Source organism: Scyliorhinus torazame, chromosome 8, assembly GCF_047496885.1.
Source record: "Scyliorhinus torazame isolate Kashiwa2021f chromosome 8, sScyTor2.1, whole genome shotgun sequence".
Classification (NCBI taxonomy): domain Eukaryota; kingdom Metazoa; phylum Chordata; class Chondrichthyes; order Carcharhiniformes; family Scyliorhinidae; genus Scyliorhinus; species Scyliorhinus torazame.
The window spans coordinates 56,729,152-57,017,509 of NC_092714.1; the positions used below are offsets into that span (position 1 = coordinate 56,729,152).

Consider the following 288,358-nt stretch of genomic DNA (forward strand, 5'->3'; position numbering starts at 1 on the left):
GATTGGATTGAGCTGGATCAAAACAACAAACAGCAAAAGCACATTTCAAAGAATATTATTTTTCTTTTAACTCAAAGTAAATACAATGAACTGTATAACATTTAATGTTTCTGACAAGCAGTAAAGACCCACGTCTAGATATTGTCCCTGAAAGGTAGAATAAACTGTGCAAGTTGGCTGCTATTGTATCTAGATTTTTGTCGCTCGGATCTAGACCAAAAAAAGGTGAATCGCTCAGTTTCTGGATCTCATTATTTCCAAGTTTTCATCAAACAACATTGGTTCATTTTACAGTAATACCACTTGAAATAAGATAACCCCTAACATAACACAGATGTGTTGTAAACAACCATATTAAAGTATATAAACTGGATTTAAATTTTCTGCCAATTTTGTGTGTTATATCTTTCTTTTGTTACATAAGTAAAGTCATTCATATAATTTTCACAGTCTTATAATTTTGGAAATTTTGTTGTCATAAATAGAAAATTAAAGAGTTTGGTTTACATTATTATCACTTTGATAAACTTGTAATCCTTCAGAATGTAAACATATATCAAGTTTCATTAAAAAGTCCAAGGTTGTAATTATATAAAATCATCAGTAATTGGCAAAACAGACACATACTGCTGGATCCAAGTGGCAAACTTTGATACTCTTGTGTAGACTCCAGGAAAATTTTGTCTTCCACATCCATAACCCCAGCTAACAATGCCAGTCAAAAACCATCTTCCACCAATTCTTTCTTGACAAGATAATGGTCCTCCAGAGTCACCCTGCAACATCAATCAGAGTCCTGAAAATACTGGCTATACAAATAAATATTACAAATTAAAAGCTTTATTGGCCAGATTTTGCCAGAAAAAGAATGGTGCCCAAACGACATGGCTCCATGTCAAAATTGGCCAGTAAATGGTGAATTGCCACATTGCTAATTTGTGCTGCTCCACTGTTAGCTTTGTGAAAATGGCATTGATATGTTGGGTAGCTGGGTCGAGGTGAACTGCACTTGATGCAGTGTAACGAGAGACAAACCCCCAACACTTGATAAAATGCAACACGATTTTATTCAACATCCAAACTATCATACATGTTCAACTGTGGGTTGACACTATGCTGACTTGACTGGAGACCTGACACTAGCCTGACCAGACTAACCGAGCTACCACATGGTGTAGGCACTGGCTAGCTCACGAGCTCTGACTGTCTCAGTGGCTGGGTCCCGAGAGAGCGGGAAAGCTGGTGCCCTCTGGCTTTATAGTGGTCATGTCCTGTCTGGTGATTGAAAAGTGCGCGTAATGGCCACTCTCGTCGATACTTAGGCCCTGCATTTGTGTGATGGCCTGCACCCGTTCCGCCTCGTGGGAGGTTAGCTTTGCCATTTCTGCCGCCCCGATGTGGGAGTACCGATTGTTAGCATGTTCGTGGAGAACGCACGTTTCGATGGAGATGGTGAGGGTGAGCTGCTTGACGCTCAGGAGCTGCTGGCGAAGGGAATCGGAGTGGGCCCCGAAAATGATCTGATCCCGGATCATGGAATCAGTGGTCGAGTCATAGTTACATGACTGCGCGAGGATGCGGTGATGGGTCAGAAAGGATTGAAAAAGTTCATCCTTACCCTGAAGCCTCTGCTGGAAAACGTACCGTTCAAAACTCTCATTCACTTCAATGTCGCAGCGGCTGTCGAACTTCAGTAGGACTGTTTTAAATTTCGTCTTGTCTTCGCCTTCAGCGAATATAAGGGAGTTATAGATGTGGATGGTGTGGTCCCCAGCTGTGGAGAGGAATAGTGCGATTTTCCTGGAGTCCGATGCGGCCTCACGATCGGAGGCTTCGCGATAGAGTTGGAACTTTTGTTTGAAGATCCTCCAATTTGCACCGAGGTTGCCGGCGATGCAGAGCTGCGGAGGAGGACGGACGTTTTCCATGTCACCGGATGGCTGTTTGCTGGTCAGCGCTGATTCACTCACGGTAGGTCCGTCAAATTTTCAGCATCACTCAGCTGTTACCATGATGTGTTGGGTAGGCTGGGTCGAGGTGAACTGCACTTGATGCAGTGTAGCGAGAGACAGACCTCCAACACTTGATAAAATGCAACACGATTTTATTCAACATACAAACTATTATACATGTTCAACTGTGGGTTGACACTATGCTGACTTGACTGGAGACCTGACACTAGCCTGACCAGACTAACCTAGCTACCACATGGTGGAGGCACTGGCTAGCTCACGAGCTCTGACTGTCTCAGAGGCTGGGTCCCGAGAGAGCGGGAAAACTGGTGCCCTCTGGCTTTATCATGGTCGTGTCCTGTCTGGTGATTGGCTGTTCTGTTCTGTGTGCTTACTGGTCATCCTGTGTGTCAATCACTGCCTGTCTGCACTCCATTGTATACATAGATGTATATTATGACAGGCACCTCACACATAACGGCCCTGTAATTATCATGAGATTTCTGCATTTGCAAATGATTAGTTACAAGGCTAAGTCTAGTAATTATCAGCATACCTTTTGTAATTGTTAATGATAGCCAATCAACCCTTCTTGCTTAGCAAATATGGAGTTTCATTCCTTCGGGTTAACTGTTTAGATGATATTAAACAGTCAAGTTTTTATTTTTACCTTTTCTTCTTTGTCCTACGAGGTAGTGAGGAGGGTGAGTCAGGTGACTTACCTAATAGATACTCAAGACTGTAGAAAGAAGGAATGACTATGCCACTGTAGCCATCTAAAATGGACACCTGCAAAGGACCATGGGAATTTTGGCCAAACCAGGACTCAGACAGATACAGAGCCTATATGTATCTGAAACACAGGTAACCAGGCCTGCTCGTTTGCATTTTAATGGCCCATTTTCCCAGGACAATAGAACTCCAATCAAGCAACCGGTACAGCCACAGACTGATCGGCGCCACTCCCTTTACTCAGAAACCCAACCACCAAGGTCAATGACCGCTAAAGACCCGCCCAGCTACCAAGGCACCCGCCCCTTTATTGGCCGAAATTGAAGACAGTGATCAGAGCTCTGTCGAACTATTGGGTCCAAGGTTAAGGACCGCCCCAAAGAGCGCGAAATCCCAGAGGGATAAAAGAGAGCACTGCCATGTGTTCTGTCTCTTTTGGATCCGACCTGTGCCAGCCCAATTGCAGCAGGAACAGCCAGCTAAGTTCAAGACCAATGATCGCTACCTGACGGATGAGCCCAGCAGAGACAGAGCCACTTTCTTCGAACCAGCCAAGTGAAATCCAGATAAAGGCCTTATCCATTTGCACAGTGCTGGTTGCTCTGAAGTTAAGTATAGGTTATTGTAGCTGATAGGTGTATTTTAACTCGTAATAGATATTGTGTTTGCATGGCGAGATAACTCTTGTGTATGTAAATAAACCATCTTTTGAACTAACTAACTGGTCGTGTGGTCATTTGATCGATATAAGGGAAGGCTTGTGGTTCACCAACATTATTAATAGAGCAACACCACATAAATATGTTGAAGAAATATCATTGTAGGGAAGAAGATAGGAAGGAACCAGTGTATCAGGTGGTAGAAGTAGTGGAAGAGAACAGAGATAGTAAGTGTGAGGTAGGAGAAGAGGTTGACAATTCACAGAGCGACCCTCCTGTGGTATGACTAGCAAATGCGGTAATATTAGGACAGTTAGATACTGAGTTTGCATACTTAGAAAAAGAACAATGAAAAGATCTCATAAGGCTATTGCAAAAGCATGAGAAGATTTGTAGGGAAACACGGGGTGCACTACATTAACTGAATACAATGTAGACATATTTGACTCCAACCCAGTAAAACAACATCCATATCGACTGAACCCACAGAAACTAGCTCAGATAGAAGTGGAAATCCAATGCATGTTGGAGAATCATTTAATTGAACCGAGTAAGAGTAGCTGGAATTCACCGTCGTGTTAGTACCTCCGTCAGATACAACTTGGTTCTGTATAGACTACCAGAAGGTCAGTGCCATCACCAAAACAAATTTGTATCCAATTTTCCAGGTTGGAGGACTATATCGATAGGATGGGCAGTGCCTCGTGCCTCTTGAAAATCGATTTGTTAAAGGGGTTTTGGTAGGTACCTTTAATACCCGGGGCTAAAGACAGATCTGCCTTTATGACTCCAAGGAGATTGTATCAGTGTAAAATGATGCCGTTTGGATTCAAAAAGTAGTGACTAGGGTGCCTAACTTTGCGTCTATTTGGACGACATGGTAGTTTACAGTGACATATGCAGGGAGCATGTAGGACAATTGGAGAAGTTATTTAAACAACTGTAGTTGGCCGATTTATCCGTCAATTTGGTCAAAGCTGAATTTGCCAAAGCAAAAATGACCTACAAAAATGAGCACATTGTGGGAGCGAGACAAGTTGTACCCAGAACAGCCAAGATAAGGGGGTTACTAGATTTCCCTGTTCTCAAAACAAAATGGGGGATTATGAGATTCCTAGACATGTGAGGGTGTTATGGAAAATTTGTACCTAACATTTAGTACCTTTACCATAAGACCTTAAGATATAGGAACAGAATTAGGCCATTTTGTCCATTGGGTTTACTCCACCATTTGATCATGATTGATATGTTCCTCATCCCCATTCTCCTGCCTTCTCTCCATAACCCCTGATCCCCTTATTAATCAAGAAATCCCCTTTGACTGATGTATTGCAGAAACAAGCAAAAATGGTATGGGCCGCAGAATGCCAAAAGCTTTGAGAGATTGAGGGCCATATTGGTAAACGAACCAGTGTTGGCTGCCACTGATTTTTCTAAACCCTTTCAAATGGCCACAGATGCCAGAAACCTGGAGATGGCAGCACTATTACTGCAGGATGATGAACCCAGAATAGAGAGGTTGGTGAGATACTTTTGGAGAAACTATGTCCATGCCAATGAACTTATTCCACCATTGAGAAGGAAGCCTTGGCATTGCTACTAGCCCTTCAGCATTTTGAAGATTATGTTCGGCATGATAATAAGTAAAGCTTAGTCTAAACTGACCATAATCCACTTGCGTTTATGGAAACATTTAAAACTCTGAATGCAAGATTGATCCACTGGAGTTTATTGTTACAACCTTTCAGTGTAAAAATTGTGCCTATTCCTAGAAAGGACAATGCACTGTCATGGGTTTACGTGTCGATAAGTGGCAGATAAGGATTGGGGGAACTTATGCAGTGGGAAAGGAAGGATAAATGGATGTGTGTTTTGTGGTTCATGTCGCATATCTTGTGATGAAGCATCCTTTGCAATAATGTTTCATCCTTCTAAGAGGGGTGGTCTGTTCGAGTCCTTTCTGTTTATTTCCTTTGTACCCATTTTTAAAATGTTATTTTAAGATTTTGGTCTGTGGACCCATAATCGGAATAGGCCTCTAAAAACAGAAGACTCAAAGTTGAACCAGTCTGCTTGTCAGGACACTGTTCCCATGTTTTGTTTTTTGAGAGGGAAAGCCAGACTCTTCAGCACCGAGTGGATCTTAGGAACCAGGGTTGGGGTGAAGTTGGCTTTGTTGGTTAAGTGGCAACTGGTGGGATGGCCAGGGACAGTGTTCTGCCTGACAACGTCCATGATTGGTTCCTGCGTGATTTTTTTGAGAGAACTCTGGGCAGAAGTATTTATACTTTGGAAGTGAAAGCAATGTTCTTTCTCTCTCTCTCCTGCTTGAAGTGAAAGAACTGTTCTATTGTTCTGAAAGGAGTGCCTGACACATACTTTGCTGATTGATGCTTGAGTCTGCAGAGAAGGTAGACGACATTGCCAGAGAAAGCCCAGAAGGAAGAGATATCTGAACTTCAGGAAAACGTTCACTAGAAGTCATCCCAGTACATCAAAGATACTTATTCTTTTATTTTTATTGATATCTTCTTTATCATTCCACCACCATTTCCCCCATTGTTTGTCTGTGTGTGTGTGTGTAGATAGTGGGGGTGGTTAGAAAGGGGGAGCGTGTTGGAAAAGAGGTAGTAGATAGTCAGTTGCATTTTCTGTCCATTTAATTATAATGCTGTCCATAACTAAAGGTTACTTGTTGAAGTTTCAAACCTGGTGACTGTGGTTTATTGGGCTCAACTAGGGGCCTTGAGTATTTTAAATATAATCTAATTCCATCTGTGTTGTGACTCCAGGTCAAATGGGGCTGGAATTGACCGCGCACTAGCCCAGGATGACAACAAACACAATGTATTACAATTTGCTCAAACATTTGCATGCACGCATATGAAGCATGTCACTCTGTAAATATGCTTCCACACCACATGGCTGTTCTAATTTTTCTCACACAGGAATACACATTTTGTGCGATCAATCTTCTCTTCTCTTCGGCAGTTCCTCTTGATCAAGGATGACTTGCATCCACTCCGGCTTGATGGGTTCTGAGATGGCTGGTAAGTCCAATGCATGATCTGCAGCCTGTCACGTGTCGAGCAGGTGGTGCCTGAAGGATCGGGTAGATGAGGTGCTTGGAGGTTTGTGTGACCTCCCACATACCTCGATTCTGCCTCCACGTGCTCCTGACAAAGTCTTTCGATGTGGTTTGTGCTTTCTCAAATAAACCTTCCCCATTTTGGTTGGCCGCAAGCCAGAGATCAGTTTGCAGGGATGCTTGAGGACATCCCAAAAGCATTTCTGCTATCCTCCTGAGAGTCTACAGCTAAAAATTAGTTCAAAGTAGGGCAGTTGCTTTGAGGATCTGGTGTCAGGCAAGCAAACAACATTTCCCACCCAATGGAGTGGTTTTGAGTGATTAGCATGTTAGCGTGTTGTCATGGGAGAGGGTGCTGCTGTTGCATGGCCGTTCTTGCAAAGACACCGCTGACTAATATAACCTATCTGGTGTGACTGCTGTACCATTTTTCAAGAATTTCTGGAGCGTTAGTTACAAAGAACATCAGCTGTAATGTATTAAACGACTGCATCTGTAGTCGTTCTAAGAAATGCAATGTTTTTTGAACAATAGTTGTGCAAAATACAATATTGCTAACTACTCCTTTGCTAACTGATTGTGCATTTTCATGCTTCATAGAAACAGAAAATCTGAATAATTATCAATTTTTGTGTAGAGTAAAAAGTTTATCAAGTTCGATGTTAACTTTTGGTAAAGGTATTTGCTTTTATACTTACACGACAAGCATCTCTTTTCCCTGACAGTAATCCTGCACAAAGCATGCGAGGGGTGATGAGTCCATATGTGGAACGGCAGAGCGATTGATTTATGATTTCAACCTCAGCTTGTTGAAGAACTGTGGGATCACTATTGTCTTCGGTCAGGCAGAAAAAAATAAAGTTTCAAAAGTATTACTTAACAGTAGAATTTTAAGTCTTAATTTGGTACCAGAGTAAATGCTTGAAAAGATTTGGAGGTTGTTACATAGATCCCAAGCCAATTGGTAAAGTATAAGATTAGATACCAACACTTGATAATAGGTTTATTCACAGAATGCAGCATTATAAATGTCTGTCAGCACCTACTAACCCAGAATCCCAATAGTGTCTCTTTACACTCTGAATAAACCAATAGAGCTAAAATAACTAATTAACAAGTTTGCTAATTAAATTGACAGCTCCATAAAGGGGCACTGTAACAAAAGACAAACTTAAAAGGAAACTTAATTTGACAACTTAAATATAATTTTGGAGGCTGATGATGCACTCCAGTTCCTGAGGTTCCCATCAGTCGCGGTTGCCTCAAGCTTACCGCCGGACACCATGTGCTCACCCTCCAGGGACACCCAGCCATGAATGTTGGGACAGATGAGGGACAGACCGTTGGGCCGAACAACCTCCTCAACCACCTGCTTTCTGGACTTATTAATGGTCACCTTGGCCAGGCGCAGGAACAGACTAACAAGAAGGTCCTACAACCCACCTGCACCCCTCTCCAGCAAGTAGCCAAAGATCAGGGGCTGGATTCTCCGGTTCAGGGACTATGACCCCACACCATCATGAAAACTGTGGTCTTTTACACCAGAAAAACTGGCTCTGCGGGAGGTTAGCTGGTAGTTGTCATAGAGCTCGCAGCTCCAGGAGCCGATACTGCCCCCGCACATCCAGGTCAGAGGCCGCGCATGTGCATGGCGCCGATCACCAGCGGCTGCGCAGTGCTCCATGGCGGACTCAGACCGTGGATCTCGACTGTGGAAATAGTGCCACCGACCAGCTGCGCGCCCAACCCGGATCGCCAGCACAATAAAGGCCCAGTCCCGTATGAGGCAACCCCACCCTCCGCAGCCGCCGCCCGAGTATCCCGAACGGCAGGGCCTCACTAGAAATATGCTGTTGGGACGTCGGCCGGTCGGAGGCGGAGAATAGCAGGGCGCGCCTCAAGTAATGGGCGCAGGTGGTGGATACGCGGCTTTTTGGGAGGCGGAGAATCGCGAAACCGGCGCCAGTCCCGATTTCATGCGTGAAACTGGATTCTCCGCCCCAGCGTCAAACGCAATTTCAGCGCCGGGGTGCGGAGAATCCAGCCCCAGGAGTGTGGGGTTGAAGGACAGCCAAAATTTAGCTCTCTCAGATATTCAAAATGGGACTGCAATCTCACACAAACTATGTACACATGAAATAAGGACTCCAGAAGGCCACAGAAAATGTAGGCAGCCTGGGAGTCCATGAACTATCTCAATCCACGGCTGTATGGGACTACTCCACGCAACGCCCTTCATGCCAAATCCCCACTGGTACCAGCTTCTGATATCGGGCTTATTTCAGACTGGTATGGCTGTAGACCAGTCTCTCTTTACAAGTGTTCCAAACACTTCATTAAATAATGCCCTTCATCTGTGCATGTTAACAGAATTAACATAGTATTAACAGAGGAGACCAGTGACGATTCATTGTATTAATTCTGTAAGAAACTGTTGGCAAACAAATTCAAAAAGAACTGGATGCATTGCAATCCTGTATAATTGTCAGTAAGATTAAACACGAACATTTATGCATCGAGAAAAAACTTTAGACAAGAATGACCCTGGGACAGCTGAGGCTCATTGGTAGTACACTTTTCTTGAATCAAATTGTGGGTTCAAGCCCCATTGCAAAGATTTTACTTTGTATAGTCTAGACTGAGGAAATGCTGCATTGTTGGAGGCATATTTTTGAATGAGACATTAAAGCAAGATACCATCTTTTCTCTCAGGAAAATGTAAAATGATTCCATGGCATCCTATTATTTTACGTGGCTTAAATCAGCCCTTAAAGCAGTTGAAGGAAAGCGTAATGAATGTTAAACATTTTTGTTAGTGCTGCAGTAATTTGTAAGCTTTTATCATTTTGTCACCACTTTATGCCCGCAACTAAGTATATTGTAAGGAAAACTTTCATTTCCGACTTTTGATCATTAATCATTGTTCAACGACAACTTATCGTGCATTTAACATAGTAAAACATCCCAAGACACTTAAGAAGTGTGATATCAATCAAAACATTTTTGAAATTTTGGACACTGAACCACTAAAGGAGAAATCAGGACATATGACCAAAGCCCTTTTAAATTAATTTGCGGGATGTCGTGTCGCTGGCAAAGCAAAGGCAAGCTTTTAATGTCCATCCCTAATTGCCTTTGAGGATTGGAGGACAGCCTGTCTCACCCTGGGCCTCCCATCCTCATAGTCATAGAATCATAGAATCCCTACAGTGCAGAAGGAGGCCGTTCGGCCCATCAGGTCTGCATCGAGCCTCCTAAAGAACACTCAACCTAGGCCCAATCTCCCGACCTATCCCTGCAACCCCACCTGACCTTTGGACACTAAGGGGCAATATTTGCATGGCCAATCCACCTAACCTGCACATCTTTGGACTCTGGGAGGAAACACACGTAGACACAGGGAGAACATGCAAACTCCCCACAGTCACCCAGAACTGAACCTGGGCCCTTGGTGCTGTGAGGCAGCAATGCTAACCACTCTGCCACCCCAAGCTTTTTGTGGCACAGAATTTGAAGCAGATCACATGGTCCTGTTCAGACTTCTTTTTGCCTTAAAAGAGACAGTTTGAAACATAACAATTTTATAAACTTCACATTTACAACAGTAGTCCTAATAACCATATGGCTAATTGGATGGAAACTCATCTCGGGATCAGAACAACTCCAAGGCTGTGAATGGTCCTACTCAGCTTAAAATAGTTGCCCGAAATCGAAACAGTGGACATGTTCAAGTAGGGAATAGTGCAGAGCATTACTGCAATTAACTGTGAATCTTTTCACAAGTAATAAGGTGCATGATTTATGGTAATACAGTCCTTTATTTCAGGTACAACATTGCACCTTCATGATATTCTTACCTGTTTCCTGTTTTTGCCCCCAACCTGTCACCCAGCACCTCTCTCCATTGGGCACCACTTGAGTCAGTGAAGGGACACAAATTGGTTGGATCGCTGATGCAAGTGTATCTGGCCACGTTTTCTTCAGTTGTAGCAATGAAATATCATAGTCAAAGGTTCGACCATTATAGTATTCATGGACAAGGATTCTTTTGAGTTCACTTGTAAACTTTGCATTTCCTTGAGAACGCATTCCTAAATGAGCTACCCATTGTCTGGGATCGGACAACCTTAAAAAATAAAAAGTTAACCATTTGTTTCAGGAACAGACTTTTACAACAGGGTTCCTTATGCTATACAATACAATGAACTGAGTACTATTTGTAATATTCAACAGGAAAACTATTCTGATTTTTACAAATAAGTCTGAGCCTAAGAATTATATCATGTAATTACCACATAAATGGCTTTGTTATTTTAATAGAGGTGTTAAGTGGGAATGTTGTCGATGAATTTCTAGACCACTGAATCTAGACCACTGAATACAGAAGTAAAGAAGAAATGCACATGTATTCATATAGTCACTCTCTCATTCTCAGCCAATAAAATACTTTTAGAGTGTAGGCATGGTTGCTATTACAATTATATAAAGAGTGACATGTTGCTATAGTGTCTTCTTTGTTGAATAATTTTGGGGAAAAGTTATTATGTTAAGCAATTTTTGCTTAATTCCAATTTTAAAAGTTCATGTTCTTTGATATCCCTCTTATTCCTATTATGCTTAAAGTTTGTTAAGAAGATAGAATTCAAAAGTGCTGGATGTATGGATATGGAACCAGCTCAGTGATAGGAAGCAGGAGAGTGGGACTGGACAGATACTTTTCGGACTGGGAGGAGCTTTACAGTGGTAATCCTCAAGAGCCAGTTTCAGATCTGTAATTCTTGTCAATTTTTATAAATAAGCTAGTCGCAGATGTACACAGCAATAGTATAAAGTTTCCAGATAATACAAAACTGGCAAAGTAATAGATAATGACAAAGATAGTTATAGATTTCAGGATGATATAGAATGGTTAAATGGGCAGAATCCTGAAAGATGAAGTTCAATGCAGGGAAGTGTAAAGCAATACACTTTAGAAGGATTGATAGGGAAAGATAGGATACAATGTGCGACACAAACTTGAAAAATGTAAATAAAACAGAGAGACGTTAATATCTATAAACACAAATCCTTAAAGGCATCAAGCAGGTTGATATTGTAGCCATCTGGGATGGCCACTTCCAGAATACAAAATGGACATTTGCAAAGATTGCAGGGAAAAATGGACAATGTTAAGAAAGCAAGCAGGCACAGAGCCTGTCTTCATATTGGAGCCGCAGCACCCAGACAAGACTGAAACTGTAGGCCCATTAGCATATGGATGGCCCATCTCTGGGAACAAAGGAAGATACTAAAGTAATCGATCTGGCCCCAGACCTCACGGCGCCAGTTCCCCAAACCGAAAGCAGAAAACAAAGCAGGCCAACGGCCACCTAGGAGATGCCCAGCCATCAGGGCACCCACCCCTTTATTGGTCAGGATCAATGCGGATAATCAAGATGTGGTCCAATTAATTGGGGCCAAGTTCAAGGCCCGCCCAAAAGCACACGAAGCCCCTTTGGGTATAAGAAGAAGGCCCCAAGAGACAATCGCTCTCTTGGACTTGGTTCTCACAGCGGAGAGACCTGTCCACCAGCTGCACCAGAAGCAAATAAGTCCAAGGTCAACGCACGCTACCAGACGGACAACCTTAGCTGTTCCCCTTTACCACTTCGACCCCAGCAGCCTCAGATCCGAACAACGGCCATTGTTCCTCCGACTGAGTGGGCGCCCGAAGCTAAGTATAGGCTTTAGCAGTAGTGATAGTTTAGTCTGTAGTATTTCGTGCATGAGTAGACATTACTGTGTGCGTAAATAAATAGTATTGACTTTGAACTAACTAGCCGGTGTATTGGCTCTTTGATCACTATTCGGGTTTGAACCTTGTGGTGGTATCGAAAGATACCTGGTGACTCTAGAGCAAACATAATTAGGACTAAGGAAGGCGACCATATTGACCGCCATATTCAGAGCCAACCAAAGAGAGCAACATTTACTGGCGACCTCTGACGGGACTCGACCTAGAAGTGGCCTAGTCACTCCGAGAGAACCCAAATTTGAATTGGAATCCAATTGGAACAGAAAACCACAAGTGTAAGAACGATACTGATCAAACCTTCAAGATTCGGAAGTGTGTTAATGCATGCGTACTAACAGGGATATAAGGTAAACCTGAGAAATTTTGTTGCGTAAAACTGTCGGGAGTTTTGTAGGCCGGAAATTAGCGTAAGCCGTACCCGTGTTTACATCACCACTTTATCACCCCCTGTTCCAAATTCAGTAGAGAACCCAGAGATAGAGAAAAATGACAATGAAGGCAATGGAATGCCTTATGAACCCCCAGGAATTCGAGGTCACAGCGACCAGTAGAGTAGGACAGTGTCCCGTATGGGAAGAAGAGATCAGAAAATATCTCAAAGGGAAAGGATGGCCCCTTTGGAGTGAATTCTGCGGCAATGATGAAACAGGTCCCGGAAGTATAGGGCATGCTTGGTGGGAGAACCTGACAGAGATCCATAAAGAAAGCTCGCAAGCCGGTGGCAATCGTGTCCTGCTTGGCACAATTGCGAGGCACAGAGGAGGTCGTTAGGACCCTCCATAGAGAGATTGAGGAGAGAGACAGGAATAGTAAAGGAGATGTGAGCGAATTCGAGAAGGAGAACAGGGAATTGAGAGAGCAGTTAGCGGCGAGGGACAAGGAGGTGGCTGATGCCAAGCTGGCACACCAGTCTTGTCTCGCCCATTTGAGTAGTTTTCAGACCCAATATGATAAGGCCTACCAAGACACGCAACGTGCGGTCTTGGTAAGACAGGAAACCGAACAACAGGTTGAGCAGTTGCAGAAACAGTGCAACAACTTAAAAGCAGCCCTACGAGCACTCCACACTTCCACGACAGAACAAAGGCAGAGCTCGGTAGATCACGCAAAGTGCTGGAAGCAAATTGCAGAATTGCAATCTCTGCTTTCTGTTCAGAATGGGTTTCAGAGCACGATTGGACCCCAGTTAGACCAGGAAAATGGCCCCGATTGGCAGGAGTTAAATGAGACTGCCCATAGAAACATGTACACAGGACAAACGACAAAAACGAAAAGCACCCCCACCCCCGACTGCACAGGTAGAACACAATCCTATGAACCCTGTCACCACACAGCGCAGGGCCACAACAGAAGGAGACCCAGATTTTCTATACACCACCCCATTAACCGTCACTCAATTACGGGACGCGTGCGATAAGATTACACCGTTCCTACCCACATCAGACCCCCACCATTACTTTGCAAGAGTAAAACAGCAGGCGACCATGTACGGCCTGGATGAAAAGGAGCAAGTGAAGTTCACAGTTTTAAGCCTCGACCCTCCAGTCGTGGCAGCCCTTCCCGACCCACAGAATGTAGGAGGAGGCTCACTCCAAGAAATGCACACAGCGATCCTAGATGTGATCGGCTGTAACAAAGGAGACCCCGTAAAAGCCCTAAACAAGTGTAGGCAAAAGAAGACAGAGTACCCCACAGCGTTTGCTGACGCTTGTGGATTCGTTTTATAGCGGTATTTGGAGAATTAGCCCACGCCCATTTGTCCTCCGATAATATGGCCAAATGGACTTGCATCCTAGTCTCTCATGCGACAGAGACAGGACAGAGAGCTTGCGCAAATTACGACCCCTCAGACGAGGCCCACAACAAGAAATGGGTTTTGAAGAGATTGTCCCGCACTTGGGAACGTCCATCCAAGGCAAAACCGCATTTGTTAAAATAGAGGAAGAACAGGCAGACATGCATCCAGTTAGGACGCACCATAACCCTGCATGGGTAAATGAGAGCAGGAACAGCCCACAGCAACCCAAATCCCAGGAGTGTTACAATTATGGACAATTAGGATACTACGCACGAGAGTGCAATGCGCCCCAGAAGCAGCAGAAAACCAACAGACAGGCACTCTAAATAAGAATAGGGCAAAGCCAATCCACAGCGTTAGCGCCCGTTCTGAGACACAGATATGAACGGCACCGACTGACGGTGTTCGGGCTCCCCAACTTGGGTCTGCGACTCCCTTTAGGACAAGTCTGGTAGACCGATAGTGGCAGGCACAGTCATGGGAAAACCCGTAGAAATCCTTTGGGACACAGGAGGGTCCCGCACCACGCTCAATTCCTCCACGATGTTTCAGCGAGACACGTGGCCCACCATTACACTCAGCGGTTTTACAGGCCATTTACAGCAGGGACACATCACAGACCCTGTAGCAATCGAGATAGGGAACATTAAAACAAAACACCCCGTAGTTCTGGTCGATCTACCCCAGACAGCCGAACACATCTTAGGAATTGACTTAATGAGCTCCCACAATCTATCATTTGATCCGGTAAATAGATGTGTATGGAGAATGGCAAAGGCAGCATGAGTCCCCGCCACGCTCACAGTTGGAGAGTATGAAAATAGAATCAGCGCAGTAGGAGACTTCTGGTTCGACCCTCGAGCCATTAGTCAGGACAAACAAGTTAAGGAAGTCCTGCAGCAACACAAAGAAGCATTTACACAGCACAAGCATGACTGTGGCAAGATCGCTGGCTTAGTGAATATTACAGGTCCCGACCCCAGACCCCAAAAGCAGTACGGTTTTCCCCAAGAAGCAGAGGGAGAAATCTCAAAGGTGATACAGAGTCTGCTTGATCAAGGCGTACTCCGATCAGTAGCCTCCACGAATAACTCACCAATTTGGCCCGTCAGGAAACCCGATGGGTCATGCCGACTGACCATTGATTACCGGGAACTGAACAAAGTAACCCCAGTAGCAGCCCCCACCGTAGCCACGAGTCCCGAGACCATGCTCAAACAGGGACTACAGTCACAATTTCTTTCGGTTTTGGACATTAGCAATGGCTTTTGGTCCATTCCATTGGATAAAGCGTGCCAATATAAATTCACATTTACATTCCAGGGACAACAATATAAGTGGACATGCCTTCGACAAGGCTTCCACAACTCCCCCTCCATTTTCCACCGACAGCTGGCAAATGGATTAGCAAAATTTTCCCGACCCGATTGTTTGGTCCAATATGTAGATGATTTGCTACTACAGACGGACACAAAAGGAGAGCACATTTCGCTTCTCGCCAAATGTTTAGGACTCCTACAACAGATTGGATGTAAAGTGAACACCAAGAAGGCCCAGATTTACTTGGGTACAGTAATCACGCATGGTAAACGCAAGATCGAGCAAAAGAGAATTGACTCGTTCGTCAAATTGCCCCTTCCCCATAATGCAACAGCCCTCCGGTCATTTCTAGGACTGGTTGGCTACTGCCGAAACCATATCGACGGTTTTGCCACAAAAGCAGCGCCCCTATCTGAACTTCTCAAGAAGCAGGCACCTTGGGAATGGTTTCCAGAGCACATGGATGCCGTGGATGCTTTAAAAAGAGCCCTCAGCACAGCCCCCGCACTACAGGTCCCAGATCCACTTTCCCCGTACACAATTGAAGTTGCAAGCACCGACCGAACCCTTTCGGCCATGCTCCTCCAAGAATGACATGATCGCTTAGGCACCTTGCATACGCCTCACGCGTGTTAGATCCTGTCGGGCAAGGATTTTCTGCCTGCGAAAGGCACCTGCTCGCAGTTTTTGGGGCAGTACAATACTTCGCCTACATTACAGGACTCAACCCCATCACCATTCTCAACGAACACACCCCAACACAGCTACTACTAGATGGTCGCCTGAAGGATGGCACAGTCAGCCAAATCCGCGCAGCCCGTTGGACCCTTCTTTTACAGGGACAGAACATAACAGTTAAGAGAACCAAGACCCACACTTTCCTAGCCGATAATTTACAATATGCAGGGTATCCCACATGAGTGTGAGATCATCTCCACTAAACATAATACAGGACCCTTTATACCTAAGTCAGCTCCCAGGAAAGCAGGTACTACACACCAAAGACCCCAGCCCACAGACACGTGCGCACTCCTTAGAATCTATGTGGATGGCTCCTCCACAGTTTTAAATGGGAAAAGAATTAGCAGTTGCGGTATTTTGTAGAGGATTCGCAGGGACGCGCCCTAGAAGAGATTTCGTTAAAATTACCAGGACACTTAGGCTCGCAGGCAGCAGAACTGGCAGCCATAGCGTACATTGTAGATCACCCCGACTCGTTTCCGACCCCAGCCGACATATATTCGGACAGTTTATATGTCTGCAACAGTTTAACCAAATTCCTACTCCTGCAGACGGAAAGCCCCTACCCTCGGCCCCATTACTCCGGCGTATCCTACAGACAGCTAAAGATAGGAAACATGGTATTATTAATGTTCGTAGTCATCATTGTTCTTCCCCCCTGGTAACGTTAAAGCAGACGCCCGAGCGAAAGCAGGTTCCAGACATGGTCACTTTTGGAACCCCCCCGAAAGCGCCCCAGTACACGCGGTTCAGGTCTCACAGACCAACATTCAAGATTTGGCAAATGCTCATAAAGAAGATGAGAAGCTCAGGGAAGTTTTAAAAGGCAACTTCCCAGCCCCTTATGATAAGTTTAAAAACGCGATAACCACACATAACGGTGTGATTTTAAAAGACGGCATTTATGTAGTCCCCAGCCAGGACAGGAACCAAATTATTTGTCAGTTCCATGACAATCATGGACACCAGGGCATTGAACCCACCCTAACCCACCTCAGACCTCTCTGCCGGTGGCCTGACTTAAAAGCCAATGTTACTCATTACATTGAGAATTGCTTCATCTGTGCCCAGAACAATCCGGACAGATATGCAAGAAAGGCTCAGCTTAGTCACACCCGCCCCGTTAATGGCCCCTGGACGAATTTGCAAATAGATTATATAGGACCCCTGCACCCCTGCAGAAATGGTTTTAAGTATGTGTTGGTGGTCATCGACACCTTCACAAAATGGGTGGAAGCTTTTCCATCCAGAACAAACACGGCCAAAACGACAGCTAAAATCCTAACACAGCACATCTTTACAAGATGGGAACTCCCACACAGTATAGAGTCCGATCAAGGCTTCCATTTTACAGGACAAGTGATGAAAATCGTCCTCACAATTTTGGGAATAAAGCACAAGTTTCATATAGCATACCACCCCCAATCAAGCGGCATTGTAGAAAGAATGAACAGAACTCTAAAAGCCACCCTCAGAAAAATGGTGCAACAGCACCACAGCACTTGGGACACCGTTCTCCCATTTGCTTTAATGTTCATATGAAACACGGTATCCACGTCCACAGGATGCACCCCCCACACCCTCATGACCGGACGCCCCATGAAAGGGACAGAGTATTTATTAGGACTGGATTTGGCCAGCCCCACAGTCACCGCCCTCACACATGAAAAAACAGTACAGCAGATTATTGAGAATGTAAAGGCAGCCCAGCTCGCAGCAGCTGTCAGACTTGGGACACGGAAGAAGCAAAGCAAGGCTTGCTTTGATAAAACGGTACACGCCACCGAGTTTGCAGTAGGGCAGCAAGTGATGCTATCCCTATACAACCCCAGTTCATTCCTTTCCCCCAAATTTTCCAGACCGTACTCCATCTCTGACAAAGACAGCCCCTCTGTATACAAGATCACATATCCCAACGGCAAGTCTGCGTGGTTTCACATTGTGGTAAACTACTGTTGTACTTATAGTAGAGGATGTACGGTAGAACCTGCACTACAGGTTCGCCTGTGGCCCCTGCCTGCTGGCTCTGTCCAGGAGGCGGAGTATAAACATGTGTGTCCTCCAGTTCGCAGCCATTTCGTCAGCTGCTGTGGGAGGCCACACATCTGATACCAATAAAGCCTCAGTTTTGATTCAACTTTTGTCTTTAAGTCAAATTGATCGTGCCTCAATTTATTGGTATCAGTTTCGAAGGATGGACCTCCGTATTAAACCAGATCGCCTGCAGCTGGTTCCGCACTCAAGCAACGCCAGAAAGGACTTCCAGCACTGGCTAGCTTGCTTTGAAGTGTATATCAACGCGGCGCCGACCCCTGTTCCGGAGGCTCAGAAGATCCAGATCTTATACTCCAGGCTGAGCTCCAAAGTCTTCCCGTTGATCCAGGATGCGCCAAACTACACCGAAGCCATGACTCGACTCAAGAACAATTACGAGCCGAAGACAAACACGCTCTTCGCCAGGCACGCGCTCGCCACCCGTTCTCAACTATCGGGTGAGTCCATAGAAGACTTCTGGAGGGCCCTAATCCCACTAGTCCAGGACTGTGACTGCCAGGACGTTACAGCTAAGGAACACTCAGACCTCCTTATGAGGGACGCATTTGTGACTGGAATTGGGTCAGATATCATATGTCAGCGGCTCCTAGAAGGGGCCACGCGCGACCTCGCTGAGACTAAAACGCTAGCACTCTCTAGGACGGTCGCCCTGCGCAACGTCCAATCCTACGCCCCCAGCCGCGCGGCCCACCCCTCCTACGCTTCATGGACTTCACAGGCAGCCACCCCAGCGGGGGCACTGCCCACCCAATAGGCCTGTGCTACTCGCCAGCCAGCAAACCCCAGGGGGCCCTGATGCTACGTTTGCGGCCAGCAAAAACACGCCCGCCAACGCTGCCCGGCCCGCGCTGCCCTTTGTAAAGCTTGCGGGAAGAAGGGCCACTTTGCCGCGGTGTGCCAGGCCCACTCAGTGGTCGCGATCGCCCCCCCCCCCCGTCACGGACAATGGGCGCCGCCATCTTCTCCTCCCCCCCAGACCATGTGCGATCAGCGGGCGCCGCCATCTTCCCCTCCACGCAACACGTGCGTTTCATGGGCACAGCCATTTTGCTCCACCCCCGCAACGTGCGTTCCATGGGCGCCGCCATTTTGTAACCCCCAAGATCTCTGGGCGCCGCCATCTTGTCTACCCCTCAGCACATGGACACTACCAGCGTTCCAAGATCTGAACTCAACAGCCGCCCCATTACCCGACGACCAACCAAGGCTCGCCTCCATGTCACTCGACCAGTCTCGCCCGCATAACCTGATCAACGCATCCACCGGCGTGAAAGTCGACGGCCATGTGACCTCTTGCCTGCTGGACTCCGGGAGCACCGAGAGCTTTATACACCCGGATATGGGAAGGCGCTGCTCCCTCACGATACACCCCGCCAATCAACCCTGGCCTCCGGATCCCATTGCGTAGCCATCCGGGGGTACTGTACGGTCACGCTCACGGTCCAGGGCGTAGAATTCCACGACTTCCGCCTCTACGTTCTCCCTAATCTCTGCGCTGCACTTATCCTCGGCCTGGATTTCCAGTGCAACCACCTGAGCCTAACGCTTAAATCCGGTGGACCCTTACCACCCCTTACTGTGTGCGGTCTCGCGACCCTAAAGGTTGACCCACCTTCCCTCTTTGCTAATCTAACTCCAGATTGCAAACCCGTGTCCACCAGGAGCAGACGTTATAGCACCCAGGATAAGATCTTCATCAGGTCCGAAGTCCAGTGGCTGCTTCGGGACGGCATCATCGAGGGCAGCAACAGCCCCTGGAGAGCTCAAGTGGTAGTAGTTAAATCTGGGGAGAAACACCGAATGGTATGGACTACTGCCAGACCATCAACAGGTACACACAACGCGACACGTACCCCCTCCCACGCATATCTGACATGGTTAACCAGATTGCACAGTACCGGGTCTTCTCAACGATGGACCTGAAATCCGCCTACCACCAGCTCCCCATTCGTAAATCAGACCGTCCATACACCGCCTTCGAGGCAGACGGCCATCTATATCACTTCCTTAGGGTCCCCTTCAGCGTCACTAACGGGGTCTCGGTCTTCCAAAGGGAGATGGACCGAATGGTCGACCGGTACGGTTTGCGGGCTATGTTTCCATACCTAGACAATGTCACCATCTGCGGCCATGATCAGCAGGACCACGACGCCAACCTTGCTAAATTTCTCCGCACCGCCACTCTCCTAAACCTCACTTACAACAAGGAGAAGTGTGTGTTCAGCACGAACCGCTTAGCCATCCTCGGCTATGTGGTCCAGAACAGAGCTCTGGGGCCCGATCCCGACCGCCCACTGCCCCAAGGCCCTCAAACGCTGCCTGGAGTTCTTTTCATATTAGGCGCAGTGGGTCCCAAACTATGCGGACAAGGCCCGCCCACTCATACAGTCCACCCAGTTTCCCCTGACGGCCGAGGCCCAACAGGCCTTCGCCCGGATCAGAGCTGGTATTGCCAAGGCCCCAATGAACGCTGTAGATGAAACACTGCCCTTCCAAGTAGAAAGCGACGCATCAGACGTCGCCCTTGCCACCACCCTCAATCAGGCAGGCAGGCCCGTGGCATTCTTATTCCACACCTTCATGCCTCTGAAATTCGGCACTCACCCGTCGAAAAAGAGGCCCAAGCTATCGTTGAAGCTGTCCGGCATTGGAGGCATTACCTGGCCGGCAGGAGATTCACTTTCCTCACTTACCAACGGTCAGTAGCCTTTATGTTCAACAACACACAAAGCAGGGCAAGATCAAAAATGATAAAATCTTGCGGTGGAGAATCGAGCTCTCCACCTATAATTACGAGATTAGGTATCGCCCTGGCAAACTCAACGAGCCCCCACACGCCCTATCCCGTGGTACATGTGCCAGCGCACAGGTAGACTGACTCCGGACCCTGCACGACAGCCTTTGTCACCCAGGGGTCACACGGTTGTACCACTTCATTAAGGCACAAAATTTGCCCTACTCCGTCGAGGAAGTAAGGACAATCACCAGGGACTGCCAGGTCTGTGCAGAGTGCAAGCCGCACTTCTACCGGCTGGACCGCGTGCGCCTGGTGAAGGGCTCCCGCCCCTTTCAACACCTCAGCATGGACTTCAAAGGCCCCCTCCCCTCCACCGATCGTCACACATATTTCCTCAGTGTGATCGATGAATACTCCCGGTTCCCCTTCGCCATCCCTTGCCCAGACATGACATCTGCCACCATCATTAAAGCCCTCAATTTGATCTTCACTCTGTTCGGTTCCCCGCCTACATCCACAGTGACAGGGGATCCTCATTCATGAGTAATGAGCTACGTTAGTTTCTGCTCAGCAGGGGTATCACCTCCAGCAGAACGACAAGCTACAACCCCCGGGGAAACGGACAGATAGACAGGGAGAATGGGACGGTATGGAGGGCCATCCAGCTGGCCCTACAGTTCAGATATCTCCCAGCCGCCCGCTGGCAAGGGGTCCTCCCTGATGCATTACATTCCATTCGCTCGTTACTCTGCACTGCCACTAACAATACACCGCATGAACATCTTTTTGCCTTCCGCAGGAAGTCCACATCCGGGGTGTCGCTCCCGACTTGGCTCACAGCTCCGGGAACCGTGCTTCTCCGTAAACATGTGCGACTTCACAAGGCGGACCCGTTGATGGAGAGGGTACACTCGCTCCATGCACACCTCCAGTACGCCTACAGTACGACGGCCGCCAGGATACCGTCTCCCTCAGGGACCTGGCACCAGCAGGTTCCACCCCCACACCACCCCCATCGCCCCCGGCGCCACCCTCCCCTTCCCCGTCACCACCCTCCCCTCCCCCGTCGCTCGCAACCCCACCCCCCCCAGGACCGTCCGTCCTCCTCCTGCCCACGCCCGTCAATGAAGAGGATTTCGGCATGCTCCCGGAGTCACCTTCGACCAGGCCAGCACCAACATTGCCGTCACCACTTCGTCGCTCTCAAAGAACCATCAAGGTCCCGGACCGGCTGAACCTCTGACCGGTCCACCGGTCGCCAAGAGACATTTGTGTTGCTCTGTAAATATTAAAATCATGATTGTATATAGTTATCCACCACCCCCGCCAGACTCAATTTTAACAGGGGGTGAATGTGGTAAACCACTGTTGTACTTATATTAGAGGATGTACGGTAGAACCTGCACTAAAGGTTCGCCTGTGGCCCCTGCTTGCTGGCTCCGCCCAGGAGTTGGGGTATAAATATGCGTGTCCTCCAGCTTGCAGCCATTTCGCCAGCTGCTGTGGGAGGCCACTCATCTGATACCAATAAAGCCTCAGTTTTGATTCAACTTTTGTCTTTAAGTCAAATTGATCGTGCCTCAATTTATTGGTATCAGTTTCGAAGGATGGACCTCCGTATTAAACCAGATTGCCTGCAGCTGGTTCCGCACTCAAGCAACGCCAGAAAGGACTTCCAGCACTGGCTAGCTTGCTTTGAAGCGTATATCAACGCGGCGCCGACCCCTGTTCCGGAGGCTCAGAAGATCCAGATCTTATACTCCAGGCTGAGCTCCAAAGTTTTCCCGTTGATCCAGGCTGCGCCAAACTACACCGAAGTTATGACTCGACTCAAGAACAATTACGAGCAGAAGACAAACACGCTCTTCGCCAGGCACGTGCTCGCAACCTGTTCTCAACTACCGGCTGAGTCGATAGAAGACTTCTGGAGGGCCCTAATCCATAGTCCGGGACTATGACTGCCAGGACGTTACAGCTAAGGAATACTCAGACCTCCTTATGAGGGATGCCTTTGTGACTGGATATCATACGTCAGCGGCTCCTAGAAGGGGCCACGCGCGACCTAGTTGATATGAAAACGCTAGCACTCTCCAGGACGGTCGCCCTGCGCAATGTCCAATCCTACGCCCCCAACTGCAGGCCCACCCCTCCTGCGCTTCATGGACCTCACAGGCAGCCGACCCAGCGGGGGCACTGCCCACTCAATACACCTGCGCTACACGCCAGCCAGCAAACCCCGGGGGCCCCGATGCTAATTTTGCGGCCAGCAAAAGCACCCCCGCCAACGCTGTCCGGCCCGCGCTGCCCTTTGTAAAGCCTGCGGGAAGAAGGGCCACTTCTGTGCCGGGCCCGCTCAGTGGCCGCGATCGCTCCCCCCCCAGTCACGGACAATGGGCGCCGCCATCATCTCCTCCCCCCAGACCATGTGCGAACTAAAGGTTCGCCTGTGACCCCTGCCTGCTGGCTCCGCCCAGGAGGCCGGGTATAAATATGCGTGTCCTCCAGCTCGCAGACATTTCGCCAGCTGCTGTGTGAGGCCACACATCTGATACCAATAAAGCCTCAGTTTGGATTCAACTTTTAAGTCAAATTGATCGTGCCTCCTCACACATAAACCAGCTTAAGGCTTATGGCTCGCAGAACAACCATGCACACCACATCTCGCTTGCAGCAGCAGATGAGCACGCCCCGCCCACGAATGTGGTATTCCTACCCTCCCCCAACCCGTCCAGCCCGTCCTCAGACACGACGTCGACCCCACCCCCAGAGGCACGACTCCGCCTCTCCCTTCCTTCAACCAGCAGCGACAGCGATAGCGACAACCCCAGCACACCACGCTACGATTACACCCCTGCACCAGGCCACACTCCCAGCGATTCTGAACATTATTCCAGCGACCCTTTCGAGATAACATATATTAAAGCCCCTGACCCAGACCCACCGCCCGACGATGACGGATTAAACCCTTGCAGCTCCAACCTCGACACAAGATTCTGGCACCGAGACAATTCATTCAGTCTCATCCGGAATGATGAGATGGACCCCAATTCGCCCCAAGCAGCTTTAGCAAACCTACTCCAGTCAAGAGTATGGCAGCCGGGAGAAGAGGATGACATAGAGTCTGACTCCCACCAAACGAATCACTTTGCAACTCTATTCGCCATTGAGCAATGAGGTGTCCAGATGATGGTAAAAAGGAACCGATGGAGAGTTACGGCGTCCTTGCTGATGGAACCTGTACCATGTTTGGAATGTATGTTTGTTCGTTATTGTGAATGTTAAATGTTGTTTGTCAATTTAATGTTTTCATGGCCCCACGCCACCACTCTTTTAACGCCCACTGGCAGTTAATGGAACAAGTTTGTCGACAGACAACCTTTCAGAGGAACTAGTTTGTCGGCAGACAACGAATCATAGCTACTCTCCTGATTTGAAGGTAATCATGAGAGGCAGCCCCCACGATGACCACATATTCGTTCCGTTCTTGCCAGTCGCTCAGGCAGTGGAGAAACGGCACTGGTCACCGCCCTGCCTGAAGACCCCCCTCTGGTCAGCTACACTCGGGTAGAGCACACACGGCACTGATCACCGTCCTACCCGGGGATTCCACCCATTTCTTACCCGCCGCGGCCCATACAAACCTCATTTTGGCTCTTTAAGTTCAAAACTCTTTTGTTTGTTTTTGGCAACCCTTAGGTTGCTTCCAAATGCTATTTACATTCTCGAACATTGGGATGGTAGATCGCACAGGCTGCGAGAAGGCTCGCACTGTGTCAGTTTTTTCTCGGATGTCTTGTCCAAAATATTTGAATTTTTAAAAAATGTTTTAAATGAGGGAGTCACAGATGGTGACCAATTATAATGGGTAATTGGCAATAAGAGGACAGACAGACAGACATACAAGATCTTATCAAGATAATAACAGATACTATGCTTGTGCCCATACAACTTCGGAACCTCAGGAACCTCAGAAGAAGAAAAGAAGGAAAGATGAAGACAACCAGCATGCTCTACAGTTGGATCTTAGCGGGATCCCTCCAGTTGCACGCGGATGCTACCCCCCTGACCCCTACCACGCAGGCCGTGAATGTTTCCCACCCCTGCCATACACTAAACCCCGAGATAGTTACTGATACACCGACTTGGTGTGACCGGTTCATCACCTGGTATTCCTACGTTGTGGAATCACTGTTAGCACTTGCGATACTCTGCAGTGTCGTTCAGACTCTAAGACTGAGGAAATGGTGAAGGAAAGCCTCCCGCACTTGCACTCCGATATACACCCTCAGATCCCCTATTTTCGGACTTCAACAAACCCCCCAACCCCTTTAAGTGAATTAAAGTGCATCCGTTTTTGTGTGTGTGTGTTTTGTTCGTTCCAATAAAAATAAATATAAAACTCTGTGCTTGACTGCCAAGCCAGAGAGACCTGTGTTGCTGCTATTTGTACAATTTAAAATGTTGTAAATTCTTTTGATTGTTTGAGTAAGGATAGTTTAGTTAAGGATAGTTAGAGGTTCCAATTTTTTAAATTTTGTAATGCATGCTTGAATGTCATAGCGCCCCGTATAATTTTATAATGATGTATGTACATAAATAATTTAGGTAAAAGTTGCAATTCATAGGACAGAACAGTGTAGAGCCTATGGCGTGCTTATGGGTGCCCAACTTGGGAGGAGAACGAAGACAACATGGTTATTTGATCCTTCACGCTTCGCATTGAGGATCACAAGGAGGGAGTGTAGCCATCTGGGATGGCCACTTCCAGAATACAAAATGGACATTTGCAAAGATTGCAGGGAAAAATGGACAATGTTAAGAAAGCAAGCAGGCATAGAGCCTGTCTGCATATTGGAGCCGCAGCTCCCAGACAAGACTGAAACTGTAGGCCTATTAGCATATGGATGGGAACAAAGGAAGATACTTAAGTAACCGATCTGGCCCAGACCTCGCGGCGCCAGTTCCCCAAACTGAAAGCAGAAAACAAAGCATGCCAACGGCCACCTAGGACACACCCAGCCATCAGGGCACCCACCCCTTTATTGGTCAGGATCAATGCGGATGATCAAGATGCGGTCCAATTAATTGGGGCCAAGTTCAAGGCCCGCCCAAAAGCGCGCGAAGCCCCTTTGGGTATAAGAAGAAGACCCCAAGGGAGAATCGCTCTCTTGGACTTGGTTCTCACAGCGGAGAGACCCGTCCACCAGCTGCACCAGAAGCAAGTAAGTCCAAGATCAACGCTCGCTACCAGCCGGACAACCTTAACTGTTTCCCCTCTACCACTTCGATCCCAGTAGCAGCAGATCCGAACAACGGCCATTGTTCCTCCGACTGAGTGGGTGCCCAAAGCTAAGTATAGGCTTTAGCAGAAGTGATAGTTTAGTCTGTAGTATGTCGTGCATGAGTAGATATTACTGTGTGCGTAAATAAATAGTATTGACTTTGAACTAACTAACCAGTGTATTGGCTGTTTGATCAGTATTCGGGTTTGAACCTTGTGGCGGTATCGAAAGATACCTGGCGACTCTAGAGCAAATATAATTAGAATTAAGGAAGGTGACCATATTGACCGCCATATTCAGAGCCAACCAAAGAGAGCAACAATATGGTGGTTTAAAGGTGAGTTAGATTTTTTAGAGGTATAAAAGAAAAAGGGTAATGTTCGAACTTTGTAATCACTTGTTAGGCCTCAACTGGAATATTGTGCATCTTCTGGGCACCACACTTCAGAAAAAATATAAAGACTTTGGAAAAGATAAAAGGAGATTTACCAGAATGTTACCGGGGGGAGGGGCTTCAATTATGAGATAATTGTCAAAAGATCCAAGAGAAGAACTTTTTCACTCAGTAGTTGGGATCTGAAATATGAAAAGGTGGTGGACGCAGTTGCCATAGTTCATTTTGAACAAGAGTTAATGAATTAGTGAGGATGAGAAACCTATTGGGTCATGGGCAAAAAGGTGGGGGGTGTAGACGTGAAGATAAGCATGGCAGCCCTTCAAAGAAGCAGCACTGGTCCAATGAACCCAATGGCCTTCTGTGCTGTAAGTTTTTCTAATTCTACGATTCAATTAAATTGGAATGGATGGAATTCTAATGTATCGTACCTATGAGCTAAATTCCAATCCTCTGCCCCCAAAATATATCACTTTTGTACCAAAACCATTCAGCATTTCAGGTAATAATACTGTCATTGCTTACTTTTCCCCTTGAAAGCAATGTGCTGCAGATAAGAGCCATTCCTTTGTTATTACTGAAGCCCCACAATATGGCGACCCAGAAAAGTGAAGGCTGACTTGCCAAGGCCAATCTCCATCACGAGTATTAGATCCTCCCACTATTCGACTGCCCTTCTGCCTCTTATTACCACAATCTGCACGGTAGAAATCAGAACAAATAATTATAGAAAACTAGAAATGAGTCAATGGTTGAATGTTGCTCGACCTGCAGTCCCACATTCCCATTGATGAAGTGTTTTCTTCCTGCTTATTCAGGCAATCAATCCACATGGTTTAAACTAATATTTAACTGGGAATATTAGCTTACCACTAGGGGATGGTTGATATTGTATATCAGAATGTACAATATTTCCAACTAGAAGGTAATTGAAATGCCTCAATGGCTCCGATTGCCTTAAGATGAGCTTCTATTTAAGACAATAATTCCACATAATGAAAACAAATACTGTAAACTGCACTGATAAGTTATCCACAGTTACATAAATATGATGAATTACTCTTAAATACCGAATTCCCCCCAATGAAACTCACCGCAATTCATTTCATCACTTCCATCCAAGCAGTCTACTCTTGTATCACATTGAGCATTCCTCTTCCGCATACATAGGTTGTTCTTACATTTATAGGTGATGTCTGTGCAGGGCACAGCTGAAAATGATGATTTGACACTTTAGACTTTTGAAAGTATGAATCAATACATACATTTAATTTGTGCTGTTTAAATACTCACAGTCTGTGCAGTTGAGTTCATCAATGCCATTCTTGCAGTCTTTGACTCCATTACAGAGAAAGTAGTCCTGTGGAGAACTTGCATTGCACTCTTTTGATGGTGAAGCTGAATTAAAACCAGCCAGAAATAAAATCAATATGTAATATATACAGTATTTTTATTTGGGAGACTTTTATTTGGGAATAGGGATGAATGTTATTCTTCACTCCTTTTGAACAAAAGCATTGGTACTGATATTTGATCAACCTTTTTCTGTAACTTATAAATAATTTTAAAACCACAAGTTTAAATAAATATTCTGACAAATATGCCGATGCACATACTGATGTATATCCTTGTTTTCGCCTTCCTCTTTTAGCAGCTTGTCCTACTCTATCTGTCCTTTGCCCATCCGCACTATCATACCCTATTCTGAGAGGAAGTCACCCATGTCAGACAACATGGTTTGTGCAAAAGCCTCAAATTTGGCAAAATGGATGTCATCACTTACCATTCCCCATCGATGTTTGAAATTTGAAACAACTATGGAAACCACCAGAAAGATATAGAATTATTTAATAATCTTTATTGTCACAAATAAGCTAACATTAACACTGCAATGAAGTTACTGTGAAAAGCCCCTAGTCGCCACATTCCGGCGCCTGTTCGGGTACACAGAAGGAGAATTCAGAATGTCCAAATTACCTAACAGCACGTCTTTCGGGACTTGTGGGAGGAAACCAGAGCACCGGAGAAAACCCACGCAGACACAGGGAGAATGTGCAGACTGCACACAGACAGTGACCCAAGCCGGGAATTGAACCTGGGATCCTGGAGCTGTGAAGCAACAGTACTACCATGCTGCCCATACAGCAGCAGCCAGAATCATCAACCAGCAACTCACCTATAAGTCATTGATGGCCCTTCAAGCAGCACTGGTAGAGGTTTTGCCTGCTACTCAGCATATGTTCAGCTGTCTGAGATTAACAGAACGCATCAGCAGAAGTGCTGAGCAGCAAAATGGCAGCTCCAGTGTCATGTTAGCATTATGCTGATTGATATCATGAACTACCTGCTCTGCAGACGTCACACATTAAGGGAACTTGCTAATGTCTTTATCAAAATGGTGTCCAGCACAAGTTTGCACCCTAAATATCTTAATAACACAATTCTAAAAAGGGAAAAAAAGTAGCTAAATGTGCACACTCATTTAATTTGCAATAAAAAAAAAATCTTCACAAAAATGGGCTTATTATCATTTTGATTACAATATCCTCACTCTGCTTCTCGTCATACGCGGTGATGTACCTAAAGTCCTTGCTGATATTTTCCCGCTCTAGCCCTGCCATTTTCTCCCTTGCTCTCTTTGAAGTTGTTTGATTCCACAGGTAGACTGTATCACCTATCTATGTGGTCACCCTTTATGAGTGAGTTTGGGCAACGATAGCTGGAAGGCTAATTAACTACACTCTATCTCCTACCTGCACAAAATGGTTGTCTGCACTCTGCTCAGTTGGAAAGCAGTTAATGTCTTGATTACAAGGATATAATTCTGCTACAATATTTTTCAGGAAAACAAGATTGTGGGCCATGTAGATTTAGTATTGAGTACCTGGGGCAGCCTTGGTTCATAATCTAACTGAAATTTGAAAAGATGAAATGTAAGACAAATACTAATATAAAGTGTCATTTTAACAGGATGAGTTACATTGTAATCGCAAACAACTTGTAGGGAATCGCTGAGTTGTGTGGTGATATACATCACTGTAAGTACACAAAGGGTTAATGTACATACACTATACCTAGCTAGACACTAGAGGGAGCACCAGAGACATGACACACACAGAGTCAACCAATAGGTCAGTAAGATAGGACACGACCAATGGGCATTCAAGATACACACAGAGGTGACACTGCCAGGGGAGGACATTGCACCAACCCATATATAAGGACACAGCACACATGATCTTCCTCTTTCCAGTGGAGACACTCAGTGTGTACACAGGGTTGATTTGAAACACATCACACCCACCATGTGGATTGTAGCAGACTGGTTCGTCAGTCTGAGTAGCTATAGAAGGATTAACAGTAGAGTCGAATCCAAGTAGGAGAATTGTTAATAGTTTAATAAACGTGTTAAAGCTATCTCCATGTCTGAAACTTCCTTTGTCAGCTTATGCTACGTCAAGACCATAACAAAATAAGTTGAACACCTAAATGTATCAAGGCTAAAGCTTTGAACATAGTAGGTCCCTGCCGTCCCATGTCCACCACCACCCAACTCCCACTGCCTCATCGTCCACTCCAGATTCAGAAACTTTGCATCTAGACCTGCACTAAAAGAGCAAACGTGCCGGCAAAATACGAGAAATGCGCATGCACTGTGTTGGCAGAAAACATAGCAGTTAACCACTGTGTCTATTATGTGTCTATTATGAATCCATTATTGCCCTACCTGACAAACACATGCAAAACCCTTCAATGTTAGTTCATATACAGAACTCAAAGACCTGGATTTTCTGACGCCCTCCATGGCAGCTTTTCCCGTGGTGACTCTGATGAGCCATTCGCTGATATGGGCTTTGGCATGGCTCACCTGCCCTGCTGCCAAGGAACCCGACACAAGGGGTCAACTTCGGTGGGACTGGAAAATTCTACTGGCAGGAGGAGCCAGAACATCCCATCCAGAGGTTGGGAGCCCTGGCTCAATTTTATCTTGCATCCCTTTGCCAAAGTTAGCTAAACTCAGCCAAAATTAAGGATATAATCTAGGACCTTCTATTCTGCATAACGCAGTACATCATACAGTGAATCTAATCACTGAACTTCAGTTTATATTCAGATGAGGTGCTGTTGGGAAACAACCTGTAGTGTCAATCCTGTCACACTTTGCACATTTTACTGTGATCAGTGTCTGCCATTGAGCCTTTATATACTTTCACTGTATCAGTAAATGTTACAGCAGGGGTCATTTTAAACATGCATTGGAGCAGAGGTTTCCAGGTCAACGCTCAAAAAGATCTCTGTAATATCATAACCAATGTTTACTCCTGTGTTACTGCTGAGCATGACATTTAAACAAAGGAAAGCTGTATTGAGCTTACTTGTCAGAACTCATATGGTTATTTGAAAATTGCCATACAAAAAAATAACAAAATGGGAAAACTGCTCGCATCCTGAAAGAAAGGCTTTTTTCTTGTTGGTCTCATTATCTTCAAATTTTTTTGCTAGTTTCAACACAGGAGGGAGCATTATGTTTTCAGAGGTCATTTCTGAAGCTTGACATTCAAGAACATCTTCTTTGAAGACAGATTTTTACAGAACAAAGGGGGAAGTGTTTCCTCTTGAGACAATGTTACTATTGCTGCTATGGCTCAATATTCCTTTTCATAGCAGTTTTATAGATACTGCCTGATTTTCTGTGTTATTGCTCCCAGGTTGGCTGTGGTGCATAGTTCTGCTCTTTAATTTGGTCCTCCGAGGGTACAGCAAAGAGGCCCGAGGGTGGGAGAGAACATTAATAGCAGCAGCTGCAGCAGTTCAAAATGGTTCTAGGTATTGGGGAGAGCTTGGCATTTCAACAGCACCAGATGAATTTCTATCACATTATCTTTATTTATCTGTTTTAGTTATTCTCGGCCTTTTGGATCAGATCGAGCTTAGGATCAAGCATGACATCAAGTGCAATGCCTGATCTTGCCTGCTTGGATCTAGTTTGTCTCTTTTGTAGGGACCATGAATTGGATTCATTCTGAATTTGAAATAGTTTTTGGAGCAAGCAAGGAAATGGATAAAGACCTTTCCCTAACCACTCCCGCGCATTGGCTTTGTAACTCTGAGAAAGGATTTTTAAAAAATTATAGTTATTCTTCTGATTTAAATTGTATCTATTCTGTATTCAAAAGTAATCGAACACATCAATGTCATAGTACAGGAATGGATAAAAAGGATTTGTTTGAGCACACATAAATTTTCCATGGCACAGGTTCAGATGAATGTGTCATTTAAAGAATCTGCTGCACCCATTTACTTTGTTCCAATAGCCCAAAATGAGAGCCTAACATTAGTTCAGGTTATTCTGTAGAAGGACATCTAATTGCATCTGCTATTAGTTAGTCTCGCCGTGAACATTTTGGTTTAAATTATTTTTTGTATGCAAAGTTTCTGGAAGTGGAAGTTTGCAACATTGCGATGAAGGAAATGGGGCATCTGGGATCTGAGAGAAGAGAGCAAGAAACTGTGGGTGGGATTTTAAGCACCACCCCCCCCAACAACATTTTCCGGCAGAGGAGGCAGCTCACCACATTGGTCAACGGTGGGATCTTCCTGTCACCCCGGTGTCTACGCCGTTTTGCGCGGCTCATTGTCTCGCCAACGGGAAATATACCACAGGGGTTTGTTAGGATCCTGGATGAGAACCCAACCATTTGCAATTTGTAAACCTGTGAGGAAAAGTGACTGCCGCACAGGAGGGATAATGCTGACAAAAGGTATCTTTTACAGTTTCACAGACTTTAATTTAAACACAGAATTAACCACATTCACAAAAAAGAAATAGCTTTACAGTTAACAGTTCTTAAATCAAAGAAGGAACTTACTTTCTAAATCTGCCCCTAAGTATTCCAATTAAGCAAACCAATATAGTTCAAATGCCACTTATAAATAAAGTTACTTTTCTCTGTGTAAGAGACCCTGGAGAAGAACCCTACAGGAGCAAACTGAAAGACATTTCCTGTCAGACGAAAAACCTATGGCAAAGTGCCACTACAGACAGACCTGGCTCCTCCCCTTAATTGCATTATCTTTACACAAAGCATAAGGCATCTACACCCCAGGGACCTCCGAACCAAAACAATATTCCACTAGCCAGGTGTTATAACCTGCCTACTTACCATTGGCTGGGGACTAATGACTATCCCACAATCCTGTGGGAGTATGAGCTTCCCCAATGAGGGGGGCGGAGAAACCACTAGTAAACTCCTAGTATAAATAAGCTGGCCAGTTCAGGAACCAGGAGGAAGGAGTATGAAGCAAGGGAAGTTACTGCTACTGTTATGTATATATGTTATAGTAAATAAATGTTATTACTTTGTATCCTTAAAACTCGTGCTGGATTCTTCGTGGCCCTTACAAAACTGGCGACGAAGGTTAAAGTGAATAGCCGTCTACACTGCTGAAGCCACCTCCCTGGATTTTTGTTGGATACAGGTTGGAAGTTGTTTTCTATTATACCATGCCTCTGTACGGACGTTTGGATGTTTTTGATGCTGCGCTGGAAAGCTGGAACCAGTACACACAACGGATGTGTTATTATTTCCGGGCAGACAATATCACCGAAAACGAGCGCCAGGTGTTAATATTGCTCTCCGCCTGCGGCCCGCATACGTTTGGGGTGATTAGGAGCCTTACGTACCCAGCTGCGCCGGACACCAAAACGTTTGATGAACTTGTGAATATAGTGGGGCAACATTTTAACCCAACCCCGTCCACGATAGTCCAGCGTTACCGGATTAATACCGCTGAGAGGACCCCTGGAGAATCCCTTGCCGATTTTCTATCTAGGCTACGCAGGATTGCGGAGTACTGTGACTATGGTGAGACCTTGTCAGAAATGTTACGCGACCGTTTAGTTTGCGGTATTAACAATGCGGCCACCCAGAGAAAGTTGTTAGCGGAGCCAACATTGACTTTTCAACAGGCCATTCAAATAGTATTGTCCCGAGAGAGCGCAGAGCGAGGAGTACAGGAACTACAGGGAATGGAAGTGCATGCCTTGGGGAGCAACCCCTTCCGTCCAAAAACGTCCCCCCGCACTCCTGCGGTACCTTGGGTGAGGCAACGTCCGGACCGACGCCAGTGGCCGCCGGATATTCTTCCCCGAAGGGAGCCTTCTCCAGAGCCAATGGATGAGGAGCCATGTCCGTGTCAGACTTGTAGGCGCCGACCCCGTCGCGGACGGCGGTCCTGGGGGCGCCAGAGGCGCCGTCGTTCCGACCGAAACTGGGACCAGCCCAGGGGCCGTAACTGGGACCAGCCCAGAGGCCGTACCTTCCATGTGGATGAACCTGCGGTGACTGCTCCTGAGGACGTGGAGACGGAGGACGACTGCCTGCAGCTGCATTGTGTGGCAGCTCCCCGTGTGGCCCCCATTAAGGTGAGAGTACGGGTCAATGGCCACCCGCTTGAGATGGAGTTGGATACTGGCGCAGCGGTCTCCGTGATCGCCCAGAGGACATTCGACCGCATCAAGCAGGGTATACAGACCCTTACATTAACCGACTCACAGGCCAGGTTGGCCACCTACACGGGGGAACCACTGGACATTGCAGGAACTACAATGACCCCTGTTGTCTATGGACGCCAGGACGTTTCCCACTTATCGTGGTGCGCGGCCATGGGCCCAGCCTGTTGGGTCGGGACTGGTTGCGCCATTTGCGGTTGCAATGGCAGCACATCCTCCAAACAGTTTCTGAAGGGTTGACTGAGGTGCTAGGACGATACCCAGATGTATTCCAGCCTGGTTTGGGGAAAATAAAAGGGGCCGTAGCCCGTATCCAAGTTGAACCAGGAGCCACGCCGCGCTATTTCCGGGCGCGCCCAGTGCCTTACGCCTTGCTCGAGAAGGTAGAAGGGGAGCTCACTCGTTTGGAGAGTTTGGGTATTATCAGGCCCGTCCGTTTTGCTGACTGGGCAGCACCAATTGTACCTGTAATGAAGCCAGATGCCACAGTTCACTTGTGTGGCGACTATAAACCTACAGTGAATACGGTTTCCCGACTCGACCGATATCCAATGCCTCGCATAGAAGATCTCTACGCGAAACTTGCAGGTGGACTCTCGTTCACAAAATTAGATATGAGTCACGCCTACCTGCAGTTGGAGCTGGACCCTGCCTCCCGACCATATGTAACGATTAATACACACCGGGGCCTCTATGAATATACACGGTTGCCCTTTGGAGTATCCTCTGCCTGCGCAATTTTTCAACGTGTTATGGAGGGCATTTTGAGAGGTTTACCATGTGTGGCTGTCTACCTAGGTTATCGGGTGGACCGCGAAGGTCTGCACCCCGTCGCAGAGAAGGTGCGTGCAATTCAACATGCCCCCGCCCCGACTGACACTTTGCATCTTCGTTCTTTTCTCGGTCTCGTAAACTATTACGGGAAGTTCCTCCCCAATCTGGCAACTACGCTGGCCCCTTTGCACCTTCTGCGAAAGAAAAATCACACCTGGGTTTGGGGTCAGCCGCAAGAAACCGCTTTCCGGCGAGTAAAGCAACAATTGTCGTCGTCTGGGTTACTAACCCACTATGATCCTGGAAAGCCTTTGCTCGTCACATGTGATGCATCCCCATATGGTATTGGGGCCGTCCTGTCCCACAAGATGGAGAACGGGGCCGAACGACCGATAGCTTTCGCCTCCCGCACATTGACTGCAGCGGAGAAAAAGTACGCGCAGATCGAGAAGGAGGGCCTGGCAGTGGTTTTTGCGGTGAAACGCTTCCACCAGTATGTGTACGGCCGCCATTTCACTATTGTGACTGATCATAAGCCCCTGCTGGGACTTTTCAGAGAGGATAAGCCAATACCGCCCATTGCTTCTGCACGGATCCAGCATTGGGCTTTGTTGCTTGCTGCATACGAGTATTCTTTGGAGCACAAACCAGGTACGCAGATAGCAAATGCCGACGCACTGAGCCGATTGCCTTTATCGACCGGCCCCATGTCGACCCCCACGACCAGTGAGGTGGTTGCAACCCTAAATTTTATGGACACCTTGCCTGTCACGGCATCACAGATCCGTGAGTGGACCCAGACGGAGCCAGTCCTGTCAAAGGTTCGGCACATAGTCCTGTATGGTGGGCAGCATAGACAGCTCCCAGGCGAGTTGCGGGCATTTTCCTCCAAGCTGTCATAATTCAGCGTGGAAGACGGCATCCTCTTGTGGGGGAACGCGTGTGATTGTCCCGGAAAAAGGCCAGGAGCTGATACTATCAGACTTGCACAATGGGCCTCCAGGCGTGACCAAAATGAAAATGTTGGCCCGGATTATGTCTGGTGGCCAGGCCTCGACACCGACATTGAGAAGGTGGCCCAAAACTGCTCCATTTGCCAGGAGCATCAGAAGCTTCCGCCGGCAGCGCCCCTACATCACTGGGAATGGCTAGGGCGGCCTTGGGCACACTTGCATGCAGATTTCGCAGGCCCTTTTCAAGGATCCATGTTCCTTCTACTAATTGACGCCCAGTCCAAATGGCGAGAGGAGCATAAGATGCAGGGGACAACGTCCTGCGCAACAATTGAAAAGATGCGTTTATCGTTTAGTACACATGGCCTCCCCGAGGTGCTGGTCACGGATAACGGAACTCCATTCACGAGTGAGGAGTTTGCTAGGTTCACAAAGATGAACGGCATCCGCCATATCCGCACTGCCCCTCAACACCCGGCTTCAAATGGGTTGGCAGAGCATGCAGTGCAGACATTCAAAAGAGGCCTAAAGAAGCAGTCTTCCGGATCAATGGACACGAGACTGGCTCGCTTTTTGTTTACGTACAGGACCACCCCCCATGCAGTGACTGGGGTAGCTCCCGCAGAACTCCTAATGGGCCGGAGACTTCGCACCCGCCTTAGTATGGTTTTCCCGGATATTGGCGCAAAAGTACGCCGCACACAAGAACGGCAGGGACAGGGATTTTCTCGGCATCGTCCGATTCGGCAGTTTGCGCCCGGTGACCCAGTGTTCGTTCGGAATTTTGCTGGTGGTGCCCAATGGGTTCCTGGTGTAAGCTTTCGCCAAACGGGCCCTATATCTTACCAAGTGCAAGCCCAGGGTCGTCTCCAGCGAAAACATGTAGACCACGTTCGGTCCAGAAGATCATCCCCTCAAAAGATTCCCCGCCCCCGGAGCTCAGTTCAACAGCCGCAGAGACCAGAGACAAGGGAAGGTAGTCCTCACAATCTTCCACTGGTGCCTCACCCGAAGCCTGCGCAGGTCGTTACGGGACCGAATGAAGATAGAGACTCTGACATGACGGAGGCAGCAGACTCCGACTCCGAGATGGAGACACAGGATGCATCAGAGGGGGAATCCTCGGGTCCACGGGCCGTGGATGTACAACCGCGCCATTCATCACGGAAGCGCCGGTCTCCGTCTCGTTACACGCCGCCTGATCCAACGCCGCGTGCAAATGGTGTCCGGCCTGCGGCCAAACGAGTCCGACACCCTCCTTCGCCAGGGTCTTCGGTGGATTCCTTGGACTTTGGGGGGGGGGGAGGGGTGTTATAACCTGCCTACTTACCATTGGCTGGGGACTAATGACTATCCCACAATCCTGTGGGAGAATGAGGGGGGTGGAGAAACCACTAGTAAACTCCTAGTATAAATAAGCTGGCCAGTTCAGGAACCAGCAGGAAGGAGTATGTAGCAAGGGAAGTTACTGCTACTGTTATGTATATATGTTATAGTAAATAAATGTTATTACTTTGTATCCTTAAAACTCGTGCTGGATTCTTCGTGGCCCTTACAAAACCAGGTATCTGTAAATGCTTCTTAAATCTATCAGCAGAACACTTCCCCTGCAAAAACACCTTAAGCACAGCTTTAACAGACAATTGTATTTTACATCCCCACGTGCTTTAATAATTACTGCAACAAATAATATAACAATTTAATTCATCACTGGGTCGCTTTCAGTGGGACAGATAGATCCCTCTGGCAGGGAGGGCCAGAAAACCCCACGCTGTATATACATTAAGCAATCACATTGAAAGATTGTGAAATGTTCATCATAAGAGTGGAGAAGGAAGTGTAAATTAGAGTGGATGAATTCAACATCAAGTCGAGTAGAGAAAGAGAAATAAAGGGAGTGAAAGATTGGATAAGGGGGAGAAAAAAAAGTGGTAGAAGGAAATATAATTTGCAAAAAGACATTTTAAAATCTCCAACAATTAAAACCTAAGGGAATGATGCTCCACACTTATTTTCAGTACCAGAGGGGTTGATTGGCAGAAATTAACACTTATCACATTGTTAAATGGGCAGTTCTGATTGAAATGCTGAGATCTTTTATTGGGTGTGTTCAGTTCGTATCTACCACACAATTACAGCAACTTCATGAGCATTTCAATGGTCAGGGATACAGTGATCACAAAACTAATGGTGGAAGGACACAACAAAGGCAGCAGCCTTCAGGCATTGGCATTTAAACACCCATTTGTACCTCACCTGAAGTTGCTGCATCATTTCTGCATACATAACAGCCAGCGCCATTAGCCTCACCATTATTTTGACAGCAAAACCTGTCCCAACATGCATATTTTATTTCTTCATGCAAAAATGGCTAGCTGGAAGAAGTTTTACAATTTAGGGCTTGCAGTGCAACTTTCTCTGATAGCAGTTGTTTGGCAGAAACTCATGCACAGTATTCAACATGTGTAATTTGCAGCCTGCACAATTTTATGTCCATTAGGCACCCCCACCCCACTTTGAAGCTCTCTCGCTACCTTTTCGTGGAGCCAGTGCACCTTTAAGACAAAATATTCTTCGGAGGTACCTACAACAAAATACTTCATCACTTTCATCAAAGCAGTCATCTGATCCATCGCAACGTTGGGACTGTCGGATGCACAGACCAGTAGAGCAGACATAATATCCATTAGGACAAGCTTTAAAAAAAAAGAGAATTGAGCTCATTTAATCTGCACAATGTTAACATTGTCCTGGAGGAAGTAAATGGAAGAAACAAAGTCATTAAAAGAACAACACCACCATACATCTAAAGTAATTTAACATCGAAGTCAAGTTTTGTATGTGTCCAATTGAGCAAACTTGTTCATGTCAGAAACTGCATGTAATTTTGTGTGGTATTTGGACCAGGAGCAAGGGTCATACCTTTCATCTTATGAACCGTGCCCACGGCATTTCCCAGGTTTTTTTTGCTGTAGTAAACAGAAAGTTCTGTTACATTTATTTCAATTTACCAGTTCATTTATTCTGCATTCACATAAGGATGAAAAAGTAATATAGGTATAAAAAAAACACTTTTTCCTTCAACAGTGACGCAAGTGCAATTCTTAAGCATTTCGCTGGACAAGAAAGATATAATCGTGTCATTCAGTCTCTAAAACACAAATAAGCTATCAATTACAGGCACGCCAGCCTATTACTTTCAATACAGGGATTTTAAAGGGGAGGGATTCCAACAACTTCCCCTCCCCTTCCCACTCACCCCCCCCACCACCCCCTCTTCCCACTCATCTCCCCCCCCCCCCCCCCCCAACCCCAAGCGATGGAGGAGGTGCATGATTAAAATATCCTTGAAATAAATACCACCTGTTCCCACTCGATTTCCAATCTCCCAACCACCACTATATTCGCCACATGCACTTTTTATTTTAGCAGCCTAGGCTCCAGCTAGAAGCAAATGAATATATACAAGGCTATGGGCCAAGTGCTGGCAAATGGGATTAGTTCGGCAGGTCAGGTGTTTTCCATGCATTGGTGCAGACTCGATGGGCTGAAGGGCCTCTTCTGCGTTGTATTATTCTGTGAAATCAGGAACATTTGATGTACTCAGGGCCCCATCTTGGAACGCATCCCAGGACCTCTGCTCGCCTGGCCGTTCGCAGGCCACCTATACCTCTGCCACCGCCGATCAGCCCTCCCACCAACTTCCGCAGCCCGCCTCTATCACCCTCGATCAGTCTCGGTCCCGCAACCTTGCGACCGCTACAACGACTGTATGGATCAACGGACACGAGATGACCTGCCTCTTTGACTCCGGGAGCGCAGAGAGTTTCATTCGCCCTGCTACGGTAAGGCGCTGTTCCCTCCCGATCCTCCCCATCACCCAGAAAATCTCCCTGGCCTCCGGATCCCATTCCGTACAGATCCGGGGGTTCTGTGTCGCGACCCTCACCGTACAGGGCGTAGAGTACAGTAAATTCAGACTCTATGTCCTCCCCCATCTCTGCACTGCCCTGTTACTAGGTCTCGATTTTCAGTGCCACCTTCAGAGTCTTACCCTGAAGTTCGGCGGGCCCCGGCCCTCCCCTTATCGTCAGTGGCCTCACGACCCTTTAGGTCGACCCGCCCTCACTCTTTGCGAACCTCACTCTGGACTGTAAGCCCGTCGCCACAAGGAGCAGACGGTACAGTGCACAGGACAGGACCTTTATTAGGTCGGAAGTCCAACGGCTTCTGCGGGAGGGGGTCATTGAGGCTAGTAACAGGCCCTGGAGAGCTCAAGTGGTGGTAGTTAAGACTGGGGAGAAACACCGGATGGTCATCGACTACAGTCAGACGATCAACCGGTACACGCAGCTCGATGCGTACCCCCTCCCACGCATATCTGACATGGTCAACCAGATTGCGCAGTATTGAGTCTTCTCCACAGTTGACTTGAAGTCTGCATACCACCAGCTCCCCATCCGCCCGGAGGACCGCCAATACACATTCGAAGCAGACGGCCGCCTCTATCATTTCCTTAGGGTTCACTTCGGCGTCACCAATGGGCTCTCGGTCTTCCAGCAAGAGATGGACCGAATGGTTGACCAGTACGGGCTGCGGGCCACCTTCCCGTATCTGGATAACGTCACCATCTGCGGCCACGACCAGCAGGACCACGACGCGAATCTTCAGAAATTCCTCCACACCGCCAAACTCCTTAACCTTACCTATAATAAGGAGAAATGTGTTTTTCGCACAACCCTAGGCTACGTTCTTGGATATGTTGTGAAAAATGGAGTCCTAGGGTTCGACCCCGACCGCATGCGCCCCCTCCTGGAACTCCCTCTCCCCCACTGCCCCAAGGCCTTCAAACGATGCCCGGGGTTCTTCTCATATTACGCTCAGTGGGTCCCTAATTATGCAGACAAGGCCCGTCCACTCATCAAGTCTACAGTTTTCCCCCTGACGGCTGAGGCCCGCCGGGCCTTCAGCCACATCAAGGCCGACATCGCCATGGCCACGATACACGCGGTCGACAAGTCCCTCCCCTTTCAGGCGGAGAGCACGCATCAGACGTAGCTCTGGCCGCCACCCTCAACCAGGCGGGCAGACCCGTGGCTTTCTTCTCCCGCACTCTCCATGCCTCCGAAATTAGGCACTCCTCTGTCGAAAAGGAGGCCCAAGTCATTGTGGAAGATGTGCGACATTGGCGGCATTACCTGGCCGGCAGGAGATTCGCTCTCCTCACAGCTGGTTCTATGTCGGTTGCCTTCATATTTAGTAATACACAGCTGGTCAAGATTAAGAACGACAAGATCTTGAGGTGGAGGATCGAACTCTCCACCTATAACTACGAGATCATGTATTGCCCAGGGAAGCTCAATGAGCCCCTAGATGCCCCATCCCATGGTATTTGTGCCAGCGCACAAGTAGACCGACTTTGGGCTCTCCACAATGACCACTGTCACCCGGGGGTCACCCATTTTTTTTCATTTTGTCAAGGCCCGCAACTTGCCTTACTCCATCGAGGAGGTCAGGACGGTGACCAGGGACTGCCAAGTCTACGCAGAGTGCAAACCGCACTTCTACCGGCCAGACAGAGAGCATCTGGTGAAGGCCTCCCGCCCCTTTGAGTGCCTCAGCATGGACTTCAAAGGGCCCCTCCCTTCCACTGACCACAATGTGTACTTTCTCAATATCATTGCTGAGTACTCCCGTTTCCCTTTCGCCATCCCATGCCCTGACATGACTTCTGCCACGGTCATCAAGGCCCTGCACAGTATCTTCATCTTGTTTGGTTTGCCCACATCCACAGCGATTGGGAATCCTCCTTCATGGGTGATGAGCTGCGTCAGTTCCTGCTCAGCAAGGGCATCGCCTCGAGCAAGACGACCAGCTACAACCCCCGGGGAAACGGGCAGGTGGAGAGGGAGAATGCGACGGTCTGGAAGGCTGTCCTGCTGGCCCTTCGGTCCAGGAGTCTCCCAGTCTCTCGCTGGCAGGTGGTCCTCCCCGATGCACTCCACTCCATCTGGTCGCTCCTATGCACTGCTACCAATGAGACCCCTCACGAACGTGTGCTTGCCTTCCCTAGGAAGTCCACCTGTGGGGTCTCGCTCCCAACCTGGCTGACAGTTCCTGGGCCTGTCCTCCTCTGGAAGCATGCGAGGAGCCACAAATCGGATCCCCTCGTCGAAAAAGTCCTCCTTCTCCATGCGAACCCACAGTACGCCTACGTGGCACACCATGACGGCGGCTAGACACAGTCACCCTCCGGGACCAGGCACCCGCTGGTTCCCCATCCACAATCACCACCAACCCCGACCTGGTACCGTCCCCTTCCCCTCCGGTTGCCACCCCTGCCCCTGCGCCGTTCGCCCCCCCCACCAGCGACCCTCACCGAAACCCCCACTCAAGCAGCACCCGTCCCCCCGCCGGATCCACGACTGGGTGAAGAAGGAGAGGACAACACGCTCCCGGAGTCGCAAGTGCCCACATCGGCGTCCACACCACAACTAGGACTGAGGTGATCGCGGCGGAGGGTCAAAGCCCCCGACAGACTCAACCTGTAACGTTGTTTCACCCCCGCTGGACTCTTTTTTTAAACAGGGGGTGAATGTGGTAAACACCACTGGTTATACACTACGTGTATTACGATACTACCACTGTACTAGTAAATCCCGGCCTGCTGGCTCCACCCAGCAGGCTCTGTATAAAAGTGTGCACTCTCCTGCGCTGCCTCTATTCTGGTTCCAGCTGCAGGAGGCTTAACATCTAGCGCAATAAAGCCTCAATAGTTCACCATTTCTTCTCGTGGTCATTGATGGTACATCAGGCTGCTTAGTTCTGACTTTTCTTTTGCTTTACTTACCGTGAGTAAGCGCTGAGATAATGATGGGTGCCATTTTTGCTGCTGTGACTTAGATAGAGGAAAACGACTAGAACCAGCAGCAGCAGCACACGGAACATCCAGGAGGAGCATCAGCTAGGCCTTTGGGGAGACTACCCATGACTTGTCCCTCTCCAAAGGCGAAGCACCTTTTAGGAGCAGCACCAAAGAAGGCTGTGTTCCACTAGGTATGCTACTGATCTCTCCACCCTCCAGATGGTTACTGCTTACCCGTGGTTGTGTGAGTCACTATCACTCTTAAATTTACCTCAGTCTGAAATGAGGCAATAGTATCCTGCGTGTCTATCAGGACCTGAGTGTGGAGGTGGCCAGAAGGAGGGCAGGCTTCAGGCAGGTGAAGGAGATCCTGTTTAAGAGGAAAGTGAAATTTGGGCTCCTCTACCCGGCGCGCCTCTGGGTCACCCATGAGGACCAGCCCCACTACTTTGAATCGCGATGGACTTTGCCAAGAAGAATGGTCTGGTGCAGAACTGAGGACTTTTTCGGACTTAAGCGGCAGCGACTTTCTCTTTTTTCTTTTTTGAACGATGTATATATGGTTTGATTGTTGTCCTTTCTTTTTTGTTTGTCTTTGAAGTTTGGGTGAAGACGGGGGAGTAAAAGATATTCGGTCGTTGTTGGGGTTTGTTTTGGTGTTTTGATGGGGGTGGTTGGTGGGGGCTTTCTATGTTTACTTCGTATTATTTCAATTTGCACTATTGAGGGGTGTGCTGTGGGGGTCTCTGTTTGTCTTGGGCTGCCTCCTATGGTAATTAGGAGATTGTTTGGTCTTGGTTTGATGAGGGAAGTGGTTTCGATGGGCTGGGGGGATGGGAGTAGGGAACAATAGGTGGGAGACTTTGTGGCACCGGAGGCAAGGGCCACCAGGCTAGCTAAGGGAGCTAGTTCATGGAAGCACGGTGGGGGTGTATACTGGTTCAATACAGGGAAAGGGTTGGGCTATAGAGTGATGTTGCTCGAGGGGGGGGGGGGGAGCTATTCTGCTGACGAGGGAGGGACTTGGGTCTGGGGATGGAGAGGAGATCGGGGGTGGGGGCTGCCTGGAGGCGGGCAGTTGGCGGCGCGGCAAATGGGCGGGGGGCGGGCCCAGAAAGGGGAATGGCTGATCGGTCGGCGGGGGGGGGGGGGGGGGGGTGCGCGGTGCCTCCCAACCAGGCTGATCACCTGGAATGTTAGAGGGCTGAATGGGCCTGTCAAGAGGACCCGTGTGTTCGCGCACCTGAGGGCTCTGAAGGCGGACGTGGTGATGCTGCAAGAGACGCACCTGAAAGTGGCGGGAAACCACTTCCCTCATCAAGTTAGGCTGAGGAAGGGTTGGGTCAGTCAGGTCTCCCATTCAGGGCTGGACACTAAGAGGCGAGGGGTGGCGATTTTAATTAATAAGCGGGTGCAATTCCAGGTGGGTAGTGTTGTTTCAGAGGGGGGGGGGGCGTTATGTCATGGTGAGCGGTAAGCTGGAGGGGAGGAAGGTGGTATTGGTCAACGTCTACGGGCCAAACTGGGACAATGTTGATTTCATTAGGAGGGTACTGGGGAAGATACCGGATTTGGACTTGCACAAGCTGGTGATGGGAGGGGATTTTAATACGGTTATTGACCCCGGCCTGGACCGGTCGTGCTCGAGAACAGGGAAGGTGCCAGCGATGGCAAAGGAGCTGATAGGGTTCATGGAGCAGATGGGGAGGATCGACCCATGGAGGTTTAGACAGCCGACGGCTAAGGAGTTTTCTTTCTACTCGCATATACACAGAGTGTATTCCCGGATCGACTTTTTCATTTTGAGCAGGGATTTGCTGGCAGGGGGGTGGACACGGGGTACTCGGCCATCACTATCTCGGACCATGCCCCACATTGGGTGGAATTGCAGGTTAGCGAGGAGAGCATCCAGTGCCCGCAGTGGCGATTGAATGTGGGCCTGTTGGCGGATGAGGCGGTGTGTGAGAGAGTAAGAAAGTGTGTGCTGGACTACCTGCAGGTCAATGACACGGGGGAAGTCTCAGCAGCGGTGGTCCGGGAGGCGCTGAAGGCAGTGGTGAGAGGGGAGTTGATTTCAATCTGAGCACGTAGGGACAGGGCGGATAGGGCAGAGACGGACCGACTGATCAAGGAGATCCTACAGGTAGATAGGAGGTATGCGGTGACCCCAGGGGTGGAACTGTGAAGGGAGCGTCGGAGGCTGCAGGCGGAGTTTGGGGTACTGACCACGGGCAAGGCAGTGGAGCAGCTTAGAAAGGTGAGTGGGATGCTGTATGAATATGGGGAGAAGGCCAGCAGAATGCTGGCTCAGCAGTTGAGGAAGAGGGAGGCGGCCAGAGGAATCGATAATGTAATCGACGGGGATGGGAACCTGGTCGGGGATTCGGCTGGACTAAATAGGGCGTTCAGGGATTTTTATAGTGGACTTTACCGCTCAGAGCCCCCCTCGGGGCCCGAGGAGATGAAACGCTTTTTAGACGGGCCGATTTCCCCAAGGGTGGGCAGGGAGCAGGTGGGTGAGTTGGGGGCTCCGATTAAGGCCGAAGAAATTTCTGAGGGCTTGAAGGCAATGCAGTCGGGCAAAGCTCCGCGACCGGAGCGGTTCCCGGTAGAATTTTACAAGAAATTTTCAGGGATATTAGGGCCTTTGCTGGTTAAGGTTTTGTTTTTTTAAAATATGTTTATTCAAAATCTTTCCGATAAATTTTTTACAAAACACTCCAGAAAGGAAAGAAAATATACAAAAGAGAAATAAAAAGGGCATTTCGCCAACACACAAAGCAACTCAATCCTCTAACCATTAAACTATCTAACAAACTAAGAACAAAAATGGGGCAAACGCCCCTTACCTAAACCAAAACAAGAAAAACAAGAAACCCCCCCCTGGGTTGCTGCTGCAGTTGATCTCCACCGAACGTTCCGCGAGAAAGTCTAGTAACGGTTGCCACCGCCTGGAGAACCCCTGCACAGACCCTCTCAAGGCAAACGTTATCTTCTCCAACCTGAGAAACCCCGCCATGTCATTGATCCAAGCCTCCACACTTGGGGGCTTTGCGTCCCTCCACATTAGTAAGATCCTTCTCCGGGCTACCAAAGAGGCAAAAGCCAGAACTCCGGCCTCTTTCGGCTCCTGCACTCCCGGCTCCTCTGACACCCCAAATATTGCTATCCCCCAGCTCGGTTTTACCCGAGTATCCAGGACTGTGGACATTGCCCTTGCGAAGCCCCTCCAAAATCCCTCAAGCGCCGGACACGCCCAGAACATATGGGCGTGATTTGCTGGGCTCCCCGAACACCTCACACACCTGTCCTCTACCCCAAAAGACTTACACATCCTCGCCCCTGTCATATGCGCCCTGTGCACCACTTTAAACTGGATCAGGCTGAGACTGGTGATGTGTTGGGTGTTCTGGATCACAAACAGGTCACCAACACTGGAAGTGGTGCAACTCTATTAGAAGGTTAACTATATTAACATACTTGAACTGTGGGTAAATGCAATACCAGCTTTAACTGTTGACCCTTGCCTAGTCCTAACCAGGTGACGCACATCAGCACATGGTGAATGTCTGTGTTGCAGGCTGTGAGCTCTGTGCTCCGAGCTGGCTGCTACTAGAATGAGCGGGAACTCTCCTGTCCCCTGTCTTTATAGTGCGTGTGCTCTCACTGGTGATTGGCTGCGGTGTTGTGTATGCTGATTGGTCCCACTGCATGTCCATCAGTGTGTGTGTGTGTGTCTGCACCATGATATACTGGTGTATATTATGACACCTGGCACAAGACGAGGAGGAATTAACCCTGCCCAGGGCGTCAGCCCACAGGCCCTCATCCAGCTCCTCACCCAGCTCCTCCTCCCACTTGCCCTTCAGCTCCTCCACCGAGGTTTCCTCCGCCTCTTGCAGCTCCTGGTAAATCACAGAGACCTTACGCTCTCCGGCCCACACACCCGAAATCACCCTGTCCCGTATCCTCCGGGCAGGCAGCAGCGGGAATTCTCCTACCTGCCTCCTCACAAACGCCCTAACCTGCATATACCTGAAGGCATTTCCCAGGGGTAACCCAAATTTCTCCTCCAGCGCCCTTAGACTGGCAAAAGTCCCGTCGATGAATAGGTCCCCCATCCTTTTAATTCCCGCCCGATGCCAACTTAGAAATCCGCCATCCATCCTGCCCGGTGCAAACCTATGGTTGTTCCGTATCGGGGACCAAACCGAGGCTCCCACCTCCCCCCTGTGCCGTCTCCACTTCCCCCAGATCCTCAGTGTTGACGCCACCACCGGGCTCGTGGTGTACCGTGTCGGCGGTAGCGGCAACGGTGCTGTCAACAGTGCCCCCAGGCTAGTACCCACACATGACGCCGCCTCCAGTCTTTTCCACGCCCCCCCCTCTCCCTCTATTACCCATTACCGAATCATTGCCACATTAGCTGCCCAGTAGTAGCTACACAGATTCGGCAAGCGCCAGCCCCCCTCCCCTGCGCCCCCCCCCCGGACTGCGCTCCAAGAACAGTCTCTTAACCCTCGGGGTCTTACTCGCCCATACGAACCCCATAATGCTCTTGCTCACTCGCTTGAAAAAGGCCTTAGGGATGAGAATAGGCAGGCACTGGAACACGAACAGGAACCTAGGGAGGACCGTCATCTTAACGGACTGCACCCTACCCGCCAGGGAGAGTGGCAACACGTCCCATCTCCTAAAGTCCTCCTCCATCTGGTATACCAACCGCGCCAAGTTGAGCTCGTGCAGGACCCCCCAACTCCTGACCACCTGGATACCCAAATATCGGAAACTCCTCTCCACCCTCCTGAGCGGCAGCTCCTCCAGCCTCCTCTCCTGACCCCCCGCGTACACCACAAAGAGCTCACTCTTCCCAATATTGAGCTTGTATCCTGAGAAGTCTCCCAACTCCCTAAGGGTCTGCATGACCTCTGCCATCCCCTCCACTGGATCTGCAATATACAAAAGCAGGTCATCTGCATATAACGAGACCCGATGCTCCTCCCCTCCCCGGACCTACCCCCTTCAGTTTCTAGACTCCCTTAGTGCCATAGCCAGCGGCTCAAATGCCAGGGCAAACAGCAGGGGGGGACAGGGGGCACCCCTGTCTCGTCCCAGGGTACAACCTGAAGTACTCTGACCTCAGCCGATTTGTCCATACGCTCGCCACCGGGGCCCGGTATAACAATTTTACCCATCCTATGAACCCCTCCCCGAACCCAAACCTGCCCAGCACTTCCCATAGGTACTCCCACTCCACCCGATCAAAGGCCTTCTCCGTGTCCATTGCCGCCACCACATCTGCCTGCCCCCCCCTCCAAGGGCATCATGATCAGATTCAGGAGCCTCCGCACGTTCGCGTTCAACTGCCTGCCCTTCACAAACCCCGTCTGATCCTCATGTATCACTCCCGGGACACAATCCTCAATCCTAGTGGCCAGGACCTTCGCCAACAACTTGGCATCCACATTAAGGAGCAAAATCGGCCTATACGAGCCACACTGCAACGGGTCCCTGTCCCGCTTGAGGATAAGCGAGATCAGCGCCCGAGACATCGTCGGGGGAAGAATCCCTTCCTCCTTCGCCTCGCTGAAAGTTCTCACCAACAATGGACCCAACAGTTCCACAAACTTCCTATAGAATTCGACCGGGAACCCATCCGGCCCCAGGGCCTTGCCCGCCTGCAAACTCCCCAATCCCTTAACCAGCTTCTCCATCCTGATCGGGGCCCCCAAACCTTCAACCTGTCCCTCCTCCACCCTCAGGAACCTCAATTGGTCCAGGAACCACAGCATGCCCCCCCCCCCCCCACCACTCCGGGGGTTCTGACTTGTACAGGTTCTCGTAGAAATCCCTGAAGACCTCATTTATTTTGGCCGGACTCCGCACCGTGTTCCCCCCTCTATCCCTGATTGCTCCAATTTCTCTCGCCGCCTCCCTCCTACGTAGCTGATGCGCCAGCATCCAGCTCGCCTTCTCGTACGCTGTCCCCTGAATCTCGGCTTTCCCCGTAGTCAGCAAATCAAATTTGTTTGGAGGCTCCGGCGCTCCTTCAGCAGCCCCTCTTCAGGGGAATCCGCGTATCTCCTATCCACCCTCAGTATCTCCCCCACCAATCTCTCCCTCTCCATACTCTCCTTCTTCTCCCTGTGAGCCCTGATTTAGATTAGCTCCCCTCTGACCACCGCCTTCAGCACCTCCCAGACCACACTCACCGGTACCTCACCATTATCATTGGCCTCTATGTACCTTTGAATGCATCCCCGGACACGCCCACAGACCTCCTCATCCACCAGCAATCCCACATCCGTGTGCCACAGCGGGCGCTGGCCCCTCTCCTCCCCCAACTCCAGCTCCATCCAGTGCGGGGCGTGGTCCAAAATCACTATGGCCGAGTACTCCGTCCCCTCCACCCTTGGGATCAACGCCCTACTCACCACAAAGAAGTCTATCTGTGAATAGGCCATGTGTACATGGGAAAAGAAGGAGAACTCTCTAGCCACTGGCCTGGCAAGCCTCCACGGATCCACTCCCCCCATCTGATCCATAAACCCCCTCAGAACCTTGGCCGCAGCTGGCCTCTGGCCAGACCTCGACCTAGATCGATCCAGTGCCGGGTCCAGTACCGTATTGAAGCCCCCCCCCATTATCAGATTCCCCGCCTCTAGATCCGGGATCCGACTCAGCATGCGCTTCATGAACCCTGCATCGTCCCAATTCGGGGCTTATACATTCACCAGCACCACCCGCGTCCCCTGCAGTCTACCACTCACCATCACATATCGGCCCCCATTATCAGCCACAATACTCATCGCCTCGAACGTCACCCGCTTGCTCACCAGGATTGCAACCCCCCTATTCTTTGCATCCAGCCCCACCCATCCCATCCTCAGCCTGATCTGATCTGCCACCTTCAGGTGCGTCTCCTGTAACATAGTGACGACTGCCTTCAGTCCCTTTAAGTGCGCAAACACCCGGGCCCTCTTGACTGGCCCATTCAGGCCTCTCACGTTCCACGTGATCAACCGGATCGGGGGACCACCCCCCCCCCCCCGCCGACTAGCCATCTCCTTTCTTAGACCAGCCACGTGCCCATGCCTCCCACACTCTCCAACCCCCCAGGCGGGTGCTCCCCGCCTCGACTCTCCCTCTTACCTCCAGCTCCCCCTCAGTCAGTACACAGTACAGCAGCAACCCAGTCGTCCCCCCACCCCACCTCCCCGGCCAGGCAGTTGCCTAGCCCCCTTGCTCCCCCCATTGCACTCCCGTAAGTCAGCTGACTCCTGCTGACCCTGGCCGCTCCCGCCTCTGCCGACAATCCCCCAATTGAATTCCCCCTCGAAGTCCATCCCCCCCCCTCCTTCTCCCCCTACGAGCCAGTGCAGGCTCTCATCCGGTACCGACCCCTCGGCGGCTCATTCGCCTTCGGCCTCCTTGCCAGGACTCTGTGTGCCCCATCCAGCTCCAGGGGCCCCAGGAAGGCTCCCGCGCCCATTAACGAGCCCAGCATCGTGGCTACATACGCCCCGACATCCAACCCCTCCACGCCTTCAGGGAGACCCAGAATCCGCAGATTCTTCCTCCTCGACCTGCTCTCCAGGTCCCCGAACTTCCCCTGCCACTTTCTGTGCAGCGCCTCGTGCGCCTCCACCTTCACCGCCAGGCCCAGGATCTCATCCTTGTTGTCAGAGGCTTTCTGCTGCATCTCTTTAATCGCCGTCCCCTGCGCCCTCTGGGTCTCCACCAGCCTCTCGATCGATGCCTTCATAGGGGCCAACATCTCCGCCTTCAACTCCGCAAAGCAGCTTTTCAAAAATTCCTGCTGCTCCCGAGACCACTGAGCCCACGCTGCCTGGTCTCCACCCGCCGCCATCTTGCTTTTACGCCTTCGCTCTCCTCTCTTTTCCAGTGCCGCTTTTTTGACCACTCCGCTCCTGATCCACTGCATACAGTGCTGGGGGAACCTCACTGCTGCCTTCCCACACCGGGAATCGTCGTCCAAGAGCCGCTGGGGCTCCTTAAAAGGGCCCAAAAGTCCGTTCACGGCGGGAGCTGCCGAACGTGCAACTTACCCAGGCATAGCCGCAACCGGAAGTCTGGTTAAGGTTTTTAACGAGGTGAGGGATAGAGGGGTGCTGCCCCCGACGATGTCACAGGCCACCATCTCGTTAATATTGAAGCGGGACAAAAATCCGGAGCTGTGTGGGTCCTACAGGCCGATCTCGTTGCTCAATGTGGACGCTAAGCTGCTGGCTAAAGTGTTGGCCTCCAGGATTGAAGATTGTGGCCGGAGGTGATTACGGAGGTGAAACCGGATTTGTCAAGGGTAGGCAGCTGGTGGCCAATATTAGAAGGTTGCTTAACGTGATTATGATGCCCCTGGAGGGTAGGGAGGTAGAGGTAGTTGTGGCCATGGATGCAGAGAAGGCATCGACCGGGTAAAGTGGGACTATTTATGGGAGGTGTTGGGACGTTTTGGGTTTGGTAGGGGCTTTATCGACTGGGTCAGGTTGCTGTACCAGGCTCCGGAATAGTCCAGGCAAGAGGCCAGGAGGGTCGGCTGGGGGAGCTACCGTTTAGGTTAGTGAGGGACAACTTTAGGTATTTGAGGATACAAGTGGCGTGCGACTGGGGCCGGTTACACAAGTTGAACTTGTCCCGGCTGGTTGAGCAGATGAGGGGCGAGTTTCGGAGATGGAATGCGCTCCCGCTATCACTGGCAGGGAGGGTGTAGATGGTTAAGATGACGATATTGCCGAGATTTTTATTTGTGTTCCAATGCCTCCCGATTTTCATACCGCCGTCTTTTTTTAAGAGGATCAACAAAATCATTTTGGGCTTTGTTTGGGGGGGTGTAAGTCGCCACGGGTGAAAAAGGTGATGCCCGAGAGGGAGGGGGAGCTTGCCCTATCAAATTTTAGTAAGTATTACTGGGCGGCCAATACTGCAATGATAAGGAAGTGGGTGGTGGGGACGGGGGCGGGTTGGGAGGGGACGGAAGCGGCCTCATGCAGGGGCACCAGCTTAGGGGCGCTGATAACGGCACCATTGCCGTTCCCGCCGTTGAGATATTCCACCAGCCCCGTGGTGGTGGCAGCCCTGAGGATCTGGGGTCAGTGGAGGAGATCTGTTGGTGCAGTGAGGGCGTCGGTTTGGTCCCCAATATGTAACAATCATTGGTTCACTCCGGAGAGCTTAGACGGGGGGTTTTGGGTATGGCAAAGGGCGGGAATTGAGAAGATGGTGGACCTGTTTCTGGAAGAAAGCTTTCCTAGCTTAAGGGCACTGGAGGAGAGGTTTGAACTGACAGCAGAGAATGATTTCAGATATCTACAGGTGCGGGACTTTCTGCGCAGGCAGGTACCACCCTTCCCACTCCTGTCACAAAGAGGGATTCAAGGTAGGATAGTGTCGAGGGGATGGGTGGGGGAGGAGAGCATCTCAGACATCTACAAAGAATTAATGGGGGCGGAGGAAACGCATACAGAGGAGCTGAAGCGTAAGTGGGAGGAGGAACTCGGGTGTGAGATGGAGGACGGCCTATGGGCGGAGGTGCTGAGCAGGGTCAACCCGACCGCTACATGCACAAGGCTCAGCTTGATCCAGTTTAAGGTGGTGCACCGTGTCATAATATCCTCTCATGTATATAATGAGATGCAGACAGGCAGTGATTGACACATAGGATGACCAGTAAGCATACAACACAGCACAGCCAATCACCAGACAGGACACTACCACTATAAAGCCAGAGGGCACTAGGTGTCCCGCTCTCTCGGGACCCAGCTACTGAGACACAAGCACAAACACCATGCGATAGCTAGTAAGTCTGGTCAGGCTACTACAAGGTCATTAGTCAGATCAGTATAGTGTTGACCCCCAGCTGAATATGTACAGCAGTTCATCTAGTTGAATAAAACAGTGTTGGGTCTTCTCCAGTGTTAGACGTCTGTTTCTAACTTCCCTACATCGAGTGCAGCCCACATCGAACCAACCTGCCTAACACATCATGGTACCAGAGTGATATTGATCTTGACGGACCTACCTCGAGTGAATCAGCATCGACCATCAAGCAGCCATCCAGCGAAATGGAAAACATCCAGCCTCCTCCGCAACTCCACATCTCCGGCAACCTCGGCGCCAACTGGAAAATCTTCAAGCAAAAGTTCCTCTTGTACATCGAGGCCTCCAACCTCGAGGCAGCATCGGAAGATTGCGCTATTTCTCTCCACTGCGGGGGACCACGCCATCCATATCTACAATTCGCTTACGTTCGCCGATGGCGAAGACAAAACAAAATTCAAAACAGTCCTGCTGAAGTTCGACAGCCACTGCGACATTGAGGTGAATGAGAGCTTTGAACGGTACATCTTCCAGCAGAGGCTTGAGGGTAAGGATGAACCTTTTGAGTCCTTCGTGACCCATCTCCGCATCCTAGCGCAGCCACGTAACTATGACTCGACGGCTGATTCCATGATCAGATCGTTTTCGGGGTCCAATCCGACTCCCTGCGGCAGCAGCTCCTTAAAATCAAACAGTTGACCCTCTCTGTCGCTATCGAGACATGCGTTGTCCATGAGCATGCCGAGAATCGTTACTCCCACATCAGGGCGGCAGAAACTGCAAAGCTGGTGTCCCACGAGGCAGAAAGGGTGCAGGCCATTGCACAAATGCAGGGCCTGAGCATCGAGGAGAGTGGCCGTTTTGCGCGCTTTTCTTGGATCCCTGCTCATGCGCGCCACGACGGAGTGGACGACTGCGCATGTGCGCAGGTCGGCCAACCTCACTGCGCATGCGCGATGGCGCACGGATCGCGCTAACATCAGCGTCATGACGTGTCCAAATTGTGGCTCCGCCCATTTAAAGCGGCAATGTCCGGCAAGAGGACGCCGATGTCTCCAGTGTGCCAAGCTTGGCCACTACGCAGCCCTCTGCAGATCCGCTCCACCGCTCAGCAGCCAGCGATCCCAGCTGCGGCGCAGAAGCATCCACTCAATACAACAAGGCATGCCAGATTCTGATCCCGACAGCCCAACGGACCCTGATGCTGACTGCCTCAAGTCCCCATATCGGGTGGCCATCATAACCACACATGAGCTGGCCTCCACCACACCTGCGCAACGCCTCCCGATCCTCAGTGTGGATCCTGACGATGAGTGGTGTGCTGTCCTCACAGTTAACAAGGCTCGCATCCGATTTAAACTGGACACTGGCGCATTAGCAAACCTCATCTCACAATCCGACCTCGATACCATCCGGGCCCGACCAAGCATTCTTCCACCGGCCTGCCAGCTCCTCGACTACAATGGCAATGCCATAGCTGCCAGTGGCTCGTGTCAACTAGGGCTATCCAACAAGGCGATCAAGGCAACGTTACGATTTGAAATCGTCGGGCCTGACAGGGCGTCCCTGCTCGGTGCTCATGCCTGCAAGCTCCTGAACCTGGTTCAGCGAGTCCACACCATGTCATCGTCACCGACGACGGCCTTGCCCGATGGAAATTTGCAAGCCGACATAGACGACATTATCACGCAGTACCACAGTGTATTCAATGGGATGGGCACACTCTCGTACCGGTACAAAATACTGCTCAGCCGAACCCCACCCCTGTAATCCATGCGCCAAGTCAGGTGCCGGCGCCCCTCAAGGATCGTCTGAAAAAGCAACTACAGGACCTCCAAGACCAGGGCATCATCTCGAAGGTCACGGAACCAACAGACTGGGTCAGCTCCATGGTCTGTGTAAAGAAGCCATCAAGGGAGCTCCGCATTTGCATTGATCCCAAGGATCTAAACCGCAACATCACGCGGGAGCACTACCCGATCCCGAAGCGTGAAGAGTTAACCAGTGAAATGGCTCATGCCAAATTCTTCACTAAGCTGGACGCCTCCCAGGGTTTTTGGCAAATACAGCTGGACGTGTCCAGTAACAAGCTGTGCACGTTCAACACCCCGTCCGGCCGCTTCTGTTACAACCGCATGTCTTTCGATATCATATCTGCCTCCGAAGTGTTTCATTGCATCATGGAAGGCATCGAGGGGGTATGAGTATACGTGGACGACGTGATCATCTGGTCCACAACGCCCCAGGAACACATCGCTCGCCTCAAGCATGACACCTCAGTTACAGCAAATTCTTCTTCGACTCCGCCGCTATGACTTCGAACTTGTCTACACACCAGGCAAAGAGCTGACCATTGAAGATGCCCTATCCCGGTCTATCACCACACCGTGTGAAGAAGGTGACTTCATCTGCCACATAGAAGCCCAAGTGCAATTGTGTGCCACCAATCTCCCAGCCTCTGACGAACGGGTGGTCCAAATTCGGGAGGAAACGGCCAAGGATCCTTTACTGCAGCGTGTGATGCAGCACCTTACCCATGTCTTGCTGAAGGGACAATGTCCTCAATTCTTTAATGTTAAAGACGAGCTGACGGTTGTGGAGGGGATCCTTCTGAAACTCGACAGGATCGTTATTCCTCAAAGCATGCAGGCTATGGTGCTGGGCCAACTCCATGAGGGTCACCTTGGAGTCGAGAAATGCCGATGCAGAGCTCTGGAGGCGGTTTACTGGCCGGGTATTAACCAGGATATTGCCAACACGGTCCTCAACTGCCCCACCTGTCAGAAGTTTCAACCGGCTCAACCCAAGGAAACACTGCAACAGCATGAGACCGTGACCTCTCCGTGGTCCAAAGTAGGTGTAGACCTTTTTCACGCCAAGGGGCATGACTACGTACTCCTGGTCGACTACTTCTCCAGTTACCCAGAAGTGGTGAAACTGTCCGACCTCACGTCGAAGGCGGTAATCAAAGCCTGCAAAGAAACGTTCGCCAGGCACGGGATACCGCTCACGGTAATGAGCGACAACGGTCCATGCTTTTACAGCCAAGAATGGTCTGATTTTGCACAGTCCTACAACTTCCGTCACATTACCTCCAGTCCCCACTACCCGCAGTCAAACGGGAAGGCTGAGAAAGGGGTCCATATTGTAAAGCGGTTGCTGTGCAAAGCTGCAGATTCAGGCTCCAACTTCAACCTGGCAATGCTGGCATACAGGGCAACCCCACTGTCCACTGGGTTGTCTCCAGCGCAGATGCTCATGAATCGCACTCTGAGGACCACAGTTCCAGCCATCCATGTTCCAGACCTTGACCACCTCACAGTACTACAGAAAGTGCAGCAGTCCCGGGCCCAACAGAAGGCCACATATGATGCTCATGCCACGGATTTACCTGAGCTGGCTCCAGCCGATCATGTTCGCGTCCAGTTTCCTGAGGGCAGTTGGTCAGCCACAGCTGTTGTTGTCAAACAAGTTGCCCCGAGGTCTTTCATTGTTCGCATGGCTGATGGCTCAATGCTACGGCGCAACAGATGGGCATTGCGAAGAGATCCATGCCCACCACCTGACTGCAGTGCTCCGCCGGCTATCATGCTTCCTCCGGACGTACCCTGCCACGAGGCCACCAATCTGCCAGCGATCCTGCCGGCCCACGCGACCACCGCAATGGCAGCAATCACACCTCTCCACGTGCAGGCGGCTCCTGATCCACCTCCTGATCGACAAGAATTTGTCGCCCGCCACAAAGACTGAATCTGTAGACTTAATTTTTGTAAATTTTTGTGACTGAATCCATCGACTTAACTCTTGTAAATATTGCTTAGTTTGCCATGCATCTGCACTATCGACACCTTCCCATGTATATACGTTTGTTCAATCACCGTTTGTATATAGTCAGGCATATATATATATATATATATATATACACACCTCAGTATTTATTTAACGCAAAAAAAAAGGGGAGATGTCATAATATCCACTCATGTATATAATGAGATGCAGACAGGCAGTGATTGACACATAGGATGACCAGTAAGCATACAACACAGCACAGCCAATCAACAGACAGGACACTACCACTATAAAGCCAGAGGGCACTAGGTTTCCCGCTCTCCCGGGACCCAGCTACTGAGACAGTCAGAGTCCACGAGCTAGCAAGCACAAACACCATGCGGTGGCTAGTAAGTCTGGTCAGGCTACTACAAGGTCACTAGTCAGATCAGTATAGTGTCGACCCACAGCTAAATATGTACAGCAGTTCATCTAGTTGAATAAAACAGTGTTGGATCTTCTCCTGTGTTAGATATCTGTTTCGACCTTCCCTGCATCGAGTGCAGTCCACATCGAACCAACCTGCCTAACACATCACACTGGGCACACATGACAGCGACCGGGATGAGTAGATTATTTAGGATGGTAGACAAGTGTGTCAGATGTGCGGGTGGACCAGCAAACCATGTCCATATTTTCTGGGCATGCCCAAAACATAGGAGATATTGGCAGGGGTTTGCGATGTCATGTCCAGGGTATTGAAGACAAGGGTGGAAATGGGTCCAGTGGTAGCGATCTTCAGAGTGTTGGAGGACCCAGGTGTTCAGGAGGAGGGAGAGGTAGATGTTCTGCTCTTTTCCTCCTTGGCAGCCTGGCGATGGATACTACTGGCTTGGAGGGAGTCTAGGCCTCCGAAGTCAGAGGCCTGGTTAACCGACATGGCGAGCTTTCTATGCCTGAAAAAGATCAAGTTCGCCTTGAGAGGGTCGGTGTCTGGGTTCGCCCGGAGGTGGCAACCATTCATTGACTTCTTTGCGGGGAATTAATCGTCAGCAGTGGGGGGGGGGGGGGGGGGTTTAGAGAGAGAGAGAGGAGAGGGGGCTAGGGTAGTATCGAGTCGGGGGTTAAATAGGCGGGCCTTGGAGGGACGGATGTCGGCGGCTGTTTTTTTTTTGATTCCTGTTCTTTGTACTGTGGTTGTTTGTTATGACAAAAATACATCATTAAAAATTGTTTGTTAAAAATTTTTTTTTTACCTCAGTCTTGTTGCACAGTGAAAGAGGATATTTCTGACATCTCCCACTCTGCAACATAACAGTAGTCCTGCTGGCACCACATCAATTTATAATAAATATTTACTTCATCATTACAATTAGAAAACCTGTATAGACTGCTCGTATCTGCTCTGCTCAGGACAGCACCATTTCCCTAAGGGATCATGAAATAGGCTTCAGGTCTATCTGTAGCATTAGGGGCCGAATATCTATTTCAGGAAACTGCTGCCGGCCACAATTGGCCTCCCTCCTGCTGTCCTTAACTCACCTATAATTTACCTGGGACTGGCAATCAGCCCCAAATTCACTTTGTCAGGTTGGTGAGCTGTCTGTGGAGGCCAGTACCCAAGCCCCGAGAACGGGCTTCGCACAATCCTCAGGTCCACGTATTCAGGCATCATGAAATTATTCTCCGTTGGCATCTGAAAATCTGCCTAAATAAAATTCTCGGTGAGCTGAGGCGTCGGGCCCAGTGCGCGCGGAGGTCGGAGCAGCGGGGGCAGAGCCAAACGGAGGTCGAGGCGGCAGGCCCGAAGCCTGGGCGTGATGCAGGTGAGATGTCCCACATCGGCTGGCTTCCGCCTAGAATGTTGTAAGAAGACTGAAGTCCGGTCCCAGGGGAAGCCTTGAGGAATACAAAAAAGAAGTTTTAAAGAAGCATTGTGAAAGTTTTGTTTTGAAGGAAGAATTTTTTGTTTTTCCTTTCAAAAAAAAGATTGAAGAAGGGAAGAAGGGGGAAAAATAGGAAAAATAATAAGTCGTTAAAGGATGCGAAAAGCAGCGTCGAAGAAGGGAGGAGATGCGGGCTCGCCGCTGAATGAGAGGACCAGCAAAAGCGCTGACAAGATGGCGAATGCCGGACTGCATGGTGGGGCCGCACTGCTTACGGTGGAGAAGATGACCGAGGTGATGGCTGTGGAGCTGGAAAAGCAGTTTACGAGGCACATGGAGGCTTTGAGGAAGGAGATGGCGGTCGCATTGAAGTCATTGGTGGAGGAGGCAATCGCCCCGGTGAGGGTAGCTGTGGCAAAGACATCGGCCGAGGTGAGAGAGCAGGGCGAGAAGATGAAGGAAGTGGAGGAGGCCGTGTCGCAGCACAGCGACCAGTTCACCTCGATGGGGGACGAGCTGCGGAGGGTGGTGGAGGTCAACAGAGGATTCCGAGCAAAGCTCGAGGACTTGGAGAACCGCTCGAGGCGGCACAATCTGAGAATTGTGGGCTTGCCCAAAGAGACAGAGGGCCCAAGGCTAACAGTGTACTTCGCTATGAATGTGGCGGAGTTGATGGGGGTGGGTGACAACCCCTCCCATACGAGCTGGACCGAGCTCATCGATCATTAAGGCCCAAGCCCAAAATGAATGAGCTGCCAAGAGCAGTAATTATCTGCTTCCATAAGTACTGCATGAAGGAGAAAGTATTAAGCTGGGCGAAGCAGAAGCGTGAGGTGCAGTGGGATGATGCTGGAGTTCGGATCTACCAGGACTTGACAGTGGAGTTGGCAAAAAGACGAGCGGCGTTCGGGCAAGTGAAGGCGGCACTGTACAAAAAGGGGATACGATTTGGTATGGTATACCCGGCGAAGCTGAGGTGACGTATGATGCCAAAGACTTTTATTTTGAGACAGCAGAGGCGGCTGAGGCGTTCGTGAGGGTCGAAGGCTTGGGACAGACGTGAGGAGCGGAGCTATAACTTTCTTTTCATTGACGTGTATTGTAATTTACTTAACTTCACATTGTTACAGAGTTCAAGTTATTGGTTGGGTTGATTGGCGTTCTGTGTTGCGACGGTTATACCTTATTTTAGTGAATGGTATGGGTTGGATTGTTGTTTTTGGGTTTTTTCTCTGGGACTGGGTGGGAGGGGCGGTATGCCTTGGCGGGGGGGAGCCACCCGTGCTAGCTAACTAAAGTCAGCTAGTGAACGGAGGTGAGGTGAGAGGAGGGCTGCGGACATTGGAGCCTGGTTAGCAGGTTTCGATGGGCCTACGAGGCGAGCAAGGGGGGGGGGGAATGATGCTGGGAGATGTTTTCTCGAGAGGAAATGTAGGGGGGGGTTTTGGGAGGGGGGGAAGGGGTTCGATGTTAATAATGGATGGGGGGGGCCTGAACGGGCTGGCCAAGAGGGTCCGTGTGTTCGCGCACCTGAAGGGACTGAAGGCAGATGTGGTTATGCTCCAGGAGACGCATTTGAAGGTGGCAGATCAGGTTAGGCTGAGGAAAGGGTGGGTGGGGCAGGTTTTCCACTCGGGGTTGGACGCAAAGAATCGAGGGGTGGCGATCTTGGTGGGGAAGCGGGTGTCGTTTGAGGCGCTGAATATCGTGGCAGATAATGGAGGTCGGTATGCGATGGTGAGTGTGTAGCACCGTCAATATGACGCGAGGCAGGTTGAGGTAATGTCAATTGAAGGCTTTATTCAGCAGAACTTTATCCCCAGCAGCGTGGTTACAGAATGCAGCTGCTGAGGGAAATGGAGGGAAAAGCTGGGTTCTTATACCGGCATTTCTGGGTGGAGTCCAGTAGGTGGCAGATCCTATCAGGACCTGGCATCCCTCCACCAATAGCCTGTCAACACCAGGCTCCAATGTCCGCAGCCCTCCTCTCACCTCACGTATTACCCCTAATACATACCACCACATTCACCCCTTGTTGAAAAAGAACCCGGCGGGATGGTGGTTCCCATGGTGGTAGGGGTTTACAGAGTCAGTACTGTGCTGTAACTTTGAACAAAACACAAAATTATCGCTTCAACTGGGCCAACTGGCCAAACAGGGTCGGCATGATACCATAACTATAACAAGACACAATAACTGAAAACTGGGCCAACGGGCCAAACAGGGTCGGCATGATGCCATAACTATAACAAGACACAATAACTGAAAACGTTGAGAGTTAAAGTGATTTGATGAGCCGGATGGGCGCCCTGGTCGTCCTTTCCGATCGTCTCGGGCGTGGTGGTGATGGCGCTGGCTCGAGTCCTGTCGACTCTGGGAGCGTAGCACTGTCCCCTGTGTCCTTACTCCTGGGCGGTTCTGGGAGGAGAACCGAACCCCCCGGGAAGGGGGTGGCTGCGGGATGAACCGGCGGGAGTGAGGAGGTGATGATTGGCGTTGGGGGGGTGTGGGTAGCTCCGGCGGGCGCCAGATCTCGCAGGGAGACCGTGTCCTGTCGGCCATCGGGGTACTCCACATAGGTGTATTGCGGGTTGGCGTGAAGGAGATGCACCCGTTCCACCAACGGATCTGACTTGTGCGCCCGCACATGTTTCCGGAGCAGAATGGGTCCCGGAGCTGCTAGCCAGGTCGGAAGTGGCGTTCCAGAGGAGGACTTCCTAGGAAAGAGGAGGAGGAGCTCGTGAAGCGTTTGATTCGTGGTGGTGCACAGCAGGGACCGGATAGAGTGAAGGGCATCCGGGAGGACTTCCTGCCAGCGGGAAATTGGGAGACTCCTAGACCGGAGGGCCAGCAGGACAGCCTTCCAGACCGTTCTATTCTCCCTTTCTACCTGCCCGTTCCCCCGGGGGTTGTAACTGGTCGTCCTGCTCGAGGCTATGCCCCTGCTGAGCAGGAATTGACACAGTTTGTCACTCATAAAGGAGGACCCCCTGTCGCTATGGATATAGTTAGGGAAACCGAACAGTGTAAAAATGGTACCGAGGGCTTTAATGACCGTGGACGCTGTCATGTCGGGGCAGGGGATGGCGAAAGGGAAATGGGAGTATTCGTCAACGACGTTCAGGAAGTACGCGTTGCGATCGGTGGAGGGGAGGGGGCCTTTGAAATCCAAACTGAGGCGTTCAAAGGGTAGAGAGGCCTTAACCAGGTGCGCTCTATCTGGCCTGAAAAAGTGCGGTTTGCACTCAGCGCAGATCTGGCAGTTTTTGGTGACTGTTCGGACGTCCTCGACAGAGTAAGGGAGGTTGCGGGCCTTAAGGAAGTGGTAGAAACGAGTGACCCCCGGGTGGCAGAGGTCCCCGTGGAGGGCTTGTAGACGGTCCACTTGTACATTGGCACATGTGCTGCGAGATAGGGCATCGGATGGCTCGTTCAGCTTTCTGGGACGGTACAAGATCTCATAATTGAAGGTGGAGAGTTCGATCCTCCACCGCAAACTCTTGTTGTTCTTGATCTTGCCCCGCTGTGCATTATCGAACATGAAGGCAACCGACCGTTGGTCAGTGAGGAGAATGAATCTCCTACCGGCCAGGTAATGCCTCCGATGTCGTACAGCTTCTACTATGGCCTGGGCCTCCTTTTCGACTGAGGAGTGGCAGATTTCAGAAGCATGGAGGGTACGGGAGAAGGCCACGGGTCTGCCTGCTTGGTTAAGGGTGGCCGCCAGAGCTACATCCGATGCGTCGCTCTTGACCTGGAAGGGGAGGGACTCGTCGATGGCGCGCATCGTGGCCTTTGCGATATCCGCTTTGATGCGGCTAAAGGCCTGGCATGCCTCTGTCGACAGGGGAAAAGTAGTGGACTGAATTAGCGCACGGGCCTTGTCAGCGTATTGTGGAACCCACTGGGCGTAATAAGAAAAGAAGCCCAGGCAACGTTTCAGGGCTTTGGCACAGTGGGGGAGAGGGAACTCCATGAGGGGGCGCATGCGTTCAGGGTCGGGGCCTATCACTCCATTACGCACTACGTAGCCCAGGATGGCTAGACGATCGGTGCGGAACACGCATTTTTCTTTGTTGTAAGTGAGGTTCAGGGCGTGAGCGGTCTGGAGGAATTTTTGGAGATTGGCGTCGTGGTCCTGCTGGTCGTGGCCGCAGATGGTGACGTTGTCGAGATACGGGAACGTGGCCCGTAAACCGTGCTGGTCAACCATTCGGTCCATCTCTCGTTGGAAGACCGAGACTCCGTTCGTGACGCCGAATGGAACCCTTAAAAAGTGGTATAACCGCCCGTCTGCTTCGAAGGCAGCATAGTTGCAGTCACCGGGGCGGATGGGGAGCTGGTGGTAGGCGGACTTGAGGTCCACGGTGGAAAAGACCTTTTACTGTGCAATCCGATTGACCATGTCGGATATGCGGGGGAGAGGGTACGCATCTAGCTGAGTGTACCTGTTGATGGTCTGACTATAGTCGATGACCATCCTCTGTTTCTCCCAGGTCTTAACGACTACCACCTGGGCTCTCCAGGGACTGTTGCTAGCCTGGATGATGCCTTCCTTCAGCAGCCTCTGGACTTCGGACCGGATAAATGCTCGGTCCTGGGCGCTGTACCATCTGCTCCTTGTGGCGACGGGTTTGCAATCCGGGGTGAAGTTCGCAAACAAGGAAGGCGGTTCAACCTTGAGGGTTGCGAGGCCGCAGACAGTCAGTGGGGGTATAGGGCCGCCAATTTTAAATGTTAAACTCTGGAGGTTGCATTGGAAGTCCAACCCTAGGAGTGTGGGCGCACTGAGATGAGGGAGGACATACAGCCGGTAATTTCGGAACTCCCTCCCCTGCACCATTAGGTTAGCGATGCAGAACCCTGTGATCTGAACGGAGTGGGATCCCGCCGCCAGGAACATTTTCTGGGTGCTTGGCCGAAATACGAGGGAACAGCGCCTTACCGTGTCCGGATGAATGAAGCTCTCCGTGCTCCCAGAGTCGATAAGACACGGCGTCTTGTAGCCATTCACTAGGACTGTAGTGGTTGCAGTCTGGAGCGTCCGGGGTCGCGACTGGTCGAGGGTCGTCAAAGCTAGTCGTGGTTGTTGAAGTTGAGCATCGGAATCAGGCAGTATGTGGCCGTCTGTGTCGGTGTCCTTCAGCCAAGATGGCGGCGTCCACGGATCGAGCGCAGTCGGGGGTGGACAAAATGGCGGCGCCCATCTCTCCCTCGTGGCGTCCGGGGTCCAAAATGGCGGCATCCGTTGGTCGCACGTGGATCGCTGGGAGGGGCTGGGTCTGTGGTCCCGTTTCTTCCCCGGAGATAGCGGCGACCCCGCGGGACTTGCACACCATCGCGTAGTGGCCTTTCTTCCCGCAGCTTTTGCAGGTAGCCGCGCGGGCCGGGCATCGCTGCCGAGGGCGTTTCGGCTGGCCGCAAAAATAGCAGCGGGGCCCCCCCGGTTGGTCTGGTGTTTTGGCCGCGCAGGTTTGCGGGGGTGGGGGGTGGCTGTCGGAGAGTCGACCGCAGCGGGGGTCCACGGAGCCCAAGGGGCTGTAGTGCGGTCGGGGGTGTAGGCGCGGGCGTTACGCGAGGCCACATTGAGGGATGCCGCCCGGGCCCAAGCTTCTGTAAGTCCCAGAGATTCTTTCTCCAGAAGCCTCTGGCGGATCTAGGAAGAGGCCAAACCTGCCACATACGCATCGCGGACCAGGAGCTCTGTGTGTTCACTCGCTGTTACCGCCGGGCAGTTGCAGTTTCGACCCAGGATCTGCAGGGCGTTATAAAACTCGTCCAGCGATTCCCCCGGAAATTGCCGTCGTGTGGCGAGCTGGTAGCGAGCAAAAACCTGGTTGGCGGGCCGGATGTAGATATCCTTCAGCGCAGCGATGGCACCAGTGAAACCGTCCTCGTCCTCGATAAGGGAGTAGACGTCAGGACTCACCCTGGAATAGAGGACCTGCATCTTTTGTTCGTCTGTCGGTGTGCCGGGGGCCGTTCGGAGGTAGCCCTCGAAACATGCCAGCCAGTGCTTGAAAATAGATGTCGCGTTAGCTGCTTGGGGTGCGATGCGTAGGCACTCCGGGGTGATTCGGAGCTCCATGTTCCCACGTCGTTTTCTTCAATTTAAATTCTGCTTAATAAATTGTAGCACCGTCAATATGACGTGAGGCAGGTTGAGGTAATGTCAATTGAAGGCTTTATTAAGCAGAACTTTATCCCCAGCAGTGTGGTTACAGAATGCAGCTGCTGAGGGAAATGGAGGGAAAAGCTGGGTTCTTATACCGGCATTTCTGGGTGGAGTCCAGTAGGTGGCAGATCCTATCAGGACCTGGCATCCCTCCACCAATAGCCTGTCGACATGTGGTGTAATGTATTACCACAGAGTGGTAAACTGCAGGGGGTGCGAGTGGTACTGGTGAATGTATACGCCCCGAATTAGGACGATGCCGGATTCATGAGGCGCATGTTGGGTCGGATTCCGGATCTGGAGACTGTGAGCTTGATAATGGACGGGAGAGGGGGGGGGTTCAACACGGTGTTGGACCCAGCATTGGATCGCTCCAGGTCCATGACGGGTAAAAGGCCGGCGGCAGCCAAGGTGCTTAGGGGGTTTATGGACCAGATGGGGGGGAGTGGACCCATGGAGGTTTGCCAGGCCGGGGGCCAGGGAATCTTCCTTTTTTTCCCTCGTCCATATAGCCTACTACCGGATAGATTTCTTCATTATGAGTATGGCACTAATCCCGAGAGTGGAGGGCACGGAATGTTCGGCCATAGCTATCTCAGGTCATGCCCCGCATTGGGTGGAGCTGGAGTTGGGGGAGGAGAGGGACCAGCGCACGCTGTGGTGCCTCGATGTGGGACTGTTGGCGGATAAGGAGGTGAGCGGGCAGATCCGGGGGTGTACTGAAAGATATTTAGAGGCTAACGACAATGGGGAGGTGCAGGTGGGGGTGGTCTGGGAGGCGCTGAACGCGGTGGTCAGGGGAGAGCTAATCTCCGCTAGGGCCCATAAGGAGAGGAAGGAGAGGAGAGAGATGGTGAGATTGGTGGGGGAGATATTAAGGGTGGATAGGAGGTATGCAGAGGTCCCCGAGGAGGAATTAATCAAGGAGCGACAAAGCCTCCAGGCCGAATTCGACCTGTTGACTACCAGGAAGGCAGAGGTGCAGTGGAGGAAAGCACAAGGGGCGGTGTACGAATATGGGGAGAAGGCGAGCCGGATGTTGGCATATCAGCTTTGAAAGCGGGAGGCAGCGAGGGAGATTGGGGAGTTAGGGATAGAAGGGGGAACACGGTGCGGAGTGCGATGGGAATAAATGGGGTATTCAGGGACTTTTATGAGGAGCTGTATAGGTCTGAGCCCCCGACAGGGGAGGGGAGGATGCGCCTATTTTTCGATCGACTGAGGTTTCCGAGGGTGGAGGAGGAGCAGGTGGTTGGGCTAGGGGCACCGATTGGGCTGGAGGAGCTTGTTAAGGGGTTGGGGCACATACAGGCAGGGAATGCCCCGGGGCCCGATGGGTTCTCGGTGGAATTCTACCGGAAGTACATGGACCTGTTGGGCCCTCTATTAGTGAGGACTTTCAATGAGGTGAGGGAGGGGGGGGCCCTGCCCCCGACAATGTCCAGGGCGCTGATCTCGCTGATCCTGAAGCGGGACACCTATTACGACACCCATTACAGTGTGGGTCGTACAGGCCGATCTCGCTCCTCAACGTCGACGCAAAGTTGTTGGCGAAGATGCTGGCTACCAGAATTGAGGACTGTGTCCCGGGGGTGATTCACGAGGCCCAGACGGGATTTGTGTGGGATAGGCAGTTGAACACCAATGTGCGGAGGCTCCTCAACGTAATTATGATGCCTGCAATGGAGGGGGAAGCGGAGGTAGTGGCGGCTATGGATGCGGAGAAGGCCTTCGATAGGGTGGAGTGGGAGTATCTTTGGGAAGTGCTGAGGAGGTTTGGGTTCGGGGAGGGGTTCATCAGTTGGGTCAGGCTACTGTAAGAAGCCCCGGTGGCGAGTGTGGCCATGAACCGGCGGTGGTCAGAATACTTTTGGCTGTACCGGGGAACGAGGCAGGGGTGTCCCCTATCCCCCTTGTTGTTCGCATTGGCAATTGAGCCTTTGGCCATGGCACTGAGGGAGTCCAGGAACTGGAGGGGACTGGTTCGGGGGGGGAGAGGAGCACCGGATATCGCTGTATGTCGATGACCTGTTATTGTATGTGGCGGACCCAGTGGAGGGGATGCCGGAGGTTATGCGGGTCCTCCGGGAGTTCAGGGACTTTTCCGGATATAAGCTTAACGTAGGGAAGAGTGAGCTCTTTGTGATACACCCAGGGGACCCAATGGATGGGGGTTTCTGAGCTGGCAAGTGTGGCAGGAATTAAAAGAATGGGGGACTTGTTTATAGATGGGACGTTTGTGAGCCTTGGGGCTCTGGAGGAGAAATTTGGGCTGCCCCCCAGAAACGCCTTCAGGTACATGCAGGTGAGGGCATTCGTGAGACGGCAGGTGAGGGAATTCCCGCTGCTGCCAGCATGTAGGATTCAAGATAGGGTGCTCTCGGGGTATGGGTTGGAGAAGGCAAGGTCTCGGCGGTCTATCAGAAGATGCAGGAAGAAGAGGAGACCTCGATGGAGGAGCTAAAGGATGAATGGGAGAAGGAGCTTGGGGAGGAGATAGATGAGGGTCTGTGGGCTGATGCCCTGGGTAGGGTTTTTTGGGGTAGAGGACAGGTGTGTGAGGTGCTCGGGGAGCCCAGCAAACCATGCCCATATGTTCTAGGCGTGTCCGGCGTTGGATGGGTTTTGGAGGGGCTTTGCGAGGACGATGTCTAAGGTGGTGAACACCCAGGTCAAGCCGAGCAGGGGGGTAGCATTATTTGGGGTACCGGACGAGCCGGGAGTGCAGGAGGCGAAAGAGGCCGGTATTCTGGCCTTTGCGTCCCTGATAGCCCAGCGGAGGATTCTGCTACCATGGAAGGATGCGAAGACCCCAAGCGTAGAAGCCTGGATCAGCGACATGGCAGGGTTAATTAAATTGGAGAGGGTAAAGTTTGCCTTGCGAGGGTCTGTGCAAGGGTTCTTCAGGCGGTGGCAACCGTTCCTAGACTTTCTAGCGGAACGTTAGGAGGTGGTCAGCAGCAGCAGCAACCCGGGGGGGGGGGGGGGGTTTCGGGTATGTGTTTAATATTGTTTCATGGGAGGGTTTGTACATTGGGGGAATTCGCGATATAAGTGTACAATGTTGATCTGTGTGTTTTATGCTTTTCGTTTTTCTGTAAGGGGGGTGTTTTGTCGAAAATTTGCTAAAATTGAATAAAAATATATTGTTTTTAAAATAATGGATAGGGCGGGTCAGGCTCATGGGGCAGGGCCCGGTGGTATGATGATGGTGGATTAGAAGGGTGGGGGGGGTGCGAGACCCCCAGTTAGGATAGTCACGTTGTACGTGAGGGGGTTAGGAGGTCCGGTCAAGAGGTCAAGGGTGCTTGCGCATCTTAAAAGTTTGAAAGCCGATGTAGCAATGCTGCAGGAGACTCACTTGAGGATGAAGGACCAGGTGAGACTTAAAAAGGGCTGGGTTAGTCAGGTGTTTCACTCTGGATTTGACGGAAGGGCTCGAAGGGTAACGGTAATGGTCAGCAAAAGAGTACGCTTCCAGATGGAGAAGGTGGTGGCAGATCAGGCGGGTAGATATGTGATTGTGACAGGGGCGCTGGGGGGAGGTTTAGTGGCGCTGTTAAGTGTATACAGTCCCAATTGGGACAATGTGGGATTCACAAAGAAGGTGTTTGGGACCATCCCCGACTTGGACACACACGAACTGATAGTGGGGGGGGAACTGGAACTTGGTGAAGGAGCCAACGTTGGACAGGTCACGGCCGCGCTCGCTGGTCCCATCAGGGGGGGGCGAAGGCGCTGGCTGGGCTAATGGTGGAAATGGGAGGGGTGGACCCTTGGAGGTTCCTGCACCCAAGGGAACGGGAGTACTCGTTTTTCTCAGCAGTCCATAAGGTATACTCGCAGATCGACTTTTTCGTGGTGGGGAAGGCTTTGCTGGCTGGGGTTAAGGGGTCAGAATACTCGGCAATTGCAGTGTCAGATCATGCTCCGCATTGGGTGGATATGGTACTGGAGAAGGGGGTAGCCATCGGCCGGGGTGGAAATTAGATGTGGGACTTTTGGGGGACTGAGGGTTCCGTGACAAAATTGAAAAGGTATTTGAGGAATATGTAGGTTTCAACTGTACGGATGAGGTGTCGAAGGCAGTTGTCTGGGAGGCTCTAAAGGCGGTGGTGAGAGGTGAGGTGATCTCATTTAAGGCTAGGGTGGACAAAGAGGAGAGGTTGGAGCGGCAGAGGATAATAGATGGAGGTAGTTAGGAGTTCTGCAGAAGATGGGGACCCAGCGAAGTTGGAAAAGTGGAAGTAACTACAGGCGAGCTTTGACCGACTATCTACCAGGAAGGCGGTGCGCCAACTGAGACGGGTAAGGGGTGCAGTTTACAAACATGGAGATAAGGCGGGGCATATGTTAGCAGGTCAGCTCCGGAGGGAGGCAGCAGTAAGGGAAATTGTTCAGGTGAGGGACAGGGCAGGAAAGTTGGTGGTGGATCCGGATCTGATTAACAAAGACTTTGAGGAATTTTATGAGAGGTTGGAGTACCCAAGGTTAGGGGAGGGGTACATTAGAAGGAGCGATAGTGGAGCAGGAGATAAAGGATTCGATTGGGAGGATGCAGTCGGGGAAGATGGCAGGGCCGGTTGGGTTTCCATGGAATATCATAAGAAATTCAAGGATAAGCTGGCACCCCTGATGGTGGGGATGTTTGAAGATGCGATAGGGAAGAGGGTGTTGCCACAAACTTTGAGCAGGCATCGATTTCCCTGTTGCTAAAAAAAGATAAGGACTCGAGGGAGTGTGGGTCGTATAGGCCCATATCACTTCTGAATGTGGACGCAAAAGTATGGGCGAAGGTACTGACGGGTAGGCTGGAGGAGTGCCTCCCGAAGATGATAGGTGAAGATCAGATGGGGTTCGTGAGAGGGAGGCAGCTCTTTTCGAACATTAGGAGGGTATTGAACGTGGTTATAGCACCGGCGGAGGGGAAGGCAACAGAGTTGGTTGTGGCATTGGACGCTGAGAAGGCGTTTGACCAGGTAGAATGGGGGTACTTGATGGCAGTTCTGGAGCGGTTGGGATTGGACCAAGATTAGTGAACTGGGTAAAGCTACTATATAAGGAGCCGAGGGCGAGTGTCCGCACAGACAACATCAGCTCGAGATACTTTTCTCTCCACCGTGGGACTAGGCAGGGATGTCCTATATCCCCCCTGCTGTTTGCAGTCGCGATTGAGCCGTTGGCCATCGCATGAAGAAGTTCGGGGGTTTGGTATGCCAATGACTTGCTGTTATACGTATCGGAACCGAGTGTGTCGATAGGGGGAATATTGGAGCTGCTTCGAGTGTTTGGATCTTTCTCGGGGTACAAACTAAATCTAGACAAGAGTAAGTATTTTGTGGTGTCTCAGCCGGGGGTGGGGGCAGAGGTGGGGGGCTGCCATTCCGTAGGGCAGGGACTCACTTTAGGTACCTGGGGGTGCAGGTTGCCCGGGAGTGGGGAGGGCTCCACAGGTACAACATTTCTAGTTTGGTGGGGAGATTGAAAGCTGATCTGGCAAGGTGGGATGGTCTCCGTCTGTCACTAGCGGGCCGGGTACAGGCGGTTAAAATGAACGTGTTGCCGCGATTTCTGTTTGTTTTGCAATGCTTGACGATTTTCCTGCCAAAGGATTTCTCAGAGAGATTGAGGGAAGGATTACTTTGTTCTTATGGGGAGGGAAGGTGGCCAGAGTGAGAAAGGTGCTGCTACAGAGGGGAAGGCAGGCAGGGGGTTTGGGTCTTCCGAACCTGATGTATTACGACTGGGCGGCGAATGTGGAGAAGGTGCGTAGCTGGGTCAGAGGGGTTGATTCCCATTGGGTCAGAATGGAGGAGAGTTTGTGCAAGGGGTCGGGATTGAAAGCACTAGCAACAGCGCCGCTCCCGATGGCCCCGGGGAAATACTCAGGGAGTCTGGTAATAATAGCTTCATTGAGGATTTGGAGGCAGTTTCGCCAACACTTCGGGTTGGGGGCAGGATCAAGGGAAATGCCGATTTGGGGGAACCACAGATTTGAGCCAGGGACGTGGGATGGAAATTTTCGGAAATGGGAGGAGAAGGGGATTAAGACACTAAAAGATTTGTTTCTTAGGGGTCGGTTTGCAGGATTGAAGGAGCTGGAAGCGAAGTATGGGCTGGAGCAGGGGGAAATGTTTAGATACATGCAGGTTCGAGATTTTGCCAGAAAAGAGATACAGAGTTTCCCGGTGGAGCCGGCCTCCCCGTTCTGGAGGAGGTGCTGACGACAGGGGGACTGGAGAAGGGGGCAGTGTCGGCGATTTATGGAGCTATTTTGGAAGAGGAGAAGGCACCACTGGAAAGGATCAAAGCAAAGTGGAAGGAAGAGTTGGGAGAGGATATGGAGGAGGGGTTCTCGTGTGGGGTGCGAGAGTGAACGCCTCCATCTCGTGCGTGAAATTGGGGCTGATGCAGCTGAAGGTGGTTTACAGACCACACCTCACGAGGGCGAGGATGAGCCGATTCTTTGAAGAAGTAGAGAATGTGTGTGAACGTTGCGGGGGGGGGGGGCGGGGGGTGCTAATCACATTCATATGTTTTGGTCCTGTCCAAAGCTAGAGGATTACTGGAAGGAGGTTTTTAGGGTAATTTCTAAAGTAGTGCACGTGAAACTGGACCTGGGCTCCCGGGAGGCCATATTCGGGGTGTCGGACCAGCCAGGGTTGGAAACGGGTGCGGAGGCAGATGTTGTAGCCTTCGCCTCGTTGATCGCCCAAAGGCGGATCCTGTCACCCAAGTCACGTCGTAGCTGCGCTTTTCTTAAAAGGTGGTTTACTCGGTTACTCCAAAAGGAGCTGTCCTAGTGCTTTCAAAAAAGTTGGTGGAAGGCTGATCTTGTCAATATTTGGATCTTTGCGATGTTTATGGCCATCGATCTCTGCAAGCCTGAACCTGTGAAGGGCCAGCTGTACACTATAGCTTTTCAACTGCTGCCAGAGCAGCCAGGCCCAGCTGGCACCACGATGGGTAATCATTGAGAGGTGGAAAGGGAGTAGATGTGCTAGACGTCCTGAGAGAGCCGACACATATGTCACCCTCACCGCACCACTGCCACTCCCATTGTACCATGACTCATCAATCACGCTGGTCTGCAGGAGAACAGAATATAGGGCATGAATTTTATTTTTTCATAGGATGTGGGCATCAATGACAAGGCCAGCATTTGTTGTCCATCCCTAATTGCCCTTGTATTGCATGGTCTGCTCAGCTAGACACATTACCATGGGCCTGGACCCACATGTAGGCCAGACAAGATAAGGATGGCAGATTTCCTTCCCTGAAGGATAGTAGCGAACCAGATGTGTTTTTAAAACAATCAATGATAGATGTCATGGCCGCCATGACTGAGACCAGCTGCCATAGTGGGATTTAACCCATGCCCCCAGTGCATGAACATTATCCTCTGGAATGCAAGCCTAGTGATGTAACCACCCACCCCTGCCTATCTTGAATGTTCCTATTCATGTGGATGCCACTCTTTCCAAGTCAAAATCCAGAATCTGGGTGGCAGCTATTTGAGCTGCTAGCAAAGTTGTAGAGGCACGTAAAAGAAGTTACATGCTCCAAGTTCACTGATTCCATATAGGATGGAAGCAGATTTGTCCATAATTTCAGCAATTCCTTTATTGCCTTGCAATACCTCATATTGTGGGAACTCCATTTGTGTTGCAAGGATTTCTCTTTTTGAGGCCGAGCCCCTGAAGATTGCAGTTCTGTTTTACCAGAGCAGAGCCGGGAGATGGGATTGCCTTCCAATGAGCCAACTGCTGGGCCTTCTCTGCCACTACTACCTGCTGCTGCTCACTTGTGCTGGTTGCTTCACCAAATGCAGACCCCCCCAACTCATTGCCCAAGGCATGTGTGGTGTCAATGTCTCTGCTGGTGGATTAAAGGGTATACCTATGACTGCATCCTTGTGAGGATTGTGTTTGTCTGTGGTGTCTTCTTCAAGATCCTGCTGCTGAGAAGAAGCTAGAGGAAAGGGAAAGAGGACACGAGTAAGTAGGGAACTAACAGGTTTCTCAATAGCAGATGACAGGCTTCAAAATGCAGCTTCCAGTTATCAATCTGACTGAATGCCCAACTTTATGAAATACAGGAAGAGGTAAAAATAATGGGCAGATGTGGTGCTCAAAAAAACCACTCGCCTTGCTATCTCCAATTTTCACTGCGCCGGAACGATTACTGATTGCCAGTGTTCCACTCTGATGGCTGATATGATGATGTATGTTCCTTCCCGATCTCATTTTTGATCTTTATATTTTGTACCTTTTCTCATTCAGAAGTTTAGGGTGAATGTGATTGGCTACTGAAAAGAAAAATGCCAGTGTAGAGTGTCTGTATATAGTGAATATGCAAGTTGTAAGCAGAATGTAAGCTTTTCAATGAATCGCAAGGACTGGGGGAAGGTAAGAAAAGTGTCCCAAGTACAGTTCCAGACGCTGAAATTGCTCCTGCATAAGGGCAGGATGCTGTTATAAAAGCTGGTCTGAAGGCATCAAGCAGGAGGAGGTAGGCGTGCTTTTGGACTGAGAATGAGGAATAATCCAGTGTAAGCCTTCACCACTGACTGCCCCAAAAATTCCAATCCTTTTTTATTCTTCCATGGGGGCATCGACGGCTAGATCATCATTTATTGCCCATCCATAATTGCTCTTGGGAAGATGGTGACATGCTGCTTTCTTGAACCGCTGCGTGTATCTGGTGTGTAGGTACAGCCACAGTGCTGTTAGGGAGGGAGTTGCAGGATTTTAACCCAGCGACAATGAAGGAACGGCGATATATTTCCAAGTCAGGAGGGTGTGTGGGTTGATGGGAAACTTGCAGCTTGATGTCCTGTTCCCATGTACCTACTGCCTGTATCCTTCTAGGTGGGTGGTAGGGGGTACACAAGTTTAGAAGATGATGTCAAGGTGAGTTGCTGCAGTGCAGCTTGTAGTTAGCACCACTGTGCATCACTGGTGGAAGAAGTGATTGTTTCAGTTGGTGGTTGGGGTGCCAATCAAGTCGACTGCTTTGGTTTGGATGCTGTTAAGCTTATTGACTGCTGTTAGAGCTGCATTCGCCCAGCAAGTGTTCAGCATTCCACCACATTCCCGACTTGTGTATTGTAGATGGTGGACAGGCTTTGGGGAGTCAAGAGATGAATTATTCTCCTCAGAATTCCCAGCCTTTGACCGGCCCTTGTCATCACAGTATTTATGTGGCTGATCCAATTCAGTTTCTGATTAATAGTAATTCCCAGAATGTCAAAGGTGGAGAGTTCAGCGATGCTTTGAATGTCAAGGGGAGAATGATTAGATTCTCTGTTGCTGGAGATGGTGGTGGGCTGCCATTTGTATGACTCGAATGTTACTTACCACTCATCAACCCAAGCCCGAACCTTGTCCAGGTCTTGCTGCACATTGGCATGGACTGCATCAGTATCTAAGGAGTTGCAAATGGCACTGAAAGTTGTGTAACCATCAGCGAGCATCCCCACTTCTAAACCTATGATGGAAGAACGGGCAGGTACGTGTCTGTGGCTGTGCAAAAACATCCTCTTTTTATGCAGCAGAGTCTCATGTTGAGACAAGCAGAGAGTGAATATTGCCAGCAAAATCACAACCGCTTTTCACATCGCGGGCTAAAGACACACTCCATGAGGTCAGTCATTAGCTCAATGACTTTTGGCTTTTTTCAATCATTTTTAATTGTCAAACAAATATTTCACTTTTAAAAACAGTTCTAAAGATGTTAAAAGTTTTACTGACATTTGCCCCTCAATATTAATGGCACCTGGCAACCCCATCATGCCAGCACCTCTCCCCTTGTTCCCCACTCCAACCCCCGAGTCCCCAGGACCCCTGGCAGCCCCGCTACTCTCCATGCCACTGCCGCTCCCTGGCTTCTTCCACTCTTCACCTTGCCTCACCCCAGCTCCTCTCCCATCACCCATTATTGCACTTGTGGCTCCTCCCCTTCCCAAGACGTCCCTGTCTCCCCCATCTCCTCAGTTTCATCCCAGAAGATGGGAGATGGGCCTGAGCATCCCATCATCTTTGCCTCAGAAACCCTTTCAGAAGCCGGATAGAACTATGCCCAAATCGAGGAGGAGGGCTTAGCAGTTATATATGGTGTGAAGAAATTCCACCAATATGTGTATGGGTGGTGATTTGACAAAGTCATCAACCATAAGCCATAACTGGAACTTTTAAGGGAAGACAGGCCGATACTGCAAATAGCCACGGTTAAAGTCTATCATTGGGCCTTGCTACTCAATTATGTGGCCTACAATTATGCCTTTCAGTACCAGCCCGGCACACAGATTGCCAATGCAGATGCATTAAGCCAACTCCCCCCCACCACCCCCCCCCACCCCCCCGCTGTCCCACTGCCACCAGTATCCCAGGAGATCATATTGACTTTGATCCCATCCTATTGAAGGTGAAGAGAATGATACAGACTGGATGGCACTATGAGAAACTATGATTCAGGATGAGTTAACCTGTGAGGAATGTGTGAGTGTGTGGGGATCACAAGTAGTTGTTCTGCCTCCAGCCTGGGACCCCTCCTACAGGAGCTGTATATCACACATCCAAGGCAGACAAGGATGAAGATGCTGGCACGCAGCTACGTCTGCTGGCCAGGTATAGATAAAACCATTGAAGAATTGGTGCAACAATGCTATTCTGTCAAGCGCAGTAGTTCCTGCTGCAGTCTGCCAAGGGGCTGTTTAGCACAGGGCTAAATCGCTGGCTTTGCTAGCAGACCAAGGCAGGCCAGCAGCACGGTTCAATTCCCGTAACAGCCTCCCTGAACAGGTGGCGGAATGTGGCGACTAGGGGCTTTTCACAGTAACTTCATTTGAAGCCTACTTGTGACAATAAGCAATTTTCATTCATTTCATTTTCATTTCAATTCATTATAAGCTGTCACCTCGAGTGGAATCCATTGATAACCTTAAGCACATAATTGTATTGGGATATATTTCTTCATATTTTCTATACTTTCAATGTTGAATTCTCTGCAATTAAAATCTCCATTTCAATTATATCTCTTGCTCCCTTCTTTTCTTTCACAGTAGCCACAATGGTGCAAAAGATAATGAACAAACCATTATGATGTCATTCTGTGGTGGGTCAGTAGGTTACGAGGCTAACACCATCCCATTTCTGATTTCCCTCCACACTGATATCAAGAAACACTACTTTTGGAAATCTAAATGGAAACTGGGGGAAAAAAAACTTTCAAATAGCATAGAAAAACTGAAGTGATACAGTGGCCCAATGTAACACATGGCCATTGGGTTAAATAGAAACCAAATTCTTATTCTACCATGCTGCCATGTGTGCAGTTCCTGACATTCTTAGCTTTGCTCAGTCAGATATTGTGAGCAACCACTCAGTTATTCTACAGTTGCAGAAGTACATAAACACATTTAAAATAATGAATGCAAAGATCCTTACGCTGGCTGATGTTGTAACTGCTGTATTCGGCTAGAAATGCCTTGTCAGATTGTTTCCCACTGCACTGGAACATTATATTGACCAGGAAATTAGCAATGTGGAACACCGTCTGATGATCTATTTGATAGCCACAGTACCTAAATGAAAAGAATACCACATAATGACAATGTTGAATATTGGAGCTGATTTCAGACTGAGAAAAATATGTTTTGATTAGTAAAGTATTAATCTTTTCCTCAAAATACTGAGTATTTATTCGAAGAGGAGGGTCTGCTTTCATCTTAACTGAAAGAACCTAAATAGTTGGAACTAGTTTTGACATCCTGAGGAAACCCACGCAGACACGGGGAGAACGTGCAGACTCCGCACAGACAGTGACCCAGCGGGGAATCGAACCTGGGACCCTGGTGCTGTGAAGCCACAGTGCTATCCACTTGTGCTACCGTGCTGCCCACTGTGCACACCATCGGGAAATCCGCAGGAGTGAGTGCGCTGCCGGCGAAACGGAGAATCCTGCCGACGGAGAATCCAGCCCACAATCGTTGATTTTGAAACAGGGGAAGTTTTTTTTTTAATTCAAAAAGTAAAATACCCACAAACATAGGCCTTGTTTGCCTCCTCTACCACCACAAGGTGGATGCATCTGAGACGATTTTGTCTCATTCCGATACTACCAAGAGTAGATTTGCCAACGATTGCGGATCTACCCCAATTTCTTCTCCTGAAATCTATTTGACCATCAATAGGTGTGCAAATGTCCTTCTACCAAGTGGCTTCATAATGTATTTCTTATAAGAATTGAATGCTTTTTGCTGATGAGCTATGCATAATAAATGGCGATGGAAAAGGCCAAAACAAAATACATTAAATGATAACTCTTTTACAAAGATGCAAAATAAGCAATTTTTAAAAATTCCAATCCTTACATTTTTTCATTTATTTTCCACCAGCCGTGATCACATCTTTCAAGTCTCTTTTCCTTCACGGTGTAGTTATGAAATTTCAATGCTAATCCAAAAGAAGGCTTGGGCATCTGATAAACACACAACACAATTGTTCATCAACCTAATTTTTGGGATAGTAGAACCTCTTTTTAAATTTATATTTGCTTTACCTTTTCTTTTCATTTTAATCCTCCAACTAGAAGTTCAGGATAGGTGGCTCACAGATTATTTATATCTATAGGCATAGTTTGTTATCAGGCTTATGCTGAAATATTTTTCTTCTAGCAAGCCCCCAAAATCCCATCACTTTCACCTACAGAGAGTCCTATCTCGGTGAAGTGAATAGTCCATCTAGTGATCCAGCCAAAACATGACTATACTTCTTCCAGGTAACTGCAATGACAGCCATATCTGTCTGGAGACCCAACTGCATCTCGTAGGACTCATCTAACCTGGGAGGGCTTCAGAAACACAAGGAAATGGAAAGAAAAACGGCTTAAAAGCAGCAGATTCCAAAAATGTCCTCACTGAGAAAAATTCCCAGGTTATTTTTGTAACAGAGTCATCAATTGCGATAAATTGACCCTTACCGTTTTTTCTAGCCTCCTCATGCCCTCATCAAAATCTTGATTTTTCAGTTTACTCTTCATATCAGATAACAGGCCAAATAAAGCCTTGAATTGTAGGAAAGAAAATCCTGTGGCAACCCTTTCAAAAGTCAACAAATATATCGTGAAGCTGTGGAAGAGCCACCGTCTACCTTTACAACAGGGAAGGTGCAGTATGGTCATATTCAGTAAACAAATTTGCCAATTTTCAGAGTTCTAGACAACATTTGCCTTTGGAGTTGGGTTTCAGTTAAGAAAAGTCCAGTCTTCTTGGGCGAAATTCTCCGTTATCGGCGGAAACTCCGCCGATCGGCGCAAAAAACGGCGCAAATCCCACTTGCGTCACGTCATAAAAATGGGCCGATAGTCTGCGGCCCGAAATGGGCTAGCAGCGACGTAACGGGATCCGCGCTTGCGCAGTGGTTCACGCCGTGCAGCGTCATACGCGCTGCACGGCGTGACGGCTCATAAGGCCGCGCAGCTCCCCCCACCCGACCGGAACAGCCGACCGCAACACCCGACTTGATGGCTGGCCGTCGCTCAGCCCCGAGGTTCGAGTCACGCGATGTGGAGGCGCTCCTGGATGCGGTGGAGCAGAGGAGGGACGCCCTGTATCCCGGGCACGGCCGCAGAGTTGCCCCACGCCACAGCCGGCGTCTGTGGAGGGAGGTGGCAGAGGCCGTCACCGCTGTGGCCCTAACACCACGGACAGGCACCCAGTGCCACAAGAAGGTGAACGACCTCGTCAGAGCAGGCAGGGTGAGCCTCCCCCATATCCCCCATATCCCCTCTCCCCCAAATCCCCCCCTCCCCCATATCCCCCCTCCCCCATATCCCCCATATCCCCCATATCCCCCATATCCCCCCTCCCCCATATCCCCCATATCCCCCCTCCCCCATATCCCCCATATCCCCCATATCCCCCCTCCCCCATATCCCCCATACTCCCCCCTCCCCCATATCCCCCCACCCCATATCCCCCCTCCCCCATATCCCCCATATTCCCCCCTCCCCCATATCCCCCTCCCCCATATCCCCCCTCCCCCATATCCCCCCTCCCCCATATCCCCCCTCCCCCATATCCCCCATATCCCCCCTCCCCCATATCCCCCTCCCCCATATCCCCCATATCCCCCCTCCCCCATATCCCCCATATCCCCCCTCCCCCATATCCCCCATATTCCCCCTCCCCCATATCCCCCCTCCCCATATCCCCATATCCCCCCTCCCCCATATCCCCCATATTCCCCCCTCCCCCATATCCCCCCTCCCCCATATCCCCCCTCCCCCATATCCCCCATATCCCCCCTCCCCCATATTCCCCATATCCCCCCTCCCCCATATCCCCCCCTCCCCCATATCCCCCATATCCCCCCTCCCCCATATCCCCCCTCCACCATATCCCCCATATTCCCCCTCCCCCATATCCCCCATATCCCCCTCCCCCATATCCCCCATACCCCCCCTCCCCCATATCCCCCCTCCCCCATATCCCCCATATCCCCCCCTCCCCCATATCCCCCATATCTCCAAGTGAATCCAGCCCTAACCTTAACCTCTGCAATGCACGCGCAACCGATGGCGTGCATTCATATACCTGCCTAACACTGTTGCCTTTTACCCCTGCCACCACCCCCCCCCCCCACAGGAGAAGCGCGCACACAACACCAGGGAGCATGTGAGGACTGGAGGAGGGCCCGCTGATGAGAGGCCACTGACCGTACACGAGGAAAGGGCCCTGGAACTGGCTGGCGGACCTGAGGACTGGGAGGTTGCTGATGCAGAGGTCGGGGCCCCACGAGCAAGTGAGCCACCAACAGCCCGTCCCCATATCCCCCTCCCCTATATCCCCCTCTCCCGTATCACCTGATCACTGCCTGATGTCTAACCATGCATGCTTCATTGTGTATCGCAGGACCAAACGTCCAGGCACCCATCCCCGCAGATGCAGACCGCCCGCAGGATGCCCCTCGGAGACCACGGGAGACGGAGAGACCCGGACCCTCCAGCATGCGACGCCCGCAGGATGCCTCTCGCACACCACGGGAGACGGAGAGACCTGGAGCAACAGGGAGACGACACCCCCGTCACGTGCGGGAGCGACCACCCAGCGATGAGGGGGGCAGCCACAGGCCCCCGTCACATCCGAGCCAGGACACCACTACCCAGGACACCACTATCCAGGACACCCCTACCCGGGACACCACTACCCAGGACACCCCTACCCGGGACACCACTACCCGGGACAGCACTACCCGGGACAGCACTACCCGGGACAGCACTACCCAGGACACCCCTACCCGGGAAGACGAAATACCGGACAGTGACTCAGAGTGGATGGGTGGAGACGAACCCCCACCCCAAAGTGCCATGGACTCAGAGTGGGACGAAGAGCACGACACAACGCCACTGCTGTCACCAACACCCTCCACCATCGCAGAAACACTCACCACGGTTGGGCACTTTAGTGATGAGGCGTCTGGTACACTCACTGGTGCGCACAACACAGCCGTCCCGGTACAGCAGGTGGAGGTAGGAGCAGCAGAGGGACCGGGCGGTCGGAGGGCAGCCCAGGCCAAGCGAACATCTGCCGCCCAGATGGATCCCGGGTTCCTGCAGTTACCACACCCACACATAGATCCGATGCAACCACCGACACGGAGACGAGCGAATAGGGTGACGGGTGGCTTGCGGCGGCTGCGGTCGCAGGTGGAGGAGTCCACCCGCGTCCAGGAGCTGGGAGTGGTCCCGGTCATGCGTGCCACCCAGGCTGACACCGCACGGGTGGCGTCCGCGGTGGAGGCAATGGGTGCGACGGTGTCAGACATGGTGAACGGTTTGCGAGGCCTGGGGCCTTCCGTGCAGGCGGCGTCTGTGGCCCAGGAAATGGCTGCCCTCTCACAGGAGGCCATGAGCCAGTGCCAGCGCCAGATGGCAGAGGCGCTCAACGCCATAGCCCAGTCTCAGCAGGCCATGGCCCAGTCTCAGCAGGCCATGGCCCAGTCTCAGCAGGCCATAGCCCAGTCTCTGCAGGCCATGGCCCAGTCTCTGCAGGCCATGGCCCAGTCTCAGCAGGCCATCGCTGAGGGCATCGGCGCCAGTGGCCATGTGCGAGCTGGCGTCGCACTGTCGCAGACAGGGTTCGACAACCCCCTGGGCTCCATGGCTGCAAACCTGCAGACCCCTGTCGATACCAGCACGGGCCTCCAGGACTGGCAGCGCCAGATGTCGGGGGCGCGTCGGATGGCCAGTCCGGTCGCATCCCCCACTCATGTAGAGGCCTGGGGGCCATCGGGCACACCGAGGGAGGAGGAGGTGGTGTGGTCCATCCCGGTTCCCTCTGTAGGGGAGGTCCCGGTACACCGCGACACCTCGGACTCCCCCCCTTCCGTCCCAGGTGCATCGGGTGGGCAACGGGCAGGACAGGCTGGCAGCTCGCCATCCCAGTCGCCCGGGCCGCAGCCTGGCCCATCTAGGCCAGGACGCCCCAGGAAACGGCCGCCAAAGGGATCCAGTGTCAGAGGGCAGGAATCACAGGAGTCCACCTCCAGTTCTGCTGTACCGTCTGGGGAACCACGTAGACGTAGTCAAAGGGCCCGTAAGGCCAAACAATTAGACACTGAGTAAGTTGGCACGGGTGCAGGGCACAGATGAGTTTTAGGCGCTAGGGCACGTGCATGAACTCCTTTGGTTATTAAAGTCAATGTTACACCTACCGAAGCTGCCTTTGTGCTCTGTCCAAAGTGTGCGGGGGTGTCATGTACGTTGAGCGCAAGTGTGTGTGTGAGGGGTGGTCTTACCTCAGCCCCAGGTGAGTCTGCCCCCTTCCCCCTGGGCCGCCATCAACATCCCCCGGGCAGAGGACGGGACCGTGCGCTGCAGTGTCACAGCCGCATGCAGGGATGGTCCGGGTGGATGGTGGTACTGTGGCCATGGGTCAGACATAGTCCAACGATGTAGAGCCAGGAGCTCATCGGAGGCGGGTTGTCATCATTCTCCATGGCCTGCGATAGACACGCGTCCACCCGCAACTGGGTGAGCCCGGCCCGTTGTGCCGCCGGTGGATCGGCAATTGGGGGTGGGGGGGTGGTGTGCATGCGGGTGGGGTGTGTGGGGTTGGGGAGGGGGGTGAGGGTGCTGGGTGGGTGGATGGGTGGGGGGTGTGGGTGGTCGGCTGTTGTCATGGTGTGCGGTCTGTGGCCATACTACCCGATTCCCACGCCCATCTAGTCAGTGAAGCGGGCGTCTATCAGTCTGTCCCGTGCCCGCTGGGCCAGCCGGTAACGGTGGATAGCCACCCGTCTGTGTCTGCCCTGACCATTGCCCCCATCCCCCTCATCTGGGGAGGACTGGGCCTCTTCCTGCTGCTCCTCCACTCCGCCCTCCTCTGCCTGCGGCACATCGCCCCTCTGCTGGGCTATGTTGTGCAGGACGCAGCACACCACAATGATGCGGCCGACCCTATCTGACCGATACTGGAGGGCGCCCCCAGAGAGGTCCAGGCACCTGAAACGCATCTTCAGCACGCCAAAGCACCTTTCGATCACTCCCCTTGTCGCTACATGGGCATCATTGTAGCGGTTCTCCGCCTCATTGCGTGGCCTCCGTATAGGCGTCATCAGCCACGATCGCAATGGGTAGCCCCTGTCGCCCAGCAACCAGCCCCTCAGCCGGGGATGGCGTCCCTCGTACATGCCGGGGATGGATGACCGCGACAACACGAATGAGTCGTGTACACTGCCTGGGTGACGGGCGCAGACGTGCAGGATCATCATGCGGTGGTCGCAGACCACCTGTACGTTCATCGATTAGGTCCCCTTCCTATTAGTGAACACGGCCCTGTTATCTGCAGGTGGCCGCACGGCGACGTGCATCCCATCGATCGCGCCCTGGACCATGGGGAACCCGGCAATGGCAGAGAAGCCCACGGCCCGGGCATCTTGGCTGGCCCGGTCCACGGGGAAGCGGATGTAGCGGTGCGCCATGGCATATAGGGCATCTGTCACTGCCCGGATGCACCGATGCACCGATGTCTGCGATATGCCGGACAGGTCCCCACTCGGTGCCTGGAATGACCCCGTTGCATAAAAGTTCAGGGCCACCGTAACCTTGACGGACACGGGGAGAGGGTGTCCCCCGCCAGTGCCACGCGGTGACAGGTGTGCCAGCAGGTGGCAGATGTGTGCCACGGTTTCCCGGCTCATCCGGAGTCTCCTCCTGCATTCCCGGTCCGTGAGGTCCTGGTATGACTGCCGGGGCCGGTACACACGGGGCGCCCTCGGGTGCCTCCGTTGCCGTGGGGCCGCGACGTCCTCCTCCCCCTCCTCATCCTGTCGGTCAGGTGTCCCTCCAGCCTGGGCGGCTGCCGCCTGCCCCTCTGCGGCAGCCTGCGCCGCCTCTCTGGCACGCTCCTCCTCCTCCTCCTCCTCCTCATCCAGGGCAACATAGACATGAGCGGCTGCCACCACGGCGGCCAACATCGCTGGATGGTCTGAAAACATGACGGCCTGGTGGGGGGGAGGGGAACGACGACATGTCATCATTGCCCATATCCCCTCCTCCCCCCAGCCAGGTGGCATGGACCGCATGGGTCCAACTGTTGGAGGCTGGCACCTGGCCAGGTGGACCAACTCATTTGCCCTCCCATCACCCACCCCGGCACGGCCCCCTCCCCAACCTCCACCCCAGCACGGACCCCCCCCCCCCCCAACCTCCACCCCGACACGGACCCCCTCCCCAACCTCCACCCCGGCACGGACCCCCTCCCCAACCTCCACCCCGGCACGGACCCCCTCCCCAACCCCCAACCTCCACCCCAGCACGGACCCCCCCAACCTCCACCCCGGCACGGCCCCCTCCCCAACCCCCAACCTCCACCCCAGCACGGACCCCCCCAACCTCCACCCCGGCACGGACCCCCTCCCCAACCCCCAACCTCCACCCCAGCACGGACCCCCCCCCAACCTCCACCCCGGCACGGACCCCCTCCACAACCCCCAACCTCCACCCCAGCACGGACCCCCCCAACCTCCACCCCAGCACGGACCCCCCCCCAACCTCCACCCCGGCACGGACCCCCTCCACAACCCCCAACCCCCACCCCGGCACGGACCCCCTCCCGGCACTCCCCCGGAGCCCAGCCTACTCTAACCACACCCCCCCCCCCCGCCGCACACACACACAAGCCGAGACACACCTCTCCTCAGGCAATCAGTCTGCGGCCACGCCATTTCCTGCCCAGAGCCAACCCCCCAGGCCGTCACTCACCTCCTCGCTGGTCGGCGTGAGCCTGGAGCACCGGGTCACGCCGATGAAAAGGAGGTTTGATTCACGTCGACGTGAACGGTCATCACGTCGACGGGACTTCGGCCCATCCGGAAGGGAGAATATCGGCAGGCCGAAAATCGGCTGCCTTGCGCAGACCTGTGACATTCTCCGCGGCAGCGGCGCCATTAACGCCCCGCCGACTTTTCTCCCTTCGGAGACTTCGGCGGGGGCGGGATTCACGGCGGCCAACGGCCATTCTCCGACCCGGCGGGGGGTCGGAGAATGACGCCCCTTATCTGGATTCCACTGCAGAAAAAAAAACTTTTTGGTCCTTCATGTTAGTGACATTTGTCTGAAAGAGCTAAATGGGATTAAGGTAGGAGCTAAAACATCAGAAACAAATGTTGAAAAAAAAATGTTTTCAATTTTAGAAATCATGGAATTTAAAATTTTATTCTGAGGGAGAGAGATGCCACATTTATGAACTTTACTATTTGGGGCCAAAGAGATTGTTCAGCAGTAAATATGTGTGGGTGGCGGACACAGTGGGATACCCCCAAAGTACAATGCACCAGAGTGCAAAAGGTGTGGGTCAATTATTGTGTTTTTTGAGGTGATAATTGTGCATAAAAAGTTCACGGCAAGTATCTGACTCTGTGTTGATCGCATCTGTGCAGACTGCAACAATGCACTGTGTGGAGGAGCGATCAGGGGGGCACTGACAGCAACTTCCAGATTTCCACATTTAGCAGCCCAAGCGTGGATGCCAGAAGTTTGTGTGAGTTTGACATCGTAATGTTTGACGTGAGTTTGACATGGACAATTCTGTTGTCACTACAACCACAAATTCCAGGCATATTATGTGTTCTGATTCTCAATTTCCATGTCCAAAAGTCCCTCTTATGTAAAAAAAAATCTTCTAATATCTATCTTTATTCTTTTCATTATCAGCTTAACATTTTACACTCTAATTCCCAATTCAATGACCAATGGAAATGTTTTTCCTGGATCTACCCACAACTGTAACTACCCTACAAAGTAGTTAATTGGTCGAAAAGCACTTTGGGATGTCTTGAGGTCAAGAAATGCACTCCATAAATTCAAGTCTTTCTTCAATTTTGTAAGGCACTTTGATATTTTGTGTACTTCTGACATGTTGTGAAGCATTTTTTTGTTTCTTTTTAACATGTATTATCTTTATACTTGTGTTAAAACATAACCAGTTGTAGACTAACATCCTGAGCTCAGAACCAGGAGATAGGAACCTGGAATACAGAAAACATTCAGTGAAGATTTCTGACCAAAGACATCAATGCTGAGGCTTATATGCAACTTTAAAAAAAATAAAGACTGGACAAGTATATGCATAAACAAAGACGCCACTGGGGCAGTGGATAACCACCAGATTCCTGATTACAAAAACCGACCTTGACAATGCCCTCTCACGTACGTGTGAATGGCTTTCTTCCTGCCTTACCAAGTTTCAGTAGACTCAAGTTAAAGTCCGGTTTTGGGCATGTTTGGTGGGGAGTTTCACAACGGTCACATTAGCGAGATCACAGCTCGTATTGAACGGCACCTGATGCCAAAAATGAGCCATTATTGGCTCCCTCGCCATCTGATTCGCCCAACTCGAGCATCAGCAGATCACCCGCTAACAAGAGAGAACTGCTTTTAAACGCTCACTCACCAATCACTCCCAGTCAACACACAAGCATGGCAGCAAGCAGACCTGCTCCTCACTTTGGGCATGCGGACCTGGCCAGGCTTCTCGACGCTGTGGATGAGAGGCGGGGTACCCTGTTCCCTCGATTCCCCCGAGTGGGTCAGAGGACCAGCAGTAGGGTCAGCAATGCCACTTGAGAAACAGTGGCGGCAGCTGTCAGTGCGGGCAGCATGACAAGGAGGACTGACGTCCAATGTAGGAAGAATACCAACGATCTCCAACGAGGTGCAAGGATAAGTTATTACCGCTATCCTGGCATCAGTTCCACCTCCCAGCCCTCAAATTCCAAACCCCCCTCCTTCTTCTCTCCCCCTCCCTGATCGACTGGCTGAGACCTCGCACTATCCCCACATCAGGTCTTCGTGCTTGTTCCTCACATCCTCCTGCCAGCATGACCCCTTCATGTCCAGGTGTGGTGCCCATAGACCCTGCTATAGACCCCCCTGACCCATCAAGTGTGTGGCTCACAATGCTCTCTCTTTGCCCCACAGTAGAAGATATTCCATAATAAACGGGAGAGGGCCTAGACGGGTAGAGGAATCCCAGAGATTTGAGTTCTCACCCCCTATGAGGCATGGGCCCTGGAAATTGAGGGGTTGACCGAGGAGAGAGCAGTCACTGACACAGAGGTTGGCCTGTGCAAGAGAGTTGAGGATCCATTGCCCCTCCCTCACAAGATGACTTGTCTCAAGTGATTTGTTCATGTCAGACAGAATTATCCTTCCCTCCCACTGACCACATGTCCATTGTCTAGCAGGATCACCATCTGATGAGGCTGGACCATCCGCCATCCAAGAGAACAACCACCATCAAGGCGTCACAGCTGTCACCCGCGCCTTCCACCAGCGCAGAGACACACACCGCGGTGGGGGACATTCGTGGACAGGGCTCTGGAGCACAATCTGGTGATCCCCACACAGTTGCTGATGCACATCAGGTAGAGGCAGGAACATCCAAGGGAATCAGCAGTCTGCTGGATCCCAGAACACAGCTGGGTCCCAGCAAGGTGCCAAACTCTGGACAAGGTTCTCCCAGAGCTGATGCAGATGATAGGACACAGCCATGAGATTCAGGAAGGGGTGTCAGCAACATTCAAGTGACTGCAAGACCGATTGAAAGAGTTCCAAAATCATAGCAAAGTCATAGAATTTACAGTGTAGAAGGAGGCCACTCAGCTCATTGAGTCTGCACCGGCCCTTGGAAAGAGCACCCTACTTAAGCCCACACCACTGCCCTATCCCCGTAACCCAGTAACGCCACCTAATATTTTGGGCACTAAGGGGCAATTTAGCATGGCCAATCCACCGAACCTGCACATCTTTGGATTCAGGCGCAGGAGATGGTGCCGACAATGCTTGGCACCGAGGCCAACACTGCCAGGATGGCGACCACAGTGGAAAACCTGGAGCACAAAGTGCACGGCTTGAGTGGTGGTGTCCAATGCATGGCTCAGTCTGTGATGACCGTGGCTGAGGGACGTGTTCCAGATGCAGTTGGACTGAGGCACTGCAGAGCATGGCCCAGTCACTGAGGAGCATTGCTGAGGGCATCAACATCATGGTGCAGACAGTGTGGAGACTGCAAGACTGGCAGTGCCGGATGACTCAGAGGCCTCAGGAGCTCACTCCAGTTGCCTCTCCAACCCATTGAGTCCCCAGGGCCCTATGGGCACCATCAGCGAGGAGGAAACGCTGGAGGCAACCTGGGGCCTGCCACCAAGAAGACTACAGCAGTCTCCATGTATTCCAAATCCCCCCTCCTGACACCAGCACATCTCAAGGGCAGCAGGGAATCACTGTAGCTAGGGGGAATGGAAACCTGTCACAGTGAAATGTTCACTATTAAAACATGTCACACCTCATACATGTGTCACATTAATCTTCACAAAGGGCCTGCCTGCAACCCTGCACCCTATTGCCCTCTATTCCCCAACCCCCCCCCCCCCCCCCCCCCCCCCCCGAGCACAGTGGTCCAAGATGAAAAGCCCCGATGTAGACTCCGTTCAGAGGATGGGTGTGACCACACTTTCAGCAGAAAGTCAGGAGTCAGACTTTTTGCAGAAACTGAGGAGCACCAGAGCTTTCCTCACACCAAGTTATCACTCTCCTGCATTGTATGGTGAACCGCTGATAGTGCCAACACAGGACCGTCACCCTGGAGTGATGTTACACGGACCCTTGGAGAGGGGGGTGGAGCAGGGGTGTTGAGCAAATGGACTTAGCTTCATTCTAGGAGAATCTGGAGATGATGAGGGCCTCCCTGGTCCTCCTGGCAAGTTGGACCCTTTCCGCCACCTGTCCTCCATCCTCCAGTTCCTCCTCGGGCTCATCCTCCAGCCTCTTCCGGACCACCTCATCCTCAGGTGAGGCAGGATGTCCCTTCGCCTCTTCCTGCTCCTCCTCCTCCAGCATGCCAGATTGTGGAGGACACAGCAGACAACCACAAAGGCACTGGCAGTGTGGTCAAGGCATTGGAACTGCATCTTGAGCAGCCCGATGCACCACTCAACACCGGCATCATCAGTCATGACCTCAGTGAGTATGCCTTTCAGTGGGTACCCCTTGTCCCCCAGGAGCCAACCCACCAACCTGGGATGGTCCTAGAAGACACCGGAGATCTCAGAGTGCCCCAGGATGTAACTGTCATGCACGCTCCCAAGGTAGCGGGCACACACATGCATGATTCGGAGGTAGTGGTCATACACAATCTGAATATTCAGGGAGTGGAACTCCTTCCTGTTTATAGAAGGCACTTCCTGATGCCCTCGTGTTTGCAGGGCGACATGCATGCCATCGACTGTCCCTGGAGCATCCCAGCGATGGCAGTAAATCCCGCAGACCGGGCATCTTGGTGGGCGTGGTCCAGCTGGAAGGTGATATAGTCTAATGCCGAGCATACAGAGCATCCGTCACTTCCCAGGTAAATCTGTGGGCTGAAGATTGGGCTATGCCTCACAGGTTCCTGCTCGAGTCCTGGAATGACCCAGTGGCAGAGGTTCAGGGCTGCAATGATTTTCCCAGCAACCGGGAGCGGGTGTCCTCCTCCACGGAGTGCCAAGTCCACGATGCTGTGGCACAGGTGCCGCACTGTCTCCCTGCTGAGACGCAGTCTTCTGCGGCACATGGTGTCCGTCAGCTCATTGAATGACCAATGGTGTCTGTACACCTTGAGCTGGCCTCCCCTTCCGGGTCCCTCCTCAGCCTGATGGGTGGCTGGGTCTTCAGGGAGTATGGCCACCTCCTGCAAATGAGGTGTCGCCTCCAGCCTGCGCTATTGCCCTGCCTTCTATGGTGTCTGCCCACATCGACTGCCCCAAGCAACGCGAGGGCAGCCTCCATGGGATCAACCCCAGCAAACATTGTTATACCTGGCAGGAATTGGAGAACGAGAGAGGCCGACAATCATTCCCGGGACCCTCAACTCCCCCAAGCCTCCCATGTCTGTCCCGTCCCGCTTTCTCTCAGAGTGCTATCCAGAGCGAGCCAATTGTGCTGGCAAACCTTGCTCCGCACACCTGATGGGAACATTAGGGAGGCCGTGCTCAACTGCCCTCCACTCATCCACACACTTACCCTTTGGTTGCGAGAGGATCCTCAGTGCTGAATCCCTCCTCTTTAGTGTTTGATTGTTGGAAGCTGCCTCTATGCTGCTGACGTTCCTCGAGTACAGGCACATTGCTCCGGAATCAAAGTTTTCTGGATATGGTTTCCTCTGTTATGGGTCTCCACAATATTTAAATATGGTTTGAAGGCCTCACAAAAGCAAAGACTCTCAACTCTACCTCTCCCGCCTCCCATCTGAGGGTACTCCCCCAAGAAGGAAAGGTGGGAGGTCTTTTTTCTGAGGGTTGAGAGCAGGCGGCCCTCTCGTCTGACTACGGTGGTCTGGAAGGAAATCGCCGGGGTGGTCGGCATCCCTGGGGTCAAAAGGAAGACCACCCTACAATGCAGAAAACAGATTAATATCACCTGCTCCGTACGGGTAAGTCAAACTTCTACAAACTGCAAATTTACACTCTCGTAAATCTAAGAGTTAGAGTCCACAGGACTATCACACAGCTTTTGAATTTCGGCGGGAGCGGTGCGCAGGGGCCTTCTGGGACGTAAGTTTTTGCTTTAAAAACACTTACCTGGTCCCGTTTTTGTTCTTCTTTTCTGTTTTATTTTTTATTTATTTTTTATATAAGGCGGGAACCGGAAGTTCGACCGGCGGACTTCTGGGAAGGTTCCCCCCCCCCCCCCCCCCCCGCCCAACCAATACATTCTGGTGGAGAGGAAACCCGAGACACTACACGTGTAGTGTCTCCCACCCGCCCTCCTCCTCTAACCTAATAATAAGACCCATTGGTGTGAGGAAAGTGCCATATTATATTATTATTATATATATATTTTTTAAAATGTATTTATTAACCAGATCTTGGTTGGAGGTTAGAGGGATGGCAGGGATGGGAGTGCAATGTTCCTCCTGCAGGATGTTTGAGGCGAGGGATGCCGTTAGTGTCCCTGCTGATTTTACCTGCAGGAAGTGCAGCCATCTCCAGCTCCTCCAAGACCGAGTTAGGGAACTGGAGCTGGAGTTGGATGAACTTCGGATCATTCGGGAGGCAGAGGGGGTCATAGATAGCAGCTTCAGGGAATTAGTTACACCAAAGATTGGAGATAGATGGGTAACTGTAAGAGGGACTGGGAAGAAGCAGTCAGTGCAGGGATCCCCTGCGGTCGTTCCCCTGAGTAACAAGTATACCGCTTTGGATACTTGTGGGGGGGATGATTTACCAGGGGTAAGCAATGGGGTTCGGGCCTCTGGCATGGAGTCTGTCCCTGTTGCTCAGAAGGGAAGGACGGAGAGGAGCAGAGCATTAGTAATTGGAGACTCGATAGTCAGGGGCACAGTTAGGAGATTTTGTGGGAGCGAGAGAGACTCACGTTTGGTATGTTGCCTCCCAGGTGCAAGGGTACGTGATGTCTCGGATCGTGTTTTCCGGGTCCTTAAGGGGGAGGGGGAGCAGCCCCAAGTCCTGGTCCACATTGGCACTAACAACATAGGTAGGAAAGGGGACAAGGATGTCAGGCAGGCTGTCAGGGAGCTAGGATGGAAGCTCAGAACGAGAACAAACAGAGTTGTTATCTCTGGGTTGTTGCCCGTGCCATGTGATAATGAGATGAGGAATAGGGAGAGAGAGCAATTAAACACGTGGCTACAGGGATGGTGCAGGCGGGAGGGATTCAGATTTCTGGATAACTGGGGCTCTTTCTGGGGAAGGTGGGACCTCTACAGACAGGATGGTCTACATCTGAACCTGAGGGGCACAAATATCCTGGGGGGGAGATTTGCTAGTGCTCTTTGGGGGGGGTTTAAACTAATGCAGCAGGGGCATGGGAACCTGGATTGTAGTTTTAGGGTACGAGAGATTGAGAGTATAGAGGTCAGGAGCACAGATTTGACTTCGCAGGAGGGGGCCAGTGTTCAGGTAGGTGGTTTGAAGTGTGTCTACTTCAATGCCAGGAGTATACGAAATAAGGTAGGGGAACTGGCAGCATGGGTTGGTACCTGGGATTTCGATGTTGTGGCCATTTCGGAGACATGGATAGAGCAGGGACAGGAATGGTTGTTGCAGGTTCCGGGGTTTAGGTGTTTTAGTAAGCTCAGAGAAGGAGGCAAAAGAGGGGGAGGTGTGGCGCTGCTAGTCAAAAACAGTATTACGGTGGCGGAGAGGATGCTAGATGGGGACTCTTTTTCCGGGGTAGTATGGGCTGAGGTTAGAAACAGGAAAGGAGAGGTCACCCTGTTGGGAGTTTTCTATAGGCCTCCAAATAGTTCTAGGGATGTAGAGGAAAGGATGGCGAAGATGATTCTGGATAAGAGTGAAAGTAACAGGGTAGTTATTATGGGAGACTTTAACTTTCCAAATATTGACTGGAAAAGATATAGTTCGAGTACATTAGATGGGTCGTTTTTTGTACAATGTGTGCAGGAGGGTTTCCTGACACAATATGTTGACAGGCAAACAAGAGGAGAGGCCACATTGGATTTGGTTTTGGGTAATGAACCAGGCCAGGTGTTAGATTTGGAGGTAGGTGAGCACTTTGGGGACAGTGACCACAATTCGGTGACGTTTACGTTAGTGATGGAAAGGGATGAGTGTCCCCCGCAAGGCAAGAGTTATAGCTGGGTGAAGGGCAATTATGATGCCATTAGACATGACTTGGGGGGGATAAGGTGGAGAAGTAGGCTGCAAGTGTTGGGCACACTGGATATGTGGAGCTTGTTCAAGGAACAGCTACTGCGTGTTCTTGATAAGTACGTGCCGGTCAGGCAGGGAGGAAGGCGTAGAGCGAGGGAACCGTGGTTTACCAAAGAAGTGGAATCTCTTGTTAAGAGGAAGAAGGCCTATGTGAAGATGAGGTGTGAAGTTTCAGTTGGGGCGCTTGATAGTTACAAGGTAGCGAGGAAGGATCTAAAGAGAGATCTAAGACGAGCAAGGAGGGGACATGAGAAGTATTTGGCAGGTAGGATCAAGGAAAACCCAAAAGCTTTCTATAGGTATGTCAGGAATAAAAGAATGACTAGGGTAAGAGTAGGGCCAGTCAAGGACAGGGATGGGAAGTTGTGTGTGGAGTCTAAAGAGATAGGCGCGATACTAAATGAATATTTTTCGTCAGTATTCACTCAGGAAAAAGATAATGTTGTGGAGGAGAATGCTGAGACCCAGGCTATTAGAATAGATGGCATTGAGGTACGTAGGGAAGAGGTGTTGGCAATTCTGGACAGGCTGAAAATAGATAAGTCCCCGGGGCCTGTTGGGATTTATCCTCGGATTCTCTGGGAAGCCAGGGAAGAGATTGCTGAGCCTTTGGCTTTTATTTTTATGTCATCATTGGCTACAGGAATAGTGCCAGAGAACTGGAGGATAGGAAATGTGGTTCCTTTGTTCAAAAAGGGGAGTAGAGACAACCCCAGCAACTACAGACCGGTGAGCCTCACGTCTGTTGTGGGTAAAGTCTTGGAGGGGATTATAAGAGACAAGATTTATAATCATCTAGATAGTAATAATATGATCAGGGATAGTCAGCATGGCTTTGTGAAGGGTAGGTCATGCCTCACAAACCTTATCGAGTTCTTTGAGAAGGTGACTGAGCAGGTAGACGAGGGTAGAGCAGTTGATGTGGTGTATATGGATTTCAGTAAAGCGTTTGATAAGGTTCCCCACGGTAGGCTATTGCAGAAAATACAGAGGCTGGGGATTGAGGGTGATTTAGAGCTGTGGATCAGAAATTGGCTAGCTGAAAGAAGACAGAGGGTGGTGGTTGATGGGAAATGTTCAGAATGGAGTTCAGTTACAAGTGGCGTACCACAAGGATCTGTTCTGGGGCCGTTGCTGTTTGTCATTTTTATAAATGACCTAGAGGAGGGCGCAGAAGGGTGGGTGAGTAAATTTGCAGACGACACTAAAGTCGGTGGTGTTGTCGACAGTGCGGAAGGATGTTGCAGGTTACAGAGGGACGTAGATAAGCTGCAGAGCTGGGCTGAGAGGTGGCAAATGGAGTTTAATGTAGAGAAGTTCCACTTTGGAAGGAATAACAGGAATGCAGAATATTTGGCTAATGGTAAAGTTCTTGGGAGTGTGGATGAGCAGAGGGATCTCGGTGTCCATGTACATAGATCCCTGAAAGTTGCCAACCAGGTTGATAGGGTTGTGAAGAAGGCCTATGGAGTGTTGGCCTTTATTGGTAGAGGGATTGAGTTCCGGAGTCATGAGGTCATGTTGCAGCTGTACAAAACTCTGGTACGGCCGCATTTGGAGTATTGCGTACAGTTCTGGTCACCTCATTATAGGAAGGACGTGGAAGCTTTTGAGCGGGTGCAGAGGAGATTTACCAGGATGTTGCCTGGTATGGAGGGAGAATCCTATGAGGAAAGGCTGATGGACTTGAGATTGTTTTCGTTAGAGAGAAGAAGGTTAAGAGGAGACTTAATAGAGGCATACAAAATGATCAGGGGGTTAGATAGGGTGGACAGTGAGAGCCTTCTCCCGTGGATGGAAATGGCTAGCACGAGGGGACATAGCCTTAAACTGAGGGGTAATAGATATAGGACAGAGGTCAGAGGTAGGTTCTTTACGCAAAGAGTGGTGAGGCCGTGGAATGCCCTACCTGCAACAGTAGTGAACTCGCCAACATTGAGGGCATTTAAAAGTTTATTGGATAAGCATATGGATGATAATGGCATAGTGTAGGTTAGATGGCTTTTGTTTTTTTGACTTCCCATGTCGGTGCAACATCGTGGGCCGAAGGGCCTGTACTGCGCTGTATCGTTCTATGTTCTATGTTCTATGTCAGCAGAAGGGACATTAGCACAGATTGTTTTGTATTCTTTCATGGGCATGGGATGCCACTGGCTTGGCCAGCAATTACTCTCCATCCCTAATTTCCCTTGAGAAGGTGACAGTGAGCTGCCTTCTTGAAAGGCTGCAATCCATGTAGTGTGTGCTGTTAGAAAGAAACTTCCAAGAACAGTGAAGGGACAGCAGTGCAGTTCCAAGTCAGGATGGTGTGTGGCTTGGAGAGAAACCTGCAGGTGATGGTATGTGCTGTTCCTGTCCTTCCAGGTGGTAGAAATCACAGGTTTGGAAGGAGCATTCAAGGGAGTCTTGGTGAGTTGTCGGAGTGCATATCTTGCACACTGCTGCCGCAGTGCATTGGTGTGGAGTGAGGTGAATGTTGAAGGTGGTGGATGGTGGAGCAGTCAAGCGAGTTGCTTTGTCCTGGGTGGTGTCGAGCTTCTTGTGTGTTGTTGGAGCTGCACTCATCCAAGCAAGAGGATAGTATTCAATCACATGCCTGATTCATGCCTTGTAAATGGTGTACGGTTCTGGGGAATCAGGAGGCGAGTTACTCGCCACAGAATTACCAGCCTCTGCTCTTTCATACAGTGTTCACACTCAATCTATCTGTCTTTCTGCAGGAGAAGATAGCCCACAGCAGGAGGGAGGAGGAAAAGATGAGAGGTGAAACCCCAGAGCTGAGGAATCTTACCCAATTTGAGCAGCAGGCTGCAGAGTCGGCAGGAAGGACGCAGACCACACCTGCACTGAAGGCAAGGTCTGCCTCCCCCAACAGCACGGTAGCATTGTGGATGGCACAATTGCTTCACAGCTCCAGGGTCCCAGGTTCGATTCCGGCTTGGGTCACTGTCTGTGCGGAGTCTGCACATCCTCCCCGTGTGTGCGTGGGTTTCCTCCGGGTGCTCCGGTTTCCTCCCACAGTCCAAAGATGTGCAGGTTAGGTGGATTGACCATGATAAATTGCCCTTAGTGTCCAAAATTGCCCTTAGTGTTGGGTTGGGTGGGGTTATTGGGTTATGGGGATAGGGTGGAGGTGTTGACCTTGGGTAGGGTGCTCTTTCCAGGAGCCGGTGCAGACTCGATGGGCCGAATGGCCTCCTTCTGCACTGTAAATTCTATGATAACTCTATGATAACAACCAAGAGAGGAAACATCCATTATAGAGAGACAACATCCAGACAATGACTGTAAGAGATGTGTGGAATGTTTGAGCCAGCCTAGGCAGTTACTCATTCTTTCTGTTTTCCATTCCAGGTACCACCAGGATTGGGGGAAGGCCATCCTCTTCGACAGAACAAAACCCCAGTCCCCATGCCATGTAGAGGAGGAAGAAGATGCTTCTCATGTGTGGAGCCATCACAATGCTCACCTGCATCTTCCACTATCACAGAGACACACACATCAGTGAGTCGTAGTTCTAGAGTCAGCTCGGGGTCACTCTCTGGTGGCCATTTCATGGACACATGTCCACAGCAAAAGAGATGGTGAGAGCCAAGGTCTTGACACATCGGAGGACTGCAGGAGACCAGGCCCCTGCAAATAGGTGCAGGCCAGATGACAAGCCTGTGACATATGTTGAAGATACAAAGAGAGATTCAGGAGACATCAGGCAGAGCTGTCAAAGGCTGTCAACTGACTGAGGTAGGAGATGAAGGAGTCTGCCTGCATTATGTCTGACATTGTAGCTTCAACATGTGAGCACATCAAAATCTCCATGTTAAGGGTGGTGTCTGCCTCGGAGACCAGTTCCAGAGATAGTGCATGTCTCCTACCAATAATGGTCATTACCCTCCCCCTGTCACCCACCAACTTCCCCATCACCATTGACCCACCCAATGGGACCTCTACTCTCCCCTCTATCATCTTTAAACCTATCACCATCCATTGCATCATGCCTTTCCTCCTCTCAGAGACGATACCCATTGCCATGTCCATGTCCATGCTGACACTGCCCACTCCTGCTAACCATTCCACCTTTCTCGTACCTCTCCAGGACCCTCTTAATGATACCTACATCCACAAAAAACACTTCCTGACCCTCCCCGCTCTTCCATATCCCACTTCCCCCTTTGACTGCTCTTACCACCAGTATCCTGAGTTCTCCCCAGGACCCCAGGATTCCACTGTCGCGCCACAGGCCCCACCTTCCAAAGCACTCCAACCCACCCTTCCATCCAACCCCCACCACCAGCCTTCCACCCCCACTGTGTGCCTTCCACTCCCTCTCATGACTTAGTTCCCAATGTCGATCAGCGGGTCACTCAATTCGCCTTTAACCCACTACGAAAGGCAGGATAACACGCTTCCAAACTAATTTCCCAATGTCAGGAAACTGATTTTTTGACTCATGCCAAATCTGGCACCCCTGCCTGCCATGAATCCCACCACTGTTGGGAGAGGAAGATTCCACCCGTTAACATCTTAGCAAACCTCTTCTTGGTTAGTAGGATCTGGGAAACCATGAATGAAAAATAAAGAAAACATTTGGAATTTCTGTTTTAAAAAGGGAAAATTGATGCAGAATAAAGAACACTGCGTTAGAATTACTCAAAAATGAACTTAAGTTAAGAGAAAATTGAGGATAGTGAATGAAAAAGATTAAATAATAAGTAGTATAGATAAAAGACAAACTGAACATCTAAAATATAAAATCATTATTTTTGCATATGATTATTTTAGTTGCCTAGGATATCTCCTAATGCCTGGGTAGCTCTATTACTCTTATGTTAGGGTCCATTTTGCACCCATAGTATCAGAGAATGTCATTTGAAGTAATGTTTTACACATGTATAATCTTTATAAGGTATATTGCTGCAAATTATGACTTTCTCCATGGCTACCATTGATATCCCTGTATGATTTCTATTTCAACAATGTTCGAAGGTGGAATGCTGCACTTCATCTGAAGCATTCCCTATAGTTGCAAGACAATCTCAAAATTGTTGTTACAGTTAAAAGACGAACAAAAGTTCAAATTCCCGATATTTTAATGTAGTAACTTTTACAGCATGACTACCTATATTAATAAAAGCTTGAAGAGAATATTAATTATGTGACGCATAGATGGTACTTTACATCAAATTAAGCAGAATACTTATATGTATTGACAAACCAGCAAGTTAATTTGTGCCAACATTGCAAATTTTCCAGATATGGATTCAACCATGTAATACCTTAAATGTCCAGGTCCGACTACATTTTAGAGGGTAATAGCTTGGGTAATATGGACTGCTGATATTTCCTTCCAATCTCGCCCCATCCGTTGAAATTATGGTGTTTTCACGTTCTAAGCAAACATAAATAAAACAAACAATCAATTCACCTGAGGAAGGAGCAGCGCTCCAAAAGCTAGTGACATCGAAACAAACCTGTTGGACTTTAACCTGGTGTTGTAAGACTTCTTACTGTGCTCACCCCAGTCCAACGCCGGCATCTCCACATCATAATCAATTTAAGCTTTTTTATTTCATATTATCTGCCTCCCACATTTTAGTTGAGTTCCCATGAAAAGTCTCATCTTGGTGGCCAGGCAATTTGATTTCAGACCAAGATTGCTCAAGCAGCTTTACAGGATTATTCATAGCTGTTAGTTAATTTTTTTTTGTTTTTAAAGTGTTGTTGACAGACAGAAGAATGTTGGCTAGGGCCTTTTTCACTTCGCACTGTGGCCCATTTATGTCCACCTGAACAGGCAGACAAAGTCTCAGTTTACTGGAAAAATGAGGGGTGAAATTAGTCTACATTATAGAGTCACAAATGTTTACAGCATGGAAACAGGCCCTTCGGCCCCACTTGTTCATGCCGCCCAGTTTCTATCACTAAGCTAGTCCCACTTGCCTGGATTTGGCCCATATCTCTCTATACCCACCCAGCCCGATGCTCGCTAGTTCTAGACTCCTCTACCTTTGGGAAAACATGTTGACTATCTACCTTATCTATGTGCCTCATTATTTTATCGACATCTATAAGATCACCCCTAAGCTCCTAAGCTCCAGGGAAAGAAGTCCCAGCCTATCCAGCCTCTCCTTATAACTCAGACCATCAAGTCCTGGTAGCATTCTACATTAGCAGTGCAATATGGCCTGGTCGTGAATCAGCTGTGAACTTTTCGTAGCAGCCGAGTTCCTTTCCTCTGAAGTTCACAGAATTATATTTGAATCTCTTTTTAAAGATTTGTTTCCCAACCTCATTGTTCCTTTTATTTGATTTGCATTCAAAATCATGGCAATATCTTCCAGGTCAATGCAAAATAAAATCTGGCACAGCAGAAAATCAGCTGCTAATTAACTAGTTCACCTCTGATATCCCCAATGATGCATCACTTCCCCTACCCACTTCACCTCTCCCAGTAGTATACTGAGGTGTAACTAGGATCTGGTCAAATCTTGGGGTGGACTTTAATGCCAGCCTGAGACAAATTTGATGGCAGGGGCATTTAATCAAGCAGGAAGGTGGCAGGTAGGGACCCTGTCACTTTCCCACTTCAGCCCTAGTTCAGTTTGTGATGGGAAATCCTGTGGATGGTCTTCCCGCCTCATCACTATTCATGCCCACTATGGGCATCGTCCCACCACTACTGATATTAACCCATGTGGGGAACATAGCAAGTAAACCTGTGCAGGGGCTCTCTCGTTCAATGGCACTTGCTGCCTAATCAAGGGGCACTGTATAAGGAAAGGGGGATCAGCTGGGGTGGCATGTGGTGCAGTGGTTAGCACTGGGACTGCGGCGCTGAGGACTTGGGTTCGAATCCCGACCCTGGGTCACTGTCCGTCTGGAGTTTTGCACATTCTCCCCATGTCTGCGTGGGTTTCACCCCCACAACCCAAAGATGTGCAGGTTAGGTGGACTGGCCACGCTAAATTGCCCCTTAATTGGAAAAAAATAATAATTGGGTACTCTAAATTTATTTTTTAAATAAATATATAAATAAATAAGGAATGAGGGAGCAGCACTGTGCTGCTAAACCTCTCCCACTGGCAACCCACCTTCGATTGGCAACCAAGCATCACTCACCTGTGGTCTGGGATCCAATTTTGATCCTCGACCTCGGGTAGGTGACTGGCAAAAGTCATCGCCTCACCAGTGGCACTGCTATCCAATAGCGATTCTGGCATTTGATTGATTGGCTACTCTCAGTGGGAAGGACTCTGCAATGGGGTACTTGATCCCAGGGAAGGCCTGTCATTGTCCTGTTAGGGGCCCTAAAAGAGGCACCACAGCGCTCTCACTGGTCTGCATCACCCATTTATTTGGAAGAAGCACTGGGTGGATGATGCGACCATCAATTCACTCGAAGATACGTGGAGAAGTAAACCGTGGTTTTAATCAGCTTAGTACTGAGCCTGCCTGTGACCGGTACAACAGGCAGGCTCAGTACTAAGGCAGCCCCGCAGATCAGCAGCTCTTATACTTCCTGTAAAGGGGGTGGAGCCATGGGCGGAGCCCGTACATGCCCCAACATATCCCCTGTGGGTGAAGCCACACAATGGCTTATAGGTAGAGCCCACAGGGTTAATAACATAACACAGTGCACTGGTGAATTATCAGTAATTATACATTCACCACAGTGGAATTTAAAGAAGCAGACAAGATGGAGGGTGAGCTGGCTGGATTGGACAGGAAAGCGTCCTGCATTTAGTGAGTGGCCTGAAGAGCCCTGTTGTAGGAAACATGCTGGCAGCAAGAAGGTAATACGACTCATTATGTAAAACCAATTATTCTTGAGCTCACCAAGATGGCTCAAGCATTTAGCTGGATTAGCACAGGTGTTTATAAGAGATAGGATGTATAATCATCTGGAAAGGAATAATTTGATTAGAGATAGTCAACACGGTTTTGTGAAGGGTAGGTCGTACCTCACAAACCTTATTGAGTTCTTTGAGAAGGTGACCAAACAGGTGGATGAGGGTAAAGCAGTTGATGTGGTGTATATGGGTTTCAGTAAAGCGTTTGATAAGGCTCCCATGGTAGGCTGCTGCAGAAAATACGGAGGCATGGGATTCAGGGTGATTTAGCAGTTTGGATCAGAAATTGGCTAGCTGGAAGAAGACAAAGGGTGGTGGTTGATGGGAAATGTTCAGACTGGAGTCCAGTTACTAGTGGTGTACCACAAGAATCTGTTTTGGGGCCACTGCTGTTTGTCATTTTTGTAAATGGCCTGGAGGAGGGCGTAGAAGGATGGGTGAGTAAATTTGCAGATGACACTAAAGTCGGTGGAGTTGTGGACAGTGCGGAAGGATGTTACAAGTTACAGAGGGACATAGATAAGCTGCAGTGCTGGGCTGAGAGGTGGCAAATGGAGTTTAATGCAAAAAAGTGTGAGGTGATTCATTTTGGAAGGAATAACAGGAAGACAGAGTACTGGGCTAATGGTAAGATTCTTGGCAGTGTGGATGAGCAGAGAGATCTCGGTGTCCACGTACATAGATCCCTGAAAGTTGCCACCCAGCTTGAGAGGGTTGTTCAGAAGGCATACGGTGTGTTAGCTTTTATTGGTAGAGGGATTGAGTTTCGGAGCCATGAGGTCATGTTGCAGCTGTACAAAACTCTGGTGCGGCCGCATTTGGAGTATTGCGTGCAATTCTGGTCGCCGCATTATAGGAAGGATGTGGAAGCATTGGAAAGGGTGCAGAGGAGATTTACCAGAATGTTGATATGGAGGGAAGATCTTATGAGGAAAGGCTGAGGGACTTGAGGCTGTTTTCGTTAGAGAGAAGAAGGTTAAGAGGTGACTTAATTGAGGCATACAAGATGATCAGAGGATTGGATAGGGTGGACAGTGAGAGCCTTTTTCTTCGGATGGTGATGTCTAGCATGAGGGGACATAGCTTTAAATTGAGGGGAGATAGATATCAGACAGATGTCAGAGGTAGGTTCTTTACTCAGAGAGTAGTAAGGGCGTGGAATGCCCTGCCTGCAACAGTAGTGGACTCGCCAACACAAAGGGCATTCAAATGGTCATTGGATAGACATATGGACGATAAGGGAATAGTGTAGATGGGCTTTAGAGTGGTTTCACAGGTCGGCGCAACATCGAGGGCCGAAGGGCCTGTACTGCGCTGTAATGTTCTATGTCTCCTGTTTCCACCACACCCACCCCTCCCCTGCCGCAACACACCTAGGCTCCCAGAAAAACCCATTGCTTTTGCCAGTAGTCTACTAGGAAGGCCCTTTGCTCACAGGCACCTGGCAGCCAATAAAAGTACCCACATTGGGAAGGCGGGATCAGTGAAAGGCACGCACCCCCTTCTATCTAACCCCCTTACCTCCCTCATCACCTGTGATCTCATCCCTGCCCAACTCACCTATCTCCAGAGAGCCAGTGATTCCCCTGCTGAAGGCCTCTGTATTACAGGCAGCAGTCACCACTCCCAGAGGCGCTGTTAATGCTGGAGAGCAGAGCTGGGTTCTGACTTGTTGGCAATTCTCAGGGGCAAGCTTTCCACTCTACTGGGGATTTGATGAAGTGTAAGGCCTGAAGTTGTGCAGGTAAATACCAGTTTGGACTAAAACACTGGACCTGTGGCAGGACAAAATGGTTCCCCAACCAGTGTACTCAACAAAATTCTGTTCATTCTGTCTGGAAATCACTCGTACCACAGAGCGGAAAGAATAAAAAATAAGAAAATCAACTGGTATATGTATTCTGATATGTCTCATAAACACTTCTGTAGACCCTGTAAATAAGCTTAGTCCATATAGCGAATAGCATTGAAGCGTATAAGCAGGATTTTGTTCTCATAGACCTGGTTTTCCTCTGTCACCCTCTTCCAAATTAGTCCTGGGATAAGTGATGAAATAGCAGGAAAATCCATGAGTTAAAACAGAATTACATGTGTCCTGAGTTCATCAGCAGCATTAGTTATCTCAGGACAAACCTGACAGTGGGAACTGTTTTAGTGATCAGAAACCAAGCAAATCTGATGTCAACCTCAAAATATTTGAATTTGCATAAAGAGCTTTTCTCTTGACTAAATAACATAACTTATTGAGAATGTTAGAGGATCTACCCTGAATTCCCCAGTTTCACATTTCAATTTCCTATTGCGCCCACTGGCAAATAATGGAAATTGTAGGGCGCAATTGAACGGAAATGAAACAGAGTCCCGTTTTGGGCGCATTTAGCCGGGTTATTCCCGCCACTTGCAGTGCCAAGAACTACCCCACTATTAAACGGGACTCTGCCTCATTTTTGGGCCTCCGAGAGAATGCCCCACTGAGGCCACACTTAGGCTCATTTCCTGCATTACCGAGTTCAGTTCGACAGTGCAGGAAGAGATCAGGGTGCCATTTTTAGACCACCCACCTCACCCGCCCAATACTCCAACTCACTAATTAGGCGGTCATTGAGTCCCCTGCACTCTAACTCATAAGGGCAGGGCACCCCCAGGACCAATCCCCATCATGGCCAAGATGCCACCTTGTCACCTTGGCATTGTGAGCCTGGCACCCTGGAAGTTCCCCTGCCAGCCTGGCAGTGTTACTTGAGCACCTGGCATGGTCAGGGTGGCACCCAGGTGGCACTGCCAGGGTGCCCAGGTGGCATGCCACAATGCTGAGCTGACGGTGCCATGGTATCTGGATGCATCGGGGTGTCAGGGTACCTGCCTGCCCAGAGCCCGACTACCCAGGGGCTCCTGATCACCTGGGAGACCCCTCCAAAGTGCCGGTACACCTGGTCCACGTTTGTGGAAACCTCTGCTAAACAGCGCCCTGTTGGGGTCTCCGAGGCGAGACTGTTAGATCCCGCGCCTTGGGTAACTCTGGTGTAAACTTATTTAAGTGAGCTTAACTGCACACTTAAATATGAAAATTAGATCTCGTGAGGTGTAGTAAGCTTCGTAAATCTCGAAGGGGCCTCTCATGAGATTTACTGGCCTCGTCACAGCCGTTAGATCGTGCCCATAATCTTTTTTTTTAAAATAAATTTAGTGTACCCAATTCATTTTTTTCCAATTAAGGGGCAATTTAGCATGGCCAATCCACCTACCCTGTACATCTTTGGGTTGTGGGGGCGAAACCCACGCAAACATGGGGAAAATGTGCAAACTCCACACGAACAGTGACCCAGAGCCGGGATCGAACCTGGGACCTCGGTGCTGTGAGGCAGCAGGGCTAACCCACTGCGCCACCGTGCTGCCCTTCGTGCCCATAATCTTTACTTTTGCTCCAATCGGCTGCCCAGGCTTTCAGAGCTGAATTTGCACAGATTTAAACAGGGCACACTTTTCAGGAATAGATAAAAGCCCATTATTAATAAACATGAATTCTTGTGTCTCAACCTCTTGTTCTTGGTTCTTTCCCATCTCTCTCACTCCTACTGGGTAGCTACGTTAAAATTAATTTAAATCCAGTTTGAAAGGTTTTGCACATGGATCAGCAAACAGCATTTCGCAAACTTGCACAAATGGCAGACAATGGCTAATATAAGCTGTTCAGGTCAAATTACGTGAAACTGGATTAGTACATTCATAATCAGTTTACCTTGTAGAATTTTCACAACCTTGTTTCATAAATAACTAACTGTATTGATAAGAAACATGAACTTGGAAGCAAGGTGTATTATAGAACTGTAAATGATTAAATGGAAATCACTAGAGATGTACCATGAATTAAGTTATATGTGTTAAACGAGGGTTAATTTTCTGTTGTTGATTAATGTCACTATGAACTAGATAAAGTGGTCAGAGCTCAAAATAAAATAAATCAGAACTACAGTGCAGACATGTGGCAAAGCTTACTTTCTTTTGGAATTGCTTCAAAGTAACCATTTATTTCTTTGATTCCACGCACTCGGAGGGATTTGAACGACAGAAACATGCCATTGCCAGTAGATACAAAGGAAACTGGGAAAGAAACAAAGTGTTCGCAGACTCTGAAATTAACAGACATAAATGACAAAAATAAATGTCAACTTATTTATTACTTGTTAAAGATACCATAACATTGGTCATAGTTCTTATTTTAGAAATTCCAAACATATAGGAGGACTTTCATTATCTATGATTGTAATATAAAACAATATACAAGAAATAAATTAGTTTCACTCACACTGTTGTAATTCAATTACAAGCTAAAGACGGCATGCAAAATGTGTTTCCTGCAAAAGGATTTTTTTTAAAATTCCAATTAAGGGCAATTTAGCGTGGCCAATTCACCTACGCTGCACATCTTTGGGTTGTGGGGGTGAGGCCCACACAGACACGGGGAGAATGTGCAAACTCCACATGGACAGTGAGCTGGGGCTGGGATCGAACCGGGTCCTCAGTGCCGTGAGACAGCAGTGCTAACCACTGCACCACCGCACCTCCCCTGCAAAAGGATTTTGTACATTATCACAGAACTAAAACAACTGAAAAGGAATTTTGGTATCTACATTGCATCTTTCACTGTAGAGCTGGTCAAAGATCTGTGCAACAATGAAGAAACCAAAAACCAGAATTAGAAGTATGATTTTCTAATGTTGCAATTGTACAAATAGTATTCATGACCAATACTATTTACTTAAATTTTGACAACATCACCGACTCCTCCCTCTGCCTATCCAATTCCGGCCACACACTTCCATTGCATCATTTTTAAAACAGAATTCGCAATGGCCTTCCGACCTCCTCTGTCCTGAAACTCAGCTATCATAACCTGACATACTGGGCGAGATTCTCTGGCATGTTTCTCAGCTAGGGGAGGCAGCTTGCCGTTGGCCAGAACACCGCGTCGTTGCCAATGGGATTTCCCATTGAATCTACCCAATGCCGCTGGGAAACCCATGGCAGGGATATGCCATCGGCAGGACTGGGAGGATTCGCCAGCATGAACAACTGGAAGATCTCACCCACTATGCCTCACTCACTCATCTCTGATACTTCTTCGACTACATTGCCCTCCCCCCTTCCCATGCTCACAATTATGAATTTATAATCCTAATACCACCAACAAATGTCTTAAGAGCTTGTCCCACCCATCGTGGCAACCTCCTTCCCGCTTACTCCCCATCAATGTCTTCCAGTATTCTGACTTTGACCATCTTCACGTTCCATCTCCACTCCATTACTGGCGTTTGCTTGACCCAGCCCTACTTTCTGAAACCCCCCTTCCTTGAATATCTACACCTCTTGTTTTAAAAGTCTCCCATAATCCCATCCCTTTGACAAAGCCATACCTGACCCCATCAGATCTTCTGGAAGATCATGCTGGCGTAAACAGCTGGAAGATCTCGTCAACTGTATTCTTTATTAACCGCACTCTCAACCTGTCCTGCCACCTTCAATGGTTTATGCACATATATACCACCCAAGTCCCTGTGCTCCTGCACCTTCTTTTCAAATTGTACCCTTATTTTATATTGTTCTTTCTACCAAAATGAATTACTTCACAATTCTCTGCATTGAATACAGGTGTTGGGACGTCTTGTTGAAGTTGTAATTGAATACAGAAGTTGGGGCGTCTTGTTGAAGTTGTACAAGTCATTAGTAAGACCACACATGGAATACTGTGTTCAGTTCTGGTCACCCTTTTTTGGGCGGATATTGTTAAACTAGAAAGAGTGCAGAAGAGATTTACGAGGATGCTATCAGGACTTGATGGTCTGAGCTATAAGGAGAGGCTGGATAGGCTGGGACTTTTTTCCCTAGAGCGAAGGAGGCTTAGGGGTGATTATATAGAGGTCTATAAAATAATGAGGGGCATAGATAAGGTAGATAGTCAACATCTTTTCCAAAGGTAGAGGAGTCTAGAACTAGAGGGCAAAGGTTCAAGGTGAGAGGAGAGAGATACAAAAGAGACCGGAGGGAAAATTTCTTCACACAGAGGGTGGTGAACATCTGGAACGAGCTACCAGAGGCAGTTGTAGAGGCGGGTACAATTTGTTCCTTTAAAAAACAGTTAGACAGTTACGTGAGCAGGATGGGTATCAAGGGATATGGGCCAAACACGGGCAAGTGGGACTAGCTTAGTGATAGAAACTGGGTGGCATGGACAAGCTGGGCCAAAGGGCCTGTTTCCATGCTGTAAACATCTATGACTCCATGACTCTATTGAGCTTCCTGTCCCCTATTCTACCAACGTACCTATATCCTTTTGAGGTTCTACATTATCCTCCTCACAGTTCATAATGCGTCTGAATTTTGTGTAATCTCCAAACTTTGAAATAGTGCCCTGAACACCAAGGTTTAGGTCGTCAATATATTTCAGGAACAGCAAGGCATGGTGCAGCCACTTTAAGGGGGCGGATTTTGTGGTCCACATGACCGGCTTAGTACAAATTTTGTGGGAGCGAGAAAATCCCAACCAACAAAGATAAAGCGTGGGGACCTCGGAGCAGGGGCCCGGGCAATGCTGAAGACCTATTCAGCATTGCTCTGTATCTGTGTTATGGGCCAGGGTTTAGAAACTTCAAATTGTATTATGATGTTCACCTGACCGATAACTATGAACTTGGCTAGGATGAACACAAAAGCCTTTGCTGCAGGTGTGATTCATTCGACTTCCTAGACAATTTAATCAAAACAAGGTTTATTCTAAGAATGTACTTAACACATATATATCTATAAACACAGCAAAAAAATGTATCAATTACAAACATTAAGCACCACACAGCTACAGTAATCTATGTATATAATACTTAATGAATCCCCCCTTAACAGTTCCAATTTAATAACACAATCCAATCAACCAAAACCCCTTATCAAGGGCGTGGCCCCACACACTGCATTCTCACTTGAATGGAACTGGTCCATTCCCTGAGATTCTGATCCAGCAGATTCAAACTCCTTCCGGAAAGCAAACTATATCTTTAAAGTTCCCAAGGCAGTTAGCCAGAACCAAATGTTTTTACTGGAACAGCTTTTAAAATGAAAACGTAGAAAGACAGGGAAAAAACACTTCTTTCTCCTTCTGCTGACCAAAACAGTCCAACCGAAACCCCCCTCTCACCTCACAGCCACAGCCCAATGTGCTACACGTTACAAGATAAGAGGCTAAACCTTTCTTAAAGGGACACTCGCATGACAGTCTGTATATAGTTACCTTTGCCTGCTGTTAATAAACCCCTTTCTATTGTTACTGGAAGTCTCCAGTGTATTGTCTCAAGCTACCACATTGGCAACAAGGTAAACGGTTCAGTTGTTAGTCTTTAACAGAGGGTGAAGAAAGAAACCTCCAAAGACAAACAAGAATCAGAGACTGTGATAGTAGCACCCAAAAAGTGATCGGACAGTTAGATCCATTCGACCAGGGGGTCAAAATCTTACGTCCACAGAGGCTCCCGACTCAAAAGCTTTTGACCAGTTAGTTACATTAGTCAAGGAATATTTTAAATTCAGGCCCTCGATCATCCTACAACGGTGTAAATTCAATCCTGTTGTTAGGGACCCAGAAGAGTCCATCTGCGCCTTCGAAGCCAGGCTCCACCAGATGGCTGAGCATTGTGAGTTTGTTGCAGCGTTCAAGTATATGGTGCATGACCACCTAGCTTGTGGAATAAACATCCCCAAAAACCTCCTGGCTGAAACAAAAATCACGTGAGACAATGCGATCGAGATAGCTCAGCGATGGAGTGTGCTGAAAAAGGCATATCTGGGCTCTAAAGTGTGTCAGAAGGGGACGTGACTCAGCTGTGGGACAGCATGGGCGCAAGTCATGTGGCGAGATCAACAGGCGTAGTAGAGAACCAGACATGGTCCTCTGGACTGGATCAAAGTGACAGAACCGGGAAAAGAATGGGTCGTTAGCCGAAGACAGAGGTGGATTGTTTTTGATGTGGAGGAAGATTACTCCCAGGAAGCTTGCCATTGCTACGTGTTTGTGCGTCTTAGCTATACCAAACAGGCCATATTCAGGATTTTTGCTGTGCGAGGCAGAGCGCACCAAAGCAAATTTAAACTGCAGCCGTAGCAATTTATGACACCACTGACCCAAGTGAAGAAGAGCTCCGAGGAGGAGCATGAAATGTACCATCTAAATTTCATCAAAGTAAATATGACAACCCCAATCAAAATTATTCTACAAATGAATGGAAGACTCTTGAAGTTGGAAGTCAATACCGGGGTTACAATTGTGGGGGAACAGACGTTTGATTACATTCGAGAACGGGCTCAAACCCTGCATTTGGGTAGCACGGCCGCCAAACTGTCTACCTGTCTGTGCGGAGTCTGCATGTTCTCCCCGTGTCTTCATGAGTTTCCTCTGGGTGCTCCGGTTTCCTCCCACAGTCCAAAGATGTGCAGGTTAGGTGGATTGGCCATGCTAAATTGCCCTTAGTGTCCAAAAAGGTTAGGTGGGGTTACTGGGTCATATGGATAGGGTGGAGTTGTGGGCTTAAGTAGGATGCTCTTTCCAGGAGCCGACTCAATAGTTCAAATGACCTCCTTCTGCGCTGTAAATTCGATGATTATATGATTCTATACGGAGGAAACCCTAAATATTCTTGGGAACACCAGTACGCCAGCAATTTACACAGAAACAGGAGCCCTGCTGCCTTTGGTTGCAATAGAGGGGCACAGACCAAGCCTGATAGAAAGAGACTGGTTGCAGCAAATTAAACTAAATTGGCAGGAAATCTTTAAAGTCTTACATAATAGTTTTCAAGGCATACGAAGGTACGAGGATGTGTTCCTGAATGAGTTAGGTTGGATCAAGGGTACAAAGGCTAAAATCTAAGTTGGTCCAGACTCGACACCAAAGTTTCTTTAGGGCCAGACCAGTCTCTGACACCCTGCATCATAAGGTCAAAGCTGAGCTAAAGCGATTCGAGGAACTGGGAATAATTAAACCAGTGCAATTTTCTGGGTAGGCAGCCCCCACAGTCCCGGGATGAAGCCAGACCGATCAATAAGAATATGCGGGAACTATAAACTCACAATGAGTCAGGCTGCCCAGGTGGATATATATCTGATCCTCTAAATTGCAGGCCTCTACACCATGCTGGCAGGAGGCCTCACCTGCTCCAAGCTAGATCTTAGCCACACGTGCCTGCAGTTAGAACTAGATGAGGGCTCCCAAATGTTTGCCATGATCAATAAGATAAGGGCCTATTTCAGTACATAAGGCTACATTTTGGCATTTCCTCGGACTGCGCTAATTTCCAGTGTATAATGGAAAACCTTCTTCAGGGTATCCAAAAGTCTACCTAGTCAATGTTTTATTCACTGGAGTCACAAATGAAGAGCACGTCATGTTTGAGGAGGTACTGGACTTCTGGTGGCGTTTGCGAGCGGGTCGGCTGCATCGAGAGGAGCTCCCGCCGGTGGCCACTATTTGCGGCGCTTTCGGGGGTTTCCCCGATTCTTCGTTCTCCCCCCCCGATTATTGTCGGCCTTTGGGGCTGTCCCAGGCGTCAAGCGGGGCCGGTTTGAAAACCGGCGAGGAACCCTGCGCAGGTGTCGGGCGGCTGGTGCGAAGGCGTCGGGCCCAGCGCGCGCGGTGGTCGAACCAGAGGGGGCGGAGCCAAATGGAGGTCGAGGCGGCAGGCCCGAAGCCAGGCGCGATGTAGGTGAGATGTCCCACATCGGGTGGCTCCCGCCTAGAATGTTGTAAGAAGACTGAAGTCCGATCCCAGGGGAATTCTGGAGGAATACAAAAAAGAAGAGAAAGAAGTTTTAAAGAAACTTTGTGAAAGTTTTTTTTTCTCTTTTTTTGAGGGAAGAATTTTTTGTTTTTCTATAAAAAAAAGATTGAAGAAGGAAAGAAGGGTGAAAAAAAAAGAAAAATAATAAGTCGTTAAAGGTTGCGAAAAGCAGCTTAGAAGAAGGGAGGAAATGGGGGCTCGCCGTTGAATGAGAGAACCAGCAAAAGCGCTGACAAGATGGCGGATGCCGGACCGCATGGCGGGGCCGCACTACTTACAGTGGAGAAGATGACCGAGCTGATGGCGGTGGAGCTAGAAAAGCAGTTTGCGAGGCACATGGAGGCTTTGAGGAAGGAGATGGCGGTCGCATTGAAGTCATTGGTGGAGGAGGCAATTGCCCCGGTGAGGGTAGCTGTGGCAAAGACATCGGCCGAGGTGAGAGAGCAGGGCGAGAAGATAAAGGAAGTGGAGGAGGCCGTGTCGCAGCACAGCGACCAGTTCACCTCGATGGGGGACGAGCTGCGGAGGGTGGTGGAGGTCAACAGAGGACTCCGAGCAAAGCTCGAGAACTTGGAGAACCACTCGAGGTGGCACAATCTGAGAATTGTGGGCTTGCCCAAAGGGACAGAGGGCCCAAGGCCAACAGAGTACTTTGCTACGAATGTGGCGGAGTTAATGGGGGTGGGTGGGAACCCCCCCCCCCCCCGTACGAGCTGGACCGAGCTCATCAGTCATTAAGGCCGAAGCCCAAAGTGAATGAGCCGCCAAGAGCAGTAATTATCTGCTTCCATAAGTACTGCATGAAGGAGAAGGTGTTAAGCTGGGCGAAGGAGAAGGTGTTAAGCTGGGCGAAGCAGAAGCGCGAGGTGCAGTGGGATGATGCTGGAGTTCGGATCTACCAGGACTTGACGGTGGAGTTGGCAAAAAGACAAGCGGCGTTCGGGCGAGTGAAGGCGACACTGTACAACAAGGAGGTGCGATTTGGTTTGGTATACACGGCGAAGCTGATGCCAAAGACTTTTATTTTGAGACAGTGGAGGCGGCTGAGGCATTCGTGAGGGCAGAAGGCTTGGGACAGATGTGAGGAGCGGAGCTGGAAGAGTGACTGTGATTGGGGAGCTGGAAAATGTATAAATGCTATAATTTTCTTTTAACTGACAAGTATTGTAATTTACTTCACTTCACATTGTTGCAGAGTTCAGGTTATTGGTTGAGTTAATTGGCATTCTGTGTTGCGACGGTTATATCTTATTTTAGTGAATGGTATGGGTTGGATTGTTTTTGTTTTTCTTTCTCTGGGACTGGGTGGGAGGGGACGGTATACCTTGGTGGGGGGGAGCCACCCGCGCTAGCTAATTAAAGTTGGCTAGTGAACAGAGGTGAGGTGAAGGGAGGGCTGTGGACATTGGAGCCTGGTTAGCAAGTTTCGATGGGCCTACGAGGCGAGTGAGGGGGGCGGGAAGGGATTGATGCTGCAAGATGTTTTTTCGAGAAGAAATTTAGGGGGAGGTTTTGGGAGGGGGGGGAAGGGGTTCAATGTTAATAATGGATAGGGGAGGGTCAGGCTCATGGAGCAGGGCCTGGTGGTATGATGATGGTGGATAAGAAGGGTGGGGGGGTGAGAGACCCCAGTTAGGATAGTCACGTGGAACGTGAGGGGGTTAGGAGGTCCGGTCAAGAGGTCAAGGGTGCTTGCGCATCTTAAAAGTTTGAAAGCCGATGTAGCAATGCTGCAGGAGACTCACCTGAGGGTGAAGGACCAGGTGAGACTTAAAAAGGGCTGGGTTAGTCAGGTGTTTCACTCTGGATTTGACGGAAGGGTTCGAGGGGTAGCAGTAATGGTCAGCAAAAGAGTACCCTTCCAGATGGAGAAGGTGGTGGCAAATCAGGGGGTTAGATATGTGATTGTGACAGGGGCGCTGGAGGGGAGATTAGTGGTGCTGTTAAGTGTATACGGTCCCAATTGGACGATGTGGGATTTGGGGAAAGTGTTTGGGGCCATCCCCGCGGGACTTGGACACATACGAACTGATAATGGGGGGGACTGGAACTTGAAGGAGCCAAGGTTGGACAGGTCATGGCCACGCTCGCTGGTCCCATCGGGGGGTGCGAAGGCGTTGCCTGGGCTAATGGTGGAAATAGGAGGGGTGGATCCTTAGAGGTTTCTGCACCCGAGGGAACAGGAGTACTCGTTTTTCTCAGCAGTCCATAAGGTATACTCGTGGATCGACTTTTTCATGGTGGAGAAGGTTTTGCTGGCTGGGGTTAAGGGGTCGGAATACTCGGCAATTGCAGTATCAGATCATGCTCCGCATTGGGTGGAAATGATATTGGAGAAGGGTGTAGCGCAGAGGCCGGTGTGGAAATTAGGGGCGAGATTCTCCGACCCCCCGCCGGGTCGGAGAATCGCCGGGGGCTGGTGTGAACCCGCCCCCGCTGGTTGCCGAAGTCTCCGGCACCAGAGATTCGGCGGGGGCGGGAATCGCGCCGCGCCGGTTGGCGGGCCCCCCCGCGTGATTCTCCGGCCCGGATGGGCCGAAGTCCCGCCGCTAAAATGCCTGTCCCACCGGCGTAAATTAAACCACCTACCTTACCGGCGGGACAAGGCGGAGCGGGCGGGCTCCGGGGTCCTGGGGGGGGCGCGGGGCGATCTGGTCCCGGGGGGTGCCCCCACGGTGGCCTGGCCCGCGATCGGGGCCCACCGATCCGTGGGCGGGCCTGTGCCGTGGGGGCACTCTTTCCCTTCCACCTCCGCCACGGTCTCCACCTTGGCGGAGGCAGAAGAGACTCCCTCCACTGCGCATGCGTGGGAAGCTGTCAGCGGCCGCTGACGCTCCCGAGCATGCGCCGCCCGGAGATGTCATTTCCGCGCCAGCTTGCGGGGCACCAAAGGCCTTTTCCGCCAGCTGGCGGGGCGGAAATTCGTCCAGCGCCGACCTAGCCCCTCAATGTTGGGGCTCGGCCCCCAAAGATGCGGAGCATTCCGCACCTTTGGGGCGGCGCGATGCCCGTCTGATTTGCGCCGTTTTGGGCGCCAGTCGGCGGACATCGCGCCGTTTCCGGAGAATTTCGCCCCAGATGTGGGACTTTTGGGGGACCAAAGGTTCTGTGACAAAAGTGAAAAGGTAATTGAGGAATATGTTGGTTTCAACTGTACGGGTGAGGTGTTGAAGGCAGTTTTCTGGGAGGCTCCAAAGCGGTGGTGAGAGGTGAGGTAATTTTGTTTAAGGCCAAGGTGGACAAAGAGGAGAGGTTGGAGCGGCAGAGGGTAATAGATGAGATGTTGGAGGTAGATCTGAGTTATGCAGAAGATGGGGACCCAGCGAAGTTGGAAAAGAGGAAGGAACTACAGGCGAGCTTTGACCGACTATCTACCAGGAAGGCAGTGCGCCAACTGAGATGGGCAAGGGGTACAGTTTATGAACATGGAGATAAGGCAGGTCAGCTCTGGAGGGAGGCGGCGGTAAGGGAAATTGTTCAGCTGAGGGATACGGCATGGAAGTTGGTGCTGGCTCCGGATATGATTAACAAGGTCTTTGAGGAATTTTCTGAGAGGCTGTACAGGTCAGGGGGAGACCTGGGAGATGCAGGAATTTCTAGATGGGTTGGAGTACCCGAGGTTAGGGGAGGGGGACAGGGCTACATTAGAAGGAGTAATAGTGGAGCAGGAGATAAAAGATGCGATTGGGAGGATGCAGTCTGGGAAGGTGGCAGGGCCGGATGGGTTTCCTGTGGAATATTATAAAAAATTCAAGGATAAGCTGGCACTCCTGATGGTGGGGATGTTTGAAGAGGCGATAGGGAAGGGGGTGTTGCCACAAACTTTGGGGCAGGCATTGATTTCCCTGTTACTAAAAAAAGATAAGGATCCGATGGAGTGTGGGTTGTATAGGCCCATATCACTTCTGAATGTGGACGCAAAAGTATTGGCGAAGGTACTGGCGGGTCGGCTGGAGGAGTGCCTCCCGAAGGTGATAGGTGAAGATCAGGCGGGGTTCGTGAGAGGGAGGCAGCTCTTTTCGAACATCAGGAGGGTATTGAACATCGTTATGGCACCGGCGGAGGGGAAGGAAACAGAGGTGGTTGTGGCACTGGACGCTGAGAAGGCGTTCGACCGGGTAGAATGAAATGAAAATGAAATGAAAATCGCTTATTGTCACAGGTAGGCTTCAAATGAAGTTACTGTGAAAAGCCCCTAGTCGCCACATTCCAGCGCCTGTTCGGGGAGGCTGGTACGGGAATTGAACCGTGCTGCTGGCCTGCCTTGGTCTGCTTTCAAAGCCAGCGATTCGGCCCTGTGCTAAACAGGGGTACTTGATGGCAGTTCTGGAGCGGTTTGGGATTGGACCAAGATTTGTGAAATGGGTAAAGCTACTATATAAGGAGCAGAGGGCGAGTGTCCGCACAAACAACATCAGCTCGAGATACTATTCTCTCCACCGTGGGACTAGGCAGGGATGTCCTATGTCCTCCCTGCTGTTTGCACTCGCGATTGAGCCGTTATCCATTGCATTAAGAAGTTCAGGGGTATGGAAAGGAATAGTGCGGGGGGGGAGAGAGCATAGGCTGTCCTTATATGCCAATAGCTTGCTGTTATATGTGTCGGAACCGAGTGTGTCGATAGGGGGAATATTGGAGCTGCTTCGAGTGTTTGGTCTTTCTTGGGGTACAAACTAAATCGAGACAAGAGTGAGTATTTTGTGGTGGCTCGGCCGGGGGTGGGGGCAGGAGTGGGGGGGCTTCCATTCCGTAGGGCAGGGACTCACTTTAGGTACCTGGGGGTGCAGGTTTCCCAGGAGTGGGGTGGGGGGGGGAGGGGGGGCTCCGCAGGTACAAAATTTCTAGTTTGGTGGGGAGAGTGAAAGCTGATCTGGCAAGGTGGGATGGTCTCCCTCTGTCACTGGCGGGTCGGGTACAGGCGGTTAAAATGAACGTTTTGCCGCGATTTCTGTTTATTTTTCAATGCCTGCCGATTTTCCTGCCAAAGGCTTTTTTCAGAGCGATTGAGGGAAGGATCACTCCGTTCAATGGGAAGGGAAGGTGGCCAGAGTTAGAAAGAGGGGAAGGCAGGCAGGTCTTCCGAACCAGATACATTCCTACTGGGCGGCGAATGTGGAGAAGGTACGGAGCGGGGTCAGAGGGGTTGATTCCCATTGGGTCAGAACGGAGGCGAGTTTGTGCAGGGGGTCGGGATTGAAAGCACTAGCAACAGCGCCGCTCCCGATGGCCCCGGGGAAATACTCAGGGAGTCCGGTAATAATAGCTTCATTGAGAATTTGGAGGCAGTTTTGCCAACACTTCGGGTTGGGGGCAGGGTCAAGGGAAATGCCGATTCGGGGGAACCACAGATTTGAGCCAGGGAAGAGGGATGGAAATTTTCAAAATGGGAGGAGAAGGGGATTAAGACACTAAAAGATTTGTTTCTTAGGGGTCGGTTTGCAGGATTGAAGGAGCTGGATTGAAGGAGCTGGAAGCGAAGTATGGGCTGGAGCAGGGGGAAATGTTTAGATCCATGCAGGTTCGCGATTTTGCCAGAAAGGAGATACAGAGCTTCCCGGTGAAGCTGGCCTCCACATTGCTGGAGGAGGTGCTGACGACAGGGGGACAGGAGAAGGGGGTAAAATGGGAGGAAGAGTTGGGAGAGGATATGGAGGCGGGGTTCTGGTGTGAGGTGCTCCGGAGAGTGAATTCCTCCACCTCGTGTGCGAGGTTGGGGCTGATACAGCTGAAGGTGGTATACAGAGCACACCTCACGAAGGCGAGGATGAGCCGATTCTTTGAAGGAGTAGAAGATGTGTGTGAACTTTGCGGGGGGGGGGGGGGGGGGGGGGGGGGGTCCCGTTAATCACGTTCATATGTTTTGGTCCTGTCCAGAGCTGGAGGATTACTGGAAGGAGGTTTTTCGGGTAATTTCTAAAGTGGTGTACGTGAAACTGGACCTGGGCTCCCAGGAGGCCATTTTCGGAGCGTCGGACCAGCCAGGGTTGGAAACGGGTGCGGAGGCAGATGTTGTAGCCTTCAACTCGTTGATCGCCCGAAGGCGGATCCTGGTAGGTTGGAGAGCAACCTCTCCACCCTGTGCCCTGGCGTGGCGGGGGGACCTGTTGGAATTCTTGACTCTTGAGAAGGTTAAGTTTGAACTGAGGGGAAGGATGGAGGGGTTCTACAATTCATGGGCATTATTCATTATGCACTTTCAAGAACTGGATAACATCGAACATTAGTTGGGGCGGGTGGGTGGGAGGGTTGGGGGGAGGGGGGCTGTGTGTGTTAATGGTGACTATGGGTGATCTCTAATTCCTTTTTGTCATTTGTTTGTGTGAACATGCGGACTAATGTTTGAGGTTTGGTGGGAGGATGGGATTGTTGTTTTTGGTATGGGGATTGACATATTTGTCACTGATTAATGTTTATTGTTGGTGGGTGTAAATTTGGGAGAAAATGTGAAAAAGGAGGAGAATAAAAAATATATTTTTTAAAATGTTTGGAGGAGGTACTAAAGAGGTTCAGAGATGCGGGAGTCCCTCTGAAAATGTGAGAAATGTGCCTTCCAGGCTACAGAAGTCACTTACTTGGGGTTCCAAGAGAAAGAGAAAGCCATACAAGATGTCCCAGCACCCAGGAATGTAGCCGAGCTGAAATCTTTCCTGAGAGTGGTGAACTATTATGGCAGGTTCATTCCAAACCTGGCCATGACGTTGGCTACACCTTACCAGTTACTAAGGAAAGAGCAACATTGGCAATGAAAGGGGCAGCAATAGGTCACTTTCCGTCTTGTAAAACAAGCTCTGCAATCTTCAAACCTCTTAGTTCATTTCAACCTAGGGAAGCCAATTGTACTCACATGCAATGCATGGCTGTGATGAATGATAACTGTACCCTTAATGTAATGATCCCTTTAAGACCGGGCTTGGAACCCTGGGGGACTCCGCCTCTGGCTCCGCCCCCCCAGGGAGCCGTATATAAGGTAATGTTCAGTGGGCAGCGTGCAGTGAGCACACTTCTCAGCAGCTGTCTGGTTCTCTGCTAATTAAAGCCTTTGTATTACCAATCATCTCTCTCGAGTTGTAATTGAGGGTATTTCAACCAGTTACTAAGGAAAGAGCAACATTGGCAATGGAAGGGGCAGCAAAAGGACGCTTTCCGTCTTGTAAAACAAGCTCCGCAATCTTCAAACCTCTTAATTCATTTCAACCTAGGGAAGCCAATTGCACTCATATGCAATGCATGGCCATACAGGATAAGGGCCGCTCTATCCTGTAAGATGGAGGATGAATTGGAACAGCCACATGCCTTTGTCTCGAGAACCCTATCAGAATCGGAGCGCAGTTACATCCAACTTGAAACGGGGGGGACTGGCCGTCATCTGGGGTGTTACAAAGTTCCACCAACGTGTCTATGCTCAGCGATTCTTCATAATACCAACCATAAGCCACTACTGGGTCTTCTGAGAGAGGACTACCAGTACCCACAATTGCCTCCGCCAGTGTGCAGCGATGAGCCTTAATGCTAGCAGCCTACAACTACACCTTCCTGCACAGGTCTGGCACCCAAATCTCTAATGCAGATGCATTGAGTTGATTCCCTTTACTAAAGCAGATTCCTCAAGGGATCATCTTGGCACTGAATTTCTTAGTCACCTTGTCAGTGACATCCAGACATGTACAAAATTGGACTCAGTGCTGGGAGCTTTGATAACGGCTCCTTTGCCATTCTCGCCAACCCGTTACTCCACAAGTCTGGTGGTGGTGGCGACACTGCGGATCTGGGGACAGTGGAGGAGGTACAAGAAGGTGGAGGGAGCGTCGGTCTGGACCCCGATGTGTAACAACCACAGGTTTGTCCCGGGTAGGATCGAGGTGGGTTCCAGAGCTGGCAGAGGGCAGGCATCAGAAGGATGGGAGATCTGTTCATAGACTGAAGCTTTCCCAGTTTGAAGGCGCGAGAGGACAAATTAAACTGCCGCCAGGAAACGCCTTTAAATATCTGCAAGTACGAGCCTTCCTGAAAAAACAGGTAGTGGCCTTTCTGAAGATGCCGCCACTGAGGATACAGGACAGGGTGGTCTCCGGCACATGGGTGGGGGAGGGGAAGGTGTCAGATATCTACTAGGAACTACAGGAGGCAGAGGAAACCCCGGTGGAGGAGCTCAAGGGCAAGTGGGAGGAGGAGCTAGGTGAGGAGTTGGAAGCGGGTCTGTGGGCAGAGGTCCTGGGCAGGGTTAATTCCTCCTCATCATGTGCCAGGCTCAGTCTAATTCAATTTAAGGTGGTCCACCGGGCACACATGACAGCAGCGAGAATGATCAAGTTTTTGGGGTAGAAGACAGTTGTATAAGGTGCAAGGGCAGCCCTGCAAACCATGTCCACATGTTTTGGGCATGCCCGGAACTTAGAGAGTTCTGGCAAGGGTTCGCGAGGGCAATATCCAAGGTGCTTAACACAGGGGTGGTGCCGAGTCCAGAGATAGCGATCTTTGGAGTGTCAGAAGAGCCGGGAGTTCAGGGGGAGAAAGAGGCCGACGTCATGGCCTTTGCCTCCCTAGTAGCCCGGAGACGGATTTTATTAATGTGGAGGGACTCGAAGCCCCCGAGTGTAGAGACTTGGGTTAACGACATGGCTGGGTTTCTCAGCCTCGAGAAAATAAAGTTTCCTAAAGAGGGTCAATGTTAGGGTTCTCTCGGAGGTGGCAGCCATTCGTCGACTTTCTCGGGGAAAATTAAAATGTCAGCAGCAGCAGCAATCCAGAGGGGGGGAGGGGGGGAGAGGGGGGAGGTGAGTGCTTCATTGGGATGGTGTGGGAAGACTGAGTCGCGTGGGGTACAGTCTATTTAATTGTTATTGCATATTCTCTTTTTGCACTATGTTAATGTTCACTCTAGTTTGTTTTGTTATTAGTGTTACTACTGTTTTATTATGAAAAATTCTGCAAAACCTTAATAAAAATACTTTTTAAAAAATTGGACTCAGTGAGATCCAGTATTGTCCAAGGTGAGACAAATGATGCAAACAAGTTGCACCAAGAGGAGTCCGAACAACTGAGGCCCTACTTAACCCGCAGGGTGAACTAATCTGCATAAATGGAGTAATACCATTACTCCATTACCATTACTCTTGAGTTTTGGTTGTACCCCCAGTGAGGGAACCCATCTTACAGGAATTATACAGCGCCCACCTGGGCCAAACAAAGATAAAGCCGCTGACTCACAGATATATCTGGTGGCCGGGAATTGCTAAAACTATTGAGGAAGTAATACAGCATTCCCTGCCAAACTCAACAATCACTACCGCCTTCGGCCAATCTCCATCCCTGGGAATGGCCAGGCCGCCCATTGACCAGAGAACACATCGACTACGCAGGCCCTTTCTTCGGTAGAATGCTGCTTGTCTTCGTAGACAGTCATTCCAAATGGTTATCCATACAAGAGATGGAAGCTACAACTTCAGCAGCTGCCGTAGATGCCTTACGCCAGATATTCGCCTTATACCGCCTGCCAGAAGCCATTGTATCCGATAATGGTACCACTTTTACTGGGAATAATTTCCAACGCTTTGTTCAGACAAATGGAATCCAGCGTACTAGAATGGCCCCGTATCCCCCTGAACGAGGAAGCAATCAGATCAGCCATTGTGCCATCAGTTGACCAACTTCCTGTTGTCCTACAACACAACCCCCTACACTTATGTGGGGGTACTCGAGCTTGTTTCTGGGCTGTTGCCTTAAAATCTATTTGGACTTGATATTTCCAAATTTGGCGGGGAGGATGGAGGCTTGTCAGGCCAGATAAATCAACATACTTCACAAAAGGGTGATAGATCATTCCAGGTGGGAGGCCTGTTCCTGGTTCAGAATTATGCCTTGGGCCTATTATGGTTAGCTGGTCGGATCATGTCCAAATTGGGACCTGTATCACAGGTGGTCAATGTCAATGGCAGGACTACGTGGAAGCATGTCGACCAGGTGGGGAGCCTGGGCAATCCCCATTGCAGATCAGATCGGCGAGTTACCCTAGATGTACTTTCTTAAAAAGGTACATGCATGGTGAATTTGTAGGCATCCCCAGATCAGGGCTGGCGGCACTGTCCTACAAAGGGTATCCAATAAAAGCGTCAAGATTCTCACAACCTGGCATTGCTGCACATTATTTCCAAGATCTTCCAACCCCGGCTGTCAAAGAAATGTGTGCAACGCAGTGACCCTGGGGAACACAGTCGAAGGGGAGTGGAGTTAGAGGAAGAGAGGACATAGCCCTTTGTTATGGCACTAGCTGCCATATTCTGGTAGGTATTTAAAGGCCCAGTCATTTAATGCATGCTAGTGAATGGATGAGTGAATGGGGGAGGTCACAAAGTGGGCGAGTGGGTGAGATGATGAAGTGGATGAATGGGTGAAGTGGACAGGTCTGTTTGCTGAGAGTAGTCAAATCAAGATAAATGGATCGAGTCATGGGTGGTCAGGTGATTGGAGGGGTGGGTAGTTGGGTCTGGTCAAAGGCATTGTCGCATGGTTGAGGGGGTGAATGCATCGGCCCAGTTCTACTTGGGTGTTGTCAGATCTGGTCAATGGGGTACTCAGGTCTGGTCAATAGGGTACTCAGGTCTGGTCAATGGGGTACTCAGGCCTGGTCAATGGGGTAGTCAGGTCCGGCTAGGGCAGTTGTTGGATCCAGTTGAAGGCGGGAGGAGGCTAGTTATGTCGAGTCTGGACAGAAAGGTAATCAAGTCCAGTTGGAGATTAGTTGGGTAGTCAGGTCGATCTTGATGGAAGTCAAGTAGGGTCGAGGTGTAGTCAGGTGATCATGTTGGTAAATTGGGGACTTACTTGTGTTAGACCAGGCTTTAATCTGTCTAATATTTCCTGGATACCTATGCAACTCAGTACCGCAGATCTGTCCGAAGACCCTGACACTAGCTCAAATTCAGAGGCATTTGCAGAGGGTCCCGGGGAGCAGGGATATTGCCCATTGGAAGTTTAAACTTCCCTGGAAGTTTAGGGTTTCCACAGGGTCCTGACATGCAACTTCAGTTGTAAGTCCAGTCTCAGACAATCCCGAGACCGGATTTGGACCAATGAATGAAAATAAGGAAAAATCTACTAATACATAGAGCCTTCTATTATGGAGACTGGAAATAGCCAGGCTATATAGTCGGAACTCCAATATAAACAGTAATAGATCACATGAGAGGTAAATTAAGTAACATCCCTATTGTAAGAGCTCACTTACACAAAAGACTGCAAGAGTGGCAGCATAAATTGAGCTGGATTCAAATAAAATAGAACCTCAATAAAATTTCCCATTTCTCTCCAACTCCTTCTCTGTTAAAGGCTAGTTCTTCTCCCAGGTCTGCGATCTGTACTATTGGCTTTTGTCATTATTTTACTTCAAAATCTCCACAAACAATGGTCTGATCCATTTTTTATTTATCTTTTGTTTCCCACTTCTTTCTAAGTTTTTGTGAACTGCTAAGTGTATTAAAACTTCCTAAAACTTTAGTGATGGTGATATGAATGCTTGATATATTCAAAAGATGTCACTTTTTCTGCTGCTTTAAGCAGATACGTATTCTTTATTCATTCATGGGCTGTGGGTGTCACTGGTAAGGCCTGCATTTATTGTCAAGCCCTAATTGTCCTTAACTGCAGAACCTGCTAGGCCATGTCTGAACATATTTACGAGTCAACCAACATGTGTCAACCAATTTAAAACAATTAGATTAACAGGGGACAAAGAAATGTCATCCAAATATATTAAGTATTCATCCAACTAATTTGCAACAGTAATTATATTTATATTTGACATAGGAATTTGCAGCTTCCAATTGTGTGCCAAATGCTTTTTTCTTTAAATAACTTGGATGTTTTCCTCAGATGCAATATTATAAGATTATTCAAATGTTTATCCTCATGAAATGCAAGATGAAAAATAATCCTTACTCATTATGCACGACTATTTTGTGTACATTATAATGTAAAATCAACAGAATTGTGGAATGGGCCAGTGAAGAGACTCAATTAACCACAAATACTGGACGCACTACAATTGGAATCCATACCTGTACAAATTCCTACTCCTAATAGGCATAAGAGAGTCATAAATGGCGAGTGAATCTGTGACACAACTGTCAGGTTCAATCTTCAAGGAACTGAAAGAGAGGCGAATGACATGTTCTGGTGGTGAAGTGAGTTTGAAATGGCAGCTTACTCGTCCAGAGGCAGCAAAGAAGTTTAGAGGAACGGCAATACCAGCCTGCTCCGCAGATTTATCCATAACATATTCAGAACCTGTAAAAAGCAAAATGTTATTACAGATGCTTTGACATTGTATGTTCATTTCACAATCATCCCTCACTTGTACTTTTTTATATTATGCATTGGGTGGAATTCTCCCATCTGTGACCAAGCCCAATGGTGAGGATGGGGATGAGGAGTGTTTCCTGCTGCAGAGGTCAATGGGAAACCACGCCATATCTTCCAAACCTGACCTCATTCGATCTCCATCCGGGGTATAGCACCGTATTCTGTGGCGGGCAGGCTTGACTGGACGTGTCCTGCCTGATGTGTTGGGTAAGCTGGGTCTGCGAGGACTGCGTTTACTGTAGCAGAGAGAGAGACAGGCTTCCAACACTTGAGGAAATGCAACTCTATTTTATTAAACTCTTAACTTAATACTAAACATGCTTGATCTGTGAGTTGACACTCTGCTGAGTTGACTGGAGACCTGAGGCTAATCTGACCAGACTATTTCACCACCACATGGTGGATGTTCTAGTTGTTGCTCACAGGCTCTGACTGTCTCAGAGGCTGCATCTCAAGAGAGCGGGAAAACTACTGCCCCCTCTCTGGTGATTGGCTGCTGTGTTCTGTATGTTCATTGGTCATCCTTTGTGTCACTCACTGTCCGTCTGTGCACCATCATATACTTGTGTGTATATTATGACACTGCCATCATATTTGGGTGCCATATTGAAAAGGCGCCCAACATCCTTGACCCACCATTGAAGAAAGAAGATGGATCTCCAAGAACATTTTGAGGCTGGAGGATGGACTCCCTTGATGGCACGGAAGATCCACCTGATAGATGCTTCCCCCCAACCCACCGCTGTGGTGTTTCCCTGATCCAGCGTTCCAGCTGAGGCCCTACCTCACAGATCTAGGTGACCAAGATGCCACCCCACCTACTTAACACCTCAATTGTTGAAAGGTCGGAAGAGGGTTCAGAGATCCATGATATATTCAATGTTACTAAAGACACCTGCCATTTCTGTTCTGGTACATCTCATGCCTTACTAACACTTTGATAATGACTGGATGCCCATTTGGCGCATTAACCATGCTAACTGGAGAAAGCACCTTAGAGACTTTATTTAATCATCCTGCAGAAATCCAGCATCTGTGATCCTTTCTTGGGTGGCGGCATCTTCCATTACTCTCTGTTAATTCTCAAATTGAGCTACTTCATTGCAAATCCAGTCTCACGTTAAAGGACAGCAGCACGGTAGCACAGTGGTTAGCACAGTTCCAGGGTCCCAGGTTCGATTCCCTGCTGGGTCACTGTCTGTGCGGAGTCTGCACGCTCTCCCCGTGTCTGTGTGGGTTTCCTCCAGGTGCTCCAGTTTCCTCCAACAGTCCAAAGATGTGCAGATTAGGTGGAATGGCCCTTCCAAATTGCCCTTAGTGTTCAAATGGTTAGGTGGGGTTACTGGGTTACGGGGATGGGATGGAGGTGTGGGGTTCGGTAGGGTGCTCTTCCAAGGGCCACTGCAGACGCAATGGGCCAAATGGCCTCCTTCTGCACTGTAAATTCTATGATTCTATGATTCACTCCAAATGTCAGTAATTCCACTTTCAAAACATTATTCCAAATACCTATCAGCTCAGAGACCATTTCAATGTTTTTTGCTCGAAGGTGTCTTCTGAGAGGGTCACTGAGTCCAACCTTGGACTCCTCCCACACTGCTTCAAATCCCTCCCGTGCAGGCTCTGTTCCCGTTTGGATAACTTTAAGGTCTCACATGATGGTGCTGCATTTCTACTTTGAGAGATCAGCTTCATCCCTACCACTGTCAGTGTCCCTTTAATCTTCCTGGAGCCTCACAATTGCTGGTAGAACTCCGGTGGTTCTCCAGCCTTCCCCGGTAACCCTGAATCCTATTGTCATTGTGATCAACATACCAGCCCTCTCCTCTTAACCAATCACTGTTGATATCCCGATGCCGTATGTGGACCTCACCTCTACCCATCTTGAGGCTGTGTGCAAACCCCCCCCCCCCCCCCCCCCCCCCCCCCCCCCCCCCCCACAGGCCAGAGCTTAGAATACACCACTTTATGATGTTTCCCCATTCATAGGCTGCAGATGCTTCCCCTGACTATAACCATCCTGTCTGCAGCCCAATACCGAGCTAGACACCCCATCTATTTGGAGTGTGAGATTATGACCATGCCCTGCACACCACGTTGTGCCTGATTCCCATTGAGCACCGGGCTTGCCGCTCCTTAGGGGAAGAAGACAACATGCATGCCATTCACAGCTCTGAAGCATGGCCTATGAAGTCCCACATCTGCCTTAATCTCTCATCCTGACTAAATGGTCCACAGAGCCCCGGGACTGCCTTTAGTCTCTCACCCAGACCTCTTTCCCCTATGCAAGGAACTATAACTGTCTTTCATTCATCTCTCTGGGTCCTTCAAAACTGGTCACAAGAGCATTTCCCCTCCATGAGTTCATGTGCAAACCATCCCTTTTGTGCACGACTTTCCCTCCAAAACCACCCATGAGTCCATGTACAACCCTTCTCCCTGAGCCACACTAACCTCAACTTTTCCTATTTCAGAGTCAGCATGCATCCCCTCACATTCATGCAATCCAAATCCCAACCACCCCTTATCTGTTTCTGCATTCCAGTGTTTCATGTCGAGCTCCAGCTTCCCCACCCCCACTCTTTCGTTTGTGTTACATTGTGCCTTCCCTCAAACACCAGCATACCTCCTTCACCCTCATGTTTTAGTCTTCTCTTTACCCGCCTCCAATCCCAGGGTACCCGCTTCACCCTCATGTCTCTATCATCCATTCCCCTCCAGCCCAAATGCCATGCTGGTCTCTGTTTTAGAGTGCAGACCTGTCCTGTAGTAGCCTGGTAGCCACCAAGTGCAGCCCACTCAAGACTTGAGGCACTCACCAATAGCGGCCCAAGCATAAACTGCCCACCAATGTGGACTAACACTGGCATCGCTGAGGACCCGCAGCAGCGCTGGTGAAGGTAGGCTCTGAACATTGCACTCACCTCAAAGTCGCAAGCAAAGTGAGGGTGGACCTCTGCATACCACCTATATCTGATTCTGAATGCGACCAGTCTAATTTCCCGCGGGTGTGGCACGTGATTAAGAGGTCATTTTGGTGGATTATGTTTTTAGGGGCTGGTTTAGCACAGGGCTAAATAGCTGGCTTTTAAAGCAGACCAAGGCAGGCCAGCAGCGCGGATCAATTCCCGTACCAGCCTCCCCGAACAGGTGCCGGAATGTGGCGACTAGGGGCTTTTCACAGTAACTTCATTTGAAGCCTACTTGTGACAATAAGCGATTTTCATTTTCATTTTTCATGAGTATTCGTGATACGCTAATACATACCTAGACCATAGAACATAGAACGATACAGCGCAGTACAGGCCCTTCGGCCCATGATGTTGCACCGAAACAAAAGCCATCTAACCTACACTATGCCATTATCATCCATATGTTTATCCAATAAACTTTTAAATGCCCTCAATGTTGGCGAGTTCACTACTGTAGCAGGTAGGGCATTCCACGGTCACACTACTCCTTGCGTAAAGAACCTACCTCTGACCTCTGTCCTATATCTATTACCCCTCAGTTTAAAGCTATGTCCCCTCGTGCCAGCCATTTCCATCCGCGGGAGAAGGCTCTCACTGTCCACCCTATCCAACCCCCTGATCATTTTGTATGCCTCTATTAAGTCTCCTCTCAACCTTCTTCTCTCCAACAAAAACAACCTCAAGTCCATCAGCCTTTCCTCATAAGATTTTCCCTCCATACCAGGCAACATCCTGGTAAATCTCCTCTGCACCCGCTCCAAAGCCTCCACGTCCTTCCTATAATGCGGTGACCAGAACTGTACGCAATACTCCAAATGCGGCCGTACCAGCGTTCTGTACAGCTGCAACATGACCTCCTGACTCCGGAACTCAATCCCTCTACCAATAAAGGCCAACACTCCATAGGCCTTCTTCACAACCCTATCAACCTGGGTGGCAACTTTCAGGGATCTATGTACATGGACACCTAGATCCTTCTGCTCATCCACACTTCCAAGAACTTTACCATTAGCCAAATATTCCGCATTCCTGTTATTCCTTCCAAAGTGAATCACCTCACACTTCTCTACATTAAACTCCATTTGCCACCTCTCAGCCCAGCTCTGCAGCTTATCTATATCCCTCTGTAACCTGCTACATCCTTCCACACTATCGACAACACCACCGACTTTAGTATCGTCTGCAAATTTACTCACCCACCCTTCTGCGCCTTCCTCTAGGTCATTGATAAAAATGACAAACAGCAACGGCCCCATAACAGATCCTTGTGGTACTCCACTTGTAACTGAACTCCATTCTGAATATTTCCCATCAACCACCACCCTCTGTCTTCTTTCAGCTAGCCAATTTCTGATCCACATCTCTAAATCACCCTCAATCCCCAGCCTCCGTATTTTCTGCAATAGTCTACCGTGGGGAACCTTATCAAACGCTTTGCTGAAATCCATATACACCACATCAACTGCTCTACCCTCGTCTACCTGTTCAGTCACCTTCTCAAAAAACTCGATAAGGTTTGTGAGGCATGACCTACCCTTCACAAAGCCATGCTGACTATCCCTGATCATATTATTCCTATCTAGATGATTATAAATCTTGTCTCTTATAATCCCCTCCAAGACTTTACCCACTACAGACGTGAGGCTCACCGGTCTATAGTTGCCGGGGTTGTCTCTGCTCCCCTTTTTGAACAAAGGGACCACATTTGCTATCCTCCAGTCCTCTGGCACTATTCCTGTAGCCAATGATGACATAAAAATCAAAGCCAAAGGTCCAGCAATCTCTTCCCTGGCCTCCCAGAGAATCCTACGATAAATCCCATCAGGACCCGGGGACTTATCTATTTTCAGCCTGTTCAGAATTGCCAACACCTCTTCCCTACGTACCTCAATGCCATCTATTCTATTAGCCTGGGTCTCAGCATTCTCCTCCACAACATTATCTTTTTCCTGAGTGAATACTGACGAAAAATATTCATTTAGTATCTCGCCTATCTCTTCAGGCTCCACACACAACTTCCCATCCCTGTCCTTGACTGGTCCTACTCTTTCCCTAGTCATTCGCTTATTCCCGACATACCTATAGAAAGCTTTTGGGTTTTCCTTGATCCTACCTGCCAAATACTTCTCATGTCCCCTCCTTGCTCGTCTTAGCTCTCTCTTTAGATCCTTCCTCGATACCTTGTAACTATCCATCGCCCCAACTGAAACTTCACACCTCATCTTCACATAGGCCTCCTTCTTCCTCTTAACAAGAGATTCCAATTCTTTGGTAAACCACGGTTCCCTCGCTCGACGCCTTCCTCCCTGCCTGACCGGTACATACTTATCAAGAACACGCAGTAGCTGATCCTTGAACAAGCTCCACTTATCCAGTGTGCCCAACACTTGCAGCCTACTTCTCCACCTTATCCCCCCCAAGTCACGTCTAATGGCATCATAATTGCCCTTCCCCCAGTTATAACTCTTGCCCTGCGGTGTATACTTATCCCTTTCCATCATTAACGTAAACGTCACCGAATTGTGGTCACTGTCCCCAAAGTGCTCTCCTACCTCCAAATCCAACACCTGGCCTGGTTCATTACCCAAAACCAAATCCAACGTGGCCTCGCCTCTTGTTGGCCTGTCAACATATTGTATCAGGAAACCCTCCTGCACACACTGTACAAAAAACGACCCATCTAATGTACTCGAACTATATCTTTTCCAGTCAATATTTGGAAAGTTAAAGTCTCCCATAATAACTACCCTGTTACTTTCGCTCTTATCCAGGATCATCCTCGCCATCCTTTCCTCTACATCCCTAGAACTATTTGGAGGCCTATAGAAGACTCCCAACAGTGTGACCTCTCCTTTCATGCTGAGGTTTCATGTTGAGCACACAACAGTGTGACCTCTCCATACAGATGAGGTTCTTGACATGGGTCATCGTGAAATCCAACACGCACACAGCCCACCATGAAAGTCATGAGGGAAAAATTCTGACTTTTGACCTCTCTCCGAACTTTCCACTCTCGTCCACCACAAAACCCACTGCTGATGGTACCGGAAAATTCTGCCCATTGTGTTTCCTAAAAGGGGGCGTCATTCTCCGGGTCGGAGAATGGCCGTTGGCCGCCGTGAATCCCATCCCCGCCCCCGCCGAAGTCTCCGGTACCGGAGATTGGGCGGGGGCGGGAATCGGGCCGCGCCGGTTGGCGGGACCCCCCGCTCAATTCTCCGGCCCGGATGGGCCGAAGTCCCGCCCAGAAATTGCCTGTCCCGCCGGCGTAAATCAAAGCTGGTATTTACCGGTGAGACCAGGCGGCGTGGGCGGGCTCTGGGGTCCTGGGGGGGGCGCGGGGCGATCTGACCCCAGGGGGTGCCCCCACGGTGGCCTGGCCCACGATCGGGGCCCACCGATCCGCGGGCGGGCCTGTGCCATGGGGGCACTCTTTCCCTTCCGCCTCCGCCACGGCCTCCACCATGGCGGAGGCGGAAGAGACTCTCCCCACTGCGCATGCGCGGGAAACTGTCGGCGGCCACTGACGCTCCCGTGCATGCGCCGCATTTCCGCGCCAGCTGGCGGGCAACAAACGCCATTTCCGCCAGCTGGCGGGGCAACAAACGCCATTTCCGCCAGCTGGCGGGGCAGAAATCCCTCCGGCGCCGGCCTAGCCCCTCAATGTTGGGGCTCGGCACCCAAAGATGCGGAGCATTCCACACCTTTGGGTGGCGCGATGCCCGTCTGATTGGCGCCGATTTGGGCGCCAGTCGGCGGACATCGCGCCGTTGGGGGAGAATTTCGCCCAGGGTTCTTGAATCGGAGGAGAGGCAAAAATGCAGAGAGTTACCAATCATGCAAGTTTGCACGGAAGCTATCCTATGCGTATGCCCCAGGAACCAAGCACCCACATCAGAGTTCTATTGTCTCGGGTAGGCATTGCCCATTGCAATATTCGAAGGAGACTAAATACTCGAAGGAGACTAGGGGAATTTTCCCAGTGTTCATAGAATCATAAAATCCCTACAGTGCAGAAGGAGGCCATTCGGCCCATCAAATCTGCACTCACCCTATGAAAGAACACTCTACCTAGACCAATCCCCTGTTCTATCCCCATAACCCCACCAAACCTACACATCCCTGGACTCTAAGGGGCAATTTAGCATGGTCAATCCACCTACCCTGCCCATCTTTGAACTGTGGGCGGAAATCGGAGCATCCAGAGGAAACCCCCGCAGACACGTGGAGAACATACAAATTCCACAGTCAGCCAAGGCTAGAATTAAACTTGCGTCGCAGGTGCTGTGAGGCAGCAGTGCTAACCAATATGCCACCCCAATCTGGCAAAATCCATCCCTCAAGGCCTTGAGGATATGAAAAGTTTTTGACAAATGTTCTTCCTTTCTTCAAATTACCTTTATATGTATTTAGATTAGAACACTTGCATAAAATCATATCAAATTAAAACTCTCACCTGTTCCTGCTGTTGCAATGTAATCAGAACGGAGGCCAGCTATCAATTACAAAAGAAAAATATAAAAATCAGTTTATATTTCAGGGTATGTAGTTTAGTTTAATGTATTAAGATAGTAGATTAAGTTATACCGTTATGAGTTTAAACCTTTCAACTATAAATGCATACATCCTGCACAGGTGCAGATACACACACACACAAATACCTTTCAAGATCTATCATTGGTAAACAATTAGCAAATTGTATTTTTTAGTGGGTCCAATAAGAACATTGATCCTGAAATTATGCCATTAGACTGTAGCATTATGAATACATAATGTGTTAATGTGAAGTTCTTTTTAGAGGGAATGTGTTTTATTTAAACAGCTTAACAGCTTCGCTAAAACGATAAAGAGAATTTCAGAAAATAACACGTCAAATATTTGTACACTAGTAACCTATGGCATCATTGCAAGATTTAAGAATTAAGCATTCTTCATATATACCTCATGCACTTATTTTTTTTATGATACAAGGAATATATATTTCTAAAAAGAATGTTATTCACTATTTTCAGGAATTGGCTCAATTTCAATCATTAACTAATAAACCTTGACAATTGATTCACAAGCAAAGTCACTTCTGGACAGCATTCGATATTTGTGTTACGTTGTGCCTTCCCTCAAACACCAGCATACCTGGTCATATTTTAAACTTTGGGGATATGCGAGTTAAACAATTATGGCAGGGACAGAGTGGCTGTGTGAATGAAACAAATGCATTTGAGATGTTAATGAGCCTAACAACACTGCAAATAAATGGTCACCTAAGGCAATGTTGCAGCAGTGGACACAGAAAGGCTGTTACGGATTCAAAGGAAGAGATGCAAGGTGTGAAGGAAAAGTGTCATGATGAATTGAAAACACTGGACAATGTCAGCAGGTCTGACAGCATCTGTGAGAGAAAAGGGAGCCAATGCTTCGAGTCTGGGTGACTCTTTGTCAAAGTGTTGACAGATGCTGTCAGACCTGTTGAGATTGTCCAATACTTTCTGTTTTTGTGTCAGACTCCAGCATCCACAGCAATTTGCTTCTATCTTGAGTGAATTGACTTTGCTTTTAAACTCTAAAAACTAAAATAGAGAGATGAAGGTCTTGGGGAGGGTAGTTCTAAAGAAATTAGGCCTGATAAGGGAGTGATCAAATAGAAAATTGTATTTAAGTGGATATTTAAATCTATGCAAGAGTGGTGCTTTTTTAATCTCAGCCAATAGCAGGAATAGTTGTTGACCTTCCAGCATGCAGTGTGTGTGGAGAAAGCCTGATATGTAAATGAAATGAAATGAATGAAATGAAAATCGCTTATTGTCACAAGTAGGCTTCAATGAAGTTACTGTGAAAAGCCCCTAGTCGCCACATTCCGGCGCCTGTTCGGGGAGGCTGTGATGGGAATTGAACCGTGCTGCTGGCCTGCCTTGGTCTACTTTCAAAGCCAGCGATTTAGCCCTGTGCTAAATTAAGCTGAGTGCGGCTTTGGGCAGAGTGTGGAAGTTTGGTGAGAAGAGGGAAATTTTAAATATCTTTCTAAATACCTAATATTATTTGTGTTTATGGTGACACCGTAGTTAGCACTGCAGCCTCACAGCGCCAGGGACCCAAGTTCGGGTCTGGCCTTGGGTCAGTGTGGGGTTTGTACGTTCTCCCCATGTCTGCATGGGTTTCCTCCAGGTGCTCTGGTTTCCTCCCACATTACAAAAGTGTGCAGGTTAGGTGGATTGGCCATGCCAAATTGCTCCTTAGTGTCCAGGGATGTACAGGTTAGGTGACAGGGATAGGACGGGGAGTGGACCTGGGTAGAGTGCTCTTTTTGAGAGTTGGTACAGACTCGATGGGCCGAATGGCCTCCTTTTGTACTGCATGGATTCTATGAACATTTAACTGCAAGTATTGTTTAACTTGTATGTTTCATCCAGGGGCCTACATAGGGGGATAGACGCTATTTAATGGCAGCAGCTGTAAGAGTTAATTAATTATGGAAACTAGCTTGAACTAATCTCTGCTCCATCTGGGCTCAGCTAGTCCCTTTATTCGGAACATATAAATGCAAACATTCACTGTGAGACCAGCACTCTGTGCAGACGTTTGGTGAGAGGAGGGTTTGGCGAGAGGAGGGAGTTTGGCAAGAGACGGAGTTTGGCGTGAGTAGGCCATTAGAGTCCCCTGGTCGTGGACAGGGTAGGGTAGTACCCTGGCACCTGGGCACCTTGGCACTGCCAGTCTGGCACTCTGGAACTGCTAGGCTGGCATTCTGACAGTGCCACCTGGAGTGAGGGGGGAGCTCGAGGGGTCAAGAAAAGGTTGGGGGCAGGGATTGTAGAAATCAGGGCTGCCATTCAAAATGGCCCCAATCTGCAAGGAGCCTATCTTGCTGGTCAGCTCAAAGAGCTGGGACTTTATTCTCCGCCGTTGGGATGTTCCGTTTCGCAGGAAGCCCGGATGTTTTCCGACGGTGTGGGGCTGCCCTACAATGGGAAACCCCATTGACCAGCCGGCGAAACGGAGAATCCCGCCAGGATGCTGAATCAGAAATCTGGCACGGCGGGACGGAGAATCCAGCCCCCTAAATGCGGCCTCGACTGGGAGAATCTCCCCGAGACCCCAAAAAAGTCAAAGTGCCGGTGAATAGCGGGATGAATCTTGGTGCTGCAAGTGCCAAGAAACCTTTCGCCAAATGGGCCCGAAAGCGGACTTAGATTTATTTCCGCTGATTCGCATCCTTTGTCTATCTTTGTTCTTTGTACCAAAATGGATCACTTTGCCCTTCTCTGTGCTAAATCCGCCTTTGATCTTTACAGCCAATCTCAGGCACAGTCGGATTCTAATTCGCAATAAAATAATACATTGCACCAAATACAATTTTCAATAACTGCAAGAAATAAAACATCAAAACAAATAACCATTAACAACAATGGAGTCCATGTCCACAGGAAGTCCAAGAAGGTACCCAACCGATGTGCGGTTTACCAAACTTGTTTGAATGGAGTCCTTTAGTACAGCGCTGACACAGTCTTCACACACAAATACAGTCTTGAAACTTGGAACCATAAAGACAATCCAGAAGTGAACAAGAATGCCACCATTGTTGTTACTGTACAAGAAACACAAGAAATAACTTTTTCAGACATCATCACAAAAATATTTGTTTCTGTACATTGTGTTATGATTTGAATTGCATAGAATTGATTCGTAATCTAGTCATCCCTCTAGTTTCCAATTTCAGCCATTTTACAATCATTTAATGGTTTTCATGATAAGTTATTGACCTCATGGTTTTGGTTCTGTTTAAATCTGATTTTGAAAGCGAAAGGGCAGAAACCTGAAGGAGGTTGGGTCTCTTTGTTGATAGAGTGTATGTATGTTCATGGACCGACAAGTTAAAAGGCAATTTATCACACTGAAATGTATCTAAGCAAATTACTTTTGAAATACCATGCCTGTTATTATGTGGGCACAAAATAGTAACAATATAACATTAACCCTAGATAATAAGCCGAGAGAAAGCCGTAAATGTGGCAAAGAGTAGTGGGAAGTCAGAAGATTGGGAAGGCTACAAGAACAAACAGAGGATAACAAAGAGAGAAATAAGGAAAGAGAGGATCAAATATGAAGGTAGGCTAGCCAGTAACATTAGGAATGATAGTAAAAGTTTCTTTAAATACATTAAAAACAAACGGGAGGCAAAAGTAGACATTGGGCCGCTCCAAAATGACGCTGGTAATCTAGTGATGGGAGTCAAGGAAATAGCTGAGGAACTAAATAAGTACTTTGAGTCAGTCTTCACAGTAGAAGACATGAGTAATATCCCAACAATTCAGGAGAGTCAGGGGGCAGAGTTGAATATGGTAGCCATCACAAAGGAGAAAGTGCTAGAGAAACTAAGAGGTCTAAAAATTGATAAATCTCCGGGCCCAGATGGGCTACATCCTAGAGTTCTAAAGGAGATGGCTGAAGAAATAGTGGAGGCGTTAGTTATGATTTTTCAAAAGTCACTGGTGTCAGGGAAAGTCCCAGAGGATTGGAAAATCGCTGTTGTAAGCCCCTTACAAGGAAAAGATGGAAAATGTTAGGCCAATTAGCCTAACCTCGGTTGTTGGCAAGATTCTAGAATCCATTGTTAAGGATGAGATTTCTAAATTCTTGGAAGTGCAGGGTCAGATTAGGACAAGTCAGCATGGATTTAGTAAGGGGAGGTTGTGCCTGACAAACCTGTTAAGAGTTCTTTGAAGAGATAACAAATAGGTTAGACCAAGGAGAGCCAATGGATGTTATCTATCTTGACTTCCAAAAGGCCTTTGATAAGGTGCCTCACGGGAGACTGCTGAGTAAAATAAGGGCCCATGGTATTCAAGGCAAGGTACTAACATGAATTGATGATTGGCTGTCAGGCAGAAGGCAGAGAGTTGGGATAAAAGGTTCTTTTTCGGAATGGCAACCGGTGACGAGTGGTGTCCCGCAGGGTTCAGTGTTGGGGCCACAGCTGTTCTCTTTATATATTAACGATCTAGATGACGGGACTGGGGACATTCTGGCTAAGTTTGCCGATGATACAAAGATAGGTGGAGGGGCAGGTAGTATGGAGGAGGTGGGGAGGCTGCAGGAAGATTTAGACAGTTTAGGAGAGTGGTCCAAGAAATGGCTGATGAAATTCAACGCGGGCAAGTGCGAGGTCTTGCACTTTGGAAAAAAGAATAGAGGAATGGACTATTTTCTAAATGGTGACAAAATTCATAATGCTGAAGTGCAAAGGGACTTGGGAGTCCCAGTCCAGGATTCTCTAAAGGTAAACTTGCAGGTTGAGTCCATAATTAAGAAAGCAAATGCAATATTGTCATTTATCTCAAGGGGCTTGGAATATAAAAGCAGGGATGTACTTCTGAAGCTTTATAAAGCATTAGCTAGGCCCCATTTAGAATACTGTGAGCAATTTTGGGCCCCACACCTCAGGAAGGACATACTGGCACTGGAGCGGGTCCAGCGGAGATTCACACGGATGATCCCAAGAATGGTAGGCCTAACATACGATGAACGTCTGAGGATCCTGGGATTATATTCATTGGAGTTTAGGAGGTTGAGGGGAGATCTAATAAAAACTTACAAGATAATGAATGGCTTAGATAGGGTGGACGTAGGGAAGTTGTGTCCATTAGCAGGGGAGACTAGGACCCGGGGGCACAGCCTTAGAATAAAAGGGAGTCACTTTAGAACAGAGATGAGGAGAAATTTCTTCAGCCAGAGAGTGGTGGGTCTGTGGAATTCATTGCCACAGAGGGCAGTGGAGGCCGGAACGTTGAGTGTCTTTAAGACAGAAGTTGATAAATTCTTGATTTCTTGAGGAATTAAGGGCTATGGAGAGAGAGCGGGTAAATGGAGTTGAAATCAGCCATGATTGAATGGTGGAGTGGACTGATGGGCCGAATGGCCTTACGTCCGCTCCTATGTCTTATGGTCTTAATATCAGCTCATTGCCCACATTCTTTACCTAAATTGGTATAAACCAAGACTCCTAACATTATTCTTAGCAATCACTAACAATCAAAAAGGTCCGAAAAGCTTGTTCCAGTGTGGCAAGCCTGGTGCCTTCCCAAGGCTCAGTAGAAACTCTTGTCATTGTCCAACAGGTGACTATAAGCAGTCCTTGATCTTTTCAATAACAGGAGCATGTTTTCAGTAAATTACAGCACAGACAGAAATTTACTGTCAATGCTAAGACTAATCAGACTCAAAAGGATGAAAAATACTGTAGATTGAGTTGGTCATGTGAGAACGTGATAATGCGGCTACATGAGATCAAGTGGCGGGCAGGCAGAGCACAACTGTTGTATATAGCTGTCGAGCTTAGGAATAAACTACCTTTGCTGGAAGTCTTTCATGTCAGTGATTTAAGGAACCCACAACATTCTACAAGTACAATAATTGATTTTTATTAAGTTATTCTACTTTGTCTTCACCTTTCCAGTCTTCACCTCCCCAATTTCAAGAAAGTGTTTGCCATTGACCAAGGTGTTGTTCATTGTTATTAGAAGAAACTGGCCTGACTTTTCCAGACGGTAAGCGCTTGGCGCTCCATCATCCTGAGAGTCGACAGGGAACACAACCCCACCACACTTACTCACCCTCTGCCATTTCACACTGAATTGAGCGCTGATTGGCAGCAGGCAGGACTTCAGTCATCACTTGGACAGAAGTCCCAACTTGGAGAACTGTCAGCCAATCAGATTGGCCGACATCTTTACAGCACCTCCAGGTACTGTGCTGCAGACGCCAGAAGAGGTACTACAGCACTACACTTGAGCCTACTCCCTGGACTGCACTCCAGATAAGTAGCTGGGGGATGCCCTGGGACGGCAGTAAGGGGGTATACCTGGGAGTTGGGATCGCCAGAGTTCCCAGGTCCCTGAGGGGTGGGCCCCCCAGTCTGAAGGGGTCTTTCTGTTGATATGCCCATCTCCCACCCCTTCCTGCCCAAGACTGCTCTTAACTTATTCTGTTTCCCATCCTCTGCCATTGGATACCCACCAGCCTAAAAAATTAGGCTGGAAGGAAAAGACCCACAAGCAGCCATTAAGTTGCCACTCAAGAGCCTTAATAGGGGCATGGTTGGGCTTCCTACTCAAGGCCCTGCCCACCCCACCATAAAATTGTGTCTTTGTAGGGCCAGACAGGATGTCGGAGAGAATCCTGAACATACTATTCAACACTGCCCCCCACCACCTCAGAACCCACCTGGGGCAGGGGACGTAAAATCCTGGTCACTATTTAAGTAACTCCGCACAAATGCTGCATTCCAAGAAGTCAGCTTTCAATCTTTATGGTGAATGCACTCGTAAAACACAATACCTCAAGTCAGAAATAGTTGATTGCTTATATAACTTGGAGAAAAGTGATTTCTGATAAACGTTGTTCATCTGAAGGAAGAGAAAAGCACAAAACTCAGAGTGCAACAAATAAAAAATAAATAATCAGTTAATAGAACAAAGCTTTATGTGACGTATTTGACATAAGATGTGTGGTAGCAAAGGTAAAGACTTCATACGACACCAGGTGGGCAGGATAACAACCAGGTTTATTTACCCTACTCACAATATTACAATTACACTGCTCCTCACCCTGCAGGGTCACCCTCCCTGACCTGTCCTCAGGCCCAGGTTTATAGCCTGTGAGGTTCCTCCCAATTAAGGGCTCCACCCACCCACCCACCCCCCCCTACCCCCAATCACCTGGGGAGTTTGTACTCTAAGGTGTAGGAGGGGAACCTTTAACAATATAGGGTTTGGCCCCTGAGGGGGTGGTAACAAAATGTCTGTAAGCATCAAAGCTGTGACGACGCATATCATTTTCTGACAAAATAGCTCCAACCCAAATACCAAGTCTACAATTTGAGTTAAAGCATTTTTAGGCCAATGGAAACTCTCAGATCAGTAATATTTTTCCTGTAGATTACAAAATTTGTTTCCTGCCTTTTTTGCTGTGTACCTATGAGTGAAAGTGTACATCACAATCCTATGGTTTCTACTGAAGCATAAAGTGGTTTCATAGTTGAACTTGTGTCCCATCCACTGAAAGCTCATTGTTTGCTTACATATTAATTCTATCATTTTTCCCTCGCATAGTAACTTGAGCCCCCCACCCATGTGCAGTCATAACATCACAACATAAGAACAAGGTACAAGAGAAAAGGTATTCAGCCCATCCAGTTTGGTTAGCCATCCAAGCTTTTTTCAGCCATATTTTTACATCTAATTTCACTAATTTCCCTCCACCTACACATTCAACAATTTAATTCTGTGGAAATTTAAAAAGTATTTCAAAAATTGTTGCACAAGGTTGTAACTTCCTCAAAAACAAAGGGCATTGCATAATTTCCACAGTGAATGGTTGAACTGTCAGCACAATTATTTTGGAACAGGGTTTATAACGTTCAATAGTTTAGTCAACTATTGAATGATAGCTCCTGAATCCATCAAAATGAAAGCCACAATGAATCAGCAGTATTTGATCCAACATTGTCATCCTGGATAAAATGGTGCAGATCAGAGAAGTATCACACAACAAATAACCATAAAAACTATTGACAAATGTCAAAAGTGCTCCAGTTTCACAATATTTATGTCATATGTGGAAATATTCCAAGTTAACACAACTGTGACATAAGATTATGTAGTTGAGTTATCATGCAGTACTTTCCACATTTTATTATATATTGTACGTCTTGTAATGGTATTGAGGTTTCTTACCACTTGCTGAATTTTAGCTGCCATGGAGAGAAATTCAGGGGAGTCCTTTCTTCGATACTCAGGAACAAATTCAACATTAGCTATACGGAACAATCCAGCGAAATACAGAGCAGTACTGCTTTGTGTCCGCACTGCATAATGAAAAGGAAAAGCTTTTAATAAACGTTTTGCTGAGAAAAATGAAAGGATATGTGCAGTCCTTTGACAGAAGCAACCAGCACAATTTGTAACTTATTTCTACCTTTCGGAATGGATTAATAAAACTTTGAAGAAAGAAACATAGAGGGAGACTTTGAGGACACCAGGCTGACAAAAACTGGACAGAATTTACAAACCAATTCCCGGATCACTGTTGGGGTTCGTTGAGGTCCTCGGAATAAGTGGGCCTGGTGGCTGCCTGAAAAAGCACACAGCTGGTTTAGGCATTTAAATCAGGATCCTATTTCGTCAATAAATCCTATTGCAATTTTAAGGTTCAGTATCACCTGGTTGTCCAGCTGAAGAGAAGCCCAATGGTAAGTATTTATTTATTTTTGTGGGCAAGAAGTAGAGAAGCTCCTCTGGAATCTACAAAAATAATCAGAGCAGCTGACACAGTAGGTCCCCTTCCACAAGAACAAGACCCCTCATAGAGACCATTTTCCCAGGCTGCAAGGCATAGCTGCATAGGAACAGGGGTGGGCCATTCTGCTCATTGAACCTGTTTGTCCATTCGTTAAGATCCATTTACCCACTTTTGTTCCATATCCCTCACCTAACAATAATGATTTATTTCAGTTTTTACATTTTCAATTGATCCGAGACAGAATTCTCCAGCCTGGCTGCAGTGAATTTTCCCATGACGGCGATGGCTGACCATCGCATGTCGGTGTAATCTTTCATTCCCGCCGAAGTCAATGATGATTTAGATTCCCCTGCCCTGATAGCGGGGGTGTCTTCAACAGGACTAGAAGATCCCACCAGAGGGAACCTCTGATATAGTTTTGGCGAATCTGCACTGCAACCTTCCAAAGACAATATGGGCAGGATTCTCCGAACCCCCGCCGGGTCGGAGAATCCCGGGGGGCACCGCGAATCCCGCCCAGCCGCCCTGACGCCGGCCGGCGGCCATACTCTCCGGCGCCGATTTTCGGGCGGGAGCGGGAGTCGCGCCACGCTGGTCGGGGGCCGTTGGCAGCGGCCCCCCCCTGGCAATTCTCCGGGCCCCGATGGGCCAAGCGGCCGTCCGCTTTTGGCCAGTCCCGCCGACGTGGGTTACTTATAGTCCCACACGGCAGGACCTGGCAGGTAAGTCGGCGGGGGCGGTCCTCGGGGGGGGAGGATCCGACCCCGGGGGGGGGGCCCCACGGTGGCCTGGCCTGCGATCGGGGCCCACCGAACTGCGGGCGGGCCTGTTCCGTGGGGGCACTTCTTCCTTCCGTGCCGGCCCCTGTAGGGCTCCGCCATGGCCGGCGCGGAGAAGAAAACCCCCCACGCATGCGCCAAAATACGCGGCTGGTCTGCGTATGCGGGGAACCCCCTCTTGGGGCGGGAAAAAAAAAGACCCTCCATACAAGAAACATCATGTCTTGTGACATTTCGACAATTTTCTCAGCGGCACAGTGGTTAGAACTACTGCCTCACAGTGCCAGGGACCCGGTTTCAATTCTGGCCTTGGGTGACTGCCTGTGTGGAGTTAGCACTTTCTCCCAGTGTCTGGTAAGTTTCCTCCGGGTGCTCCAGTTTTCTCCCACAGTCCAAAGATGTGCGAGTTAGGTGGATTGGCCATGATAAAATTGCCCCTTAGTGCACGTTGTGTGGGTGGGAGAGTGGACCTAGGTAAAGTGTTCTTTTGGAGGATTGGTGAAAACTCAATGGGCCGAGTACTCCTCCTGCACTTTAGAGATTCTATGATTCTAATACATTTGGAAAGGGATTCTATTTCCAAATGCTAGGTTTTAAATCAAAGTAATTTTACTTGGATACACAGGATTAGAAAATGTAATAGGAAATTGGGTATTAAAGACAGATGTGGTCCAATAACTGCTCATTTCAATTTCTGCTCATTTTGACATGAGTGCCCATGATGATCAGGAAATACGGGCTGGATTCTCCGATTTTGAGGCTATGTCCAGAGGAAGTGTCTAGTTTTACGATGAAAAAATCAGTGAGGCCCCAGCACCGATCCCCCGACCGGTGAGGGGCCAGCAGCCACACCACGTAAAAGGCACGGCCTTCCCGATATAAACGGCTGGAGAATTGCCGGGTCCGTGGCCTCGCATGCGCACCTGCAGCGGTCGCGCTGGACGACATGGAGCCGGCCGCGCGTGGACCCGACCTGCCAGATAGTGACCCCCCTGGACACCCCCTCACCAGTCCCGGGCCACCCCCAACAGTCCCCTTAGTTCTCGCCAAAGCTCCACCGGCCGGCAGCGCGGCTCCCCTCCCCCAATTGTGGCGGTGCTGGGCACAGTCTGCAGTCGCCACGCCGGTTCACGAAAGCTGAGAGCACACATGTCCCGCACCATCGGGAACTCGGCCCATCGGGGCAGAGCAGCGGTGGAGGGCCTCCAGGTAATGTCCTGAGGCCCTTCCAATGGCGATTGCCGAACTCTTCGGTGACGCCATTTTGGATGGGGCGGAGCATCCGAAAACAGGCGCTGCCCCCGATTCAGTCATATGCAAGAATTCTCGGCCCGATCGACGATTACGATATCGGCGTCGGGCAACGGAAAATACCGCCCAGGGACTTTATCTTATCTCACAGTCTCTCATCAAATATTCACATCATTGAGCATTAAAATATCCAATTCGGTTAAGTGACAGTAAGATTGTCTTAAAGGGAGGGGACCCGGTGGTACATTTGAACGGTGCTCACAACCACCAGGACAGCCGGTAGGAGATGAGAATAAAGCCTCAAATTCCTGTGGAGTCTGGAAATTGTGTAACAAAGGCATGCATAACTTCAGCCAAGTTTTAAAAGAGAAATCCAAGATGGTTTTTGCAGCAATGTTCTGAGAACACACACAAACAGATTCAAAAACAGCTTCTTCCCCGCTGTTGCCAGACTCCTAAACGACCCTCTTATGGACTGAGCTGATTAATACTACACTCCTGTAATGCGTCACCTGATGCTGGTATCTATGGCCAGGATTCTCCGACCCCGCGCCGGGTCGGAAAATCCCCGGGGCGGAGGGGGGGTCTAATCGTGCTACGCTGCCCCGACGCCAGCTCGCCGATTCTCCGGCACCAATTCTCAGGCGCCCGCGGGATCGCCGACGTGCCGGTCGGGGGCCGTTGAAAGCGCCCTCCCCTGGCGATTTTCCGGGCCTCGACAGGCTGAGTGCCCGCCGAGTTTGGCCGAGTCCCGTCGGTGTGGGTTACTCTGGCCCCACTCAGTGGGACCTGGAAGTTCTGTTTGCTGGAGCTGTCCTGGAGGGGGGCAGGGGGATCCGACCCCGGGGGGGGGCCTTCACGGTGGCCTAGCCCGCAATTGGGGCCTACCGATCAGCGGGCGGGCTGGTTCTGTGGGGGTCTATGTTCCTCCACGCCAGGCCCCTGTAGGGTTCCGCCATTGTGCCTGGGGGCCGGCGCGGAGATGGGAACCCACACACATGCACGGACTCGCGCCGGCCGTATCGCTCATAAGTCGGACTCGCGCGGGCTGTAGTGCGCCTGCTGGAGCAGCGGAGACCACTCTGGCGCCGACCTGGCCCCCTAAGAAGGGGTGAATACCTGATAATCGGGGATCATTGGCACCGGAGTGGTTTGTGCCGCTTTTCACGCGGCGTCAGATCTTGGCCGCGGGATTGGAGAATCCTGGCCTATGTATTTATATTGTGTACCTTGTGTTGCCCTATTATGTATTTGCTTTTTATTTTATTTTCATGTACTAAATGATCTGTTTGAGCAGCTAGCAGAAAAATATTTTTCACTGTACCTCGGTACATGTGACAATAAACAAATCCAATCCAAAATAATGGAGGACAGTTAGAAGTCACCTTGTTGCAATCAAGTTAGGCAATTCACTGATGTAGGGTAGGATATTTTATTGTTTTGTATTGTTACGTGAAGTTATGTTGACTGAAAGAGTGAAGTAATTGGTCGGGTTAACAGCTGTTTGAATGTTCACCTTATTGTGGAATAAAGTAGTAGTTTATTGGTATCAAGCTTTATCTCACTGAATATTTTCTTGGTCTGCTGCCAGAAAGGTTGGAGAGACCCATGAGGCAACAAATGGAAGACACATTAGTCTGATTCACAAGAGGGTACCACTGTTACACTCTCCACCTCTCCAATTCCCCAAATACCATGAAAGAGGACAAAGTGAGTTGTTACGATCCTTGGCTAGACCCAGAGTTATGGGTGAGATCCAGTTAGGGATCAATAATATTTTGTTTTAGGTAGAACAAGTTTGAGATTTACAACACTTAATAAGTGAATAAAGCCACAAGATTCCACAGCTTGTGGGTGAGATCCAGTTAGGGATCAATAATATTTTGTTTAAGGTAGAACAAGTTTGAGATTTATGACACTTAATAAGTGAATAAAGCCACAAGATTCCACAGCTTTGAAAGAAACAAAAACAAACGTTACAAGTTCAGAAAGAGAAAACAATTTACAATATCTATCTTATACTCGAACATTCAGAGTAGGTATGAAGTATGTGTGAATCAATGGGCAAACTGTGGTCAAACACATTATATGACATAATAAATTTCAGATGCGACCAAAACAGATTCCATGGATTTCTCAACAATTCATCCAGATGTCTGTTACATTGTGACTGAAATTTTGTCTTTCTCGCAAGGGTTTTCAATCACCACTTTCAAAGATCTCACGTTGGAATTCTCTCCAAAATTCACTCCTATCAGGGCACTTTAATGGTGGTTCACCTCACAGGGTTTCGATCTTACCTTCCAAGATTCCATCCCCTTGGATTTCCAAGTACATTCAAGCACCAACTTGCAAGCACAATTTCAGATATTCAGCCGTGCCAAGCAGGACACCACTGCGCCAAAGGAGTATCTTTGTCCCTACGGCCCGCAGAGTCACCAATACAGAGTCACCAACCTTTGACTGCCTTCTTGGATCTTCAGGGCTGCTCATGAGCCTTCTTCAACTACCAGAGTTTCTCCCAAGCCCACGTCACTTAAAGACTGCTCTCTGCAGGTTTTTGTTTAGTTGGAGACTGTTTCTCATTTTCTTATCTCAACGAGGACCTGTTTCTGTCCCTACCTCTGATACATTTCTTGGGACCTCTTCCTGCCCCTTCCCTTGTTTAGGACCTCTGCCTGTCCCTCACCCTTGTCCCTTTCCCTGGGAAACTTACTTGACTTTGGCACTCCACACACGGTCACCTGACGAGATTTTTGCACTGTTCTTTTTTTCCAACATGCAGACATGAAGGGCCAATCCTCAACCTGAAGATTATGAAATATCTAAACATCACATATGCAGCCAGCTCCCAGTTCATCAGGAATTGGAGTTCCCAACTTCGCAGCTAAATTGGAGTCTCTTCATGAGTCAATGTCCATAACAGAGAGACACTCGAGTAACTAATGTAACTGAACCCAAAAACATACCTACGCATATGCTAAATTTGCAACACAAACTGCCAACAATATGGGCTAATTGCAGTGTTGGATCTGGGAACAATTTTAAAAATATATTATTTTTTCTCCTTTTTCACATTTTCATCCAAATTTACACCCACCAACAAACAATCAATGGTAACAAATAAAATGTCAATCCCCTGGCCAACAATTCCTCCCTCCCACCATCCCCCAATCAATCCTCAACATTTTTAATACAAAAATCAAAGAAAAGGAATCAGGAATCCACCATCCACCCATACATAGTCATCAACAACATACTCGGTCCAACACCCCCCCCCCCCCATGTTCAATGTCATCCAATTCTTGACAGTACATAATAAACAAATCCCATGAATTGTAGAACCCTTCCATCCTTCCCTTCAACTCAAACTTCACCTTCTCGAGTGTTAAAAACTCCAACAGATCCCTCCCCCCCCCCCCACCCCCCCCTCCACCCCAACATGATCTGGAAATAATTTTAATGCTTTGAATTTGGCTTTATAATTTGGCATTCGTTTGTGTTAAATTAAGCCAGGGTCAAACAGTTCATCTTTGCTTTCCAGCACATTTTAAAATCAAAATAGAACTGGTGCCAAAATAGACTACTAATGTACCATAAATTGAAAGTTTTAAAGTTATTTGCTCTATGAAAGTAGTTAAGTGAAATACTCACAAACAAAGACCCACAGTAAAGTCCATGTTATTATCACAATAACAAGAACCATCAGAGTAAAGAGGATAATTTTTTTGTTTATATAGAAACATTCAGTTGTTTCCACAATCTGACATTTCCGTGATAATTTAGATTTCATCTTTCCTTTTCGTGGCTGTTTCCTTTTCACAGGCAAATTGCCATCCACATTGGTCACATAGACTGATATTTCAGAAACCTGAAAATGAAAAGAAGAAAGCAAAAACGTTTTAGAATTCAACAAAGCAGTGGTTTGGTGAGCAACTTGATGCAGAAAAATGTTTCAAAGTGCTTCAAAGAGGTGTTGTTGAACAGGAATGGGTGCCAGGTTAAAGGAGGATTTCTTAGGAGGATTTATGGCTTGGTCAGAAAGGTTTTTTTTTTAAAAGGAAGATTTTATAGAAGAACAAAAGTGAGAGGCAGAGACACTTTGGTAAAGAATTCCCAGCATAGGAACAAGATGGTGAAGGGAGTACAAGAGACCAAAGTCTGAGGAACTGAGGGTTTATATGGCTAGAGAATTGGGAGCCAATGCAAGTTCGCAAGGGATGTGATGAGTGAATTAGACTTGATGCAGTGTAGGGTAGTTTTAAGTGAGTTTTGTTCCCCCCAAATATTGTAGAGCTAAGTAACAATCTTTTACCCACTGTACATCCAGAGATGAAAAACGTGTAAACACACGGACAGAATCAACCCAAGACAGAGCAAACTTGCATTTATATAGCACCTTTTATGACCTCAAAATGTTCCAACATGCTTTGTGGCCAATTAAGTATTTTTGAAGTGTTGTCTCGGTTATAATACAGGAGATGTGCAGCCAATTTGCACAAAGAAAGCACCATCAAACAGCAATGAGATACTGTCAAGGTTGTCATGATATGCAGACACACACATAATGATATACAGACAAGCAGCTAATGGACACAGAGAACAGGACATGACCAATAAGCAGGCAGGACACTCAGGGGTGGTATCAGACTATAAAAGACACAAGGCACTCACACTCCGCCTCTTTCCACTGATGAACATCTAGAGAGTCATTCAAGGGTGTTGTTACAATCTCACACCTCCACCACATGGCTAAGAGCTAGTCTGGTTCAGTCAGCCTTGTGCAGGTCTGCACCACCAGTCAGAGGCCAGCGCTCCCAATTCCGACGATGGCGCGCCCAGAATATGCAACGACGATTACAGGATTCTGATCCTGGCAGTACAACGGATCCAGAGGACGAGTGCCTGGAGTCTGCCTACCTAGTGGGCATCATTACCACACGTGAACATGCCACACCTAACTCATCTCGCATTCAGTCTATCCTAGCTGTGGATTCGGAGGACGAATGGCGTGCGGTGATGCAGGTCAACCGCTGCTCCATCCAGTTCAAGCTGGACACAGGTGCTGCTGCGAACCTCCTCTCACAGGCAGACTTCAAACGCATCAAGAAGCCCCACAAGGTCCTTCCAGCAGCCTGCCAGCTCCTGGACTATAACGGTAATGCCATCACGACACTGAATTCCTGCCATCTCCAACCGCGGTACCCATGCATGGCTAAGGTTTGAAATTGTCAAGCCGGACAGGGCATCCCTACTGGGCGCGCTTGCCTGCAAAAAGCTAAACCTGGTGCAGCGGGTATATTCAACGACATCCTCCAACGTGGATCTTCAAGCTGGCATTGTGACATCCTCACTCAGTATCCAGATGTGTTTGACGCGATGGGCACTTTGCCATATCGGTAGAAGATCCTACTGCGACATGATGCCAAGCCAGTGGTCCATGCACCACGCCGAGTCCAGGCTCCGCTGAAGGAGCGCCTGAAGGAACAGCTCAAGGAGCTGCAGCAGCAGGGGATCATTTCCAGGGTAACCGAACTGACTGACTGGGTCAACTCGATGGTGGTGGTTAGAAAACTCTCTGGAGACCTGCGCAACTGCATTGATCCCAAGGATCTCAACCAGAATATAGGGTGAAATTCTCCGTAATCGGCGCGATGTCCGCCGACCGGTGCCAAAAACGGCGCAAATCAGTCCAGCATCGCGCCGCCCCAAAGGTGCGGAAGTCTCCGCATCTTGAGCGGCCCAGCCCTAACCTTGAGGGGCTAGGCCCGTGCCGGAGTGATTTCCGCCCTGCCAGCTGGCGGGAAAGGCGTTTGGTGCCCTGCCAGCTGGCGCGGAAACGACATTGCCGGGCGGCGCATGCGCGGGAGCGTCAGCGACCGCTCAGGGCATCCTCGCGCATGCGCAGTGGAGGGGGTCTCTTCCTCCTCCGCCATGGTGGAGACCGTGGCGAAGGCGGAAGGAAAAGAGTGCCCCCCACGGCACAGGCCCGCCCGCGGATCGTTGGGCCCCGATCGCGGGCCAGGCCACCGTGGGGGCACCCCCCGGGGCCAGATCGCCCCGCCGCCTTGTCCCGCCGGTAAAAGAGGTGGTTTAATCCACGCTGGCGGGACAGGCATTCTAGCAGCGGCCCATCCGGGCCGGAGAATCGCCGGGGGGGCCCGCCAACTGGCGCAGCGCGATTCCCGCCCCCACCGAATCTCCGGTGCCGGGGAATTCGGCAACTGGCAGGGGCGGGATTCACGCCAGCCCCCGGCGAAACTCCGACCCGGCAGGGGTCGGAGAATCTCGCCCATAATGCGTGAACACTACCCCATCCCGAAGCGGGAGGAACTCACCAGTGAGATGGCACATGCACGGTTTTTCATGAAATTAGATGCGTCACATGGATTCTGGCAAATCCAGCTGGATGAGTCCAGCAGAAGGCTCTGCACTTTCAACACACCGTTTGGCAGGTACTGCGATAACCGTATGCCGTTCAGCATTGGAGATATTTCATCGCATCATGGAGCAGATGATGGAGGGCATCGAAGGGGTTCATGTGTACGTGGACGATGTCATCATATGGTCCACGACCCCTAAGGAGCACGTTTCCCATCTCCAGCAGGTATTCCGCCGTGTGCACGCCAGTGGTTTGAAGCTGAACAGGACCAAATGTTGCTTTGGCATGACGACACTCAAGTTCCTAGGAGACCAGATCTCTCAGCGGGGCGTGTGCCCCAACACAGCCAAGGTCAAGGCCATCGCAGCCATGAAGGTCCCGTAAGACATGAAGGCGGTATTGCACTTCCTAGGCATGGTCAATTTTCTGGGCAAGTTCATCCCAAACATGGCCTCACACACCACGGCCCTATGAAACCTAGTGAAGAAGTCCACTGCCTTCGAGTGGCCCATCAGGCAGAGTGGTTGGAGCTGAAAGCCAAGCTCACCTCTGCACCCGTATTGGCATTTTTCGACGCAGACAGGGAAAATAAAATCTCAACAGATGCGAGCCAGGATGGCATTGGTGCGGTCCTGCTGCAACGCAATGACACCTCATCCTGGGCATGAGGCTGCATGAGCAGCTGGCAGGAATGATTGCCTACGCATCAAGGGCAATGACGCCCAGCGAGCAAAGGCATGCACTAAACGAGAAGGAATGCCTGGGCCTTCTCAGCGGCATTCTCAAGTTTCACGACTATGTCTACGGCCTGCCAACATTCACAGTCGAGACGGATCACAGGCCCCTGGTCCACATTATCCACAAGGACCTTAATGACATGACGCCTCGATTGCAGCGCATCCTCCTCAAACTCAGAAGGTACGACTTTGACCTGGTCTGCACGCCTGGCAAGGAGCTCATCATTGCCGATACACTGTCCCACTCCATCACCATGCCTAGTGAACCACTGAACGTCATCCGGCAAATTGAGTCACAGGTGCAGCTATGTGATAGCGCCCTCCCCGCATCTGATGAGAAGGTGATTCGTATCCGTGAGGAGACAGCCAATGACCCACTCTTGCAGCGTGTTATGGAACACCAAGCCAATGGCTGGCAAAAAGGGCAGTGCCCTCAGTTTTTCAATGTAAAGGACGACCTGACACTGGTTGATGGTATCCTCCTCAAACTGGACCGGATTGTAATTCCACACAGTCTCCAGAGCTTGGTGCTCCGTCAAATCCATGAGAGCCACCTTGGTGTGGAAAAGTGCAGACACAGAACCAGGCAGGCTGTCTACTGGCCCGGGATCAGCCAGGACATCGCGAATATGGTCCTTAACTGTGTGACCTGTCAACGCTTCCAGCCAGCGCAGAGTAAGGAGACACTTCAGCAGCATGAAATCGAAACCTCTCCGTGGTCCAAGGTTGGCATCGACCTCTTTCATGCAAATGGCCGTGTTAATTATTGAAGCCCTCAAACCTCACATCTTGGACCGTTATCAAAGCCTGTAAGGAGACGCATGGTATCCCTCACACTGTCATGAGTGACAATAGCCCGTGCTTCAGCAGGCATTAATGGTCTCTGTTTGCCCAGTCATATCAGTTCAAACACGTCACTGCCAGCCCACACTATCCACAGTCAAACGGAAAAGTTGAGAAAGGGATGCACATAATGAAGCAGCTCATCTGCAAGGCCGCGGATTCTGCGTCTAACATTCACCTTGCGCTGCTTGCGTACAGGGCGACCCCACTGTCCACTGGCATGTCGCCGGCTCAACTCCTGATGTACTGAGAACGACACTTCCAGCCATACACGTGCCCAACCTGGATCACCTCCCAGTGCTGCAGAAGGTGCAGCAACTCCGAGACCAGCAAAAACAGGGCTATGATGTTCATGCCACCGATTTGCCTGTCAGACACTGTTCGGGACAAGATCCCTGATGGAGGCTGGTCAGCTCCAGCTGTCGTTGTTCGACAGGCTGCCCCCCGCTCGTATGTTGTGCATCTGGCTGATGGTTCTGTTGTGTGACGCAACAGACGGGCACTGCGCAAAGTTGCCTGCCCGCAACCACATTCTTCTCCGTTTCCTTCTTTTGTTTTGCCACCTCCTGATACCTCGACTCACGAGGCCACCAGTCAGGCTTCAATCCCGCCCATCAAGGTGCTGTCGTCCCCACCACCACCTCTCCGGCGGTCAACCAGGATCAGACGCAAGCCACAGAGATTGGACTTTTGAACATTTGTTCTGTTTGCTATGTTCTGTGTTCTCGCATTAGACAGCTGTTTTCACATGTACATATGTTCACATCCACTGCATGTATATATGTTAATATTGGCCTATTCTTGTAAATACGTTCACATATGTCATCCAAATATTTTAAAAAAGGGGAGATGTCATGATATGCAGACACACACAATAATGATATACAGACAAGCAGCTAATGGACACAGAGAACAGGACATGACCAATAAGCAAGCAGGACACTCAGGGGTGGGATCTGACTATAAAAGGCACAAGGCACTGACACGCCGCCTCTTTTCACTGATGAACATCTAGAGAGTCAGTCAAGGGTGTTGGTACAATCTCACACCTCCACCACATGGCTAAGAGCTAGTCTGGTTCAGTCAGACAGAGTAACGACACTTACGTTATCAGAGAGTCAAACTCACAGAGAACTGTGCTAACTGTGCTATTAGTTCAATAAACCTGATTGAACTAACTTCAAGGTCTGGAGTATCTTTCTGATCTAAGCTGCATCCAGTTGCAGCCAGTGTTAGACCAGTGTACCTAACACGACAAAGTTAATCTACTTTTCATGATGTTGATTGAAAGATAAATAATGACCATAAGTCCCCTGAATTCAAATTGCTATGTGGGAATTTTCTTTGTCTACCTGAGAGGGCAGATGAATTCATGTTTGCATCTCACCGGAGTCGCACTCCTTCTGCAGTGCATTGAAGTATCTCAATGACTGGCTCACATTTCTGGAGCAGGGATTGAAATCACAATCTTCTGCAAGGGTGGTAGCATTAAGCTAAGGCCTTTTGAATTTTCTTCAACAAATAATTGTGCAGCAGCCAAGTGGAAACCATTACCTGAGGGAGTTGAATTTGTCAGGGAAGCAGCAGTAATGTGAAGCATGGGATTCAGGTGTAAATCCTGCATGTACCATTTTGACTACTTACCCCCAAACTTCAGACTAGATTTAAATCATTTTGGAAGTAGGAGTACTAACCATGTATCATGTAAAATGGATTCCAATACATCTGAGTTCATACATGAATTGCATCACAATTATAAAAAGGGAATAAAGAGTTGATTTATGCCAGTGATCAGGACTCCTATATGTCTGCACATTAATTGAACTAATCATAGCATAGATCGTTTTATGCAAAAATAAAATGCGTGATCTTACATCAACATGATCCTATAAAGTCATTTGTAAATAGATTAACTTTTGTATTAGAAATTGTAGGAAATGTTAAATATGTTTTTGGAATAAAATTATATTTGGAACATGTACAATACCGGTGTTAATCTAATATCACGACTTTTAATACTGACTATCCTAGCTAATTTGACGCTATTCAATCTATCTACATAGTGTTCTACATTTTATAGTAATGCAGAGCGTAACAATACATCGAGGAGAATATAAACATTAATACAATCTCATCTTTAAATGCTCATGGCACTCTGAACAGCTGATGGTCTTATATAGTGTGTTAAAGCCTTAAATAATAAATGATGGAATGATACAGCATCTAAGATAAACACAGCTACATTATCCAGGTAATTGTATAGTATAGTATGCTCTTCCAAGCTGATGCTATTATTTATTAAGGAAATGCAACACCACACATAGTAACGGACAATAGAATCAGGATTACAGTTCACAGCACCTCCAGAAGCTTCACAGAACAAAGCAGTAGATTTGATATTTCCCAATAATCTAAAGTATGTTTGGACGCATTAATATGATTTTAAAAACACATCAAAGAAAACAGTGTACGAAGATTAATTTAGATTAGAAGGTGCAGACAATGGCTTTCAGGGCCACATCAGCTCCTTCAACGGGCAAGTAATGAAAATTAAAAGCAGATTTCGCAAAACGGTTATGCTGCATAAACCACTCCAATAAAGTCATGGCGAACCCCATATAAGCATCATGTCTGGACATTGCATTTAGTTCATCAGCATCTGCCTATTACATTGGAGAAGATTTTTAGATCATTTGTGAAAGTACAGAGCTTCCAGAAAGAGACTTCATTATGTGTGAATGTATGAGCCATAAGAATGAACTTGCATTTATCACCCTATTATTGGCATTAAAAGGATAATTATAGCAATAGCAATTCAGTGGAAGTTACAAAGCTGTTGATATTCCAAATAAGAATCTCCTCGCTGAAGTACCTGAGCAAATAATGTAATGACTACCTTTACCAGTATTTTGGTGATGAGTGCGTTAAAACTGTCAGCGGACATACGGTGGGCAGTCGGTTCTAGTCGTGCCTCAATAGGCAGCTCACGCTTTGGGCAGATTGGATTTTGGCCTGCTTGCCTCACCGGCAGTGGCCTCAGGTGAGTCCCAGTGGATGGAGAGGAGTATGGTCAGGGCAGGAGAAACCAAGCAGAGCCAGCAGGAGAGATGTGGAGCTGGCAGGAAGACTCACTCCTCCTAGCTCTGTTTAAAAAAAAACAATTTTGGGGGAAGCACTTGCTAGTCTGCATCCACACCAGCAAATTCTGAATGGAAGAATCTCAGCAGCTGCTCCACTCAGGGCAACGCTGTTTTGACGGTGCTGAAATATTAACATAGGCAAGGGGGCCTTACCTGTGTAAGTCCTGGCTGCCCCTACTCCTGAAAATGTATTTCCAAGGTCAATTTGGCTTCAAACATTTTTTTTTGAAAGATATCCTTGGTGCTCATGTTTATTGTCTCTGCAAAAAATCATTTCTGTCTCCGTTTTCCACCTGGTAAATGATTGGGAGCAATAGCAACAAATTTCTTTCCCTTTAATGTGTCCAGCAAATTCATACTTCAGAACTGCCTTTGAAATGAAAAACAATTAGAATGGATCCTGGAAAGGGCCTGGATAATGACGGGAAATGGGCTGGTTCAATGTCCTTTCTTCATCATGCATCTTCCTTAATTCACACTCACTAGGGCAGCATGGTGCCGCAGTGGTTAGCTTTGCTGCCTCACGGCGCCGAGGTCCCAGGTTCGATCCCAGCTCTGGGTCACTGTCCGTGTGGAGTTTGCACATTCTCCCCGTGTTTGTGTAGGTTTAGCCCCCACAGCCCAAAGATGTGCGGGTAGGTGGATTGAACATGCTAAATTGCCCGTTAATTGGAAAAAAAAAAAAAATTTAATTCACACTCACTAGAGAAAGCAAAGTTTTTTCAGTTCAGCTAAACAAAATGATAACTGTATGTAAAAATGTGAAATTTTAAGAATGTATTCTTTTAAAATATATATTTTTATTCTCCTCCTTATTCACATTTTCTCCCAAATTTGCACCCACCAACAATAAACAATAAGCAGTAACGAATACAATGTCAAGCCCCATATCAACAACAACAATCCCATCCTCCCATCAACCCCCAACCAGCAGCCCGCATGTTAACATAAACAAATAACAAAAAGGAATCAGGAATCACCCATAGTCACCATTAACACACAGTCCCCCTCCCCCCAACCCTCCCACCCCCCCACCCCCCCAATGTTCGATGTTATCCAATTCTTGAAAGTGCATAATGAATAACGCCCATGAATTGTAGAACCCCTCCATCCTTCCCCTCAGTTCAAACGTAACCTTATCAAGATTTGGTCCCTCCGCCATGCCAGGGCACAGGGTGGAGAGGTTGCTCTCCATCCCAACAGGATCCACCTTCGGGCGATCAACGGGGCGAAGACTACATTATCTGCCTCCGCACCCGCTTCCAACCCCACTGGTCCGACACCCCGAATAGGAGGACCCCTGAGGATCCGGGTCCAGTTTCATGTGCACCACTTTAGAGATTACCCTAAAAATTTCCTTCCAGCAATCCTCCAGCTTTGGACAGGACCAACACATACGAACGGGATTTGCGGATAAAATAACAGTGGAATAATGTAAAATTTTAAAATGGTCTTTTGGGACCAGAGATGTTGGCAGACAAATCAACTTCTGAAGCCTCTAAAATTCATTCCAAAAATGGGGTTTTAAAATTATAATATGCAGTGAGTGTGGGTGTTTGCCATTTTGAAATGTGGAAAAACACTGTTAATTCATGTTAATGTGGCATGGTTTATTGAATAAATTAATTGTACAATGATATCTAGGGGTGGCACGGTGGCGCAGTGATTAGCACTGCTGCCTACGGTGCTGAGGACCCGGGTTCGATCCCAGCCCTGGGTCACTGTCTGTGTGGAGTCTGCACATTCTCCCAGCGTCTATGTGGGTTTCATCCCCACAACCCAAAGATGTGGAGGCGAGTTGGATAGGCCATGCTAAATTGGCCCAGAACAGGCGCCGGAATGTGGCGACCAGGGGCTTTTCACAGTAACTTCATTTGAAGCCTGCTTGTGACAATAAGTGATTTTCATTCATTCATTGCCCCTTAATTGGTAAAAAAATTGGGTACTCTTAAATTTTTTTTTTTAATTGTACAATGATATGTTGAACCACAAGGAAAGTCTTTTAAAACCTGTCAATTCATTGCCTTGGCATTTGATGCAAAGAGTTCATTGAATGAATTCATCACTTTGGCATTCACATATCGTAAGGGTTCCACGAGGGATAAGATGTGGCACTTTAAATTTCAGAATCATTCCTTCACAACAAATCATCTTTGGATATTCTGCATTTTGTGAACGATCTGATGACAGTTTGTGCACTTACAGTATCGCACAATTTGATGACAAAACATCAAGCAAGGCTTTGCCCAGATTTCCACTCTTTGTGAAGGTGTTTCTCCATCAGCTATCCACCTCCATTCAGTATGAACATGATCTTTCAATGGCTTGTTGAGGCACACATGCAAAGGTTGAACTATGAATGTCAAAATACAACAAAATCACCAGTACCCATTATGCTACACCGACAACTTGGATGAGATGCCCCCATGAATTGCTGTTGTCAGCTGAAGTATCGCTGGAAACTGATGATTTTGGCATTAGCATTTTGAGTGTCTGAGCGATCTTGATCTTCTGCCGAAACACGAGACGTTTTCGTTCCTAAAGCAACTGCACCAATTAGCTGCAACTCTGAAATCTTTGCTGAATTCAGCCTTCGATTTGACCAACTTCAAGCCAGTGGCTGGTTCCTGTTCTCTTGATGCATCGAGTCTTTCGGGCTTATGCCACCTTTGCACCAGCTTTTCACGAACCAAAATCTCTCGTTGCAGCACAGTAATTTGACAGGCTAGCAAATATTACAACTTTTAGCTTGAAACTAGCTTCATGATTCACAATACCACATCGCCTATTTGACCCCTTGCACCAGGTTATAAGGTAAATAAAACATGCATTTTTTAAAAGGTTGAGTAATGCGAGATAGCATGTCATGGCTGAAAAAGGGGAGCTGGTCACTGATACGCTGAGTATATGCAAAAACGAGGTTGTTTTATATGATCTATGGCAATTATGAATCTACTCTATTCTTTGCAGTGAAATAGGCTGACCAAATATCACGTCATTTAATTATGCACAAATATCATACCCCAAACTATTTAATATTGACATCTATTTCTAAATCAGCAACTCAAACCCAAAATTATTCTTCACTGCTATTGAACACTTCCCCAATATGTTAGCATTTTCCTAGTCAGTTAACGAAATAAATAGAAAAAGGAAAGTTCTAATAAGTTCTTTACTTAACAAGAATCTAGAGCACTTACACCTAGATCATCCTCTGGTATGGTAGATTGTTCACAGCTTTTATTTTCTGCCATCACAAAATTTTCAAACTTGTCTTTCTTCCTTGTATAGGCAGAGGTGTAGAACAATGGAACCGACAGACGTTTTACAGCACCTCAAACCGAGTCCAAGTGACTCGACCGCACAATTAATGTCTGCTAAATATTTTGTTGAATAGTTTCCGAATGGAGGTATATGAGTAATGCTCGACTCTGTTTGAAGAGGTATTGCGTTACCTTGTTAGTAGTAACCATGTACCACATGACAGGAGCAGCATGGAAACCAATGCTAGAATGACACTGATCATTGTCAAATGCAGTCCAACAGTATTTGTACTATAGAACAAAAAAAATGTAAATGGTATAAATACAAAGTTGTTTAACCTTTCAAGACCTTATTAAATGCTAGATTATTAATATTTGGCTTTACTTTTCTATATATTATGGGTGAGATGAAATTGTTTGATCTATAATTTTGTCCTATTAATCTGATCTTTTTTTTATACAGTGTGTGGCAGGGAGAAACTGTTCTAGAGGACAGATGGGAGTTTATTAAACGTTAAGATAGAAATTGACTGGCACCAAGAACCCCCGAGGAAAAATGAAGGGCGGGATTCTCCGCCGGCGGGATGCTCCGTTTTTCCGGCAGCCCAGGGGTTTCCCCGACGGCGTGGGGATGCCTCACAATGGGAAACTATTCAACAAAATATTTAGCAGACATTAATTGTGCGGTCGAGTCACTTGGACTCGGTGAACTGTGAGGTGCTGTAAAAAGTCTGTCGGTTCCATTGTTCTACACCTCTGCCTATACAAGGAGTGGCCGGCGTAACGGAGCATCCTGCCGGTGGGGTGAGGCAGAAATGTGGCGGGCTGGGATGGAGCCTATCTATGAAGTCAAAAAGGTAAAACCGCCTGAGAATGAAGTTATAGGGCTGGATTCTCCGATCCTGGGCTAAGGCCGGTGGGGTACATACAATTTCTGCAATGGCAATCAGAGAATCCCAGCCATAGTATACTATTCAAGATGGTTCTAATCATCAGAAATCAACCACAGATCCTGGGCCCATATGGCAGGTCCTGAGCCCAACCATTTCCAGCAGCTTCGACATGGACCCTCCTTCCATCGCAATGTTAGACTGGGGTCGCACGCCATTCTGTAGTGTTCAGCTCTATTCCCAATTTCTCCTGATAGTGAAACAGCCCCACTCTGAGGCAGGGGCTGCTGCAGGGTTTGGGGGTGTGGGTGGCTGTGGGGTCTGAGAGTGGCTGTGGGGTTTGAGGGTGGAGATGGGGAAGCCTAACTAACCTCACCCATGGGACTCCCACACCACACTCCCTGACCTTCCCCCAATGGACCACCCCAATCCACCCACCGGGCTCCCTGGCCACCCCACCCACAACCATCCCCAACCCCAACTACCGGATTACTCCCACCCGGACACACCCACCTACCCACACCCACAGGATTACTCCTATCTATGACTCCCCACTAACCCCACCAGGAGACTCCCCCTCCTCCTGTCAAGGCCCAACTCGCAATTCATACACCCCCCCTCCCACCCAACTTCCGACTCTCATGCTCCGGTGACCCTACCCCATCCGCAGAAGCCCCGGCACTTACCCCTGGAGGCCAGACCCAACCCACCCTCGCTCCGCCATCATTCCCAGAGGCTTAGCTCGACTCAGAGTCAGAAGGTCAGGTGAGATAGGATGTAAGTAAATCTCAGGTTAAGAATGTAGGAACAGAGTGGCAATCTGACTCTGATTGTCATTCTGCAGAAGTTCAAGCCCAAGCTTACTATGCCAGAGAGAGTCAGTACCAGAACACAACCCTGTTTTACCCCACTGTGGATCTCGATGGGTTCCAATGTTGCCTCATGCATGGTGACTTTACCCATCCTTTGGCATGGAAAGGGCAGCTTACAAGGGGAGCATGTTCCCCGGATTGTTTATGTTTTGTAACTGTTTGAATAAGGTTGGAATAAAATACCTTTAAATATTGAACAGATCACATTAAGCAGCTTTGATGGCCAGCCAATTTTCTCCAGCAACTTAAATAGACCACCTCTGCTCGCATGGTCAAATGTCATGATGTGATTACCTTTCTGCGCGGTATTTCTCTTGTAGCTGCTGAATTGAGAAAATCATGTCAATTGTTGATATTCCACCTCTGAAAACATATTGGCATTCAAGGTAGATATGTTCAGTCAGTATCTTGTCTGATAGGAACAACACGGGCAAATACTTTCCCCACAATGCTCAGCAGGGAGATGTCTCAATAATAATAATCTTTATTATTGTCACAAGTAGGCCTACATTAACATTGCCATTAAGTTACTGTGAAAATCCCCCAGTCGCCACACTCCAGCGCCTGCTCAATGTTTGCAATTGCTGTGGTCACAATTGTCATGTGACAGTGCCTTTAAGAACTGGATGTTTAAGCAATGTACCTTTAAGAAAACAGTGATGTCAGAGTGGGTGGAGCTCAACTCAGTTCAGCCATTTTGGCAGTTTTGGTTTTGCAGTTTGAAAAGTGCCTGGTTGGTTTTGCTGAGAGCAGTTTAAAAGTGCCTGGCTGTTTTGCTGGATCTGAAGGCAACCAAGCTAATATAGCTCTGCCATTCTACAGAAAAAATATATATCCTTTAACCTGAGGTGATACTGTTTAAAGGTGTTAAGTCTCTTGGAAGTTTGAAGGAACATTTTAAGGAAGTATTTACTGTTGCAATATTTTCGGAGTTATCTTTGAAGTGAGGGGTGTTAAAAGATCCAATGTCTATTTAAGATGTTAAGTTGAGTTCATGGAATAAACAATGTTTTGTGTTTAAAAACCCACGTGTCCATAATTGTAATCCCACACCGAGGGAAAAAAGCCACGTGCTCGGAAAAGCGACAAATCCATTAAAGGGAGAGGTTGGTTGAACTCCATGATACATTTTGTGGTTCTGAAAACGCCTCGCCCCTAACACAATCTTTACATCATGCCTATCCTGGAGCACTGCCCCCACTCTCTAGTGCAGGGTTTTTCAAACTACGGGTCGCGGAGCAATTGATTGTGGCGTTCCCAATCGCCGGAAGAAGTTCCCAAAGGCCGCGACAGGCTTTTGAGAATGCTGGCCGAGGGCAGTCCCCAAGTGGTTGAGGCATTTGAGGGGGCATGGTGGCACGAGGCTTGGCTATGTGCTGGTCACTGCGTGCACGCGCGGGGAGGGGGGGGTTTGGGGACAGGAGTTGACAGGCATCCACATGGGCGCGTGATGCTAACTGTGGTGGCCCTAGCTTGTAGCTCCACTCTGGTGCTAGTGCTCTACGCGCTGCTCGGTTCGTCCCCGCCACCAATCGGCAGTATGTGACCTGCGGCTCCGTGGTCAAGCTGTTCAACGGCTGGCACACATCCACTTTCACTCCCATGACATGAAGTACCGGTCAGGAAGTGGCCTGTGACTGGGGTGGATGCAGCTACTGGACAGTGAGAGGGAAGCCAGGCCAGGTTTGTCGGCGAGGAATACTAATCAAACGGGGCCAATCAATATGGCTGACACATGTCAACACTGGAAGAAACCTACAGTCATCACTTTGTGTCGCCAATCACTGGAAACCGGGAAGGAAGTGCTTTGGATGAGAATGGAGGAGGAGATTACTTGGATGTTTGGATAGTGCAATGCAGTAGAACCAGTAAAAACTATTCTGACATTGTGTGTGTTTGACAACTTACTTCATGTCGTTAAATCAAGTAATGAGTAAAATCAAGAGTGTACCTTTTTTCTGTACTTAAAGTGTGTAAATGTAAGGATGCGCATGTTCAACTGAAATTGTTTTAATTTTCAGCAGTAAAAAGTCATAAACTTGGAAAAATCAGATATTGGAAATAAAGTTTCAATGTAAAAAAAGGCGGGCCGCGACCAGCCTTTAACTATAAATGATGGAGTCTTTTCACCAGAGGCAGCGACAGAGAGGTCACGCGCCCAACACGTATACGGACGCCATGCTCCCTGGACATCCATGCTTTGGGCACTCGGAGATAACACGGGCTGCAACTGGATGCAGCTTTAGCTGAAAGATACTCCAGACCTTGAAGTTAATTCAATCTGATTTATTGAACCTGTCACACAGTTAGCACAGTTCTCTGTGAGTTCGACTCTCTGCTAACCTCAGTGTGATTACTCTGTCTGACGGAACCAGACTAGCTCTTAGCCACGTGCTGGAGGTGTTATGTGATATATACACCCTGACTCACTCTGTAGATGTCCCCAATAGAAAGAGACGGAGTGTGAGTGCCTCGTGCCTTTTATAGTGGGAAACCACCCCCAAGTGTTCTGCCTGCTGATTGGTTATGTCCTGTTCTCTGTATTCATTAGATGCCTGTCTGTATCTCATTATGCGCATGTCTGCATACCATGACATCTCCCCTTTTGAAATGTTTGTCTGTCGCATATGTGAGAAGTATTTACATTGTTAGGCTGAAAAACTAACTTATTTACATACTATGTACATGTGAAAACAGGTGTCTAATGTGTGAAAACAGAACATAGCAAACAAAACAAATGTTCATAAATCCAGCCTCTGGGGCTTGCGTCTAATCCTGGACTACCACCGGAGAGGTGGTGGTGGGGACGACGGCTCCTTGATAGGCGGGATTGAAGCCGGACTGGTGGCCTCGTGGTTCGAGGTATCAGGAGGTGGCACAATAACAGATGGAAACAACAAAGAATGTGGTTGCGGGCGGGAAACTATGCGCAGTGCCCGTCTGTTTCGCCGCACAACAGAGCCATCAGCCACACGCACAACATAGGATTGAGGAGCAGCCTGTCGGACAACAACAGCTGGAGCTGAGCAGCCTCCATCAGGTAGCTTGATCCGAACAGCATCCGCCGGGGATAGCACAAGCAAATCGGTGGCATGAGCATCATAGTCCTGCTTTTGCCAGTCCCGGAGTTTCTGCACCTTCTGCAGCACCGGGAGGTGATCCAGGTCATGCAAGTGTATGGGTGGAAGAGTCGTTCGCAGGTCCCTGTTCATCAGGAGTTGAGCCGGTGACATGCTGGTAGACAGAGGGGTTGCCCTGTACGGAAGCAGCGCAAGGCTGACGTCAGAAGCAGAAACCGCGGCCTTGCAGATGAGCTGCTTCACTGTGTGCACCCCTTTCTCAACCTTCCCGTTGGACTGCAGGTAATATGGGCTGGAAGTGACGTGGTTAAACTGATATAACTGAGCAAACCTTGACCACTCTTGGCTGCTGAAGCAAGGACCATTGTCACTCAAGACAGTGAGTGGAACACCATGCCTGGAGAACATCTCCTTACAGGCCTTGATGACGGTCTTGGATATGAGGTCCGAGAGCTTCACAACTTCTGGGTAGTTGGAAAAATAATCAATGATTAACACATAATCACGACCATTTGCGAGAAAGAGGTCAATGCCCACCTTGGACAACAGGGAGGTCATGATTTTGTGCTGCTGAAGCGTCTCCTTGCTCTGTGCTGGCTGGAAGCATTGACAGGTCGGACAGTTGAGGACCATATTCGAGAAGTCCTGACTTTTTAAAAAATATATATATTTATTCAATTTTCAACAAAACATTCCAAACAGAAAAAAAAAGAATAAAGCACAAAACAAGCAAAAATTATACATGAGATTTCCAACAAAATACAATAACCCCCATTTAACAAATAAACACGCCAGTAAGGAAAACACCCCACTCTAACCTAAACAAAACAGAAAAACCAAACGCCCCCCCCCCCTCCTTCCCCCCACCCCCCCTTCCCCTCCCCCTCCCTCTCTCCCCACCCCCCTTGGGTTGCTGCTGCAGTTGATCTCCACCTAACGTTCCGCAAGAAAGTCTAGGAACGGTTGCCACCGCCTGGAGAACCCCTGCACAGACCCTCGCAAGGCCAACTTTATCCTTTCCAGCTTGATGAACCCTGCCATATCGTTAATCCAAGCTTCCACGCTTGGGACCTTCGCATCCCTCCACATTAGTAGGATCCTCCGACGGGCTACCAGGGCCAGAACACTGGCCTCTTTCGGCTCCTGCACTCCCGGCTAGTCTGATACCCCAAATAATGCTATCCCCCAGCTCGGCTTGACCCGGGTGTACACTTTGGACATAGTCCTCGCAAAGCCCCTCCAGAACCTCTCCAGCGCTGGGCACGCCCAGAACATATGGGCGTGATTTGCTGGGCTCCCCGAGCACTTCACACCTGTCCTCCACCCCCAAAAAACCTACTCATCCTCGCCCCTATCATATGCGCCCTGTGGACAACTTTGAACTGTATTAGGCTGAGCCTGGCGCAAGACGAGGAAGAATTAACCCTACTCAGGGCTTCATCCAGCTCCTCCTCCTACTTACCCTTTAACTCCTCCACCAAGGCCTCCTCTGCCTCCTGCAGTTCCTGATAGATCGCCGAGACCTTGCCTTCTCCAACCCATACACCCCAAATCACCCTGTCCTGAATCCTTTGTGCTGGGAGCAGCGGAAATTCCCTCACCTGCCGTCTCACAAACGCCCTCACTTGCATGTACCTAAAAGCATTCCCGGGAGGTAACCCAAATTTCTCCTCTAGCGCCCCTAGGCTCGCAAAAGTCACATCGATGAATAGGTCTCCCATTCTTTTAATCCCTGCCCGATGCCAGCTCAGAAACCCCCCATCCATCCTACCCGGAATGAACCTATGGTTCTCTCGTATCGCGGACCAGACCGAGGCCCCACCTCACCCCTGTGGCGCCTCCACTGCCCCCAGATCTTCAGAGTCGGGGCCACCACTGGACTCGCGGTGTACCTTGTCGGCGGAAGCGGCAACGGTGCCGTCACCAGCGCCCTGAGACTCGTACCCACACAAGACGCCAGCTCTAGCCTCTTCCACACCGCCCCCTCTCCCTCCATTACCCACTTACGGACCATCGCCACATTAGCTGCCCAATAATAGCCACATAGATTCGGCAGCGCCAGACACCCCCCCCCCCCCCCCCCCCCCCGCCCCGCCCCCACCCCGTCCCCGTCCCTGCTATGCTCCAAAAACACCCTCTTCACCCTCGGGGTCTTATTCGCCCATACAAATCCCATAATACTCCTGCTTACCCATTTTTAAAAAGCCTTGGGGATTAGGATGGGCAGGCACTGAAACACAAACAGGAACCTCGAGAGGACCGTCATCTTGACCGACTGCACCCTACCCGCCAGGGAGAGTGGCAGCATATCCCATCTCTTGAAATCCTCCTCCATCTGTTCCACCAACCGTGTCAAATTGAGCTTGTGCAGGGTCCCCCAACTCCTAGCTACCTGGATCCCCAGGTATCGGAAGCTCCTCTCTGCCCTCTTCAACGGTCGCTTGTCTATCCCCCTTCCCTGGTCCCCCGGATGCACCACAAAGAGCTCACTCTTCCCCACATTGAGCTTATAGCCCGAGAAGTCTCCAAACTCCCTAAGGATCCGTATAACCTCCACCATCCCCTCCACTGGGTCTGCAACATATATCAACAGGTCATCAGCATATAACGACACCCGGTGTTCCTCCCCCCCCCCCGGACCAATCCCCTCCAGTTCCTAGACTCCCTCAGTGCCATGGCCAGCGGCTCAATTGCCAGTGCAAACAAGAAATGTACAGCACAGGAACAGGCCCTTCGGCCCTCCAAGCCCGTGCCGACCATGCTGCCCGACTAAACTACAATCTTCTATACTTCCTGGGTCCGTATCCCTCTATTCCCATCCTATTCATGTATTTGTCAAGATGCCCCTTAAATGTCACTATCGTCCCTGCTTACACCACCTCCTCCGGTAGTGAGTTCCAGGCACCCACTACCCTCTGTGTAAAAAAACTTGCCTCGCACATCTACTCTAAACCTTGCCCCTCTCACCTTAAACCTATGCCCCCTAGTAATTGTCCCCTCTACCCTGGGGAAAAACCTCTGACTATCCACTCTGTCTATGCCACTCATAATTTTGTAGACCTCTATCAGATCACCCCTCAACCTCTGTCGTTCCAGTGAGAACAAACCGAGTTTATTCAACCACTCCTCATAGCTAATGCCCTCCATACCAGGCAACATTCTGGTAATTCCCGTACCAGCCTCCCCGAACAGGCGCCGGAATGTGGCGACTAGGGGCTTTTCACAGTAACTTCATTGAAGCCTACTCGTGACAATAAGCGATTTTCATTTTCATTTCATTTCAATCTCTTCTGCACCCTCTCCAAAGTCTCCACATCCTTCTGGTAGTGTGGCGACCAGAATTGAACACTATACTCCAAGTGTGGCCTAATTAAGGTTCTATACAGCTGCAACATGACTTGCCAATTCTTATATTCAATGCCCCGGCCAATGAAGGCAAGCATGCCGTATGCCTTCTTGACTACCTTCTCCACCTGTGTTGCCCCTTTCAGTGACCTGTGGACCTGTACACCTAGATCTCTCTGACTTTCAATACTCTTGAGGGTTCTACCATTCACTGTATATTCCCCACCTGCATTAGACCTTCCAAAATGCATTACCTCACATTTGTCCGGATTAAACTCCATCTGCCATCTCTCCACCCAAGTCTCCAAACAATCTAAATCCTGCTGTATCCTCTGACAGTCCTCATCGCTATCCGCAATTCCACTAACCTTTGTGTCGTCTGCAAACTTACTAATCAGACCAATTACATTTTCCTCCAAATCATTTATATATACAACAAGGGGGATAAGGGATACCCCTGCCTCATCCCGCGGTATAACCTAAAGTACTCCGACCTCCGTCGGTTCGTAGCCACACTCTCCCACTGGGGCCCTATATAACAGCCTGACCCATCTTATGAACACTTCCCCGAACCCAAACCTCCCAAGCACTTCCCAGAGATACTCCCACTCCACCCGATCAAAGGCCTTCTCCACGTCCATAGCCGCCACTACCTCCGCTTCCCCTCAACTGAGGGCATCATGATCATCTTTAAGAGCCTCCGCACATTCGTGTTAAACTGCCTGCCCCTTACAAACCCTGTCTGGTCCTCATGGATCACCCCCGGGACACAGTCCTCAATCCTCGTAGCCAGAACCTTCGCCAACAACTTAAGCGTCTACATTGAGGAACGAAATCGGCCTATACGATCCACATTGCAATGGATCCTTGTCCCGCTTCAAAATGAACGAGATCAGAGCCCGGGACATTGTCAGGGGCAGGGTCCCCTCCTCCCTCGCCTCATTAAAATTTCTCACCAGCAGCAGGCCCAGCAGCTCCACATACTTTCTGTAAAATTCAACCGGGAACCTGTCCGGTCCCAGGGCCTTCCCCGCCTGCATGCTCACCAATCCTTTAATCAGCTTCTTTAGCCCAATCGGCGCCCCCAAACCAACCACCTGCTCCTCCTCCACCCTCGGGAACCTCAGTTGGTCCAAGAATCGCCGCATCCCCTCACCCTCCTCCGGGGGCGCAGACCTATACAGATCCCCATAGAAGTCCCTAAATACCTCGTTTAGTCTCACCACACTCCGCACCGTATTCCCCCCTCTATCTCTAACTCCACCAATCTCCCTCGCTGCCTCCCTCTTACGAAGCTGATGTTCCAGCATCCGGCTCGCCCTCTCCCCATACTCATATACCGCCCCCTGCATTTTCCTCCACTGCGCCTCTGCTTTTCCCGTGGTCAATAGATCAAATGCCATTTGGAGGTTTTGTTGCTCCCTAAGCAGCCCCTCCTCGGGGGCCTCTGCATAGCTCCGGTCCACCCTTAATATCTCCCACACCAATCTCTCCCTCTCCCTCCTCTCTCTCTTCTCCCTATGGGCCCTAATGAAAATGAGCTCTCCCCTAACCACCGCCTTCAGAGCCTCCCAGACTACCCCCACCTGCATCTCCCCATTGTTGTTGGCCTCCATGTATCTTTGAATACACCACCGGATCCGCCCGCACACCACCTCATCCGCCAAGAGTCCCACATCAAGGCGCCACAACGGGCGCTGGTCCCTCTCCTCCCCCAACTCCAGCTCCACCCAAAGGGCACTGCCCTTTTTGCCAGCCAGTGGCGAGATGGCGCATGACACGCTGCAGAAGAGGGTCTTTGGCTGTCTCGTCGCGAATGCGGATCACCTTTTCATCCGACTCCGGGAGGTTGCTGGCCCACAGCTGCACCTGTGATTCAATCTGTTGGATGAATGCCGGGAGTTCACTGGGCAAGGTTATGGAGCGGGACAAGGCATCCGCAATAATGAGCTCATTGCCAGGCGTGTACACTAGTTCAAAGTCATACTGTCTGAGTCTGAGGTGGATGCGTTGCAGCCGGGGCGTCATGTCGTTCAGGTCCTGGTGGACAATGTGGACCAGAGGCCTGTGGTCCGTCTCGACGGTGAACGTCGGCAGGCCGTAGACATAATCCTGGAACTTGATAATTCCAGTGAGAAGGCCCAGGCATTCCTTTTCAATTTGGGCGTACCGCTGCTCGGTGGGTGACGCGTAGGCAACCGGTGCCCAGGATGAGGTTTCATCGCGCTGGAGCAACACCGCGCCGATGCCGTCCTGACTCGCATCTGTCGAGATTTTTGTTTCCGTGTCAGGGTCAAAAAATGCCAATACAGGTGCAGTGGTGAGCTTGGCTTTCAGCTCCAACCACTCTGCCTGATGAGCTGCCTTCCACTCAAAGGCACTGGACTTTTTCACCAGGTGTCTGAGGGTCGTGGTGTGTGAGGCCAGGTTTAGGATAAACTTGCCCAAAGCGTTTACCATGCCTAGGAAGCGCAGCACCACCTTCTTGTCTTCAGGGGTCTTCATGGCTTTGATGGCCTTGACCTTGTCTGTGTCTGGGCGCACACCCTGCTGAGATATCTGGTCACCTAAGAACTTAAGTGCCGACATGACAAAGCAATACTTGGCCCTGTTCAGCTTGAGGCCATTGGCATGGACATGGCGGAATACCTGCTGTGTTCTCTTGGGGGTCGTGGACCATATGATAACGTCGTCCACATACACACGAACCCCTTCAATGCCCTCCATCATCTGCTCCATGATTCTATGGAAGACCTCCGAGGCCGAGACAATACCGAACGGCATACAATTGTAGCAGTACCTGCCAAACGGTGTGTTGAAGATGCAGAGCCTTGACTTCCGGGTGCGGCGATGACCAGCTGAGTCGCACGTTTCGGCAGCTCCCGGTGAAACGGACTTTTGGGCTCTTGATAGGAGCCCCAACGGCAATTTTGACGGCTAAAAACACTGTGCGGTAAACCAGAAGGGAATCCTCCCTGGATACGGATGGAAAAAGGAGGAGAAAGTGGCCGGATTGCAGTGGATCCTTTAGAACAGCGGCAAGGAAGGCAAGCAAAAACCAAGATGGCGTCGGAAGGTGGCAGTTTAACATGGGGCCCTGAACAACAAGAGTTCTTGAAATGCTGTGTGGAAGAGCTCAAAAAGGAAATGAAGAAAGAGCTGTTGGCCCCGATACTACAGGCGATCGAAGGGCTAAAGGAGGAACAAAAGACCCAGGAGCGGGAGCTTCGGGTCGTGAAGGCAAAGGCAGCCGAGAATGAGGACGACATACAGGGCCTGGTGGTGAAGACGGAGACGCATGAGGCACATCAGAAACAATGTGTGGAAAGGTCGGAGGCACTGGAGAACAACGCAAGGAGGAACAACCTGAGGATTCTTGGTCTTCCTGAAGGTGCGGAGGGAGCGGACGTAGGGGCATATGTGAGCACGATGCTGCACTCGTTAATGGGAGCGGAGGCCCCGGCGGGTCCGTTGGAGGTGGAGGGAGCATACCGAGTGATGGCGCGAGGACCGAGAGCAGGAGAAATTCCCAGAGCCATAGTGGTGAGATTCCTCCGTTTTAAGGATAGAGAAATGGTCCTTAGATGGGCAAAGAAAACTCGGAGCAGTAAATGGGAGAACGCGGTGATCCGCGTTTATCAAGACTGGAGTGCGGAGGTGGCGAGAAGGAGGGCGAGCTTTAATCGGGCCAAGGCGGTGCTTCATAAAAAGAAGATAAAATTTGGAATGCTGCAACCGGCAAGACTGTGGGTCACATATCGAGGGAGGCACCACTACTTTGAGACGGCGGATGAAGCGTGGACTTTTATTGTGGAAGAAAAACTGGAATGAGCGGGTTATTAAAAAGGAAATTTGAACAAAGTGGTGGGGCGAATGTGGGGGGCGAAGAGGGGGGTTAAAAAGGGGAGAAAGAGGAGTTTTATGTACTAATCCTGCGATGTGGTAACTTTTCTCTCTTCCACAGGTGGTGATGGGGGGAGGAGGGGAGGTGGAGGAGATGGGGCGTTGGCCATTGGGGGCGGGGCCAAGGGAGAAGCGTGGGCTTGGTTCCCGCGCTATGATAATCATGGCGGGAATAGAGAAGCAGGAAGGAGGGGGCGTCGCACGGTGCGAGCCGAGGTCACGGGGGGAAGCCGAGGTCGGCCAGAGTTTGCTGACTTCTGGGAGCAACATGGGGGAGTAATTACGCTAGCGGGGGATCTAGCGGGGGGTGGGAGGGGGGAATTACTGGGTTGCTGCTGCTGGGGAGAGGGGGGAGCTGGTATGGGAGGGTATGAGCGGGGGGGCACCGCCTGGGGGAGATACAGCTGTGTGGGAACCGGGTGAGGAGCTGGAAAAAGGGGATGGCTAATCGACAAGGGGGGGGTAGGAAGCCCCCCAACCCGGCTGATCACGTGGAACGTGAGAGGGCTGAACGGGCCGATAAAGAGGGCACGGGTACTCGCACACCTTAAGAAACTTAAGGCAGATGTGGTTATGTTACAGGAAACGCACCTGAAACTGATAGACCAGGTTAGGCTACGCAAAGGATGGGTGGGGCAGGTGTTCCATTCGGGGCTAGATGCGAAAAACAGGGGGGTGGCTATATTAGTGGGGAAGCGGGTAATGTTCGAGGCAAAGACTATAGTGGCGGATAACGGGGGCAGATACGTGATGGTGAGTGGCAAACTACAGGGGGAGACGGTGGTTTTGGTAAACGTATATGCCCCGAACTGGGATGATGCCAATTTTATGAGGCGGATGCTAGGACGCATTCCGGACCTAGAGATGGGAAAGCTGATAATGGGGGGAGATTTTAATACGGTGTTGGAACCAGGGCTGGATAGGTCGAAGTCCAGGACTGGAAGGAGGCCGGCAGCAGCCAAGGTACTTAAAGATTTTATGGAGCAGATGGGAGGTGTAGACCCGTGGAGATTTAGCAGACCTAGGAGTAAGGAGTTCTCGTTTTTCTCCTATGTCCATAAAGTCTACTCGCGAATAGACTTTTTTGTGCTGGGAAGGGCGTTGATCCCGAAGGTGAGGGGAACGGAGTATACGGCTATAGCCATTTCGGATCACGCTCCACACTGGGTAGACTTGGAGATAGGGGAGGAAACAGGAGGGCGCCCACCCTGGAGAATGGACATGGGACTAATGGCAGATGAGGGGGTGTGTCTAAGGGTGAGGGGGTGCATTGAAAAGTACTTGGAACTCAATGATAATGGGGAGGTCCAGGTGGGAGTGGTCTGGGAGGCGCTGAAGGCGGTGGTTAGAGGGGAGCTGATATCAATAAGGGCACATAAAGGGAAGCAGGAGAGTAAGGAACGGGAGTGGTTGCTGCACGAACTTTTGAGGGTGGACAGACAATATGCGGAAGCACCGGAGGAGGGACTGTACAAGGAAAGGCAAAGGCTACATGTAGAATTTGACTTGCTGACTACGGGCACTGCAGAGGCACAATGGAGGAAGGCACAGGGTGTACAGTACGAATATGGGGAGAAGGCGAGCAGGTTGCTGGCACACCAATTGAGGAAAAGGGGAGCAGCGAGGGAAATGGGGGAGTGAGGGATGAGGAAGGAGAGATGGAGCGGGGAGCGGAGAGAGTGAATGGAGTGTTCAAGACATTTTATAAAAAATTATATGAGGCTCAACCCCCGGATGGGAGGGAAAGAATGATGGGCTTCTTGGATCGGCTGGAATTTCCCAAGGTGGAAGCGCAGGAAAGGGTGGGACTGGGAGCACAGATCGAGGTAGAAGAAGTGGTGAAAGGAATTAGGAGCATGCAGGCGGGAAAGGCCCCGGGACCGGATGGATTCCCAGTCGAATTCTATAGAAAATATGTGGACTTGCTCGCCCCGGTATTGACGAGGACCTTTAATGAGGCAAAGGAAAGGGGACAACTGCCCCCGACTATGTCTGAAGCAACGATATCGCTTCTCTTAAAGAAGGAAAAGGACCCGCTACAATAGACCTATTTCCCTCCTAAACGTAGATGCCAAGATCCTGGCCAAGGTAATGGCAATGAGAATAGAGGAATGTGTCCCGGGGGTGGTCCACGAGGACCAAACTGGGTTTGTGAAGGGGAGACAGCTGAACACGAATATACGGAGGCTGTTAGGGGTAATGATGATGGCCCCACCAGAGGGGGAAACGGAGATAGTAGTGGCGATGGATGCCGAGAAAGCATTTGATAGAGTGGAGTGGGATTATTTGTGGGAGGTGTTGAGGAGATTTGGTTTTGGAGAGGGGGATGTTAGATTTTTTTTTTTTATTAAATATTTTATTGAAAATTTTTGGTCAACCAACACAGTACATTGTGCATCCTTTACACAATATTATAACAACACAAATAACAATGACCTATTTTATAAACAAAAAATGAATAAATAATAAATAACAAAAATAAAAACTAGCCCTAATTGGCAACTGCCTTGTCACAAGTAACACTCTCCAAAAATATAATTTAACAGTCCAATATATAATTATCCGTAGCAACGACCTATACATACTATACAGTATATATTAACAACCCTGAGAGTCCTTCTGGTTCCTCCTCCCCCCCCCCCCCCCCCCCCCCCCCCCCCCGCCCCCCCCCCCCGATCCTGGGCTGCTGCTGCTACCTTCTTTTTCCCATTCCGTCTATCTTTCTGCGAGGTATTCGACGAACGGTTGCCACCGCCTGGTGAACCCTTGAGCCGACCCCCTTAGGACGAACTTAATCCGCTCTAGCTTTATAAACCCCGCCATGTCATTTATCCAGGTCTCCACCCCCGGGGGCTTGGCTTCTTTCCACATTAGCAATATCCTGCGCCGGGCTACTAGGGACGCAAAGGCCAAAACATCGGCCTCTCTCGCCTCCTGCACTCCCGGCTCTTGTGCAACCCCAAATATAGCCAACCCCCAGCTTGGTTCGACCCGGACTCCTACTACTTTTGAAAGCACCTTTGTCACCCCCATCCAAAACCCCTGTAGTGCCGGGCATGACCAAAACATATGGGTATGATTCGCTGGGCTTCTCGAGCACCTCGCACACCTATCCTCCACCCCAAAAAATTTACTGAGCCGTGCTCCAGTCATATGTGCCCTGTGTAATACCTTAAACTGAATCAGGCTTAGCCTGGCACACGAGGACGACGAGTTTACCCTGCTTAGGGCATCTGCCCACAGCCCCTCCTCGATCTCCTCCCCCAGCTCTTCTTCCCATTTCCCTTTTAGTTCATCTACCATAGTCTCCCCTTCGTCCCTCATTTCCCTATATATATCTGACACCTTACCATCCCCCACCCATGTCTTTGAGATCACTCTGTCCTGCACCTCTTGTGTCGGGAGCTGCGGGAATTCCCTCACCTGTTGCCTCGCAAAAGCCCTCAGTTGCATATACCTGAATGCATTCCCTTGGGGCAACCCATATTTCTCGGTCAGCGCTCCCAGACTCGCGAACTTCCCATCCACAAACAGATCTTTCAGTTGCGTTATTCCTGCTCTTTGCCACATTCCATATCCCCCATCCATTCCCCCCGGGGCAAACCTATGGTTGTTTCTTATCGGGGACCCCCCCAAGGCTCCAGTCTTTCCCCTATGCCGTCTCCACTGTCCCCAAATCTTCAGTGTAGCCACCACCACCGGGCTTGTGGTGTAGTTCCTCGGTGAGAACGGCAATGGGGCTGTCACCATAGCCTGTAGGCTAGTCCCTCTACAGGACGCCCTCTCTAATCTCTTCCACGCCGCTCCCTCCTCCTCTCCCATCCACTTACTCACCATTGAAATATTAGCGGCCCAATAATACTCACTTAGGCTCGGTAGTGCCAGCCCCCCCCTATCCCTGCTACGCTGTAAGAATCCCTTCCTCACTCTCGGGGTCTTCCCGGCCCACACAAAACCCATGATGCTCTTTTCAATCCTTTTAAAAAAAGCCTTCGTAATCACCACCGGGAGGCACTGAAACACAAAGAGGAATCTCGGGAGGACCACCATCTTAACCGCCTGCACCCTCCCTGCCATTGACAGGGATACCATATCCCATCTCTTGAAATCCTCCTCCATCTGTTCCACCAACCGCGTTAAATTTAACCTATGCAATGTGCCCCAATTCTTAGCTATCTGGATCCCCAGGTAACGAAAGTCCCTTGTTACCTTCCTCAACGGTAGGTCCTCTATTTCTCTACTCTGCTCCCCTGGATGCACCACAAACAACTCACTTTTCCCCATGTTCAATTTATACCCTGAAAAATCCCCAAACTCCCCAAGTATCCGCATTATTTCTGGCATCCCCTCCACCGGGTCCGCCACGTATAGTAGCAAATCGTCCGCATACAAAGATACCCGGTGCTCTTCTCCTCCCCTAAGTACTCCCCTCCACTTCTTGGAACCCCTCAACGCTATCGCCAGGGGCTCAATCGCCAGTGCAAACAATAATGGGGACAGAGGGCATCCCTGCCTTGTCCCTCTATGGAGCCGAAAATATGCAGATCCCCGTCCATTCATGACCACGCTCGCCACTAGGGCCCTATACAACAGCTGCACCCATCTAACATACCCCTCTCCAAAACCAAATCTCCTCAACACCTCCCACAAATAATCCCACTCCACTCTATCAAATGCTTTCTCGGCATCCATCGCCACTACTATCTCCGTTTCTCCCTCTGGTGGAGCCATCATCATTACCCCTAACAGCCTCCGTATATTCGTGTTCAGCTGTCTCCCCTTCACAAACCCAGTTTGGTCCTCGTGGACCACCCCCGGGACACATTCCTCTATTCTCATTGCCATTACCTTGGCCAGGACCTTGGCATCTACATTTAGGAGGGAAATAGGTCTATAGGACCCGCATTGTAGCGGGTCCTTTTCCTTCTTCAAGAGAAGCGATATCGTTGCTTCAGACATAGTCGGGGGCAGTTGTCCCCTTTCCTTTGCCTCATTAAAGGTTCTCGTCAGTACCGGGGCGAGCAAGTCCACATATTTTCTATAGAATTCGACTGGGAATCCATCCGGTCCCGGGGCCTTTCCCGCCTGCATGCTCCTAATTCCTTTCACCACTTCTTCTACCTCGATCTGTGCTCCCAGTCCCACCCTTTCCTGCTCTTTCACCTTGGGAAATTCCAGCCGATCCAAGAAGCCCATCATTCTCTCCCTCCCATCCGGGGGTTGAGCTTCATATAATTTTTTATAAAATGTCTTGAACACTCCATTCACTCTCTCCGCTCCCCGCTCCATCTCTCCTTCCTCATCCCTCACTCCCCCTATTTCCCTCGCTGCTCCCCTTTTCCTCAATTGGTGTGCCAGCAACCTGCTCGCCTTCTCCCCATATTCATACTGTACACCCTGTGCCTTCCTCCATTGTGCCTCTGCAGTGCCTGTAGTCAGCAAGTCAAATTCTACATGTAGCCTTTGCCTTTCCCTGTACAGTCCCTCCTCCGGTGCTTCCGCATATTGTCTGTCCACCCTCAAAAGTTCTTGCAGCAACCGCTCCCGTTCCTTACTCTCCTGCTTCCCTTTAAGTGCCCTTATTGATATCAGCTCCCCTCTAACCACCGCCTTCAACGCCTCCCAGACCACTCCCACCTGGACCTCCCCATTATCATTGAGTTCCAAGTACTTTTCAATGCACCCCCTCACCCTTAGACACACCCCCTCATCTGCCATTAGTCCCATGTCCATTCTCCAGGGTGGGCTCCCTCCTGTTTCCTCCCCTATCTCCAAGTCCACCCAGTGTGGAGCGTGATCCGAAATGGCTATAGCCGTATACTCCGTTCCCCTCACCTTCGGGATCAATGCCCTACCCAGCACAAAAAAGTCTATTCGCGAGTAGACTTTATGGACATAGGAGAAAAACGAGAACTCCTTACTCCTAGGTCTGCTAAATCTCCACGGGTCTACACCTCCCATCTGCTCCATAAAATCTTTAAGTACCTTGGCTGCTGCCGGCCTCCTTCCAGTCCTGGACTTCGACCTATCCAGCCCTGGTTCCAACACCGTATTAAAATCTCCCCCCATTATCAGCTTTCCCATCTCTAGGTCCGGAATGCGTCCTAGCATCCGCCTCATAAAATTGGCATCATCCCAGTTCGGGGCATATACGTTTACCAAAACCACCGTCTCCCCCTATAGTTTGCCACTCACCATCACGTATCTGCCCCCGTTATCCGCCACTATAGTCTTTGCCTCGAACATTACCCGCTTCCCCACTAATATAGCCACCCCCCTGTTTTTCGCATCTAGCCCCGAATGGAACACCTGCCCCACCCATCCTTTGCGTATCCTAACCTGGTCTATCAGTTTCAGGTGCGTTTCCTGTAACATAACCACATCTGCCATAAGTTTCTTAAGGTGTGCAAGTACCCGTGCCCTCTTTATCGGCCCGTTCAGCCCTCTCACGTTCCACGTGATCAGCCGAGTTGGGGGGCTTCCTACCCCCCCCCCCCCCCACTTGTCGATTAGCCATCACCTTTTTCCAGCTCCTCACCCGGTTCCCAAGCAGCTGTATCTCCCCCAGGCGGTGCCCCACCGCCCATCCTCTCCCATACCAGCTCCCCCCTCTCCCCAGCAGCAGCAACCCAGTAATTCCCCCCTCCCACCCCCCCCCCGCTAGATCCCCCGCTAGCGTAATTACTCCCCCCATGTTGCTCCCAGAAGTCAGCAAACTCTGGCTGACCTCGGCTTCCCCCCGTGACCTCGGCTCGCACCGTGCGACGCCCCCTCCTTCCTGCTTCTCTATTCCCGCCATGATTATCATAGCGCGGGAACCAAGCCCGCGCTTCTCCCTTGGCCCCGCCCCCAATGGCCAACGCCCCATCTCCTCCACCTCCCCTCCTCCCCCCATCACCACCTGTGGGAGAGAGAAAAGTTACCACATCGCAGGATTAGTACATAAAACCCCTCTTTGCCCCCCACATTCGCCCCACCACTTTGTTCGAACGTTCTTTTTAATAACCCGCTCATTCCAGTTTTTCTTCCACAATAAAAGTCCACGCTTCATCCGCCGTCTCAAAGTAGTGGTGCCTCTCTCGATATGTGACCCACAGTCTTGCCGGTTGCAGCATTCCAAATTTTATCTTCTTTTTATGAAGCACCGCCTTGGCCCGATTAAAGCTCGCCCTCCTTCTCGCCACCTCCGCACTCCAGTCTTGATAAACGCGGATCACCGCATTCTCCCATTTACTACTCCGAGTTTTCTTCGCCCATCTAAGGACCATTTGTCTATCCTTAAAACGGAGGAATCTCACCACTATGGCTCTGGGAATTTCTCCTGCTCTCGGTCCTCGCGCCATCACTCGGTATGCTCCCTCCACCTCCAATGGACCTGCCGGGGCCTCCGCTCCCATTAACGAGTGCAGCATCGTGCTCACATATGCCCCGACGTCCGCTCCCTCCACACCTTCAGGAAGACCAAGAATCCTCAGGTTGTTCCTCCTTGCGTTGTTTTCCAGTGCCTCCAACCTTTCCACACATCGTTTCTGATGTGCCTCCTGCGCCTCCGTCTTCACCACCAGGCCCTGTATATCGTCCTCATTCTCGGCTGCCTTTGCCTTCACGACCCGAAGCTCCCGCTCCTGGGTCTTTTGTTCCTCCTTTAGCCCTTCGATCGCCTGTAGTATCGGGGCCAACAGCTCTTTCTTCATTTCCTTTTTGATCTCTTCCACACAGCATTTCAAGAACTCTTGTTGTTCAGGGCCCCATGTTAAACTGCCACCTTCCGACGCCATCTTGGTTTTTGCTTGCCTTCCTTGCTGCTGTTCTAAAGGATCCACTGCAATCTGGCCACTTCCCTCTCCTTTTTCCATCCGTATCTAGGGGGGATTCCCTTCTGGTTTACCGCACAGTGTTTTTATCCGTCAAAATTGCCGTTGGGGCTCCTATCAAGAGCCCAAAAGTCCGTTTCACAGGGAGCTGCCGAAATGTGCGACTCAGCTGGTCATCGCCGCACCCGGAAGTCGGGGTATGTTAGATGGGTGCAGCTGTTGTATAGGGCCCCGATGGCGAGCGTGGTCATGAATGGACGGGGATCTGCATATTTTCGGCTCCATAGAGGGATAAGGCAGGGTTGCCCTCTGTCCCCATTATTGTTTGCACTGGCGATTGAGCCCCTGGCGATAGCGTTGAGGGGTTCCAAGAAGTGGAGGGGAGTACTTAGGGGAGGAGAAGAACACCGGGTATCTTTGTATGCGGATGATTTGCTACTATACGTGGCAGACCCGGCGGAGAATATGCCAGAAATAATGCGGATACTTGGGGAGTTTGGGGATTTTTCAGGGTAGAAATTGAACATGGGGAAAAGTGAGTTGTTTGTGGTGCATCCAGGGGAGCAGAGTAGAGAAATAGAGGACCTACCGTTGAGGAAGGTAACAAGGGACTTTCGTTACCTGGGGATCCACATAGCCAAGAATTGGGGCACATTGCATAGGTTAAATTTAACGCGGTTGGTGGAACAAATGGAGGAGGATTTCAAGAGATGGGATATGGTATCCCTGTCACTGGCAGGGAGGGTGCAGGCGGTTAAGATGGTGGTCCTCCCGAGATTCCTCTTTGTGTTTCAGTGCCTCCCGGTGGTGATCACAAAGGCTTTTTTTAAAAGGATTGAAAAGAGCATCATGGGTTTTGTGTGGGCCGGGAAGCCCCCGAGAGTGAGGAAGGGATTCTTGCAGCGTAGCAGGGATTGGGGGGGGCTGGCACTACCGAGCCTAAGTGAGTATTATTGGGCCGCTAATATTTCAATGGTGAGTAAGTGGATGGGAGAGGAGGAGGGAGCGGCGTGGAAGAGATTAGAGAGGGCGTCCTGAAGGGGGACTAGCCTACAGGCTATGGTGACAGCCCCATTGCCGTTCTCACCGAGGAACTACACCACAGGCCCGGTGGTGGTGGCTACACTGAAGATTTGGGGACAGTGGAGACGGCATAGGGGAAAGACTGGAGCCTTGGGGGGGTCCCCGATAAGAAACAACCATAGGTTTGCCCCGGGGGGAATGGATGGGGGATATGGAATGTGGCAAAGAGCAGGAATAACGCAACTGAAATATCTGTTTGTGGATGGGAAGTTTGCGAGTCTGGGAGCGCTGACCGAGAAATATGGGTTGCCCCAAGGGAATGCATTCAGGTATATGCAACTGAGGGCTTTTGCGAGGCAACAGGTGAGGGAATTCCCACAGCTCCCGACACAAGAGGTGCAGGACAGAGTGATCTCAAAGACATGGGTGGGGGATGGTAAGGTGTCAGATATATATAGGGAAATGAGGGACGAAGGGGAGACTATGGTAGATGAACTAAAAGGGAAATGGGAAGAAGAGCTGGGGGAGGAGATCGAGGAGGGGCTGTGGGCAGATGCCCTAAGCAGGGTAAACTCGTCGTCCTCGTGTGCCAGGCTAAGCCTGATTCAGTTTAAGGTATTACACAGGGCGCATATGACTGGAGCACGGCTCAGTAAATTTTTTGGGGTGGAGGATAGGTGTGCGAGGTGCTCGAGAAGCTCAGCGAATCATACCCATATGTTTTGGTCATGCCCGGCACTACAGGGGTTTTGGATGGGGGTGACAAAGGTGCTTTCAAAAGTAGTGGGGGTCCGGGTCGAACCAAGCTGGGGGTTGGCTATATTTGGGGTTGCACAAGAGCCGGGAGTGCAGGAGGCGAGAGAGGCCGATGTTTTGGCCTTCGCGTCCCTAGTAGCCCGGCGCAGGATATTGTTAATGTGGAAAGAAGCCAAGCCCCCGGGGGTGGAGACCTGGATAAATGACATGGCAGGGTTTATAAAGCTAGAGCGGATTAAGTTCGTTCTAAGGGGGTCGGCTCAAGGGTTCACCAGGCGGTGGCAACCGTTCATTGAATACCTCGCAGAAAGATAGATGGAATGGAAAAAAGAAGGCAGCAGCAGCAGCCCAGGATCGGGGGGGGGGGGGGGGGGGGGGGCGGGGGGGGGGGGGAGGAGGAACCAGAAGGACTCTCAGGGTTGTTAATATATACTGTATAATATGTATAGGTCGTTGCGACAGATAATTATATATTGGACTGTTAAATTATATTTTTGGAGAGTGTTACTTGTGATAAGGCAGTTGCCAATTAGGGTTAGTTTTCATTTTTGTTATTTATTATTTATTCATTTTTTGTTTATAAAATAGGTCATTGTTATTTGTGTTGTTATAATATTGTGTAAAGGATGCACAATGTACTGTGTTTGTTGACCAAAAATTTTCAATAAAATATTTATTAAAAAAAAAAGATGCAGAGCCTTCTGCTGGACTCATCGAGCAGGATTTGCCAGAATCCATGTGACACATCTAACTTTGTGAAAAACCGGGCATGTGCCATCTCACATGTGAGCTCCTCCCGCTTCGGGATGGGGTAGTGTTCTTGCATTATATTCTGGTTGAGATCCTTGGGATCAATGCAGATGCGCAGCTCCCCCGAAGGCTTTTTTTACACATACCACAGAGCTGACCCAGTCAGTCTGTTCTGTAACTTTGAAAATGATGCCCTGGTCCTGAAGATCCTTTAACTTCATTATTGTATTAGTGAGAGGCAGCACGGTTTTGTGAAGGGGAGGTCGTGTCTCACTAACTTGATAGAGTTTTTCGAGGAGGTCACTAAGATGATTGATGCAGGTAGGGCAGTAGATGTTGTCTATATGGACTTCAGTAAGGCCTTTGACAAGGTCCCTCATGGTCGACTAGTACAAAAGGTGAAGTCACACGGGATCAGGGGTGAGCTGGCAAGGTGGATACAGAACTGGCTAGGCCATAGAAGGCAGAGGGTAGCAATGGAGGGATGCTTTTCTAATTGGAGGGCTGTGACCAGTGGTGTTCCACAGGGATCAGTGCTGGGACCTTTGCTCTTTGTAGTATATATAAATGATTTGGAGGAAAATGTAACTGGTCTGATTAGTAAGTTTGCAGACGACACAAAGGTTGGTGGAATTGCGGATAGCGATGAGGACTGTCTGAGGATACAGCAGGATTTAGATTGTCTGGAGACTTGGGCGGAGAGATGGCAGATGGAGTTTAACCTGGACAAATGTGAGGTAATGCATTTTGGAAGGGCTAATGCAGGTAGGGAATATACAGTCAATGGTAGAACCCTCAAGAGTATTGAAAGTCAAAGAGATCTAGGAGTACAGGGCCACAGATCACTGAAAGGGGCTACACAGGTGGAGAAGGTAGTCAAGAAGGCATACGGCATGCTTGCCTTCATTGGCCGGGGCATTGAGTATAAGAATTGGCAAGTCATGTTGCAGCTGTATAGAACCTTAGTTAGGCCACACTTGGAGTATAGTGTTCAATTCTGGTCGCCACACTACCAGAAGGATGTGGAGGCTTTAGAGAGGGTGCAGAAGAGATTTACCAGAATGTTGCCTGGTATGGAGGGCATAAGCTATGAGGAGCGATTGAATAAACTCGGTTTGTTCTCACTGGAACGAAGGAGGTTGAGGGGCGACCTGATAGAGGTATACAAAATTATGAGGGGCATAGACAGAGTGGATAGTCAGAGGCTTTTCCCCAGGGTAGAGGGGTCAATTACTAGGGGGCATAGGTTTAAGGTGAGAGGGGCAAAGTTTAGAGTAGATGTACGAGGCACGTTTTTTACGCAGAGGGTAGTGGGTGCCTGGAACTCACTACCGGAGGAGGTAGTGGAAGCAGGGACGATAGGGACATTTAAGGGGCATCTTGACAAATATATGAATAGGATGGGAATAGAAGGATACGGACCCAGGAAGTGTAGAAGATTGTAGTTTAGTCGGGCAGTATGGTCGGCACGGACTTGGAGGGCCGAAGGGCCTGTTCCTGTGCTGTACATTTCTTTGTTCTTTGTTGTTCTTTAACTGCGCCTTCAGGCGCTCCTTCAGTGGAGCCGGGACCTGGCGTGAAGCGTAGACCACAGGCATGGCATCAGGCCGTAGCAGGATCTTGTACCGATATGGCAGAGTGCCCATCCCGTCAAACACATCCGGATACTGAGCGAGGATGTCATCAATGCCGGCTTGAAGATCCACATTGGGGGAGGGCATCGAGTAGACCCACTGCACAAGGTTTAGCAGCTTGCGCATGTGCGCCGAGCAGGGAGGCCCTGTCTGGCTTGACGATTTCAAACCTTAGCCTTGCGTGAATGCCCTTGTTGGACACAAGCAAATGGCAGGATCCCAGTGCTGTGATGGCATTGCCGTTATAGTCCAGGAGTTGGCAGGCTGCTGGAAGGAGCTTGGGTGGCTTCTTGATGCAGTTGAAATCTGCCTGTGAAAGGAGATTGGCAGAAGCACCTGTGTCCAGCTTGAACTGGATAGAGCATTGATTTACTTGCATCACCGCACACCATTTGTCCACAGAATCCACAGTGAGAATGGGCAGGCTCCGTGATGATGTCGGTGAGGCATGTTCACGTGTGGTAATGATGCCCACACAGTAGGGGGACTCCAGGCAATTGCCCTCTGGATCCGTTGTACTGCCATCCTGTGAACCTTGTTGTACACTCCGAATGCGCCTGCATTGGAATTGGGAGCGCTGGCCCTTGACTGGTGGTGCAGACCTGCACAAGGCTGCATAGTGTCCAGCCTTCCCGGAATTTAAACATCGCCTGCCTCTTGCAGGGCAGTGTTTCTTTAAGTGGGCGGTGCCGCAGTTCGAGCACGTCATGACATCGTTATGCTCCATGCGTCGTCGCACATGCGCAGTATGGTCGGCAGACGTTCGCACCTGCGCAGTGTGGTGATCGGCTGCTTCGTTAACCCATTCGCATCGCACATGCGTGGGTCCCCAGGAAGAGCACGCAAAATGGCCGCTTTCATCAATGCGGAGGCGCTGCATCCGGGCGATGGCCTGCACACACTCTGCCTTGTGGGAGGCAAGTTTATCATTTTCAGCTGATTTGTATTGGGAATACCGATTTTTGGCGTGCTCATGCACTGTACATGTTTCAATCGCAACTGATAGGGTCATATGCTTGATTTTTAAAAGCTGCTCTCTCAGAGGATCAGAGTGAACTCCAAAAACGATTTGGTCTCTGATCATGGAGTCAGCAATATCACCAAAGTTGCAGGACAGCGCTAGTAGATAGAGATGAGTTAAGAAGGCATTGAAAGATTCATCTTTACCTTGTAGGCGTTGTTTAAATATATAGCGCTTGAAAATTTCATTGGTGTCCACTTCACAATGACTATCAAACTTGTCCAGGATGGTCTGAAACTTTGTCTTGTCCTGGCCTTCGGTGAAGTTAAACGAGTTGAAGAGTTGGATGGCTTGATCCCCCGCAGTTGAGAGGAGAAGAGCGATCTTTCTTGTATCAGATGCACCCTCAAGGTTTGAGGCTTCGATGTACAGCAGAAACCTTTACTTGAAAGTCCGCGAGTTGGCACTGAGATTGCCGGAGGTCCGCAGCTGTTGAGAAGCCTGGATCTTCTCCATGGTGCCGGGATACATTTGCTGGTCGTCACAGAACAGATTGAGGTAAACCACCAAGGGATAGCAGTCTCCTGGTATCATGTCGTGTTAGGCACACTGAGATAACACGGGCTGCAACTGGATGCAGCTTTTACTGAAAGATACTCCAGACCTTGATGTTGGTTCAATCTGATTTATTGAACCTGTAGCAACCTAAAATGGCTGATTCCTGATTAATTTGGCCAAAACCCGGTATAAAATGGCTAACCGAAAAAGGCTGATTGGAAAAGCAGCCAACAGGACACAAACGGACAGCTGCAGACAGAATAGCGTATTCGGCTCTGGGGAAGTCGGCCCAGATCGATACCTGCGACCATTAGCAGCACATCAACACAGACATCTGCAGTTTAATCGGCTATCCCCAGGAACAATTGCAACATATTAGCAATTGAATGCCGGGCCAGACCTCTCGGCACCTGCAGTGACCGAAACAAAGACAGTTGAACGACCACCCCCCCGATCGAGGAATCGCCCCATTATTGGAGCATATCGAACCCAGTGATTGGGAACAAGTCCAATCACTTGGGACTCAGGGTCAAGGGCCGCCCCGAGAGGCGGGAAGCCCCTGGGCCTTATAAATTGAGGGCCCAAGTTCAGATCGCTCTCTCTCCCTTCTTCTCCTGCTCGCAACCTTCGCAAGAACATCGTCCAGAAACTGTAAGTTTGACTCCAGCGATCGCTACCCGATAGAGACTTCTAGCCATCGACCCGTATCAGCCTTTTGAATCCCGCAGGCCAGACCCAATTCGATAAACCATTTGGTTCCCTGACCTGGTGGGCCATCCCCAAAAGTTAAGTATTGGCCAGTACTGGTAGGTAGTGATATAGAAAGTAGGCTTATTGTGTAAGTATTTATTGCTGTACATAATAAATGACCGTTGATTTCAATCTTACTAAGCGGTGTGCTGACTTATTAATCATAACTCGAGCTTGAACCACGTGGCGGTATCCAAAAGATACCTGGCGACTCGTGAGCAAAGGTGACATAATCAGAGCTAATAAAACTAAGGCTAATAAGAGCAACATAATTGGTGACTCCGCCGGGACCCGATATAGAAGTGGAAAACCACTCCGGGAGAACCCCAGAAATTTGAATAGAATCCAATTGGAAGCAAAAACAAAAAAAACCACAAGTGTTCAAGCGGTTCTGGTTAATAATTCACAATTCGGAAGTGTGTGTATGCATGCGTAACTAACAGGGTTATAATGTAAAACTGATAGATTTTGTTGCGTCAAAACTGTCGGAAGTCGGTATTTTCGGAAATTAGCGCAAGCCGTACCCGCATCTACGACACCACCTTAGCCCCCTGTTCCAAATTCGAACTAAGCAAGCAGATAAGAGAGATGGCCATGCAGGCAATGCAACGCCTCATGAACCCCGAAGAATTTGCGGTCGCACCTATCAGCAGTATTAAAGTGGGACAGTGTCCCATTTGGGAAGTGGAAATTCAGAAATTTCTACAGGGCAAAGGATGGCCTGTGTGGAGCGGTTTCTGTAATAATGACGACTCAGGTCCCGGGAGTATAGGGCATACTTGGTGGGAGAACATGAGTGAAATTCATAAGAAGAGCTTAGCAAAAGCGTGCAAGCCGGTGGCAATCGTGTCCTGTATGGCACAATTGCGAGGCACAGAGGAGGTCGTCAGGACGCTCCGGAAAGAAATAGAAGGCATACATCGTATGAGTAAAATCGATGTATGCGAGATGGAGAAAGAGAACCTGGAATTGAAAAGGCAGTTAGAAACCAAGGACGAAGAGGTGGCTGACGCCAAACGGGGTCACCAGTCTTGTCTGGCGCATTTAAGCAGTTTTCAATCCCAGTATGAGAAGGCTTTTCAGGACACGCAGCGTGCAGTCCTGGTTAAGAAAGAGACAGAGAAGCAGGTGGAGACGCTACAGAAGCAATGTAGTGATCTCAAGGCAGCCTTGAGAGCGCTCCACGCTGCAACCACGGAACAAAGGCAGAGTACCATAGACCACGTGAAGTGCCGAAAGCAAATTGCAGACCTGCAATCAATGCTTTCTGTCCAAAAAGGATTCCAAGAAACCTTTGGGGAAAGTTTAGAACAGAAAGACGGCCCTGATTGGGAAGAATTGCAGGAGACAGCGCAGAGATACGTTCAGGGAACCTGTGCGCAGGGAAAGCCCCAAAGGAGGAAAGCACCCCCACCCCCCGCACAGCAGGTAATACAGGCTCCCATGAACCCTGTAACAACCCACCGCACAGCCACAGCAGACGAGGGGGAAGTCCTATATTCCACCCCCCTCACAGTGACCCAATTACGGGATGCGTGTGCTAAAATCACACCATTCCTCCCCGCTTCAGACCCACACCATTTCTTTGCCACCGTCAAACACCAGGCGACCTTGTACAGCCTGGATGAGAAAGAGCAGGTAAAGCTCATGGTCCTCAGCTTAGACCCATCGGTCGCAGCAGTCCTTCCCGACCCACAGAACGTAGGAGGAGGCACCCTTGCAGAAATGCATACCGCGATCCTGGATGCGATCGGGTATAACCGGGGCGACCCCGTAGATGGCCTAAATAAGTGCAGACAGAAAAAGTCTGAACACCCCACAGCGTTCGCAGGACGCTTGTGGGTTCACTTTGAAGCCGTTTTCGGAAACGTAGACCGTGCCCATTTGTCCGCAGACAATATGGCCAAATGGACCCGCACCCTTATCTCCCATGCCACGGAAGCAGGACAGAATGCCTGTAGTAATTATGACCCCTCGGAGGAGGCTCATAATGAGAAGTGAGTGGTCAAAAGATTGTCCCGCGTTTGGGAACAGTCTGCTCACAATAAACCCGCCGCTAGAACCCGCGAGGATAAACAAGCCGCCGCAGACGTGCAGGCAGTAAGAACCACTCTTCACAACCCCGCCTGGGTAAACGAGGGAAAGAGCAGCCCCCCAGCAAAACCGCAAGAATGCTACAATTGCGGACAGTTGGGACATTTTGCCAAAGAATGCAATGCCCCTAAAAAACCACAGAGAGCCCAACAGACAGGCACTCTCAATAAGAAAAAGGCAGAGCCCATACATAGCGTTAGCGCCCAGTCGGATCAGACAGACTTGACCGGAATGGACTGACGGTGTACAGGCTCCCCCAGTTGGGTCTGCGATACCCTTTGGGATAGGTCAGGACGACACGTAGTCGCAGCGAAAATTAGGGGACAGCCGATCGAGCTTCTCTGGGACACAGGAGGGTCCCGCACCACCTTAAATTCCTCCACCCTTGGTAAGGACACGTGGCCCACTACAGCCACTATCACCCTCAGCGGCTTCACAGGCCACTCACAACAGGGACACATCACAACCCCTGTACCCATCCAAATCGGAACCATTAACACAAAACACCCCGTAGTTTTAGTCGACCTGCCCCCAACAGCAGAGCACATTTTGGGGATCGACTTCATGAATTCCCACCACCTCTCTTTCAACCCAGTCAACCAGTGTGTCTGGAAGATGGTGAAATCCACTAGAGCCCCCGCAACGCTCAACATTGGGGACTACATGAACAAGATTAGCGCAGTAGGCGAGTTTTGGTTCAACCCCACCACACTCAGCACGGACCAACAGGTTAGGGCAGTCCTGCAAAAAAACAGGGCAGCATTCGCGACCCACAAACATGACTGTGGACGGATGACTGGCTCCGTACAAATAACAGGACTGGACCCTAGACCCCAAAAGCAGTACGGATTCCCCCTAGAAGCAGAGAGAGAAATCCTAAAGGTTATAGAAAGTTTATTAGAGCAGGGCGTCCTACGATCGGTAGCCTCAACTAATAATGCCCCGATTTGGCCAGTAAGGAAGCCCGACGGATCATGGCGTTTGACCATTGATTATCGGGAACTCAATAAAGTCACCCCCGTAGCAGCCCCCACCGTTGCAACAAGCCCCGAGACCATGCTCAAACAGGGACTCCATGCCCGAAGCTCAAACAGGGACTCCATGCCCGATATTTCACGGTTTTGGACGTCAGTAATGGATTCTGGTCCATTCCATTGGCAAAGGCGTGCCAGTACACATTTGCCTTCACTTTCAGAGCACAGCAGTACACGTGGACATGCCTGCCACAAGGCTTCCACAACTCCCCCTCCATTTTCCATCGACAGCTGCCAAATGGACTAGCGAAATTTTCTCGCCCCGAATGTCTGGTACAGTATGTAGATGATCTACTACTGCAGACAGACACAAAGGAAGAGCACATTGAGCTTCTGTCCGAACTCCTGGAATTATTACATTCCATTGGATGTAAAGTCAACCCCAAAAAGGCCCAGATAATGGAAGAAAAAGTCGTATATTTGGGTACTATTATCACACACGGCAAACGCGGGATCGAGCACAAAAGAATTGACTTCATCGCTAAATTGCCCCTTCCCCAAAACGTTTCAGCCCTCCGGTCATTTTTAGGACTGGTTGGCTACTGCCGAAACCACATTGGCGGTTTCGCCAGCAAGGCAGCACCCCTCTCAGAACTCCTAAGGAAAGGAGCCCTCTGGGAATGGCTTCCACAGCATACGGATGCTGTGGAATCATTAAAACAGGCACTCATAGCCGCCCCCGCACTACAAGTTCCAGACCCGCTTTCCCCTTACGCAATAGAGGTAGCGACCACAGACCGCACCTTTTCAGCCGTGCTCCTGCAGGAACAGCATGACCAGCTAAGACCCGTGGCTTATGCCGCCCGAATTTTAGATGCTGTGGAGCAGGGATTCTCAGCCTGTGAGAGGCACCTGCTCGCAGTTTTCTGGGCAGTCCAGTACTTTTCAAACATTACCGGACTGAACCCCATCACCATTTTGACCGAGCACACCCCCACCCAACTTTTACTAGACGGACGACTTAAAGATGGTACCGTCAGCCAAATCCGCGCTGCTAGGTGGACCCTTCTCTTACAAGGACGGGACATCACAGTCAAACGGACCAAAACACACACATACTTAGCGGACAATCTACAGTACCCCGGAACCCCCCATGAGTGTGAAATCATCTTGCCCCACCATAATACAGGCCCCTTTATCGCGAAAACATCCCCCAGAAAACTAGCCACTCCATCTCAGAGACCCCTCACCCGGACACGTGTGACCCCATTAGGATTTATGTGGATGGATCATCCACAGTCCTGGATGGGCAACGCATAACAGATTGTGGGATTTATGTGGAGGACGCGCAGGGACACCTCCTTCGAGGAAATCGCATTAAAATTACCCGGGCACTTAGGCGCGCAGGCAGCAGAGCTTGCGGCCATCGCTTACATTATAGAGCACCCAGATTCCTTCCCCAGCCCAGCAGACATATATTCAGACAGTCTATACATATGCAACAGCCTCACCGAATTTCTGCCCCTCTGGGAAACAAGAGGATTTGTTTCCGTGGATGGGAAACCCCTCCCCTCAGCTCCATTACTCCGCCATATTCTGCAAAAAGCCAAGGACAGGACTTTTGACATTATAAAAGTCCGCAGCCACCGTCGTTCCTCCCCCCCCTGGAAATGTAAAAGCCGACACACTGGCTAAGGCAGGATCCAGGCATGGGTATTTTTGGAAGCCCCCCGAAAGCGCCCCAGTGAGTGCGCCAGTGAGTGCAGTTCAGGTTACGCAGACTAGGATCGAAGATCTAGTAGAGGCCCAGAAGCAGGATAGCGCTCTCACTGAGATCGTGAAAGGGAAGTTTCCAGCCCCATACGAGAGGTTCAGAAATACGATAACCACACATGACGGTGTGGTGTTGAAAGACACCCTTTATGTAGTTCCGAAGCAAGATAGGAACCAATTAATCTGTTTATTCCATGATGGTCATGGACACCAGGGAATCGATCCCACCACAGCCCACCTCAAACAGCTTTGTTGGTGGCCAAATCTCAAAGAGGATGTATCCCATTACATTGAGAATTGCCTCATCTGCGCACAGAACAACCCAGATAGATATGCCAAAAAGGCACAACTCAGCCACACCCGGCCCCTGGACTAACCTCCAGATTGATTTTATTGGTCCATTGCCCCCTTGCAGGAATGGCTACAAGTATGTTTTGGTGGTCATAGACACTTTTACAAAGTGGGTGGAAGCATTTCCAGCCCGCACCAACACCGCGAAAACCACAGCCAAAATCCTAACCCACCACATCTTTACAAGATGGGGACTCCCCCGCAGTATTGAATCGGACCAAGGTTCTCACTTTACGGGACGGGTCATGCAGAACGTCCTCACGATATTTGGCATAACCCAAAAATTTCACATTGCGTACCACCCACAGTCGAGTGGTATAGTGGAGCGCATGAATCAGACCCTAAAATCCACCCTCCAAAAAATGGTCCAGCAGAGCAACACCACTTGGGATTCTGTCCTCCCTTTTGAGCTGATGTTTTTGCGTAACACTGTTTCCACCTCCACAGGTTACTCCCCACACACCCTCATGACCAGACGCCCCATGAAAGGGACAGAGTACTTGTTAGGTTTAGACCTGACCAGACCTGAAGTTACGGCCCTCACCCACGAGAAAGCCGTTGAGCAATTAGTTGCGAATGTAAAAACGGCTCAGTTAGCAGCCGCTGTTAAACTGGGCACTAAAAGAAAACAGAGCAAGGCCTGTTTTGATAAGGCAGTACATGCAACGGAGTATAATATAGGACAACAAGTCATGTTGTCTGTGTATAACCCCAACACATTTCTGTCTCCGAAATACTCGGGTCCGTACTCCATTACCGATAAAGTAAGCCCATCGGTATATAAAATCAAATAAGACTGCGTGGTTTCACATAAACCAGTTAAAGGCTTATGGAGCACAGTCAAACCACGCCCACCACATCATGCTTGACGCAGCAGCCCACACCCCGCCCACAGCCAACGTAACCACACCAACCCCCTCCACGTCCAGCCCAGACACGGACTCGCCCCCGACTCCAGCCCCAAAATTTACACTCCGCCCCGGAACGCCCACAGACTGCAGCAGCAGAGACAGTGACTGTGACTCTGATGATAGCCACAGCACGCCTCCCTACTATCCTCATACAACAGGACCCACACCCAGCGACTCAGAGTTCGACTCCAGTGATCCCTTCCTGATCACTTTCCTCAACAAACCACACCACCGACCACACGGACGACCCCTACTTTGTCCCCACACAACTCGACAAAACCCATTGGCACCGCGACAACTCCTACAGACTCGTTCGCAACGATGAAAGCAACCCCAAATCACACCACGCAGCCCTCTCAACATTAATTCACTCCAGAGTTTGGCACCCGGGAGAAGGGGACGACCTCGAGTCGGACCCCCAATCCACCAACCCCTTTGCGACCCTGTTCGCAACAGAGAACGGAGGTGTCCACATGATGATTTAAAGGAGACACTTGGGGAAAAGTGTTGTCCTTCCTGATGGAACCTGCAGGATGTTTTATGTTGTTTGTATGTTTTGTTTGAGTGTTGTTCGTCCGACAGGAGAATGTTTCTCATCGTCACACACCCATTCACCTGAAACCTTTTAGCTCTTTCCAACGGACACCCACCGCGGCCAGACGCTTGTTCAGCGGTACCAACTTGTCCACAGATACCTGGTCAACAGACCAGACGCTCGTTCAATGGAACTAGCTTGTCCACAGATACCACAATGGTACCAACTTGTCCACAGATACCTGGTCAGCAGACCACACGCTCGTTCAGAGGAACTAGCTTTTCAGCTGGTACTGGTTCGAGTGCCAGACGCCCGATCTGATTCGAGGGTAGAATCACAGCAGCAACCCCACCATGATGACTACATTTTTGCCCGTTCTTGTCGGTTGCTCAGGCAGTGGAGAAACGGCGTGAGACCCGCCCTGCCTGAGGACCCCCCCGCTGGTCAAAAACACTGGGGTAGGGGACATACGGTATTGGTAGCCGTCCTACCCGGGGACTCCATCCAAATCTTACCCGTCGCGGCCCATACGCACCTCATTCGACCTTTTCCTTTCAAAACTGTTTTATTTATTTAGGCGACCTTTGGGTTGCTGCCTCATGCTATTTACATCCAGGAACATTTGGATGATAAACTTAGCACTGGTCCACCATTGGGAAGTGTGCTGTGTCCTAACATTTGTTTTGGAAAAGAAAATGGGGGAGTCACATATAGTGACCAATTATTAGGGTTTAATTGGCCCCAAGAAGGACAGACACACTAACATACTGGATATTATACCAAGGTAGTTACAGATACTATGCTTGCTTTACAGAACTCCAGAAGCTCCAGGACCAGAGAAAAACAGAGAACACAAAGAAAGACAAAGAAAGAGGACAGCCATGAGGACTTCGTTCATCGTGCTCAACATATTTCTTATGAACACTTGGTTGCGCGGGAAAGCGGACCCCATTCCTTCAAACCCCCCAGCCGTTAATGTTTCACTGCCCCGCAGTACCGAGGGCCCAGTCACCAGCCACGCTGCATTATCCTGGTGTGCCAAGTTCATAACCTGGTACTCCCTGTCTTACGTAATTGAAGCACTGTTAGCATTGGCAATACTCTGCTGTGCAGTGCAGACTATGCGCCTCCGCAAATGGAGAAGGAGAGCGTACCGCGCTCGAACCCCGGTATATCGGATCCGATCCCCTATGTTCGGGTATGACCAGACCCCAGACCCCCGCGACATATAAAACCATAATAATAAAACATGCACTTGCGAAAAAATGTACAAAACCCCAGTAACAGAAAATGTATGATCCTGCGCTTGACTGCCAAGCCAGGAAAGAGTATATTGAATGTTATAATTGTTGTTGTATGTTTTAGAGAAATAGGATGATGCAATGCTTGATGAGTGTATTTAGGTAAAATTAGAGGTTCCAAGTTTTATTTTGTAGATGCATGCCCCTGCCTGACATAGCGCCCTCAAGAATTGTTTAGGTAAATCTTTGTGCTTAGCTAGGGTCAGATTAGTGGCCATGTTGGAGGTGTCCCCCCCGGTCAGGGAACGGAAAGGACAAAATTTATGTGATCCTTCACGCTTCGCGTTAGGATCACAAGGAGGGATGTAGCCACCTAAAATGGCTGATTCCCGATTAATTTGGCCAAAACCCGATATAAAATGGCTAACCGAAAAGGCTGATGGGAAAAGCAGCCAACAGGACACACGCGGACAGCTGCAGACAGAATAGCGTATTCGGCTCTGGGGAAGTCGGCCCAGATCGATACCTGCGACCATGAGCAGCACATCAACACAGACATCTGCAGTTTAATCGGCTATCCCGGGAACAATTGCAACATATTAGCAATTGAATGCCGGGCCAGACCTCTCGGCGCCTGCAGTGACCGAAACAAAGACAGGTGAACGACCACCCCCCGATCGAGGAATCGCCCCATTATTGGAGCATATCGAACCCAGTGATTGGGAACAAGTCCAATCACTTGAGACTAAGGGTCAAGGGCCGCCCCGAGAGGCGGGAGGTCCCTGGGCCCTATAAATTGAGGGCCCAAGTTCAGATCGCTCTCTCTCCCTTCTTCTCCTGCTCGCAACCTTCGCAAGAACATCGACCAGAAACTGTAAGTTTGACTCCAGCGATCGCTACCCGATAGAGACTTCCAGCCATCAACCCGTATCAGCCTTTTGAATCCCGCAGGCCAGACCCAATTCGATAAACCATTCGTTTCCCTGACCTGGTGGGCCATCCCCAAAAGTTAAGTATTGGCCAGTAGTGGTAGGTAGTGATATAGAAAGTAGGATTATTGTGTAAGTATTTATTGCTGTACATAATAAATGACCATTGATTGCAATCTTACTAAGCAGTGTGCTGACTTATTAATCATAACTCGAGCTTGAACCATGTGGCGGTATCAGAAAGATACCTGGCAACTCGTGAGCAAAGGTGACATAATCAGAGCTAATAAAACTAAGGCTAATAAGAGCAACAAACCTGTAACACAGTTAGCACAGTTCTCTGTGAGTTCAACTCTCTGCTAACCCAAGTGTGATTACTCTGTCTGACTGAACCAGACTAGCTCTTAGCCACGTACTGGAGGTGCTATGTGATATATACACCCTGACTCACTCTGTAGATGTCTCCAGTGAAAAGAGACTGACTGTGACTGCCTCGTGCCTTTTATAGTGGGAAACCACCCCCTAGTGTTCGGCCTGCTGATTGGTCATGTCCTGTTCTCTGTGTTCATTAGCTGCCTGTCTGTATCTCATTATGTGCATGTCTGCATATCATGACAGAGAGATTCCTTCATTTTGTACCTGCCAGCAAGCAAGCAACAGGACTGTGTGAAGAACTGAAGATGGATTATTTTGTAATAAGGAAGAGAAGGCCAGAGAGACAAACAGGCCAGGATTACAAATCTGCTAGAGAGAGCTTTGCAGGAGAGCCCATGGCAGGACAAAGAAGTGCTGGCAAATGAAATTTAAAAACCCTCAAATCTTCAAAAGCATTTGAAGACTAAGCATGGCAAGTTAGAGGACAAACCTTTTGATATTTTTCAAAGGAGAAAACGTAAATCGTCAGTTAAAGTCCTTCGCAGAAGTGCAACATTGAATGACAAGGCAAGTTAGATCGTAAGGAGAAAGCAGGCTTCCCCACCGCATTAAAGGTCAGCGATAATGGTGTGTCGCAAACGTCAGCCGGTATGGGTCACTAAGGTTGGTCAGTGTGGATCCGCTGGTTTGTAAAAGTGGTTCCAGGGAAAAAAAAGTTTTAACAACACAGCTCTACTGGAGAAAGAAGTTAGTGCAGATGCTGAAGGAGTGCCAGTTTCCTATGTTTGGTGAGTTCAGGTGGTATGACATCATCGCCTGGAGCATTGTCCCTGGCAAAGCAAGCTTTATTAAATTCCTCTATTTGGGGTTCAATGTACAACTCTGCCAGGACAGGCAGGCTTTTGGTGGTGTCCAGAACCGCCTCGGCGAATGTTCTCCCTAGATTACAGCTCAAAGTAGTATTCCACCCATCTCACCAACTATTTATTGCAGTCGATAGTGACATATGCAGTCTATTGCCTTTTTCAACTCCTTCATATTGTTTCGAAGGACATCTGGATGTTCTGCCACATGTTATGAACAGTAGTCATTAGCGCACCACCTAGCAGTTTATTGGACTTTAATTTGAGCAGCTCTTGGTGCATAGAGTCTTCTGGCTTGGACCTCTTGCAATAATTGAGTGCAGATCACTGGCTTCAATGACAGCCTGGGGTATACTGGGTAATTAATCCCAGGAGACCACATAGTCCGTCATACCTGACACTTAATCTCAGAAGACAGACTACGGATATTTAACACTTGCAAACAAACTCGACAGCATTTGGCTTGTCTAATTCCAGCTGGTAAATTATGTGTATATCAAATAGCTAATCAGATTGAATATATTCTGTGCAGGGTATCTATATTCTCCACAGGGTATCTATTGCAAACAAATTGCCGACAAAAGCTTCTCCCACTGTCCTTTGATATTGATCATGGTGGTATACACCTTTGCTATGGCTGATACTCAACACCACCTCATGGCTGCTCAGTTTTGAACTGTTCTTACTTAAAACAGCAGCAATGTCTTCAGTATCATAATGAAGAGTGACCTCATTACTGCTGTTACTAGCTATTGTGGAGAGCCGTGCGTTAGTGGTGCTGCAGTTAGATAGGCTACTCCCTTATTAATTTCCCTCAACTGTGTAATGTAAACACAGATTTGGTACCTACATCCTTCGGGTCATGACAAATTCAGTACAGCATAACTCTCAATGAACATGGACATCCTCTACATCAGGTGTACTTGGGTTAGTACCTGGGACTTCGATGTTGTGGCCATTTCGGAGACATGGATAGAGCAGGGACAGGAATGGTTGGTGCAGGTGCCGGGGTTTAGATATTTCAGTAAGCTCAGGGAAGGTGGTAAAAGAGGGGGAGGGGTGGCATTGTTAGTCAAGGACAGTATTACGGTGGCAGAAAGGACGTTTGATGAGGACACGTCTACTGAGGTAGTATGGGCTGAGGTTAGAAACAGGAAAGGAGAGGTCACCCTGTTAGGGGTTTTCTATAGGCCTCCAAAAAGTTCCAGAGATGTAGAGGAAAGGATTGCAAAGATGGTTCTGGATAGGGGCGAAAGCAACAGGGTTGTTATGGGGGACTTTAACTTTCCAAAGATTGACTGGAAACGCTATAGTTCGAGTACTTTAGATGGGTCCATTTTTGTCCAATGTGTGCATGAGGGTTTCCTGACGCCGTATGTAGGTAGGCCAATGAGAGGCGAGGCCATATTGGATTTGGTACTGGGTAATGAACCAGGACAGGTGTTAGATTTGGAGGTAGGTGAGCACTTTGGTGATAGTGACCACAATTCGATTACGTTTACTTTAGTGATGGAAAGGGATAGGTATATACGCAGGGCAAGAGTTATATCTGGGGGAAAGGCAATTATGATGCGATGAGGCATGACTTAGGATGCATCGGATGGAGAGGAAAACTGCAGGGGATGGGCACAATGGAAATGTGGAGCTTGTTCAAGGAACAGCTACTGCGTGTCCTTGATAAGTATGTACCTGTCAGGCAGGGAGGAAGTGGTCGATCAAGGGAACCGTGGTTTACTAAAGCAGTCAAAACATTTGTCAAGAGGAAGAAGGAGGCTTATGTAAAGATGAGACATGAAGGTTCAGTTAGGGCGCTTGAGAGTTACAAGTTAGTTAGGAAGGACCTAAGGAGAGAGCTAAGAAGAGCCAGGAGGGGACATGAGAAGTCTTTGGCAGGTAGGATCAAGGATAACCCTAAAGCTTTCTGTAGGTATGTCAGGAATAAAAGAATGACTAGGGTAAGAGTAGGGCCAGTCAAGGACAGTAGTGGGAAGTTGTGCTTGGAGTCCGAGGAGATAAGAGAGGTGCTCAATGAATATTTTTCATTAGTATTCACACAGGAAAAAGACAATGTTGTCGAGGAGACTACGGAGATTCAGGCTACTGGACTAGAAGGGCTTGAGGTTCATAAGGAGAAGGTGTCAGCAATTCTGGAGAGTGTGAAAATAGATAAGTCCCCTGGGCCGGATGGGATTTATCCTAGGATTCTCTGGGAAGCTAGGGAGGAGATTGCTGAGCCTTTGGCTTTGATCTTTAAGTCATCTTTGTCTACAGGAATAGTGCCAGATGACTGGAGGAAGGCAAATGGTGTCCCCTTGTTCAAGAAGGGAAGTAGAGACAACCCTGGTAACTATAGACCAGTGAGCCTTACTTCTGTTGTGGGCAAAATCTTGGAAAGGTTTAGAAGAGATAGAATGTATAATCATCTGGAAAGGAATAATTTGATTAGAGATAGTCAACACGGTTTTGTGAAGGGTAGGTCGTGCCTCACAAACCTTATTGAGTTCTTTGAGAAGGTGACCAAACAGGTGGATGAGGGTAAAGCAGTTGATGTGGTGTATATGGATTTCAGTAAAGTGTTTGATAAGGATCCCCAAGGTAGGCTACTGCAATAAATACAGAGGCATGGGATTCAGGGTGATTTAGCAGTTTGGATCAGAAATTGGCTAGCTGGAAGAAGACAAAGGGTGGTGGTTGATGGGAAATGTTCAGACTGGAGTCCAGTTACTAGTGGTGTACCACAAGGATCTGTTGTGAGGCCACAGCTGTTTGTCATTTTTATAAATGACCTGGAGGGGGGCGTAGAAGGATGGGTGAGTAAATTTGCAGATGACACTAAAGTCGGTGGAGTTGTGGACAGTGCGGAAGGATGTTAAAAGTTACAGAGGGACAAAGATAAGCTGCAGCGCTGGGCTGAGAGGTGGCAAATGGAGTTTAATGCAGAAAAGTGTGAGGTGATTCATTTTGGAAGGAATAACAGGAAGACAGAGTACTGGGCTAATGGCAAGATTCTTGGCAGTGTGGGTGAGCAGAGAGATCTCGGTGTCCACGTACATAGATCACTGAAAGTTGCCAACCAGGTTGAGAGGGTTGCTAAGAAGGCGTACGGTGTGTTAGCTTTTATTGGTAGAGGGATTGAGTTTCGGAGCTATGAGGTCATGTTGCAGCTGTACAAAACTCTGGTGCGGCCGCATTTGGAGTATTGCGTGCAATTCTGGTCGCCGCATTATAGGAAGGATGTGGAAGCATTGGAAAGGGTGCAGAGGAGATTTACCAAAATGTTGCCTGGTATGGAGGGAAGATCTTCTGAGGGAAGGCTGAGGGACTTGAGGCTGTTTTCGTTAGAGAGAAGGTTAAGAGGTGACTTAATTGAGGCGTACAAGATGATCAGAGGATTGGAAAGGGTGGACAGTGAGAGCCTTTTTCCTCGGATGGTGATGTCTAGCACAAGTGGCCATAGCTTTAAATCGAGGAGAGATAGATATAAGACAGATGTCAGAGGTAGGTTCTTTACTCAGAGAGTAGTAAGGGCGTGGAATGCCCTGCCTGCAACAGTAGTGGACTCGCCAACACTAAGGGCATTCAAATGGTCATTGGATAGACATATGGACGATAAGGGAATAGTGTAGATGGGCTTTAGAGTGGTTTCACAGGTCGGCGCAACATCGAGGGCCGAAGGGCCTGTACTGCGCTGTAATGTTCTATGTTCTATGTTCTATGGTGCCTCATTGTCTCCCTAAAGGATGGTCAACATGGAAGAGTACAGATTAATTGTCAGGGGGAAGATGGAGTGAAGGTGATGATCAGCAATATTTTTTCTTGTTCTGAATTATCTTGATGTATAGACTTCATGGAGTTAATATGCATGATAGCTTGAGGCATTCACACCTATTTTATAGCACAAGCTTAGGTCAACAGACACCCACTGAGTGGAGGACTCTGGGATTTTGGCTGATAGACAATGGATTGTGTGTGAGACAACGCAAGGCTGTTGCTTAATTACGTTTCACTAATAGGCCTAATGCTAATTTAATTGCATTTTAAAGTCCTTTATTCCAATGGATAGGCTTGTCACCCCACTTCAAACGGCAATTGAGAGGAACTCTGCTCTTGCAGCAAACATCAGGGGGAGAAAAAAAAATGATACAAACCCTCACCTCCATAGTAACAACTACACGTCTATCTAGTGCCCACCACAATTTTCCTCTGTCAACTCAAGAGACAGAAAATCCACTTTGCCACTGCCACCACCATTTTCATATATTGGTTGGGGGGGGAAAAAAACGAGTGAACAGCAATTTCCGACAAGGTGGTGGAGGGTCATCTGCATAATGTGGACAAAGTCACATATAAACCAGACTGAAATGGTTCCCTTCATTTAAATTACTATTGTAGCAGTGTACGATAATTACACAATTATCACATAGGCAGATTGTCGAGGGGTCATTTGGCTCAGCTGCCTATCACTTTTCCACGACCACATTCACCCATGGGTGGCCCTGGCCAATTCATGGTGGCTATACGATGTCTGGTGGTACACTGAAGGCCTTTCATGATCAGTGGGCACCTGGGGAACTAGAGTGCATCATCAGCGCTTGAAACACGTTTATTTTAAGTACGTTTTCTATGAAGATTTCAGGTTCTGTTAACAGTTTGGGGCGTTCAATGTTCCTTCAAAAGAAATACAAGTATTTCACCCGATAAAACAGACTCAGTGACATGTCCGTGCGTTCATGGTGTAGCTGAACTGCCGTGTACTGGATGTTTAAAAACAAGCAGTTTCAATCCAAATTCTTACAGACAGACTCTATTGTATAGATGGTATTTAATCTCAGCAAATGGAGCCTATGGTATCTAATGGTTGATAGCCAACCAACCCTGTAATACATCAGGAATTTAATCCAAATAAATGTTGCAGGGCAGCCCTGGAACAAAGGAGGATCTATTTGGAAACTGCAAGCGGACAGAGTTGTGGCAGCTGAAATCCAGTAGAGGCATTACACACTGAATGAAAAATGAGATATATTTATTTAATAAATGAGGTTGAAGTAGCTGGGGATGAAAGAGATCTGGAATAAACTCACTAATCCATGCTTACAGCAGGAAGCCATGCATGAAGGCCAGAGATAGATGCTATAAAACAGTAGAGTACTGTAGCAAATAGTAGGATTCGAAGGTCAAACAAAAAGTGTAGATGACTCCAGTGAATCTTTAACATTGTGAATTTTTACTCACTCACTGAAGCACAAAAAATACACTGAATTCAGAGGAGCCGTGTAGAAGGACTCTCTTCTACACGGCTCCTGCAAGGTTATGAGAATATGTTACAAATGGGGTGGGGGGGGGGGGTGCACTTGTACAGGCATACAATGTGGAATAGAGAACATTAATTTACAATGAACAGAAGACGACAGGTATAACCTATTGAATGGCCACAACCAAGGTCAGAATGATTGACATCCAAAATAATATTCTGAGTAGAATATATGCAGCTAAAGTTTAAGTTGTCGGTGGGATGCTACGTAAATAGAATTGTAGTTGGAAGTGGCGCAGTGGGTTAGCCCTGCTGCCTCACGGCGCCGAGGTCCCAGTTTCGATCCCGGCCCTGGGTCACTGTCCGTGTGGAGTTTGTACTTTCTCCCCGTGTCTGCATGGGTCTCACCCCCACAATCCAAAGATGTGCAGGGTCGGTGGATTGGCCACGCTAAATTGCCCCTTAATTGGAAAAAAATAATTGGATACTCTTAAATTTATTTTTAAAAATTGTATTTGGAAGGAAGATGATCTGAATTGCCTCTTATCCAGATTGTGATTTTGACAATCTTCACCGATACAATAAATGCCATGAAAGCTTATTTACAAGTAGCTACAAATCTAACTAGTGTTCAAAATGCTTGAACTCTTACCCTTTCTGGCCTTTCAAAGCAATGCCAGATTTCTTGATAAAAAAGATATCCCAAAACTGCTCAGATTTACATGCAACAACAATTTCTATTTTATGAATTACTACAAATAAGCACTGTGGCAAAGTGATTACTGCTGCCTCAAGCGCCAGGGACCCGGGTTTGATTCCGACCTCGGGTGACTGTGCAGAGTGGTACTTTCTCCCCGTTGATGTGTTATGTACTCTGGGATAACACAGGCTGCAACTGGATGCAGCTTTAACCAAAAGATGCTCCAGACCTTGAAGTTAGTTCAGTCTGATTTATTGAACCAGTAGCACAATTCTCTCTGAGTTCGACTCTCTGCTAACCTAAGTGTGGTTACTCTGTCTGACTGAACCAGACTAGCTCTTAGCCACATGCTGGAAGTGTGATACTGTACATACATCCTGACTCACTCTGTAGATGTTCATCAGTGGAAAGAGGCGGCGTGTGAGTGCTTCGTGCCATTTATAGTGAGATACCACCCCTGAGTGTCCTGCCTGCTCATTGGTCATGTCCTGTTCTCTGTGTTCATTAGCTGCCTGTCTGTATATCATTATCTGCAAGTCTGCATATCATGACACCCATGTCCGCATGGGTTTCCTCCGGTTGCTCCGGTTTCCTGCCACAGTCCAAAGATGTGCAGGTTAAATGGATTGGCCATGCTAAATTGCCCTTTAGGGTGTAGTTTCAGGAATAGGGCGGGGGTTTGGATAGTCTTTTGAAGAGTCGGTGCAGACCCGATGGGCCAAATGGCCTCCTTCTGCACTGTAGGGATTCAGTGATTCCCAATGCTCAAGCTATTAATTATTTATTTTTGCACATTTCTGTAACTTACATTGCAGATACGTTTTAAACAGTTCAGCAACAACATAAATCTAGCGGTCAGAAGAGGGTGCTGTTGACTGATTTGTAACTGAAAAAGATGGTCCTTCTACATTCAGAATTTGCTTCACAATGTATTTTTGCGATCATACCTTAGGATCCAAAATCCACAATAAGTCTGCCATTTATACTTTGGGGCAGAATCCATCACAGCTAGAAGAACAGATATGTTTGCGCATGCGTAAACATGCGCATTCCAACAACTACTTACATTTTTAAAATAAATTTAGAGTACGCAATTTTGTTTTCCAAACCTTCTTTGTTCCAAGGAAAATAACCCCAACTTATCTTTTTTTAAATTTTTCCGATTAAGGGCAATTGAGCGTGGCCAATTCACCTACCCTGCACATCTTTTTGGGTTGTGGGGACCAGACCCACACAGACACGGGGATATATAGCTTTTTAATGTAGGGAATTATCAAGCTTTTCAGAGGAGTAATCTAATCGGGCATCAAGAATAAAGAGGAAAATATTAGGAAGAGTGCCAATGAATTTTTAAAGAAGATGTGGTGAACAGATGAATGAAATAAGCAATTTATATTACATTAATGGCAATATATAAATAAACTGCCCAAAAGTGTCATCATACAAATGAAATCATGCCACATGAGGAACTATTAGACTATTGGGTTTTAAGAAGTGTCTTAGAAGGAGAAAAGCAAAATACAGAGGCAAAGAGCAGAGGCAAAGAGGAGTAGGGCAAGTATTGAGGCAGAGGCAACTCAAAAGCATGGTCACAAATGTGTAGCGGTTAGTGATGTGTTGGGTGCTCTGCTACACAGATGAACCAACACGGTTGCGAATGGTACAACTCAGTTTTATTACTAACATATATTTACAGTGGTAAACTGAGGTTCGATCATAACCCTTGAATCTGTGGACCAATTCCTAACACTATCTTGGAGTGGCACTCAGCACATGGTGGATGTCTGAGTGGCTTGCTGTGAGCTCTGTGCCCTGAGCTGTCTCCTGCTGGAAAATGAGCGGGAAGTGTCGTGTTCCCTGTTTTGTAGTGTGTATGCTCTTGCCTGTGGTGTTGTGTGTGTGTTGATTGGTCCATTGATCTGTCCATCAGTATGTATGTATGTTTGCACCATGATGTTTACCTGAATATCCTGACATCCCCCCTTTTTTACAAGAACATGTGCCTATGTGGTTATAAATAGAGATGTGTACTGAGTGCAGCTGAATGTGTGTGTGTGCAATATCGACAGCATGTACATGGGGCTAAACTATATACAAGGGGCGATGTCGGGTGCGACAGAGCAACGAGGTTGTACCATAAACAAAGGACGGGGAAATGTTGAACGACAAAACAAACTCCTGTAACGACATGGAAGAACAGAAACATATTAACACAGTGGTATTATGAGTTCAATGTACAAACAGGCTCATAAGTCCAGTCTAGTAGGTGGGCGACGAATTCGGGTTGACCGCCTCAAGGGTGGGTCAGGATCCACCGGCTGAGGAATGGGCCTGGCCACGGGCGACGACGGAATGGGCATGGTGGCAGGAAGCTCCACGAAGTCAACATCAGGAACAACAGGAGGGCGTGGTACCGGTGTAAGTTCCCGTAGCGAGCGTGGAAGTAGGCGAAGAGCCCGGCGATTGAGCCTGCGAATGGATCCATCAGGCATGCGAACCAGGAACGAGCGGGGAGGCACACGTCGGAGAACTTCGGCAGGTGCTGACCAGCCACCTTCTGGTAGGTGGATGCGGACGTCGTCTCCAGGTGCCAGGGCGGGAAGATCAGTTGCCCGTGTGTCATATGCCATCTTCTGGTGAACGCGCTGCTGTTGCATTCTGTGTAGTACTGGAGCATGGTTGGTTGTGGGTACCAGAATGGATTGCACAGTGGTCCTGAGGGCGCGACCCATCAACAGCTGGGCTGGTGAGAGGCCAGTGGCTAGTGGGGCCAAGCAATAGGCCAGCAGGGCTAGGCAGAAATCCAATCCGGCAGCAGCAGCCTTGCAGAGGAGCCGCTTGACGAGGTGAACGCCCTTCTCCTTCTTTCCATTGGACTGGGGTTGCAGAGGGCTGGACGTCCCGTGTGTGAAGCCATACGAAGCAGCAAAGGACAACCATTCCTGGCTGGCAAAACAGGACCCATTGTCCGACATGACAGTAATCGGAATGCCGTGGTGAGCGAAGGTGTCTTTGCAGGCCCGTATGACAGCGGACGATGTCAAATCGTGCAGGCACATGACCTCTGGATAGTTTGAAAAGTAATCAATGACGATTACATAGTCCCTGCCGAGCGGGTGAAAAAGGTCCACACCCACCTTCGCCCAGGGGGACGTCACCAGCTCACGGGGCTGAAGCATCTCAGGAGGTTGCGCCGGCTGAATTTTGCAGGTGGGGCAGTTGAGCACCATATTGGCAATGTCATCACTGATGCCCGGCCAGTATACCGCCTCTCGGGCCCTCCGTCTGCACTTCTCGACCCCCAGAGGACCAGCTTGTGCATGCTGTGCGGAATCATAATCCGGTCCAGCTTTAGGAGGACACCATCAATGATGGCCAAGTCGTCTCAGACATTGTAGAACTGTGGGCACTGTCCTTTGAGCCACCCTCCAGTCATGTGACGCATCACCCGTTGTAGAAGGGGGTCAGCCGCAGTCTCCCGGCGAATACGGGCCAGACTGGAGTCGTCAGCTGGCAGATTTGCCGATGTGAAGGCCACCTGTGCTTCGACCTGACAGACGAACCCCTCCGAATCGGGCGGTGTGTTCACTGCTCTAGATAGGGCATCCGCAATGATAAGGTCCTTTCCCGAGGTGTAGACCAGTTGGAAGTCATACCTCCGGAGCGGAGTAGGATGCGCTGGAGGCGAGGGGTCATCTCGTTCAGGTCCTTATGTATGATGCTGACCAGGGGGCGATGGTCACTCTCAACGGTAAACTGGGGGAGACCATACACGATGGTTACCTGAATATCATGATAGTTAGCATCGGGAATGCTCAAGAGGCCAGAACTAGAGGAGCACAGATGTCGGAAAATTGTGGGACTGCACCAGATTAGAGATAGGAAAGGAGAGGCTATGCAGGATTTGGAAACATCGATGAGAATTCTTCTAACCTGCCTGAATACTATTGGCTGAGGACCATTGGTTATCATATCATATAATTTACAGTGCAGAAGGAGGCCATTCGGCCCATCGAGTCTGCACCGGCTCTTGGAAAGAGCACCCTACCCAAGGTCAACACCTCCCCCCTATCCCCATAACCCAGTAACCCCATCCAACACTAAGGGCAATTTTGGACACTAAGGGCTATTTAGCATGGCCAATCCACCCAACCTGCACATCTTTGGACTGTGGGAGGAAACCGGAGCACCCGGAGGAAACCCACGCACACACGGGGAGGATGTGCAGACTCCGCACAGACAGTGACCCAAGCCGGAATCGAACCTGGGACCCTGGAGCTGTGAAGCAATTGTGCTATCCACAAGGCCACCGTGCTGCCCAGTTATCCCATAATATAATTTAGTTTATTGACAACTCAACAGTACAAAAAAGAATCAGCAACATGCAAAAACATTCACGAAAAACAGTAATATGCTAAAAGCATTTACAAGATACAAAAACCACTAGCTCTCAAGCCAGCACACAACCACCCCCTGTGCCCCAACGGTAGCCCCACATTGACAGAAAAGGCACCCAACGAGCACCACAGACCACCAGAAAAAGGACACACTGCCGCCCTGCCCGAACAGCAGCCCCACATCGGTGGAAAGTCACCCAAACGAGCAGCGGTGATCACCGGAAAAGGACACACTGATACAGGCATGGCAGAAAAGAGAGAGAGAGAGAGAACACACCTCCCCCTCACTAGCACCAGGAAGGGCCCAGTGCACAGAAGCAGGAGGGTCGCCACTGGCAAACACCCAGCACTGAGCCCAAAATAACAATACACAACAAAAATACAATAATAACCATACAATTCCCCCATAACCAACATCAATACAAACAGTATACATAGTCAATTGGGCAACCGCCCTACTGCTCTCAGTCTCGATATCCGGTCTCCAGACACCATCCAGTCTAAAACTGCAAAAGCGAGTCCGCTCCACTTTCAGGCCGACAGCAGGCCAACCAAGATCCACTCCTCGCCCCACTCCAAGCCGATAAGCAGAAAGGCAGCCAGTGACAAGTACGTGTCCCAGGCGTGACAACTGTAGGTAAGCACTCTCCTCTCTCTCCCCTGCAAGCAATCGGCAGCAGCAACAGATTCTCCTTTCCCTCCATTCAACCGGTCGTAGCACCATTCCCCCTTGCCGTAGTCCAGGCTTTAAAGTCCAGAAAAGGCAGCCAGCATGCAGAGCAGCTGGAGCTCAAAGACAGATTCCCCTCCTGCACATCAGAGCATGAGCTGCTCAGGTGGAGTGCGAACTCCTGCAATGAGGGGGGGGGGGGGGGGGGGGAAGATGGGGAAATCATTAGCAGTTGCACCTGTATTAATGGAGCTGACCAGTGTGGTACCAGCTGGAGTAGGAAGCAGTGGTGAATTACTGCTGCTGTGGAAATATTGTTGTAAATAAAGTTCTTTTCTTTATGACTCTACAAACTCGTGCTGGATTCTTCGTGGCCCTCACAAAAAGAATGTAAATGAGGTGTAGCTTAATTGAGAGTCACTGTAGCTCACTGAGCACAGGGTTTAGAGGTGAACTGAACCCAATGCTAGTCAGTACACAGGGGGAGACACATTTATAAAGAGTAGAATGTATGTAGATCTTTCCGTGTTTACTCATGCATCACTTCTGTTCCTGCTTTTTTATTCCCATTTTTAAACTTTTCTCTATATCCCCCTGGTATCCCTCTGCTGTCTTCACGCCTCCTTTTTATTTCACCTCTCTCTTGGATAATTGGCTCTCCAAATCTCAATCCAATACTATACACTTCCAACTTTCTGTAGGAAATTTGACCCTTTTTTACATCTTTGCATGGATTATAAATCCCTTATGTGCCTTTTTTTTTTTTTAAATCAGTTCTTGGTTGATGAAGGGTTAATTGTAGATGTGCAACTACTGCCCGCATGGTTCAAGTTAATTTAATTAACCATGGATGGTTTGTTTATGTTTGAGTTTTGTCTGTGGCTCAGGGTTGGTGATCACAAGGGAAAAGAAAAGCAGCAAAAAAGGTATTGTGCTGCTAGGGTCAGAACTGCCTGACCGAGAATATCGGCTACCTTTTGTTCAGTATAACTTCTGTTGCTTAATAAATTGTCTTAAAACCACTGCATCATGTCTCCCTGTCTGAATTATATTGTCTGGTTTCTGAACCTCTTAGCTGCATTCATCCTAGTCTCAACTCCTTCGATAAGCTCACTGTGTTCTTCTTTAAGCATCCTTTGGAAGGTCCTTCATTGTCACCTTATGAGCAGCAACCACAACTGCTCCATCTTACTGTCTTGCTTGCCTTCTAGCCCAGCAAGGGTAATCTACCAGTGCTGATCCTGTAGATTCGGCCAGTGATCAGCTCGCACTGCTGCACCTACCTCCACAATGTCTATTCATTCATGAATAAGGCACTTATAATCCAGATGTTCTTTGTGCCGGGGGGTGGATAGTGTATACAGGAGGGAGGGAAGTGGGGCTGGTCAAGGTGAGGGATTTGTATTTGCAGGAAGGGTTTGCCACTCTGGAGGAGCTAAGGTAGAGGTTAGAGCTGCCGAGGGGGAGTGAGTTCAGGTATCTGCAGGTTAGGGACTTTGCGCGAAAGGGCTGGAGGGAGTTCCCTAGGTTGCCAGGATACACCCTGCTGGAGCGCCTGCTGCTTCAAGATGTGGAAGGAGAGGGAAGAATTGGGGACATATATACAAGTGGCTGGGGGAGCAGGGAGGCGAGCGGGTGGTGAAGATAAATGGGAAGCGGAGTTGGGAGGGGAGATCAATTGGGGAATATGGAGTGAGGCATAGCGTAGGGTAAACGGGACCTCCTCTTGTGCAAGGATGAGGCTAATGCAGTTGGGGGGGGGGTGAAAAAAGGGGGGAAATCTGTACAGACTGTATAGTTGATTGTTGGGAAGTATATTTTCCCAGGTTGTTTATTTGCTGTAACTTGTTTTGTTATATGTTTGTATGTTTGTAATAAAATAGATTTTTTTTTTTTAAATAATCCAGAAGTTCAATATGGATGAATATCTTGACATCAAGACTTGGGTTTAAACCTGGCTGAAGGGCAGCACAGTGGCAGAGTGGTTAACACTGCTACCACTCAGCACCAGGGACCCGGGTTCAATTTCAGACTTGGGTGACGGTGCGTGGAGTTTGCATGTTCTCCCCATGTCTGCGTGGGTTTCCTCCGGGTGCTTTGGTTTCCTCACACAGTCCAAAGATGTGCAAGTTCAGTGGATTTGTCATGCTAAACTGCCCCTTAGTCCAAAGATGTGTAGGTTAGGTTGGGTTACAGAGGGGGGCAGAAAGTTAACAGTGACCAGGGGATTTAATGCCCCATCCTTGGGAGGGGGTTGGTGGTCATCTTCAGTGGGCCTGGGACCTAGGAATTCGTAATGAGGTCGAGATGACTCATCGTGGTGGAAATAGCTGATTTAAGGGCAGGGGGCGGTAAGACGCCCCCAACAAGACTTGGGACCTGTGAAAAGGGCAGGAGTTTTATTTCACCTAAAGAATCTAGGAACCGATGTGGCATTTGTACAGGAGACCCATGTGGGCGCTGGACTTGACCAGGTTTCAGAAGGGCTAGGTGAGCCAGGTCTTCTACTATAGTAGGGCTTGGACAGTAGCGATCTTAAATCAATAGGAGGGTCTGCTTCCTAATGGAGAGTGGTGGCTGATCAGGGGGCGGTAGGTACCTGATGGCCACAGGTGCACTAAGTTGGTGGTCTTGGTAAACGTGTGTGCCCTGAATTGAGACGCAATGTTTCTAAAAGGTGGTTGTTGACCGCAATGCCGAATCTAAATATTCATCAATGGATTCTGTCGGGGGGGCGGCAATTCTCGTGGCAATTCCAGCTCACTACCACACTTCGAAATCTTTCCGGAGAATCACACCCTGGAAAAGGCTAATAAAAATGTTTTTAAAAACTAAATTTCTTTTTAAAAGAAAAGGGATGGTTGAAATAACAAAGGGACAGATGATCTATAAAAAGTGTTCAAAGAAAAAATTAAATGTCTAAAATAATGTCTTCCCAACATCTTGTGTTAATAAGAAAATATACCGATGCAATGTGGCAGATGTTGGATCTGTAATCACAAGAGGAGCTGTCAAGAGAAAAATTGTGAGCAAGATGCGGAACTAATTTGCCCACATCATTCAGTAAATATAGCAAATGGTTAAACTTTTTTCCATTGAGCTTTTTAATGACAAGAGAGTAGCTGGTGCTTAGTTGATAATGATTGCTGTAGGGGAAGCCACTTTTTTTAAAAAAGGAAAAGGAAAAGGAAAACTTGGCCACGGATCCTGGTAATTCTAACTGAAGGTTCCTTGGAGAGGACGGCAACACTGACAGCAGCTGTGGGACACAAAATGGGAAAACAACCAACAGTCTCATTGTTACTTTGTGAAACATTACTTGAGAATCATTACATATTCTACTATTTTAAAATAACAAAACTTCAACTTGCATGGTTGTCAAGAACATCAATTAATTCCTGATGTCTGGAGGCATCCTTCTCCGTCAGTATCCAATAACAGACTCATTTCAAGCTTCACTGAACATGAAATCGCATGTGTTCAAAATAGTTAAATTCTGTGAAAGTGCTCATGATCTAATTGGAATTTGATATAGCAATAATAGTCAAGCAAATGGGATAGCGGCCATTCTCAATAGCAGTCTAATAAAGCAAAAGGGCAAAGGTTTAGTTAGTCGCAGCTCCTGAAATTTATTAGCATAAACTGAACAACGCCTAGGCAGCATGCACGCAGACATTAAATTCAGATTGAAGAATACGCACAGCAAACCTAGTAATATTTCCGCATTAAGTGACTAATCGGGGACATGGTTTGTTGCAGCATGTGATAGGTCATTCAGAAACTAGCATTTTACTACTTCAGTTGATGTTTTACCAAATTCATTGTATTCAAACAATAAATTGTCCTGACATGCAAGAGGCACTGAAATTTGCAGGTTGTGTGCCCCCCCCCCCCCGCCACACACACTCCTAAATACTCCCATGTCCGATGTATAGGGACTAGGGACCAAGCAAAGGGTTTCCTTTTAAATATAAAAGTAGTCATCTTTTGTCATAAAGAAGTAGGTGGCTCCTGACCATCTTATTCTGAAACCTGCACTTCGAGCATGAGGCACCATAGTAATTTTCATTTCAAAAGAACATTAGCTGAGTAACTGCTTTGTTTCCAATGTTTCTTCCATTACAATGAATTGATTAAAATTACTTCACTTTCCAAAGAAGGGAAACTTGCCAACAATATTTTAGATATCTTTTTGGCAGCACGGTAGCATTGTGGATAGCACAATTGCTTCACAGCTCCAGGGTCCCAGGTTTGATTCCGGCTTGGGTCACTGTCTGTGCGGAGTCTGCACATCCTCCCCGTGTGTGCGTGGGTTTCCTCCGGGTGCTCCGGTTTCCTCCCACAGTCCAAAGATGTGCAGGTTAGGTGGATTGGCCATGATCAATTGCCCTTAGTGTCCAAAATTGCCCTTAGTGTTGGGTGGGGTTACTGGGTTATGGGGATAGGGTGGAGGTGTTGACCTTGGGCAGGGTGCTCTTTCCAAGAGCCGGTGCAGACTCGATGGGCCGAATGGCCTCCTTCTGCACTGTAAAATCTATGATTTACAATAATACTTAAACTTTAAAACTCATGTCTGTCATGATTTAATCAGTTTGAACACTTTCTTCTCTGGGACCCACTTACCAACTGCGGCCCATGTCATTTTTGCTTACCTCTAATGTGTCTTTGTTCTTACAATCTCCCTTGCTTTGTTGTTCAATGTTGCATTTCTGCTAAAGACTTCAGCTGATTTACATTCTCGCTGCACCCTTTGAAAAAAAATCCAAGAGGTTTGTCCTCAAACTCACCATAATTAAGTCTTCAAATGTCCTTGAAGTTGAGGGTTTTAAACTCTCATTTTCAAGTGCTTCGCAGCATAGAACAGACATTGACTTTGGATCCTGAATTGTATCAGGACAATTAACAAAGCCATACCTCAAAAAATCATCTTTATATTGCTTTGTTCCCGATTTCAGTTTTTTTTCTTTGTTTAAAACCATCCATCTTCAGTTCTTCACAGTCCTGTTGCCTTGCTTTCCCGCAATTAGAAAATGAAGGAATGAGGACAGCACAGTGGTGCAGTCGTTAGCACTGCTGTCTCATGGCGCTGAGGTCCCAGGTTCGATCCTGGCCCTGGGTCACTGTCTGTGTGGAGTTTGCACATTCTCCCTGTGTTTACCTGGGTTTCATCCCCACAACCCAAAGATGTGCAGGGTAGGTGGACTGGCCATACTAAATTGCCCCTTAATTGGAGAAAATGAATTGGGTACTCTAAATTTTAAAAAAAGAAAATGGAAGAATCTCTCCTCTGTGATTTTGTGCCAAAGGCACAGACATACAGGGCATGTGACGTCAGTGTACGTGCCAGGCGCGGACCTGTTCTCTACTGTCGCTTCTGGCCAAAGACTGCATAGCTCCATTTAAAAGCTGGCTGCAGCTGCCATTCTCCATTTAAAGGCCTGCCATGACCAGCGGGCGCTTCTCCCGTGATCGGGAATACCATGACCGGTCGCTTTGCGACCATCCTGACACCTGCCTGTGGGTCGCGACCTGCAGTTTGAAAAACCCTAATGTTCATGAAAGTGTTATTGCCCGTCTGTGCTTTGAACATTCCAAATTGGCCATTGCGGTTATTCAACACTCATCATTCAATTCAGTTGTTCCTCAATCTGCAAATGAAACTGTGATACAACTGTCATTATTGTTCCTGCCACACAAACTACATTAGATAACAGGCACAAACAAAAATCACAAACTTGCTCCAGTGATTTTCTACAATTAGTACAATAGACCCGGTGAGTCCACATTCGATGTACGTGTGATTGCCTGTGCATGCCCTCTTGTCCCAGAGATTGAACTTCAGTACCTCCAGGTCTGCAATTCACAGGAACCACCACTATAGCTCTTCTTGGCAGTCAGAGAACCTCACGAGTCATGTGCAGCTGTCTCATCCAACTAATCCATTTGCCGTCAACTTCAGTGTCAGCCAACATTGGCTCTCACTTCTATGGATCCCACCTCAAGAGACCCAAGCACATGGTGCAAACTGGCCAGGCTTGAAATGGGGAAAGATGGAAATCTAATACAATTACTGTTTTAAGGCCTTTAATAAAGGGCTAGATACTGCTGACCAAAGCAAACTCCTACATTGTGCAGAACAGTAGAAGAGGGCATGGACTTGAAGCGTGCAAATTCAAACCCAATTTGTGGAAAATGAGAGCGTGATTAGGGTGCAGTATTTGATCCTGATCCACAGGTCTAAAGGGAGCTCACAAACCGTCAACCAGCAGAGATTTTCTCTCCCCTCCTACCCCACCCCCCCCCAAAAATGGCCAATTAGTGACCAGAGGGTAGGCATGCTCTCAAAGCAATAGGAGCCCCCACCCCACAGGGCTGAAACAGCTGACGTTTCAGGTAAAAGAAACCCTCAATTTGAGGTACCTCCCAAGTTCTTGAATTTAAAAGGTCTTCAGCCGCTAGGTCACCACTGGAGGGGGGCACCCTCTACAGGCTGGTTTGCAGCTGCAGACAAACAGGACAGCCTTCAAAAACTTGCATGGAGCATTAGGCCTCATTTCCTACCCTCAGCCCATACCACCAGGATGTTACCTCCCAGGCTGTTAATTGGCCACATAGATCTTACAGGCAGCTAGCCCTGCTGCCTGCCATCCCGTCACCAGGAAAATGGCCTGGGAGCAGGATGGAACAGCAACAAGCAGCATTAATTTTACACCCACCTGGACCTGCATTCTTTCCCCTCAAAGCCTTAAAATCCAGGGAAATGGCAGATGTAGCCAACATTGATTAGTTTAAAGCAAATTAGATAATTATTAACACTACTTTTAATAAATCGACAGAAAATTGAGGAGATCCACTGTCATCAGGAGCACATTGCCTTCTTAGGATTGTCCTTGCAGCCTTCACCTATTCCAACCTCTTTAGGTCAAGGACCGCTGAAGGCCATTGTTCATAGGGAAGAGGGACGTAGATTATTCCAAGATACTACAGTAGCCATTAAGAAAAGGTTCAGGTTTCATTAGCATGTTCATCCTCCAAAGCAAGCCACCAACAGGACCATGTCCATCCTCCAAAGCAAGCCACTAACAGGACCAAGTCCATCCAAACGGGCATCAGGTATCGAACCAGACCTAAACGGCTGTAGAATGGATGAAAGCCAGCTCACAAACAGAAAACCGCACGGATTCTATTCCGCTCCAAGAGTTAGCATGTGGTCAGTTGACTCTGCAAACGAGCTTGTGTACTAACCTGCATTAGGCAGCAGTCTGGGAAATCATGGCTCAGGTCATTGTTTACAAACTAAGCTAGTGTCTGGTAAACAAGCTCCCCTACAATATGCACACTAACAAACTGGCACTGTTGGCTGAAAAACACAGCATTCCCTGATTATGATTGCAGCACGTATGCAAAGAATAAAAACATATTGACACAGCAGACAGGGTAGATGTTTGTTTTATTCCCAACTATTCAGCTACACAAATTCTACTTCACTTTACTGCTTGAATTTGGATGAAGCAATTAGTCATAACTGATTAAAAACTACCAAGGGCAAATGAGTGTGATGACATAAATCTATTTATTAAAAAAGAGACAAGTCTATTTAACTGCATCTCAACTAATGCAATTTACTGCATTTAAAATATGAAAATTATACTAGTTTAGGTACTTAATACTGGAAGTGAGAAATGCATTTGTTCCTTACTGGAAACCGTCTCTTTTGATCGCCCTTACCTTCATGTCTATTCTTGGGTTTGATCACACATCTCCCAGTGTTTGCAGGGATAGGATGTGCATTTCTAACTATTAGGAAATAGAATATCAGATGTATACAAATAGCCAGAAATGGTCCTTCATTCAGAATAAACTTGAAATAGTAATTTGTAGAATGTGCTGTACAACACTTCCTTACAATTAATTGTTCAATTAAGGTAAATCTAAGAATGCTTTTTAGGTAGTACCAGAAGTTACCCAAGATAGCAAAATAGATTAGCATAAAGTGAATCAGGAGACAGTTTAGCATAAAGTGAATCAGGAGACAGTTAACAGAGGGCTACAGAAAACCAGACATACATTGGGATTGATTAGGCAGGTGGCCTGGGACTCAGAAACAAGAAAATGTAGCTCTATACAGAATATTTGATATTTAGTATGAATCGTTTCTAATGTGATACAGGCCAACAGCTAAGCAAGCAGATATTCAGGTTAAGAGTTTGAAGTAGAAAAATTTATTCCAGGAATATGTGCAAACATTTATAGTATAGTTTGGAAATGTCTTGTTTCAGTTGCCAATATCTGGGAAAGTGAATATTTTAGAATATAAATTTACTTGGTCTTCCACCAAGGAGATGTGAAGACTTTTACATTCCAACGAGAACATTGTGGTGCAGCATTGCCACCTATTGGTGAAGTAGCATATGTTACTAATCTCAGAATTGATCAGAGCATCTGACATCTCTATCTATACGTACAACTATGGACCAGTTTTGGTAGTTATTTGATATTCAGTGCGTAATCACCCACCTGCATAGGAAGATTAGACTCCAGCAAATATCTTACTTGCAAATAGGCTTGCTTAATCCCAGGAAATTCAGGTGGGGGGGGGGGGGGGGGGGGGGCAGATGGAGAAGGGGGAAAAAAGCAGAAATATCAGCCCAAGATCATATTAGGCTCAAAGGGTCATATTTTAATTCAATAAAATTCATTTATTGCACATTCGAGCATACCAAAATTTGGATTAATCCACTTGTTTAATCCAATTATACTCGAGAGAGAGAAAAAGTGTTTGTAAAGTACTCTTCTCTTCTAGATTTCCACAGTGCCAGTCATTACCAACTGACACGCGTGTTACCGTTAGAAATGACAGTAAGTTGCAAAAACCTGGGGCTGGATTCTCCATCCCGCTGCGCCACATTTCTGTTTCACCCTGCCGGCGTGATGCTCCGTTACGCCGGCTGGTCAATGTGAGGCAGCCCCACGCCGTCGGGAAACCGGCAAAACGGAGCACCCCGCCGGCAGAGAATCCAGCCCATGAATTCAAATTTGATCAGTTTTAAAATATGATAGTTCTTTAATCTGTATTAAACATCCTTTTATCTATTGAACATTTTTCACTGGACTGAATTCAGAGCTATGAAAGAAGGGCTGCAGAGTGGTATTAGAGACCTGGCATGGACACTGCAAACCAAGGTGCGTCTTTGGAGGATGTATGACAGTTACATTAACGCATCACAGAATGAGTGCTATTCCTCTTCAGCACATGACACCCACCAGGAATGAGTACCCAAATTGATCAATTTGCATTTATTCCACTTCATTAACTTATCATAAGGCAAGTCAAATTGCATCACCAAAGCCTCATTTTACATCATTCCAAGTGTCTGGAGCTTCAACGAACTAGTTTTTTCTTTGAAAAAAGGTACCTTCGGGACAAATGGATCAACACACTTGCACACTGTCACCCAAGGCCAGGAGAGATCAAATGACAAATACAGCTGATCCCTAGTGGACTGGTGAAAGGGGTGGTAGGAGCACATCTGCCAGTGGTGAAGGGGAGCTCATGAATCATCAGAGTTTCAGTTCAATCGACATCTGGCCTTCAATACAAAGCTTGACGCAGCCAGCTCAAGAGCAAATACTCAAATTAGACAATCGCCTTTGGACAGTTAATTTCCATCCCAACTGTCTGCACCATCTCCATATTTTAATCATCAGTTGTGAAAGGACAGTATTTCCTTACAAATGCACCATTTTGAATTTAAAATGAAGGGATTTTCATGCCATCTGGCCTGGCTGAGTTTGAACACAATGTATTGATTCTGCAGCATATGTTGTAATTCACAGCACAATTTCACCATTCTATTCAACCGAACATGTTTTAGAGAGAGGCTGGATATGGTTGTGCATTCACAATGCCCTCGTTAAAATCACTAGATATTCCAATTATGCATTGTGAAATACTGCATTGCAAACATATATAAAATAGTTGCAGCCAATATATTTTACGTAGCATTACACAAGCACATTTTTGAAATTTTTGAAGTTATGTTCATTGGATCAAAAGGTGACATTGTAGGAAAGAATTTCAAAGCCACAAAACGGTCTAGTCAAAACTGAAAGCTCCATGATAGGATACCTATAAACAGGACACCTATAAACAGGACATTGCTTAATTTAGACTAACAAAATGTGCAAAGCAGTAACTGACTACATTCTCTTAAATCAGATTCAGTTCATTAGAACTATTCAATACGTGCATCTGCAAAATAAAAGTCTTCCTAAATAAATTTCTGGAATTAAAACAATCCATTAAAATTGCTTTTCACAGCTGCTTGTTTAACCCTACTGAGTATTTTCAAAATCTTCTGTTTTTATTCCATTAAATTCCTTGCTGCATTTGGATTTTTAAAAAATTCTAATCTCTAAAAAGGGTCAAGAGCCACCTGACAACGCATAATGGAGTGTGCACCTGCTGAGAGCATAATGTTTCTCTTCGGGAACAGATGTGGCTACTATGGCAGTAACCAACCCTTTGATTACAATATTAGCAAGTAGAAATAGATGCTCATCTATCAGAGTTCAATCATTTGTGGGGAGGAGAAAAAAGGTGATCAATGATGCCCAACATAAAAATATACCCGTTTGTGCCATTATTTTATATTTTGCACCATACTTTTTGATTGATTGTAGAATCACATCAACAAATCCTCCAATCAACTCAATTCACATTATGTAGCTTAAAATCATACATACTTGGGTTATACTGCAAAACTTCAACACATGCAGATTTTCAAAACAGAGGTTTACATGTAAAAGAGAATAAAGTTGCTCAAATAGAAATAAAGTTGCTCAAATACAATGTGCATATACATTTCAGGCAACTTTGTACAATGAAGCGTTGTTTTGTATATTTAAATAAATTAACTGAGTGGTAAAACTGTTATTTTCGTGTCCCACAGCAGGATGATGTGATGCGTCGAGTACATGGATGAAGAGAATTAGTTTACAGCTTGCTCCCTGATGGACCATCAATTCACACGAGTCGAGTTGTAGAAGGGAACAGTGGTTTTAATAAGCCAAGTATGCCAGCCTGCTGCTGCTCCCGCACAGAGCTGGTCACAGGTCTGCCAATTATGTACCTCCCCCAAGGGGCAGAGCCAACAGAAGCATCAACACAACAACAGTAAGTAACAGTGAATAAGAACAACAATGAACATATATGGAGTGTCCTCTTTCACTGCATTAACATAGGAGAGAGCAGTGAGCAGTTAAGTTCAACTTGATTGGTGGGGAGAAAGGTGATACATGCGGTCTCTAAACAGTGAAATCTAATTAGTACCACTGGTCAGTTACTGCCCACCTCCAACCCCTGACCTGCTACGAACCACCTGCTTTAATGAACGCTTGTAGCCAAGAGTCTCTTCTCAACAAGTGGATGGAATCGATCACACCAGGAAAACAAAACCAAAAAGAAGTCAACTCTGGTGTACAGGATTGCTGATGCCTGTTGTGTATTATTGGCTAGCATGTCACAATATAGGCAGAACTTGATAGGGTGACCAGGCATGCTGAGAGCAGATCATGGAAAGAAAGGCATCATATGCCAGGGCGGCACGGTGGCACAGTGGCTAGCACGGCTGCCTCACAGCACCAGAGACCCGCATTCAATTCCAGCCTTGGGCAATTATCTGTGTGGAATTTTCACTTTCTCCCAGTGTCTGCGTGGGTTTCCTCCGGGTGCTCCGGTTTCCTCCCACAGTCCAAAGAGGTGCTGGATAAGTGGATTGGCCAAGAACATTGCCCCATAAGTGTCCAGGTTAGGTGGGGCTATGGGATTAGGGTGCACTTTCAGAGGGTTGGGGCAGGCCCGATGAACCAAATGGCCTCCTTCTGCACTTTAGGGATTCTATGATTTTTTATTTTATTTTTTTTAAACAGGGGGAAGTTCAAAGGAAACAAGTGAGCAAGGTATAGGCTTCACTGTAAGGGACTCACTACTCTGTGATAGAACCCTCTCACAAATGGTTCACCATCTGTTCTCTCCCACAAATGGTTCACCATCTGTTCTCTCCATCCACCTCAAACTCAAACCAGGCCCAGTATCTACACTCTTATATTTGTGCTTCACTACAGAGGCCAGTTCTTGGAAGAATTTGATACTCAGCAGAATCCCCAAACCAGAACATCTTTCCACACTGGGAGATTTTAATATGCACATGGACAGGAGACATGGCCCTTGAGACATGGCCCTTCTGCCTCAGGCATGGTCTGGGAAAGATAAATGAAAAGAGACAGAAATTACTTGGCGGTAATTCGCCAGGAGGAGAAAGAGGCAAAAAAAAAAAAAAAAAAATGAAGAATGTGTTTCTGGAGAGGCAATTCAGAAGTCGAGGAACTGGGGGTGAAGCATGAGCTCCAGTGTGAGGGGGCTTCAGGTATATGTAGGTGCAGAATTTTTTCAAGAAAGGGTTTCCCGAGCTTCCCTGTGGCACTGTAATCCTACTTGTTGGAGGAGGTGCTGTCGATTGGTGGTGGCGGTGGTGGTGGGGGGGGGGGGGGGGGGGGGAGGAGAAGAGAGAGGGGATGGGGGTTAGTTGTGTGGGCTGTAGGAAGGGCACAGCCAACCATGTCCATATATGTCCTGGCCCTGCCCAAATTTGGAGAAATATTGGGAGTCATTGTTCAGGACCAGGTGGTTAGGCAGTGTGCCAATATCTATTAGCTATCAATATCTATTGGCTATAGCTTTGTCAGATACCCAGATGTCTTGACACAGGGAATGCCAAGCACAGATATGAAGGGATCAGAATCGCAACAGGTCCATCAGCAAAGAAAATTGTTCCAGTGAAAACAAAAAGGTAAGGGAGGTAATCACGTGCAAACAGTTGAGATAGGTGAAGCACTACCCCCAAGTTCTGCTATTGGGAGAACACTCACTAAGCTCTGAACACCATAGAGAGCCTACCTGTCAGAAGGGTGGCACAGGGCAAGCATTGCTGCCTCACAGCTCAGGGACCAGTGTTCAATTCCAGCCTTGGGTGACTGTGGAGTTTGCATGCCTGTATGGGTTTCCTCAGACAGTCCAAAGCGCGTGCAGGTTGGGTGGGGTTATGGGGATAGGGCAGGAAAGTGGGCCTAGGTAGGGTGCTCTTTTGGAGGCTCAGTGCAGACTCTACAAGCTGAATGGCCTCCTTCTGCATTGCAAGAATCCCACACAGACACGGGGGGGAATGTGCAGACTCCACACAGATAAGACACCCAAGGCCAAGCTTTAACCTGGTCCCGTGAAGTAGCAGTGCTAACCGTCACTCTAGTTGGAGAGAAAACGGTCTTTGGCATGATATTTTGCCTAAATCACAGTAATATGTGCTCCCTCTTGCCAGAAGAAACCAAGCAACTAATAAGTACCCTGACAGCACCCAAAAAGTAATATCTGCACATAGGGGCTGATTTAGCACAAGACTAAATAGCTGGCTTTTAAAGCAGACCAAGGCAGGCCAGCAGCACGGTTCAATTCCTGTACCAGCCTCCCCAAACAGGCGCCAGAATGTGGTGACTAGGGACTTTTCACAGTAACTTAATTTGAAGCCTACTTGTGACAATATTTTCATTTCATATGTACCACTTGGAGTACACAATTTTTTTTTTTTTTTTTAATTTAGTGTCCAATTCATTTTTTTCAATTAAGGGGCAATTTAGCATGGCCAATCCACCTACCTTGCACATCTTTGGGTTGTGGGGACGAAACCCACGCAAACACGGGGAGAATGTGCAAACTCCACACGGCCGAATACAATTCCACACTCTCAAGACAGCCTTGGACATTTCCTCGGTTTTCTCACTTCTAACCAAACATTGGGAGCTTGGGGCAAAGTTTGAGGCATAGAATTATCATGGTAGAGAAGGAAGCCATTCGTCCCATCACAGCCATGACTGCTCCACGTAGAGAAATCCAGTCAATCCCATTCAAATTTTCTCAATCAAACCGCTAGTTTCTCATTCTCCTGGACTTCGAGCGCAGAACTAAAACATCAAATTGTAATTCAGGCACAATTCATAACTGGGAATCATCTATTTATCTTTCCTTCTGTCGGCCATTTGCCCCAGAAACATTTGCGCCCATTCTAATGAAGCTAGAAGTTCAGAGCTGTTAATTCAACTGAGGCAACAATTGAGGTGGTCAATTCTTTGTATTACACTCCCCACCCTGAAGATTGAAACACTGTAATCATGACAAACAAAGAGTTTTATTTCATGGAGATCTTTAATAAATGTGTAACATTTCCTGAACAGCACCGGAGGATTTTAAATTGTGGAAATTTAAATTCTTCAAGCATTTACTCACTCATGGAAAATCCTGGAGGCGTGGACATCATTTATAACAGGCATGGGGGTGGAGTGCACTTTTAAGACAGTAACAACTTTGGTTATGATTCAACATTTGAAGAAATCCCTGGATGCGCATGTGAATTGACAAATGGTCAGTCTGATGGTAGTGGTTTAGAAAAATCACAAAAATCCAAATGAAAACCCAAAACCTGAGAGGGTCTACATGAGTCAATTTGTTCTGGTTAAACCAGACAGTAATACTGGCAGTTGTGTTTTTTTTTTTAAATATGGTTAAGCATTTTAATTTGAACCAAAACTGGTCCAAGTAATTTAACTATAGGTTGGCAACAGGTCCAACTGAAGCACTGAAATGTACCAGATGTCAAATTTGGCAATTCGATGACAACTTTGAAATAAATACAAGAAAAAGCTCTACACATTCCACTAGCAAGTTCAAGTGATTCTTTTCCCTGATAAATGGTCAATTGGCCACAATTTCATGAGGTGTGGCCTCCTTTCTAAGGAAATGCAACGGGTTATTCTCAAATTTTCCAAAACGTTTCCGGAACAAGAATGTGAACTAGTGCCCAAGAGAATAAGTGTTTCTACCCTTTTGATTTGTATAACAGCACATACTTTAGACATTGCAGCCAGCTGTTTAAATCAGGTAGATAAATTAGCTAAATGCAGAAAAGGGGAGAAGTATTACAATGCAAATGCATAAGTGTGCGCATTTTCTTTCGGAGTGTGTGTAGGGACAAACTGGAAGTGAGCAACCTTGTGTCCAAGAGATAATGCCAGTGGGATATTGGTCATTAGAGGGGCTAAATTGTGGATGGTCTTCATATGCTCAGGAGTTCCAAATGATAAGGAATAAAAAAAACATCCAGAAAATCCTGAACCGGAGTGAAATCTGTAAAAATACATACACAAATCGGTAAATTCTAAAAGATGAATACCAAGATTATATTCAGTTTGTTCGATCTCAGACTCAAGCTGACAATATATGATCAGTGCAGATTCAGCTGCTCAGCCATCTCAGGACATTTGGCTAGTTCAATCATGGTCAACAAATTCTCAAGATGTCAAACAGTCGCTTCGAAGAACAGACTGCCAAGTATTTAAGTTCAGAGGTTCACACTGAAGACTAATGTAGAATATCTATGAAATCTAGTATTAATTTCATTAATCAATGGAGCAATTTGGAAATTTCAGTCATTCCTGAAAATTACAGATTACATAGAGATGGTGAAAAGCATACGGAATTGGAAAGTTCAAAAGGTCTACTTTATTCCCACACCATCCCATAGTCAACAGGTAAGGTCTTAGAGCATGTCTTTTTTTGTCAACTGTTGTGTTGATGAAAGCAATAGAGATTAAATATTTGAAACTTGTGTTGTGACACAGCCATTGAGTTGTTAAAAAAAACACCGCAAAAACATGCATCCTACTTGGATAATGATGCTTCAGAAGATGGCAGTTTAAGGTTCATTTTGGAGAATTTAGTCCATTTGTTTTGGTACTTCCCACCACAGGATGGTGTTTTACATGATCTGTCGATGCATGCCATAGCCAGTCATACCAGACTGAGAGGCTCCCTTGTTACTTCCCATCTGTAGGCCTATAACACTTTGTCCCTTTCGTAGCTGTTCTTCAGAAAATTCTCGCTTGTTGCCCTGAGCTTTCCTATCAGAAATGAGAAGCGATTATTACTTAAGGCAATAAGGGAGGAACATAAATGACAGCATTTCTAAATCATAGAACAGACATTTCCTCGTCTTGACTTTTTTGTTTATATTCAGATCCGATGTGAAAGTATCTAGCGTGCAACATACATGTTAATATTGCAAGAAAGCTGATTTTACAAATTTATGCAAAGTTTGAGGGATGGATATGTAGGCTTTGATTTAAAGAGATTGATATCAAAATACTTACTTATGGAACCAACTGGGGTCTCCATGATAATACCCGTCATCTTTAGTAACTGCTACACTACCTAAAGCCGTTAGAGTTCTTTGAACAGCAGCCAAATCCTTTCCTATATAGGAGAAAAGATTTTTATTTTTAGGTATTGAACTTTAAGAATTTAAACCTTAAACACACAAGTGGCAGAGCAACAGAAATCACAATGTATTTAAACGATCAGCAAAATGGTAATTTATGCAAGTCTGATTAAACTTGAGGTTTCATGGATGCTTGATTGCAGACCTTTAACAGGGGCGGCAGAGTGGCTAGCACTGCTGCCTCAGTGCCAGATTCCAGCCTTGGGCGACTGTGGAGCGTTTGCACTCTCTCTCGGTGTCTCTCCTCCGGGTGCTCCGGTTTCCTCCCACAGTCCAACGGTGTGCAATGGATTGGCCATGATTAATTGCCCCTTCGTTATAGGGATAGGGGGATAGGGAAGTGGGCGCTCTGAAGGTGACCCAAATGGCCTCCTTCTAAACTGTAGGATTTCTATGGTTCCAAATAATGCAGTAATTCTGCATTTTATCCATTTCTAACAAGTTTATAGTGGCTTCCAAAATTCTTAATTCATGCAAGCAGAGCTAAATTCAAGTTCCATATGGCTGAGGGATGTAAATTTAGCAAGTTTTGGTCAATTATCAATTTGCATTAAAAATGAACTAAAACTAATTATTTACACACATGGCACACTACAACTTACAGATCTACCAAGGCACACTACTAAGTTGTTTCTGTAGTGTTTTGAAGATCTAGCAAGAGCTCCATTCAATTAGTCACCTCAAGAATAGAATCAGAATCCCTACAGTGCAGGAGGCCATTCGGCCCATTAAATCTACACCGGCTCCAGGAAAGAGCAGCCTGCTTAAGCTCACACCTCTACCCGATCCCCACAACCCAGTAACCCCACCCAACCTTTTTGAACACTAAAGGGCAATTTAGCAAGGCCAATCCACCTAACCCGCACATCTTTGGACAGTGGGAGGAAACCCGAACACCTGGAGGAAACCCACAGACACGGGGAGAAAGTTCAAACTCAAGACACCGGAGGTCAGAATTGAACCCAGGTCAGTGGAGGTGCGAGTCAGCAGGGCTAACGCTGTGCTGCCAAGCACCAGCACACACTTCTCTTTTTCCCCCCACCCCAACATACCAATTATGGCCACAATTTCTTCCAATGCAATCCCCATCCCAATTATAATGCTCCGTTGTTAAGATGCAAAGTCAGCTTCCGTCACAATGAGCTTTTGATATTGGTTAACACTGAAATTATCCAATGGACAAAATAGAAAGCTACAGTGCAGGTTGAATAACTCAGTTTAAAACATACTGATAAAAGGTTGGTTGCATATTAAGGTTAAGCTGCCATTTAAAAAAATAAATTAGAGTACTCAATTCACTGCCATTTAAGTCAAAATTAATGCCATTTAAAATCAGAGCGAAGTATTAGTGGTGACTACCTTCCCACAAGTCTACAGTCTGGAAGATATCCATTGTTGCAACACCATAAGCTTCAGCAGCTTTCAAAAACTGAGAGATTTGTTCCATCTGCTTAAAGGCCATTTTGGATTCCTGGATTTTTTTAATTGGCTCCTGGTCTTTTGGATAAAGGTTGTTTATAACACTACAAAGTAACTAAAGGAGGGGAAAAAAATTACATGAATACCATGTTAACCAAATATTACAGTTTCATTTATTAGCAATGGAAAATGCCATTAAAATTTCCACTCATTTATCAGGATTGACTTTGGGAACAAAGTTAGCTGCTGTCAAATAAAATGGGAACAGAGACATTCACAGGAGAAAATGCAACTGCACGAAATGCCCCCCAAAAATGGCATGCAAATTTGGGTTTTCCTTCAAATTCACAGGGTAGAAAATATGCATCTCCTTACGGCAGAAATGTTAAAATCAGCCCAAGCGCACAGAGTACATTAGGTGGTACTCATGGCAAGCTGATGAGCAGTTTGATAGGTCAAGGATTTCATAGTTTTGGGTATGTTCCTAGGTTAGACTTTTTGTTAAAAATTGTACCTTTCTCCTACATACAGTGCAGGTCAAGTGTTCTCTTACATCACCACTACCACCCATTTCCCTCCTCTTTCAAGTCAGTTCATAGGATCAGGCAGGCTGGAGGCCTTAATCCTGCCAGATCTTGGTTCTTGCTACAGTTGGAGGAGTGGTAGGTGTTGAATCGGGGGTTAATCTGGCAGCTTTTTCAATCCTCTTTTTCCCTTTTTTGTCATGGAATTGATCTTTGTTGAGGTTCTTTACCAAGCATATGAGCTGCTCTTTCTTTGTGCAGATCAACATGACAAGCACAGGGGTAGAAGATGGCACTTTCTGTTTGGAGGGCGTGACATGATAATCTGGTGTTTGGCTATGTGGTGTGCTGGTTCCACTCTCAATTATCATCTAATCAAAATGTCATTGCAACAAGATGGTTGACTGGTCTGGCCAATGAGGGGCTTGTATCACCCAGATTCTATAACTAAATGGACACACTTGCCCTGCAAAAAGAGAAAACAATTCAGAGCCGATGTCCTAGTCAAAAGAACCTTAGTTGGGAACATGCTTTTCTGAGAAGAGTGGTGGCATCATCTGCCATTTTGAAAAGATTCAGGACTACACATATCTCGGCTCAAGAAACAAAAAAGTACTTGTTACACATGACATTGTGTGAAGATTAGTTTGCAATATACTGGAATGGTTCCAGAATCATGCCTAGGAATGGCACTCCAGGCGCATAAAATGATGTGTCAGTCGAGCATAGCCCAAGGTATCTTAGTGCTGGTTTGTCCAATACAGGTCTGTCTGTGCGGAGATGGCCAATTCCAGAATGAAAATCCAGGATTTGACCTCACCCAAAGAGCATGGTTGTCTCTTGTGTGCAGTCTTGACCTCAGGAATCCGCTTGGGATCTCGGTTTTGTCTCTCTCTTCCTTCTCCCCCTCAATGAGAAAAAAAGATAATCCGACAATCTGAATGAATTTCTCCCTTCACTTGAAGCATGTCTAAGAGCACATCATCCACCACTCTTACAAGTATTCTATCCATAATGAGCCAGGTCAGTCATTCTGGTTCATTAAAGAGTCCACTGGTCAGGTTCTCCTGGCTGGAGAGGTTTATGAAGTAGGGGCAGCTTGGTAGCATAGAGGTTAGCACTATGGCTTCACAGCGGCTGGGTCCCAGGTCAGTATTAAACTGCTCAGGACTTGCGCAGTTCACCCCTGTTAGGTCAGCTGACTATTCACACGCTGGACTTCACAGGATTCAATGGAGTCTTCTGCTGCACCCTTTCTTGGGAGCTTCACTATGGTGAATTTCTTTCTGCGCTTCTTCTTCCAGTCAGAATGTTTCCTTCCGTTTTCCAAGATTTTAATTTTCTTCTGCAGTCTCAGGAGGTGAAGTGGTTTTGTTGTCACCGTATTGCAAGATGTTCAGTAGGTGTCTAAGGTATTCATAGCCTTAGGTAGATCAAGAGTAAGTATTAACTACTAGAAACTATATACATAGGAGGCCCAAGCTAGAGTAGTTTCCAGGCGTGCTTCTACACACAGCTGTGTCCAACACGGACCTCTAGGTGGGTCATGTGTTCTGTTTCATCTCTATATGATCAGTGCTGGGCTTCATGTTAACACTTATACGTCAGACCTTCACACTACAACATTTATACTTCTCCAAATAAATAAAAGGTGTTCCTATTGATCCCGACACGAGTCCTAGTTATACCTAACTTTTATTGCACAAGTCCTACTAGGGAACCCCCTCCTCATCTCTTTCAATAAGTTAAAGACTGTAATCTGTGCCAATAACTTGAGTTAACTTTTTTTTTTTATAAATAGCTTACAAAACTAATTTCCACAGCCAGCTTGACTAGTACTTCCTCACAGCACACTTTGTGCATCATTACGCTTGTTCCAATGAAAAAGCCTCAACATTTATGATACACTTCCATTTGTCCTCAACCAAGGACGACCCTGCCCCCCCCCCCCCCCCCCCCCCACAGTGTTTGATAGCCCTTCAGCTCAGTCCATTCCCTACACTTTTGCTCATTCTTTAACCTCCCACAGAGCCAATGATACCAAACATTCTCCCCCCACTTGCCTCCAGAATTGTAACACCCTGGGGACAGATACATGCACATATACATCCTCAAATTCATGTATGGGTGTCAAAATGAAGAGATCACTTCATATGGAATGACAGACACTTCAATAATTATGTTAAGTACTATTGGGCCCCAATACTTGATTAAATGAACAAATCATGAATGAAGTTCTCATTTTAACTAATGCATACGTTGTCAATATTTTCTACAACTGTTATTCTTGATCAGAATTTGGTTAACTAGGAGCTCAGAATTAAGGTTCATTAGGAACAAAGCCAAAATATACTCACTGCGCCATTCATCAACCACTTCTGAAAGTGTACTTTTCCAGGATTTGGACGATTTACATTCCCACCACATTGTGCAATGATCCAATCCACTAATCGTTCTTCCAATTCAGCATCATATTTCTGCTCAATTTTTTGCTCAACTTCTCTACTCAAGCCATAGCTTGGTCCTCTATTGGCCATTTTTGAAGCCTAGAAATCGAAATATTCATTTAATAGCTGGAAAGTCCCTCTACCCCATACCTGCATAAATCAAGAGACGTAGAAGCGTGGTGCAGAATACAAAATTGCAGTGCCCACAGTAAAGTAGAAATTTCAATCTTCCACTCCCCATTATAGTCTGGGTCAGATCACTGCAATGAAGCTTCTGGATAATGAGCAAAAGCAGAAATCCAAGGTCAGTGTACAGTTTAGATTACAGAGCCTTAATTGCAGTGTTAATGCAAAATTACATTTAGTGCTAATGTTTGTATCCACTACAGAAGTTATCAACCTGCATTAAAAACTCCTCAACGACATGATACAAATGTACCAATTCCATTTACATCACGCAGCCAATTTAAACAGAGTAATTTCCCCATAAAAGTTCATCTAGACCAGTGTTCTTCAAACTTTCTTTCCGGGGACCCATTTTTACCAACCGGCCAACCTTCGCGACCCACGCCGGACGACCTTCGCGACCCACCATTTTCTCTTACCTTGTTTGCTGCTGACAAAAATGGAGAAATGGTTTTGGGTCCCTTTGGCCCTCGTACACGCTCCTCCAATGGAACCTGTTGGATGAAGGTGAAGCCTTCTGGTGTCGGAAAGGATGGAGTCTCCATCTGTCCAAAGTTCTGAATTTTTTTCCTATAAAATTTTAATCAAATAAAACCCCCCCTGAACTTGTAATAAAAAAATGAGTAAAATAAATGAAAAAAATGAATAAAACCCACCGAACTTGTAAAAAAAAAAAAAATTTAAAAATTAAAAAAAATAAAAAATAAAAATTGGAAAAAAAAAAGAATAAAAACCACTATAGAACTTGTAAAACAAAACGCTGCAACGATGATCGGCGCATATGCGCAATGCGGCCAAATTTTTTTTATGTTTGCGGCCACTTGCAGCCGGCGTTATGAAAAGCGCGGGCATTTGCGCGATAGGGAGCGCCGCGGATAAAGGCTCCGCGACCCTCCCGACACCCGCCCGCGGGTCGCACCCCCGACTTTGAAGAACACTGATCTAGACAACATTCACCATCAGAGCACAATTTCAGGTCCTGGATCAGCTCAATAAGTGTTACATCAGTTCTCATTTGACCTGGGATTATATTAGAAATTTAAAGTAACAGTAAATACGAACAAGGAGTTGGTAATTTAGCCCTTCAAGCCTGCTCTGCCATTATGGCTGATCTGACAGTAACCTCAAATCTGCTTCTCACCTACCTCAGATAGTCCATTGCCCACTTGCTTACCAAGAATTTATCCACCTCTACTTAAAAATGTTCAAAGATCGGCCTCCACATTGCTGGAGGAGGTGCTGATGACAAGGAGACTGGAGAAGGGGGTAGTGTCAGCAGTGTACAGAGCTATTTTGGAAGAGGGTAAGGCACAACTGGAAGGGATCAAAGCAAAGTGGGAGGAAGAGTTGGGGGAGGTCATAGAGGGGGGGGGGGTCTGGTGTGAGGTGCTCCAGAGAGTGAATGCCTCCACCTTGTGAGAAAATAGACCCGGGTCCCCGGGAGGCCATATTCGGGGTGTCGGACCAGCCAGGGTTAGAAACGGGTGCGGAGGCAGATGTTGTAGCCTTCGCCTCGTTGATCCCCCGAAGGCGGATCCTTTTGGGATGGAGAGCAGCCTCTCCACCCGGTGCCCTGGCATGGTGGGGGGGACCTGTTGGAATTCTTGACTCGAGAAGGTTAAGTTTGAACGGAGGGGAAGGACGGAGAGGTTCTACAAGTCATGGGCATTATTCATTATGCACTTTCAAGAACTGGATAACATCGAGTTGGGGTTTTGGGGGGGGGGGGGGGGGGGGGTGTATTAAGGGTGACTATGGGTAATCCCGGATTCCTTTTTGTCATTTGTTTATGTAAACATGTGGGCTAATGTTTGGGGATTGGTGAGAGGATGGGATCATTGTTATTGTTATGGGGACTGACACATTTGTTGGTGTGTGTATAAAGTTGGGAGGAAATGTGAAAAAGGAGAATAAAAATATATATTTTTAAAAATATTCAAAGACTCTCTCTGCTTCCACCATCTTTTCGGGAAGAGTTCCAAAGGCTCAGCCAATGACAGAAAATTTTTTTCCTCATCGGTCTTAAATGAACAACCCCGTTGTGACCCCAATTCTAAATTCTCCCACAAGAGGAAACATCTTCGACAAGTCAAGACCCCTCAGGATCTTACATTTCAATCAAGTTCGCTCTGACTCTTCCAAGCTATAGTGGACAGAAGGCGTGATGCACGATCAATTGTACAAAGACTCAGGTTGGATACAACTGTGGTTTTATTGCAGTAAGATGTGTGGCCTCCCACAGCAGCTGGCAAAATGGCTTCGGAATAGAGGACACGCATATTTACACTCCTACTGGGCAGAGCCAGCAGGCAGGGACTACCGGCGAACCTGTAGTACAGGTCCTACCTTACATCACCTAATACAGGTGTAACAGTGGTTTACCACATTCACCCCGTATTAATGAGTCCGGCGGGGACGGTGGAGAACTATATACCGTAGTGAATTTATGTACAGTGTTTTATTAGGAGAGAAAAAAGTCTTTTGAAAGTCTGGTGCTAGTTAGAGATTCGTTCCGCTGGAACGACGTAACGGTGGTGGCAATGTCGGTGCCGGCCTGTTGTTGGATGACTCTGGGAGCGTGCCAAAATTCTCTTCATCCTCTTGCGTGGGCAGGGGAAGGAGGGATGGTCCTGGTGGGGTTAATGTTGAGAGCGCCGGGGGAGGGGAAAGTGGCACCAGGCCAGGGAAGTGTGTATGAGTGGAGCCTGCTGGTGCTAGGTCCCTTAGGGAGATAGTATCTTGGCGGCCATCGGGGTACGGCACATAGGCATACTGGGGGTTGGCATGGAGCAAGTGCACCTATCCACCAACGGGTCCGCCTTGTGGAGTCGGACATGCCTACGGAGCAGGACCGGTCCTGGAGCTGCGAGCCAAGTCGCGAACGACACCCCGGAAGTGGACTTCCTGGGGTAGGCAAAATGACGTTCATGGGATGTGTTAGTCGTAGTGGTGCACAGTAGTGACCGGATGGAGTGTAGTGCATCAGGTAGGACCTCCTGCCAGCGAGAGGCTGAGGGGTTCCTGGACCGTAGGGCCAGTTGGACGGCCCTCCAAACCGTCCCGTTCTCCCTCTCTATCTGCCAGTTTCCCCAGGGGCTATAGCTTATCATCCTGCTGGATACCCCTGCTGAGCTGGAACTGACGCAGCTCATCACTCATGACTGAGGATCCCCTGTCACTGTGGATGTAGGCGGGGAAGCCGAACAGAGCGAAGATAGAATTAAGGGCTTTAATGACGGTGGCAGACGTCATAAGCAGGGGATGGCGTAGGGGAACCTGGAGTACTCATCGACCACACTGAGGATATACGTGTTACGGTCGATGGAGGGGAGGGGCCCTTTGAAATCCATGCTGAGGCGTTCAAAGGGGTGGGAGGCTTTCACCAGGCGCGCAGTCCGGCCGGTAGAAGTGCGGCTTGCACTCCGCACAGACCTGGTAGTCCCTGGTGACCGTCTGTACTTCCTCGACGGAGTAGGGCAGATTGCGAGCCTCAACAGTGGTACAACCGTGTGACCCCCGGGTGACAAAGGCTGTCGTGTAGGGCCCGGAGTCGGTCTACTTGTGCACTGGCACATGTACCTCGGGATAGGGCGTCTGGGGGCTCGTTGAGTTTGCCAGGGCGATACGGAATCTCATAATTATAGGTGGAGAGCTCGATTCTCCACCGCAAGATGTTATCATTTTTGATCTTGCCCCGCTGCGTGCGGTTGAACATGAAGGCTACCGACCATTGGTCAGTGATGAGTGTGAATCTCCTGCTGGCCAGATAATGCCTCCAATGCCGCACAGCTTCAACGATAGCTTGGGCCTCTTTTTCAACGGACGAGTGCTGAATTTCTGAGGCATGAAGGGTGCGGGAAAAGAATGCCACGGGTCTGCCTGCCTGGTTGAGGGTGGCGGCAAGTGAGACATCTGATGCGTCGCTTTCTACTTGGAAGGGCAGTGTCTCATCTACTGCGTGCATCCCGGCCTTGGCTATGTCTGCTCTGATACGGGCGAAGGCCTGTTGTGCCTCGGCCGTGAGGGGGAACTGGGTGGACTGAATGAGTGGATGGGCCCTGTCTGCATAGTTTGGGACCCACTGGGCGTAGTAGGAGAAAAACCCCAGGCAGCGTTTGAGGGCCTTGGGGCAGTGGGGGAGGGGAAGCTCCATGAGAGGGCGCAAGCAGTCGGGATCTGGCCCCAGAACTCCATTCTGGACCACATAGGCGATGGTGGCTAGGCGGGTTGTGCTGAACACTCACTTCTCCTTGTTGTAGGTGAGGTTGAGGAGAGTGGCGGTGCGGTGGAATTTAGCAAGGTTGGCATCGTGGTCCTGCTGATCACGGCCGCAGATGGTGACGTTGTCTAGGTACGGAAAGGTGGCCCGCAAACCGTACCGGTCGACCATTCGGTCCATCTCCCTTTGGAAGACCGAGACCCCGTTAGTGACGCCAAAGAGAACCTTGAGGAAGTGATAGAGACGACCGTCCGCCTCGAAAGCAGTGTAGGAACGGTCTGATTTACGAATGGGGAGCTGGTGGTAGGCCGATTTTAGGTCCATCGTTGAAAAGACTCGGTACTGCGCAATCTGATTGACGATATCAGAGATGTGTGGGAGGGGTTACGTGTCGAGCTGCGTGTACCGATTGATGGTCTGGCTGTAGTCCACGACCATTCTGTGCTTCGCCCCTTTTGACAACTACCACTTGAGCTGTCCAGGGGCTGTTGCTGGCCTCACTGATGCCCTCCCGAAGCAGCCGCTGGATCTTGGACCTGATGAAGGTCTTGTCCTGGGTGCTCTACCGTCTGCTCCTGGTGGCAACGGGTTTGCAATCTGAAGTTAGATTGGCAAAGAGGGACGGTGGGTCGACCTGTAGGGTCGCGAGGCCGCACACAGTGAGGGGCCCGCCGAATTTGGGGGGGGGGGGGGGGGGGGGGGAGGCTCTGGAGATTGCACTGGAAGTCCAGGCCTAATTAGGAAGGACGTAGAGGCGGAAGCCGCTGAATTCTACGCCCTGGACCGTGAGAGTGACCGTGCAGAACCCCTGGATCGGGACTGAATGGGATCTGGAGGCCAGGGCGATTCTTTGATTAGCAGGGTGGACTGCAAGGGAGCAGCACCTTACCGTATCCAGGTGGATGAAGCTTTTGGTGCTCCCGGAGTCCAGCAGGCAAAAGGTCACGTGGCTGTTGATTTTCACCGTAGTCAACGCAGTGGCCAGGTTGTGTGGATGAGACTGGTCGAGCGTCATTGAGGTGAGCTGCGGTTGGTCGTCGCTGGCGTCCAAAGATGGAGAGCGTGGGATGTTGTCGGTGTCCATGCCCCGTGGGGAAGACAAGATGGCGGCGCCTGAAGATCCTGCGGGGGGACAAAATGTCGGCGCTCGTGGGCCGCACGTTGCGGGGGCTGGACAAGATGGCAGCGCCCATGGGCCGCGCCTGGTCCGGGACGAAGATGGCGGCGCCCATTGTGTGGGGGTCAGGGGGAGGGGGCGAGAGCGGCATCTGCGCGGGCCTGGCACACTGCGGCAAAGTGGCCCTTCTTGCTGCAAGCCTTGCAAAGGGCAGTGCGGGCCGGGCAGCGTTGGCGAGGGTGCTTCTGCTAGCCGCAGAAGTAACATCGGGGACCCCCGGGAGGCACGGATTGGCGCGTGGCGCAGGCATATTGGTTGGGTAAGGCCCCGGCGGGGGCGGCTGTTTGTGGGGTCCACGAGGGATACAAGGGGTGGGCCGCGCGGCGGGAGGGGTAGGCCTGAGCATTATGTGAGGCGACCGTCATGGAGAGTGCTAGCTTTGTAGGTCGAGCGTGGCCCCTTCAAGCAGCCTTTGACGAATGAGGTACGACCCAATCCCCGTTACAAAAGCATCGCGCATAAGGTGGTTAGAATGTTCGGTGGCCGTAATGGCCTGACAGTCACAGTCCCGGACGAGTGGGGTGAGGGCCCGCCAGAAGTCTTCCATGGACTCACCAGGTAGTTGAGAGAGAGTGGCGAGTACATACCTGACGAAGAGTGCATTCGCTTTCTGTGCGTAGTTTTCTGAGGAGCGCCATGGCGTCCGCGTAGTCCAGAGCGTCCTGGATCAGCGGAAACACACTGGAGCTCAACCTTGAGTACAGTATCTTCTGAGCCTCCATTAGAGGGGTGGTCGCTGAGTTGATATAGGCCTCGAAGCAGGCTGGCCAGTGATTAAAGTCCTTTCTGGCGTCGCTAGACTGCGGATCCAGCTGTAGGCGATCTGGTTTGATTCGGAGGTCCATCTTCTAAGAAAATCTTACTGCAATAAATTGATGCACGATCAATTGAACAAAGAATCAGGTTGGATACAACTGTGGCTTTATTGCAGTATGTGTGGCCTCCCACAGCAGCTGGCAAAATGGCTGCTGAATAAAGGACACGCATATTTATACTCCTCCTACTGGGCGGAGCCAGCAGGCAGGGGTTACAGGCGAACCTGTAGTACAGGTCCTACCTTACATCACCTAATATACGTGTAACAGTGGTTTACCACACCTAGTCTGTACAACTGTTCCTCATATGACAACACATCCATTCCAGATATTGGCTGGTAAACCTTCTCTGAACTGCTTACAACACATTTACATTTTTCCTTATTATGGTAACCAATACTGTGCACAGTACTCCAAATGTGGCATCACCACTGCCCTGTATAACTGAAGCATAACCTCCCTACTATTCTAGTCACACAATAAATGACGGCATAATAATTGCTTTCCTGAGGGGGGGGGGGGGGCATGATGTGTGGAGATCTTGAACAAAACTGAGGAATTAAGCTTGGCAGCAGAGGAACCACTGCACAACCCCAACCTGATCTGATGGTTCCTCCTTTGTTGACAATGGCATCTGAAAAAGCAGGATGGGCAGCTAACCGAGATTGTGGCAAAGGGTTGTCTACCCTCAGGGACAGGGTACAGCTTTGGAGTTGCTCACCACCTGGCCAGTTATGGCAGAGAAGAGGATTTTGCACTGCCACCAGTACACTTATCTGAAATGGGAAAGAGATACGAGACTTACTAGAGCCCATGCAAGTACACCACAAAGTGTCCATCATAAAGTGCAAGGTCCATACGAAGGAAAATACCACAGAAGCGCAAGGAAATGCCCTAGCTAACAAAGCAGCCACCTCACAATGCACTCCTCCAGAGAAACCAGCACACACATGCAGACTGGGAGCAATCAGTCTGACTCGAGACCTACAGACAATGCAAAGCAACTGCTCTCGAGAGGAAAAGTGGACATGGATTGAGGGATGAATGAGGGATGAATGATGCTGTGAGATGGAGGCATCTGGAGACAGAGGGGTAACAACAAGCCAGTTGCGCCACAAACACTGTCTTATTTAGCCCAACAGATCCATTCATGGGGGCAATTGGTCCTGCAACAAATAAACGGCATGGTGCCAGAAGAGCTGGTGGGGCCGGGGATTCAAAAAAACACTTGCCCAGTTGGCAGCAGTTCAACCTATCACAGTAATGCTCCAACTGAGGTCCCCTGCCAGAGTACTCCAGCATTTGCAGGTCGACTATATCTCCCTTCCTCCATGTGAAGGATACACTAAGTTTTCAAGGTGGTGGAAGCCGTTCCAACTAGGAGGGCTACAGCCAATGTTCAGTATCAGGACTTCCAATGGCAGCTCCTGCTCAAAAGGTGGGCATTTGAGCTCTTATTACCTGAAAATGGGAGAATTTTGACGGGAAAGTGTGGTTGAAGGTGTGGAGGAGAAGTTCCCCCCCAGGAATGGCATATCTGTTTATCAGGCCCAGCAGAAGAAGGTGGTTAAAGGAATTGGAAGAGACTTGTGGCACAGCAACAATTGGAAATATGGCAGAGGGGAAAGATCACCATATGTTGGAAAACCTCAGATGGAGCAGCTCATGGCGTTTATTAGAGAGGTGCGCTGCTAGCAAAGAAGGGAGATGCAGGAAGACCGATTGAAGGAGCGGTTGCACCCCTGAAAGGCTTGATGGAAAGTCAAGTGCTTGGAGGCACAGGGGGCTGTGAGATCAAGAGGGTGGTATGTCGGACCACAGTGATCATGTGCTGGCATTGGAGGTGGAACTCCTGGAGGGCCTTTGCAAGTCATGAAGAGCAAAAGGTAGAGGAGTAAGAGAACAGATCTCGAAGGCAGAACCTGCATGTCGTCGGCCTGCCTGAAGGCGTGGAAGGCATATTGCTACGAGAGAAGTCTTGAGGATGCTGGCGGGACTGGTGGCAGAGGGGATGCTGGACAAGGCCCTAGAGGTGGATCGAGTACACAGGTCTCCAAGCAGAAGCCAAGAGCAGGGGAGTCACCGCAGGCAGCGATTGTAAGGCTGCACAAGGAGGAAAAGATGCTGCAGTGGGTCAGCGAGAAACGGAACTGTGAATGGGAGGGGAACAGGGTCAGAATATGCCAGGACATTGGAGCGGAGCTGCCAAAAAGGTTTAAACAGAGCCAAGGCGACTCTCTAGTGACGGCAGATCAGGTTTGGGATGCTGTACCCCACGAAACTATGGGTGACGTTTGAAGGCTGGGAGTACTATTTTGAAATCCCCAAGGAGGCCAATGACTTTATTTATTTATTTTTTAAATATATTTTATTCAAGATTTTTTGGCCAAACATAACAGTACGTAGTGTTTCTTTTAAACAACAATAAAGCAATATAAATAACAGTGGCCAGTTTTAAACAAGTAAATAAATAATATATAAACAGAAACAAAAACAAAACTAAATGGCAACTGCCTTGTCAAAAATAGTTACTCTCCAAAGATAATCCAACAGTCCAATATACATTACCTATAACAAATGTCTATACATATACAATGACATCCCTAAGAGCCCGCCCGGATCCTCCCCGCCCCCCCTCTTCCCCCTGGGTTGCTGCTGTTGTCTTTCTTTCTTTTTCATTCCCTCTATCGTTCCGTGAGGTAGTTGACGAACGGTTGCCACCGCCTGGTGAACCCTTGAGCCGAACCCCTTAATACGAACTTGATCCGTTCTAACTTGATAAACCCTGCCATGTCGTTTATCCAGGTCTCCACGCTGTTTGGCTTCCTTCCACATAAGCAATATCCTGCGCCGGGCTACTAGGGACGCAAAGGCCAAAACATCAGCCTCTCTCGCCTCCTGCACTCCCGGCTCTTCTGCAACCCAGAATATAGCCAACCCCCAGCTTGGGCTCGACCTGGACCCCCACCACCTTCAAAAGCACCTTTGACACCCCCACCAGAACCCCTGTAATGCCGGACATGACCAGAACATGTGGGTGTGATTCGCTGGGCTTCTCGAGCATCTCCCACACCCATCCTCTACCCCGAAAAATTTACTGAGCCGTGCTCCAGTCATATGCACAGTGTAGAACCTTGAATTGTATCAGGCTTAGCCTAGCACATGAGGATGACGAGTTTACCCTACGTAGGGCATCAGCACACAGCCCCTCCTCAATCTCCTCCCCCAGCTCTTCTTCCCATTTCCTTTTCAACTCATCTACCATGATCTCCCCCTCGTCCCTCATTTCCCTGTACATGTCCGACACCCAACATCCCCCACCCATGTCTCTGAGATCACTCTATCCTGCACCTCCTGCGTCGGGAGCTGCGGGAATTCCCTCACCTGTTGCCTCGCAAAGGCCCTCAGTTGCATGTACCGAAATGCATTCCCTTGGGGCAACCCATATTTTTCCGTCAGCGCTCCAGACTCGCAAACGTCCATCTACGAACAGATCTCTCAATTGTACTACCCAGCTCTTTGCCATGCTCCAAATCCCCCATCCATTCTCCCCGGAACAAACCTATGGTTATTTCTTATCGGGGACCGCACCGAGGCTCCCGTCCTTCCCCATGCCGTATCCACTGCCCCAAAATTTTTAATGTTGCCACCACCACCAGGCTTGTAGTGTATTTCTTCGGTGAGAACGGCAACGGTGCCGTCACCATTGCTTGTAAGCTGGTCCCTTGCAGGACGCCCTCTCCAATCTCTTCCACGCCGCTCCCTTCCCTCCCCTTCTCCCATCCACTTACAGACCATTGAAATATTGGCGGTCCAGTAATAATCATTTAGGCTCAGTAGTGCCAACCCCCCCCCCCTATCCCTACTACGCTGCAAGAATCCCCTCCTCACTCTCTGGGTCTTCCCGGCCCACACAAAACTCAATGCTTTTCTCAATTCTCTTAAAAAAAGCCTTCATGACCATCACCGGGAGGCACTGAAACACGAGGAATCTCAGGAGAACCACCATTTTAACCGCCTGCACCCTACCCGCCAGTGACAGGGACACCATGTCCCATCTCTTGAAGTCCTCCTCCATCTGTTCCACCAATCGTGTTAAATTAAGCCGGTGCAAGGTTCCCCAATTCTTGGCTATCTGAATCCCCAAGTATCGGAAGTCTCTTGTTACCTTCCTCAGCGGTAAATCCTCTATTTCCCTGCTCTGCTCCCCCGGATGCACCACAAACAACTCACTTTTCCCCATGTTCAATTTATACCCCGAAAAATCCCCAAACTCCAAGTATCCGCATTATCTCTGGCATCCCCTCCACCGGGTCCGCCACATACAACAACAAATCATCCGCATACAGAGATACCCGGTGTTCTTCTCCTCCCCTAAACACTCCCCTCCACTTCCTGGAACCCTCAGTGCCATGGCCAGGGGCTCAATCGCCAGTGCAAACAATAACGGAGACAGGGGACACCCCTGTCTCGTCCCTCTGTAAAGCCGGAAATAATCAGACCCCCGTCCATTCGTAACCACACTCGCCATCGGTGCCCTATACAGCAACTGTACCCATCCGATATATCCATCTCCGAAGCCAAATCTCCTCAGCACCTCCCACAGATAATCCCACTCCACTCTATCAAATGCTTTCTCGGCATCCATCGCCACCACTATCTCCACTTCCCCCTCTGGCGGGTGCATCATCATTACCCCTAGCAACCTCCGTATGTTCATGTTCAGCTGTCTCCCCTTCACAAACCCAGTTTTGGTCCTCATGTACCACCCCCGGGACACAGTCCTCTATCCTCGTCGCCATTACCTTGGCCAGAATCTTAGCATCCACATTTAAAAGAGAAATGGGCCTATAGGACCCGCATTGCAGCGGGTCTTTTTCCTTCTTTAGGAGGAGCGATATCTTTGCCTCTGACATAGTCGGGGGCAATTGCCCCCTTTCCCTAGCCTCATTAAAGGTTCTCGTCAGTAGCGGGGCCAGCAAGTCCATATACTTCCTATAAAATTCCACCAGGAATCAGTCTGGTCCCGGGGCCTTCCCCGCCTGCATGCTCCCAATCCCTTTCACTACCTCCTCCATCTCAATCTGTGCTCCCAGTCCCGCCCTCTCCTGCTCCTCCACCTTAGGGAATTCCAGCTGATCCAGAAAGCACATCATTCTCTCCTTCCCTTCCGGGGGCTGAGCTTTATATAATCTTTCGTAGAATACCATGAACACCCCATTCACTCTCCCCGCTCCATCTCTCCCTCCTCGTCTCTCACCCCCCCTATCTCCCTCGCTGCTCCCCTCTTCCTCAGTTGGTGGGCCAGCAACCGGCTCGCCTTCTCCCCATATTCATGCTGTACACCTTGTGCCTTCCTCCATTGTGCCTCTGCATTACCCGTAGTCAACAAGTCAAATTCTACATGTAGCCTTTGCCTTTCCCTGTACAGTCCCTCCTCCGGTGCCTCCGCATATTGTCTGTCCACCCTCAAAAGTTCTTTCAACAACCGCTCCCTTTCCCTACCCTCCTCCTTTCCTTTATGTGCCCTGATAGATATCAGCTCCCCTCTAACCACTGCCTTCAACGCCTCCCAGACCACTCCCACCTGAACCTCCCCATTGTCATTCAGCTCCAAGTACCTTTCAATACACCCCCTCACCCTTAAACATAACCCCTCATCTGCCAATAGTCCCATGTCCATTCTCCAGGGCGGGTGCTGTCCTTTTTCCTCCCCTATCTCCAGGTCCACCCAATGTGGAGCGTGGTCCGAGATAGCTGTAGCCGTGTACTCCGTCCCCGTCACCTTCGGGATCAGTGCCCTTCCCAAAACAAAAAAGTCTATCCGTGAATAGACTTTGTGGACATAGGAGAAAAACGAGAACTCCTTACTCCTAGGTCTACTAAATCTCCAGGGGTCTACTCCTCCCATCTGCTCCATAAAGTCCTTGAGCACCCTAGCTGCAGCCGGCCTCCTCCCGGTCCTGGACCTCAATCTGTCCAGCCCTGGGTCCAGCACCGTATTAAAGTCTCCCCCCATTACCAACTTTCCCGCCTCTAGGTCCGGGATACGTCCCAACATTTGCCTCATAAAATTGGCATCATCCCAGTTCGGGGCATATACGTTCACTAGAACCACTGCCTCCCCTTGCAATCTGCCACTCACCATCACGTATCTACCCCCACTATCCTCCACTATGGTCTTTGCCTCAAACAGTATCCGTTTCCCCACTAATATAGCCACCCCCCTGTTCTTTGCGTCTAACCCAGAATGAAACACCTGCCCCACCCATCCTTTGCGTAGTCTGACCTGGTCTATCAGTTTCAAATGAGTCTCCTGCAACATAACCACATCTGCCTTTAATTTCTTTAGGTGTGGGTGTACCCGTGCCCTTTTAATCAGCCCGTTCAGCCCTCTCACGTTCCACGTGATCAGCCGGGTTGGGGGGCTCTTTACTAACCGCCCCCCGCCCCCCCACACTCGTCGACTAGCCATCCCCTTTTTTAATCCAGCTCCTCACCCGGCTCCCACGTAGCCGTATCACCCCCCGACGGCGCCCTCCCGCCTCGACCACTCCACCCTGTACCAGCTCCCCCTTCTCCCCAGCAGCAGCAACCCAGTTAATCCCTCCCCCCCGCTAGATCCTTTTCTAGCATAATTGCACCCCCCATGTTGCTCCCAGAAGTCAGCAAACTCTGGCTGACCTCTGCTTCCCCCCGTGACCTCGGCCCCCACTGTGCGAGGCCCCCTCCTTCCTGCTTCTGTTCCCGCCATGATTTCCATAGCATGGGAACAAAGCCCGCGTTTCCCAATTGGCCCCACCCCTAATGGCCGGCGCCCACAATTCCTCATCCTCCCTCCCCCCCTACCCACGACATGGGGAAGAGAGAAAAGTGACAGGGTCGCAAGATTAACAACTTGAGAGATCATCCCTGCCCCCTTTTTCCCCCCCTTCACCCCACGTAATCACACCACCACTTTGTCCCAAACGTTCTTTTTCGGGCCCGCCTATTCCAGCTGCTCCTCCACAATAAATGTCCACGCCTCTTCTGCCGTCTCAAAGTAGTGGTGCTTCCCTTGGTGTGTGACCCACAGTCTTGCCGGTTGCAGCATTCCAAATTTGACCTTCCTTTTGTAAAGCACCGCCTTGGCCCGATTAAGACTCGCCCTCCTTCTCGCCACCTCCGCACTCCAATCTTGATATACGCGGATCACCGCGTTCTCCCACCTACTGTTCAGAGTTTTCTTCGCCCATCTGAGGACCATCTCTGTCATTATATCGGAGAAATCTCACCACTATGGCTCGAGGTATTTCTCCAGCCCTCGGTCTTCGCGTCATAACTCTATAAGCTCCCTCCACCTCCAATGGGCCAGTCGGGGCCTCCGATCCCATTAACGAGTGAAGCATCATGCTCACATATGCCCCGACGTCCGCCCCCTCCGCACCTTCGGGAAGACCAAGAATCCTTAAATTCTTCCTCCTCGCATTATTCTCCAGCGCCTCAAGCCTTTCCACACATTGTTTATGGTGTGCCTCGTGCATCTCCGTCTTCACCACCAGGCCCTGTTTGTCGTCCTCGTTCTCGGCAGCCTTTGCCTTCACGACCCGAAGCTCCTGCTCTTGAGTCTTCTGCTCCTCCTTTAGCCCTTCAATCGCCTGTAATATCGGTGCCAACAACTCCTTCTTCAGCTCCTTTTTAAGTTCTTCCACACAGCGCCGCAGGAACTCTTGTTGGTCAGGGCCCCATACTAGATAGTCACCTTCCGACGCCATCTTGCTTTGTGCTTGCTTTCCTTGCCGCTGCTCTAGAGGATCCTCCGCAATCCGGCCACTTTCCTCTCCTTTTACCATCTGTGTCCAGGGGGAATTCCCTTCTGGTTTACCGCACAGTGTTTTTAGCCGTTAAAATTGCCGTTGGGGCTCCTATTAAGAGCCCAAACGTCCGTTCCACCGGGAGCTGCCGAAACGTGCGACTCAGCTGGTCATCGCCGCACCCGGAAGTCGGCCAATGACTTTATTAAAGAGCATAAACTGGAGAGAACTGAACAGTGATGGAAGACGGAGGAGTTGGCACAATGGAATTTGGAGGACATGGGTAGTGTGGGGGCCAGAGGATGATTTCATTGTGGTGATTACTAGGTAAGGGGTAATAAGTTTAAGGGGGCAATTGCCACCCCCCTCCTCCTGCCAGCTGTGGTGTCTATTTTTCTGAGGGGACCTGTGGTTTTGGATGGGTCTTTGTTTGGGTGGGGGAGGACGAGGTCCGCAGGGATCCATGTACACAGATCAAGAAGGAAAGGCTGGGGAGAGGAGTAGATGGGAAGGGCCTTCAGGCAGGAGTTGCCATGTTGGCAGGCAATGCTCGTGAATGGAATGGGAGGGGGGAGAGACGGGAGGGAAGGAAGGGAGGGAAGGGGGAAGGGGGAAGGGGGAGGGAGAGGGAAGGAAGGGAGGGAGGGGGAGGGAGAGGGAAGGAAGGGAGGGAGAGGGAAGGAAGGGAGGGAGAGGGAAGGAAGGGAGGGAGGGGGAGGGAGAGGGAAGGAAGGGGGAGGGAGGGGGAGGGAGAGGGAAGGAAGGGGGAGGGAGGGGGAGGGAGAGGGAAGGAAGGGGGAGGGAGAGGGAGGGAGAGGGAAGGAAGGGGGAGGGAGGGGGAGGGAGAGGGAAGGAAGGGGGAGGGAGGGGGAGGGAGAGGGAAGGAAGGGGGAGGGAGGGGGAGGGAGAGGGAGGGAAGGGGGAGGGAGGGGGAGGGAGAGGGAAGGAAGGGGGAGGGAGGGGGAGGGAGAGGGAAGGAAGGGGGAGGGAGAGGGAGGGAGAGGGAAGGAAGGGGGAGGGAGGGGGAGGGAGAGGGAAGGAAGGGGGAGGGAGAGGGAAGGAAGGGGGAGGGAGGGGGAGGGAGAGGGAAGGAAGGGGGAGGGAGGGGGAGGGAGAGGGAAGGAAGGGGGAGGGAGGGGGAGGGAGAGGGAAGGAAGGGGGAGGGAGGGGGAGGGAGAGGGAAGGAAGGGGGAGGGAGGGGGAGGGAGAGGGAAGGAAGGGGGAGGGAGGGGGAGGGAGAGGGAAGGAAGGGGGAGGGAGGGGGAGGGAGAGGGAAGGAAGGGGGAGGGAGGGGGAGGGAGAGGGAAGGAAGGGGGAGGGAGGGGGAGGGAGAGGGAAGGAAGGGGGAGGGGAGGGGGAGGGAGAGGGAAGGAAGGGGGAGGGAGGGGGAGGGAGAGGGAAGGAAGGGGGAGGGAGGGGGAGGGAGAGGGAAGGAAGGGGGAGGGAGGGGGAGGGAGAGGGAAGGAAGGGGGAGGGAGGGGGAGGGAGAGGGAAGGAAGGGGGAGGGAGGGGGAGAGGGAGGGGGAGAGGGAGGGGGAGGGAGGGGGAGAGGGAGGGGGAGAGGGAGGGGGAGGGAGGGGGAGAGGGAGGGGGAGAGGGAGGGGGAGAGGGAGGGGGAGAGGGAGGGGGAGAGGGAGGGGGAGAGGGAGGGGGAGAGGGAGGGGGAGAGGGAGGGGGGGAGGGAGGGGGAGAGGGAGGGGGAGAGGGAGGGGGAGAGGGAGGGGGAGAGGGAGGGGGAGAGGGAGGGGGAGAGGGAGGGGGAGAGGGAGGGGGAGAGGGAGGGGAGAGGGAGGGGGAGAGGGAGGGGGAGAGGGAGGGGGAGAGGGAGGGGGAGAGGGAGGGGGAGAGGGAGGGGGAGAGGGAGGGGGAGAGGGAGGGGGAGAGGGAGGGGGAGAGGGAGGGGGAGAGGGAGGGGGAGAGGGAGGGGGAGAGGGAGGGGGAGAGGGAGGGGGAGAGGGAGGGGGAGAGGGAGGGGGAGAGGGAGGGGGAGAGGGAGGGGGAGAGGGAGGGGGAGAGGGAGGGGGAGAGGGAGGGGGAGAGGGAGGGGGAGGGAGGGGAGGGAGGGGAGAGGGAGGGGGAGGGAGGGGGAGAGGGAGGGGGAGGGAGGGGGAGAGGGAGGGGGAGAGGGAGGGGGAGAGGGAGGGGGAGGGAGGGGGAGGGAGGGGGAGAGGGAGGGGGAGGGAGGGGGAGAGGGAGGGGGAGGGAGGGGGAGAGGGAGGGGGAGGGAGGGGGAGAGGGAGGGGGAGGGAGGGGGAGAGGGAAGGGAGGGAGGGGGAGAGGGAAGGGAGGGAGGGGGAGAGGGAAGGGAGGGAGGGGGAGAGGGAAGGGAGGGAGGGGGAGAGGGAAGGGAGGGAGGGGGAGAGGGAAGGGAGGGAGGGGGAGAGGGAAGGGAGGGAGGGGGAGAGGGAAGGGAGGGAGGGGGAGAGGGAAGGGAGGGAGGGGGAGAGGGAAGGGAGGGAGGGGGAGAGGGAAGGGAGGGAGGGGGAGAGGGAAGGGAGGGAGGGGGAGAGGGAAGGGAGGGAGGGGGAGAGGGAAGGGAGGGAGGGGGAGAGGGAAGGGAGGGAGGGGGAGAGGGAAGGGAGGGAGGGGGAGAGGGAAGGGAGGGAGGGGGAGAGGGAAGGGAGGGAGGGGGAGAGGGAAGGGAGGGAGGGGGAGAGGGAAGGGAGGGAGGGGGAGAGGGAAGGGAGGGAGGGGGAGAGGGAAGGGAGGGAGGGGGAGAGGGAAGGGAGGGAGGGGGAGAGGGAAGGGAGGGAGGGGGAGAGGGAAGGGAGGGAGGGGGAGAGGGAAGGGAGGGAGGGGGAGAGGGAAGGGAGGGAGGGGGAGAGGGAAGGGAGGGAGGGGGAGAGGGAAGGGAGGGAGGGGGAGAGGGAAGGGAGGGAGGGGGAGAGGGAAGGGAGGGAGGGGGAGAGGGAAGGGAGGGAGGGGGAGAGGGAAGGGAGGGAGGGGGAGAGGGAAGGGAGGGAGGGGGAGAGGGAAGGGAGGGAGGGGGAGAGGGAAGGGAGGGAGGGGGAGAGGGGAAGGGAGGGAGGGGGAGAGGGAAGGGAGGGAGGGGGAGAGGGAAGGGAGGGAGGGGGAGAGGGAAGGGAGGGAGGGGGAGAGGGAAGGGAGGGAGGGGGAGAGGGAAGGGAGGGAGGGGGAGAGGGAAGGGAGGGAGGGGGAGAGGGAAGGGAGGGAGGGGGAGAGGGAAGGGAGGGAGGGGGAGAGGGAAGGGAGGGAGGGGGAGAGGGAAGGGAGGGAGGGGGAGAGGGAAGGGAGGGAGGGGGAGAGGGAAGGGAGGGAGGGGGAGAGGGAAGGGAGGGAGGGGGAGAGGGAAGGGAGGGAGGGGGAGAGGGAAGGGAGGGAGGGGGAGAGGGAAGGGAGGGAGGGGGAGAGGGAAGGGAGGGAGGGGGAGAGGGAAGGGAGGGAGGGGGAGAGGGAAGGGAGGGAGGGGGAGAGGGAAGGGAGGGAGGGGGAGAGGGAAGGGAGGGAGGGGAGAGGGAAGGGAGGGAGGGGGAGAAGGGAAGGGAGGGAGGGGGAGAAGGGAAGGGAGGGAGGGGGAGAAGGGAAGGGAGGGAGGGGGAGAAGGGAAGGGAGGGAGGGGGAGAAGGGAAGGGAGGGAGGGGAGAAGGGAAGGGAGGGAGGGGGAGAAGGGAAGGGAGGGAGGGGGAGAAGGGAAGGGAGGGAGGGGGAGAAGGGAAGGGAGGGAGGGGGAGAAGGGAAGGGAGGGAGGGGGAGAAGGGAAGGGAGGGAGGGGGAGAAGGGAAGGGAGGGAGGGGGAGAAGGGAAGGGAGGGAGGGGAGAAGGGAAGGGAGGGAGGGGAGAAGGGAAGGGAGGGAGGGGGAGAAGGGAAGGGAGGGAGGGGGAGAAGGGAAGGGAGGGAGGGGGAGAAGGGAAGGGAGGGAGGGGGAGAAGGGAAGGGAGGGAGGGGGAGAAGGGAAGGGAGGGAGGGGAGAAGGGAAGGGAGGGAGGGGGAGAAGGGAAGGGAGGGAGGGGAGAAGGAAGGGAGGGAGGGGGAGAAGGGAAGGGAGGGAGGGGGAGAAGGGAAGGGAGGGAGGGGGAGAAGGGAAGGGAGGGAGGGGGAGAAGGAAGGGAGGGAGGGGGAGAAGGGAAGGGAGGGAGGGGGAGAAGGGAAGGGAGGGAGGGGGAGAAGGAAGGGAGGGAGGGGGAGAAGGGAAGGAGGGAGGGGGAGAAGGGAAGGGAGGGAGGGGGAGAAGGGAAGGGAGGGAGGGGGAGAAGGGAAGGGAGGGAGGGGGAGAAGGGAAGGGAGGGAGGGGGAGAAGGGAAGGGAGGGAGGGGGAGAAGGGAGGGAGGGAGGGGGAGAAGGGAGGGAGACAACGTGGCAGGGTTGGCGGAGAGAGGGGCTGCACAGTGACTTAGTGGTAGCATTGCTGCCTCACCCCACTGAGGACCTGGGTTCGATCCCGACCCCGGGTCACTCTCAGTGTGGAGTTTTCACATTCTGCGTGACCACCCCACGACCCAAAGTTGTGCAAGGTAGATGGATTGGCCACACTAAATTGGCCCTCAATTAGAAAAAAATGAATTGGGTACTTCAAATTTAAAAATGGGAAATGGTTTGGAGGAGAGGTGTGGTCATGGGCAGAGAAGGGGGCCACCTTGGATGGGCCTGGTTTAGGGCGAAATTAAAGAGGATAAAATTGGTAGGGGCGGATGACGGGCAGTGCAGGGAAGTGGAGGCACAAGCTTCCGGTAAGGCTCATAACATGGAACACGCGGGGGCTGAACGGGCCAGTGAACAGGAACACGCGGGGGCTGAACGGGCCAGTGAACAGATCTCAGGCCTTTGTGCACTGAAGTCTGAAGGCGGGGTGGTCTTTCTGCAGGAGATGCACCTCCGAGTGAGAGATCAAGTATTTCACTTGGGGTTTGACTCAAAGTCGCAGGGGGTGACCATTCTGTTGAGTAAAAAGACTGGATTTGTAAGTGCAACACCCAGGTGGAAGATACGTGACAGTGAGCAGGGTGTTGGTGCATGAAAATGTACAAATTGGCACGGCATGGGATTCATGAGGGGCTGCTGGGAGAGATTCCAGACGTGTCCACAGATCAGTGGTAGTGCAGGTGGTGGTGTCTATAGTCACAGAGAATGCATTTGACCAGGTGGAGTGGCAGTATCTATTAGAGGGCCGAGGAAGGATTGGGCCAAAGTTTGTGGTATGGGTGCATCTGCTGTACATGGCTCCGGTGGAGAGAGTGTACGGACCAACGAGATGAGCTCACGGAGTATCTGGTTGCATAGAGGAACGAGGCAGGGATGTCCGCTGTTGTTTGCGCTGGAGCCCATGGCAATGGGCCTGAGCAGAGTGGCAGGGGATTATAAGGGTGTCGCTGTGTGCGCATGACCTGCTGTTATATGTATCAGACCCGCTGGAGTGTATGGGGAGGATTGAGCTTAGAGATGCTTAGATAGGTTCAGCACAGTGGGCTAAAAAGCTGGCTTGTAAAGCAGACCAAGGCCAGCAGCGTGGGTTCAATTCCCATACCAGCCTCCCCGATCAGGTGTCGGAATGTGGAGACTAGGGGCTTTTCACAGCAACTTCTTTGAAGCCCGTTTGTGACAATAAGCAATTTTTATTTCATTTTTTTCATGTTCGAGGCTTTCTCAGATTATACGTTGAACGCGGGGGAAAGCGAGGTGTTCCCGGTGAACAAGGTTGGTCAGGGAGCTAATTTAGGGTTTTGCCATTTTGAGCAGTCAGGAATAGGTTTAGGTATGTGGGGATTCAGGTGATGGAGTGGATGAGAGTGGAACTTATGGAACTTACGTTAGTGGAGGGGATAAAGGAGGACTTTAGGTGAGATATGCTGCACTTGATGCTGGTGGGGAGGGTCCAAGTGATGAAAATGAATGTTCTGCCAAGTTTCCTACTCGTATTCCAGACACTCCCGATCGTTATTCTGAAGGCCTTCTTCTGGAAGCTGGATGCAGTAATCTCGGACGTTATATGGGTGGAGAAGGTGCCAAGGGTAAAGAGAGCCCTGCTACAGAGGCAGAGAGGGGGTTGGCGTTACTGAACCTGCTGCACTACTATTGGGCAGCAAATGTGGATGAGGCTGTGATGGGAAGGAGAAGGGTTAGAATGGGTTAAGATGGAGGAAGAGTCCTGTAGGGTCCAGCCTGAAGGCCATGGTGTTGGCGGCACTACCACTGGCACTGAGATACAAGAGAGCCCAGGTGAAAGTCCACGATTAGGGTTTGGAGCCAGCGGAGGAGAAACATAGGATGGATGGGATATTGGTGTTATAGATACCATATATAGAACCACCCACCACCTCAAAATCAGAGATGTTCCATGTGCCTAACCAGCAAACGGTAAGGGGACCAAGAGAACCATGGATTCAAACCGGGGGAGACGGATGGTATGTATAGGAGGTGGGGTAGGTGAGGGATTTATATTTGGAGGAGAGGTTCACAAGTCTGGAGGAGTGGAGGGAGAGGGTAGACCTCCCGAAGGGCAGTGAATTTCGATATTTACAGATGAGGGGCTTCATACAGAAGTTACGGAAAGGATTTTCCAGGCTGCCAAAATATGCCTTTTTGGAACGGCTCCGGAAGTGGAATGGGAGGAGCACAAGTGGTGAGGATCAAGGAGAAATGGGAGGAGTTGTAGGCGGGAAGATTGGGAAGTGTGGAGTGATGCACTGCACAGGGTGAATTTGACCTAGTGTGCGAGGAGGAGTTTGATACAGTTCAAGGTGGCACACATGACTCAGGTGAGGATGAGTGGGATCTACCAGTGGGTGGCAGATGAGTGCGAGAAGTGTGGGTGAGGACCAGCAAACCACACACATGTTCTGGGGGGGTGAGAAATTAGAGAGATATTGAGCAGGAGTGTTCGGGACGCTAGCAAAGCTTGTAAGGGTAGAGCTCGGGCCAGACAGGGAAGATTTTTGGGGTATTGGATGTGCCGGAGCTGATGGAGGGGAGGAAGTCCGATGTAATGGCCATTGCCTCTCTGGTTGCCTGGTGGAGAATTTTGCTGGAATGGCAGTCAACAACACCATCTGGGGGGTGGCAGCCTGGCTAGGGGACCTGTACAACTTCCTTCGGTTATCAGAGAAGATTAAGTTTAAATTGAGGGGCTCAGTGGAGGGCTTTGATGCACAGTGGGATTGTTTGTTACCATGTTTGAGGAATTGTTCATTGTCGGAATGGGGAGAGGGAGAGAGAACTTGTACAGACTGTAAAATTGAGAGTTGGGGAATGCTCCCCAGATTATTTATTTTGTATTTTTGAATATGCTTGGAATAAAATACATTTAAAAAAAAGACAACATTGACTGACCAGAGAACTCACTTTAGAGGTGCCCGTCTGCCAAGAGGTCTGTAGATTACCAAACATTACCTGGGACTTGCATTGTCTTCATCCCCCAGAATCGTCAGGGCAAGTGGAACGTTTGAACCAAACTCCAAAACACAGACTTGCCAAACATCAGGAAGGAATGCCGTGGCCCCAGGCATTATCAATAGTCCTGAGCAGTATTAGGGCAACTCCTAATAGAACTACAGGTCTAAGACCCGCTTGAAATCATAACGGGAGACCCATGTTTCTGCAAGGAATAATTGATTTGCAAAGAGCTGATTGTCACTTGATGAGTGATGCCTTATTAGAATATGGTCGGAATCTAACAAATGCTACGAGTTCTGCTTCTCACCAGGTATCGACGGTCTAGGGGGATCCACCAGAAGGAGGACACATCATCCCTGGAGTTTGGGTTTACATGAAGTACATAAAGAACCTCTGGGTGCCAAGTGGGAAGGACCCTATCAAGTGTCACTGACTATCCAAGCAGCTGTTAAAGTCCAGGGGAAGAAAGCTTGGAATCGTGCATTTCACATTAAACTAGCAGAGTGATTAAAACTCCTCCCTCTTTAAAAAAAGAGGAAAGTTATTTGCCAATATGTTTACCACATTGTTGTATCCATTGCTTGCTAAAGTTTTGCATTCCTTGCTTTCCCTTGACCAGCCATACCAGCTATGCCATGCCCAGACAGGTTCCCAATGTTAGCACCTTCCCTTACATGTCCTATCCATATGCCAAAGACTGCAACCTCTCCAGCTGTTGGATTACATTCCCATCCCTTTTAACACATCCGAAACAGCTGAATGATATACCTTCCAGAGCTTCTCCCGCTCATTATCCTCCCATGAGGGGGCAACCTCACGTGTAGGGAATAGCTACCCGATTGACATAGCAGGTAACATTAAAAAAATGTCAGCGGGTTATCTTTTGGCTGCTTTCTCTGGGTGGTACCAGCCCACTTACAAATGGGCCCTCATATATAGAACCACCCACCACCTCAAAAATCAGAGATGTTCCATGTGCCTAACCAGCAAACGGTAAGGGGACCATGAGGTAGGACACAGCAATTGCATTCACTAGTTTGACATGCACGAGGCAGTGAAATGTATTACATTACATGAGCAAACTATTACTAATGGCTGGTCCAAAGATGCCTCCCTATTGACAGGTCTTCACAATCTCATCAGTGGAGGCAACCTCTTGAGCACTGGTATCCTGAGGCTGTGGTCCACTTCGCCCATTATAATGATACTTTCTGTGGCACAAGGCCTATCCCTGGCTACCATGCACTTGGACAGGATCTTATTTGGGGTATGTTGCCCCCCTTTATTCGTAATTCTACTTCTGACAATCTCCCTTGAGGAGCGCCATCACGGAGATGGAAAGATTCTTTTCCATTCCCATCCCTTTTTATGGGACTAAGCTGGCAAAGGAGCCTATTAACATGGCATCTGTCCTGGAAAATGTGGGCAATGACATCTCTGAAGCCCTAGTTAAAATAAATGCAGAAACGGTAGCTATTCACATCATGGCCCTGCAAACGGCTCGACTATGTTCTTGCTGAAAAGGGGGTGGGGGGGAACTTGTACTCGGATAGGGGCAGTGCTGCACCTATATCCCAGACAACTATTTGGCAGGGAAAATCCAAAAGGAGATAAAACCTTGTGGAGTTGGGCAACTGGATGGCTAGGTTCTGTGGGAACATCTTTAGTTTCAAGGCTTGATCTAGTTATGCTCAAGTGTTGTTGTAAACAATTAACCAAAGCCCCTCGTAAGGTTATGCCCATCAACACTTCCCTTGCCTAATAAGCACGCTTCCTATATTTAAAGGATTGTAACAGTATATTGGCTTGCTCAATCCGGTGTTGAAGGCTGTTCTTAAACAAGGGACCAAAGGCACAGCATTACTCTGGGGCTGTGGTTACTAGTCCAGTGATAATACCATAATGCCACCACCTCCCATAAATGAACAAAGATATAATTTTAAGTCAGGATGGCGTGGAGTTTGGAAAGGGACTTGCAGGTGGTGGTGCTTCCCATGTCTCTGCTGCTTCTTCGAGGTGGTAGAGGTTGTGGGTGTTAAAAGGTGCTGCCAAAGAGGTTTGTTTTTTAAAAAAATTAATTTACGGGATGTGGGTGTCGATTGTTAAGCCAGCATTTATAACCCATCCCTAGTTGGCCCTTCAGAGAGCCCCCATCCCCAGTTGGCCCTTCAGCTAGAGCCCCCATCCCCAGTTGGCCTTTCAGATAGAGCCCCCATCCCTAGTTGGCCCTTCAGATCGAGCCCCCATCCCTAGTTGGCCCTTCAGATCGAGCCCCCATCCCTAGTTGGCCCTTCAGATCGAGCCCCCATCCCCAGTTGGCCCTTCAGATCGAGCCCCCATCCTTAGTTGGTCCTTCAGATAGAGCCCCCATCCCTAGTTGGCCCTTCAGAAAGCCCAATACCTAGTTGGCCCTTCAGAAAGCCCAATACCTAGTTGGCCCTTCAGAAAGCCCAATACCTAGTTGGCCCTCTAGTTGCATTTTTGAACCGCTCCAGCCCTCTAGGTGTAGGTCAACCCACTGTGCTGTTAGAGAGGGACTTCCAGGATGTTGCCCCAACGACAGTGAAGGAATGGCAATATAATTTCCAAATAGGGGAACTTCCAGGTGGTGGGGCTCCCAGGTATCTGCTGCTCTTGTCCTTAGAGATGGCAGTGGTTGTGTGTTTGGAAGGTGTTGCCTGAGGAACCTTGGGTGAGTTACTGCAGTGCGTCTTGTAGATGGCACACGCGGCTGCCACTGTTCAATGGTGTAGGGTTTCAATGTTGGTGGAAGGCGTAGCAATCAAGCGGGCTGCTTTGTCCTGAATGGTGTTGACTTCCTCGAATGTTGTTGGAGCTGCACTCATCCAGACAAGTGGAGAATATTCCATTACGCTCCTGACTTGTAGATGGTGGACAGGCTTTGGGGGGGGGGGGCAGGAGGAGAGTTACTCACCGTAGGATTCCTAGCCTTTTGACCTGCCCTGGTAGCCACAGTATTAATGGGGCTAATCCAGTTCAGTTTATGATCAATGGTCACCCCCAGGATGTTAATTGTGGGGGATTCAGCGATGATAATGCTATTGAGTTACTAGACAACAGGTGGGGGAATTTCCGTTGCTCCCGACACAGGGGATACAGGACAGGGTGCTTTCAGGGGTGTGGGTCGGAGAGGGCAAGGTGTCAGAGATTTACCGAGAGATGAGGGAAGAGGGGGAGGAGTCGGTGGGCGAACTAAAAGGAAAGTGGGAAGAAGAACTAGGGGAGGAGATAGAGGAGGGTTTGTGGGGCTGATGCCCTAAGCAGGGTAAATTCCTCTTCCTCATGCGCCAGGCTTAGCCTGATTCAATTTAAGGTGCTACATAGAGCACACATAACGGGAGCAAGATTGAGCAGGTTCTTTGGAGTGGAGGACAAATGTGAGAGGTGTGGCGGGAGCCCGGCAAACCACGCACATATGTTTTGGGCGTGCCCGGCACTGGAAGGGAGTGACGGGAGTGATTTCGCGGGTGGTGAAGGCCCGGGTCAAACCAGGCTGGGGGTTAGCTCTATTTGGAGTTGCGGAAGAGCAGGAGGCGAAAGAGGCCGACGTTGTGGCCTTTGCGTCCCTAGTAGCCCGGCGCAGGATCCTACTCATGTGGAAGGAGGCGAAACCCCCCGGACTGGAGGCCTGGGTAAATGATATGGCGGGGTTCATTAAACTGGAGCAGATAAAGTTTGCCCTGAGAGGATCGGCTCAAGGGTTCACCAGGCGGTGGCAGCCATTTCTCGACTACCTAGGGGAACGTTAGAGGGAAGACAGATGACCAGCAGCAGCAACCCAGGGGGAGGGGGTGGGGGGGTTAGTTTAGTTTAGGTCAAAGATAAAGGGGTTTTGTTACTTGTGTATTGTTAAAAATTTCTGTATTGTTATTGTTGCGTTTGCTTTGTATGAGGGGAAAAATTGTTGTTTGGGAAAAAAAATTTCAATAAAACATATTTTTTTAAAAAAAGATAATGCTATTGAGAATGTAACTTGCCACTTTGTCAGCCCAAGACTGGATATTGTCCAGGTCTTGCTGCATTTGGACATGGATTGCTTCAGTACCTGAGAAGCCATATCAACTGCTTTTTTGTATTCTGACCACAAGATATGTTCCCTGAATTCAGAAGGCATGCATTAAAATGGAGTGCCCAATTCTTTTTTCCTCCCAATTAAGGGGCAATTTAGCATGGCCAATCCACCTACCCTGCACATCTTTTGGGTTTGTGGGTGAGACCCACGCAGACACAGGGAGAATGTGCAAACTCCACACAGTGACCCGGGGCCGAGACCGAACCCAGGTCCTCGGTGCACCACCTTGCCACCTGTATTTTAAAAACATGAAATTAATATTTACTAGCAAAAGTAAATTTAAACACTCAAGCACGGTGGCATAGTGGTTAGCACCACTGCCTCAGGGTTCAATTCCGGCCATGGCTGACAGTCTGTGTGGAGTTTGTGCATTCTCCCAGTGTCTGCTTGGCTTTCCTCCGGGTGCTCCGATTTCCTCCCACAGTCCAAACATGGTTAGGTAGGTGGATTGACCGTGATAAATTTGTCTTAGTGTCCAGGGATGTGCAGATTAGGTTACAGGGTAAGGGCAGGGTGGACATAGGTAGTGTGCTCATTTGAAGGGTCGGTGCAGACTCAACAAGCTGAATGGCCCCCTTCTGCACTGTGGGGATTGTATGATTACATTTACCGAGTTAAAACTAGTCTCAGTATTCTCCTAAAGAGACTCATACTTTGATAAGACTCAAGTAAACACCACAGGGTTGTTTCTGTAGGAAAGGCATATTTCAGGACTCTCCTATTTTGCTGTGGATATTCAAGAAACAAAGGGCAGCAGGTGGCACAGCCGTTCGCACTGCTACCTCACAGCGCCAGGGAGCCCAGGTTCAACAGTGGCATTGGGCTACTGTGTGTGGAATTTTCACTTTCTGCCTGTGCGCATTTCTTTCCACAGTCCAAAGATGCGCAAGTTAGGTGGGGCTACTGAGATAGGGCGCTTTCAGAAGGTCAGTGCAGATCCTATGGACCAAATATAGAAATTCTATGATTCAAAGTGAAACCCTGCTTTCTGAAAAACAGACACTTTTCTGCTTAGTTGTAATGTTGCTTCACTCTGCCACTTCACAGCAAGTCGACAGCAAAGCAGCACCTCAGGAGGTCTCACATGGCCATACAAAAAAACTCCACACATTCTGGTCTCTTTCATGTTTTATTCCATGTCCCTCAACTATCCCAGAACATAAAAATCTTTTGAGGTTCTCCCCAACATTTAATAACCTTGCCTTAATTTATGAAACCCTACCAAGCTGCAAAATCATTTACTTCCCTTTGAAATTTAACTGAAAACAGCAATCCCTTCCTCATTTAATATTGCAAATTTCTCCCCGCTGCATATTCACTTACAGAAAATTCCTATTTGCTGCAAATGCATGATTTAACACCCGATGTTCTAAACCTTGCAGCCAAGTGGACTCCTGTTTAATTAATTTAATTTGAGGGTGATGCCGATAAGAGGGAAACATGGGTTTGAGCCAGGAAGGGTGGGTGTGGGGAGAAAGGGATGGAAGAGATGAAGGATCTGTTTATGGAGGGGAGATTCGCAAGGAGGAGCTGGGGGTGAAGAATGGGCTCCAGCCCATTGCGGAATTCTGCAAGCAAGATTTCCCCGAGCTTCCCGGTGGCACAGTGCTCCCTGTTATTGGAGGTGCTGTGGGGGAGGGTTGGAGAGTGGAGTCCTCTCAGCAATCTACAGCAGAATTATGGAGGAGGACAAGGAGTTTATGGAAGGGATTAAGGCCAAGTGGGAGCAAGAGTTGGGGATGGGGCTGGAAGAAGGATTATGGCGCGAAGCGTCAACGATTTGGCCTCGTGAGGGGTCTGGGGCTGATTCAGTTAAGTGGTGTATCGAGCACACTTAACGAAGGCAAGGATGAGCCAGCTGTTTGAGGATAGTTACGAGTGGTTGGGAGGCACCCAGCCAATCATATCCATATGTTCTGGCCCTGCCCGAATTTGGAGAAATATTGGGGATAGTTTCTCAGCACCATGGGTCCCCTGGAGGCCATATTTGGGTTGTCAGACCTGCCGGAACTGCAAACAGGGGCAGACGTTTTAACTTTCTCCTCGCTGATTGCTCACAGGCGACTTTGGGGTGGAGGTCAGCTTCGCCTCCCAGTGCCTCAGCATGGATGGGGGAATCCTGTATTTGGAGAAGGTGAAATTTGCTCCGAGGGGTTCCACCAGAGATGGGGTTTGTTTGTTTTACATTTTGGGGACCTAGTTGATGTCAAAGAGTAGGGGTGGGGGAAAAAAGGTGTTGTGTATTGTAGTGAAAATATTAAATGTGCAATAAAAAAAGTTACAAAAATATTTACACAAGACAGACACAGAAGCCAGCTTTGCGAAACACCACAATGAACCCCCAAATTTTAAATGGAATACCATCACCTGTGTCATGTAGAGATGATCATTGCCTGGCATCCATTTGTGCCACATCAGCCTAAGGTTGTCCAGGTCTATTTGCATTTGGCTGTGGGCTGTTTCAACATCCGAATTGTAAATGGTGAACATGATGGCACAGTAAACATCACGGCACAGTAAACATCACTTCTGACCCAATAGAATTGCTACAGCCATAGTGCAGAAGACAGCCATTCAGCCCATTGAGTCTGCACCAATCCTCCACCCTACCTAGGCCCACTACCCTGTAACCCCCACCTAACCCGCACATAGTTGGACTGATGGAAGGAAGGTCACAGATTAAGCAGCAAGCGATATTTAGGCCTAGAATACAACACGGAGGTACTCTGGCAGTGATGCCCTGGGGCAGAGACAGATTGACCTCCAATTTCCTTTGTACTAGGTATGACTCCAATCAGTGAAGAGTTTTCCCCAACACCCCCAAGGGCTCCTTGATGAATGCTGCCTGGATGTAAAAAGCAGACACTCTCACCTCCCTTCTTTTTGGGCCCAAGGCTGTAATGAGGTCAGGAGCTGAGTGGCCCTGGCAGAACCCAAACTGAGCGTCAGTGAGCGCTGCTTGATAGCACTATCGATGATCTCTTCCATAACTTTATTTGATAGACTGACGAGAGAGTATTCAATTTATCCTGCTTTTTGCAGTACAGGGCATACCTGCAGAACTTTGCTAGGTAGTTGCCAGTGTTGAAGCTGTACTGGCTAGGGACACTGCTAGTTTGAGAGCACGTCTTCAATACTATTCCCCAAATGTTGTCAGGGCCCATAGCCTTTCGAGTATCTAGGGCCTTTGGCTCTTCCTTGATATAATGTGAAGTGAATTGAATTGGCTGAAGGCTGACATCTATACGAGGTCAAGATGGACCATCTGCCCAGCACTTCTGGCAGAAGATGTCTGCAGATGTTTCAGCCTCATCTATTGCATTGATTTGCTGTGCACCCCACCATTCAATAGGCAGAGCCTATTCCTCAGTTGTTTAATTGTCCACCATCATTCACAACTGAATGTGACAAGGCTGCAGAGCTTAAATCTGACCTGTTGGTTGCAGGACTGCTTGGCTCGGTCAGGGGAAATTAAACACAATAATGAGGAAGTATATTAGCTCTGACAATGTGGAATCTATATGCATAAAGCAGAGAAACACCAAGGGGCAAAAATAATGGGTATCGTATAGAGAGGGCATCATATATAGACCCCCAGACTGCAGTGGTGTTGTTGTTGGGAATGGCATTAAAAAGGTAATTAGAGATGCATGTGATAACGGAACATTAGTGATTATGGGCAACTTTAATCTGCAAATTGGTGAGTCAAATTAGTCACAATACCATTCTGGAGTGTATACAGGATGGTATTCTGGACCAATTTGTTGAGGAACCAACAGGCCATCTTAGACTACATACTGTGAAATGAGAATGGAATGATTAGCAATCTAGTTGTGCAAGACCCCTTGGGGGTGAACGGCTATAATGAATTTTTCATCAAGATGGAGAGTGACGTAGTTGATTTTGAGATTAGGGTTCCGAATCTTAATAAGGGAAACAACATGATGACGAGAGTTGGCTTTGATCAATTGGTAAATTTAAAGGGGTGATAATGATTAGGTAATGGCAAACATTCAAGAAGCGCGACTTCTGGTGGAGGCCATGGAAGAGTAGGTCGCACATTGGATAGCTCCCACCTGTAACAGACTTTTGGACCTTTTTCCCCCCATTTTTTTTGGATTTTATGGGATAAATCGGTGAAGAGTGTAACAGTAAGGAGAAACCCCCCTCCAGTGTATGGAGAATTGGACCAGAAAAAGTGGCCAGGTGAGACAACAAAGTCCTATAAGGGAGACGCAAGTAGAGCTGGTAACACAGGACAGCATGGCGGAGATGGCACAGTGGTCAACGGAGCAGGTGAAGTTTTGAGAGGAATGCTTCACCAAGCTGAAGGAGGACACTCTGGACCCGATCAAGGCTTCGACTGATCAAGTGGTTCAGAATCAGGAAACCCAAGGAAGAGCGATCCAGGAGGTGGAACAAAAGTTGTCCAGGAACAAAAGTTGTCCGAGCACGAGGAGTATATAACTGTGCTGGAGACCAAGGTGGGGATGATGAACGACCGCCAGAAAAGAATGCCGGAGAAGCTGGAGCATCTGGAGAATAGGTTCCGGAGGCAGAATCTCATAATTGGCCTCCCTGAAGGCAGTGAGGGATCGGATGCAAGGGCCTATGTGACGGACATGTTGGAGAAGTTGATAGGGACTGGGGCGTTCCCTCGGCCCCTGGAATTGGACAGAGCGTACAGAGCCCTCGCGAGGAAGCCCAGAGCAAATGAGTCTCCAATGGCCATGGTGGTACGTTTTCACCGTTTCACGGACAAGGAACACGTTTTGCGGTGGGCCAAGAAAGAACGGAGCAGCAAGTGGGAGAACTACGAGTTGCACATCTATCAGGGCCTGGGAGTGAGGCGAGCTGGGTTCAATCGGGCAAAAACGACCCTCTTTAAGAAGGGGGTGAAGTTCAGGATGTTGTACCCAGCCCGTCTGTGGGTCACACATGAGGAACGGGACTTCTACTTTGAAACGCCAGGCGAAGTATGGACCTTTATTAAAGAAATGAAGCTGGAGGCAAATTAAACAAGGCACTCAAGCCTTGGAGAAGTACTGTGGCAGCGATTTGTGGTGCTGGATTGTATAAATTTAAGTAGCTCTATGTGAAATAATGGGGCTGTGTGGATGGTTAAAGGTTGCTTTGTCTTGCAGGGACCTTGTTAGGAGTGGGGAGGGGGAAGATGGGCTTTGAATTTTCTGATGTGTCTTTAGTGGGGATTGTGATGCTTTTAAAATGTTTATTCGTGTGGGGGGTGGGGGAAAAAAAAGAGAGAGGAGAACACAAGAGGGAGACAGACTGCTTGGTGCCAGGGGCGGGAGCTACCGAGTCAGCATGGGTCAGCTGACTCTCGGAAGCACAGTGGGGGGTGAGCAGGTGTTAAGCTGGAGCTTGACTTGGGGATTGGGTTTCTAGTGTTGTTGATGGGGGGTGGGAGAAAGAGAAAGAGGGAGACAAATGGGAGGTCAGGAACGGCGACAGCCCGAGTGGGGACTCAAGGAAGCAGAGGGCGCGAGCTTGAGGCTGGCCTAAAAAAGGGTGATGGCTAGTCGGCAGGGGAGGGGGGGGTTGGAATCCCCCCGTCCAGGCTGATCACATGGAATGAGAGAGGACTGAATGGACCGGTCAAGAGGGCTCACATGTTCGTGCATTTGAGGGAACTGAAGGCAGATGTGGCAATGCTACAAGAGACACACCTAAAGGTTATAGACCAGACGAGATTGAGGAAGGGGTGGATTAGCCAAGTGTTCCACGCAGGAATGGACTCAAAGACCAGGGGGGTAGCGATCTTGATCAGCAAACGAGTGTCATTCGAGGCAGGGAGAATCGTGTCAGACAAGGGGGGTAGGTACATAATGGTGAGTGGGAAGCTGGAGGGGGTGCGAGTGGTATTTGTGAACATATAAATTCCATGTCGGCCCAATTCGGAGCATATGAGACGGGTGTTAGGCAAGATCCCAGACTTGGAGTCACACAACCTGATCATGGGCGGGGACTTCAATACAGTCATTGATCCGGAATTGGACCGGTCAAAATTCAGGACGGGGAGGAGGCCGGCTGTGGCAAAGGAATTGAAGGGTTTTATGGAACAGATGGGGAGAGTAGACCCATGGAGGTTTGCACGGCCGAGGACGAAGGAATTTTCCTTTTTTCCCCACATATGCAGAAGGTATACTCTCGCATCGACTTTTTTGTTCGGAGCAGGGCACTAATACCGAAGGTGGTGGATACAGAGTACTCGGCAATTGCAGTGTCGGATCATGCCCCACACTGGGTGGATCTACGGGTTAGTGTGGAGCGAGGGCAATGCCTGCTCTGGAGACTGGATGGGAGGTTGCTAGCGGATGAAGCGATCTGTGGGCGGGTTAACAAGTCCATCCAGAACAACTGGAAAAAGTGATATGGGGGAGGTCTCTGCAGTGACAGTCTGGGAAGCTTTGAAGGCAGTAGTCAAGAGGAGAATTAATCTCGATACGGGCCCACAGAGAAAAGGTGGAATGGGCTGAGGGGGACAGGTTAGTTGAGGAGATAGGTGAGGAGATACTCCAGGTGGACAGGAGGTACTTGGAGGCCCCGAACGAAGGGCTGAGGGAGTGGTGGAGGTAACAGGTGGAGTTTGGGCTGTTGACCACAGGGAAGGCAGTGGAACAGTTGAGGAAGGCAAGGGGGGAGGGGGGGGGGGGGAAAAAGAGGAGAGAGAGATCTTATGAGTACAGGGAAAAGGCAAGCAGAATGTTGGCGCACCAGCTCAGGAAAAGAGAGGTGGCCAGGGAGATAGGTAAAGTAAAGAGTAGAGACGGTAATACGGTCCTGGACCCAGCAGGGGTGAACGAGGTGTTTAAGGACTTATATAGTAAATTATAGGAGTCGGAACGCCCAGCTGGAGTGGAGGGGATGAGACAGTTTCTGGATCTGGAGGTTCCAGAGGGTGAAGAAGAACCTGGTGGAGGGGCTGGGAGCCCCAATTGAGATAGAGGAAATAATCAAGGGGCTGGAGGGCATGCAGTCGGGCAAGGCCCCGGGGCCTGACGGCTACCCGGTGGAATTCTACAAGACGTTTTCAGAGATATTGAGCCCACTGCTGGTGAGGACATTAACGAAGCAAGAGAGAAGGGAGTCCTCCCCCCAACAATGTCTCAGGCCTCTATTTCATTGATCCGGAAACGGGAGAAGTATCCGGAGCAATGTGGGGTCACACAGGCCAATTTCTCAACTGAATGTGGATGCCAAACTGCTGCTTAGATACTGGCCACAAGGATAGGAGGACCATGTTCCAGGGGTGATAGTGGAAGACCAGACGGGATTTGTTAAGGGCAGGCAACTCAAGGCCAATGTTCGAAGGCTTCTGAATGTTATTACGATACCCTCAGAAGGAGAGGAGGCGGAGGTGGTGGTTGCGATGGACGCGGAGAAGGCTTTTTGGTCGGGTGGAGTGGAATTACCTGTGGGAGGCGCTGGGAAGGTTTGGGTTTGGTGAGGGCTTTATTGACTGGGTGCGGTTGCTCTATCAGGATCCAGTAGCAAGTGTGTACACGAACCGGCTGAGTTCGGGGTATTTTAAACTATACCGAGGGTGCCCCCTCTCCCCGTTACTGTTTGCTCTGGCCAGAGAGCCATTGGCCATGGCGTTAAGAGCCTCTAGGAACTGGAAAGGGCTGGTTCGGGGGAGGGAGAGCATCGGGTCTCACTCTACGCAACTATTCACGAACATATGTTAATGATCTGGAACAAAATGCCATATTTCCAAATTTGCAGATTACACCTGTCGTGTGAGAGGGTGAGCCGAGGAGGAGGATGCAGAAATCCTTCAGTGTGATTTGGACAAGTTGAGCGAGTGGGCAAATGAATGGCAGATGCAGTATAATTTGGAGAAAGATCTGTCGAGGAACAGGTAATATTGAGGAAGCAAGGGGACTGCAGAAGGATTTGGGCAGGCTAGGAGAGTGGGCAATGAAGTGCAAATGAAATGTGGAAAAGTGTGAGGTTATGCACTTTGGAAGGAGGGAAGGAAGAATTTAGGCATAGACTATTTTCTAAATGAGGAAATCAAAGGGACGTGGGAGTCCTTGTTCCCGATTCTCTTAAGGTTAACATGCAGGTTCAGTCGGCAGTTAAGAAGGCAAATGCAATGTTAGCATTCATGTCAAGACCAGGGATGTACTTCTGAGGCTGTACAAGGCTCTGGTTTGGAGTATTGGGAGCAGTTTTGGGCCCGTATCTAAGGAATGATGTGCTGGCCTTGGAAAGGTTCCAGAGGAGGTTCACAAGAATGATCCCTGGAATGAACAGCTTGTCGTGTGAGGATCTGTTGAGGACTCTGGGTCTGTACTTGTTGGGTATCTTATAGAAACTTACAGGATTCTGCGAGGCCTGGATAGAGTGGACGTGGAGAGGATGTTTCCACTTGTAGGAAAAACCAGAACCAGAGGACACCATCTCAGACTAAAGGGACGATCCTTTAAAACAGGGATGAGGAGGAATTCCTTCAGCCAGAGGGTGGTGAATCGGTTTGCTGCAGAAGGCTGTGGAGGCCAAATCACTCGAGTGTCTTTAAGCCAGAGATAGATAAGTTCTTGATTAATAAGGGGATCAGGGGTTATGGGGAGAAGGCATGAGAATGGGAATGAGAAAAATATCAGCCATGATTGAACGACGGAGCAGACTCGATTGGCCAAGTGGCCTAATTCTGCTCCTATGTCTTATCCACGTTTGGTCGCAAAAGCAAGAAGGCAGACTATTATCTGAATGGCCATAAATTAAGAGGGGGGGAAATGTGCAACGAGATCTGGGTGTGCTCGTACACTAGTTACTGAAGGTAAGCATGCAGGTACAGCTGTCGGGAAAGCAGGCAAATGGTATGCTGGCCTTCATTGTGAAAGGATTTGCGTACAGGAGCAGGGATGTCTTGCTGCAATTATACAGGGCCTTAGTGAGGCCACACCTGGAGTATCGTCTGCAGTTTAGGTCTCATTATCTGGGAAAATATGCTTGTGCTGTAGAGGGAGTGCAGCAAAGTTTACCAGACTGGTATACAAGGACAGATTGAATTGGTTAGGATTGTATTTGTTGGAGTTATTCTAACAGGACTAGACAAGGAAGATGCAGGAAGATGCTCCCGATGGTGGGCGCGTCCTGAACCAGGGGTCACAGTCTGAGGATATGGGTATTCATTTAGGACAGAGATGAGAAATTTCTTCACCCAGAGAGTGGTCAGCCTGTGGAATTCGTTAAGGTCTGTGGAAGAAGTTAAGGCCAAAACATTGTATTTTCAAGAAGCAGTTAGATAAAGCACTTTGGGCGAAGGGGATCAAAGGATAGGAGGGGGAAGTGGGATTATATTTGAGTTAGATGATCAGCCATGATCATAATGAAATGGCACAGCAGGCTCGAAGGGCAGAGTGGCCTCCTTCTGTTTCTATGGTTCAATTGAAAATTTCAGACTGAGCTCAATAGATACCCGTTAGGCAAGGGTACCAAGGGATTTGGAGCAAAAAGCCAAGTAAATGGAGTTGCCGGATGGATCAGCTGCGATCTAATGATGGAACAGACTCAAGGGGGTAAAAGGATACATTAGCCTATTTCTGTTCCTATTTTCATGAATATTTCATTCTCTGGCACAAAATCAACTGTTCAACTGCCACAGGACAGGGGTGATTCTCAAAATGCAGTTATCGATATAACTTCAATTGATGCAAGTGGCTTTCCAAAATCAAATACAGCCACGAGCAAATTAGTTACAGTGGTCATCTTGGAGGCATTTCGTCTAGCATTGTATTGGGGTATTTGAGTCTGCTCTTTCCTCAATTATTCAAAAGCAAAAAACCCACTGAGTCAGGTGATTTATAAAAAGAATTCGAATTGTAATAATTTAGTTAGGCCACACTGTGTGGACACGAGATTTGACTGGTCAGATGAGGATCAATACTTCTGCTGGTGCTGGCAGAGTTCAACATTTCAGTACAAGCTGCTAAATATCCAATATTTACTGGATTCACTATTGACAGCATGCATTTATGCATTTAAGGAGCAGCAAGCAAAGAATTCAATTAATTTAATGAGATTTAACTCAACTTCCAGTACTGTACCCCAGGCCTTAAAATAAAATTTCAGTGCAACAAATTGAACTTTAAAACCAGTGTTCATTTTAAGACAATCGTGTTACTGTAGTATTAGGACTTAGTCACTTCTGGCTTTGCACAGGTTTAAAAAACTCCTGTAATGAAACAAAAGTTTCAGCTCCAAAAGAATTCAAATATTTTCTGGTTTAACCCAGAAATAGGCCATTCAGCCCCTTGAGCTTATTCTGCAATTTAAATTGGATCACAACAATCTGTTTAAATGGTCAAGCATGCATAGCCTTGGAGAGAAAACATGTTCCAGATGTCCATCAGCCATGGTTTCTAATTAAACGATGCAGCTCCGTCTCAGACAGGCATTCTATTTTTGCACTATTCAGTTTGGAACTGAAAATGCGTTCAAAGCTTGTTTTCAGATTCAATTCAGGCATTTAGTACACTCTACATTGAAAAAAATATTTGGTACTGTCCCTTCCCTGTTAAGTATATAACAGTTCCAACAGGAAAATATATTGAAGTAATCAAAAAGTTTATATTAAAATCACAGAGTGACCAGAGAGCTTGCATAATCAATTTTAAGACATCGAATGTCCCTTTTCTCGTCATTCCTCTGTGCCAAAAGATAACTGGGATATTGAATACAGTCAAATAAGTCGATTTAGATAGAAATTCAATACAGGCCAATTCTCCAAGAAATTCAATACAGGCCAATACTTCCTGTCCCCAAAATAAAGTGACAGATATTGGAAAATGGAGTAATGTACGGGTTTATTTTAATTGCAACCAAACCAATGTTGGTGTTCTCCACACAAAGTTGCAAAATCAAATAGTTGTAAGCATGGCATCCAATGCTTGGACTTCAGGCCATTTACACGAGATATAGTTATCTTCCAACGATTCACCTTACCTTGCCATTTGCTCCATTTTAGTCTATGACAATGTAGCCAAGTTTGTCTTTTATAGACAATTAACCAGCAGAAAGCCATACAAGCACATCCCCCTCCTCGTTCTCAAGATCAACAGACTCTCTCCCCCCCCCCATCACATATTGCCATCTGTTCTCCTGCTATTACCAAAAGTCTGCTTCGACCCACTAACATTTATAGATTGTTGTGGTAGGGTAGGGGGTAGAGGAACAGAAGATGATGTGCTTGCTACACATAAAGAAAATGTTAATATTTTCAGAGTGTCTTTCCCATAAAAAATATTTTTGAAACAAGATCAACGTTACAAGCATTTCAGTATGAAAACTAATTAATTCTACAGTTTTCATTTGAGATTTGTAAACCTCCTATGCAAGTTAGATGAATGAAACTCCAGAATTGTCAGCGTCACTAAAACGAACCATTTATCAGTAGGTACACAGACTAAAATTAGCAAAATGAGGATTATACTCTCCCCATGACCTGACCTTTTCAAAAACGTGCAAAATATAATATAATCGGACGATGCGGCAGACAGTTGAATATGAACATTCTGGTGCAGGAAGACACTTTTATAATTAATACTAACCATCGCAGTTACAACTACATAATACATACCTTGCTGAGAAGTCACGAGTTTACCTTGGGCTTTATTACATTTAAAAACATCCTCCCCTCCCCATTCCAGTGCAAAGTGTGTTTTTTGTTACTCTTTTCTCTATATGGTGTTTGCAGTTTATGTAACTAACCTGAAATGGAGGCGTCCACAGGAATGGTAACAGGAGTATTGAGGCAAAGCAGGCACCTCGAATCAGGTCGGGAAGAGAGCGATCTCCTCGGGCCAGCTTGTGAAGGATATTTGTGAAGGACAGGTTGTGAATAACCACACCCAAGGGGCTCGTTGATGGACGGGGTTTCTTAGCTTGTGATGCACACGGTACCAGCTGCGGTAGACCGCTGAAGCAGCTCTTTTCCGATTGTCTGTCTTACCCCCACCACGGCTGGACATTAGCATGAGTAAAAAATCAATAAAGGCAAAAATGAATAAACAAATCCGAATCAAATTTTGTTGGACGAGGAGAACTATGTAAGATCGATAATTATTCGTTCAAGATACCATCAGGGTGTGCGATTTTTAAAAATTACATTGTTTATAATCCACAGTGAACTCAATTAACATTTCAAATACAGCGCCCAGGGCCGTGAATTGTTCTCAATGTGACCCTCATTAATCTAAATTGTCAATCGACTGAGATCATTGAGAATACACTATACTAGCTTATGACCAGTTTAGGCCATATGGTCAAATCAAGGTAATATTGGGGAGTTGTGGGTAACCACAATTTCTATTAACACCTTTAGTCTGAAATGGGACATCCCGCTAGGTGCATCTATTCGCTACTTTGGGAGGTGGATCTGAGGATGTGTTCACAAGTCAGGAGGCAGATGATTACCAGTAAGGTGGGGTCGGGCGGATTCCGAAGGTGAGGGTGGTGGGTGGGTTGATTGAATCCCCCCTCTTCACCAAAAATAAAGTACCACCAAAATGGGAGCCCGCTTGCCAACCTTGCTGCCGGCCACCCCACCGTGAGGTTCATTAAAATCCTGCCACGAGAGTCATATCGCACAGAAGGAGGCCAAAATAATATAAAAGCAAATTACTGCGGATGCTGGAATCTGAAATAAAAACAGAAAATACTGGACAAGCTTAGCAGGTCTGACAGCATCTGTGGAAAGAGAAGGGAGTTAACGTTTCGAGTCTGGATGACTTTGTCAAAGCTGGAGAAGAGACCATTTGGCCCATCATTCCTGTGATGGCTCTTTGAATAAATCATCCTTTCTCTTTCCCTATATCGCCCTGGAATTCATTTTCCCATTTCACACGTTTAATTATCCTAATCAAGTATAAACTTCATAAAATCAAAGAATTTACAGTGCTGAAGGAGGCCATTCGGCCCATCAAGTCTGCACCGGCCCCCAGAAAGAGAACCCTTCTCAATCTCGCGCCTCCACCCTATCCCCGTAACCCAGTAACTTCATTTAACCTCTTTGGTCACTAAGGGCAATTTAGCATGGCCAATCCACCTAACCCGCATAGCTTTGAACAGTGGTAGGAAACCGGAGCACCCGGAGGAAACTCACACAGGCACGGGGAGAACGTGCAGGCTCCGCACAGACAGCAACCCAAGCCGGGAATCGAACATGGGATCCTGGAGCTGTGAAGCAACTGTGCTAACCACTGTGCTACCGTAGCATAGCACCACAGCACCTTACCCAGCCACTGATGTTTGCAACACAACATAAGGCATAAAATTCAGATAGGTGGCAACCTTTGTTTGGACACTTTGGATTCAGTTTAGAGTGTAAAATAGTGTCCAAAGCGCACGCACTTTTGTACCCCATATTGGGAATAGGATGAATGGCTGCCTGAACCACACAGAACGTGACCTGCTGTTCTGAATTAGCACCAGGACTGCTATTTTGTAACTCAGCCCTCGTATCGCTCATTGTGTGTTCAGCAGCACGAAGGACAATACCCTCCCTCCCCCAGACAAATGCAATCGTCAATAGATTAGTTGCTGGTTGATTTCTTCTGACTTCATTTGATTCCACAAGTGCTTGTGCCGGTTTGGATTGGATTGGATTGGATTTGTTTATTGTCACGTGTACCGAGGTACAGTGAAAAGTATTTTTCTGCGAGCAGCTCAACAGATCATTAAGTACATGAGAAGAAAAGGGAATAAAAGAAAATACATAATAGGAGTTTTAGAGTTAATTTTTAAAAGATTAGAACGAGTATAGGTTAAGTAAAAAGTGGATCTGTTTGGGAGAGCTCGCAGAGAGTCGCCTCGCTCCGGCGCCATCTTGGGATACAGTTTTGATTGGCACAACCAGACATCAGTGCCAGTAGCCATACCACACTGGACTTACAGCATGACTTGGAAAGTGAACAGAGGTCACATAGAACAGGGCCAGCTGCTGAATGAGGGAGGAGGAGAGCAGAAAAGAGTTGTCAGCCAATACCTGCCCAGGTAGTCATGGAACAATTTCCGACAGGATCCTCAATGAGGAACAATATATTCAATGTCTGTGCTTCAGGAAGGACCTCCTCACTGAAATTTGCCATAGACCACATGACTGATTAATCCGGTGGGTAACCTGTGAATGTGTGTGTAACATGCATACAATTAAACGTATGTTGGTAAATGAAATGTGACTGAGTAGCCTATTTGCATTTTGAAACAACACCTCCACTGCCTGGATTGCTAAGGAATTAGCAGATGTGTCACAGTTCATTGCAATTTGCTTGCATGTAGCACAGCCTTGCCATCGTGAGGGAACAGATTTTACCACCAGCTATATGGCGAGCAGCGCAAGAGAAAGAGACAGAACAGAGGACAGTAGCTTTCTGGTCGAAAAGCTCATGTGAATGCATCCAAGTTAGCACAACCTCAATTCCCCATTCAGCAACAATGCCAAACCTCACCTTTCATCTGCCACCGACCATCACAGCATCCATTTGGGCACAATGGAAAAATAAAAACAATCACAAAATAAACATTCCAAACTAAATTTATAAACAAAATCATTCTATACTGCATTAAAAAAGTTAACCAATCATTCTTGTGTATTCCTTTTGTGCTTGTCTTCTGTGTTCTTGCCCAGTGTTTCAACACAATGTTGTCTCAGTAGTTGCAGCATAATTGGTGGACGGCTGATGACTTTCAATGAGTAAGACTGCAGATCATTTAGGCGGACGATGAAGACCTGGCTTCGGGCTGCACTACCTCCGCATGGACAGCAAGAGCCTGAGTTGACTGGGTCACAGGTGGAGCAAGGCACTGAAAGAGTGACAGGGGTGGGGGGATGAATGCTATCCTCCTGAGATAGGGCAGTAGGCCTATTCTCCACGGAGCCACTGCCACTCCTTCAGCAGGGCATCTCAGCATTCCTAGTAATGTGTTAAAGGACTGACACCCTGCAAGTCACTTTCCCCACTGCAATCTACTGCCATGATAACAGCGGTCTGAACTTGCAAGATTTCAGTATTAACTTCCACTGCAGCATTCAATGACTTCTGGTGGAAGCTGCTTGTGCTGCACTGGAAAGCTTCCAAATGCACCAAACATTTTGTTGCGCATAATCCTTTGCCTCCATCTGCCCCGTTGAATTGTTCATCTGAGTCCTCTGCAGCAGATCCTTTGTGCAACTTTGGCTTTGGTGAGCTGGCACCTCTGCAATCCTCGCTCTCTTCCCTGGCTACAGGTCACTCATGCCAGGAGCCTCATCACATGCTGATCTATTTTATCCTCTAAAGTACACACCATGTCAGTATCTGAGCTGATGGCTCCCCGTGTGAAATTGAATAACGGTGTTTCTTTATAATCACTGTCTTCCTCTACTGAATGGCCAGATTGCACATCTTGAGCGCCTGAAAGAGAAAAGTACAATGATAATGTTGTGATTCAGAAGTAAATGTTACATGCTTACTTCAAGATACCATCATCTCCGGTGGTTTTAACTCTTTCATAGGCTCTAGCCTCAACAATGACCATTACAATAATGGTTAGTTCTTTCTCCTCCATGGGATTCAGAAAATGCAGGAATACCTTTATCCCTCCAGTTTGCTTGTGTGGCCTCCAGGTGTATGCTGCCGAGACAAAAGTGTGTTAGTGAGTCTCATGTCACCTGACTGATGTGGTCGCCAAGGTGGAATAGCTAACAGGGTGTACAAGTTGTGAGATCTGGCTGTGAGGCTTGCAGCAGTACAAAGCACGTGAGCTGGAGATGAAACATGTGAATGCTAGGTATGACTCTTGGCTGTTCAATTGTGGGCGTATGGCGATGTAAGCAGTGCATGAGGCTAGAGGTGTGGTTGGTAGAACATGGTATTTGAAGATGCATTCACCTACCTCAGCCACTCCTGTGAGGTCATTGAACTTTTAGCAGATACTCAGGGATGAAACCTAGTATTGATCACCACAGCTATCTGCAAGGAACCTGTATCTGGAGGGCGTCCTGGATTTCTGCAAATACAATGCACACCTCATTCATAAAAATTTACTCGACCAAGTGCACCATCCAAAAATCCTGGACCCCACTATCTCCCATTGTGTTCCATTATTTAATGTTTCCCAGGGCAGACTGACCTCCTGCAATGAGCGCCAGCTCCTGCTCCAGCCATAATACATCTCCCCTTAAAAGGTGCAGGCTGGCTTCAACTGATACTAGCCACTCACAGTATTGGCCTCCTGCTCAGGTATCCAACCAAATAACAGCACAATTATTTATTTATTTATTTAAATTTAGAGTACCCAATTATATATTTTTTTCAATTAAGGCGCAATTTAGCATGGTCAATCCACCTAACCTGCACATCTTTTGGGTTGTGGGGGTGAAGCCCACGCAGACACGGGGAGAATGTGTAAACTCCACACGGACCGTGACCCAGGGCCGGGATTCGAACCCAGGTCCTCAGTGCCGCAGACCCAGTGCTAACCACTGCACCACCATGCTGCCCATAACAGCACAATTATTGCTAGCTTGATGTTGAAATTATTTAAAAGAATAGGCAGATTGAAGTTGGCGAGCTGCCTACATTGCAATCAACGGGCAAGAATTAATCACGCATTGCAGTCCACATGTCAGTTTTAATTTATTGAATTTAGCCCCAAACTTGATTAATATGTAATTGAGGATTGCAGTCTGCACACTGCTCATGCTTGATAAGGGAAACAACTACCAAAATATATGACGCCCTCAAATCAGACCTTCAGGCTTTATTCCATTGTGAGTTGTTGCAGGGACCACCACAATCACGGTAGCACAGTGGGTAGCACTGTGGCTTCACAGCGCCAAGGTCCCAGGTTCGATTCCCGGCTTGTGTCACTGTCTGTGTGGAGTCTGCACATTCTCCCCTTGTCTATGTGGGTTTCCTCCGGGTGCTCCGGTTTCCTCCCACAAGTCCCAAAAGACGTGCTGTTAGGTAATTTGGACATTCTGAATTCTCCCTCTGTGTTCCCGAACAGGTGCCGAAATGTGGCGACTAGGGGCTTTTCACAGTAACCTCATTACAGTGTTAATATAAGCCTACTTGTGATAATAAAGAATATTATCTTTTAGTTCTATGCTGCTGGATCCTTTTAATCAACAGGAGGGCACAACTGCAGAAAGCAGACTACACCTTGTTTGATGGGAATAGTTATTTTATTGATCTCCTCAAGGCAAGAAGGTAGCAGCAATGGTCATTCTGCACTTTTTCCATCCTATGGCTTTTCTCAAAGTGGAGAACATTATTGATAACTCATATGGGACTGTTCTAATCCTGATTCCGCAGACATAATGGCCATTAATGTGCAGCTGGTCTGTCACCACGGGCACAAAATTATGCATGTAAACGGATTTTAGTCTGGGAGTTGTCACCACTCCTTGTTAACAACAATCCATGGTGCCACCATTATTAGGAAAAGGAACGGGCAGCTTGAAACAATCACAAAGGAAAGCTGCGCATTGTGCACACATCTATCAGTATTCTGGTCAAGCTGATCATTCACATCTTCAAATAAAGGGTCAGACGCTTTCAGCAGATGGAGAGGGGGTTAGATCAAAGATTATTGTAGTCTGACTATTATGCAACTTCACCATACAAGACAGGTGCTGAAATTGTGCGAGGATATATCCACACAAATTATAGAATGATACAGCACTAAAAGATATAATTTGGTCTATCTTTGCCTGTCTGAAAGAACTGTCCAATTAGTTCCACTCCACTGCCTTGTCCACACAGCCCTGTTCTTCTACCGGTATTTATCCAATTGCTTTCATGATCCTTTTGAGGCAGTTCATTTCAAATCTGTTTTTCTTGTTTTTTGGGTGAAGCAGGAAATGCTGATTTTATTGTGAGTTATAAATGTATACAGAAGATTGATAAATTAGAAGACAAACAAATCAATAGTGTGGGTTTGTGATCTATACATCTGTGGAGTAAGCGACAAAAGAGCAATGAAATAACAATAAATGTACAGTTTACACCAAACATTGAACCCACCAAAATAAAAAAACATTTCAAAATGGCTCAAGATCTTTCCCAGAACACAAAATGAATCTTGGAAGAGTGTAAGGTGAACATAGCACACATCATTGCATTGAGGTATGATGAGCTGAGGGAACCCAGGTCTGTAGAGACTCACCCCCACTCCCTCACCATACTCAGGATAGTAATCATCCCAGACAGGAAGAGTACAAACATTACCCATGGTATTAGTCAAACACCAATCACCTGAAGAGGATCTGTCACTAACTCACATCACCAACTAAAGCAGGGTTTGATTCTACCCCATACCCACTCCTGAGAGCTGACTCACTTAACAAGCACAGTTGGTCCAGCATTAAATTTGAGCTAGGTTGTTCAGTGGTGATGTCAGGAAGGCAGGTAGAGCTCGAGTCCCTGAGTGTATCTCACTCTCCAACCAGTATTCAGTTCTGACCACTGATGAAAGTGATGATTGATCTGGGACTGCAGCCAGAGCCAAGTACATGGTTCAGCTATACAGGAGGCACAGCGAGGACAGAAAGAGTAGTGATCAGAGACTCGATAGTTAGGGGAACACACAGACATTTATGTGGCTGCAGATGTGAATCTAGGATGATATGTTGCCTCACTGATGCCAGAGTCAAGATGCCATTGAATGGCCGCAGTGCAACCTAAGGGGTGAACAGCCAGGGGTTGTGGTCCTAATAAGTACCAATGATGTATGTCGAAAGAAGAATGTGGTCCTCCAGTCAGAATTTAGGGAGCCTGGTAGGAAATTAAAAATTTGGACCTATCTCCAGATTCCTTCTGGTACCAGATGCGACTGAGTATAAAAATAAGGAAGATAAAGCAGATGAATGTGTGACTGGAGAGATAGAGCAGGATAGAAGGATTTCCTGGGATGTTGGGATCAGTTTGGGGGACGATGGGGCCAAATTGGATCTCCAAAATCGATACTGGTTGAAATACTCACACGCCAGGCACTCTTTCTCAATCTGTGCATAGCTTTGTTCAGTTTGTGTTAATGCTCTGGATACAATCACTACTGTGTGTCCTTGCTGCATGAGAGTTAGTTCATTTCAAATCATTACTCACTGGGTAAAAGAAAATTCTCATCTCATCTTTGGTTCTTTTTCCAATTAACTAACTTGGGGAGATGATGGCATAATGGTGATGTCACTGGGCTAGTAATCCCAAGGCCCAGGTTATTGTTCTGGGGGGCGCAGGTTCAAATCACACAAGAGCAGATGATTTATTAATAAATCTGGAATATAAAGCTACTTAGTAATGACATTAAAAAAACTTCTGCTCTCCTTACCTGGTCTGGTCTACATGTGACTCCAACCCACAGCAATGTAGTTGGCCTCTGAAATGGCCCAGCAAGCCACTCAGTTCATCTCAAGGGAAAATAGAGATGGGCAACAAATGCTGATCTTGCCAGTGATGTCCCCATTCCATGAAATAATATAAAATATGTCCTCTGGTTACTGATCCTTCTGCCACAGGAAACAACTTTTTCCTTGTGTTCTTATTTCCTTTTGTACATGATTTTGAACAGCTCTGTTAAGTTGGTTAATTATATATTGAAATACTCTTCACTTGCCTGAATGAATGCAACTCCCAAAACACTCAAGAAGCTCAATGCATTCCAGTTCAAAGAAGCTCATTTTAATGGCACCCCATCCACCACCTTGAATATTCACTCCTTCTACCACCTGCACATTGACAGCAATGTGTGCTATCTACAAGGTGCAGTGTAGCAACTTGCAAGGCTCCTTTGACAGCAACTCCCCAAACCCTCGACCTCTACCATCTGGAAGGACAAGTGTAACAGATCATAGAACATACAGTGCAGAGGGAGGCCATTCGGCCCATCAAGTCTGCACCGACCCACTTAAGCTCTCATTTCCACCCTATCCCCGTAACCCAATAACCCCTCCTAACCTTTTTTTTTGGTCACTAAGGGCACTTTATCATGGCCAATCCTACACGTCTTTGGACTGTGGGAGGAAACCGGAGCACCCGGAGGAAATCTACACCGACACAGGGACAACATGCAGACTCCGCACAGACAGTAACCCAGCGGGGAATCGAACCTGGGACCCTGGCGCTGTGAAGCCACAGCGCTATCCACTTGTGCTACCATGCATGGGAACTTCACCACTTGCAATTTGCCCTGCAGGTCATACATCACCTTGACTTGGAAATATTTTGACATTCCTTCAATGGGTCAAGATCCAGGAAACCCTCCCAAATAGCATTGTGGATATACTCACACCAGATGGACTGCAGGAGTCCAAGAAGGCAGTTTTCTTACACCTTCTCAAGGGCAATTAGGGTTGGGCAATAAATGCTGATTTTGCTAGTTATGCCCACATCCCATGAGCAAAAATAAAAACAGGGCAGCACGGTAGCATAGTGGTTAGCACAAATGCTTTACAGCTCCAGGGTCCCAGGTTCGATTCCCGGCTGGGCCACTGTGTGGAGTCTGCACGTTCTCCCCGTGTGTGCGTGGGTTTTCTCCGGGTGCACCGGTTTCCTCCCACAGTCCAAAGATGTGCTGGTTAGGTGGATTGACCATGCTAAATTGCCCTTAATGTCCAAAATTGCCCTTAGTGTTGGTTGAATGGGGTTACTGGATTATGGGGATAGGGTGGTGTGGGCTTGGGTAGGGTGCTCTTTCCAAGAGCCGGTGCAGACTCGATGGGACGAATGGCCTCCTTCTGCACTGTAAATTCTGTGAACTCTGTGTTTCTGCACCGTATTTAAACTGGGACATTTTGTTTATATTATGGCCCTACTGAAATGACACTCTATCAGATACCTTGTGGGTCTAGGCAGTCATTTTTCATTTTTCCCACTCAAGTAGGTAATTTTACTTTTCTCTATTCAAAACTGCATCTGCCATGGATTTGCTCATTTCACCAGTCTGTCTACCTTTCTGAAGTCTGTTGCTATCCTCATTCCAGTTTTCTACCATCCTAGTTGTGTGTAATATCCAATCTATAAATTATGCCTTCTGTGGGTTATTTATATCAAAATAGCAACGGACTGAACATCGACCCCTGGGAAATGGCATTGTATATTTTTCTTGAGTCTGAAAAACCATTGCTCTCTGCTTTCAGTCACCTTATCCAATATCATATCCAGACTTCCACTGCTCCGTAAATCCAATCGGCTTCAATTTTGCAAATAAGTATATTTAACGATATTTTATCAACCACACCCAACCATACTTCATCAAATAACTCAATCAAGTTGCAATTAACAAATCATCTGTCTTTCTACTTAATGAGAAGATTCTTAAGGCTCTAATTAAAGATACTTTAACTTAATTGTCTCTTCCAAGTCAACCGAGAAGTGGGCCAATACACCATATTTTCTTTATCAATGCATTGATACAAATCTGTTCCTCTGCTGTGACTTGCTCAACTCCATTTCAAGTAAACTCACAGGATATGGTTTTAGTAAAATATTTTATTTTTTCCAATACTGAAACATATTTGCCTATTGTGCTTTACCCCAGTTCTGTATTGTGCAAGTGTAATTTACGACCCAACCGTTTAACTTCTCAGTGGTATTCCAATGTAAAGTGGAAATGTGATAGCTGGCTGCCAACAGTGCACATTTGTCAGCTGGAGGTGGACAAATACTCTTAATAAAAGCCAATTACTGCGGATGCTGGAATCTGAAACCAAAGACAAAATGCTGGAAAATCTCAGCAGGTCTGGCAGCATCTGTCAGAAGAGAAAAGAGCTAACGTTTTGAGTCCAGATGACCCTTTGTCAAAGCTTTGACACATACTCTTTCTTGTTGGATTATGAGATGGACCGCAATTGCTGGTGCTCCATTTATGTTACATTGACTGCCTAGACCCACAAGGTATCTGATAGAGTGTCATTTCAGTAGGGCCATTCATACTGTTTCACCACCCCTGCCAGCACACTATTCTATTACAGATGGACAATCTATGTAGTTTGTGTGAAAATTTCCAGAAAATTGTTGTTGGGCAACAACAATGCCCCATGGCTCCTTATTTACTGCAGAAACATTTCCATACCCACAGATAGGAAACTGTTTTCTTGTCTTCTGGCCTTTAATAGGGCAGTTTATAAGGCTTTATTTTGTGTGGGCCACGAAGAATCCAGCACGAGTTTTAAGGATACAAAGTAATAACATTTATTTACAATAACATATATATATATATTATGTTAAAATATATATATGTGTGTGTAACAGCAGCAGCAACTTCCCTTGCTGCACACTCCTTCCTGCTGGTTCCTGAACTGGCCAGCTTTATTTATACTTGGAGTTTACTAATGGTTTCTCCGCCCCCCTCATTGGGGAAGCTCATACTCCCATAGGATTGTGGGATTGTCATTAGTCCCCAGCCAATAGTAAGCAGGCAGGTTATAACACTTTACTTAATGCCTCGTGTTAGACTTGTAACTTTTTTTTATCCCTCATTCAGAGTCTACAAGGGTAGTTTACACCACAGGAGATAACCATTTGGCCTATACTCAATGCGGATTCTTTTCTTGAGCAATGCAGGATAAATCCTCATGTTCCACACTCTCCTCAAAGTATATACTGCACATGTTCAAGATGCAATGGTCCCTGCACAATCACCCTCAGTGGCAAAACATTCCATATTCTCTCATTCTCAGTAACAATTTCAAATTGATGATCTTTAGTCACGTGACTTCGCAATTTGAAGTCTTTCCCTGATGATCAAAACCCCTCATTTTGAAAGCTTATTACATTTTCTTTTGTTATTTCTTCCCTCTTGTGGAAATGAGGCGAATATGTCAGGTATCTCCTCATAACTACAAATTCCCAATCCTGGCATCATAAGTGTTCTCTCTTCAGTTTTAGCATCTTTTGAGAAATGGAGTGGCCAAATTAGATACTTTGCTAAATTCCACTTTCCACACGCCGAGTCACTTCATGAGTATATGTCTTCTGGAGTCTGTCTGTCTAGCCTCCTCCATTTGACTCATAAAAAAATCTTTATTTACTAGGTTTCCAAATATTTTGGAATGTTGACTGTCTTTTTGGGGGGTTTTCTCATCTATTTATCTTCTGACATCATTTGCCTTTTATAGTGTTTTAACTAACTTTTAGCTTTCTGCTTCTATTAATTGCTCTATTGTCTCAAACATAGACTTCCTACATTCTGTCATACTTTAACTTCTACCCAAAGCATTATTTACCCGCTGAAGGGCAAAAGCTATTTCAGGTCAGTTCTCTTTGGTATAAACGTCTCTTGTTCCTTACCTGAGAAAGGACGTACTGGCACCTTACCCGAGAAAGGACGTACTGGCGCCCTGACCTGAGAAAGGACGTACTGGCGTTCTTACCTGAGAAAGGACATACTGGCGCTGGAGGGTGTGCAGAGATTCACTAGGTTAATCCCAAAGCTGAAGAGATTGGATTACGAGAGGTTGAGTAGACTGGGACTGTACTTGTTGGAATTTAGAAGGATGAGGGGGGGATCTTACAGAAACATATAAAATTATGAAGGGAATAGATAGGATAGATGGGGGCAGGTTGTTTCCACTGGCGGGTGAAAACAGAACTAGGGGGCATAGCCTCAAAATAAGGGGAAGTAGATTTAGGACTGAGTTTAGGAGGAACTTCTTCACCCAAAGGGTGTGAATCTATGGAATTCCTTGCCCAGTGAAGCAGTTGAGGCTCCTTCATTAAATGTTTTTAAGATAAAGATAGATAGTTTTTTGAAAAATAAAGGTATTAAGGGTTATGGTGTTCGGGCTGGAAAGTGGAGCTGAGTCCACAAAAAGTCAGCCATGATCTCATTGAATGGCGGAGCAGGCTCGAGGGGCCAGATGGCCTACTCCTGCTCCTAGTTCTTATGTTTATGTTCCAGAACTCTCATTCCCAAGAATGTGAAAATATAAACCCTTTCCCTCTATACCATCCCTGCCACCACAGTGTAATAATCCTAAACAGTTTAAATATCCATTCATGATCAAATGTGAGGAATACCAATATCAAAATTGTACATGGTCATCCTTCAGGTGAGGTTGAGGTTTGCCCACCAGTACTGCAGATTTTACCATCCTCTGCCAATATTGTTGTCTTCAGCCTGAAGGTAGGGTTTTCAGATCAATAAAGTCACCCATCTTTGATAAGAGGCTGCCACTCAATCTCTCAAGATTTGGCATGTTCTATGGGAAAGGGGCAAGTCTCTTATAGAAGCACCATTTCTGCTTTGAGTTAATTTTCTTTTGTTTACTAGGCTGACCTGCATTACATTTAGTGATAGATTTTGCAATTTGTTTACTGGGTGTGAAATCATTGTTTTGCATTTGGGCAAGCTGCAGTATACCGTCTCTACATGGGGATCCCCAAATGGTGTGGAGATGTGAGTTCTGTATTTCCTTGCATTCCTGTGCACTGTGGATTTGTAACTCAGCTACTTTCCTTGTCGTGTTCACATGTACCTCCATGGTTTGTCAGTTCTCAGCACCATGGCTACTATATATTCTTCTCCACGCTTCCATGCCCACTACGTTCATGTCTGATCTCTTGGACATTTGACTTTAGCCTTGCACAATTCTCTTACCAGATTTCGTACAGCGAGATACTCCTGCCCTACATTCCTTCCCTTCCGTGTGCTAAGTTCTGCTAGACAAGGCTGTGATTCAGACTGGAAAACTACAATATGAATTCCCATTTGTGTCAAAAGATACGTGACTCTGCATTACCTACAGCATTTGTTTTCTCTAATACTCATACTAATACAATGGTCCATTATCTATTAGAATCCATGGCAATAGACTTAGAAAATGTGACAGAGGAAACAAACATCATTTTGGAAGAAAAAAAACTTTATTGTAAAGTTAATTTTTACTAAAAGGAAGTGCAATCAACACATACCTAATTATAGATAAGCTTTACACTCTAAGGATTCTTCCCCACCCCCCACCCCAGTCTGAGCAAATAGGCTTCAATCTCCAGACAATGTTAGTGACAACGTTACAGTTATACATCTAGCGAGCCAAACAGTTCCAACATGTGACTTCATAAAGAATCCATTAGCTTTAATGTCCATAGTGATTCAGAACATTTGCAATAACATTCTTACTGGCAAAGGCAATGTGTGTGTGAAGGCTATTGAGTTTTTGTGTGAAATTCCTAGAGCAATGCTTTACAGATATCAATCATCTTGCAGTGTCAAAATCTTACACATCTTTGATGTTGCTAATATTCCACAGGGAACATAAGTAGGTTTCTTTTTTTTTTAAAGATGAAACAATGAAAAGAATGCATGTGCTAATCCACATAAATAAATCGGTTTTGTTCAAACTTGTGAAATTATTTTGACCAGTCATGCACATTAGGAGAAAAAAAACATTTTCTTTACAGGTTTAAAAATCCAGATTTCCTTCATGGATGTTAAATATCTCAATAGGTTTAAGGTCAAATAAGTTCTCAAACAGTCAAGACATGGGCGGCACAATGGCATAGTGGTTAGCACCGTTGCCTCACAGCTCCAGGGACCCAGATTCAATTCTGGCTTCGGGTGACTATGTGGAGTTTGCACTTTATCCCCGTGTCTGCTTGGGTTTCCTCTGGGTGCTCCAGTTTCCTTCCACAGTCGAAAGATGTGCAGGTTTGGTGGATTGGCCAAGCTAAATTGCCCCCTAGTGTCCAAAAGACTAGGTGGGGTTACGGGGACAGGGTGGAGGCGTGGTTTGGGTAGGGTGCTCTTTCCAAGGGCCAGTGCAGACTCGATGGGCCAAATGGCCTTCTGCACTGTAGAGATTCTATGAAGTACAAGATATTTTATAATGTAGAACATGATTTGGCAAAAATGTTTTGAGTTTACATGTTTAGCTAGCATTAGAACAAGATTTTGAACATACTTTTAGATATTACACAATTTAAGGAATGTCAATTTTAGGACAATGCTGTGCGTCAAGAACAATGCAGAAGCAAAATATCACTCCTAATGTTGCAGTGAATCAATCATTTTTTTGTAGAAACCATTTAGATTGCCCTCTTGGATAAGATCCATGATTTGTGCAATTGCCTTACTGCAGAAATTTGCTTTGTTACTCCGAAAAGTGACAATTACCATTTTTACTTTTATTTACATGCTATAATGAAATGTGTTTTTCTAACTGTACTGTTAGCTACAAGGCATGTGCCTTGAAGTAATAATCAGATTTGTTAATTATATTAAGTCAGTTCCTGAATGCCATCGACGGAATGTTTTTTGCATATAGACTATATCAACTATCTGGAGTGATTTGTATTCAAAATTCAGTTTACAGAAAATGAAATTAAATATTTAAATAAGATGCTTTTTCTTATTTATGACAACATGCAATTACAATACACATTTTTCTTCATTTAGGACAAATAACATAACTAAGTTTGCATATTTACATTCTTGGGGATACACACACACAGATTATCAATTTAAAATATTATATTATTTTGAACGTTTCAAAGGCTGTATATAAAGCAAACAGAAGCTATATTTTGATTTAAATACAAATGAGCAACAAAACAATTAGCAATGGTGAAAGCAGATACCACTGATTTACAACAAACCTATACAAGTGAAAACACCATTCAGAGTTCACATTTGGTAGCAAAATATAATTGTCAGTATGGAAATTAAGCTCTGATTGTAACACAATATCATCAGCATAGTAAACATGGAATGCTAGAGTAAGGGGATGTTAAGTATACGTATATTATTTTTAAATACAGGACCAACTGCAACCAAGATAGTGGGTAGTATATTATGTCTTATCAGAATTCAAGACAAGATATAGCACATTAATTGTACAGCAAAAACTTTTGACAGTGACAAGCAGTGCGTGGCTGTCCAGATCAGTCAGGATGGCTGGCATGCATGAAGCTTTTTGTCCTTTCCTCAGTAACTTGTTTCTTCCCAAAGTTTTTGAATTATCCAATAGTGTAAACAGAAGCCCTTCCAAATCTTTACATCCTTCTTTAAGAGGGAGATCTGGGTTGCAATGTTGACAAAACCTCACTGTCCGAAAAGGATTCACCTTTAATTCAAAAATGCCCAATAATATACAGAGGTCTTTGTTCAGACCAGGGCGAGAACTCCACCCCTGGTGTCGGGGGTCCCTAAAGCCCTTGCATATGATTTTTGTTCTGAACCAATCATACCCTCACAGCAAGCCAAGACTGCTTACCTTATCACACCTAGTCCCGTTTATCCATGATCCATTTCAAACTCTGATATTCCACCAGTTAGGAGCCTTATTGTTTGTATCTGTCTGTTATCAGTTGTGTATATTTAAAGCTGTTCATAAGGCAGTTGTCTATACTAAATGTTTTAATTCCTTCTCAGACTATTGAACCATAGAATGATTCACCATTTTAACTCTGTTTCTCGCACTATTTAGCTTACTCATTTTAGTAAACATTTTTTCCAAACAAGATTAAAAAGAAAATCCTAACACGGCTTTATAATATTGGTTTTATTTAGGTATAAATCCAGCTACTCCTTCCATCATTACAGAGGCATCATCTGGTCACATCCCTTATATCCTGGGCTAAGCCAAGACTATTGGTAGAACTGTCCTGCCTAATAATTATTAATTGAATGAGATGCCAGAGACATGTAACTCAAAAAATTTAGGGAAAAAAGCACAGTGAATTAATCAGCCAATTATAAAAAGTAGGCACTAAAGCTGAATTTCAAAAGAGATTACAAAAAGCATTACACCAGCTGGCAGTGATTGTTTAAAGAAATCCACAAGCAACATTTTACTAGAGTTATTAAAGGAGAACATAAAGATTCATTCAATATAAAGTCAGAAAAAACAAACATTAAAATAAAAGCGAAGTACTAATATAAAAAAAGAAAATGCTGGAAAAACTCAGACCGGGCAGCCTCTTCTGAAGCCCAAGTCTGAATATTATTCAGGTCTTGGTGCTTATGGACACAGACTGGTTCAGCCTCTTAAGGCGTAGTGAATGGTACTAAGCATTACGCAATCATCGGCAAACATCCCCTCTTCTCCTTACGAAGGTGGGAAGGTGATTGGTGAAGCAGCAGACGATGGTTGGGTCTAGGATACTACCCTTGGCTGTGCCACCCTGGTGCCCTTGCACTGCCACTCTGGTAGTGTTCAAGCCAGCTTAGCAGTACCAGGGTGGCAGTGCAAAGGCTCCAACTGGGCAGTGCCAAGGTGCCCACGTTCCAGTGGGAGGGCAAGGGTAGCACAAGTGGATAGCACTGTGGCTTCACAGCGCCAGGGTCCCAGGTTCGATTCCCCGCTGGGTCACTGTCTTTGCAGAGTCTGCACGTTCTCCCTGTGTCTGCGTAGGTTTCCTCCGGGTGCTGCGGTTTCCTCCCACAGTCCAAAGACGTGCAGGTTAGATGGATTGGCCATGATAAATTGCCTTTAGTGACCAAAAAGGTTAGGAGGGCTTATTGGGTTACGGGGATAGGGTGGAAGTGATGGCTTAAGTGGGTCAGTGCAGACTCGATGGCCGAATGGCTTCCTTCTGCACTGTATATTCTATGTTTTCTATATAGTGGGTTGTAACTTCAGTGCAGTTGCAATCACAGTTGGATTGTTCCTGGCTATTTACCCTGAAATGCAGCTGCATATCTTTCTCGCCTGACAAGGGCTGGGTGAGAAATGTGCAGTGCAGCAGGTTCCTGAAGCCTTGTGTCGAGAGCAGCTGAGTTGGAGGCAAGGAAGACTCTGTGCCTTTTTATGGCACTAGCTGCTGTAAAGCATATAGGTTTAAATGTTCAGGCACTTTGAAAAGCCTGGGAGAAGGTAAGTATATAAGGTATGTGGGCAGGATTGGGGGTGGGTCTGTACTAAAGTTACACAGGAATTGGAAGTGGTTTCAATGCTCCTACCTTTTCTGGCCAATTATTACTGTAAGACAGTCTGAACCACCCAAAGTTTGTGATTTAAATCAGAGTTTCTGATGGTTCCCATTACAGGGCAATTGCCCAATGGAGTCTGAACATTCCAGACAATTGCTGTGCAAACCTCATGGACCTTGTTCTCAAACTTGGCTACTTTTGTCTAGCATTTTCTTTCCATCTTCACTGTTGTAATATCTGCCCTGATCAATCACTTCTTCTTTTGTTAGCATCTTCGGTGAAGACAGGGGCAAAGAATTTATTCAGCATCATCTCCTGTGAATTTATCTTGCTCATCCATTAAATGTCTGAAACACAACTTGTGTCTATAGAATGCTTTACTACTTTCAACTCTGAACCGAAATGCTATGCAACAATAGAAAACAGCAGTTTGATCATCATAGAATTTCATAGAATTTACAGTGCAGAAGGAGGCCATTCGGTCCATCGAGTCTGCACCGGCTCTTGGAAAGAGCACCCTACCCAAGGTCCACGCTTCCACCCTATCCCCATAACCCAGTAACCTCACCCAACACTAAGGGCAATTTTGGACAGTAAGGGCAATTTATCATGGCCAATCGTCCTAACCTGCACATCTTTGGACTGTGGGAGGAAACCGGAGCACCCGGAGGAAACCCACGCACACACGGGGAGGATGTGCAGACTCCGCACAGACAGTGACCCAAGCCAGAATCGAACCTGGGACCCTGGAGCTGTGAAGCAATTGTGCTAACCACTATGCTACCGTGCTGCCCCATATCATCAAAATTAACTTCTAGAAACTAAAGCTATCAACAGTCAAAAGTATTCAGTACGTTGCAACAAGCAATCTATCTAAATATCAGATTTGCCAAGCTTTTAAGCAGTTAAAAGTGACTAATCAATATAGTACAGGACACAGTCCCCAATATTAAGTAAATTTAATTTCATTAAAATGTACTTTCAAAATTCTGAAAAGCAAAAAAAGGGCCACTATGCTTTGCTGTTATGTTAATAACTTTGGCTGTGGAGTATAGTATTTAATTACAGCTCCACCTCAATACAGTTCAGCCTCAATACAAGACTTTGCCTCTAATGCGGTCATCATGAAGCTCAAAGATTTTCTGAGTTTTTAAAAATGCTATTATAAAGCAGTTAACTCACTATGGTAGCATCTATGCTGTTACAAATTGCACAATGCTGACAACTAAATAAACAGAAAAGTTAATTTAACCAATGCGATCTCGCAGTGAACAGTAGTTTTGGCATAAAGGCAGTAATAGTTTGCACTATAAATTGGGCATACAGAACATACTATTTTTGTCCCTCATTCTCCCACTGTAGACAGTAGTCCAGATAACTAGTGATGAGGGGTGGGAGAAACTTGAACGTTTTTGGAGTAAGCATATATTTTTCCTCAAAATACAATCTTGGCATTCTAAATATGTATTATCAATGTGTTTCTGTTCAGCAGCACTGTAAACCTCACACAAATCTTTGCTGGAGCAAAAAACCTTATCACAAAGACAGAAATGGCACATGAGTAAGCATGCAGGTCTCAAATTAAGGCAAGGTTTGCTGTGGCCCACATAGTAAAAATACATTACAATGCATTAGGCATCATGGAGCATGGCTGTGGCAAATACACACATTTAAGTTAATAGAAAAAGGAGCAGATTCATTCCCAATTCGCTACAGCATTCCAAATCAAGCTGTTGATATGTTTTCCCAATTAGATAGCTAAAATCCTAAACATGGTCCCATATTATCACATTTTTAAACTTGAAATTTATATATCCCCAGAGGATCAATTACTCAATGATATTATAATTTGGAACAAAATGAAAAGAAGCCAACATTTCAGCCACTCAGCCAACCTGCTCCCTGATTCAGATTATTCAATTAAATACATAGTGATAGTGACTTTACATCAGGATTTCTGGATATCAGAATAAACTACTGAATCGGACTTGTAAATCTTGTTGGAATGTTTTCTTCCAGAATGATCTAGTTGAGCGTAAATTATTGGGCCCTAAAGTTTTAAAACAAGGAAACAATTATTCATATTTTAATTTTGACACATTATTCAAAAATTGCAGGGGGATATCATTTATCGTACTCGAATCTAAAGGTTAATTTAACAAGCAGTCAACGTCAAACTGAAAAAAGCAGTAAACCTCTGGAAAATTCTTTTTCGCTGTGGAAAATGAAGTGCTGCACTATACTTGGTCATGCATGGGGTTTTCTCACATTACATATACCAGATATGAATGGTGGATCTGTGGTAAGGTAATATAACCCAAGGGAAGCACTAAGGTTAGGGGTACATGTGCTGTCACTGGACATCTGTCAAAAAACACTGCAAATCCAGTTCCTGATTATTTTTCCTATTGAACTGCGGTACATGGAGAATTCATTGTTGCAATCAATAAAAAGTGTTTTTTCTCTGGGCCCTTATAATATGAGCATGCAAGTAAGACATTGAAGACAATTGTCAGAATTTTCCAAAAATTGCACAGAGTGCTGGATTAGGCGGGAATAAGCAGTGTGAAACTTGCTGGTTTCACAGCTGCCTTTTCTAGCCAGATCAAATGGCACTCTGTGCAATTTCAGGTACTGTCGAGGATTACAATACAGCTAGCTGGGGAGGGGGCAAGGCTTAAACTCTCCCGCAAAACTAGAATTCAGAGACTGGGCGCCGATTTTAAATTAAAGGCCTGCTCGCAACACCCCCGGACATCTGGACCCCAGCAGACAAGGGGAACATCCCAACACTCGAACATGGGAGGGCCAACTTCCCCCCCACCACTCAATGGTTGGCTCTCTCTCTCTCCACCCCCCCCCCCCACCCCCCACGGCCCCACAGACATCAGAGTGACCCGGCCCCCCCGTCCTCCCCATCTTCGCCAGCATCAGGGTACCACCCCGTTCCCAGTGTGTCCTCCACCACCACATAATGGGAACTCCTCCAATGGGGTTCCATAGAGACTCACAACTGGTGCTGCCCAACCATGTCTTTCACATGGAGGAACATGCAACTCTCCTGGAAGCAATGTTAAGCCACATAATAAATTTAAATGCAGTCAATTTCATGGAAACCAGGTCACTCCCCTCGCTTCCGCAAAACCCATTAGGACCCTCTTGTGAGAGTTAGTGGCCATAATGGGATTCCCAGGACTTCCGGTTGCGGCGGGGATGAGCTAGCCGCACGTTTCGGCGGCTCCAGCTCCGACGGATCTTCGGGCTCTTTTAAGAGCCCCAACGGGGACTTTGCCGGCCGAAAAACCCGGTGTGAGGTGCGTGGGAAGGGAGTCCCCCCTGAACGACGGAGGGAAAAGCCAGCGGCGGCGGCTGCAGCCCGAAGAATCTTCAACCACAAGGTCAGAGGGAGTGGAGAACAAAATGGCGGCGGAGAAATCGCAGGCGACATGGGGGCCTGAGCAGGATGAAGTAGTGAGACGGTGCGTGGATCTGCTGAAGAAGGTGGTAATGACCCCGATGTTACAAGCAATTGAGGGGCTTAAGGAGACTTTAAAGACCCAGGAGACTGAGCTTCGCGTGGTGGAGCAGAAGGTGTCAGGTATTGAGGACGAGGTCCTGGGCCTGGCGGTTAAGACTCAGACGCACGAGGCACTTCATAAAAAGTGTGCTGACAGGATTGAGGCCCTTGAAAATGGAGCGCGAAGGAAGAACCTTAGGATACTAGGTCTCCCGGAGGGTGTGGAAGGAGTGGACTGTGGAGCGTACGCAAGTAAGATGCTGAGCTCACTGATGGGTGCTGAGGCCCCTGCTGGCCCCATGGAGGTGGAGTGGGCAAATCGGATCCCGGCGAGAAGACCAAAAGCGGGAGAACCACCGAGGGCGATAATCGTGCGATTTTACCGCCTTAAGGACAGAGAAGAGGTCCTGAGTTGGGCTAAAAAGGTGCGGAGTAGCAGATGGGAGAATGCTGTGGTAAGGATATACCAGGATTGGAGTGCGGAGGTGGCGAGAAGGAGGGCGAGCTTCAACCGAGCCAAAGAGGTTTTGCACAAAAGGAAGGTGAAGTTTGGGATGCTGCAGCCGGCAAGACTATGGGTCACGTATCAGGAGAGACACTATTATTTCGAGATGGCGGAGGAAGCATGGTCCTTCATCAATGAAGAGAAACTGGACCGGAACTGAGGGACTGATGCTGCAGGGAACTGTTATTGTTTTTGTTAATGTGATGGTGAAAGTTAATCGAGAAGTAAACAGGGAAGGGGGGGGGACACTGGGGAAATGTGGGCGCCGGTGAGGGGGGAAAGGCGGGACATAGTCGGAGAATGGGGAAGGAGAGGGGGAGGGGAAAGGGAGCTGCGCCATAAGAGGCGGGTCAGGTAAAGGGATGTTCCCGCGCCAGAAAGAATAAGGGGGGGAAAACAGGCGCAAGGCGGATGGGAGTTCCCTCACACCGGGGGGGTCAAGGAGCGAGCAGGAGTAGCCGGGGTCAGTTGAGGTCAACTGACTTACGAAAGTGATATGGGGGGAGCAATCAAGCTAGATAGGGATCTAGCGGGGGGGGGGGGGGGGGGGGGGGGGGGGGGGGGGGGGAGACAACTGGGTTGCTGCTGCGGAAATCCAAAAGGAAATGGCTAAAGAGTGGGTGGTCGGGGGCGGAGTGCGACGCTGGGGGAGCGAGCGGGAGCGTGGAGGCGGGATATGGGACTGGCCTAGAGAAGGTAATGGCTAGTCGACACGGGAGGGGGGCAGGTAGCCCCCCCAGTGAGGCTGATCACGTGGAACGTGAGAGGCCTGAATGGACCCATAAAAAGGGCCCGAGCGCTCGCGCATTTGAAAGGACTAAGGGCAGACGTGGTTATGCTCCAAGAGACGCACCTAAAGGTGGCGGACCAAGTTAGGCTAAGGAAAGGATGGGTGGGACAGGTGTTCCACTCAGGACTGGACGCAAAGAACAGAGGGGTGGCCATTTTGGTGGGGAAACGGGTAGCATTTGAAGCAAAGAACATCGTAGCAGATAGTGGAGGTAGATATGTAATGGTGAGTGGTAGGCTGGAGGGAATGGAGGTCATGTTGGTTAATGTGTATGCCCCAAATTGGGACGATGCGGGGTTCATGAGACGGATGCTGGGGCGTATTCCGGACCTGGAGGCAGGAAATTTGATTTTAGGAGGGGACTTCAATACGGTGCTGGACCCGGGGCTAGATAGATCCAGCTCAAGGACCAGAAGAAGGCCGGCAGCGGCCAAGGTACTTAAGGGGTTTATGGACCAAATGGGGGGAGTGGATCCGTGGCGATTTCTTAGACCCAGGGCTAGGGAGTATTCCTTCTTCTCCCACGTCCATCAAGTGTACTCCCGGATAGATTTTTTTGTTTTAGGAAGGTCGTTGATCTCTAGGGTGGAAGAAGCTGAATACTCAGCCATAGCGGTTTCGGACCATGCCCCACATTGGGTGGACCTGGAAGTAGGAGAGGACAGGGAGCAGATCTTACTCTGGCGATTAGATGTGGGACTGATGGCGGATGAGGGAGTGTGTGCAAGAGTGAGGGGGTGTATTGAGAGATACCTGGAGGTCAATGACGACGGCGAGGTCCCTGTGGGAGTGGTCTGGGAAGCACTAAAAGCGGTGGTCAGAGGAGAGCTGATTTCTATTGGGGCCCACAAAAGGAAAACAAGAGGCCAAGGAAAGGGATAGATTACTGGGGGATATTTTAAGGGTGGACAGGGAATTTGCAGAGACCCCGGAGGAGGAGCTGTACAGGGAGAGGAGACGACTCCAGACCGAGTTTGACCTTCTGACCACCAGAAAGGCGGAGGTACTGTGGAGGAAGGCACAGGGGAGGAGGTGTGAATATGGGGAAAAGGCTAGTCGCCTGTTGGCGCACCAACTGCGAAAGAGGGCAGCAGCGAGGGAGATAGGAGGAATTAGGGATGAAAGGGGAGACACTGTGCGAAGGGCAGGAAAGATAAATGAGGTGTTTAAGACCTTTTATGAGGAACTGTATAGGTCTCAGCCCCCAGAGAGAGAGGAGGGGATGCGGCAGTTCCTGGACCAATTGAGGTTCCCGAAAGTGGAGGAGCAGGCGGTGGCAGGCCTGGGGGCGCCGATTGAGGTGGACGAGGTTATTAAGGGACTGGGATGCATGCAAGCAGGGAAGGCCCCGGGGCCGGACGGGTTCCCGGTGGAATTCTACAGAAAATATGTGGACTTGTTGGCCCCGTTGTTGGCGAGGACGTTCAATGAGGCCAGGGAAGGGGGGACTCTACCCCCGACGATGTTGGAGGCGACGATATCGCTAATTTTGAAGAGGGACAAAGATCCGTTGCAGTGCGGGTCCTATAGACCTATTTCACGATTGAACGTGGACGCCAAATTGCTGGCAAAGGTGCTGGCATCGAGGATAGAGGACTGTGTCCCGGGGGTGGTGCACGAAGACCAGACAGGGTTCGTAAAAGGGAGACAATTGAATGTTAATGTGCGACGACTATTAGGGGTGATAATGATGCCCTCAGTGGAGGGGGAGGCAGAGATAGTGGCGGCAATGGACGCAGAGAAGGCATTTGATAGGGTGGAGTGGGAGTATTTATGGGAAGTGTTAAGGAGGTTTGGGTTTGGAAACGGGTTTATTCGCTGGGTTAGACTACTTTATGGGGTACCAACGGCAAGCGTAGTTACAGGTCGACATAGATCGGAGTATTTCTGATTATATAGGGGAACAAGACAGGGATGCCCGCTGTCTCCATTGTTGTTTGCATTGGCAATTGAACCTCTGGCCATGGCGTTGAGAGATTCCAGGAAATGGAGAGGGGTGACTAGAGGGGGAGAAGAACACCGAGTCTCGTTATATGCGGATGACCTATTGTTATACGTGTCGGACCCAGCGGGGGGGGATGATAGAGGTTATGCGAATTTTGAGGGGGTTCGGGGAATTTTCGGGGTATAGGTTAAACATGGGGAAGAGTGAATTATATGTGATACATCCAGGGGACCAGAGTAGAGAGATAGAAGGCTTACCGCTAAGAAAAGTGGGAAGAAACCTCCGATACTTGGGGATTCAGATCGCTAGGAGCTGGGGAACCTTGCACAGACTTAATCTGACACGGCTGGTAGAACAAATGGAGGAGGACTTTAAGAGGTGGGACATGCAGCCTTTATCGCTGGCGGGCAGGGTGCAAGCAATTAAGATGATGGTCCTCCTGAGGTTCTTATTTGTATTTCAATGTCTCCCTATTTTAATCACCAGGACCTTTTTTAATAAAATAGATAGGAGCATTACAAGCTTTGTGTGGGCAGGGAAAGTTCAGAGAGTAAGGAGGGGGTTCCTTCAGCGCAGTATGGACAGAGGAGAACTGGCACTACCGAACTTGGGAGATTATTATTGGGCCGCCAATGTGGCAATGATACATAGATGGATGATGGAGGGTGAGGGAGCAGCGTGGAAAAGGCTGGAGAGAAGGTCCTGTAAAGGGACGAGTCTAGAGGCGCTGGTGACGGCACCGCTACCGCTCTCACCTAAAAAGTACACCACGAACCCGGTGGTGGCGGCAACACTGAACATATGGGGACAGTGGAGGCGACAGAGAGGGGTGCGGGGAGCCCTGGTGGGGTCCCCTATCAGGAACAACCATAGGTTCGCCCCAGGAAGAATGGATGGAGGATTTCAGAGCTGGTACCAGTTGGGAATTAGGAAGGTGGGAGATTTATTCATAGATGGGACTTTTGCGAGCTTGGGAGCACTGGAGGAAAAGTATAAGTTACCCCTGGGAAATTTCTTGAGATATATGCAGGTGAGGGCGTTTACTAGACAACAGGTGAGGGAATTTCCGCGGCTCCCGACACAGGGGATACAGGACAGGGTGCTTTCAGGGGTGTGGGTCGGAGAGGGCAAGGTGTCAGAGATTTACAGAGAGATGAGGGAAGAGGGGGAGGAGTCGGTGGGCGAACTAAAAGGAAAGTGGGAAGAATAACTAGGGGAGGAGATAGGAGTGTACGTGGGCTGATGCCCTAAGCAGGGTAAACTCCTCTTCCTCATGCGCCAGGCTTAGCCTGATTCAATTTAAGGTGCTACATAGAGCACACATAACAGGGGCAAGATTGAGCAGGTTCTTTGGAGTGGAGAACAGATGTGGGAGGTGTGGCGGGAGCCCGGCAAACCACGCACATATGTTTTGGGCGTGCCTGGCACTGGTAGGATATTGGAAGGGAGTGACGGGAGTGATCTCGCAGGTGGTGAATACCCGGGTCAAACCAAGCTGGGGGTTAGCTCTATTTGGAGTTGCGGAAGAGCCGGGAGTGCAGGAGGCGAAAGAGGCCGATGTCGTGTCCTTTGCGTCCCTCGTAGCCCGGCGCAGGATCCTACTCATGTGGAAGGAGGCGAAACCCCCCGGACTGGAGGCCTGGGTAAACGATATGGCGGGGTTTATTAAACTGGAGCAGATAAAGTTTGCCCTGAGAGGATCGGCTCAAGGGTTCACCAGGCGGTGGCAGCCATTTCTCGACTACCTAGGGGAACGTTAGAGGGAAGACAGATGACCAGCAGCAGCAACCCAGGGGGAGGGGGGGGGAGGAGGTTTAGTTAAGTATAGGTCAATAGAGTATGAGGTTTTGTTACTTGTGTATTATTATTATTATTATTATTGTTTAAAAAGTTAAAAAATTCTGTTTTGTTATTGTTATCGTTTCGTTTGTTTTGTAAGCGGGAAAAATGTTGCTCAGGGAAAAAAAAATTTCAATAAAATATATTTTTTAAAAAAATAATGGGATTCCCACGGCGAACAGGCTACGAGAATCTTGCCTAATATTGCTAAACAGTGGAGTATTTTTCTCTTTATTTCTTTTGATACCCACACCATGAAGATCTAAAAAGAAATATGTATACATATATATATATATATATATATATATATATATATATATATATATATTATATATATATATATATATATATATATATAAATAATTGTATGCATTTCTCCTCATAATAATGCTCACTCCGAAACAGATCACCACAAATCCTCAAATTCATTCCTCCTCGTGTGACAGTTCATAGATTATCATAGAATTTACAGGCAGAAGGAGGCCATTCGGCCCATTGAGTCTGCACCGGCTCTTGGAAAGAGCACCCTACCCAAGGTCAACACCTCCACCCTATCCCTATAACCCAGTAACACCAAGGGCAATTTTGGACACTAAGGGCCATTTAGCATGGCCAATCCACCTAACCTGCACATCTTTGGACTATAGGAGGAAACCCACGCACATACGGGGAGGAAGTGCAGACTCCGCACAGACAGTGATCCAAGCCGGAATCGAACCATGGGACCCTGGAGCTGTGAAGCAATTGTGCTATCCACAAAGCTACCGTGCTGCCCTTTTGATACCTTAATGGTTTGAACAGAACTGTTAAAATTTGTAGGTGGAATTTTCCAAAGATTGCACGGGCGTGAAAGCTGCGTGAAATCCACTGGTCAAGATTCCTTTTCTCGCCTGATTAAACAGCACTTTGTACAATTTCAGAATGCTGGAAAAGATCACACAGCCAGATTGGGGGGGGGGGGGGGGGGGGGGGGGGGGGCCTCAAACATGCATGCAAAGCCGGGATTCTGAAATCGGGCGCCCTTCTCTTTATCTCAAAATTAAATTAAAAGACCTCCTCTCTCACACCCAAGGAGATTGGGCGCCCCTGGCAGACAATGGAAGCACATCCCAATCCCCGCATGCAGAAGGGTAACCCCCCCCCCCCCCCCCAATCACGCATGGATCGGAGCACACCCTGCTCCTCTCTCTCTCTCCCCCCCCCCCCATGCATTAGGGCGACGCAACTCTTTCCCCACCCTTCCAATTCATCAGCATCAGATCACCTCCCCAAAACTAGTGGCACCCCCTCCTCACCATCTCTGGCACCTTCCCCCACTGCCCTTCACAGACTCCAGCCCCCCCCCCCTCAAAGGGGCTCCCCAGAATGCCCACAGTAGTGCCTACCTGGCACTGTTACAGGCTATGCGTCTCACCACTCGTGGGGCTATACTCACGTCTGCACCTTTGTCGTGGCTTTTACGACTGGTTCTTGTTTTTGAAAACCAGTAGTGCTTCGTGCCGGTGTGATGTCACACCGACTGGGTGGGAGGATAAGGCATGGGTGGACGTTATGGTGTCAAGGCTGGTTAAGTATATGCTCCTTTTTGGGCATGAACCTGATCATATCCCAGAGGGGAAGATTCCAAACTGAGATCTCATTGGCACAAATCCCGTTATGGCCTTCTTGCGAGATTTAGAGGCCATAATAGGGTTGCGCCCACAGAGAACAGGCCGCTAAATCCTGCCCTTTTATTGTAAGGCATTATCTATTGGGAACTTAACTGAGGCAATGGAGGTCCTAGTTCTGGAACCATGACTGTTTTAGTTGCTATATCCATAATAGGGTACTTTATTTAAGAATAAAACAATGAGAGGGCAGCATGGTGGCGCAGTGGGAGCACTGCAGTCTCATGGCGCAGAGATCCCAGGTTTGATCCCGGCTCTGAGTCACCGTCCGTGTGGAGTTTGCACATTCTCCCCATGTTTGCGTGGGTTTCGTCCCCACAACCCAAAGATGTACAAGGTAGGTGGATTGGCCATGCCAAATTGCCCCTTAAGTGGAAAAAAAAAATTGGGTGCTCTAAAATTTATTAAAAAGTAATAAAACAATGAATTTTTGAGTTTGGACTTTTTTTCTTGTCTATTATACCACGAGCCTCCCTTTTATCTGCAATTTGTAAACCAAGCTGCAATCAAAGAGGATGGCAGTGGTAACTAGGGAAGGGATGGCGTTAACAGGATCAAATTTTAAGGTAAATTATCTCTGTGTCAGCTTAATCCATAATTTCACAGCAAAACTTGACCATAATTAGAAAATTTTAACCAATTTGATTGTGAAATGTCTGGAGCCAAAGCCTGTCATCAAAAATACTTTGCATTCAGTTGTACGATTTAACAAAAATGATAATTTAAAAGTAATGTTTCACACATATAAAAAGAAACAGAAAAGTCTGAAATGGCATGTATTCAAAATGATAATGAGTTAGCTTTGATGTGGTTTTCTCAGTAAATAACAATTAGCTAGCCTGCCTCCATAATTGACAAACAGCTCACACCCATTATATTATAAAGCATTTGATCTCTTTCCCTGGGTATTGTCAGGAATTAAACAGAATATCAGATATTAGAGCTTTTACAACTGAAGGAACAGCTGAGGCAAAGAGGCCACAGAATAAGCATGATCAAAAGTCATGATGTAAAAGCTGGTTTGCTTTAGTCAAGAAAGATGATTTGCAGAAATTGGGCATAAGTATTCAATACTTTTGTGTTCGCTCTTTTGTGTTACAATAAGTTGTTTCGACTGAAACAAGTAAATCTAACGTAACAATTGTTCTGTATGTTCACGGATATTCA

The 288,358-nt window shown here is 48.7% G+C and overlaps 3 protein-coding genes across 10 annotated transcripts in view; all 3 read right to left on the reverse strand.

Annotated features, from left to right (window-relative positions):
* Positions 1-587: 587 nt before the first annotated feature.
* On the reverse strand, positions 588-156,094 carry tmprss7 (transmembrane serine protease 7). The gene is made up of 19 exons (XM_072515515.1): positions 156,038-156,094; positions 154,434-154,532; positions 143,531-143,747; positions 137,282-137,412; positions 135,885-135,952; positions 131,945-132,135; positions 129,010-129,048; positions 121,278-121,506; positions 103,403-103,536; positions 96,833-96,945; positions 76,697-76,803; positions 75,771-75,907; positions 38,381-38,488; positions 27,846-27,950; positions 27,647-27,763; positions 27,078-27,249; positions 10,289-10,557; positions 7,130-7,266; positions 588-776 (listed from the first exon to the last, which is right to left on the reverse strand). The coding sequence occupies exons 1-19, from the start codon at positions 156,092-156,094 to the stop codon at positions 588-590; spliced, it is 2,619 nt and encodes an 872-aa protein (XP_072371616.1).
* A 59,785-nt stretch (positions 156,095-215,879) lies between these two features.
* On the reverse strand, positions 215,880-259,996 carry tagln3b (transgelin 3b). Of its 7 annotated transcripts, none has more exons than XM_072513651.1 (6): positions 259,787-259,996; positions 228,586-228,860; positions 222,327-222,515; positions 219,386-219,560; positions 217,899-218,001; positions 215,880-217,649 (listed from the first exon to the last, which is right to left on the reverse strand). In XM_072513651.1, the coding sequence occupies exons 2-6, from the start codon at positions 228,841-228,843 to the stop codon at positions 217,508-217,510; spliced, it is 867 nt and encodes a 288-aa protein (XP_072369752.1). In that variant the 5' UTR covers positions 228,844-228,860; positions 259,787-259,996; the 3' UTR covers positions 215,880-217,507. The 7 variants fall into 7 exon arrangements, with proteins under 7 accessions (XP_072369752.1, XP_072369754.1, XP_072369753.1 ...); XM_072513653.1 differs by lacking the exon at positions 228,586-228,860 and adding an exon at positions 250,415-250,503; XM_072513652.1 differs by lacking the exons at positions 228,586-228,860; positions 259,787-259,996 and adding exons at positions 250,415-250,503; positions 259,022-259,041.
* A 3,170-nt stretch (positions 259,997-263,166) lies between these two features.
* The window catches only part of LOC140427860 (myelin protein zero-like protein 1), a 70,640-nt gene continuing 45,448 nt past the window's right edge, over positions 263,167-288,358 (reverse strand). Inside the window, exons 5-6 of one of the 2 annotated variants that reach the window (XM_072513662.1) lie at positions 263,951-264,064; positions 263,167-263,469 (exon numbers count right to left, since the gene is read on the reverse strand). In XM_072513662.1, coding sequence (XP_072369763.1) covers positions 263,992-264,064 — 73 coding nt within the window. In that variant the 3' untranslated portion in view covers positions 263,167-263,469; positions 263,951-263,991. Of the gene's footprint in view, positions 263,470-263,950; positions 264,065-275,543; positions 278,979-288,358 lie in introns of those variants that run through there. The other variant, XM_072513660.1, reaches the window with a different exon arrangement.

Bases quoted from the DNA above. Each gene is read 5' to 3' on its own strand.
- tmprss7 (XM_072515515.1), bottom strand. From the start codon at position 156,094: ATGGGTAAAGTCACCATGCATGAGGCAACATTGGAACCCATCGAGATC. The intron at 27,250-27,646 runs GTGAGTTTCATT...TCTACCGTGCAG, and splicing joins AAGTGATGAAATGAATTGCG to ATTGTGGTAATAAGAGGCAG. The intron at 777-7,129 runs GTAAGTATAAAA...TTGATGTTGCAG, and splicing joins GGAAAAGAGATGCTTGTCGT to GGTGACTCTGGAGGACCATT.
- tagln3b (XM_072513651.1), bottom strand. From the start codon at position 228,843: ATGGACCTCCGAATCAAACCAGATCGCCTACAGCTGGATCCGCAGTCT. The intron at 222,516-228,585 runs GTATGTACTCGC...TTCGATTTCTAG, and splicing joins GCGAATGCACTCTTCGTCAG to GCTTCAAAAATGGCCAATAG. The intron at 217,650-217,898 runs GTAAGTATTTTG...CATTTCTGATAG, and splicing joins GACCCCAGTTGGTTCCATAA to GAAAGCTCAGGGCAACAAGC.